This window comes from Lepidochelys olivacea (genome assembly GCF_965140295.1).
Source record: "Lepidochelys olivacea isolate rLepOli2 genome assembly, chromosome: 3".
NCBI classification, from domain to species: Eukaryota; Metazoa; Chordata; order Testudines; family Cheloniidae; genus Lepidochelys; species Lepidochelys olivacea.
Window position 1 is genome coordinate 188,461,645 of NC_140413.1, and position 288,358 is coordinate 188,750,002.

At 42.0% G+C, this 288,358-nt stretch overlaps 2 protein-coding genes, 1 long non-coding RNA gene and 1 pseudogene across 4 annotated transcripts; 3 read left to right on the forward strand and 1 right to left on the reverse strand.

Moving 5' to 3' along the window:
* Nucleotides 1–98,839: 98,839 nt before the first annotated feature.
* Nucleotides 98,840–210,785, reverse strand: LOC311518094 (uncharacterized protein). The gene is made up of 11 exons (XM_084623545.1): nt 210,723–210,785; nt 203,223–203,326; nt 201,349–201,413; nt 187,510–187,594; nt 137,104–137,271; nt 134,397–134,583; nt 132,471–132,694; nt 124,659–124,723; nt 117,903–117,940; nt 110,660–110,763; nt 98,840–99,184 (listed from the first exon to the last, which is right to left on the reverse strand). The coding sequence occupies exons 2-5, from the start codon at nt 203,302–203,304 to the stop codon at nt 137,156–137,158; spliced, it is 348 nt and encodes a 115-aa protein (XP_084479671.1). The 5' UTR covers nt 203,305–203,326; nt 210,723–210,785; the 3' UTR covers nt 98,840–99,184; nt 110,660–110,763; nt 117,903–117,940; nt 124,659–124,723; nt 132,471–132,694; nt 134,397–134,583; nt 137,104–137,155.
* LOC311518960 (uncharacterized protein) lies at nt 117,998–122,675 on the forward strand. Its single transcript, XM_084625038.1, has 3 exons — nt 117,998–118,324; nt 121,356–121,567; nt 122,173–122,675. The coding sequence occupies exons 1-3, from the start codon at nt 118,285–118,287 to the stop codon at nt 122,308–122,310; spliced, it is 390 nt and encodes a 129-aa protein (XP_084481164.1). The 5' UTR covers nt 117,998–118,284; the 3' UTR covers nt 122,311–122,675.
* LOC311518921 lies at nt 193,795–196,490 on the forward strand. The gene is made up of 3 exons (XR_014711144.1): nt 193,795–193,869; nt 194,557–194,695; nt 195,929–196,490. It is a non-coding gene; the product is annotated as an uncharacterized lncRNA (long non-coding RNA).
* Nucleotides 210,786–244,778: 33,993 nt separating the features above from the next.
* Nucleotides 244,779–245,315, forward strand: LOC311518895 (large ribosomal subunit protein bL21m pseudogene; annotated as a pseudogene). The gene has a single exon. The product of its transcript is annotated as a large ribosomal subunit protein bL21m pseudogene (transcript).
* Nucleotides 245,316–288,358: the final 43,043 nt, after the last annotated feature.

Consider the following 288,358-nt stretch of genomic DNA (forward strand, 5'->3'; position numbering starts at 1 on the left):
TGGGGAGGTCATTCCACTGGGAGGGAATGGGCAAGGATGTTTCTACCTATGTCCAGTCTTGTGAGGTGTGCCAAAGAGTGGGAAAACCCCAAGACCAGGTCAAAGCTCCTCTCCAGCCACTCCCCATCATTGAAGTTCCATTTCAGCGAGTAGCTGTGGATATTCTGGGTCCTTTTCCGAAAAAGACACCCAGAGGAAAGCAGTACATACTGACTTTCATGGATTTTGCCACCCGATGGCCGGAAGCAGTAGCTCTAAGCAACACCAGGGCTAAAAGTGTGTGCCAGGCACTAGCAGACATTTTTGCCAGGGTAGGTTGGCCCTCCGACATCCTCACAGATGCAGGGACTAATTTCCTGGCAGGAACTATGAAAAACCTTTGGGAAGCTCATGGGGTAAATCACTTGGTTGCCACTCCTTACCATCATCAAACAAATGGCATGGTGGAGAAGTTTAATGGAACTTTGGGGGCCATGATACGTAAATTCGTAAATGAGCACTCCAATGATTGGGACCTAGTATTGCAGCAGTTGCTCTTTGCCTACAGAGCTGTACCACATCCCAGTTTAGGGTTTTCCCCATTTGAACTTGTATATGGCCGTGAGGTTAAGGGGCCATTGCAGTTGGTGAAGCAGCAATGGGAGGGATTTACACCTTCTCCAGGAACTAACATTCTGGACTTTGTAACCAACCTACAAAACACCCTCCGAACCTCTTTAGCCCTTGCTAGAGAAAACTTACAGGATGCTCAAAAAGAGCAAAAAGCCTGGTATGATAAACATGCCAGAGAGCGTTCCTTCAAAGTAGGAGACCAGGTCATGGTCTTAAAGGCGCTCCAGGCCCATAAAATGGAAGCATCGTGGGAAGGGCCATTCGTGGTCCAGGAGCGCCTGGGAGCTGTTAATTATCTCATAGCATTCCCCACCTCCAACCGAAAGCCTAAGGTGTATCATATTAATTCTCTAAAGCCCTTTTATTCCAGAGAATTAAAGGTTTGTCAGTTTACAGCCCAGGGAGGAGACGACGCTGAGTGGCCTGAAGGTGTCTATTACGAAGGGAAATGTGCTGGTGGTGTGGAAGAGGTGAACCTCTCCATGACCCTTGGGCGTATGCAGCGACAGCAGATCCAGAAGCTGTGCACTAGCTACGCGCCAACGTTCTCAGCCACCCCAGGACTGACTGAACGGGCATACCACTCCATTGACACAGGTAATGCTCACCCAATTAGGGTCCACCCTTACCGGGTGTCTCCTCAAGCTAAAACTGCTATAGAACGGGAGATCCAGGATATGTTACAGATGGGTGTAATCCGCCCCTCTGAAAGTGCATGGGCATCTCCAGTGGTTCTAGTTCCCAAACCAGATGGGGAAATACGTTTTTGCGTGGACTACCGTAAGCTAAATGCTGTAACTCGCCCAGACAACTATCCCATGCCACGCACAGATGAACTATTAGAGAAACTGGGAAGGGCCCAGTTCATCTCTACCTTGGACTTAACCAAGGGGTACTGGCAGGTACCGCTAGATGAATCTGCCAAGGAAAGGTCAGCCTTCATCACACATCTCGGGCTGTATGAATTTAATGTACTCCCTTTCGGGCTGCGAAATGCACCCGCCACTTTCCAAAGACTTGTAGATGGTCTCCTAGCGGGATTAGGAGAATATGCAGTCGCCTACCTTGACGATGTGGCCATATTTTCGGATTCCTGGGCAGACCACCTGGAACATCTACAAAAAGTCCTTGAGCGCATAAGGGAGGCAGGACTAACTGTTAAGGCTAAGAAGTGTCAAATAGGCCTAAACAGAGTGACTTACCTTGGACACCAGGTGGGTCAAGGAACTATCAGCCCCCTACAGGCCAAAGTGGATGCTATCCAAAAGTGGCCTGTCCCAAAGTCAAAGAAACAGGTTCAATCCTTCTTAGGCTTGGCCGGTTATTACAGACGATTTGTACCGCACTACAGCCAAATCGCTGCCCCACTGACAGACCTAACCAAAAAGAAACAGCCAAATGCTGTTCAGTGGACCGGAAAGTGTCAGAAGGCCTTTAACAAGCTTAAAGCGACACTCATGTCTGACCCTGTACTAAGGGCCCCAGACTTTGACAAACCGTTCCTAGTAACCACAGATGCATCCGAGCGTGGTGTGGGAGCAGTTTTAATGCAGAAAGGACCTGATCAAGAATTCCACCCTGTAGTGTTTCTCAGCAAAAAACTGTCTGAGAGGGAAAGCAACTGGTCAGTCACTGAAAAAGAATGTTATGCCATTGTCTACGCTCTGGAAAAGCTACGCCCATATGTTTGGGGACGGCGTTTCCACCTGCAAACCGACCATGCTGCACTAAAGTGGCTTCACACCGTCAAAGAAACTAACAGAAAACTTCTTCGGTGGAGTTTAGCTCTCCAAGATTTTGATTTCGACATCCAACACATCTCAGGAGCTTCTAACAAAGTGGCTGATGCACTCTCCCATGAAAGTTTCCCAGAATCAACTGGTTAAAATCGTCCTTGAGATGTGGAAAATATTGTTAGTCTTTATGTACTTGGTAGTATATTTAGAGATGCATGTGTCTTATTAACTCTGTTTTCCTAGAGCTCCAGGAAGAAATCCCAGCCAGTGTTTCACCCTAGCTGAGATTTGGGGGGCGTGTCATAAATATAAAGGGAAGGGTAAACCCCTTTGAAATCCCTCCTGGCCAGGGGAAAGCTCCTCTCACCTGTAAAGGGTTAAGAAGCTAAAGGTAACCTCGCTGGCACCTGACCAAAATGACCAATGAGGAGACAAGATACTTTCAAAAGCTGGGAGGAGGGAGAGAAACAAAGGGTTTGTGTGTCTGTCTGTAGTCGTCTTGGCCGGGGACAGAACAGGAATGGAGTCTTAGAACTTTTAGTAAGTAATCTAGCTAGGTATGTGTTAGATTATGATTTCTTTAAATGGCTGAGAAAAGAATTGTGCTGAATAGAATAACTATTTCTGTCTGTGTATCTTTTTTGTAACTTAAGGTTTTGCCTAGAGGGGTTCTCTATGTTTTTGAATCTAATTACCCTGTAAGATATATACCATCCTGATTTTACAGGGGGGATTTCTTTATTTCTATTTACTTCTATTTTTTATTAAAAGTCTTCTTGTAAAACACTGAATGCTTTTTCATTGTTCTCAGATCCAAGGGTTTGGGTTTGTGGTCACCTATGCAAATTGGTGAGGCTTTTTATCCAACATTTCCCAGGAAAGGGGGGGTGCAAGTGTTGGGAGGATTGTTCATTGTTCTTAAGATCCAAGGGTCTGGGTCTGTAGTCACCTAGGCAAATTGGTGAGGCTTTTTACCAAACCTTGTCCAGGAAGTGGGGTGCAAGGTTTTGGGAAGTATTTTGGGGGGAAGGACGCGTCCAAACAGCTCTTCCCCAGTAACCAGTATTAGTTTGGTGGTGGTAGCGGCCTGTCCAAGGGGTAATATTTTGTACCTTGGGGAAGTTTTGACCTAAGCTGGTAAAGATAAGCTTAGGAGGTTTTTCATGCAGGTCCCCACATCTGTACCCTAGAGTTCAGAGTGGGGGAGGAACCTTGACACATCCCTAGGAACATCCTCACTGTATTCCACTGATAGCACAGTTCACCTGCCATGTCTATCTGTTCACCTACTGAATTTTCTTGATATTAATGATAGAAGGTGTCTCAAAATGTCCCTCCATATTGCTGTGATATTTGAGATCCACTCTATTGCTTCTTCTAACAGTTCTTATATTTGGGAGTTTTCAATGAATGGCCTGCAGCTCAGGACATTTTTAATTGACATTGGTCTACATACATAAGTTGTCATATTGGTACATGTTCTTAGAAACTTAATCTGCGTAATTGACTGAATGTTCACTGTCCAGGTTTATCTTTGGGATGCCCTGATAGGTAGAATAAAGAAGTTTGCACACTTTTAAAATTGTGAGCACTTGTGAAGATCTATACTACTGTATTTCAGAAGTCTGACAAGAACTCCAAAAATGAACTAGATGGATAATGTGATACATCTTAACAGACCAAAAGATAAGCTGTAATATAATAGCTATTTAGCTCAAATGTCTTCTTCAGATGCTCAGTAGTTAGTAACCCAAGGTCAAAGATATCTTTTGTACCTGGTTTTGTATCAGAATCCTCTGTTACTGACAAGTACCTTTCAAGCTACCTGAATCAGCAGTGCTGAAGCATGGAACACGGGTCAACATGCTGACTTGAAAAGGAGTCTGTCAGATATTGCTAAAGTTCTATAGACCTGAAGAAAGCATCATAAATATGCCTTAGGTGACAAAGAAAGGGCTGTTCTTTTTACATGATGGAGGGTATGTGTTGGAGCTGGGGGTACAATTTCCATCTTGAAGAGATGCACTAGCTTGATAAGAGTTAGCGCAAGTATACTAAAAATGGAGTGTAGCCATGGCAGTGCAACTGGCAGGAGGGGTAGCAGGCCTGTTGCCTAGGGTTTCTGAGAGGAAAGTACTTGCTGGCAGACATAAATATTGCCCATAAAGGGATTTTTGAAGTTTTGTTTAGCTGTACTCTTCTTTGCAAATCCAGTCCTTTAAAACCTTTAAGTGAACATTAGTATTTGTGACAACTGCTGGATTGCCCACATTAACGACTGAAGCTGTCTATTCACAGAAAGTTATAGCAGAAAGGCAGCCTCCCTAACCTGTTTGGCCTCGTATAAGACTAAACAAGGGTGATATCGTGGTGGGAGTCTGCTATGACCACCAGACCAGGGAGATGAGGTGGACTAGGCTTTCTTCCAGCAACTAACAGAAGTTACTAGATCGCAGGCCCTGGTTTTCATGGGAGACTTCAATCACCCCGATATCTGCTGGGGGAGCAATACAGCAGTGCACAGACAATCCAGGAAGTTTTTGGAAAGTGTAGGGGATAATTTTCTGGTGCAAGTACTGGAGGAACCAACTAGGGGCAGAGCTCTTCTTGACCTGCTGCTCACAAACCAGGAAGAATTAGTAGGGGAAGCAAAAGTGGATGGGAACCTGGGAGGCAGTGACCATGAGATGGTCGAATTCAGGATCATGACACAAGGAAGAAAGGAGAGCAGCAGAATACGGACCCTGGACTTCAGAAAAGCAGACTTTGACTCCCTCAGGGAACTGTTGAGCAGGAGTCCAGGAGAGCTGGCTGTATTTTAAGAATCCTTATTGAGGTTACAGGGACAAACCATCCCGAAGTGTAGAAGAATAGTAAATATTGCAGGCGACCAGCTTGGCTTAACAGTGAAATCCTTGCTGATCATGAACACAAAAAAGAAGCTTACAAGAAGTGGAAGATTGGACAAATGACCAGGGAAGAGTATAAAAATATTGATCGGGCATGCAGGAGGGAAATCAGGAAGGCCAAATCACACCTGGAGTTGCAGCTAACAAGAGATGTTAAGAGTAACAAGAAGGGTTTCTTCAGGTATGTTGGCAACAAGAAGAAAGTCAAGGAAAGTGTGGGCCCCTTACTGAATGAGGGAGGCAACCTCATGACAGAGGATGTGGAAAAAGCTAATGTACTCAATGCTTTTTTTGCCTCTATTTTCACAAACAAGGTCATCTCCCAGACTACTGCACTGGGCAGCACAGCTTGGGGAGGAGGTGACCAGCCCTCTGTGGAGAAAGAAGTGGTTTGGGACTATTTAGAAAAGCTGGACGAGCACAAGTCCATGGGGCCAGATGCATTGCGTCCGAGAGTGCTAAAGGAGTTGGCAGAAGTGATTGCAGAGCCATTGGCCATTATCTTTGAAAACTCATGGCAATCGGAGGAGGTCGTGGACGACTGGAAAAAGGCTAATGTAGTGCAAATCTTTAAAAAAGGGAAGAAGGAGGATCCTGGGAACTACAGGCCAGTCAGCCTCACCTCAGTCCCTGGAAAAATCATGGAGCAGATCCTCAAGGAATCAATTCTGTAGCACTTAGAGGAGAGGAAAGTGATCAGGAACAGTCAGCATGGATTCACCAAGGGCAAGTCATGCCTGACTAATCTAATTGCCTTCTATGATGAGATAACTGGCTCTGTGGATGAGGGGAAAGCAGTGGACATGTTATTCCTTGACTTTAGCAAAGCTTTTGACACAGTCTCCCACAGTGTTCTTGCCAGCAAGTTAAAGAAGTATGAGCTGGATGAATGGACTATAAGGTGGATAGAAAGCTGGCTAGATTGTCGGGCTCAATAGGTAGTGATCAATGGCTCCATGTCTAGTTGGCAGCCAGCATCAAGCGGAGTGCCCCAAGGGTCGGTCCTTGGGCCGGTTTCATTCAATATCTTCATTAATGAGCTGGAGGATGGTGTGGATTGCACCTTCAGCAAGTTTGCAGATAACAATAAACTGGGAGGAGAGGTAGATATGCTGGAGGGTAGGGATAGGATACAGAGGGACCTAGACAAATTAGAGGATTGGGCCAAAATAAATCTGATGAGGTTCAACAAGGACAACTGCAGAGTCCTGCACTTAGGATGGAAGAATCCCATGCACTGCTACAGACTAGGGACTAGGCAGCTGTTCTGCAGAAAAGGACCTAGGGGTTACACTGGTCGAGAAGCTGGATATGAGTCAACAGTGTGTCCTTGTTGCCAAGAAGGCCAATGGCATTTTGGGCTCTATAAGTAGGAGCATTGCCAGCAGATCGAGGGACATGATCATTCCCCTCTATTCGACATTGGTGAGGCCTCATCTGGAGTACTTTGTCCAGTTTTGGGCCCCACACTACAAGAAAAATTGGAAAGTGTCCAGCGGAGGGTAACAAAAATGATTAGGGGACTGGAACACATGACTTATGAGGAGAAGCTGAGGGAACTGGGATTGTTTAGTCTGCGGAAGAGATGAATGAGGGGGGATTTGATAGCTGCTTTCAACTACCTGAAAGGAGGTTCCAAAGAGGATGGATCTAGACTTTTCTCAGTGGTAGCAGATGACAGATCAAGGAGTAATGGTCTCAAGTTGCAGTGGGGGCGGTTTAGGTTGGACATTAGGAAAAACTTTTTTACTAGGAGGGTGGTGGAGCACTGGAATGCGTTAGCTAGGGAGGTGGTGGAATCTCCTTCTGTCAAGGTTCCTCCCCCACTCTGAACTCTAGGGTACAGATGTGGGGACCTGCATGAAAAACCTCCTAAGCTTATCTTTACCAGCTTAGGTCAAAACTTCCCCAAGGTACAAAATATCACACCCGTTATCCTTGGACTGGCCGCTACCACCACCAAACTAATACTGGTTACTGGGGAAGAGCTGTTTGGACGCGTCCTTCCCCCCAAAATACTTCCCAAAACCTTGCACCCCACTTCCTGGACAAGGTTTGGTAAAAAGCCTCACCAATTTGCCTAGGTGACTACAGACCCAGACCCTTGGATCTTAAGAACAATGAACAATCCTCCCAACACTTGCACCCCCCCTTTCCTGGGAAATGTTGGATAAAAAGCCTCACCAATTTGCATAGGTGACCACAGACCCAAACCGTTGGATCTGAGAACAATGAAAAAGCATTCAGTGTTTTACAAGAAGACTTTTAATAAAAAATAGAAGTAAATAGAAATAAAGAAATCCCCCCTGTAAAATCAGGATGGTAGATATCTTACAGGGTAATTAGATTCAAAAACATAGAGAACCCCTCTAGGCAAAACCTTAAGTTACAAAAAAGATACACAGACAGAAATAGTTATTCTATTCAGCACAATTATTTTCTCAGCCATTTAAAGAAATCATAATCTAACACATACCTAGCTAGATTACTTACTAAAAGTTCTAAGACTCCATTCCTGTTCTGTCCCTGGCCAAGACGACTACAGACAGACCCAGACCCTTTGTTTCTCTCCCTCCTCCCAGCTTTTGAAAGTATCTTGTCTCCTCATTGGTCATTTTGGTCAGGTGCCAGCGAGGTTACCTTTAGCTTCTTAACCCTTTACAGGTGAGAGGAGCTTTCCCCTGGCCAGGAGGGATTTCAAAGGGGTTTACCCTTCCCTTTATATTTATGACACCTTCCTTAGACGTTTTTAAGGTCAGGCTTGACAAAGCCCTGGCTGGGATCATTTATTTGGGGATTGGTCCTGCTTTGAGCAGGGGGTTGGACTAGATGACCTCCTGAGGTCCCTTCCAACCCTGATATTCTATTCTATGATTCTGTTTGATGAAACAATGCAAGCTTCTTCCTTGGTTCCAGTGGCTGTTGTTGCCTCTCATACGGCTAGTATCTGCCTGCACATGTCACTGGATCAGTCACTCTACGTTCATATTTTCAAGTTTATTTTGGTAAACAAGAAGCTAGTAACCTAATTACTACATGGTTCCAGAAGCTGGAGCTGAAGTCACATGCCAATGCATTTTTTTCATATTTTCCCAGGGAAGTGTCCAAACCCAGTTGAAGGAGAACTAATCCTGTGGAGCCCAGCAGAGCAGCAGGATCATATATGAACATCTGCAAAATCTACTGTGAGCAGTTTTTCATTTTGGCATCTGAAATGGTTGGAGCTAGGCTTGTGGATGGGAACTGGGAGGGTAAGATATTTTTTCCGCCTCTGAGTACAGATTGGGAATGGCAATAAGGTGGCCAATTAGCATCAGTTCTGATGGTGGTTTGGGGTAAGGTGTGCCATGTGGGAGGGGGTTGGGACACCTCTTCAGACAGCAGAACCATCCACTTGTTTCACGTAGTTTCTAAAACCACCATTAGCTAGTAATGACTTTGTCTTTGCAAAGAAACAACAGATCAATCAATATGAGAATGGAGCTAAATGTGGCCCAATAAATTTAATCTGCTTCTAAAAGTCACAAAAGCAGGAGTGATGCAAAGGCATGTTTCAACCCATTTAATATCCATTGCAAATGTTGGTTACTATATGCCCACAATTAGTCCACATGGTGAAAAAAATAGTTGAGTGTACCTTATCGAAAAAAGGGCTAATAAATAGAAGCATTAAAGTAATGTATGAATATTAATTGGAGCTACTTAATAGAGGTATGGGTAATTGTAGAACCAATATGCAGGTACTTTCATTTTTGGATAGCAGTGGTGGGTTCTACTGCACCGAAGAATCCACTGATTTATGCATAAAATAATTGATTAAAGTCCATCTTTAGAAAGTCTTTTCAATAGTTTGCACAGATCCGTAAAGCAGGCAGCTGTAACCTGTGAAAAAGGCAATTTTTAAAAGAATCATGCTAGTGATTTTGTTTTCTAGAGCTAACATTATCTGAATGGCTATTTTATATACCGAAGTTTGTAACTGAGAGCACAGACACAATACATTACTAATGCAGAGTTCCAGCTGAAATGGTTCATGTATTACCAAATCTATGATACACCTAAAATTTTCAGAGTGGATGTTGACACACTAACTAAAAAAAGGCAACCTTTGACCTTCTAATTATCTTGTTAACGTGCTGTGAATTGAGCTGAGTGAAATATCCAAAATGAAAGGGGCTTTGATTTTCTGTTGAAATGCATGTTTTTGAGTTTGCTCCATAGTCACATAGGACTTCCAATTTCACAAAGTTCTGAAATTCGGTGAAAACACCAAAATATAAGCTGTCAAAATGATTTTGATGTTAGGATCAATAAGCCAGTTTAAAACAATTATTCGCTGGTGTGAATCTTGAAAGAGTCATTAGAGGATGCATGTGCTTCTCCCACACATGCACAAATTTTGATCTAGCGGATGAAGTTTAGGGATGAGAGTTTGGATGTCCTGAGTTCTATTTCAAGCTCTGTTGTTAGCTTGGGCTTTAATATCCTGCAGTTGTGCAACAATTTACAAACATGTATGTAAATAATTGGAATATTAACAATGGAACAATGTAGTGCTTTTGCTATAATTCCATATCAATGTATACCTGATATCATCAAATCATTCTTGCAGTATTGCAAGCCTTGAAAACAGAGTAAGCATAGTTTATCACCAAAATGTTAAGAAATTGCCTGCTTCTATTACATGCTATTATTATAATATACTACATCAAAGCCCTGTTTCATTTCCTCCCCTGTTGCTGCCACTCTCCTAGACCCCTTCTCAATTTACTTCTAAGATGAATATAAAGTGGTTTTCTTTACCAAGTCACTTAGGGGCAAACCCTCAGCCTGTGTAAATTGTCATAGCTCCATTGACATTATGTCAATTTATAGCAGCTGAGGATCTGTTCCTTAGAGTGCTTGGAGACACATCACTATACCATATTCCATTACTGTAAACCCTGCTACATAAATGAAGAGAAAAATGGCAATGAAAAGAAATGAGGGAACAGAGAAATAAACTTTTCTTGAACTCTGTAACCAAATTTAAGCACGTTTGTCATTCATAATAGCAGGGTTTCCATGCTACTGTATTAATGAAACATTCTAGGCCAAAACTCTGCTCTCAGTTACACCTGGGCAACATTGCTGAAAGCAATAGATTTGCACTAAACTGAGCAGAATTTGGCCGACTTAATTCAGGAATATACTGTTTACATTTAATGCTACAGGGTGGCACTTCATGAAACAACATATAGGAAGGCCAGAAAAGCCCTTTTGTTTTCTGTAAATTTGATGTAGACCATTTCATAGAATCATAGAATATCAGGGATATAAGGGACCTCAGGAGTCACCTAGTCCAATCCCCTGCTCAATGCAGGACCAATCCCCAGCTAAATCATCCCAGCCAGGGCTTTGTCAACCTTGACCTTAAAAACCTCTAAGGAAGGAGATTCCACCACCTCCCTAGATAACGCATTCCAGTGCTCCACCACCCTCCTAGTGAAAAAGTTTTTCCTAATACCCAACCAAAACCTCCCCCACTGCAACTTAGAATCATAGAATCATAGAATATGAGGGTTGGAAGGGACCTCAGGAAGTCATCTAGTCCAACCCCCTGCTCAAAGCAGGACCAATCCACAATTAAATCATCCCAGCCAGGGCTTTGTCAAGACTGACCTTAAAAACCTCTAAGGAAGGAGATTCCACCACCCCTAGCTAACGCATTCCAGTGCTGCACCACCCTCCTAGTGAAAAAGTTTTTCCTAATATCCAACCTAAACCTCCCCCACTGCAACTTGAGACCATTACTCCTTGTCTTGTCCTCTTCTACCACTGAGAATAGCCTAGAACCATCCTCTTTGCAACCACCTCTCAGGTAGTTGAAAGCAGCTATCAAATCCCCCCTCATTCTTCTCTTCTGCAGGCTAAACAATCCCGGTTCCCTCAGCCTCTCCTCATAAGTCATGTGTTCCAGTCCCCTAATCATTTTTGTTGCCCTTCGCTGGACTCTCTCCAATTTATCCACATCCTTCTTGTAGTGCGGGGCCCAAAACTGGACACAGTACTTCAGATGAGGCCTCACCAATGTTGAATAGAGGGGAACGATCACGTCCCTCGATCTGCTGGCTATGAGCCTACTTATACATCCCAAAATGCCATTGGCTTTCTTGGCAACAAGGGCACACTGTTGACTCATATCCAGCTTCTCGTCCACTGTCACCCTAGGTCCTTTTCCGCAGAACTGCTGCCTAGCCGTTCGGTCCCTAGTCCGTAGCGGTGCATTTGGTTCTTCCGTCCTAAGTGCAGGACCCTGCACTTATCCTTGTTGAACCTCATCAGATTTCTTTTGGCCCAATCCTCCAATTTGTCTAGGTCCCTCTGTATCCTATCCCTGCCCTCCAGCGTATCTACCACTCCTCCTAGTTTAGTATCATCCGCAAATTTGCTGAGAGTGCAATCCACACCATCCTCCAGATCATTTATGAAGATATTGAACAAAACCGGCCCCAGGACCGACCTCTGGGGCACTCCACTTGACACCGGGTGCCAACTAGACATGGAGCCATTGATCACTACCCGTTGAGCCCGACAATCTAGCCAACTTTCTACCCACCTTATCGTCCATTCATCCAGCCCATACTTCTTTAACTTGCTGACAAGAATACTGTGGGAGACCGTGTCAAAAGCTTTGCTAAAGTCAAGAAACAATACATCCACTGCTTTCCCTTCATCCATAGAACCAGTAGTCTCATCATAGAAGGCGATTAGATTAGTCAGGTATGACCTTCCCTTGGTGAATCCATGCTGACTGTTCCTGATCACTTTCCTCTCGTGTAAGTGCTTCAGGATTGATTCTTTGAGGACCTGCTCCATGATTTTTCCGGGGACTGAGGTGAGGCTGACTGGCCTGTAGTTCCCAGGATCCTCCTTCTACCCTTTTTTAAAGATTGGCACTACATTAGCCTTTTTCCAGTCATCCGGTACTTCCCCCATTCGCCACGAGTTTTCAAAGATAATGGCCAATGGCTCTGCAATCACAGCCGCCAATTCCTTTAGCACTCTCGGATGCAACTCGTCCGGCCCCATGGACTTGTGCACGTCCAGCTTTTCTAAATAGTCCCTAACCACCTCTTTCTCCATAGAGGGCTGGCCACCTACTCCCCACGCTGTGATGCCCAGCGTAGCAGTCTGGGAGCTGACCTTGTTCGTGAAGACAGAGGCAAAAAAAGCATTGAGTACATTAGCTTTTTCCACATCCTCTGTTACTAGGTTGCCTCCCTCATTCAATAAGGGGCCCACACTTTCCTTGGCTTTCTTCTTGTTGCCAACATACCTGAAGAAACCCTTCTTGTTACTCTTAACATCTCTTGCTAGCTGCAGCTCCAGGTGTGATTTGGCCCTCCTGATTACATTCCTACATGCCTGAGCAATATTTTTATACTCTTCCCTGGTCATTTGTCCAATCTTCCGCTTCTTGTAAGCTTCTTTTTTATGTTTAAGGTCCTCAAGGATTTCACCGTTAAGCCAAGCAGGTCGCCTGCCATATTTACTATTCTTTCGACACATCAGAATGGTTTGTCCCTGTAACCTCAATTGGGATTCCTTGAAATACAGCCAGCTCTCCTGGACTCCTTTCCCCTTCATGTTATTCCCCCAGGGGATCCTACCCATCAATTCCCTGAGGGAGTCGAACTCTGCTTTCCTGAAGTCCAGGGGCCGTATTCTGCTGTTTACCTTTCTTCCCTGTGTCAGGATCCTGAACTCAACCAACTCGTGGTCACTGCCTCCCAGATTCCCATCCACTTTTGCTTCCCCCACTAATTCTTCCCAGTTTGTGAACAGCAGGTCAAGAAAAGCTCCCCCCCAGTTGGCTCCTCTAGCACTTGCACCAGGAAATTATCCCCTACATTTTCCAAAAACTTCCTGGATTGTCTATGCACCACTGTAGTGATATTCCAGCAGATATCACGAAGATTAAAGTCTCCCATGAGAACCAGGGCGTGTAATCTAGTAGCTTCTGCGAGTTGCCAGAAGAAAGCCTCATCTACCTCATCCCCCTGGTCCGCTGGTCTATAGCAGACTCCCAACAGTGCATCACTCTTGTTGCTCACACTTCTAAACTTAATCCAGAGACACTCAGGTTTTTCTGCAGTTTCATACCGGAGCTCTGAGCAGTCATACTGCTTCCTTACATACAGTGCTACTCCCCCACCTTTGCTGCCCTGCCTGTCCTTCCTGAACAGTTTATAACCATCCATGACAGTACTCCAGTCATGTGAGTTATCCCACCAAGTCTCTGTTATTCCAGTCACGTCATAATTCCTTGACATCACCAGGACCTCCAGTTCTCCCTGCTTGTTTCCAAGGCTTTGTGCATTTGTATATAGGCACTTGAGATAACCTGCCGATCGCCCCTCATTCTCAGTATGAGGTAGGAGCCCTCCCCTCACAGACATTCCTGCCTGTGCTTCCTCCCGGTATCCCGCTTTCCCACTTATCTCAGGGGTTTGGTCTCCTTCCCCTGGTGAACCTAGTTTAAAGCCCTCCTCACTAGGTTAGCCAGCCTGCTGGCAAAGATGCTCTTCCCTCTCTTCGTTAGGTGGAGCCCATCTCTACCCAGCACTCCTCCTTCATGGAACACCATCCCATGGTCAAAGAATCCAAAGCCTGCTCTCCGACACCACCTGCGTAGCCATTCGTTGACTTCCACGATTCGACGGTCCCTACCCCGGCCTTTTCCTTCCACGGGGAGGATGGACGAGAACACCACTTGTGCCTCAAACTCCTTTATCCTTCTTCCCAGAGCCACGTAATCTGCAGTGATCCACTCAAGGTCATTCTTGGCAGTATCATTGGTGCCCACATGGAGAAGCAGGAAGGGGTAGCGATCCGAGGGCTTGATGAGTCTCGGCAGTCTCTCCATCACATCATGAATCTTAGCCCCTGGCAAGCAGCAGACTTCTCTGTTTTCCCGGTCAGGGCGGCAGATAGATGACTCAGTCCCCCTGAGGAGAGAGTCCCCGACCACCACCACCCGCCTCCTTCTCTTGGGAGTGGTGGTCGTGGAACCCCCAACCTCAGGACAGCGCATCTCATGCCTTCCAACCAGCAGAGTCTCCTTCTGCTTTCTCCCCCCAGGCATATCATCTGGTCCACTCTCCGCAATGGTACCTGTGGAGAGAACATGAAAACGGTTACTTACCTGTGTCCGCGTTGCTGGTACCCGGACATTCCCCCTTCTTCTTCTGGAGGTCACATGTTGCCAAGCTTCTTCACTGGCCTCTTGGCTCTGCTGTGCAACCTGCTCTAAATCTTTAGAGCTTTCTGCCCATAGAAGCATATCCTGACTTTTATCCAGAAAATCCTCAGATTCTCGTATGCAACGCAGGGTCGATATCTGTTGCTCCAGACCTTCGATCTTCTCTTCCAATATGGATACTAGCTTGCACTTTGTACAGACAAAGTCGCTTCTGTCCTGTGGAAGAAAGACAAACATGGCACATCCAGTGCAGGTCACAGTAGCTGAACCCCCCCCCCGCCCCTTCCATATCACCTTCCTACTATGAGCTTCCTCAGAGAAGTTGGCAAGATGTAAGCCTCACTGGGCTCACTCCAGGCAAACTCCCAGGCAAACTTCTGCTGTGTACTGCTCTGCTGTTCCCCGCTGCTCAGCTGGTTCGCGGAGGTCTGGCTATTTTTAAACAGCCAGCCTTCTCTGAAACAAACAAACAGATAGCCCCAATACCCGCCGCCTGCAGGCTACCACCCAATCAGGCACTCGCTCAGGCTTTCAAACTGCCCTCCCAGCAAACACAGACTCGGATACTCACTCAGCAAACACGCACTTGGATACTCACCAATCCCAGGCAAACTCCTGCTGGGTGCTGCTCTGCTGTTCCCCGCTGCTCAGCTGGTTCGCCGCCGCTCGCTCAGCTGGTTTGCCGCCGCTTGAGACCATTACTCCTTGTTCTGTCATCTGTAACCACTGAGAAAAGTCTAGATCCATCCTCTTTGGAACCCCCTTTCAGGTAGTTGAAAGCAACTATCAAATCTCCCCTCATTCTTCTCTTCCGCAGACTAAACAATACCAGTTCCCTCAACCTCTCCCCATAAGTCATGTGTTCCAGTCCCCTAATCATTTTTGTTGCCCTCCGTTGGACTCTCTCCAATTTCTCCACATCCTTCTTGTAGCGTGGGGCCCAAAACTGGACACAGTACTCCAGATGAGGCCTCACCAATGCCGAATAGAGGGGAACGATCATGTCCCTCAATATGCTGGCAATGCCCCTACTTATACATCCCAAAATGCCATTGGCCTTCTTGGCAACAAGGGCACACTGTTGACTCATATCCAACTTCTCGACCAGTGTAACCCCTAGGTCCTTTTCTGCAGAACTGCTGCCTAGTCCCTAGTCTGTAGCAGTGCATGGGATTCTTCCATCCTAAGTGCAGGACTCTGCACTTGTCCTTGTTGAATCTCATCAGATTTATTATGGCCCAATCCTCTAATTTGTCTAGGTCCCTCTGTATCCTATTCCTACCCTCCAGAATATCTACCTCTCCTCCCAGTTTGGTGTGATCTGCAGACTTGCTGAGGGTGCAGTCCATGCCATCCTCCAGATCATTAATGAAGATATTGAACAAAACCGGCCCAAGGACTGACCCTTGGGGCACTCCGCTTGATACCGGCTGCCAACTAGACATGGAGCCATTGATCACTACCTGTTGAGCCTGACGATCTAGCCAGCTTTCTATCCACCTTATAGTCCATTCATACAGCCTATACTTCTTTAACTTGCTGGCAAGGGTACTGTGGGAGACCATATAAAAAACTTTCTGGTAGAAAAGGATGAGCTTGGCTTTTTGCAGATGACAGGTACTTCATTTTTTTTTCAGTTCCCAGGATGCAAAAGGCTCATGAGCATACAGCAGGTCAGAATCTGATCACATTTATATCAATATAGATCCAGTGGAGTTACTCCAGCTTTACACTGGTATAACTCATCAGAATCTGGCCTAGTAATCTCTTTTGTCAAACTACAGGATTTCAGAAGAGAAGAGTTTGCTGGTATATTGCCTTACTTGGGATTTGACAAGCACCATTCTTTACTTGTGTATATATGTTCCTGCTGGTTTTTGGTGTTTTTTTGGCTAGTCCAGTAGTTGTCAGGCATTTATTATATGTTCAAACATTCTGCCCCAGCTGAAAACATCATGTCAGATGGATATTATATCAAGTAGTTTATTCACTTCAGCTCAGTCACAGATTTTGTAGCCTTCAGAGAATGAGAAATGTGAGGATAGCTTTTTTCCTTTCACCCTAGAAGTAATTCAGTGTTCCATTTTATTGGTTACCAGGTACATTTGAGCAGAGGAGACAAACATTATCTTTTCCCTGATGCACTGAAAATTTATCCAGAATAAGGTAAGGCGTTTAAAGCAGACAAGTCTTGATTAAGTCCACGTGCGGATACTTTTTTCTCTAGAATAGTAGTGCCATATTCTGAATTAGTTTACTCCAAAATGGAGTAAAACAATTAAGAATAGGTACTTTTATTCTAGAAGAAGCACCCACACATGGAACTAATCCAGAATAGTTCTCCATGCAGACAAGCCCTAACAGGTAGGCATTACATATGATAAGAAAAAATTTAGAGAAGCCAGAGTGAGCCTCACACTATACTACCGTTCAACCTTATCATATGTCCAATTGGTGCTTATATCAAATTCTACTATATATTTTTATATAATATAGAACTCTGTTTATACCGAATATACACATCTCAGTGAAAAAAGAAATCTCTCAAAATTGCACTTTGTTAAACCTTGTTTTAAATTATTCAGTTGTTATGAAAAAATTTGAAGTCATTTGCATTTTAAAATGGAATAGTTGTTTCTGAAATTTTTCACAAAACAGTTCTGAAAAATTTGAAGTTTTGTTTTTTCTGCTGTCTTTTCCTTATTCCCCTCTTTTTTCTTTTGACCAATGAATGCAACAGTATGAAAGATGTGCTACAAATTTAGAAGACACTTAAAAAAACAACAACCTAATCTACTCTATGAATATAGAAAGAGACTTACTTTTATCAAACATGCGTGATTTTTTTGGTAATAGCTTAATTTTAACACATCGTCCGTATGTGTGCTGCCCACCAGATTTGTTAAGATTTCTTAATTAATACAGAATTATGCACCCAGGCTTCCTAGCAAATACCATCATACTTCGAAAGCTCTCCCCTATATTTCATGGGAGCCGCATTAGCACCAATGAAGTTGCTCTCAGGGTTTTCTATGCAATCAATTTCCTATGAGACCAGAAACTTGATAATCAGCTGAAGAATCCACAGTATGCTTGACAGACGTAATGGTTTTTAAAATATTTTTTCTATTACCTGCCAATTTTACTTCGGGTTGCCAAAAGATTGTAACAGAGCTCCATGCACCTATTTATCTAAGTTAGTTTCCCAATACACCTTGAAAATCAGAGCAAATAAAAATGAATGGAGAAAGTATAGACTGCAAGGATATGTTGCTCTCATCTATTTGTCTCCTTAGCTTCATCTTCATGTAGGCACAGAAACATTGTGTGATTCAAATATAAAGGAAATGGAAAGACATCAGATAGTCTTAAGCAAAACAAATTACTTTATGGAATAACCTCTATAACAAATGTGCAACACAACACCAGGAGTCTTTACATATAAAATCACTGAAATAGTTCAGTGTGTGACATTATCACTTCCACTACATTTGAAGACTTTTTGTGAAACAAGATATTATATGAAATTCTACACGGATCTCTCTTCTTTAGCTCTTTGAGTTTCTGAGAAAGAATTGAGAGATCCAACAATTAAATTTCAGATATAATGCTTGCCACTTGTACAATCCATTTTGTGGATTTTGTACGTTTATTTCACCTACCACGGGTAGGATCACTATAACAACAAGGCTGGAGACTACACTTTTGATGTTGTTGTGTTACAACACGTGTCCAGGGTTCAGCTAAAGAACAATTGGACTGATTTGCATTTTTTTTTTGAGTGAGACTCATTCATAATGCTGTTTGACTAACAGGGAAAAAATGCATTGAAAGAGATCAAGGCTATTGAAAACTGGGCAATCCAAGGGTAGCATCAAATACTTGAGCTCTATAGAACGCCAGTATTTTTCCCAGCCTCCTTGTGAAGAGAGTAGCTACTGTATAGGACTTTTGACTAGCTTGACATTAGCTGAGAAAATAAGCTCCTATCTTCCAAGCTGATGAAGACATATGGCCAAATTCTGACTTCTGTGCGCAACCCATCACAGGTGTGTAGATTAAACACAGCTACATCAAGAAATAGTTACATTGCAAATGATTTAAGTTCAAAAGAGATTCATTCTCTGTCTGTAAGTCTCTCCACAATTAATTTATTTTGATTTAAAAATAACTCAAGAGCCACCTATCCAAAGGTTCTAGGTACCCTAAAACATTAACAATAAAATTAAAATCTCAGCAGCATTAAAATGGTCATTTTAGCAGCAACTCAGCTAACCTGGCTTTTTAAACCCTTCTTCATCTAAGAAGCAGACCCTCAGCCCTTTCCAAGAGTCCTATCAGACAGACGTCATTTGCAGCATGCCTGGAAGGTCATCAAATCCAGACTATTTCAGGCCAATGTACATGTATCTAGCAAGGCCCAAACCCCGACTCCAGCACGTAGCCTGAGCAACTGGACTGCGTAATGGGAAATTCCTAAGAGGTGTGGAGCAGAGGTGAAAGTAAGCCAGTACGGTCCAATACTGCGTATCAGCAAGAGCCGGTACACAGCTGACAGTATCGGCAGGGGGCAGCTCCGCCACGCTGGCAATTTAAAAGGGCTCCCAGGCTCCCATCTGCCACCGCAGTTACCGGTAACATGAGGCTCCAGCCCTGGGGTAGTGGTGGTGGCTGGGAGCCCCGGGCCCTTTAAATCACCACCAGAGCCCCGCTACTGGAACCCTGGTGGAGTGGCAGCAGTTGGGGCCCTGGCTATTTAAATCACCGCCAGATCCCCGGGGCTCCCGGCTACTGCCGCAGCTACTGCTACCATGGGGCTCTGGCGGTGATTTAAAGGGCCCGGGGTTACCGACTCCCGCTACAGCAGCCGGAGCCCCAGACCCTTTAAATTGCTGCCGGAGCCCCAGGATAGCTGGGGCAATTGAAAGGGCCCGGGGATTTAAAGGCCCCACCCTTTCCACCTGAGGCCACGCCCCTTCTGCCTGAGGCCACGCCCCCTTGGTCTGGACCTTGGCCATGCGTACCCCTAGGTCCTTTAAGTTACTTTTAGCCCTGGTGAGGAGGAAAAGCAGTCTCCCTCCTCCTCAACTATCCCAGGTTCTAGATCAGAAGCCAGACTATTCTGCAGTTGCTGCTCCGTCCTCTGTGGTGCACAAGAGATGTGTATTTCTTGTATGGGCTTCCCAAACTCAGCACTTCCAGCACAATAGCACTTTGTATAAGGAAGAAGCTAGGGATGTGGGACACATTAGAGAACTTTTATATCATATTCTTTTATTTCACTTATGTACAGCTATGTTTGTATGCCTGGTTCTGCATTAACATACAGTAACACAGGTATGGGTATACCTATACAACTTGCCTGCACAGTGATGAAGGAGAAGAAGAGCTCAGTGCCTCCAACCAATGGAAAAGCATGACTCTTAGTTATTATTAATACTAATGCTATTAGTATAATGCCTAGCACTGGCATGGTGCCTTCCTTTCATGGCTCTGAAAGCACTTCAAAATCAATGATAATCTTTACAATATCTCAGAGAAAGAGATGAGGTTTAATATCCCCATTTTGCAGACAAAGCAACTTGAGTGGAGTATCCTAAAGTCACACAGGAAGTCTGGGAGCTTAAGTTATTACACCATGCTTCCTCTCTAAAGCAAATAATTCCCAGATGTCATGATTAATAATAAAAAAAAATTGTACAGTGCCTAGCAACCCCAATTACGACTACAGCCCCGTTGTACACATACATATAATAGACAGTCCCTGGCCAAAAGAGCTTTTGACCTTAATAGACAAGACAGAGGGTGGGACAAAGGAAGTGCTATTAGCCCATTTTATAGACAGAACTGAGACACAGATTAACTTACTTGCCAGAAGTGGGAATTTAAATCAGGTTTACAGAGGTGCAGCCCAGTGCTTTAACCACAAGTCCATCCCGTGACAAGATTATGTAATTTTAAAATATTAATATTAATATTTTATTAATACCCTTTACACTTTCGGAGCCCCAAAATATGTGGAAAAAACAGCACTTCCAGTCCTCTGTGTCTACAAATGCTGATCACTTGTGTGCCAGCAGTCACTTCCTCTGCCATGCAGTCTAAGATTCGGACTGCTGAAAAACAGGGACAGGTTCTTTTAAACTAATCATTCCACAAAAACCTGTTTTCTTTTTTGTGAAATAGTGATTAGTTTAAAGCAACCTTCCCTGTTTCCAGCAATGTCTGTTTCCATGACAGCAGGAGCAGCAGCCAGCAGCTTCGTTATCAGAAGAACTAATACATTTCAGAGACAGACTGCTAGAAATTACATTTTTTCCCCCAAATTCACCTTCAGACCTGAAAGAGCCAACAGGCATCTGAAGTCTATAGCAGCTTAAGTTTGACTGTTAAAGGGTTTTCCTTTAATTTATTTTATTTATCTAGGTATAATGGTTTGATACAGCTTAAAATGTAAGTGACTAACAATTCCTGACCCATGTGTCTAGACTGTGGTGGAACCTGCTCTATCTAGTTAGATGCCTAACCTGATATAACCTGCTTCCATAGGGCTACACTGTCATTTAACGACAGCCTGTAGTAGCAGGTGAGATGTACCATCTCAAGGGGAGGAATGCATGCAGCTCAGGAGACACAGTTCTTCCCCAGTTCTCTGCAGGGGTGATACACAAGCTGAGATGCACATGTCACAGTGGTGGGAACAATGCTGAGGAGAAGTAGGGCCATGGATTCACCCTTGCCCCAGTGAAATATGCAGAGGCTGGATATTTGTTGCTGCTAAAGTTCCCTGGTTCTTGTGTGACAAAACTACTTTTGATCAGCAAAGTCCTTAAGCACTTGCTTAAATCCCATTGACTTTTACAGGACCTAAGAATATGCTTGAAGCTAAGTGTGTGCCTAAGTGTTCTGATGAATAAGGGTGGTTTGTATGAATCAAGGCCCAGGAGCATAAGGAACATGATTATGCAGGAGCACAAGGAGGTAGGAAAGGCCCATTATACCATATCCCATCTCTTTTTGCATATAGGCAAAAATCTAGCCTTTCACATCAAAGATTTGTCAGACCTTTCTTCACCACATATGCAAACAATTTAATCCAGATCTCCCAAGAGGTATTACACTAATGTGTTTTACAGATTTCAGAGGGAAGATTTATAGCATGTGCATTTTGAACTAAATTAGGCCTTTCAGCACTATGATGCTCAAATTTGTATAATCTCAGACACCTAAAATTGTTTTTATTACCTCTTTAGTATCTTCCAGATTGAATCACTTTTTGGGTGGGCATTTTGTTACTAGGCTATTGATTCAGTGGTTAACAAATTGATTTTGTGTACTATTATAACTGATTGAGTGGTATTTACAATGCCGTGAAAAGCAACAGGAGAAAAATAGGTTCTCATAAGTTTTGAATTAACTGCAAAACCTAGGCATTATCCCTTGTGCCATCTTAATTATCTTAATGTCAATCTGTATTACAGCAGATTGTAATGTATTTTGTGTGTATATCCAGGGGTATCAATAATATTTCAATACTTAGGAGAAACTAAAAGCACTTTTCAGATGTCTAAATGGGAGGTACAAGGAATCTCTCTAGATAAAGTAACAAAATGGGGACAGTTCCATATGAGCATTCAGTACTAAGCAGGCCTCATGCTAAATTCTAGTAACCTGTTTGCTAGGAATGAACAAACTATCATTTGTCATCATATCAAAGGTGATCAAATAAACTTTGGCTATGTCTACATTACCACTTATGTCAGCATAATTTATGTTGCTCATGGTTGTGTAAAAACCACTCCCCCAACATAAGCACCGGTGTAGACAGTGCTATGTCGGTGGGAGAAGCTCTCCTACCACTGCTCACGGGGGCTGGAGTAATTAAACTGACTGGAGAGCTCTCTCCCGTCAGCTTAGAGCAGCCACATTAGAGAGCTTGCAGCTGCAGCAGTGCACCGATGCAGCTGTGCTGCTGTACGCTCTCTAGTGTAGCCGTAGACTTTGTGCCTGGGCTAGACCATTTTCATACTACTTTTGTCAGGCAGTCCTAAGTGAGGAAGGCAGGCAGAACTGCTACTCTTTTCTGAAAATCTCCACAGCCGGTCCTTAGCTCTGTTGCTGTGGTCATGCTACCCTTCATTGCTGAACACCCAAGAGACCTCTCTAGCCAGTAAATAACTATTTGTCAGGCCCCAGTCACCCACTATTCCTTGCAGTACATTTGACTCACCAACTAATCTTGTTGTCTGGCTGATCACTCTATAGTGAATGCTCTGCTTATTGAGTTACCAGCTGTTAAGTTAATTGCTCAAGTGATTCTTTCTTCAGTACCATGATTGCTTGTTTTATGTCCACCTCTGATCACTCCACCAGGTCCCTCAACCCAGCCCCATCCCAACTATCATCTCTTTCATCTCTTCTTTATCTTTTCCCCTTATGCTCTTATACTTCTCTGGCTTGTTCCCCACAAATACAAGCATGATCTGGTATCCCTCCCCCTAAAAATTTTACCCATAATACCTTCCTCTCCTGGCTCCATGACAACCACATTGTGTCCTCCTGTCAATATAGAATGCAGCTACAAAGATGAACTTCCTTGATGGTTGACTTGACCATGTCACCCCTTTTTGAATCTTTCCAGTAATTCCTCCTCTACTGCATCAATTTCAAGTTTGTCTTTGCATTTAGGCCCTTTACAACTCTGTTCCTCCTTACTTAGCCACATCTTGCATTCTTATACCCTTCCCTATGCCATGGACACGAGCCACAATGACCCTTTTCTCCACTTCTCCTACAGTGGTCTCAGCACTTCCACACCACTTCCCCATGAGTAGAACTCTTTCCCTGAGAAAGTCTGTAAGGGTCATTGCCCTCTCCCCATTCAAATCCTTCTTAAAAACCTAATTCCATTGCAGTGCCTATAGGAAATTAGCCAATTAATAATAGTTAGGGAGAGGTCTAGACTACAAGCATATGTCAGTCATTCTTATCACCACTTTCCCTACATGTTATGCCTAGGTCTTCCATCCTTCATGTATTTGTGAAGTCTTGTAAGGATGTTTGCTTTGTCTATACAGTTTAATGTAGTGAAAATGATGTTAAAACTGTAAGCTGCCACTTGAAATTTCAGAGTCTCTTCCTGGTCCTGCATGAAGGCTAGAGGGCTCTTTAGGAAAGCTTGTGATCAGGACCTAACAGCAGTCAGTCTTCAGAAAGAAATATTACAGTAAGCTGGTTTCAGAGTAACAGCCATGTTAGTCTGTATTCGCAAAAAGAAAAGGAGTACTTGTGGCACCTTAGAGACTAACCAATTTATTTGAGCATAAGCTTTCGTGAGCTACAGCTCACTTCATCGGATGCATACTGTGGAAAATACAGAAGATGTTCTTATACATACAAACCATGAAAAAATGGGTGTTTACCACTACAAAAGGTTTTCTCTCCCCCTCCCCACTCTCCTGCTGGTAATAGCTTATCTAAAGTGATCACTCTCCTTACAATGTGTATGATAATCAAGTTGGGCCATTTCCAGCACAAATCCAGGTTTTCTCCCCACCCCCCACAACAAACCCACTCTCCTGTGGTGAGTTGTGCCTCTATTTTAGTGAGCAGCCTTCTTGGTCTCTCTGTTTTGGAGTTCTTATGCATTATCATTTTTAATTCTAAGAAATAAAGTAGTTTTACTTTGCAACCTTCTAGCAAGAGGTTTTGGGGTTTTTTTTAGTCTAACTTCTGCTTGTATGCTGTGAACATGACATATAGCCCCATGTACATTCTGGCCATAATAAATACTAAGCCCTGGTCTACATTTGAGGGAGGGGTGAGGGGGGAGAATTGATCTAAGTTACACAACTTCAGCTACGTGAATAACGTAGCTGAAATCGACTTACCATGGTGCCTTCACCATGGTGAGTCACCTGCTGCTGTTCCCCCCGTCAACGCTGCCTGCGCCTCTTGTGGCTCTGGAGTACAGGAGTCGACGGGAGAGTGCTCAGGGGTTGATTTATCACATCTAGACTAGACATGATAAATTGATCCCTGTTGGATCGATCGCTGCCCGCCGATCCGGCGGGTAGTGAAGACATACACGAAGTTATGGGACTTTGTATTGCAGTATGAGCTACAAGCGCCAGTCATGGACCAGTACTCCATTCTGCTAAGCACTGTACAAACACAGAACAAAAAGATGCTTCCTGCCCCAAAGAGCAGATAGCTGAAATAATGGGTACAATAATAATAAAAGCAGTTCATCAGTAGATGCCATCGGATCATGGGGATAAGTGTTTTTAAAAAGGTAATTGCTTCATTCTATTAGAAAAAGAAACAAAACAAAATAAAATAGAATGAAAGACCCAGAGCAGGGTTTCTAAAAGAGGGAAGCTGCCCTCTCTGGAATTTTGTCTTAATAGTTCAATAATTTAAAAATAATTGGATTCAGGTTCCTTATTTAAATCACTAAATTAAAATTAGTACATATACTATAGGAGTTTTGTCCATTTAAAATAGCTAAGGCCAATTGGGTGCCTTTTTGAGGATCAACCTTTATTTGAACCTTTATTGGTCCATTTTAAAAGGCCTGCTGAAGGCGGTATACTTATGAGAGCATGAGAGAGCAATAAAGAAGGTGGTGGCATGAGACAGCTTGTTATTGCCTAATCTAATCAATTAGATGGACTAATGAGACCTGCAGAAAGACTGATATGGGGCAGGAGACTGGTATATGGCTTGTAAAGCCCTTTGAATGATACAGCAGCTAACTTTTAAACCACCAGAGAGGTTAAGAATCTGTCTCATTTTCCTAGGCTCATACTGCATTATCTGCATATTCATCTATTTAGGGGTTATACATACAGTTAGCAAGGACTCAAAGAAGCCAAAGCCATCTATATGCCATTTACATAAAGTATACATAACACCTCTACAGCAGCAAACTCCATTTAATTAACCTTTAATAAAATGACTTCAGAGAGTATGTGTTAAACAGGAATATTTATCATTCATTTTACAACCATAATCTTCTCAGGTTTAGACATTAAAAGAACAATAAAAATGCTGAAAGGGTATTGTCTCCAGTCAATAAGCAGCATGCAATTCAGTCAACTTGCTTAAACTTTGTGGAACAGCCTAGAGTTTTAACAAACCGAAGTGTCTGTGCAGCAGCTATTAATTTTGGAGGCAATCTACATTCAAACACTCATGCCAATATTTTTCTGAAAAATGCAGTATTTAGATATTTTACAGTGTTTTTTCCAAGCTGGACTTTTGCTACCCACCCTAAATTACCAGGGCAGCCCTATTTGCAATGGCAGAATAGCTGTGGCAGGAGGCGGCATACAAGTAACCTAGATGGTCATATCCACTCAAATATCCACCCTCTCAGGCATGGAGCATGCAGCAACCCGTTGCCTCCACCCTCAAGCCTCGGCCTTGGAGCAGGGCCAAGGGAGGCATTGGGAGCATGCTGCTGACCTGGTGGTTGGCCCTCCTCACCCCACCTGGCAGTGGAGGGGGATGACTGGCCCCTTTCCTCATGTATTTACACTGAATACATTTAATCAAAAATGATGTTTACATTATGGCCACCCTAATGGGCAATGCACCAAGAAATGAACCACCACCACAGGAGCTAAAAGTATGAGTGCCCACAGCTAAAGCTCTGAACAATTTAACAATTCATCCTCCATGGACTGGCACAGAGGATAACCTACAGACACCAGTGGGTTACACTAACAATCGTACAAATGTCAGTGTAGCAATTCACTACAGTCATATTCAGAGCCCAGCACCTCAACCCCAGTACCCTTGGGGATTGTGCTGAGGTGTGGGTGGGAAGCAGTTGCTTGGAGGCAGGGTGTCTGATGCGGTATACCAGGCTGGTTGTACTTCTCTGTCCTTCTTCTGGTCCTCTGTCCTTGCCTGACAACCCAGTGCTCAGTGCTGAGACAGTGCAGCTTGCCAGCTCCACAGCTTCACAGAAGGATTATTCCCCTATACCAGAGCTGGGCTGTGTGTGTGTGTATGTGTGAATGGATTGAAAGAGATCCACTGTGGATGAGCTTGGGGACGCAATAGGGTGGAATTGATTGCTGCAGGAGGGGGTGATAGTCGCTCCTTCTGAGTCCCCTTTGTCCCACCTTTTTGTGTTTTGCTGATGAGGGGTGAGATCCAGCCTGCACCTCATTGGGAGCCATTTAAAAGGCTGTTTCAGTCTGTGGGGTTCAAGATTAGAAAAGGCTTTGAGCAGTTGATATAAAAAAGTAAGTGGGTATGGCTTCCTACAGCCCAGAGTCCAGGGTGAGAATTGGCTGAAAAGACCTCCCCATCTCTTTCCCAGAAGCCTTCAGAATCTCTGTACTCTTGCCTCATTATTGTTTAGGATACCAAATGAATCACTCACTGCAGCTCCTATTGCCTCAGAAGGACTTGCTACCATTTTACTCCCAGCAGCAGGTATGTTTGACAGGATGTAATCTCCTGCTTTCCAGTTATAGCATGGGACCCATCTACCCCATCAGAAACATTCAGCCAACTCATTACTGTGTGTCCTCTAAAATGAAAACACAAACACATTCTATGTTTATTATCCATCAACGTTTATCACCAATGCAAATGTTCATTGGGATAGCTCATTGCTCACTGCTATATGTGAGCATTAGAATAAGAATTCACACTTAGCCCTAGAAGTATATACATTTATCTCATTATATTTCACTACTGTAGCAAATGCGGCAGACTCAAGAAAACTTTAAGTACTTTATTAGTCATTAAAGGAGTTTTAGGGTGCCCCCAAAAACATGGGATATCTGCTAGCCCAAGTTTTTCTTGTGTCAGCCAGTTAATTAATTGGGAATTTGATAGTAAGTAGAGTATTACAATATTCCATTTTGTAATATTACCGGAATAGCAGCAATAACTGGTGAATTAGAACAGCCTACAGTAGTTAGAAGGTTTGATAATGCTTCACTTGCAGATGACGACGACGACAGGTGTGTGACATTTTCAAAGAATCTAGGTATGTTGCTCTAATTATTTTACATTATAATTAATAAGATCAGTTTTCCTTTAGCTACTAATGCAGTGCGTCATGAGCAGTGTGAATGTGTATATGCTCAGTTAGAATGGTAGCTAATGTTTAAGTGCATATTTTGGGTGGACCTAAGTATTAAGTTACCAGCTCCTGATGCACTGGAGCAACTTTTTAAAGCCCCACGGGATCTGACTGTCAGAGAAAGGTTAACTGCTTGAAATGGAAGAGTATGACTGGCAGATATGACTAACAGGTCACATATGGATATTAGCACATTGGAGCAGAGGGAATGGGAGCCTGAAACTTTTCATGCATGGGGACAAAGTTTGCAGTAACTTTACTAAGGTTATATTTACACTGCAGTTGGGAACATGCTTCCCAGATGGGATGGACAGACAAGCGCTAGCTAGTATTCTGAAAGCAGTGTAGCTAGGGGTAGTATGTGCAGTAGCTTGGGCTAACTGCTTGAGTATAAACCCACGGGGACCTCAAAGTATGCTGAGGCTAGCCCCAGTTACTGCCCACACTACCAGGGCTACATGGCTATTTTTAGCATGCTGGCTTGAGCAGAGCTAGTGCTCTCTGCCTACTCAAGCTGGGAAGCATGCTCCCAGTTGCAGTGTAGACATACCCTACAGGGCCAGCCCAGACTTTGGTTTCTGCCTTGCCTGAAAGTGAATGTTTTGAGATGTGTAAATATGAGTTCACTAGGTTTTTTTTAACCTCTCCTCCCCCACCCCCATCACCCAAAACACACACACAGTTCTTACACCAAAATGGGGCTAGGAGTAGGGAGACAAAATTTAGGATGGAAATAGCTGTCGCTGAGATGTGCCTTTGAGAGCTCTAGTGAAAGCTTTCTTTTGACTGAGTTATCAGCCTTTGAAAGACCATATAATTGGGACAATTGTTAGCATTGTTAAGCCACATTCAGAAGGAATATAGCTTGCACAGAACATGTATTTATGGCTAACTCAGCCGCACTGTGGAAAAAATAAGTGACATACAGAGTAAATGAAGGATTTGGTTTCTCTCACATGAACAACAAGAAGATGGTTCCTCATCATAGTTCACATTCTAAGGAGTAGATTATGGCTTTTAAGTCACTGGCCACACACCTCTCCTCCCAGAGGAATTCTAGCTGACTCAGCCAGAATTCTTTCTGGGGCTCTAGAGCAGTGAATGGTGGAGAAGTAGCTCCACCATTCATAGAGAAACTGTAGCATGTGCCTCCTTAATTACCAGGATGTATTGTGTATTCAGTCCCTGTCCTCACCTCAAACATTTTTTTGTTCTCTTCCCTGAGCTTACTTCTATTAGCTGGGAGCAATGCTGCTGTTCCCTGGTGTGACCACTCCCCAGTGTTCTTCCCCTGTCCAGTGGCCTAGAATGAGGGTGAAAGCTCTTTGAGAATTAATGCTGGACCAGATACATTGTACCCCTAAAGGCCAAATTTATAATGCTTTATGCAGTAAACTGATCTCATCCAATGTCCTAGCATTAGATAATATGACAAGAATTCCACAGGGCTGAAATGTTTTCAGTTATCTCATTTAGTGTGACTTAAATAAGGTTATAGGATCTTATACTGCTCTATTAAAGTGATCATTTTGCATTAACATAATAGTTACTAACAATTTTGAATTTAATCTGTAGAAAGGTAGAGACTATATGAAGCAAATATATACAGTGTAATACTCTTAGCAGTATTTCTCAACATTATTCTTGGTATCTACCTAGAGGACCACATTATAGATCAAATTCTGCCCATTACCGTGCTCCTGCAACTCCCTTGAGATCTGACTAATGGCATCTAGCAGTAATATTATACATTTCACAAAGATCTTGATAGCTGAGAATTTTACAGGGTATTTGTGACAATATACAATAAAATTCTTTGTGACTGGCAGCACCAGAGCTAGGCAAACTGTTTGCCGTGGACAGTTTATTGGATTAATTTAGCTCTTTTCTCTTTGTGGATTACTTGTGAACCAACTTTAGTTATTTTTTACAAGTTATTCAACCAATGCTTCATGCAAAAACATTTCAATGTAGCGGAGTGGTCACCCCACTCCGGCTCAGAAAGGGTTAAAAGCCAGCCCAATACCAAAAGGCTGATTGGGAAGGCAGCCACAGCTGGGGCCATGCCCAATTAGGAGACAGCTGGCCCTATAAAAGGGCAGTGAGCTAAAAGCTGGGTCAATCTCACTCTAGCCTTGGAGAGAGATGGACCTAGCTGCCTGAAGAACCAAAGTGTATAGTGGAGAGAGCAGTGCTGGGGAGCTCAGGCCTGGTGACCTCCCAGGCTGCAGCCTGACAGGAAGGCCTAGAAAGGTACTGGGCTGCAGAGAAAGGCAGCAGGTCCAAACCCCTCTTGCCAGTGATGAGTGGCCATTACACTGCAGCCTGCCCCAGTGAACAGGGGCTAGATGATGACTGGCAGTAGCCACTGGGGTGGGGTTGGGGGTTCCCCTGGGAGGGGGGACCAGAGAACCCCAGGGTAAGGGTCACTGGTGTCTGGGAGAGACATGGGGGTGCCTAAGGCAGGTGAGCCACCGGCCAGCAAAGGGTGCTCCGAGCTGGAATTGAGCTAATCCCAGGACAATGAGCAGGAAGCGTTGTGCCAGTGAGTCTCAGTTTGCTACACTAGGGATCATCTGTAAGTTATTTACTGCCATTACTGCTCCATTATTCATTATTTGCACTGTATGATTTGTCAAGTAAGTCACATAGCAAGACCGCCGCTCCCTGAGTGGGTGAATGAAATTGTTATCAGAAGCCCATAAAGACACGTATTCACATGAAGAAAAGGAGTACTTGGGGCACCTTAGAGACTAATCAATTTATTTGAGCATAAGCTTTCATGAGCTACAGCTCACTTCAGCGGATGCATACTGTGGAAAGTGTAGAAGATCTTTTTATATATACACAAAGCATGAAACAATACCTCCTCCCACCCCACTCTCCTGCTGGTAATAGCTTATCTAAAGTGATCACTCTCCTTACAATGTGTATGATAATCAAGGTGGGCCATTTCCAGCACAAATCCAGGGTTTAACAAGAACGTCTGGGGGGTGGGGGGGTAGGAAAAAACAAGGGGAAATAGGTTACCTTGCATAATGACTTAGCCACTCCCAGTCTCTATTTAAGCCTAAATTAATAGTATCTAATTTGCAAATGAATTCCAATTCAGCAGTTTCTCGCTGGAGTCTGGATTTGAAGTTTTTTTGTTGTAAGATAGCGACCTTCATGTCTGTGATTGCGTGACAAGAGAGATTGAAGTGTTCTCCGACTGGTTTATGAATGCTATAATTCTTGACATCTGATTTGTGTCCATTTATTCTTTTATGTAGAGACTGTCCAGTTTGACCATTGTACATGGCAGAGGGGCATTGCTGGCACATGATGGCATATATCACATTGGTGGACGAGCCTCTGATAGTGTGGCTGATGTTATTAGGCCATGTGATGGTTTCCCCTGAATAGATATGTGGGCACAGTTGGCAACGGGCTTTGTTGCAAGGATAGGTTCCTGGGTTAGTGGTTCTGTTGTGTGGTATGTGGTTGCTGGTGAGTATTTGCTTTAGGTTGGGGGGCTATCTGTAGGCAAGGACTGGCCTGTCTCCCAAGATTTGTGAGAGTGTTGGGTCATCCTTCAGGATAGGTTGTAGATCCTTAATAATGCGTTGCAGAGGTTTTAGTTGGGGGCTGAAGGTGATGGCTAGTGGAGTTCTGTTCTTTTCTTTGTTAGGCCTGTCCTGTAGTAGTGACTTCTGGGAACTCTTCTGGCTCTATCAATCTGTTTCTTCATTTCCGCAGGTGGGTATTGTAGTTGTAAGAATGCTTGATAGAGATCTTGTAGGTGTTTGTCTCTGTCTGAGGGGTTGGAGCAAATGCGGTTGTATCGCAGAGCTTGGCTGTAGACGATGGATCGTGTGGTATGGTCAGGGTGAAAGCTGGAGGCATGTAAGTAGGAATAGCGGTCAGTAGGTTTCCGGTATAGGGTGGTGTTTGTGACCACCATTTATTAGCACTGTAGTGTCCAGGAAGTGCATCTTTTGTGTGGACTGGACCAGGCTGAGGTTGGTGGTGGGATGGAAATTGTTGAAATCATGGTGGAATTCCTCAAGGGCTTCTTTTCCATGGGTCCAGATGATGAAGATGTCATCAATATAGTGCAAGTAGAGTAGGGGCATTGGGGGACGAGAGCTGAGGAAGCGTTGTTCTAAGTCAGCCATAAAAATGTTGGCATACTGTGGGGCCATGCAGGTACCCATAGCAGTGCCGCTGATCTGAAGGTATACATTGTCCCCAAGAACGCTTCAATCTCCAGAGAAGTAGCTCCATGCTTTTCTCAAACATTAATTTCAAATAAGAGAAATTCAAGCTAGAAATCACAGATCCATATTTGAAATTTTCCAAGTGGAGGACGTGGCTGGGTTTGAATTCATACTTACTTCACAAATATTTTAAAGATTAAAACTGTCACAATATGAATAAAAAAAAGAATTAACACTAAAAACTCCTCCTGCCACCTGATAGGCCATGTGCAGGCCACAGGTTGCCCACCACTGTCCTCACTGACTTCATTTTACTCATTTGTCCCCCTAACCTATTGAATGGGACTATTTGTGTTTTTAAAGTTAAGCAGATGCATAAGCATTTGTCAGGATAGGGACTCTGAATCAGCCCTGATCCCTGACCGTGTCCTCAAAGTGCTACTACAATGTAAATAGTAACTTATGATCATACTGTCAGTGCTAATGTTGGATTTAGGCAGTTTCTGTAGTTAGGTGCTAACGAAGCTGGCTTTCAAAATGTAGAATAATTGTTCTGCCTTTTCACATTGTTCTAGTGCTGCTGTTTCTTTACAAGCAGAGCTGTCATTGAATCAGACAGAAGGGACAAACAGAATGTACATGTTGACATACAGTAATTTAGTTTGGTAGAAATGACATTCAGTGTATCTTGTGAATAAAGTTATACCTTTGTCACCTCCCTTAAATACACTTTTACATAAATGCTTGGGACAGGAAGAAATGCTTAGTAATGTGCACTTTTTTGGGGTACAGTTCTCTCACTCTATCAAGATAGAGCCATACATAGTATAAAAAAGAATCCAGGGAGGTTAAAGAAAGAGTAATGAAAGATCATGATCTATTTCAGATCTGACAACTTATTGTTCAGATTTATTGTAAAATGTGTTTCAAGGGTATAAGTAACTAGTGAATAACTCTAACTGCAATGCATGGTCTTTTTAACATTTGACCCTACCCATTTAAGGATAAGATTGAATCTGGCAAGTTGGGACGCATGTAATTGTACTATTGGGTGTAATTTATCTAACCTAATACTACCTTACATTTATACTAGTCCCTTACCAATCTATGCTGAGCTAGCCAGATATCATAGTCTCCCATGCATAATTCAAACAAATGAATAAGATGATTGGAGATTTCCTATGGGTAATATTTAGAACTAGGCATAATATCGCTAAACTCTGTGCTCCATTGCAGGAGCTTCTGCCCTATATAACAGTTCCAGAACATCCAGTGATCTACTGTAGTTGTTCCTTTTGCAGTCTGGACTTCCTCTGCTTTTTCTATTTATTATTATTATTATTAGAGGGAATGTGAAATAAAATGGTTCAATTAAGTAAGCTCAGAAACCCACATTAAGCATCACATTCAAATACGTGGATGAAAGACATATTCATATAAGTAATGCAATAGTGAAGCACATATAGAGTACTGATTAAAGTTCTGATCCCCTTGTGAATTACTCAGATTCAAAATTAGTTCCAAAACTATTTTACTCCTTCTTATTCCTCTACATTCAACAAGCACGTCAGATCTCAACTTACTTTTATCTGAAGTCATGTACATCCACAACTTTACTGCTTTAAAAAAAAACCAGTAAAATTTGATTGCTTTTTCCTATATATATATATAAAAGTGTTCAGGTCTGTCTGTAAAGGCTTATACTCTAAGAATTTAGGTGTATTCTTATCACTTGGCTAGTTACAGAGGTATAAAAGAAAGAATCAAAGTCACTGTCTGCTGGTGTAAGGGCCTTCTCTTACTGTGACAGTCTGAGGCCCTGTTCTTAGGCTAAGGCCTTTGGCTAAGCAACAGAGGCAGTCATAAGCTGGGAAGCGAACGGTCACATCCTCACATTCCAAACTAGTCACATTGAAATAAGGTGCTATTGGGCTGTTAGGAATACAATCCTGTCCTGATAGTGCCTATCACCTCCAGAGAAAGGGAAGTGCCTAGAAAATGTAAACGGAAACTTAGTTTGATAGCATCCTGTCTGGCAAGAACTCACTTATCAATAGCTGGGATGTGAAATCCTCACTTCTGTATTGTTTTGTCATTATAGTTCCCACTTTGCTATTGTTTGTCTGTATAATCTCTGTCTGGTTCTGTGATTGTTTCTGTCTGCTGTATAATTAATTTTCCTGGGTGTAAACTAATTAAGGTGGTGGGATATAATTGGGTACATAATCATGTTACAATGTTAGGATTGGTTAGTTAAATTTCAGGAACATGATTGGTTAAGGTATAGCAAAGCAGAACTCAAGTTTTACTATATAGTCTGCAGTCAATCAGGAAGTAGGGGGATGGGGGTGGGCATGCGGGTGGGGGAAATGGGAACAGGGAATGGGGGTAAGGAAATTGGAATCATGTTTTGCTAAAAGGGGAAATGGGAACAGGGAATGGGGCTGGGGAAATTGGAATCATGTTTGGCTAAGGGCAGGAATGGGAACAGGGGCACAGGTGTAAGGCTCTGTGGTGTCAGAGCTGGGAAGGAGGATACTAAGGAAGGAAATTGGAATCATGCTTGCTGGAAGTTCACCCCAATAAACATTGAATTGTTTGCACCTTTGGACTTCGGGTATTGTTGCTCTCTGTTCATGCAAGAAGGACCAGGGAAGTGAGTGGGTGAAGGAATAAGCCCCCTAACATACACACACACACACACACACTATATATATATATATAATATTAGTAATGATATTACTTTAAGTGAAGATACTTCCAAGGTTTACTGGTAGTCCCCAGCTTTTCATACAATGTCCTAAAACTTCTTTCAAAATGTCCAGGTTTTTCATTTAATCATCAGTGTTCTGGGTACTTCAGTTTGTGTTTGTTCAAGATATGTTGCCATTGCCAAGTAAACTGTTCATTGACTGTTACCAAGAACACACAGTCCAGTGGAACAAGCCTTCAGTGATGAACAGTATTTGGAGTAAAGAGAAGAACCAAACGAATGAACCAAATTATCACAGCTGTTCTTTTGCTCCAAGTGAACATTAATGACAATGTTCAATGTTTCATAATAAATTCATTCAGAAAATTGAATTAGGGAATAAAGCCTTCTACTCCAAAAAACACACCTATGTCATTATTGAATCAGAAGCTGAAAAGAGCGACACCACCACTTGTTAAGTGTATTTTGTGTGACTATTTTGTTGTCCTTAAAAAAACAGGCCTCAGAAAAGTGTCAGTCTTTTATTTTGATAATATGGTCTCCTTATATATATATGTGAGGCAGAATGAACATTTCTCCTCTTTATGTCTCTCTTTTCTAGTTAAATTGTTGGAACCTCCCCTGTACAATTTAAAGTCTTGTTTGTATTTTGGCCACAGATGCATTCTCCAAAGTTAAGCTTGTTTGTTAGTTGCTCTATTTATGTTTAATGCTACAGTATGCTGGTTCTCCTTTTGTTAAGGAAAATCTTTTAACAGCTCACTGTAAGTAAAATTCAAGGTAGTGACTGGAAAACCTCAGAAGTAGGGCTGCCAAGCAATTTAAAAAAAATTAATCATGTTGTTAAACAATAATAGAATACAATTTATTTAAATATTTTGGATGTTTTCTACATTTTAAAATATATTTATTTCAATAACACAGAATACAAAGTGTATATGCTCACTTTGTATTTTTGATTACAAATATTTGCACTGTAAAAAACAAACAAAAGAAATAGTATTTTTCAATTCACCTAATGCAAGTACTATAGTGCAAGTGCTTTATCATGAAAGTTGAATTTATGTAGAATTATGTACAAAAAACCTGCATTCAAAAATAAAACAATATAAAACTTTAGAGCTTGCAAGTCCACTGAGTCCTACTTCTTGTTCAGCCAATCGCTCAAACAAGTTTGTTTACATTTTCAGGAGATAATGCTGCCCGCTTCTTGTTGACAATGTCACCTGAAAGTGAGAACAGGTGTTTTCATGGCACTGTCGTAGCCAGCATTGCAAGATATTTATGTGCCAGATGCGTTAAAGATTTCATATGTCCCTTCATGCTTCAACCACCATTTCAGAGGACATGCGTCCATGCTGATGACAGGTTCTGCTTGCTAATGATTCAAAACAATGTGGACCAATATATGTTCATTTTCAATATCTGAGTCAGATGCCACCAGCACAAGGTTGATTTTTTTTTGGTGGTTCGGATACTGTATTTTTCTCATTGGAGAGTTACTCTTTTAAGAAATCTGAAAGTATGCTTCACACCTTGTCCCTCTAAAATTTTGGAAGGCATGTCAGATTCTTAAACCTTACGTTGAGTGCTGTATCTATCCTTAGAAATCTCACATTAGTATCTTCTTTGCGTTTTGTCAAATCTGCAATTCATGTGCTCTTAAAATGAACAACATGTGCCAGCAATGCCCCTCTGCCATGCACATTGGTCAAACTGGACAGTCTCTATGTAAAAGAATAAATGGATACAAATCAGATGTCAAGAATTATAACATTCATAAACCAGTCGGAGAACACTTCAGTCTCTCTGGTCACTCGATTACAGACCTAAAAGTCGCAATATTAGAACAAAAAGACTTCAAAAACAGACTCCAATGAGAGACTGCTGAATTGGAATTAATTTGCAAACTGGATACAATTAACTTAAGCTTGAATAGAGATTGGGAGTGGATGTGTCATTACACAAAGTAAAACTATTTCCCCATGTTTATCCCCCTCCCGCTCCGCTCTTCCTCAGACGTTCTTGTCAACTGCTAGAAATGGCCCACCTTGATTATCACTACAAAAGGTTGCCCACCCAACCCCCCCCACTCTCCTGCTGGTAATAGCTCAACTTAGCTGATCACTCTGGTTACAGTGTGTATGGTAACACCCATTGTTTCATGTTCTCTGAGTATATAAATCTCCCCACTGTATTTTCCACTGAATGTATCTGGTGAAGTGAGCTGTAGCTCACGAAAGCTTATGCTCAAATAAATGTTAGTCTCTAAGGTGCCACAAGTACTCCTTTTCTTTTTGTGAACATGTGCTGGGTCATTAGTCAAGACTGCTATAACATGCAGGTAAAACAGAGCAGGAAGCATACAATTCTCCCCCGAGGAGTTCAGTCACAAATTTAAGGAATGCTTTTTTTTTTCTTTTAAAGCATCATCAGCATGGAAGCATTTCCTCTTGAATGAGCTGAAGCATGAAGGGGCATATGAATGTTTAGCATAATCTGGTATGTAAATACCTTGCAATGCCAGCTACAGCAGTGCTATGCGAACGCCTGTTCTCACTTTCAGGTGACACTGTAAACAAGAAGCAGGCAGTGTTATATCCTGTAAATATAAACAAACTTATTTGACTTAGTGATTGCCTAAACAAGAAGTAAGACTGAGTGGACTTGTAGGCTCTAAAATTTTAAACTGTTTTGTTTTTGAGTGCAGTTATGTAACAAAAAAACCTCTACATTTGTAAGTTGCACTTTTCACAATAAACAGATTGCATTATGGTACTTGTATGAGTGAATTGAAAAACACTATTTCTTTACCATTTTTACAGTGCAAATATTTGTAATAAAAATAATATAAAGTGAGCACTGTACACTTCATATTCTGTGTTGTAATTGAAGTCAATATATTTTAAAATGTAGAAACATCAAAAAATATTAAATAAATTTAAATAGGGATTCTATTGTTTAACAGTGCAATTAAAACTGCGATTAATTGCATTTACTTTTTTTAATCAATTAATTTTTGGAGTTAATCTCGTGAGTTAACTGCGATTAATCAACCGCTACTCAGAAGATTCAAGACCAGAACCTCAATTGATGTAAAAGAAAATAGTTCCATTGACTTCAAAGGAGCTATACCACAGTATACTAGATGAGGATCAGACCTGTAGAAGTTAAAATCAGATAAACCATTAAAGTCTGAATGCTTATGCAAAGTGCATCCAAACCATTGGAAGTGCATTTTCCAGGATGTTGATTCTGGTCCTCCCATAAACTACCCTTAACAATCTCACATTAATATTACTGAATTACTAATAGAGACCAGTGTTGTCTTGTGGTCTGAGCATAATACTGGGATTGAAGAACTCCCATGGTCTAATGCTGGCTCTGTTACTCACTATGTGGCAAACTCCTGATCATATGACTTTTTCCACCATCTCCAAAGTAGAGGGAAGGTTGTGTGGTTCTTTCTACTGGCAGCTCTTTTCAAGGGTCTTAGCACTCAGTTCCTCACCAGAGAAACACAAGAATTGCATATTGGATTAGATCCAAGATCCATCTAGTCCAGTATACTTCTGTCTGCCACTGGCCAGCACCAGATGCTCCAGAGAAAGGTATAAGAATCCCACAATAGACAGATATGGGATATCTACCTGCCACGAAGGTCTCATCATTGTCTTGACTCTACTAGTTAAAAGATTATTTTAAGCCCTGATGCATGAGGCTTAATATTCTTTTCAAAATGTTTGTTAGAATTAACTATTACAACTCAGGATATTTTGGATAGCCATATATATAACTAATCCCTTGTTTAACTTGCTTAGATTCTTGCCCTCAGGGATTTCATGTGGCAGTGAGTTCCACAGTTAAATTACACATTATGAAAAAAAAATATTTTATTAGGTTTGAATTTGCCACCTTTTAATTTCAAGGAATGTCCCCTTATTCTTGTGTTATGAGACAAGGAAAACAGAAGCTCTTGATCTAATTTCCCTAGATCATACATTATGCCATGTCCTTATTATGTCCCCCTTATTTGCCTTTCTAAGGTAAACCATCCCAATCTTTAAAATCTCTATTCATATGAGAATTTTTTCCATGCCCCCACTGAGTTCTGCAATATTCTTTTTGAGATGGGGTGATCGGTACTCCACACAACATTCCAGATGAGGACAAAGCACTAATTTATGAAACAACATTATAATATTTTCTTTTGTTCTCCACACAACTCCGTAAGCATTCTAACATCTTGTTAGCTTTTTTATAAGTTAGTTTATTTTTCTGTTTTGTTTTTTACCACAGCTGCACACTGAGCTGAGGTCTTCATTGAATTGTCTACAGTTACTCTCAGGTCCCCCTCCTGAGTTGATAGTTACTTTGGACTAGCTCTGTAAGGTGTAGGAGTAGTTTAATTTTTCCTTCTAACGTGCATTACTTTGTATTGCAACACTGAAATTAATTTGCCATCATGCAACCTATTCACTTAGCTTGGCTAGGCCCCCCAGACAATCCTCTCTGGACTTGACTAATCTAAATAACTTTGTGCAATCTGAGTTTTGCTACATCACTGCTCATCTGCTTTTTCCTACCATTAATTAATATATTAAAGAACATGGGACCTTGAAGTTTCTGCTATTAAACTTTTGCCATGAAAATTGACCCTCTTCTTTGTTTCTTGCCCCTTAGTCGGTTTTTGTTCATGACAACACTTTACCCCTCACACCTCGAGTACTTCTGTGGTAACCTCTTGTGAGGGATATGTTCTCCTTTATACATTACTGATCCACAGAAATAATTTGATTAGTTAGATATGATTTTCCTTTGAAGAAACCATTCTTGTTAAATCCTATCAAAAAGAGCAAGAATGGACATAAATGTTACATATCCAAGTTGATCCAGAACCTCAGAATATTAGGACATATTTCAAGATATGAGCATCTGTTTGAGATGGTTCTTTATCCCACATTGATTCTCCCATTCTTTTATGAAACACTAGCATCTTCTGTCATTTTTTAGAGGATTCTTTTTCATTTATATTAACATTTTCTATGTGCTTTCCTGATATAGTAGTAAAATCTGAGTGTTATTTCTATCCCCTCACACCTTGAATTCTACAGTTTGCTCATGCAACTATATCACCTTTGTCTGGTTTGTCCTTGTCCATCCCTCCACGAATGCAAGTTGATGACACACCATTCCAGATTGTTGTGAGCAACTATATGCTAAGCCCCCCACACACGGTCTAATACCTTCTCTTGGGTCTGCTTCTTCCCATTTGTATAGCATCTTTTCCTTCCTGTGTCACCTATGATGGCTCTTGTCAAACTTGTTTTCTTTTTTTTTAACTGTACTTGCAGCTCTCAATGATCTTGTCAGGATCCAGTAGGGGATCCAGAAAATGAGGAATATAAAAAATTAGTGGCCACCTGTGACAAGTTTGGTTTAAGTGACTTGACCAGCATCAGAAAGGAACTCTGTGACAGAGGAAGGGATAGAATCTAGTTCTCATGGTGGCATTCAACTGCCTTAAACATGAAACCCTCCTTTGTCTTCCTGCCGTCTCCTGCCCCATTCACTACACACTTTCTACTTGGTGACTCCTTCATGGAGTCATGAGTACGAGCATGCACCTGGCATGGTTCATGAACTCCTCCAACACTGCCCCTTTTGTGGCAAGAAGGAGATCCTGGTGCACGTCTATATAGGGTTCTTCAGGTTGCAGCCCCTCTTCCAGCTCCTCCAGAACCTCTTGGTGAAGTTCTGGCTGCATTTCTTCAAGCAGCTCCTGATCCTGGCACACCCCATCTGTGGGCCAAGAAAGTCACAGGATCTCCTCCTCAACTTCCACCTGGCACTGGCCAAGAAGGCCATCCATCATACCAGGAGAAAGAAGCTTGATGGGGGGAGGGGAGGAGCTCTGCAAATATGGGATTTATTTCTGTTCCCTTGTACTGTCTCACCTCTGCCTGGAGTTCCTCTGGGCAGTATCCACTGACTCCCTAGATGCCTTTGAGGAACAGTGGCTGCTGTCTGGGGTTCTCTGCTTGGTGTACATCTCTGGATTCCCTCATTAGTAATCTTTCGCTGTCTCCAGAAATAGCTAGTGGCTCAGTGGTTCCACCCTCCTTAACTGAAGGGTTGGGCCTTTTGTTTTGGTTGGTCTACAACTGCAAAACCCCAGTACTACTTATAATACATACTTTCCACCTTCTGCAAGAAATTGGTCAGGCATGCTACAGGGAACATCTTCATTCATTATACAGCCCTGATTACTCAGAGTATTTCCTAACTTCTGAGTTCTTGACTTTGCAGACTTAATCTTTCATAGTATTATTTTTAAGCAATTCCACAGATTTTTTAAAAAACCAAACTTAAAACAGATATTAAATTACATGGAATTATATTGACTCCCACAAGGTGCATCACCTTTAAAGCACAACCCTCTGCCACGTAAGCTAACAGAACAACTGATGGCAGCATTAGGTTATCATCCTCTATATGGGCTAACCACTGGAAGAAGATGAGACACAATATTTGCTGACAGCAGAAGAATGTTGAAAGTCAGGAATCCTGGATTCTAATCTAGGTGGACTGTGCTCTAGTCGTACAGGGGTGTATGTACCACTAGAACACACTCCACCAAGACAAACACCCCTTCTGCCCTCACATCTCTAGCCTGTCCTTGTCACAGTCCAATCTCCACCCTGCCCCCGATTTGGCTCCTTTTTTGAATGCCATTCTACCTCTCCAGCCCCATTGCTTCCTCATCCCAGTTCCAATCCTCAAACCTCAGCTCAGCAATTAAGTCTCTCCTCCACTCTTTATCCCAGGCTCCCCAGCATGGCCTCACCTTTTGTCCAAGATTCTCCTCTCAGCATCACTCCAGGTTCTGCTCATCAGCAGTTTGCATTCCATTCAGGCTGAATCCTCCTTCTCCTCAGTGCTTGGGTAGGAGGGGAGCATTGAGAGCACAGGAAAGACAGGTGCTCTATTCACAGTTCCTCTGCCTGGTGCCAGAGTAACACTGCAGTGAAAATCCTGCTCAGCCCCTGAAGCTCTGGGCTGGAGCATGCTCAGTGCTGGCTCAACCTTTGGAGAATTTAGCTGGCAAACATTAACAAGTCTCTACTAAGTGTGTGGGATTTTCAGAAGTTTATAACTTAGCCAAATTTGGGCAGACTATCATGGGGACAGCAAAGGATACATCCCTGAAACCTGGGCTATTTCAAGTCCCTGCTCCAAACCATGGAGGTGGTAAAGCTTCCCATTGACAGAGAATTTTAACATGAGTAAAACAACTTATTTCCCTTAATGAGGGGGGGGAGGCTGAGAAATGACTGAACAATTTTTGCAGAAAATTTCTAAAAAAAATTAATCCTGACACAGACACTGGCACCTTCAACTAGCACAGAATAGTTCTGCCCAAACTGTAAAAGTTTAGCAAAATTATGAGCAACTATAAACTGTCTTATAATGTAAAGTATCAAGTAACCTTAATTAACTGTAGGTGCTGCTATCTGCATCACCCACAATTAAGGCTGTCAATTAATCGCAGCTAACTCAAGCAATGCAAAACAAATTAACTAGATTTTAAAAAGTCATAATTAATTGCAGTTTTAATTGCACTGTTACTAATAGAATACCAATTTAAATTTCTTGTAAATATTTTTGGTTTTTTTTACATTTTTAAATATTTTGATTTCAGTTACAACTCAGAATATAAAATGTACAGTGCTCACGTTGTAGTATTTTTATTACAAATATTTGCACTGTAAAAAAGTTACTATTTGTTTTTCAGTTCACCTCATTCAAGTACTGTAGTGCAGCCTCTTTATTGTGAAAGTGCAACTTGCAAATGTAGAATTCTTTTTACATAAGTGCACTCAAAAAAAACAGTGTAAAACTTTAAAGCCTACAAGTCCACTCAGTCCTACTTCTTGTTCAGCCACTTGCTAAGACAAACAAGTTTTATTACATTTACAGGAGATAATGCTGCCAGCTTCTTATTTACAATGTCACCCAAAAATGAGTGTTCGCATGGCAGTGCTGAAGCCAGCATTGCAAGGTATTTATGTGCCACATATGCTAAAGATTCATATGCCCCTTTATGCTCAAACTTGTAGATTTTTTATAATACAAATATTTGTAATCACATGTATTGTATAGCAGTTTGCGATGAGCTTGTTCTTCTGCCCTTTAATAGCCTACAGTGACCCTGCTTCAGTGCAGTTAACAGAATCAATAATACACCTATGGAGTGATTTCCTTAGCTGCTATTTCTTAGCTTTGCTGTTCTGAACTAGGGGTATGCATACCCCTGGAGGGATGCAGAGTTCTTCTAGGAGGTACATCAACTCATCTAGATATTTGCCTAGTTTTACAACAGGCTACATTAAAAAACACTAGAAAAACTCAAATTTCATACAGACAATGACTTGTTTATACTGCTCTATATACTGTACACTAAAATGTAAGTACAATACTTATATTCCTATTGATTTTATTATATGATAAAAATGAGAAAGTAAGCAATTTTTCAGTAATAGTGTGCTGTGACACTTTTGTATTTTTATATCTGATTTTGTAAGCAAGTAGTTTTTCAGAGAGGTGAAACTTGGAGGTACGCAAGACAAATCAGATTCCTGAAAGGGGTACAGTAGACTGGAAAGGTTGAGAGTGACTGCTCTGTCATGCTGCACCTTGTCTTATATTGATATCCTTGCATAACCCCAGTTCAGATCCTAAGGGACACACTCAGAACTTCACATACAGAGTGTTTCTTGTGAGGTTCTGAGTGCTCCACAGAAGACCATGGAAGCAAAGTCTGTTGTAATAATTGGGCCTATACATTTACCCTAGTTGTGAGCTCAGGTATGGAAACTGAATGAAATTTCATAAAATGTCACAATAACCTATAACAACAAATGTTGATGGGAAAAGGTGCAAAAGCGAGACAAAGACTGAATTAATATCCAAATAAAAAGGCCTACTGATATAATTCAAGGACCATGTTAAAATCATGCCTGGAAAACAAGAAAAGTATAGGACCAGAAATCAATGAACCAAAATTGGTGTGTTGCAACTTAGTCCTAACTGGTGAACAAAATAACAAGGGATCCGCTATTCTGCCCATTTCCTTTTGTGAGTTCTTAAAGGAAAATAGATTTTTGGGGGGATGGATCAAGAGGCAGATGTTTGCAGACAATCACTGACTGAGAGATGGCCAGGATAAGAACATGAAGCAAATTTCACCATCATGGCTGCAACACCTGTCATTGCCTAGGACCGTAGGATTTTCCTGATATCTGCTGGGAGAGCAATACAGCGGTGCATAGACAATCTGGGAAGTTTTTGGAAAGCGTAGGGGACAATTTCCTGGTGCAAGTGCTAGAGGAGCCAACTGTGGGGGAGGGGAGTTTTTCTTGACCTGCTGCTCACAAACCGGGAAGAATTAGTGGGGGAAGCAAAAGTGGATGGGAATCTGGGAGGCAGTGACCATGAGTTGGTTGAGTTCAGGATCCTGACACAGGGAAGAAAGGTAAGCAGCAGGATACGGACCCTGGGGGATAGCTCAGTGGTTTGAGCATTGGCCTGCTAAACCCACGGTTGTGAGTTCTATGACTTCAGGAAAGCAGACTTCGACTCCCTCAGGGAATGGATTGGTAGGATCCCCTGGGGGACTAACATGAAGGAGAAAGGAGGCCAGGAAAGCTGGCTGTATTTCAAGGAATCCCTTTTGAGGTTACAGGGACAAATCATCCCGATGAGTCAAAAGAATAGTAAATATGGCAGGCGACCTGCTTGGCTTAAAGGTGAAATCCTAGCGGATCTTAAACATAAAAAAGAAGCTTACAAGAAGTGGAAGGTTGGACATATGACCAGGGAAGAGTATAAAAATATTGCTCGGGCATGTAGGAATGAAATCAGGAGGGCCAAATCGCACCTGGAGCTGCAGCTAGCAAGGCATGTCAAGAGTAACAAGAAGGGTTTCATCAGGTATGTTGGCAACAAGAAGAAAGCCAAGGAAAGTGTGGGCCCCTTACTGAATGAGGGAGGCAACCTAGTGACAGAGGATGTGGAAAAAGCTAATGTACTCAATGCTTTTTTTGCCTCTGTCTTCACGAACAAGGTCAGCTCCCAGACTGCTGCGCTGGGCATCACAGCATGGGGAATAGATGGCCAGCACTCTGTGGAGAAAGAGGGGGTTAGGGACTATTTAGAAAAGCTGGACGTGCACAAGTCCATGGGGCCGGACGAGTTGCATCCGAGAGTGGTAAAGGAATTGGCGGCTGTGATTGCAGAGCCATTGGCCATTATCTTTGAAAACTCGTGGCGAACGGGGGAAGTCCCGGATGACTGGAAAAAGGCTAATGTAGTGCCAATCTTTTAAAAAGGGAAGAAGGAGGATCCTGGGAACTACAGGCCAGTCAGCCTCACCTCAGTCCCCGGAAAAATCATGGAGCAGGTCCTCAAAGAATCAATCCTGAAGCACTTACATGAGAGGAAAATGATCAGGAACAGTCAGCATGGATTCACCAAGGGAAGGTCATGCCTGACTAATCTAATCGCCTTCTATGATGAGATTACTGGTTCTGTGGATGAAGGGAAAGCAGTGGATGTATTGTTTCTTGACTTTAGCAAAGCTTTTGACACAGTCTCCCACAGTATTCTTGTCAGCAAGTTAAAGAAGTATGGGCTGGATGAATGGACGATAAGGTGGGTAGAAAGTTGGCTGGATTGTCGGGCTCAACGGGTAGTGATCAATGGCTCCATGTCTAGTTGGCAGCCGGTGTCAAGTGTAGTGCCCCAGGGGTCAGTCCTGGGGCCGGTTTTATTCAATATCTTCATAACTGATCTGGAGGATGGTGTGGATTGCACTCTCAGGAAATTTGCGGATGATACTAAACTAGGAGGAGTGGTAGATATGCTGGAGGGCAGGGATAGGATACAGAGGGACCTAGATAAATTGGAGGAATGGGCCAAAATAAATCTTATGAGGTTCAATAAGGATAAGTGCAGGGTCCTGCACTTAGGATGGAAGAACCCAATGCACAGCTACAGACTAGGGACCGAATGGCTAGGCAGCAGTTCTGCGGAAAAGGACCTAGGGGTGACAGTGGACGAGAAGCTGGGTATGAGTCAGCAGTGTGCCCTTGTTGCCAAGAAGGCCAATGACATTTTGGGATTATAACTAGGGGCATAGCGAGCAGATCGAGGGACATGATTGTTCCCCTCTATTCGACATTGGTGAGGCCTCATCTGGAGTACTGTGTCCAGTTTTGGGCCCCACACTACAAGAAGGATGTGGATAAATTGGAGAGAGTCCAGCAAAGGGCAAGAAAAATTATTAGGGGTCTGGAGCACATGAGTTATGAGGAGCGGCTGAGGGAACTGGGATTGTTTAGTCTGTAGAAGAGAAGAATGAGGGGGGATTTGATAGCTGCTTTCAACTACCTGAGAGGTGGTTCCAGAGAGGATGGTTCTAGACTATTCTCAGTGGTAGAAGAGGACAGGACAAGGAGTAATGGTCTCAAGTTGCAGTGGATATTAGGAAAAATCTTTTCACTAGGAGGGTGGTGAAATACTGGAATGCGTTACCTAGGGAGGTGGTAGAATCTCCTTCCTTTGAAGTTTTTAAGGTCAGGCTTGACAAAGCCCTGGCTGGGATGATTTAATTGGGGATTGGTCCTGCTTTGAGCAGGGGGTTGGACTAGATGATCTCCTGAGGTCCCTTCCAACCCTGATATTCTATGATTCACTGTGACACCATTCGGCCTTCATCATCCTGATAAAAAAAAATGTTCTGACCAGACCAGGCTAAGCGACATCATCCCCAGCTCTAGCTAAATTTCAAATACCACCTGGGATCTGAGCTGTTGTCACTCCCTGCCTCCATTCCTCCCTGTGTCCTTTTCCTTCCTTGCTTTGTTTCTTCTCTTTCCTCTCCCTCTCTTTTGCCTTCTGTCTAATAATAGTCTGGCTTGGACTGCCAAGACTGTATACTTTGCAACACCACTGTGAGCCTGTGACCAAAAAGAGGCTGTTAAAAGCAATGTGCTAACAGCCCAGTGTTGGAATAAGTTGCCAGGTCTTGAAGTGGCTAATCAGCTCATGTTTCATGTCTGTGTTTCTCCAGCAGTGAAGTTGCAAGTCAACACCAGAGACAGAAGCTGCATTTTCAATCTTTGCTGTTGTTTTCTCTTCCCTTTTGCATGTTTGTCTTCTAGGAAACAGGATCCAACTTTATCAACCGCTCCAGACCATCTCAATTGATTTTTCTCTCTTCTTCACCCCTAAGGACAATTGCCACCAACTTTAGTATCATCTAAAAACTGTCAAATAAGGGCATTTCCTTCTAAAATATCTCCCCAGCTAAAGAGAATGGGTACAACGGATGATATTAAAATGAATGCCTTATATAATACTTTACATTTCGAATGCTTTAACTGTTTTTCCTTCTTTTCTGTATCTTAGTAAAAAGAATTTTAACAGTATATTTGTCATGATACTAAATAGGCCAAGGTCTCTGTATAACAAACCCTGAACCTTGTTTAGCTCTTTTTAATGCTGGACAGTGACAGGGTCATGTTACCACCTTTGACTCTTTGGGCTCATTTATTCCATTGAAATTGACTCAATATCTCTTTGCAGGATCAGGGCCTCATTGTGTCTTGTTCTTTACACAATAAAAATAGTATGAAGAAACTAAATGGGCACAATTGGGTCCCAAATAATGGTATTTACTTCATCAACATAAACATACAAGGCCTGCCTACAGTCAGATAACTGCTCTGGCTGGTTTCTGGAGATTTCTAAAACAGCAAACAGAATGCTGCACAACTATCGATGTTTACTTGGCCAAGATTTGTGTGTGAAAAGTCATTTTCCATCTGTGACAACTGACTCACTTTCACCAACAATTCAAGGTGGAAAAAAAAAATCTTGCTGAGTTTTGGAACCATGGACAATTGTGATTTCACCACAGTGAGAATTTTTAAATCTGTCATAGATACTGGCCAGTTGAGTGTTTGGTTATGATATTTAATACATTACATAGAAAAACTGGTTTTTAGAACTATAAATGTCTGCAAGCAGTACTATGACAGACACCCACTAAAATCTTTATTTTTTTTTCTTCTACCCACAGAGGAAGAAACGAACAATGGTATAGACAAAGACATGGATTGAAGCCTTGCTCCTGTCTAGCCTGAGGGTGTCTCTCTCTCTCACACACACACACACTTCTACCTCATCAAGTCCACTCTCACACTGACAGACTGAGTCTTGGTGGATGCTGGTAGGTCTGCATGCTGGGGGGATTGACTCTCAGGGCAATGCCACATTGTTTCCTGTTCATTAGTATTGGGAATACTATCCTTTAAATAACAAATGTTGAGATCCTTCCTCCAGGCTTCTCTCAGCAACTTTCAATTGACTGCAGTAAGTGTTTTTTCAAGTATTTCCTAACTCTTTCATGTGTTTTTCCACTTAGGAGTCTGACATGGGTGAAGTAAGGGTCCAGATTCAGGGATAAGGGTCCCCCGGCTAGGATCTGCAACACAACCAGTTTCCTCTCTTCCCTTGCCCTTGATATGATAGATGTATTAGGGACCTTATTATGCTACTTGTCATAAAACCCCATTGGTTATTCAAAGCTATGCTTTGTTTGTGCCATTTTAGTTTCAAAGTGTAATTCACAATTAACTAAAAATAATTAAAAATGAGAGCACAAAATTGGCCAAAAAAAAAAAAAAGAAAGGGAAAAAAAAAGAGGTATTCTTGGGGGAAACTTCAGCACATTTGCAAGGTCCTAACTTGTAAGCTCTCCTCCATAACCCATGTCATTGCTAACTCAGAAAGGAGTTGCTTACAGATGCTTGGAAGGTTCATCTGGTCAGTATTTCAACAAGCAAGAATTACAGCATCTCAGATAATACCACAAGCAGGAGACTGCCATTCTATAAATAGTGAAGGTTTCTGTTACAACATGCATTTGCATATATTAAATCAAGATACCCTAATTAAGTTAGCAAATTCAATTGAAAGCACAATAAAGTAACAGTCATGAATAATCTTTTCACTATACCCAGTACTGGGGAAAGAGCCTGACTAAAATAATTTAACACTCTTCCTGTGTTTGGGGAAAAACACCATCATATTCTCAGTGGCTTAATATAAATTACTAGCAGTGAAAATGATAAGAGAGCAAACATAAATCTATTAATAACATGGACTAGTACAGGACTTGCAAGCCCTTACTTAAACATCTAGTGTTTTCATAATTGCAATCAGCTAAATAGCTTGTTAAGTGAGTGGTACCATTTAAATTCTGAAATTAAAATGTTTGAATTATTTTCCTGCAGGTTCAGAACAGCTTCTTAAAGGACCTAAAGTGCCAGTTGAAAACCAGGGTTCTCCAGTCAGTGATTGTCTGCTGTTTGCAATCAGTCTGCAGTTTGTCATCCTACCTCCAATAAATATGAATGTAATCAGATGAAGCTATTTTTCCTCCAGCTTCACAGTTTGGTCTGGCATCCAAGTTATGTTTTGCTATTGTTGTAAATGTTTATAGTGCGTTCACTATTAGGGCTTGATCCTCTGCAGCACAGATGCTCAGTGCTATGTGTAAAAGCACTCAGCAAGATAGGAAATGCAGGGGAACCCAATACTGCATTGATAAGAGTGCAGCTGGGTAGCTACCATGCTACTCCTATGGCATGCCAAGAGTAGAGCCTAAGAGTGGAACACAGCAAAACACCATTCTTTGATTGCTGACATTATCTGCTTGTGCTCTTAAGAGTAATGGACTGAGCATGCTAGTGGCTTAAACCTTACTCCTTTTCAGGAGGGAGTATTATGACTTATGCTCATCCTTATTTGTCTCCATTATTGTGTCTCTGGCCACACTGACATTGGAGCACAATCATCTTGTGGTCACTACTGATCTCTGGAGAGTGACTTGCAGAATGAAGCCTATATGCTAAAGTAAAGTAACCTTTGTGTTACAGTATCTAGGAACCACAGGTGGGTTCCACAAAGGGGACATAGGTGTTGCAAGACTGAGCATCAGGTGTCTAACTTTTAGGTGCCTAGAAAATCCAGGTATAACCCTGCTATCCACAAAGCCTGAGTTAGGTGCTTAGGCCCCCTATACAACAAATGGGAGAGACAGGTGCCTAAGAACGTGGTCTGCAAAAGACAGCACACTAGGCAGGGAGCTGCCTAAGCTAGCCAATGGGAGAGGAGTGTGTGCCAACCTCTACTTTTCATGGAGATAAATGCCTAAGTCTGGACTGCACTTGGAGGGTTGCCAATTTTGGCTGGACATATTCCTGGAGGTTTCATCACATAACATCTTTAATTAAAGATTAATCTTGAATTTCTTGAGATGCCAGGACAATCCTACTGAGCAAGCAGGTGCCTAGCTGTTCTTAGTGAGCCACAAACAAGAACCAGCTGAGGTGCCTGCCTGGCTCCACACAAAACAGCTAGAGGAGGTTGGTGGTGGTGCCAGCTCCCTTATAACTTTTAGCCCAGTGGTTAGAGCATGCACCTAGGATGGAGGAGACCTAGGTTCAGTTCCTCCCTCTCTGCCAGATTAGCCTGTTGAGGCTGATTCACTCTGGATAAATAATGAAAGAGTGGCAGAAACAACGGGATGGGACCCAGGGTTACAGAGGGCTGGACCAATTTAGCCAGAGTCCTTCCTTTTCTCTCTGACCCATTGATTAGTTCAATATTTAGCCACAGTGGAACACTTGGGGGGCAAGGGGAGGTGTACGCACAATTGAGCATGGGAATGATGCTGTAATCATGGGGCTAGTACATTCACAGGGGAGGTGGAAGACCCAGGCATCCAGATGCCTAGAGGGAGATGGTAGTACACATGCCCAGAGGCTGAAACGTGGGTGCCGATGGAACTTTGACCCTGAAAATTTAGGCACCAAGCGAGCTGACGTGCCTACAGGATGTGACAGTTTTGTTGATTGCAATGGAGCCAAAACTGTGACTCAGGTGCCTGAAACAGGGATTTAGGTGCCTGGGTGTGGGGTGTAGGCACCTAAATACTTTTACGGATCCCACTCCATATTAGCTGGTGTACCGTTGATGCCTGGAATCACATACTCTTGGTTTTCAATCGTCTTAATCTTCAATTTCTGAGATTGCTTTCTTAAAGCTATGAAAGAAAGCTTTCCTTTCGGGGCAGGGGGGTCTGTTTCTTAAATGGGGGGGGAAGGACAGCAAAAGCAATTCAGTGCTCACTTCTGGGCAAACCTCAGAGATTCAGTTAAATGAAGCACCCACAGATTTGGAGGCTCATCTGAATCTTTTCCAAAGGTCCTGAATCTGAAAAATTGGACTATGAATAACTCACCTTGCTTATAATATATTTACACTTATGCTTCCCAGCAAGAACTACCCTGGTGGAAATTCTAGTTATAAATGTTCAACTTGTGCCTGCTAGTTCCATTTGACAATTAAGATTTGTAACAATGGAATAGGTCTATTCATCTACCGATTTCTGGAACTAATTGCCTCCTGGAACTAATGGAGAGCAGCTGGTCTAGACCCACCTAGCTCTCTACAGCTCCAGCCCCCATGATCTTCTGCAACTCCTGCACCCACACTTAAAAAGTTCTCTAACACTCCAGCTCCGATTGCTCCATAATTCCCCCCACCACACATACACACCCCACATTAGCTCACCAACTTTTTCTTCCCCCTCTTTAGCACTCTCTCTGATGCATCCTTAGCTCTCCACTAGGCTTTCCCTTGTAAGTCTCCTGTAGAGGGGTCCTGATGACTTTGACCACTGCTTCACTATTTTCTAGGGGGTGACCAGCTAGCCTGCCCCCATCTTCTTTCTTTGGGTGACTTTCAAGGAGGTCCACTTCCTTCCCGTTCAGTTATGGTGCTTATCTCAGGTGAAGGGCCATTCACCACAACTAACTGACATTCATTCATATGGACTTCATCCAATGAAGTGAGCTATAGCTCACGGAAGCTTATGCTCAAATACATTTGTTAGTTTCTAAAACAAGGGGGAGGGATAGCTCAGTGGTTTGCTCATTGGCCTGCTAAACCCAGGGTTGTGAATTCAATCCTTGAGGGGGCCATTTGGGGCAAAAATTGGGGCTTGGTCCTGTTTTGAGCAGGGGGTTGGCCTAGATGACCTCCTGAGGTCCCTTTGCCCTGATTTTCTATGATCTACTGAGAGGATTTTGCCCACAGACACGCAAAATTTAAAATACAGACGTGACAACCTCAGTGCATTCGTCTGCATGGAGACCCGCTTCTCCCACACACAACATGCACATACTGATGTAAAATAAACCAAAAGATTTTGATTTATCTGAAGTTTTGGATTATCATCAAGAGAACCTTTAAAGCTTTTAAGACATGTTTGCAACATCTCTTCTCTTACCTTAAAATCCACTGCCTTCCACTCCAGTTATTAACTATATCTCAGGGATCAAGAGTTGCTAGATGTCTGGCCGTCCTCTACCACACTGGAATTATCAACCCATGGCAAAATTTCTGGCTGGTGAGCAGCCAGGATGTTCAGAATTTGTAAAGAAATAATTTATATGAAGAATTTTGGTTGTAACATTTGTAGGTGAAATCTATGCAGGATGAAAAATGTTAGCTGTTAAAAACTAAGTGTTTTAGACCTAGTCCTAAAATTTGCAAAACAATAATATTAAACAAAGCCTGGTCCTTAAATAAGAGCTAGTCAAAAAACAGATCAAAATGTTCAAGAAAGTTTTGTCCAATTTTTTGCATTGAAATCATTTTCCGACCATGTAAAAGAAAGAGGAAAAGCCAAGAGAATGCAGTCGGTTGATGATCACTGTTCTAGTCGACTCACTGGTGTTGCTCTTGCAGTTCGGTACAAGTGAACAGTGACACATTCAGTCTCTACCAACAGTAATCTAATCGTAGGGACTCCTCTGAATTTGCCTATATTAATGAGACCTAGCAGTATATGCAGCAGAGCCATTATTGAGATATCAGAGGGGTAGCCATATTAGTCTGGCTAAAAGCAGCAAAGAGTCCTGTGGCACCTTATAGGCTAACAGACGTATTGGAGCATAAGCTTTTGTGGGTGAATACATGCATCTGACGAAGTGGGTATTCACCCATGAAAGCTTATGCTCCAATACGTCTGTTAGTCTATAAAGGTGCCACAGGACTCTTTGCTGCTATTATTGAGATAGAAGATTCTTGATCAGACAGGAGGTAAGAAAGGGTTGGGAAGGCCTGGTCTAAACAAGCATGCAGGAGGAACCCAGTACCAAAGTTTTAGTGCTTGTGTGTCTGAAATGGGAATAGTGTTGTCTATGGTCTTGTCTACATGCAGAGTTGCCTCAATTTACTTAATGCTGTGATTTTAAACCCATGCAAAAGGCTGTGTGGATATTCTTAGTTTTGCTTAAACCAGGCTTATACCAGTTTAATTTAAGTCAATTAGGAACAGATGGACAATAAACCAAAATAAGCTACTCAAACTGAAATAAGAATCCACCCAGGAGTTTAAAAGGGTTAATTAAATTGGTGCTATTTGGTTTTTAGACAAAGCTCAAGTCCAGCCTGGTATTGGTAGACAGTGCCCTAGAAGACTCTGTGTTGACAATGGATAGCTTAAGTCATCTATGGGATTTTCACACCAACCATGATAGGACTTCACAAACTGGATCTTATTTTCAGATGGGTTATGTAAGTGGGGTGATGACTATCACAGCAGCCTTGTGACAGTCAGTTTAATATCTCCTGCATGCTGACATCAGGATTTGCCCTTATGCTTGTCTGCCTGGTGGACTTAACTGGGCATATTTTAGAAACCTAAGAAAACAAATATAAATAAATTAATATGGAGTCAGAAGAGTTAACAAGCAATAAAACGAAGAAGAAATACAACGAAAGGTAGAAGGACTAATGTCAAGTCTTCCAGAAAACTCTGAGAGCTCCTAGACATGTATGATTATAGCAAAGGAACCATGTAGAATATCCCCTCACCCACATTCATTAGCTACAAATTGAGGAAATACAGAATTTTAATTTTGGAAAGTAGTTAATTGATTCCAGTAAAATTAAGAGAATGAGTTTCATACATCCCATTGGTGTTGTCATTTCATTAATGTTTATATGAAGCATAGATAATCTTTGAGCTGATTTACTAAGATGCACATGCTCTAAGTACTACAGCAGCTCATCATTTCTGGGCACCAAGGACTATGAGAACTAAATCATAAAATATATGACAACATAAAGCCCCCAAGAATATGGATAAATTTCCCTGTGACAAGGCATTTTTTTAAGCCTGCAATTTTGTCATAGGTGATGCATACTTTATCTAGAAGGTCTGCTGTGATTTCAAAATGTCAGGAAAAGTGGATTTAAGAGAAATAGGAGGGGTGAAGCATCACTGTAATTTAAGGATATGAATCATTTAGTTGTGCCAGCCCAGATATTGTTGCTAAGTAGGAAAGACTGACTGCTGGAATGATACATTTTGGTTTCCAAGGCAGCATGGGTTTTTTAGGTATGTAAATGTCTTCAGCCGTAAATCAATTTCGAGCTGAACTATTCAATCCTAAATGCACAAATAAAAGCTATTAGATATCAGGAAAACTGCCATTTTCTTCAGTAGAGTCATTCAGTTGGAATACAGCTCACATGGGCATCTTACCAGGATGTTCAAATGCCACTTTTGGTCACGCAAAACAGCAGTTTGGTGCATAAAGCAGACAGTTATGTGGCTAAGTGCCAAATGATGCGTCCAAATGCCAGATTTTGACATCCTGTTAAGATGTTCACACTTGAAAATTACAGTCTGCCACTGAAGACTTTCACTGTGGGAGAAACAGCTTTGCCATCGCTCGTGCGTGATTTGCAAGTCATGAGAATTTGAGCATCTTTTTCACACTACTTGAGATTCATGGGTAATGTGTGAAAACTGACATGACCCCTTCCTGCCCAGGAGTTTAAAGTGCTACTCCACTGGAACTAGTAAAACTGCAGCAAATGTGGCAGCTCATGAAAGTGAAAAACATAATTGAAAAGGTTAAACATAATTGAATATACAACTTACCTTTCATTTGATTTTGGTTCTAAATTAGGACTCAGGCAACAGAGGTGGACATTAGAAACTGGATATTTACCACCTGGGCTAGTTAAATGTATTGTACCCATTGATGTATCCATTCTATCTACAGGGAGTACCGCCAATGTCTTAGCAAAGCTTAAACACTGATGCAGCAAGCCAATTTTTCATGGCACCTGCTGATCTTATTTTCCAGCCAATTTGCATATTCCTAATTGCTGCTGGTAATAAGTGGTTGAGAGCAAGCTTGTTCCCCAGCTAAGTTCTGTTATTTGAGTGGGTGTCTCTCCTCATTATTTACAATGACTTCAGTATATGACATTCACTCTCTTGACATACCCTGTCCCTCCAAAGTATCATGAGCCTCATACTTCAGGGTCTGGCTTCTCCTGAATAAACAAAAGGTTGGCCATTTGAAAACAGTAGAATAACTGGTTTGTCTGATTTACCTACAATAGGACAGCCATTAGGCTCTGACTATGATAAATGACTTCACTAAAATATAACTTCTCTGCTCTAATTGTGATGATTCAGCTGATCTGGTCTAATAAGTTTACTAATGGTTACTGTGGTCTTAGTATTCCCCCAATTAAAAATGTTCAGTTGGCTTTGATTAAGTTTACCTAAGGCTCAAACCTGGGAGGTAGCAAAGTTTGAAGGAAAGAAGGGAAAAAAGAAATTGGGGGAAAAAAGAGAAAGGGAAAACAAACATATACTAATTGGTTTTCCCTTGGGTTGGACAATGTTTTCAGCATTCATCCATGCCTGAACCAAAGTGAACTGAACCAAACTGAATATGTAATTATTTTGGAGGTTTGGGAAAGTTTGTTTAAGGATCTTGTGGACAGCTCAATGCTCAGCTGTGGCCAAAAAAGCAATCAAGGTGATAAGCTATATAAACAATGGGAAGGTGAGTAACATGGAGAAAATGATAACGCCTTTATGTAAAGCAGAGGTGCAGCCTCATCTGGAATGCAGTGTGCAGTAGTCATGGTCAGCCCATCTACTCACAAAGTATATGACAGAACTGGAGGGGGTTCAGAGAGGAGCAATGAGTATGATCAAGAGCCTGGGAAAAACTCCCATACAAAGAGCTTGTTTACCTCAGAAAGGAGATTAATCAGAGGGGACATGATAAAAATATATATGTATATAATGAATAGTCTTTAGAGAAGGTAGATTTGGCACTTCCGTACTCACTGTCTCATAACATCAGAACAAGGGAATATTCAACCAAATTAAAAGTTAAAAGTTCAAAACTAATAAAAGGAAATACTTTTACACAGGGATAATCCGGGTCAGCTGACTCAGGTTGTAAGGCTCGGGCTGTGGGGCTACAAATTTCTGTGTCAACATCCAGGCTCACCTGAGCCTGAATGTCTACCCAGCAGTTTTTAGCCCCACAACCTGACCCCAATGAGCCTGAGTCAGCTGACCTGGGCCAGCCACTGATTTTTTTATCTCCTTGTAGACATACTCTGTATGTAATTAAACCATAAAACACACTGCCATGGGGAGTCGTTGAGTTGAAGAATGTTCAAAAAGGGATTAGACATTTATATGACTATCAAGATTATCTTGTTACTGTAATTAAGAATAAAAATTTTGTGAAAGGATATCTAACTTTATGCTTCAGGGTTTAATCTAATCTCTTACTATTAGAGTCCAGGATGAGACCTAATATAGGGAGTAGGTTATCTGAAATCTCCTATTGTGGGGTTCTTACACCTTCTTCTAAAGCATCTGGGGCTGACAACTGTCAGATAGAGTGCTGTACTAGATGGACCACTGGTCGGGTCTAGTATGGAAATTCCTGTGTTCCCATCATACCCTGAGAGGGAAAGGGGGTAGCAGTTCTTTGACTGGAGTTTGGGAGAGATGGCTTCATAGATTCATAGAATCATAAAATCTCAGGGTTGGAAGGGACCTCAGGAGGTCATCTAGTCCAACCTCCTGCTCAAAGCAGGACCAATCCCCAACTAAATCATCCCAGCCAGGGCTTTGTGAAGCCTGACCTTAAAAACCTCAAAGGAAGGAGATTCCACTACCTCCCTAGGTAACGCATTCCAGTGTTTCACCACCCTCCTAGTGAAAAAGTTTTTCCTAATACCCAACCTAAACCTCCCCCACTTCAGGGTAGTCAACTCTACCTTTCCATTGTTTGCCAGATCCTCAGATTCAAATAGTTCAGGTAAAGTTTGGATAAATATTCAAAGATGTGGAGAATTCTATAACTAAACCATATCTCAATTTTTTCTTTAAAATTTGCCCTTTGCTATTATTTGGTTCCTTTTTGAGCACATTGGGAGTAAAACCTCACTTCTCTTAAACACCAGATTTAGTTGGTAAGGATGTGCCTGGGAGGAACCATAGCCAAAAGATCTAATTTAAATTCTATCATGTTAGGAATATTATTTTTTTCTGGATTCCTGACATGTGCCATTAGATACACTGCCAGATTCCCCTTTATTGCAATGTATCCTCCTCTTTCATTTTATAATGATCCATGCTTTGGCATCTCTGCTTTAAGAGAAGGTTGCTAAAATTCATTAGAAAGAGTAGTATGACCCAGAAGTAGTGGAACGTCTCCCTGAGAACTGTAGTTTAATTCTGTTGCTTCTATGCTGAGCAAAAATTTTCAGATCTGACTGTTTTCCAACCAGATTAAAGTCTCAAATTGTGACCCACACTGTGAAATTTACTATCTAATCCCTCATTAGCGGAGCGCCTCATTGTTTCTTTCTTTGACTTATCTTTTCCAATATCTGAGGGGGGTTGGAAAATTTCTGAGTACTCAGAATGTTGCTAGAGATCTCCCAAACAGGTATTTCAAATTTCATTCATTCTCTGAAAACTTCTTCCTGGATTTTGGCTAGAGTACAATCAATTTCTAGAGGAAAAAAAATTAGAAATCTTGTATCCCATTCATTTTTCCTTGAAATGGGCAATGAAATTGTATAATAATTGTATGTTGTAGGATGTTAACAACATTTTAAAGCCACATGGTTCATATGACTAAGGTTTTCACCCTAAAGGCTGAAGTGAAAAAAATCCCTTTCCAACTGAACACTGTCAACAAAACATTCTTGTTTTGATTTTTTTTGGAGCAATTTCTTTTCTAGATTCCAAACATTCATATGTGAGCATATGCATTACATGCAAATCAAATAAATTTGATCATAAGTAAATGCAAATTTTAATGATCCCTGCTTGTGGAAAGTTTGTGGGGGTTTTTTTGGGGGGGGGAGGGGGTATTTTTAAAACCAGGGAAGAAAAATGTTTTCCTACAATTTGTAATTACATTTTTTAAAAATAAGTAATTCTAATATAAATGCTGCCTTGTCTCATCAGGTCATGCGCTATAGTTTTTAATGGATACAGTTGGATTTTGTAATTTGTGTTTAATTGATTTACATTCCCTCTTTTCCCAGTAGTGAAGAGTTCTATGATCAAGCAGAGTGTAGTGTCTGTGGTAGACAGGTTGCAAATGAGCGTAGGGTGTTAAGGTGGTTTTGGGCATAGAGATGATATGTGCAATGTGAAAAAACAATATTTAAGAGGACCAAAATTTAAGAGGTCTCTGAATCCACTCAGACAACCCTAGAAGGGAGGTTGGGGAAATCTCCCTTGCTAGTTGTGCAGCTTCTTGAGCAGTTAGTCACAGATTCCTCTTGCAGCAGCTCCTTCTGCTGTAAGGCCCAAGGCTTCTCCAATGCCTGGAGAGCTCCCTTGCTTGGTCAGGGTCTCTCCCAGGCCTTTCTGACTGGAGAGTGCTGTAATATTTAGTTGCTTAATTAACTAACTTACTTTTCTTCTCTCCTACCCTCCAGTCTTGCAGCTTCCTGCTGCTCTCTTATCAGGCTCAAGTCAATTGGTGTGGCAGGCAGGCTAATTAGATGGGATAAAGCATTTACACACCTCTGCCTCTTAAGGGGCAGGTCAGCCCATTACAGGCATAAAGCCACAGTCCCATGGCTGTATCCATCCAAGAAGGCTATCAAATTGCTCAGAAGTAAATAGAAGAAATGCAGTAAAAATAGTCAGCTACTTTAGGATGATTTTAAAATGTTTCATCATATTTTGAGTATTTTTTAGAGAGGAAAATTGCCCTTTGATCCTCCTGTTCTCAGCATCCCAACGGTTCTTCACAGCTGGTCTGTAGTGAAGTGAGACTCACCTGTGCAGTGCCTCTTGCTGGTCATCTCAGGAATTAGCTCTTTCCATCCTGGACCACCCTCTGCAGGCCAGCATCTTGCCTGCTGCTGGCCCCATGTCCCTCCCAGACCCCAGTGCCCTTTACTCTGGGGTTCTGCCCCAGCAGTATGCACACTCTGGGTCTCCCCTCCCAGGTGAACCCACAAGCCTTTAAATCCACCTTGCCTCAGTAGCTACTGCCAGTCATCATAGAATCATAGAATATCAGGGTTGGAAGGGATCTTAGGAAGTCATCTAGGCCAACTCCCTGCTCAAAGCACAACCAATCCCCAATTTTTGTCCCAGATCCCTAAATGGCCCCTTCAAGGATTGAACTCACAACCCTGGGTTTAGCAGGCCAGTGTTCAAACCACTGAGCTATCTCTCCCCCCACTGATGTCTCATACGACCTATCTTGCATAAAATACATAAGAATTATGCCATAATCATATCACTGTGAAAAATATGGGGTGCAGTGTCACAATAGGACGAAAGCAGAAGCAGGAGTAAAGTTGTCCTTCAGACTTGGGTCTCTTTTAGGTTTTCTTATTTATTTAACTAAATGAAGAGTAGCTAAAATGTTGACATTAAACAAATATGATTGCAGCTTTTTACTAGAAACAGAATCTTAAAAAGGACCATGTACGGGGTGGTCACCCCACTCCTGCTCTGAAGGGGTTAAAACAGCCCTGGGAAGCCAATAGTAAAAGCAGTCCTGGAGAGAGCTGTGGCTGGAAATAAGGGAAGTGAGTAGTTGACCACAGGTGTGGCTAGCTCAATTAGGGCCCAGCTGGCCTTATAAGAGGGCTGGGGGCCAGGATCTGAAGAAGTCTCACTCTGGCCCTGGAGTAGGAAGGTCTAGTTGCCTGGAAGCAAGGTACCTGAGGTAGAGTAGTGCTGGGGGAGGGCTGGGGAGTTCTAGCCTGGTAAAACCAGAGGCTGCAGGCCTTGGTGTAGGCCTACAAAAGGTACTGGGGCCGCAGATAGGCAGCCTGAGGATAGGCAAAGGCAGCAGGTCCTAACCCCTTGCCAGTGATGAGTGGCTATTACACTGCAGTCTGCCCCAGTGACCAGTAGAGTGGGGAGGGATAGCTCAGTGGTTTGAGCATTGGCCTGCTAAACCCAGGGTTGTGAGTTGAATCCTTGAGGGGGCCATTTAGGGATCTGGGGCAAAAATTGGGGCTTGGTCCTGCTTTGAGCAGGGGGTTGGTCTAGATGACCTCCTGAGGTCCCTTCCAACCCTGATATTCTCTGATTGGAAAGGTTATGATTTACTGAATATGATTATTGTATTTTTAGGCATGTATCATTTTTGTATTTGAAGTTAGGAATATTGACTATCTGCATTACAAATGTGTTTACAGATGGGGAATGCCAACTAAGCAAAAGACTGTCAGTCTAGATGGCTGGCTGGGAAGGGCCTGTGATGTTACACCCCATATTCTTCATAGAAATATTGTTATGATATGAATATGGCATAACTAAGATGTTTTATACAAGAGGGCTTATATGAGGTATCAATGAAAAGGTTATGATCTGCTAAATGTGTTTTATCCAATGTATGCATGTATCACTTCTGTATCTGAAGCTAGGAATATTGATCATGTATCTGTATTTCAAATGGTCTACTGTGGGTGACACCCACAACTAGCCCTTCAGGCATAAAAATGAAAGTCAGACAGGACTGATAGCCCATTAAGAAGAAACAATAAGACTGTGAAGATACTAATCTCTCTCCTTTTCTGAGAGGCATCCTGGGACATAGTTCTGACACTATCAGGGCAGGTGGCCCTGCCACCTGGTACAAAATACCACCTTGGACACTGGTACTTTTCCACTGTAGGGGAATGGGGATCAAACAAAAGATTCCTGCCTTAGGTAAATCTTTTTTTAAGGGCTCGGGAGGGAGTTGATCTTGTCTCTCCTCCATTGCCTACCCAAGAAGAAGGACTGCTGAAAGAACCTGAAGGGACAAGGGTACTGACTTGAAGGGAAAGGCAGGGGTGAGTCCAGACTGAGATGGGTCCAATCTGTTAGAGAAATTACTGGAACTCTGAGCTACAGCATTTAGGGTGATAAATTACATTTTGTGACTTTTTTATTTAGTGAATCAAGCTTAGCTTGCATGTTTACTTTTATTTGCTTAATAATCTGCTTTGTGCTGTTTGCTATCTCTTATGATCACTTAAAATCTATCTTTCTGTAGTTAATAAACTTGTTTTTGCTTTGTCTAAAACTAGTATATGTGGAAATCGTATCTCAGGGCAAAAAAGCTGTTGTATATTTCCTCCCAATATTGAGGGAGGGGGCAAATGTCATGAGCTTACATTGTACAGATCTCTGTGCAGCACAAGATGGTATAATTTTGGGTTTACGCCCTGAGGGGTGGGGGCGGTATACCTGAGTAGCTGGGAAGTTCCTTAGCTGAAGCCTCCCCGTGCAGAGCTGATCATAGCATCTGAATGTAACTGCACCTGCATGTGTCCCTACCTGTATGTGTGCTGGTAAAAGTGCAGTCTGGAGTCTGGGAGAGGATTTGGCTGGCTGGTCACAGCAGTATAGTGTAAAGGTATCCCAAGGTCACTGGGGCTCAGTGGTACCCCAGTTCCAGGTGGCACCCTGTGGGGGAACCCATTACCCCTGCTATTTGATTGCTCAAATGCCCAGCTGCTGATCCTATGTTTCTTGCTGAAAGGGGAGACTTTCAATTCCAAGAGTTTATTTAAAAAACTAAATCAAAACCTGAATTGAACAAGGGATGAGAGACGGGGTTAAAGGGCAAGTTTTAGCTAAAATTTTCCAGAAACATTCAGCCTGAGGTAGACTCCTTGCATGGAAAATTTCAGCTGAAAATGTTAGTTTGACAAAGTTATAAGGAACTGAATACAGGGTCTTATAATGAAAAGTGTCAGGCGACCTTAATAACAGGTAGTGCTATCTACCCTGTCTATAACATATAGCTTTTTATACAAACTTTCTTTAGATTTATACATAATGAAAATATACAACTGTCCATATACTCCAGGTGCCCTTTGATATATCTTCGGGTAACTAAACTGCAACTATTCTGGCCCATGCAATTCCTAACTCAGGCAAGCTAAAAATTGACTAATCTCCATCCACCAGCATAATACCCTTACGCACAACCTTTCAAATGCTGGCAACAGCATTCCATTCTTCTAAGGTGATGTGGTCAGAAGTTCATACCTATTTTTTAAATCCCCATATACTGGCCTTAAGTTATAGCATTGGACAAATTGGCAAAACATCTATTTCAGTATAGTTTCAATGGGTTTACAGCACAATTTGGTCCTCAGTGTTCATAGCCCTAAAATCTGTCTATGGCTCTTCCCTTACATATAAATCACAGATATCCATCTACCTGGGGTGTTCAAACTGATTGCCCACTGTTAGTAAATTGCTCCTTTTTTTTTTTTTCCCCCGGCACATTCTTTGTCAATTCTCCACCTTAATTTGAATTTGCCCTGAATTTGCCTTACCCACTGAAGGGATCTCCACAGGATGAGTGATAACAGACCATTTTGATTGTCACCATTGTAAATCAAGGGCACAGTTGTTTTACTCCCCCCAGTGTTACCTAGAGAAACAACTAAAGCTGCATTTCATGTCTACATTGTTTTCCAAGGAGTAACTGACTGTATATTACTGATTAAATAAATACTCTTGGCCTCCTGAGGAGACTTGTATGCAACTTCTGTTTTTCTATGAGAGTTAATGAGAGAGGGAGAAATGATGGTTTACATCACCTGTGATGTAAACCATCGAAAGCAAATAAAAAACAAAGATTTTTCCTTATACAAAACTTGATCCCTGGTCTTTACATGTTTCTTTTCTCGTGAAAACGAAGGGCCAGATCTACCTTGTATATGCATGCCTAGCTTCTCTTGAAGAAAAAAGGAGTACTTGTGGCACCTTAGAGACTAACCAATTTATTTGAGCATAAGCTTTCGTGAGCTACAGCTCACTTCATCGGATGCAAGTATGCATCCGATGAAGTGAGCTGTAGCTCACGAAAGCTTATGCTCAAATAAATTGGTTAGTCTCTAAGGTGCCACAAGTACTCCTTTTTTCTTTTTGTGAATCCAGACTAACACGGCTGTTACTCTGAAACCTAGCTTCTCTTGGTTTAATTAAAATTGCAGAGTATGTGGCAGAGGGCACATTGGGACCCATAGTCTCTTAGACTATAAGTTAATGCGGTTGCACAGGTGTCATTGAGAGCCAAATTTCACCTCCTTACTGTGCCTTCTGTCTTCATTAAAATCTATCACAATCTGCTCCTGGTTATTCCATTGCAGCCCCACTGAGTTCGGTGGGTTGTACTGATGTAAATGAGAGCAGAACTTTGCCTTGCAAGTATTACAGCAAAGACAGCCAGAGTATAAGTGCAAGAGTCCATCCTAAGTTACATTAGTTCAATACCATGGTCTTCAATGAACTTGAACTGGTGTGACTGAGAGCCATACATTGTTAACGTTGCAGTTTTTCTCCAAAGCCTACAGGGCAAAATCTCTCTCCAGCCCTGCAGTGCATTCTTTTGCAGCCATGTAGGAGAAGCACCCTGTGCCAGGTCTATGTATGGTGCAACATACTTCCCCATGCACATTGGCATCTCTAGGCTGGTGCATTTTGAGGGCAGAGCCAAGGCTCCATCTGTCCTTCCCTCCCCACACACATGTGCCGGGGGGAGATGTACAGGCCTGTCAAGGCCCCTGTGCTCTCCATGCAGCTGCCCACAGTACAGAGAGCCTGCACAGAGAAGTACATTTCTGATGTCCCACTTACTCACTGCCTGGATGCATAAGTTGGGCTGCAATTTGGCCCACATTGGCCAGAAGTGTGCATACTGGAATACACTGGATAATATATCCAGCTGCATTCAGAGTAAATTGTGAGCCAAATTCTCCATTGACTTACACCCCTAAAATTCAAAGGGGCAATATAGAATTTGGCCTTCTTCTTTTTCTATTGACAATATTGGGTAACACTTAAAAAGTGTGCTGGTTCTGTTCAGATAAGTGCCCTATGTTTTAGGCTTATCTGTGTTCTTTGCAGTCTTTCTGATCTGGGATAAGAGAATTCATTTGTTTTGGGTAGGAGCCGACAACAACCTTCACTCAAATAGTTCTTGCTGTTTGGAAAATTCTCAGTACATTTTCCTTTTCACTATTTTCCATTGCCATATTTCTGGGAACTTTCAAAAAGAAAAGGAGTACTTGGGGCACCTTACACTAACAAATTTATTTGAGCATAAGGTTTCGTGAGCTAAAGCTCACTTCATCAGATACATTCAGTGGAAAATACAGTGGGGAGATTTATATACACAGAACATGAAACAATGGGTGTTACCATACACACTGTAAGGAGAGTGATCTCTTAAGATGAGCTATTACCAGCAGGAGAGCGGGGCGGCGGGGGCAGGGGGAGAAAACCTTTTGTAGTGATCATCAAGGTGGGCCATTTCCAGCAGTTGACAAGAACATCTGAGGAACAGTGGGGCAGGGGGAATAAACATGGGGAAATAATTTTACTTTGTGTAATGACCCATCCACTCCCAGTCTCTATTCAAGCTTAAGTTAATTGTATCCAGTTTGCAAATTAATTCCAATTCAGCAGTCTCTCGTTGGAGTCTGTTTTTGAAGTCTTTTTGTTGTAATATTGTGACTTTTAGGTCTGTAATTGAGTGACCAGAGAGATTGAAGTGCTCTCCGACTGGTTTATGAATGTTATAATTCTTGACATCTGTGTCCATTTATTGTTTTACGTAGAGACTGTCCAGTTTGACCAATGTACATGGCAGAGGGGCATTGCTGGCACATGATGTCACATATCACATTGGTAGATGTGCAGGTGAATGAGCCTCTGATAGTGTGGCTGATGTGATTAGGCCCTGTGATGGTGTCCCCTGAATAGATAGGTGGGCACAGTTGGCAATGGGCTTTGTTGCAAGGGTAGGTTCCTGGGTTAGTGGTTCTGTTGTGTGGTATGTGGTTGCTGGTGAGTATTTGCTTCAGGTTGGGGGGCTGTCTGTAAAGCAAGGACTGGCCTGTCTCCCAAGATATGTGAGAGTGATGGGTCATCCTTCAGGATAGGTTGTAGACCCTTGTTGATGCATTGGAGAGGTTTTAGTTGGGGGCTGAAGGTGACGGCTAGTGGCGTTCTGTTATTTTTCTTTGTTGGGCCTGTCCTGTAGTAGGTGACTTCTGGGTACTCTTCTGGCTCTGGCTATTTGTTTCTTCACTTCAGCAGGTGGGTATTGTAGGTGTTTGTCTCTGTCTGAGGGGTTAGAGCAAATGTGGTTGTATTTACAACACACACTTTGCTTCTCTACAAAAGAAAAAGGACACTAAACTATCTAAACTACTACATGCCACAAGAGGCCACAGCAATGGTTCCCTTAACCCACCCAGCAATATTGTTAATCTATCCAACTATACTCTTAGCCCAGCAGAAGAATCTGTCCTATCTCAGGGCCTCTCCTTCTGCCCCTCCACCCCCATGAACATGATACAGTTCTGTGGTGACCTAGAATCCTATTTTTGACGTCTCCGACTCAAGGAATATTTCCAACACACCTCTGAACAACATACTAATCCACAGAGACCTTCCTACCAACCTACAAAGAGAAGGATTCTAGGTGGACTCCTGAAAGTCAAAACAACAGACTGGACTTCTACATAGAATGCTTCTGCTGACATGCAGGGGCTGAAATTGTGGAAAAGCAGCATCACTTGCCCCATAACCTCAGCTTAGAACACAATGCCATCCACAGCCTCAAAACAACTCTGACATCATAATCAAAAAGGCTGACAAACCAGGTGCTGTCGTCGTCATGAATAAGTTGGAATATGAACAAGAGGCTCCTAGGCAGCTCTCTAACACCACTTTCTACAAGCCATTACCCTCTGATCCAGCACTCCCAGCTATCTTCGGGACACCACTGACTTCCTGAGGAAACTATAATCCATCGGTGATCTTCCTGATAACACCATCCTGGCCACTATGGCTGTCGAAGCCCTCTACACCAACATTCCACACAAAGATGGACTACAAGCCATCAGGAACAGTATCCCCGATAATGTCACAGCAAACCTGGTGGCTGAACTTTGTGACTTTGTCCTCACCTATAACTATTTCACATTTGGGGACAATGTATACCTTCAAACCAGCGGCACTGCTATGGGTACCCGCATGGCCCCACAGTATGCCAACATTTTTATGGCTGACTTAGAACAACGCTTCCTCAGCTCTCGTCCCCTAATGCCCCTTGTGCTATACTGATGACCTCTTCATCATCTGGACCCATGGAAAAGAAGCCCTTGAGGAATTCCACTGTGATTTCAACAATTTCCATCCCACCATCAACCTCAGCCTGGACCAGTCCACACAAGAGATCCACTTCCTGAACACTGCAGTTAGGGGAAAAAGGGTTTCCCTCCTGTCTAGGGTTGGGAGGGTAACCTTCCCTGGACTTCTGTATTAGCCAAACAAACACAGAGTCAGGACTCTTAGCATTAAAGTGCCTCATTTTATCTAGCAAGTACGACAGCTGAAGGGCTCACCAATTCCTACACGGAGGAATATGGCAAAGCCCAGAACAAAGAACAAGGTAGCGCTTCTATAGCTTGGCTCAACATACTTTGAGATTTCTTCCAGTTCAAACCAGTCAACCCCTGTTGGTCTGAGTCCTGAGGTATGAACATGGAGGCCCTTCTGTATAAGGAATTCTTTCCCCAAACAGGGAGCACAGGTTTATGCATAGTTCAAATTCTTTCTACCCATAAACATAGGGAAAGGACAGAAAAGCATAGGAAAAAAAGACAGAAGCCTAGCTTTACATGATTATAGGGTTGTTTTCTGCTTCTTTTCTTTATCACTATGGCGCTAATAAGCGATGGTCACATAAACACCACCCTATACTGAAAATCTACTGACAGCCTCCAGCTTTCACCCAGATCACACCACACGATACATTGTCTACAGCCAAGCTCTACGATACAACCGCATTTGCTCCAACCCCTCAGATCTTGTAGGTGTTTGACTCTGTCTATCAAGCATTCTTACAACTGTAGTACCCACCTGCTGAAGTGAAGAAACAAATTGACAGAGCCAAAAGAGCACCCAGAAGTCACCTACTACAAAGAAAATGACAGAACGCCACTAGCTGTCACCTTCAGCCCCCAACTAAAACCTCTCCAATGCATCATCAAGGATCTACAACCTATCCTGAAGGATGACCCATAACTCTCACAGATCTTGGGAGACAGGCCAGTCCTTGCTTTACAGACAGCCCCCCAACCTGAAGCAAATACTCACCAGCAACCACATACCACACAACAGAACCACTAACCCAGGAACCTACCCTTGCAACAAAGCCCATTGCCAACTGTGCCCACCTATCTATTCAGGGGACACCATCACAGGGCCTAATCACATCAGCCACACTATCAGAGGCTCATTCACCTGCACATCTACCAATGTGATATGTGACATCATGTGCCAGCAATGCCCCTCTGCCATGTACATTGGTCAAACTGGACAGTCTCTACGTAAAACAATAAATGGACACAGATGTCAAGAATTATAACATTCATAAACCAGTCGGAGAGCACTTCAATCTCTCTGGTCACTCAATTACAGACCTAAAAGTCACAATATTACAACAAAAAGACTTCAAAAACAGACTCCAACGAGAGACTGCTGAATTGGAATTAATTTGCAAACTGGATACAATTAACTTAAGCTTGAATAGAGACTGGGAGTGGATGGGTCATTACACAAAGTAAAATTATTTCCCCATGTTTATTCCCCCTGCCCCACTGTTCCTCAGATGTTCTTGTCAACTGCTGGAAATGGCCCACCTTGATGATCACTACAAAAGGTTTTCTCCCTCTGCTCCCCCGCTCTCCTGCTGGTAATAGCTCATCTTAAGTGATCACTCTCCTTACAGTGTGTATGGTAACACCCATTGTTTCATGTTCTGTGTATATAAATCTCCCCACTGTATTTTCCACTGAATGTATCCAATGAAGTGAGCTTTAGCTCACAAAACCTTATGCTCAAATAAATTTGTTAGCCTCTAAGGTGCCACAAGTACTCCTTTTTCTTTTTGCAAATACAGACTAACACGGCTGCTACTCTGAAACCTGGGAACTTTCAGTTTCCACTAGGAGACTGAAGGCAGAATTACCACCAAAAAGGCTGTCCTCACATTATTTATGGCCTGACCAGAAGCAGACAATCTTGGAAATGTCACAAGACTAGGTCCTCACCTCAGATTTGTAGACCAGATTTATAAACCAAAGAGGCTCAGATAAGGTTAGAGAAAGCATCTGAACTTTACATCTACAGAGAACTCATGGTCATGTCCTCAGCTGGTATAAATCTGGGTAGCTCCACTGAAGTCAGTAAGAGCTACACTTATTTCTAATCCAGTCATTTCTACTCTCCTTTCCCCTTCTTCTATCCCCCAGCCCAGTCAGATCCTTCTATTCAACCTGAAACAGGCGCAGAGAATAACTCTTAGGATGATTTTATGAGGAGAGGCTGAGGGAAATGGGATTATTTAGTCTGCAGAAGAGAAGAATAAGGGGGGATTTGATAGCTGCTTTCAACTACCTGAAAGAGGGTTCCAAAGAGGATGGATCTAGACTGTTCTCAGTGGTAGCAGATGACAGAACAAGGAGCAATGGTCTCAAGTGGCAGTGGGGGAGGTTTAGTTTGGATATTAGGAAAAAACTTTTTCAGCAGGAGGGTGGTGAAGCACTGGAATGCGCTACCTAGGGAGGTGGTGGAATCTCCTTCCTTAGAGGTTTTTAAGGCCTGGCTTGACAAAGTCCTGGCTGGGATGATTTTGTTGGGGTTGGTCCTACTTTGAACAGGGTGCCATAAATATAAAGGGAAGGGTAAACGCCTTTAAATCCCTCCTGGCCAGAGGCAAAACCCTTTCACCTGTAAAGGGTTAAGAAGCTAAGATAACCTTGCTGTCACCTGACCAAAATGACCAATGAGGAGACAAGATACTTTCAAAGTTGGCACGGGGGGTGATGCTCCTGCCGGGACCAGAGCAGGAATTCAGGTCAGAACTCCTCTAAAAAGTCAGTAAGCAATCTAGTTGTGTTAGATTCGGTTCTGTTTAAATGGCTGATGAAATAAATTGTGGTGAATGGAATGTATATTCCTGTTTTTGCGTCTTAAGGTTTTGCCTAGAGGGAGTCTCTGTTTTGAATCTGATTACCCTGTAAGGTATTTACCATCCTGATTTTACAGAGATGATTCTTTTACTTTAATTAAAATTCTTCTTTTAAGAACCTGATTGCTTTTTCATTATTATTAAGATCCAAGGGTTTGGGTCTGTGTTCACCTATGCAAATTGGTGAGGATTTTTATCAAGCCTTCCCCAGGAAAGGGGGTGTAGGGCTTGGGGGGGGGGGGGGGGTTTGGGGGAAAGACATTTCCAAGTGGGCTCTTTCCCTGTTTTCGACACTTGGTGGTGGCAGCAATAAGGTCCAGGGACAAAAGGTAAAATAGTTTGTATCTTGGGGAAGTGTCAAGGTTCCTCCCCCTCTCTGAACTCTAGGGTACAGATGTGGGGACCTGCCTGAAAAGCCTCCTAAGCTTATCTTTACCAGCTTAGGTCAAAACTTCCCCAAGGTACAAAATATTCCACCCTTTGTCCTTGGATTGGCTGCTACCACCACCAAACTAATACTGGTTACTGGGGAAGAGCTGTTTGGGAAGTATTTTGGGGGGAAAGACGCCTCCAAAACCTTGCACCCCACTTCCTGGACAAGGTTTGGTAAAAAGCCTCACCAATTTGCCTAGGTGACTGCAGACCCAGACCCTTGGATCTTAAGAACAATGAACAATCCTCCCAACACTTGCGCACACACACCCCCTTTCCTGGGAAATGTTGGATAAAAAGCCTCACCAATTTGCATAGGTGACCACAGACCCAAACCCTTGGATCTGAGAACAATGAAAAAGCATTCAGTTTTCTTACAAGAAGACTTTTAATAGAAATAAAGAAATCCCCCCTGTAAAATCAGGATGGTAGATACCTTACAGGGTAATTAGATTCAAAACATAGAGAACCCCTCTAGGCAAAACCTTAAGTTACAAAAAAGATACACAGACAGAAATAGTTACTCTATTCAGCACAGTTCTTTTCTCAGCCATTTAAAGAAATCATAATCTAACACATACCTAGCTAGGTTACTTACTAAAAGTTCTAAGACTCCATTCCTGGTCTATCCCCGACAAAGACAGAATATACACACACAAACACACACACACCCTTTCTCTCCCTCCTCCCAGCTTTTGAAAGTATCTTGTCTCCTCATTGGTCATTTTGGTCAGGTGCCAGCGAGGTTACCTCTAGCTTCTTAACCCTTTACAGGTGAGAGGAGCTTTCCCCTGGCCAGGAGGGATTTCAAAGGGGTTTACCCTTCCCTTTATATTTATGACAGGAAGTTTTAACCTAAGCTGGTAAAAATAAGCTTAGGAGGGTTTTCATGCAGGTCGCAACGTCTGTACCCTAGAGTTCAGAGTGGGGAAGGAACCTTGACAGAGGGGGTTGGACTAGATGACCTCCTGAGGTTTCTTCCAACCCTGATATTCCTATGATTCCCATCAGTGATCTTGCATGCTGGACAGAAGTCAATACAAAAGGGGGGAAAAGCTGTGTGAGCACAGAGATCCAGATAGTTACAAATTACTGAGGATTTCCCTACCTAAAATTGCTCTCATAAGGCAGTTTTTTATCTCATTTGCATTGTCTGAATAGCATAAAGCACTCAGAAGTGAGGCTGAGGATCTGATCCCTTGTATTGTAAGCACAGCACTGATAACTTTATAAAGAAATCAGGTTTGTATTCTTCAGTGAGTTCTCAGGAAGAATCCATTGCACAAACTGAGTGTCATGGTGAAAATGAATCCAAAAGCCAATATAGTTCTGTGCATTCCTCCATAGCAAACGAAAGAAAAAGAAGGCTATAGAATAAGCCCAGTGAGTCTTTTTTTTTCTCAACTGAATTTCAAAAAAGCTATTTTGTGTAGTTACAATGAATAGAACACCTGTTAAACAGGGAGAAAAAACAAACAGCTGGAATGCATATAGAAAAATCTAGGTGTTTTAGTCATCTGTTTCATCTATCACAAAATTAAGTATTAAGAGGAATTATCAAAACAAAACCCTCAAATGTATTTGAAAATTTTTTAGGCTCTTCACATCCCCTCTTCCTCCCGCCGCAAACAAACCCCCTTTCCTTAAACTTAGCAATTTTTAAAAAAGTGAAATACTCACCACAAAGACTGATAGATGAAGGGTATCTGCAACCCATATCCAGGACAGCTATTTTGCTATTGCTCTACTTCTAGAACTGGATGAATACTGCAAAAAACAGTTATGAGTATTCTTGTGAAGAAAATCTATGGATTGGCACCATCAACCTTCTTATTCATTTTCCGTGAATGTTTATATGTGTGATTGTGTCTTCACAAGAATCTTCATGAAAGTTTTATAAATACTTGTGCAAATGTTGTCCACGCACAGGTTTATGCTCAAAGTGTTGAGGTGCCTATCTGGAAATCTCCCTCATTTCCCTCTTCCTGTTTGGAAAAGTTTCCTTCATCCAGTAAGGGAGCAGAAATAGATGACCTGTCACACAGCACATATAACAAATTATCAATAACTGTAGAAGAACATAATAGTCTGAGAATAGCCTTCAAGGCTGAAATATTTTTATTTAATGTATTAAAGTTGCACAAAAAATAAATTTGTAAAAATGTAAGTATGTTTGTGGATAATATACAAAAAAGGAAAAATATGGCAAATCTTTTGCTAGACGCTGTCCACCCTGCTCCACACATCAGGTTAATTCTTTAATTTACACTGACACAATCATATTCTCCATTTCCAAAATACTTAACCACCTCAGAAACATTCCTTGATGTGCTCTTTTGGGGAGTAAAGATTCTGATCTGCTAGTATGTCAGATTATTTCTGGAAGTACTGCAGAACTGATCTATCCAAACATCTAGTTCTCAGGTAAATACACTGCACACCACAAACTCAATCTGTTTTATAACCATGCTCCTCTACACATGTACACCTAATTTATTGTGTTCAATTACACAAAGCAAGGTAAAGCTTAACTATACTGCCTGAGGTTGCTATTTCATGGAGTTAAACTTCTACCAAGGACATTTGGAGTGAGATCCTGGCTCCACTGAAGTCAATGAGAGTTTTGACATTGACTTCAATGGGGCTATGTAGCGGGGTAGTCACCCCACTCCGGCCCTGAAGGGGTTAGAGCAACCCTGGAGAGGACTGCAGCTGGGGAAAAGGAGTTAAAACAGCCAAGCTAGGCTGATTGGAGTGGGGAAGCAGCCACAGCTGTGGCCAGCTCATTTAGGGCCTGTAAGGAGTTAAAAGCAGCCCTGGACAGGACTGCAGCAGGGAAATGGATGAAGAACAGCTGGGGGAAGCTGACTATGTAGCTGACCAGATGTGTGGCTGGCTTAATCAGGGCCCAGCTGGCCCTTATAAGAGGGCTGTGGGCCAGAAGCTAGAGGAGCCTCACTCTGGAGTGAAAAGGGTTAGCCGCTTGAGAGCAAGGTGATCAGAGCAGTTCAGGGGAGCTCTAGCCTGGTAACTTTGCCAGGCTGTAGGCCTTGTGCAAAGCCTAAAAAGGGGTACTGGGGCTACAGAGGTACAGCCTGGGAATAGGCAGGGGCAGCTGGTACAACCCCCTTGCCAGTGATGTGTGGCCATTACACTGCAGTCTGCCCCAGGGAATGGGGGCTAGATGATGACTGGCAGTAGCCAGTGAGGTGGGTCTAGAGGGTTGTGGGCTCCCCTGGGAAGGGAGACCCAGAGTGTGGGGGTTCTACTAGGGAAAATCCCCAAGGTTAAGCATCTCTGGGGTCCAGGAGGGACATGGGGGGGGGGCGGCAGTGTCAAGTGAGTCTGGGCTGGAAGAGCTAATTCCCAAGACAACCAGAAGGAAGCGCTGCGCCAGTGAGTTGTCACATTGCTACAGGCTAGGATCTCCGCATTAACCTGATATATTTGCTAGTCTTTGATTTTGTGTAAATCAGGGTCTTGTGTTGCAAAATTCTGCTTTTACTACTTTTCATTGGTAGTTCATTCAAAGCCTGTTAAGCTGATCAAGATAGTGCTTCACTATTTGTATTATTTTGTAAGGTATAATTTTGTGTTTGTAAGGTACTACAGACCCACTTAACTTAGGCTCTCTTGCAAAATATTTCTAATCTTGTGGCTTAACCACTAAAGATTGGTTAGCTACCTAGAATTCCACTAATAGCTACGTACTCTATGTAACAGCTAATTAGGTATTTAAAGAAATAGTTTTGGTTTTTCTCCTAAGTATTTGCAATTAACTTTATGGCAAACTCAATTGTACTGTTCATACTGAACTCGGTCTCATATGACATAGATTTTTGACTATTGTAGCCAGAGAGGAAAAACAATGGAAGATGGACTGACAAATTCTTTACCCAATTGGGCACAAATGTTCTACTGCCAATATTACCTGTTAAATTGGTATGTACACTGCCCTTATATCCATTCTCCTACCCATGGCTGTATTCTTTCTTACTACTTTCTTCCCTCTCAAAGAGAATAACTGGTGTGGAGATTACCTGGACATCTCCCCCAGATTTCTAGTTTAAAGCTCTTGATCAGTTGTGCCATCCTGGAAGTCTATTTCCCTCCTTACTCAGATGAAGTACATCCCAAGAGAACAGTCCTCTGTTCATGAATGCTTCCTAGTGGCCATGCCTCCCAAATCCCTCCTTATAGCACCACTGCCTGACCCATCTGATCATCATAATCTTGTCACACCTATGATTCTATCTGACCAGGAGACATCAGCAGGCTAACCCCTCCATCGTTTCCCCAGCCCAGCACTCCAGCTCAGAGCCGGCAGGTTTTTCCCTCTGTTGCTTGCAGCCTTCAGGCCTCTCTGGCCATGGTTGTCAGGTCTAGGGAAGTTTGGTAACCCCTTCACTGGCTTCCACGTTCACCAGCCTGCTCTGGCTTCACTGTTCACTAGGGAATTCTCACCACTCCCTCCTTCAGGAACATTTGCTCGCTGAACCTCTCAACACAGCTCTTGTCCTCTTCTGAGCTCATTCTCTCACTCACTCACCTTTTTAAGATGTCTTTTATTTCTAACTCCTGGGGAGAAGCCCCACCCCCACCCTCCTTACCCCAACAAGGGTGTATCTAGCCTGGATCAGGAGAGCTGGGCCTGATGTCATTTAAGGGGCCAGCTCCCCTGTTACAGGTGCTATTTACTATTACAGTCATCCTGAGATAAATGAAATGTTGGCATATATCATTGATGTGCAAACAGTGTGCTTAGCATGCTGGGATTGCAGCCGCCAAAGTAATTGCTGTGGTCTCTCCAGAAATGAAACATTAGAAAGGAGGACATAGGGCAACTAAATCCAAACAAACTATTGAGACAGAGGGTTGCTGACTTTCTACTTGCACAAAACTGAACACCTTTGTCCCTTCCCTCCTCTAAGGCCCTGCCCCTGCTCATTCCATTTTCCCCCTCCCTCTGTCACTCACTCTCTTCCCCCCCCCCCTCGGCCACTCATTTTCATGGGGCTGGCTCAGGGCGTTGGGGGTGGGACGGCCAGAAATGAAGCGTTTGGGATCTGGTAGGGGGCTCCAGGCTGAGGAAGGGGGTTGGGATGTGAGAGGGGGTGAGGACTCTGGGGTGGGCCCAGGGATGAGGGGTTTGGGTGCAAGAAGGGCTCCAGGCTGGGGGGGGGGGGTGGAGCTGAGGCGTTCAGAGTATGGGGGGGTGTCTGGGCTGAGGCAGGGGATTGGGGTGTGAGGGCTCCAGCTGGGGATACAGACCCTGGGTTGGGGCTGGAAATGAGGGGTTTGGGGTGCAGGAGGGTGCTCTAGGCTGGAATCAAGGGGCTCAGAAGGGGGCCAGAGGTGTAGGCTCCCAAAGGTGACTACCTCATGCAGCTCCCAGAAGCAGCGGGGTGTGTGTCTCTCTTCCTCCCCCCCCCCCCAAGCTCCTATGGGGAAGCATAGTGAAGCGGCTCTGCGTGCTGCCCCCACTGCAGATGCCACCCCTGCAGCTTCCATTGACTGAGGCTTCCAGCCCATGGGAGCTGCAAAGCTGGCGCTTGGGGCGGGGCCAGCATGCAGAGCCCCCTGGCTGCTCCAACCCATAGGAGCCAGAGGGGATACATGCCACTGCTTCTGGGAGTTGTGTGGAGCCTCAGTTAGCCCTACTGCACCACCAACCAGACTTTTAACAGCCCAGTCCGGTGCTGACTGGAGCCGCCAGGGTCCCTTTTCAACTGCACCTTCCAGTCAGAAACCAGACACCTGGCAACCCATAGACGAGCACCTTTCATTCACAAACTTTTTTTTTGTTGCCACTCATTGGCCTGCTTGGATTTTTATACTGTCTATTTGGATTGTAAATTCTTTATGGCAAGCACCTCTGGAGGTTGGTGGTTTCATGGTTTTGCAAGTGGCAAGACTTGGTAGTTTGGCAAATGACCACTGTAAGCAGCATTCACCCCCCCCCCCCTTCAAAGTTGGGAGAAGCTGCCTTTGTCTTGTCATCTCATCCAGAAACCCTGTCCACAATGTCAGGAACTTATGGACCTGAGATGGGTTTGAGCACAGTGCAGGCAGGGTTCTCAGTATAGGACGGCCATACTGTCTTAGTAGACAGGATGTTTGGGGTGTAGTTCTCTCCTTCTTCCCTTCCTCATCTGAACCCTGGCAGCTGCACAGCTTTGCCTCAAAGTCCCCTTCACCATCCTGCACTCCACTATGTCTGTGGTGGTCATCTGAGGCAATATGACCATTTCACAAGATAGGGGAACCCCATACTGATGATGGGATGGAGACTAGGAATCTCTCTACAAGTTCAAAGTCTTAGGGGTAATAATGTTAGGACCAGGAAACTAAGGCATGACTTGACCCTACACTACACCTGGCTTTAATGGAGTTGGATAAACAGGCCTGACTGCCATTGCCTTAACTCTTGTGTTGTAATCTACCTCAGTTCAAAGTGAGTACAGGGGCATGTAAATGCTACTATGGCAGAATGGCATTTTACCCCCACTTTGTGCGGATGGAAATGACCTCATTTGATTGTTGCAAGGCAACAAAGAATCAGCTGTGAACATAATATCTAGCAATATCAGTCCCACTGATGTTTAACAAAGTGCAACTCTGCTAATATAAATTAGGGTTTTTAATCAAGATACCCAAACATTATAATTTATAAGCATATCCACCACATGTACTCTGATTTTGTACTGCAGATGAGGATTTTTAATAACCTCTTTACCCATTATAAATATACTACTTACCATGGTGTGTTTATCATGTGGATGTGGGAAATGGGATTACACACTTACACCAATTATGGGATGTCATCACACTAATTAAATATATGTATGACAATCAACTATTTTATTAGATTTGAGCATAAGCTTTTGTGGGTAAAATACCACTTCAGATGCACAGAAGAAGTGGTGTTTTACCCACAAAAGCTTATGCTCAGATCTGTTAGTCTTTAAGGTGCCACCAGCCTCCTTGTTGGTTTTTTGTGGATACAGACTAACACGGCTACTTTATTATTTACCTGTGTTTCTTGTACTGTGTTTACAATTAAATGCTCAATGCAATAAAATACATCTTACATTGTAATTGTAACATTTGAAAGCAGACTATTTCCAACATCACTTTAAAAAAAGCATAATATAGAAAACCATAGATAGAACAGGGGAGAGGAGGAAAGAACATAAACACTTCAAATACTAGTTACATACCTGTATTAATTAGTTCTCTTACCTAATCTCTAAAACAGAGCTCTCATTCTGTTGGTAGCTAGGGATAACAGATTGGCTCACATGCTGGTATAATTGTTGGATCATATTGAAGTTCTGTATTAAAATCACAAATGAGTTTGATTCCCTATAGTTTTAAATTCCAGGGTATTACTAATTAAGAGGTCTCTTGGTTTTTGGTACAGTTTCTCTCCCTCTGTGTGAAACCTGCAAGCTGCTAATTGTGTTAGTACATTCTAAGACAGTCTGTTCTCAAAGCAATTCTTTGTAACAACTACTACTCACACAGACTCAAAGCAATACTCTGTAACAACAGAAACAGCACCCAGAGACTCCCTGCCCTTTTGTTGTATTCATCTCGCTTTGTTAACAAGTGTGATTAAAATAGAGATAGAGGATGTATGTGGATGGATGCTTGGTGTGGCTAATAACTGAATGATCAGGGAGGTGCCAGCCTAACAATCCGGTGTCCATCAGCTGAAGAAGGCGTCAAGTGGAAATAATCAGAGGGCCCCCGGATGGGCAGACTGGAATCCACCCGACAGTCTCAAGAATGGGAGAACCAAAGAACAAGATAACATCTGGCAGCATGGAGCTGTCAGGAATGTTCCATTTGCTGACTGATTCAGCAACAGCATGATGAAGCAATTCCCATAGACTGGCATAGGAAGAAATTCCTATAAAAATGGACTCTCGAAAGTGAGAACTTTGGGGTCTGATTCTGCAAACCAACTTCCAGGAGTGTCAGATGAGCATCTGAAAAGGCCCTGCTCCCTCCTCATGTCCAGGCCAGTGGCTTGGCATGAGTAACTCTAAGGCTGGTAACTATGATAACAACCCTGCAGAACCTGTGTGTGAGGTGAGAATGAATGAATGTGTGAATAAATATAACATTCCATTCAATTTCATAGCTATAACTAGCTGCTTACTATGATTCTTTCTGTATTCACAATAAATGTGGTATTTTGCCTTTTTCCCCTTTAAGATCCTGCTGTGTGGTTTTTTTTTTTATTTTATTGGTATAACATTCAGTTTCAGGTCACTCAGTTGCTGATGGCAGTCCTTCCCACTGCTTTAATGCCATGCCTACCCAGTCACACTGGACCAGGTCTTTCATGTGCTACATGGGGCCAAAAACATCTTCTCTAACCAGTTTTCTGCCCTTCCTTCCTGTTTTTCCCTTTGTTTTGATTGTGCACCTGGTGTCCCTGATTAGCTGGTTCAAATGCCACTGGGCAGCTTCATTGATCCCCATCCAACACAATGAAGCTTTAAAATGGCTTCTGTCATACAGAGTACCATTCTGGCTCTCACTGGACAATCAAGCAACATGCCTGGAGCTACACCTGCCTGCCAGGGATATGGACACCATCCCAGGCACCCAGCAAAGTGGTACTATTTGAATAAGGTCAAGAGGTAAAGGGAAGGGCTAGACTAGTGCTATGCTTTGGCAATCTAGAATCCTCTTGGAGCAGTTGAAGCTAGCACAATTTTAGATCATCCTTGAGGACGCTGTGAGTTAAGCAAGGGAGCACTGTACAAAATTAGCATTTTTCGAGTAGCTATAGTATTGGGACAGGGAGGGGGCTTTCAAGCCTGAGTACAGATTGGCACATCCCTTGTCCAAGCCTAAATTCTTTGCATGAAGAAAAGGCAGTCTGGGGAATTTGTATCTGGGCCTAATCCCAGTGGTTGAAGTGGTGCCGAGGGGGAGCTATTTGGAGTTCCTCACCCATTGATAGGGGCCACTTATGACCAGGAAGTAAATAATGAATACCATACTGGATAAGGTAGCTCTGGGCAACGTTAGAGAGGATGCTTACAGTTAAATAAAGTCTTGGGGTTTATTGGTTCCATAAAGTTGTGGCCAATTGTCTAAACCATATCCAACAATGTGGAATTTTCATTTGTGCACATTTCATTCAGGTGTCTGCCAGTAACAATGTCTTTTCCAGCAGCAACAATTGACATCAGGGTGAGGTCAATGCACTACCAAGCGCTTGAAGGATCCACACCCAGGATGAATAAGAAAAGACTTTGACTTGTGAAATACTGTGTTCTTAACACTAAATCACTGAAGATCTATCCCTTTCAATTCCCCAAGAGATGGAAAAATTGAAACCAGGAAAAAAAAACTATTAGCTTAAAATGTACATCGGGGGAGGGGAGGTCTATTGGAACATTTAATAATTTGTGAAATATAATTTTAGACAAATTACTGATATTAGGGGAAAACTGTAGCACATCTCACCTGTACTCAGCCTTTGCCTGCTACTGTGTGCTTGGTATTCTATCACCTGTCAGAGCATTCTGACAAGAATTCAATAGAATGCAAACGTCTTGTTCTGAACTAATCCTCTCCTTAAAACAATGAATAATCTAGGATTCATAGTGCAAATGTAGGTCCATGTTTCTACAGAAATTTGTGAATATAAATAATAACACTAGAGCATCTCCTTCTAAATTAGTTTCTCTACAATTTGTGTATTAAAGGGATACTGTATTTTATGAATGATTACAACAGCAATCAAAGATTGATAATTAGAGTGGAGGTGTGAGGGCAAAGATGACCGGCATGGCCTTATGAAACAATGATGCCTTTGTTTTTGTGTGCTGCATCTTTAAATTTCTAAGAGCTCTGTCTATTTGTAGAGACAGGAGCCATTTTGTTCTCAGGGTTGCTGCAGTCTTTGATAGAAAACACAACCAGCGTGTGCTCTCGTAGTCTTTGCTGCTTGTTCTGTTCTTAAATTTACCCCAAACGAAATGAAAAGTAATTTTTAGACTGACAGCATGTGGTTGTTCTTTGTGTGTGGCAAAAACATAACAAAGGTCAGCTGTAATTATATAGTTTGAAAATGATTTAAAATAAAGGTAATCTCACATCAAAACCACAACAAAGAATGTAAAATTTGTCAGATCTCCAAAACCAAAGCTCAAATCCTTTGTGCCAAGAAACAATGGAGCACCCCCACCCACCCCCTGATAAGTATAATACACAAAGATGCAGAATAGCACCTAGGTATTTTAGAGTAGGTTGAATCCTCACCTTTCATTTTCCTGCTACCATAAGTTTGGTTATGTAAGAACATAAACATATTGCTTTTTTAATATATTGGGAGGGGTTTCATAATTTCTGAATAGTCATTTATCCTGTAGCTTGATATTTAGAAACTGAGCACATGACAGGGCAAAAAAACAGGAAGGCTGTTAATTGATCCCACTTTCATGTACGAGATCCTTCATCATTTGCATTTCTTGAGAAAGAGGGGGAAAAACCTGCATAGGCTGACATTTTACTGCTGCATCCTGAGAAAATAAACCAATTCTGCATCCCTCCCAACTCTCAGGTATAGTTGTAAGTAGCTTGTGTGGCTTTTCTTTTAGAAAAGAGAACAGAAACTGAATAAGGTAATTGGCATGACTTGGCAATGAACCAGAGTGTGAAATCAAATGACTTAGTCCAATAAACGGACTTAACTAGTTGATGTTTGTCCAACTTGTGCTCTTCTGACTTCAAGTAATTTGAGACCCTGATAAAGTGAATTATGGGCCAAGCTAAACTGACGTCTTGTGAGGATGAAGTTTTGTTTTGCAAAAATATCATATTTATTCTTGGTGGTAATTAGGTCTGCACTTCCTCAAAAAACATGACCAATAAAAATTCAAGTTAATTAAAAATACCAAATACTCTTATAATATTAAAGGTTTTATGGAACACTAGAGCACTTGCCCTATTACATTTTTTAAGAAATATATTCCTGGATGGTATGTTTTCTCGTTGGTCTTGCCATTCAGCTGATACAGAATCAGAACAGACTATTACCTGTGAAAAGTTATATTTTTCTTCTTCTGGACAGCTGAGTTTTTAACACTTTTTTAAAAAAATATTTTTAAAGCACCAGAAGTGTCAATTTGATTTTTTTTTTAATGAAAATATATATAAGGTACTTTCTTGTGGTTCAAATTATGTAATGAAATGATCTACTGTATCTGAGCAATCAATATTACATCTTCAATATATCTAGTCCCCATATGACATTTTTAATAAAGCAAACATTCTGATATATAGAGATGTGTCTACATTCAGCATAACTTGCAATAACCACTGGTCAACTTTACTCTTGGATCACTCATGGACAAATCAGGCAGGGGCTAGCACATATCAAAGCTGTGGCAGAAGTGTAACAACAATGAGGTTAAAATAATCCAGTTTGACTGTAGGTACTCAATAAATGTGTAAGACTAGAATTTAGAAAATATATTTTTACCCTCAAACTAAGCTAGACTGGATATGGAAGTCAGTAGGACATAATGAATGTAGAATTCCCCCAGTGCTGTTTCTACAAAGCTCCTTTTCTGGATAGAACCATATTTGGGCCTGAGCCAAAGCCCACTCCGTGAACGGTCGCCTTTCCACGGCCTTCATCGGTTTTTGGATCAGAATCACACAGGCAATGCAGCTAAACTCGCTGATACAATCAGCGGCAACTTCGTCAAATATCTTTGATTAGCAGGGAGAGCGTGACCATTTTCTTGTGTGTTTCTATTTGTATATTTTTATTCATGTTGATCTAATTTTTGTCTTAAATAATATCTATATTAAGAACGTTCAGTGGAGAAAGTAGCCCGTTGTGCTCCCATGCTGTTAGCCAGCCATCGGCTCGGATCGGGTCCCCAGGAGTTCTACGCTACAACCTGACCCATGATAGAACAGTACAAGGCTCGATGGCATGATCCTTATTTGTCAAATAAATCTGAGGGGTAAACAAACCACATCCAATAACATAAATTTTGAACCAAAAGAGAACTTTTTTGGAAGTTTGTAAACAGTCATTTTTTTTTCCCTCCCGTTTATTCATTCTTTGTCTACTTCCTGGTTTCAGATAAAGTCCCTCTGTCTGTCTTCTCTTTCTGCATTCATTCCTCCCCTGCCCCACTCCAATGCTATTCTCTTGTAGGGAATTGCAGGTGGGCATCATTTGGTCTTTATTATTGATTAGGAATGGGAAGTCAATAATCCATCGTGACAGTCACGATGGAAGTTTGCTGGGGTGAAAGAAAAGTCTGTGGCTTTTTTGTTTTGTTTTTTAATTTGTAAACCGAGCACATTTGATATAGATGAATTGTGACAGAATGAACATGGAACCCCACAGTACCACTTGTTTCAGCATAGAACTGCACATTAGCTATAGCTGCTCACTAAAACCAGGTAAAATTAGGGTAGATGTTAAAATATGGTTTTTGATTTACAAAATCAAGACACCCCATAACACATCAGGCATTTTTTTGCATTTGAAATATAACCTTATTTCATCATTTTCCTAATTTTGCCATAATTTGAAGATAAGTGTGCATATTTGCAAAGTGATAATGTAATCTGCCTTAATTCTGCAGTGACCCCTCTTCTGAAACCACTTAAACTGAACCAATAAGAGATTTTTTTAAAGTATTTGAATAAATGAGGCACTAACAAAAATTCAGTAAATTTCACTTTCCATGCAAATAGGATCTAATGAGCTGTACTCAATACATAATCTTTATGGCATTAACAGTAAGTGGTAGTTTGAATGCTAAATGATCAACTTCTTTATTCATATGGTGGCTAACACCATCAATAGTCAACTGTCAGAATTATTTCATATAGCCTGGGCCATCTCTGCTGAAAAACTTTTTAAATTATAAATACACTCCCAGCAAAACTGTCCTTCATGCACTGTTTACTACATACTATTTTATAATCTTTGGGTATGGTAACAACAAATATATGAAAGAAATCGCTTCTGGTACTTGGCACTGTAAATTGTGTACATCTGAAGATGATACAATACAGTATTTTGTAAGTAAGTACTCCCCAAATAATTTCTGTCTTTTCAATGTATGTAACAAAGCCCAGGTTTTCATCTAGGGTCCATGTGCACCTGTTAACACTTGAAAAACCCATATTTCTATGCAGAAAAGGGCATTGCATGTGTAAATGTCAACTGCGCATGCAAATTGTTAGTCACAAGTTTGTACAAATGCCTGTTTGCACAGAACAATGCTGATTATTATGGGCACAGAAAGGGCATGCATTTTTGTAGGTCCACACCTCCTATCAAAGGGCTGATTGTTCAAAAAGATGAGACATGAGGGGCACACATTATACATGTATTTCTATGCCTATTTTGGGTGTATGATTACAGTGAGAGCACACATGCATGCCCACAGTGGCCAGTTTTATGTTTATTTTTATCCGTTTGAGTGCACAACTGGATAATTTGTTTGCTCACATGTGATAACTCGACCTACAAAGTTGCCACACAAGTCCACATGTACCGCGGTGCTCACCTTTTCTAAAAAGGAGATCTTAACAATCTTTGCATTGAGGGCAGATGCATTTATAATACAAACATAGTGGGGAAAGTGCCTTTTTACCTGGGTATACCCTGAATTTTCCTGCTTACCTTTTAAAAAAAAAAAAAGAGGCATTTTACATAATTCTACCTCTACCTTAGAACATCTGCATATAGGCTTCTAAATTAGTGTTCACAATAAGTAGAAACACATCATTTTATTCAACCAGTTCTCTGGCCTTGATGCCTCTTTTAACGATAATGTGCATGCTTAATCCTGCAAGTTGCTGAGTGATTTTTAGCATTGAGCCAGCACACAAATCTCAGGCGGTTCTCAGCACTATGAAGGCTCACAGATGTAGTGGGAAGTATAACTATGTAACACTCTGTAGAAGCTCAAGTCAAAATGTAATTCGCTGTCTTCCTTTGTGATGTGATAACATGAGATTGTCATGTTGGATGGTATAAGTCACTGATATTTTAAATGTTTTTCTAATTAGAACAATTTGGTTTAAAACCATCTATAATCAGAATGGAATAAATTCTAAGTATAGCTCTACTAGAATGTTTACCCCATGAGTTACTTGTTATAAACAGACAACTGCAGAATAACTTAATGAGATTTAATTGGAATCCTGGCAATTCTGTTTGAAAGCAGCCTGCTTTTGCCTCTAGTTGTTTTTGTATTTAGAAAACAGGCTGTTCTCTAGGTCTTAAGTTTTGATAGTCAAATGTGGAATAAACATTTTGAAATTCTTGTTTTTTCCCTGGTTAGAAGGAAATAAAAACAGGATATCAGATAAGTACTACTCAGCTGAACATCAATCTTTTGCTATTTGAAAGCAGCCTGTAACCTCTGGGAAATATATAATAGCAAGAGAGTTATACATACCCGGGCACTACTAAGGGGCCACAGTGTAGTTTCACTACATGGCCAGAGTGTTTGATGAATATTGACAAATAGCAAATACAAAATCAAGTGGCTGAGTTAATCACTCAATAATATTCATTATGATATTCTTTTATGTGCTCCTTCGTAGAAACGTAGTAGTGTCTGTATTACTTTTATGGAGAACACATGCTGCCTTTTTTCCTGATAGTCATTTGAGTTCAATTAATTAATAAGGGGGGGAGAGGAGAGAAAAGGGGAGACACATACAGAAAGAGTGTGAGACTCAGAATATCAGCATCAGAGTTTGGCTTGGCACCCCTTAGACTCATTCTGCCTCCTACTCTATGGTTATATTGCATTTGATGACACAACAGTTGTATTTATCAGCATCACTTTGCACTCATATAAGACCTGCAAATGAGTGAGTGAGAGTATCCCATCCCACATTCTAATGAAAATGAAGAATTGGGCATGCAATGCTTCCATGGGACAGAGATCCAGAAAACAATATGGGTGTGAAAAGTGTGAGCCATTCTGAGGTCATTTCCCATAACTGACATTAATGAACTTTTGAATAGTTAATGAGAGGGAAGCAGCAACTGGTGCTGTAGACCCAGAACTTGGTGTGAATACAGTTAGACTGACTGTTAAAATTAACAATATCAAATTAACCAGCACCTTAAAGGGCATTATGTTCTGCTTAAATGGCAAAGTTGATAGATTTTTGTCTCAGAAGCCATTTTACATGTCTCTAATAATTGCCCTGTGTAATGTACATCTCATTAACTTTTTTTAATGACTACACTATAAAAGTCTAAAAAGTACTGAAGTTCTGAAGAAATAAAAAAGCAATTTGTGTTGGCTTTTACTAGAATGTCATTCTTGGTTACCACACTGATTATATTAATATTAGAGATAGGAGGATATTGAAATGCCTAATCCAGCTTTCTATGGCTCTTTATTTTATCACATAGAGAAAGCAAATACAGACTTAGATAGATCTTCTGAAAAGAGAGAAAAAAACTCACCCATCAATTCTGGATAATAGGTGTTTAGTTGAGGACAAGTTTTCTCAAACTTGAAGAGTCATTGGAGAAGAAGACTGAATTGTGACTCTCCCACATCCTGAGTGACCTAATCTTTAGACTATAGGGTCATCCCATGCTTATGCTCTCAATCTTGAACTCACTCTCGGCCAAATTTATCCAGGATGCTACTGTTTAAATAGGATAGGTTGAGTGAGTTCCCACATGAGACTATCCTATAGGCCAGTGGTTGGGGCACTCACCTGAGAAGTGGCAGATCCCTGTTCAAACCTCTTCTGTCTCTGTCAAGTGGACGTGAACTGGAGGTCTCCCACCTCTCAGGTGAGTGCCCTAACCATTGGCCTAAAAGCTAGGGGGAAGGTGCTTCTCTTCATTTTTCTGTCCCACCCCTACTGTTTGGGGTGAACTTGCCTGAGGGGCCCAATCCAGTAGGCATGTGGAGAGTGTGTCTAATGGATTGGGCCACGTACACGACTTAAGGGGTCAAATGCCTAGTTTGTGAATTACTCTGAGACTTAGATGGAAGTTTGGTGTCCGGATGACTAGAAGGAGGCAGTGGTGTAAATGCTGAGAGGGAGAAATATAGGCCTAGGGAACTTTTTACTTCAAAACTTAGGCACTGAATGAGTTTAGGCACTTCTGAGTTCAGTGGGACTTGTGTGTCTCCTAGTAGTCCCCAAACTGGGACTTAAGGGCCTAAAACAGAAACTTAAAAATTAGATTACCCTGAGCACCACAGTTAGGTTAACCTAACCTCCATTGTGGATGCAGCTAGGTCGACGGAGGAATTCTTTTATGTAGCTCCTATGTGAGGCAAACCTACAACCAAACCAGGGCTGCTCGCTCAGCTGCCTCTGTAGGTGCCCCTCCAACGGAGCTGAGGCATGTGGCAACTGCTCAGCAGCAGTAACTTATTCTTCCTACAGAGCCTGCTGTTGCTCAGCCTTCAGGCATGTGGCAGCAGCCTATCCTGGAGTAAAGCCTGGGTCAGATGACACCCAGGTATTTCCCCAACCCCACCAGCATTGCAGATCAGTCTGTTCAATAGCACTACCTGGTCAGGAACCCTCCTTCAGTCTCACAGTGCACCAGACTCTAGAGACTAAGCCTGCTCCTGCTCCAGTTCCCATTCCTACCCCAGTCATATCCATCCCCTATTCTGACTTTGCTCCATACCTGTTATTGATCTGCTGCAGCCTTGCCTCTGCTCCCTGACCCTTCAGCATCTGACTAAACGGCTTCAACCTCTGGACTCTGGCTACAGTTCTGCTTTTGGCTTGTCTATGGACTATGATTTTGGTTCTGACCCTGGTCTGTCTCCAGATTTCAGTTCCAGCACTACCCTGTGCTCAGTCCCAACCCTATGTCTCGTCTCGACATACCACTAGGTTTGCTTCAACCACTATGCCTGACTACCAGGAGGCAGCACCTGACAAACTACCTCTCAGAGACTGGATTTACTATATAGAAATTAAAAAAAAAAAACCCACTTCAATCAGTGTAAGAAGTTTCTACACTACAGCAGTGAAGTTACAGCCCTGCTGATCTGCTGCTGTAATACTTGTAGCATAGACAAAACCTCATGCCTCCCTTTGTGCATCCGGGCCTTAGTGCCTGGACAGATCTCTGATCTGACAGTGGTAGAAGAGAGGGCAAGGTAAGGGGGAAGAGGTGTCCTGTCATGGCCACAGTTTCTGAAGATTCAGACCTCTAAGCCAAGGGGAACAAAATGAGTGAAATGTGTATGAACTTCCTTGTATAGAAAGTGCCCATCCCTTCTGCACCATATGGCAGTGTTGCAAGGAAACACCTAATACAAAGATGCCCCATAAACACGGGAACTTGGGAATCCCAGGGCTATGCAAAATTGATTCAGTAAAAATCTGTGTTTTTATTAATATACTATGAAAAAGTTAGTAGGGTGCTCTACGTACAAGAAACCCTCCTGCAGGGAAGCAAATCTCTATGATTAAAACCCAGATTTTAACTGAAATTAGGACCCATAAAAATAGATGAAGACAGCTGGTGTGACTTGTGTTTCCGCTTTCAGTTGCTAAAATACCACTAGAAATCTAGGCTAGCAGAAAGAATATGTTTAACACTGCAAGATCTTACACAGACAAATAAATGCACTATACTTTAGAGGTTTCTATTGTATACAGTTCCTGGAGTAATCCTTGTGCTTATGTGCATTTCCACAATAAGCCATTAATATTGTTTGGCCTGTTTACTGTTGTACCTGAAAGGCTGCTTGTTGGTATTTTCAACCTCACAACATGTTTCAGTAACACATACATAGCCAAACTTCATAACTTCACATATGACAATAGCACATACAATCCAAAGAGATATTAATGTCTAGCAGATCAAGACTTTTAGAATGATACCTCACAAGACATACTTTATACAAAACATATCCTAACTACATGATAGTGGTGAATATTGGGGTGCCTTGGGCTTCAGGTTTGTGGGAGGGGCTTGGGTGGGCTAAGGCTTTGGTCCAACCTCCTGGGGTCATATAATAATTTTTCTTGTCAGAAGGGGGTTGCAGTGCAATGAAGTTTGAGAACCCTGGCTAGCCATTTCCTTTACCTCTGCCCACACCCCAACAGCTTCCTAGCCTGGAGCTGTGAGTATAGGTGGCAAAATGCTGGCTACAATGAATCTATGGCACCCGAGTTATTCCCTCTTACTGAGGACATCCTCAGCTGGGTGGTGAAGACAGCTTTAATACTTCATGTGCTGTTACTAGGGAATCTCCTGGCAATGAAAAGACAAAGCTGGACATCAGGTACCACACACTTTGGAAGAAAAAAGAGTAGGCCTCTGGATCTGATGTGTGGGGAAAGGTGGCATTAGGAAGGAATTGGGTGCCAAGTGAACTTTGCCTTTCAAAGTAGATATCGCATCCCATGCTTTAGACATATGATCCATTCCCCCATTATTACTCATCCACCAGTAACTGTATCATCACAGGTATTAATTTAGGCCAAGGTTTTCAAAAACAAGATCTAAAATTAGGCTCCCAAGTCCTTATTTAAGAACCTAAATCAATAGCTTGATTTTTCAAAAGGGCTGAGCAATGAATAGCTCCTTCTGAGCCTGCTAGGTTCCTGTTTTTGAAAATCGTAGCCTATGGGACACATAGGAATTACTTGACGGCAGAGAAACTGGAAACATATTTCAAACATGTCTAACATATCTCTGGTTTCTCCTTTTCTCCTACTCAATGCTCTACATAGATCTCACATATCCATTGACTATTGTTTCCTAATTGTAGTTTACTTAATTAGCCAGATAGGAACTAGCCAAATAGAAAAAGTGGTTTGGTGAATACCTGTGAACATAGCCAACTACAAAAGGTTCATCAATTTCCTTAAAGTGGTTGTGAAAAAGGAACAGGAAAGCCTATACATCCTGCTGGTTGGCAGGGACTGAGGCACTCCTAAAGGAATACAGGACAGCAGGTGACCCTGTTGCTGCAACCACACTCTTGAAATCACTGAAGTCTGCTAGACAAGAGTGATGGGCAAAAACTATTCAGAGCATAGATTTCACCTTCTCAAGCAGGAAAGGCTGGATCCTTCTCCATAATTTTGACCTTGTAAATTGAACAACAGACTCGCACAGGGATCTGTCTTGATACAATTTTTCTTTAATATTTATATCAGCAATAAGGCATTGACACAGTCACAGACATCAGGATACCTGATGATTGTGCACTTGTCAACCAAGCAAATACCTTTATCCAAGCAGAACACATCCTTATGTAGAGAGAATTTTTCAAAACACCATTTTGTTTGGTTATGTTGTGGTTTGCCCACCATTTTGGTATCCCTTCTTGTTGGGCCAGTTGGTGCCTTTTTTTTTTTTTGTTAGGGTGAGAAGGATGGTGTCATGTGATCTAAGTAATCTGCCCAGTAAAAAGAGGTATAAAAGGTCTGTGCAACCAGTGCCAGAGGCTGTCCATCCTGGTGGCACTCCAGCGTTTAGGTTGTCTTAACTGAGACTGTGTCAGCAAAAGAAAAGATCTGCCTGCCATTCCTGTTCCTGATCCTGAGTGTGTCTATTCCTGAACCCTGGTGTCATGTGGTCGTTGGTGTCATCCGGTTCCTGATGTTGTTGGTGACCCTGTTGTGACTTCTGGATCTGTGTGTGTGTTCCCCATCCATGATAACCTCTGATCAAGTGACATACTGACTTACTTGATTTGTTTGTATACCTACCTTATATTTCTTTGGGGTCCCTTGCTTCAGGCCAATTCATTTGAGTTAACAACCGAGCGCTTTGTGTTATCCTTTTACATGAACTGTTACTTAGTTGGGAGTTCTGTTTAATAAATTTGACTTTGTTTATATGCTATATCTGGTTTGCTTCGAATCATTCCTGTGGATATCACCCCTGGTGACAGATATTGGAGGGAGTATGAGTCTGTAGAGTGGAGGCTGGTGGCTAATTACAGTAGCTCTCTGTTGGATACCCTTTCCGGGTTAACACTGACCCAGAAACTGAAAAAATGGAAAAATATTGGTTATGGTGACTCCAACCAAACCCTAAAAAGCTTGCTGTCTCTGCATTCCACCTGCACAACCACCAAAGCAGCACCAAATGTCACTTTCTGAAAACTCAGGCATGAGGATTTCCCAAAATATCTTGGAGCGATTTTGGATCATAGTCTTACATATTATCAACATTTGACAGAGACTACTATCAGGATAAACTCTAGAAACTGTATATTACTGGGACCAGCTGTGAAGCACATTCTCACACCTTGCAAGACAACCCCCTTGCCCCTCATCTTCTCATCGGATAAATATCAGAGAAAACAGAGAAGTCTGCTGCTTGCCAGGGGCTAAGATTCGCGATGTGACGGAGAGACTGCCGAGACTTATCAAGCCCTCGGATCGCTACCCCTTCCTGCTTCTTCACATGGGCACCAATGATACTGCCAAGAATGACCTTGATCTGAGTTTGAGTAGTTTGAGGGGGAAGTGGTCTTCTCGTCCATCCTCCCCATGGAAGGAAAAGGCTGGGGTAGGGACCATTGAATCGTGGAAGTCAACGAATGGCTACGCAGGTGGTGTCGGAGAGAAGGCTTTGGATTCTTTGACCATGGGATGGTGTTCCATGAAGGAGGAGAGCTGGGCAGAGACGGGCTCCACCTAACAAAGAGAGGGAAGAGCATCTTTGCAAGCAGGCTGGCTAACCCAGTGAGGAGGGCTTTAAACTAGGTTCACCGGGGGAAGGAGACCAAAGCCCTGAGGTAAGTGGGCAAGCAGGATACCGGGAGGAAGCACAGGCAGGAACGACTGTGAGGGGAGGGCTCCTACCTCATACTGAGAATGAGGGGCGATCAGCAGGTTATCTCAAGTGCCTATATACAAATGCACAAAGCCTTGGAAACAAGCAGGGAGAACTGGAGGTCCTGGTGATGTCAAGGAATTATGATGTGATTGGAATAACAGAGGCTTGGTGGGATAACTCACATGACTGGAGTACTTTCATGGATGGTTATAAACTGTTCAGGAAGGACAGGCAGGGCAGAAAAGGTGGGGGAGTAGCACTGTATGTAAGGGAGCAGTATGACTGCTCAGGGCTCCGGTATGAAACTGCAGAAAAACCTGAGTGTCTCTGGATTAAGTTTAGAAGTGTGAGCAACAAGAGTGATGTCGTGGTGGGAGTCTGCTACAGACCACTGGTCCAGGGGGATGAGGTGGATGAGGCTTTCTTCCGGCAACTCGCAGAAGCTACTAGATCGCACGCCCTGGTTCTCATGGGCGACTTTAATCTTCGTGATATCTGCTGGAATATCACTACAGTGGTGCATAGACAATCCAGGAAGTTTTTGGAAAATGTAGGGGACAATTTCCTGGTGCAAGTGCTGGAGGAGCCAACTAGGGAGAGAGCTTTTCTTGACCTGCTGCTCACAAACCTGGAAGAATTAGTAGGGGAAGCAAAAGTGGATGGGAATCTGGGAGGTAGTGACCATGAGTTGGTTGAGTTCAGGATCCTGACACAAGGAAGAAAGGAAAGCAGCAGAATACGGACCCTGGACTTCAGGAAAGCAGACTTCAACTCCCTCAGGGAACTGATGGGTAGGATCCCCTGGGGGAATAACATGAGAGGGAAAGGAGTCCAGGAGAGCTGGCTGTATTTCAAAGAATCCCTATTGAGGTTACAGGGACAAACCATCCCAATGTGTCGAAAGAATAGTAAATATGGCAGGCGACCAGCTTGGCTTAACAGTGAAATCCTTGCGGATCTTAAACACAAAGAAGCTTACAAGAAGTGGAAGATTGGACAAATGACCAGGGAAGAGTACAAAAATGTTGCTCGGGCATGTAGGAATGAAATCAGGAGGGCCAAATCACACCTGGAGCTGCAGCTAGCAAGAGATGTTAAGAGTAACAAGAAGGGTTTCTTCAGGTATGTTGGCAACAAGAAGAAAGCCAAGGAAAGTGTGGGCCCCTTACTGAATGAGGAAGGCAACCTAGTGACAGAGGATGTGGAAAAAGCTAATGTACTCAATGCTTTTTTTGCCTCTGTCTTCACGAACAAGGTCAGCTCCCAGACTGCTGCGCTGGCAATACAGCGTGGGGAGTAGGTGGCCAGCCCTCTGTGGAGAAAGAGGTGGTTAGGGACTATTTAGAAAAGCTGGACGTGCACAAGTCCATGGGGCCGGATGTGTTGCATCTGAGAGTGCTAAAGGAGTTGGCGGCTGTGATTGCAGAGCCATTGGCCATTATCTTTGAAAACTCATGGCGAACGGGGGAAGTCCCGGATGACTGGAAAAAGGCTAATGTAGTGCCTTTAAAAAAGGGAAGAAGGAGGGTCCTGGGAACTACAGGCCAGTCAGCCTCACCTCAGTACCCGGAAAAATCATGGAGCAGGTCCTCAAAGAATCAATCCTGAAGCACTTACACGAGAGGAAAGTGATCAGGAACAGTCAGCATGGATTCACCAAGGGAAGGTCATGCCTGACTAATCTAATCGCCTTCTATGATGAGATTACTGGTTCTGTGGATGAAGGGAAGGCAGTGGATGTATTGTTTCTTGACTTTAGCAAAGCTTTTGACACGGTCCCCCACAGTATTCTTGTCAGCAAGTTAAAGAAGTATGGGCTGGATGAATGCACTATAAGGTGGGTAGAAAGTTGGCTAGATTGTCGGGCTCAACAGGTAGTGATCAATGGCTCCATGTCTAGATGGCAGCCGGTATCATGTGGAGTGCCCCAAGGGTCGGTCCTGGGGCCAGTTTTGTTCAATATCTTCATAAATGATCTGGAGGATGGTGTCATGTGATGCACTCTCAGCAAATTTGTGGATGATACTAAACTTGGAGGAGTGGTAGATACGGTGGCAGGTAGGGTTAGGATACAGAGGGACCTAGACAAATTGGAGGATTGGGCCAAAAGAAATCTGATGAGGTTCAACAAGGATAAGTGCAGGGTCCTGCACTTAGGACGGAAGAACCAAATGCACCACTACAGACTAGGCATCAAATGGTTAGGCAGCAGTTCTGCGGAAAAGGACCTAGGGGTGACAGTGGACGAGAAGCTGGATATGAGTCAACAGTGTGCCCTTGTTGCCAAGAAGGCCAATGACATTTTGGGATGTATAAGTATGGGCATAGACAGCAGATCGAGGGAAGTGATCGTTCCCCTCTATTCGACATTGGTGAGGCCTCATCTGGAGTACTGTGTCCAGTTTTGGGCCCCACGCTACAAGAAGGATGTGGAAAAATTGGAGAGAGCCCAGCGAAGGGCAACAAAAATTATTAGGGGTCTGGAATACATGACTTATGAGGAGAGGCTGAGGGAACTAGGATTGTTTAGTCTGCAGAAGAGAAGAATGAGGGGGGATTTGATAGCTGCTTTCAACTACCTGAGAGGTGGTTCCAGAGAGGATGGTTCTAGACTATTCTCAGTGGTAGAAGGTGACAGGACAAGGAGTAATGGTCTCAAGTTGCAGTGGGGGAGGTTTAGGTTGGATATTAGGAAAAACTTTTTCACTAGGAGGGTGGTGAAACACTGGAATGTGTTACCTAGGGAGGTGGTAGAATCTCCTTCCTTAGAAGTTTTTAAGGTCAGGCTTGACAAAGCCCTGGCTGGGATGATTTAGTTGGGAATTGGTCCTGCTTTGAGCAGGGGGTTGGACTAGATGACCTCCTGAGGTCCCTTCCAACCCTGATATTCTATGATTCTATTATTCGAATATTGCGTGCCAGTATATGCAGTAGCAGACATATACAGAACTTTTCTAGGTGCATCTGAAAACTGCTCTGAGAATTTTCACATCAGTGTTGAAGTCAGCACTGACAGTCTGGCTCCCTGCGTCTCTTACCACCATCTCATCAAAGAGAAGCAGAAATAATACAAGAATATGACTGCATGAAATGCATGACTGAATGAAAACGAACCCAGACCTTTCAGTCCAGGAACCCCCTTCTGGTTAGCAGCCAAAGCTCTCCAAACCTCAGGTCTATCACTAAATTCAAGTGGCAGAGGCTGTGCAAAAGAAGCAGGGTCAAGAGTCAAGACTGGATCATGGATCCTACAGACCAGCCACCTGGCTTCACCATGCCAAGTAAGATATGTATCACACTGAACCACATCAGAACCACAAACGAGCACTGCAATTATCTGCTACACAGAAGGAAAATGAAAGATTCCCAGTATGTGACTATGGAGAAAATATCCAAGCCATGGACCCTCTAGTGAACCACTCCCCTCTAAAATCTTTGTCCAGCGGAACAACCTTAATTTATTCCATGTCACCGGAAGCCATAGTGTGGATGACAAACTGTTTAAGTTGCCATGCGAAAGAAGAAGAATTAGCCAAAGTGATAAGAATGGGTTATATATATATACACTTCAAAGAATATCAGGGTTGGAAGGAACCTCAGGAGGTCATCTAGTCCAGCCCCCTGCTTAACGCAGGGCCAATTCCCAATTTTTGCCCTAGATCCCTAAATGGACCCCTCAAGGATTGAACTTACAACCCTAAGTTTAGCAGGCCAATGCTCAAACCACTGAGCTATCCCTCCCCCCCAAGTTCCCTTATTTCATTTATTTGTATTACTGTAGAACCTAGATATCATAGGTATGGACCAAGACCCCATTGTGCTAGGCACTGTACAAACACAGAACAAAAAGACTCTTCTCCAAAGACTGCTCTGTGTGCTGAGCTCAGTTAGAAGCTATGGGGAGCATGACTAATAACACTATATTCACCACTCTGATAGTCCAGTTTTACACCAGTATGGCTCCATTGATTTCCATGGAGTTACAATAGTGTACACCTGGAGTACAGCAGTGATTTATAAGGCCCATAGTACACAGTAGATGTATGGTTAGTAGTAACTTGCACAGGCAGAGGAATTGGTTTTTGCCCGTTCAAAGACTTTTTTTTTTGGACATCCAATATCCAATATACATCCAATACACAAATTAATTTGGCCAAAAAACCTTGCCCTTGAACATTTAATTAGGAGATACTCTTGGCAGTCACACCATGGGCTGCAAATTTTCTGGCTCTATATTTGGCCTTTTACAAGCCATTTGCTGTAAGAGGAGGAATGAGCAAGCTGCATTAATTGCTTTTAAATGTATAGCTGGCTTTGTCAAGTTGGCATCCAGCAGTGATATTACCTTGTTCTTCAGGAGATAGTTTGTTTTTCTTTAAGATGGCTCATTTGGAAGGGACTCTCTTGTCCTTGAAGGGAAGGAATGTGTTTCTCCTAAATGGAAGTCATGTGTAGTCTGTGCACAGCAGTTTGGTTGTGTTGATAGTAGCAAGACAGACCAGCTGAACAGAAGCTACAGAAGTTGAGAAAGCCAATGAAAAACAAAGTAGTGAACTTGCAGTCCAAGATCAGAAAACACACAGGGATTTTGCCAAAGTAAAGGAAATGACAGCATATAGGTAGAAATAAAGTGAAAAGAGAATGCCCAATCCTTGGGTCCTTGAGCAGGGGGTTGGACTAGATGACCTCCTGAGGTCCCTTCCAACCAAGATATTCTATGATTCTATGAATTGTGGGGGGCAGGCTCTAAAGTGATAGCTTCAGAGCTGCTCTTAATTGCATCAGATGTAATGGACTTCAAATGGCCATGCAGGCAGCCTGGATTCACTAAGGCAGATCAACACTTTGACCGCACCTTCTTCCCCCAGTGATAGCTGCTAAGCCAAAGGATAGAAGAGGAGGGGTGTAGAACTTCCATAGCTGGTCCTTCACCACTCAATGATTCCCTCAAACAGGGAGAGAATCTGCAGCTGACTGGGCCTTTTGTACCTGGAGTGGAGCAGAAGGGTTGTGGTGGGGGCCAAGATCTGGCCCAAAGATGTACTTGAGCTAGAGAGTAGGAAGGGAAGAACCAGAGATAACAGAAAGAATATATAAGCAAAATAGGGAAAAACAAGAAAGAACAAGAGGGAAGAACCCATGAAAAAGTCCCTTTTTCCCCTTCACTAATTTTTCACGCTATCTTACAGTTTAAAAAAAGAAAAGGAGTACTTGTGGCACCTTAGAGACTAACCAATTTATTTGAGCATAAGCTTTCGTGAGCTACAGCTCACTTCATCGGATGCATACTGTGGAAAGCATCCGATGAAGTGAGCTGTAGCTCATGAAAGCTTATGCTCAAATAAATTGGTTAGTCTCTAAGGTGCCACAAGTACTCCTTTTCTTTTTGCGAAGACAGACTAACACGGCTGTTACTCTGAAACCTTACAGTTTAAGTGACTCTTTGCAAAATCTACATATCAGTAAATAAAACACGTAGCATGTGGTACCTTAGTAGCTATGCGAACCTGATAGGGAGTTGCTTTAAAGGAACCCTTATTCGTATGGGGGTGGATGTTGTCATTTCTCTAGTATATTTTAACAATTCACTTCTTTTTAGGTTAATATGTTAAGTAGCTCTGGGGTCTCTCTAAATCACAAGCAGTACTGATTAATTATTCTTCAACAAAACACTAATCCAAGCCATCTCTCTAATCTGCTTACTTGTTGATCTAATGTTACCCCCTAGTACATTTCCTATGATGGTCCTGCTCCTACTCCTACTCCTATTAAAGTAAAAAACAAGCACCGGTGATGTAAGATAGTGTCCTTTTGGTTTAAAACAATATTGAGGATTCATGTTTAGGCAGAGTATGAAATTAGAGAGAATAAGGCCTGGTCTATACTACACGGTTAGGTTGTCACAAGGCAGTTTACATTGACCTAGTTGTGCATGTGTCTTCACTTAAATTTGGCTCCTACCAACAGGAGTGCCCCGCTATGCTGACTTAATAACACAACCCCCCAGAGCAGCATTGAGTCATGGTTGATGCAGTTAGGTTGATGGAGTGTGAGTGTTATTGTGTTACTTACGTCAACCATTACTGGCCTCCAGCAGCTGTCCCACAATGCCCTATATGGACCGCTTTAGTCACCACTGTGAACTCTGATGCCCAGGAGAAGCCCCCCTTCCCCTTTAAAGCCCAGCGAATTTTTAAAATTGTGTTTCCTGATTGCCCAGCTTGGCAAGCACACCTAGCATCTCTCCATTGTTAAGTGCCTGGAGTAGACAGGAGGTATTGGATCTCCTGGGCCTCTGGGGAGAAGAGGCTATGCAGGCACAGCTCTGAACCAGCCATAGAAACATGGACATCTACAAATAGATTGCTCAGGAGATGCAGGAGAAGGGCTATGACAGGGACCACCAGCAGATTCACATGAAAGCAAAGGATCTGCAACAGCCACAGGGAGGCCAACATTTGACCCAGTGCCTAGCCACAGACCTGCCGCTTTTACAAAGAGCTGCATGCCAACCTCAGTGGAGATGCCACCATCACCCCCAACAGCACTGGATCCAGCTGCTCAGTGTTTTTTACTCCAACACAGTCCTGCCACCTGAGCCCGATGCAGGGGAAGGAACCTTGGCTATGTATGCTGTTTGCTTTGAAATTACCGGGATTGCACCCTCATTTTCATTTGTGCTAAAAGAGGTGGTGGAACAACCCTGTAGAATTGCTATCTACTTTTCATTCCTCTCTACAGTTAGGCAGTGGTGGCCATGTGGATTAGCTTGTTTATGTACCCCGGGATGTCCCATGAATCTTCCGTAGAGATCTCAATGTAACTTTCATGGAGGTACTCTGCAATCCTCTGCTGAAGGTTTCTGGGGAGGGCTGCCTTACTTCTTCCACTGTGATAGGACACTTTTCCATACCACTCAGCAATAACTTCAGCAGGCACCATTGCAGTACACAGGCCAGCAGCATATGGGTCTGGATGACACTGGGACACCAGCAGCAGTTGTGCTTTCTCTGCCTCTGTAACCCTCAGAAGTGAGAGATCAGCTCACACCACCAACAGTATTCAGTTCTATTGCCCTATACAACTAGAATCATACAACTGAACTATTCCCTCCTCATTTCCCCAACCCCAAGAGGGACATACTCACCATGGCTCAATCAGTCCCAAGAAGAAATGAGAATGTAGTGCTTACAACTTTTGGGGAGCAGGTGAGTGAGTTCAGCATATTAAGTTTTGATATCAGCAGGGCTGGATTTACACCTTATGCGCCCCTAGGCACAGCACCTTCAGCACCCCCCCATCCCACCTCCCCATGTGGACCTGCCTGGAGCCCCTCTTCCACATCCCCAGGTGGCCCTGTGACACCACCACCCCCAGCGTGTGGCACTGTGTGGCCCACTCTGCTTCCTAACCTGGCTCTAAGAAGGCTGCTGTGACTTTACTTGAGGAAAAAACGCACTGTCACCCTGCTGTTTGCAGCTGTAGACCAGTCAGCCTCAGCTAGCTCAGGCTGTTCTGGCACCACAGTGACCTCTGATGGGCAAATGGAAGAACTGCAGCGCATTTTCTGTGGATAAAAAATTCGGCCTTCTTCGGACAAGAATTCTGCGCATGCTGCAAATGTCACCTAAGGGGAGGGGGCACAACATGAGACATGTGTGGTGTCTCAGTAGGGGGTGGGGTAGAGAAGGAGGCTCCCTCCCTCCCAAGAACTCCTGAACAGTGCGGCCTGCGACAGCAGGGCAGTGAAATAGCCCAAAATACTGCATCTCGCAACTGTTAATAAACCCCAGAAGCTGACAGCTAAAAATAGCCCAGTTATTTTGGGCTAGTATGGGCTAGACAGTTGCATACTTGGCAATGCCTACTGTACCTAATTGGAAATCCGGCCCTGATATCAGTCATGAATACATTGACCATGGTACCTCTGTTGTATCTGCAGTTGCTGCCATTGCAGTATTCAGGGTCTCTCCCCACACTCGCGGAATGCCTGAGTCAGATAAGGAGGAGAAAGGAGAGCTCAGGATGACCTGCAAGCCAGTGCTGCATCAGAGAAAGAGCAAAGGGCCTGGAGGATCACCCTTGCAGACAGCCTGGAAAAGATCATGGAGTGGAGAGGAGAAAGGTACTGGAAAAGAAGAGGCATGTGCAGCCAGGACATCCTTGCGCTTCCCTAGCATCAACAGTGCTGGTCCAACAATCTCATCTTCTGCAGCCCATTGAAAACTCAGTATCAGGATCTCCCTAAACCCTCACCTCAACACACCACCCGGTATCAGGGGTTCTCCTTACCACTCCACCACAGGGAATATTACAGACAAACACAGCTTCACATACCTGGACCTTGCGAAAGCCATGGTTGGCGTATTTCAGGTAACCTGAATATGCATGATTGTTCTTTCTCCTGTTCACTTAATTTATTAAGATTTAAAGCTTAATAAAATTTTAATTGTCTGGTTCAAGTTACAGAATAGAATTTTGGAAAAAAAACCCTCATCTTTATTAGTTCATAACATATGCTAGCTGGTGCTGAGCAATTCTAATAACTAACAATTACCTTTTACTGCACTGTGTCACACAACTCATAACATCATTTACAAACAATATTAATAGATGCATTGACAAAGTTATACTCCTTCATACACAGCAACCACTACAAGAATCATACCAGGCCACAAAAGAGCAAGACCAGGTAGAGCACACGACAGCAACACTGCTGCCTCACCGTTAAAATGTTTTTTCAAAGCCTCCCTGCGCTGTATAGCTCTGTGTTGAGCTCTTCTAATAGCTCTTGTATCTGGCTGTTCAAATTCATCAATAGCTGCTCCACCTCCACCTTCCATGGAAACTCCTCGCTTTGCTTCACAGATATTATGCAGGACACAGCAGACAGCTATAACCATTGGAGCTGAGTGAGAAAAAATATCCCAACCTTCAGATGATCAAAGGCACAACCAATTGTCATTTTGTACCTGCTGAGCTGTAGCTGAAGTGTTCCTTAGCCAGTGTATGGCTTCATGAGCCATGGGAGCAAGGGATAGGCTTGGTCACCCAGTATTACTATTGGCATTTCAACATTCCCAATGGTAGTCTGCTAGCTGGGAAAGAAAGTCCCTGCTTGTAGCTTTCTGAACAGTCCTGTGTTCTTAAAGACGCACACACCATGCATCTTCCCTCACCAGCCCACACTGATGTTGATAAAGAGTCCCTGGTGATCCACTACCATAGAAAAGCAGCCCTTTCTGTTGATGTACTCTGCAGCAAGGTGGTCTGGTGCCATGCCATCGATTATCCAACCACAGTTTGGGAACCCATGCTGCACAACCATCCACTATGTCCTGCAGATTGGTGAGAGTCACAGTACTGCATAGCAGGAGTCGATTAATTGCCCTGTGCACTTGCATGACACCAGCCCCTACTGTGAATTTTCTGACTACAAATTGATTCCTGCTTGACTGGTAGCAATCTGGCATTGCAAGTTTCCACAATGTAATTGCCATTTATTTCTCAGCTGTCAATACAGCTCTCATTTTCATGTTGCTGCACCAGAGAGCTGTGGCAAGTTCAGCACAGAGATCCGGAAATGTGGCCTTGTGCATCTGAAAATTCTACAGCCACTGCTTGTCATCCCAAACCTTCAATACAGTGTGATCCCACCAGTCAGTGCTTGTTTCTAGGGCCCAGAACTGGCGCTCCACCATCTCCAGCTGCTGTCTGTGAATGACACCAATAACCTTGAATTGTTTCTTTCTGTGTCCCATAATAATCTGACCTCCAAGGAATTGTCATGTTCCCTGCGGCTCCTCTTGCAGCTCTACAAATGCTGCAGGATCATACGTAGGGCCCTACCAAATTCACAGCCATGAAAAATGCATCATAGACTGTGAAATCTGATCTCCCCCGTGAAATCTGGCTATGGTAAGGGAGTGGCAAGACTGGGGGCACCCCAGCCAAGGTCTCCTATTGTGGGCCGAGCTCCAGCTAGTCATGGCCTGGGCTGGGGAGGGACCGGACTTCTTCTTCCCCTGTAGGGGCTGCTCCCAGAGCTGGATCAGACCCACCTCTGGGAACGTCCTGCAGCTTGAGGAAGCTCTGAAGCTGCTGGCTGGGAGCCCAACACCAAAGGTAACAAGGTGGCTGTCAGCCCCTGACCCAGGCAGGGAGGCTGCAGCTCCAGCTGTGAGCCCCTGACCCGTGTGGAGAGGCTGCAGCTCCAGCTGTCACTCCCTGTGCAGAGAGGCTGTGACTCTAGTTGTCACTCCTCCCCCACCCCCCAGGAAAACTTGGATATATGGTAAACCACCCCTTATATCCTGTAACCCTCACTTCTGCGCTGCTGGCAGTAGCACTGGCTTTAAAGCTGGGTGCCTGGCCAGGAGCCGCTGCTCTCCAGCTACCTAGCTCTGAAGGCAGCGCCCCTTCCAGCAGCAGTGAAGAAGTGAGGGTGGCAATCCCATGACTCCCCTACAATAGCCTTACAACCCCCTTTTGGGTCGGGACCTACACTCTTTCAACAACCGGAAATTTCAGATATAAACAAGTGAAACTGTGAAATTGACGATTTTTAAAATCCTATGACCACGAAATTGACCAAAACGGACCATGAGTTTGGTAGGGCCCTAATCATATGCCCTGTGGTTTCAATGCTCATGACAATAATGCAGAGCTGTTCAGGCTCCGTGTTTCTGTCAGAGATTGCAGACAGTGAGGAGGGATACATGAGTTTGTGGGATTTTGAATAGAAGGTGTTAAAATCATGGGATGCAGATCAAATCATGGGATGGAGAACATGACATTATGGGAAATTGACCCAGGCTCCCAAGTACCCCTGCGCAACTTGTTTCGACCTCCTCAGGCATTGCAAACACTTCCCAAAAGACCCTGCACTGGATGGTGGCAAGTTGCACAGTGAGATACCTACCCTAGGTGCATTGCATTCTGCATTGATACAAGTTCTCCAGGTGAGAACATGCACTGCCAACAGAAGGAGACAAGTATGCACACACACAAGCAATGTACTAACTGCGGCTTAGGTTGCCATAACTTTGTAGTGTAGACATGGCTGAAGTACTATGGCATTCAGTGATCTCTCAGTGCTTAAGGTGCTGGCAGGAGCTCTGCTTTATAATGGGTCTGGTTCAAAATGGCTGTTCTGGGCATCACAACAAGAGCTTCATAGTGCCCTGCCCAGACTCTGTCTGGGAAGCTGAGTCTTCAAAGGCACAGATCCTAAAACTATCAGTACAAAGAACGAATGGTACACCAACATGGGGAGATATGATTGCTCTCTATAAATATATCAGAGGGATAAATACCAGAGAGGGAGAGGAATTATTTAAACTCAGTACCAATGTGGACACAAGAACAAATGGATATAAACTGGCCACTAGGAAATTTAGATTAGAAATTAGACGAAGGTTTCTAACCATCAGAGGAGTGAAGTTTTCGAATAGCCTTCCGAGGGAAGTAGTGGGGGCAAAAGATCTATCTTGCTTTAAGATTAAACTCGATAAGTTTATGGAGAAGTTGGTATGATGGGATAACATGGTTTTGGTAATTAAATATTCATGGTAAATAGGCCCAATGGCCTGTGAGGGGTTTTTAGATGGGGTAAGATCCAAGTTACCCGGGAAAGAATTTTCTGTAGTATCTGGCTGATGAATCTTGCCCATATGCTCAGGGTTTAGCTGATTGCCATATTTGGGGTCGGGAAGGAATTTTCCTCCAGGGCAGATTGGAAGGCCCTGGAGGTTTTTCGCCTTCCTCTGTAGCATGGGGCACGGGTCACTTGCTGGAGGATTCTCTGCTCCTTGAGGTCTTCAAACTACAATTTGAGGACTTCAATAGCACAGATATAGGTGTGAGGTCTTTTTTAGGAGTGGTGGGTGAAATTCTGTGGCCTGCATTGTGCAGGAGGTCAGACTAGATGATCATAATGGTCCCTTCTGACCTAAATATCTATGAATCTATGAATCTATGAAACATCTCCCCTGCTGGATCCTTGATGTGAAGATTAAGATTAAGTAGGCAAAAAAATTTTGCATGTGTTTGGAACATACTTGCTTTGCCTCGGATGCATGACCCTTTGTTCCCCCATCAAGAAGGCACTAAAACCAGTCATATCCCATTATGAAAAGCATTCAGCTCAACTGAAGTGATGGAATGCAAATTTTTGAAGTGGCTGCATTTTCCACTGGGTACAGAAGTTGCACTGCAGGGTGCTGATTTCTCAGACTACTTGTACATATGATATAGTGCTTGGGAGAGCTTTGCTGAGCTTTTGCATCATTTTCAGGTGCTGCATCTAGTTGCCTCTCAAGTTAATATTCATTATTCATGTCCTTTATCAGTCATTACCCTTTCTTTGTCCTCTGCTTGATTTTGATTCCAGCTGCCAAATTCCCTAGCATCTTTCAAGCATAAATGATCAAATGATATTCAAGGCACATTTGTAGATATTTGACTCTTGCTAAAAACTTAATACACTCCAGCACTTTAACATTAATATTTCCTACACACAAATTAGAAAAAAATATTATGATTGTTTTATCCTCACAAAAAATAGTCTGCATTCTTTCTGCTCAGTTGGACCTCTGACATTATTTCAACACTTTTAAGTCTCAGAGATGTGATACAATGTGATAGCTCAATAGTTCTTTCTGCCTTTTCTTTTCATTATCAGTTTGTAATAATATACTTTACTCTGTAATGCCCATTAACTGGGTGGATAGCATATTGTAAAGCTTCCTAAAAGGGTACACTCCATATTAAGGAATTGTAATAGTGTTGTGAATATGTTCGGGTTTTCCTTTGAAAATTGCCTTAAAAAGTTGTATGCATGAGAATTTTCTCTTATTAACTAAGAGTAACTTTTAACTTATCAGCTCTTTCTTAATGTATATGACTTTGTCATAAATATACAGCTAAGGGTAGCATAAAATCCTTCCTTTACCTGTAAAGGGTTAAGAAGTTCAGATAACCTGGTTGGCACCTGACCAAAAGGACCAATAAGGGGAGAAGATACTTTCAAATCTGTGGGGGAAGGTTTTTGTTTTGTGTTTCTTTGTGTTCTCTCTGGGTCAGTGAGGAACCAGGGCAGGGAAAATGCATCTCCTAAAGCCATACCTGAATTAAGCATCTAAGATTACAAATTGTAAGTCATAGGAAGGAAACAGGTTAGATTATCTTGTTTTAGCTTGTGAATTTTCCCTAGGCTAAGAGGGAGGTTTATTACTGGGTTTTTTTGCAACTTTAAAGTTTTGCCTAGAGGGGAATCCTCTGTGTTTTGAATCTGATTACCCTGTAAAATTACCTTCCATCCTGATTTTACAGAGGTGCTTCTTTTACTTTTTCTTTATAATAAAGTTCTGCTTTCAAGAACCTGATTGGGGTTTTTAGTGTCCTAAAAACCCCAGGGACTGGTCTGTGCTCACCTTGTTTACTCTCAAGCCTCCCCAGGAAAGGGGGTGAAGGGCTTTGGGGGATATTTTGGGGAAACAGGAACTCCAAGTGGTCCTTTTCCTAAATCTTTGTCTAACTCACTTGGTGGTGGCAGCGATACTGTTCCAAGGGCAAGGGAGAATTTGTGCCTTGGGGAAGTTTTTAGCCTAAGCTGGTAAAGATAAGCTTAGGGGGTCATTTCATGTGGGTCCCCACATCTGTACCCTAGAGTTCAGAGTGGGAAGGTAACCCTGACAGACTTTAATACTAAAAATTAATCTTATAGGACACAAAATACTAGCATTAAAAACTACACTTTACTGGTAATTAGAGATGGGGTAGAATCCATTGCTCTGTGGATTTCCCTTACCAGTATTGATAAGCAGATAAGTAATCTAATTTACATAATGCCCTAAAAATAGAACAGATTAGTGCCTGGTAGATTTGCAGCTGACCTGAAAATGAGTAGCAGAGAATGGAGCACAAGTATTATATCATCACCACTGTCAAAATATGCATTAAAATATTATGCTGTGCCACATTATTAATTATTAGGAAAACAAACAAATAAGTGTGCGTGAAAATATATACTCCTTTCTATAAAGGAGTTATCTGCATGCTATTTAAGATGTAGAAAGGAGTTCCATCATTGCAAAGGACCTACTGAAAGTTAGACATGTTTATTATTCCACCAATAGTGGTTATGAAATGCTAGTTTGAGCAGGAAAGGATTCTGCACGGTCTAAATAGAAATCAAACAACTTTAATCTATCATTATTGTAAAACAGAAAAGTAAACATAATGAATGCCCTACCCCTTCAAAGACCAAACTAGTTCTTCAGGGCTTCCCTGAGGAAAAGTCCAAAAGAAAGGAAGAAGATATAGCTCAGTTCAGCCAAATTTCTGAGAATGGAGGAGGGAAGACAAAGCCCCTTCTAAGCCCTTCTCATTTGTTGGTAGGTCAGTGATGGTGCTGAGGTGGAAAAATAATAATATGCATCCTACCCATTGACCACGTTTGGAACTACCTGAATTGTATTATTGTATGGAACACCCTCATTCAACTATTTTTACCATCATGTATTAGACATGTTAGGGCCAATTTCATCCTTCATTTAATCAGATGTGGGAGATAAATTTGACCCTTGGGCTCACATATGCAAGATTTCAAAGTCAGAGGACATGTAAAAATAGTGTGATGACCCATCTTAAATACATGTTAGAAGTCATACATCTCCATGTGTATTCCCCTTGACCTAAGGGCAAGCACAAAGAGTCAAAGCTGATGTTCAAATAGGTTTTCTTAAATGTAGTTATAAATGAAGAAAGCAGGAATCATTAAACATAAATAGAATGCACAATTATTCATATTAGTAAAAAAAGTATAAAGATTTATACATGTATCAGATACTGCCTAAAGATTCTCTGAACAATATATCTAATTTGACTCGTTCACTATGAATATAGACTTATTTGAATGAACAATAGTAAATGAAAGATCCTTTACCTAATGCATCATTTAGGTGTACTTTCCAAAAAATCTACTGCTAATATTTTACTAATATTGGCCATGTCAATGTAAAGACATAAACAAGAATATGGTGCGCAGTTTGGTATTATAATTATGTGCTATACATTACCAATTAAATGTCATAATAATGGAAATAGACTCTTAAAGGATACATTGTGCCGATGGCTTTGTGAATGATCACTCCTATGTATATTATCTTTCCTATGCTGTAGAATGTGCTACTTTAATTTATTGTACATTCTCTTGGTCTCATTTTTGCACTGAGCCTCAGGAAAATACACTTATCCAAGCTGAAACCCACTTTCTAGTCCTGAACTGATCTCTAGATTTAGTAAGCCTGATCTGTGTAAAACAGTCCATTGGCATCAGCAGATTTATGCTGATTTACACCAGCTGAGGATCTATAGTAAATTGACCAGCTGTGGAGCATGAATTATGATAAAATGAATGGTTTCAGAGTAACATCCGTGTTAGTCTGTTACGGCAAAAAGAACAGCAGTACTTGTGGCACCTTAGAGACTAACAAATTTATTAGAGCATAAGCTTTCATGGGCAACAGATAATGTCACGGCAAACCTGGTGGCTGACCTTTGTGACTTTGTTCTCACCCACAACTATTTCACATTTGGGGACAATATATACCTTCAAGTCAGCGGCACTGCTATGAGTACTCACATGGCCCCACAGTATGCTAACATTTTTATGGCTGACTTAGAACAACGCTTCCTCAGCTCTTGTCCCCTAATGCCCCTACTCTACTTGCACTACATTGGTGACATCTTCATCATCTGGACCCATGGAAAAGAAGCCCTTGAGGAATTCCACCATGATTTCAACAATTTCCATCCTACCATCAACCTCACCCTAGACCAATCCACACAAGCGGTCCATTTCCTGGACACTACTGTGCTAATAAGCGATGGTCACATAAACACCACCCTATACCAGAAACCTACTGACCGTGATACTTACCTACATGCCTCCAGCTTCCATCCAGGACACACCACACGATCTATTGTCTCCAGCCAAGCTGTAAGATACAACCACAGTTGCTCCAATCCCTCAGACAGAGGCAAACACCTACAAGATCTCTATCAAGCATTCTTAAAACTACAATACCCACCTTCTGAAGTGAAAAAAACAGATTGACGGAGCCAGAAGAGTACCCAGAATTCACCTACTACACAACAGGCCCAACAAAGAAAATAACAGAACATCACTAGCTGTCACCTTCAGCCCCCAACTAAAACCTCTCCAGCGCATCATCAAAGATTTACAACCTAACCTGAAAAATGATCCCTCACTCTCACAGATCTTGGGAGACAGACCAGTCCTCGCTTACTGACAGCCCCCCAACCTGAAGGAAATACTCTCCAGCAACGACACACCAAAAACACTAACCCAAGAACCTATCCTTGCAACAAAGCCCAATGCCAACTCTGTCCACATATATATTCAAGTGACACCATCATAGGACCTAATCACATTAGCCATGCCATCAGGGGCTCGTTCACCTGCACATCTACCAGTGTGATATATGCCATCATGTGCCAGCAGTGGCCCTCTGCCATGTACATTGGCCAAACAGGACAGTCTTTATGCAAAAAAATAAATGGACACAAATCTGACATCAGGAATCATAACATTCAAAAACCGGTAGGAGAACACTTCAACCTCTCTGGCCACTCAGTAAAAGACTTAAGGGTGGCAATTTTGCAACAGAAAAGCTTCAAAAACAGATTCCAATGAGAAACTACTGAGCTTGAATTAATATGCAAACTAGATACCATTAACTTGGGTTTGAATAGAGACTGGGAATGGCTGGGTCATTACACATATTGAATCTATTTCCCTAAGTTAAGTATCCTCACATCTTCTTGTCAACTGTCTAAATGGGCCATCTTGATTATCACTACAAACATTTTTTTCTCCTGCTGATAATAGCTCATCTTAACTAATTAGCCTCTTATAGTTTGTATGGCAACTTCTACCTTCTCTGTGTGTGTGTGTGTCATATATATATTCTTACTATATGTTCCATTCTGTGCATCTGATGAAGTGGGCTGTAGCCCACGAAAGCTTATGCTCTAATAAATGTGTTAGTCTCTAAGGTGCCACAAGTACTCCTTTTTTTTTTTTGATAAAATGAATGGGCAAGGAAGAGAACTGAGTGGCCAGGGAAAGATGCAAAAAAGATTAATGAAAGTGCCTAGTAGTAGAGCTGTGTGGTAGTTTAATAACACAATCTACAATCAGGTGAACAGCACTTGGTTTAATTTTTCATTACAAACCCAAAGCTCAGAGCAACTTTGCTAAGGTTCACAAACCTTGTATTCAGCTTATGATCTGGGTTGGAAAATGGTATATGAAACTTGGTGGTTTGCTAGGGTAATCGTAGCGGGTAGAAACTAAAATGGAAGAAGATTAATTTTCTGTAAAACAGAATTACGAAGAGATAGGAGATACTTGGAACAGCTTGCAAGGCACAAATGTGAGGAGCACAGAATTCAAAGCAACTGGAGAAGCCTGGAGTGGGTGAAGCTAAGGCATTCTCATGACACCTATGTCATTATATGTGTAAATAGTTCTTAATAATAGGGAAGAAGTTTCAAACTTCCCAAGGCTAGACCTTTGGCATGAAGGTATGCAGACAAATAGCAGGATTGTTTTCTTTTATAGAGGGTGAGTCTGAGCCCTAAATTTAGGTCAATATTGTGATTTATTGACATAACTGTGACCGTATAGATCATTGTTGCAACCAAGGTCCTATAGTTGCACCAAATCTTTACAAAGGAGGTCAAGTAAGGTGTCTATATAAAAGCTGTAATTTGCTTGTTATGATTATTCTGTCTGTATGCGTGTATCATTTTTGTATTTGAAGTTATGAATATTGAATATATGAATATTAATCTTCTTGTATCTCAGTGTGTTTAATTCTAAGTAGCCTCAATGAAGCATTTGGTCAGCTTCTTGAGAAAGGACTACTCTCAGTAAGTGCTCAATCAAGAAACACTTAGCTAACAATGGACTTTGGGAGATGCCAATCCACATCTGACCTTTCCTAGGAATGGTTAAACTAACATGTAAACAATGGCATCGGTTTGCAAAAAGCTGAATCATTCATGGACATGTGACTTGCCGAGGTGGCTACAAACTCCATCTTGTTGCTGTGATTTTTCACAGAAGAACCATGGGGTTTCTGCCCACAAGAGAGAGAATATAAAGGCCCTGGAAGCCCCTGCATTTTGTCTTCAGCTGGCTCAAGAGATGGCCTCTCCACCCCAAAGAGATGCCTGAAAGAAACTGGAACAAAGGACAGTAACTACAGGGATGTGAGTGATTGCTGGACCTAGGCCATAAACTACAATGTTGGTCTGAAAAGGATTGAGCCCAGACTAAGAAGGAGTCTAGTCTTTGAAAGAAGCTTATTGGGACATCTCTGAGGGTGAGATTTATCTGTATTCAGTTTCCTACTGTATTAGGCTTAGCCTGGCGTGTTTTATTTTATTTTGCTTGGTAACTTACTTTGTTTTGTCTGTTATTACTTGGGAGCACTTAAATCCTACTTTTTATACTTAATAAAATCACTTTTTGCTTATTAATTAACCCAGAGTAAGTAATGAATACCTAGGGAGCAAACAGCTATGCGGATCTCTCTATCAATGTTACAGAGGACGGACAATTTATGAGTTTACCCTGTGTAAGCTTTATATAGAGTACAATGGATTTATTTGGGGTTTGGATCCCACAGCGGGCAGGGTGTCTGGCTGCTAGAGACAGGAGCACTTGTTAAGCCGTTTTTAGTAAAATCTGCAGTTTTGGGGGTGTGGGTCAGACCCTAGGTCTGTGTTGCAGCAGATTAGCATATCTGGCTCATCAAGACAGGATTCTGGAGGCCCAAACTGGCACAGAAAATGGGCTCAGAGGTAGTCTCAGCACATCCAGTGACAGTCCCAAGGGGGGTCTCTGTGACCGAACCCATCACAGATATACTGACCTACTCTAAACCATATCATAGCTGCGGGCTAGTAAAACTATTATCACTAGCTTCCATATCTGTGGCATTGAGTGGGGATCTTGAAGAGCAGAGAAACAGAGGCAAAGATCTGGAACTTGAAGGGCTTACGGCAACCCTGTGTGAGGAAGGACTTAAGTAAAAACAACACCTCTTCAGGAGGTAAAGAAATTAAATGAGACTGGGGAAAAATGGAGTACATCAGCAGTGGTTATAGGAGACAAGGTAATATGTATATTAGCAAAAGGGTAGATAGATAACTGGGGCCATCTCTCCTGGTCCTCTTTTATATATGTCCATATTAGGGTAGTACTGGATTTCAGAACCTTAAAATGGTATTAGGAAATAATTATGCTTAAATGTCTAATCTGATCTGAGATCACCTAGAATGAGAGTGAAGAGAGGTCCAGAGATTAAACTAAATGACAAATTTCAACTTCATACTTAGTATTATTTAACCTGCAGCCTGAAGCCCAACTAAAATGGCTCCTTATTTTCATCAGTACAGGGAAAGCAACAGAGGGCTAGTTACAAAGTGCTAACAAGTCATTCTCATAGAATTCCTCTCTTCCCACTGCTGTTCCCTTGACCTCCTGAGAAGTGTATAGAATCACAGACAAATGTTGAATAGGTAGTTTAAGAAAAGCAGACATGACCCTGGGTAGCATATGATGAGTCAGTTAAGAAGTCTAAGATCGTGTACCAATTAACACTACCACTGCCCTATGGATGCTTTTAAAGCAGTGGGAGGATGGGCTTGTAGTTGAAGCATTGGCTTAGAAGTCAGGAAATCTGGGTTCAATTCCCAAATCTACCTGGAATTTCTTATGTGACAATCTCTCTATGCCTAAGGTCTGTTAATGGGGTAATGGTGTTTCCCTAACTCACAGGGAGTGTTGTGAGAACAAATTCATTGATGTTTGTGAGTGGCTCAGATACTATGTTAATGAGGGCCATATAAATGTCTAGATATAGACAAATCTTCCTCAAATCTAAATATTTAAACAATTTAGAAGAGACCTTTCATCAAAATAGAAATGAAACATGTACCAATAGTATATATTTTTTTAGGATTGACCCAAATTAACCACCTGAGATTCCAGGGAGGGCATTTAATGTTAATATCCTTCAAACATGGATTTTAGTCCAAACTCTCTCTTTTATTTTAAGAGGGGCAATGAGATTCTTAGCTTATGTATGAAGTTCCAATGAGCTGGCCATTTATCTCATCAGCACTATTCCTTTAATGGAAAAAAAGTTAATCGCTTTGAATTAGTTCAGGCCAATAAAATGTTTAACAAATGGGTTCCTTCAAGTCCAATTTAAACATACATCAATTTTCAGAAAGGCCATCATTAGTCAGTCACTCTGGTTTGTTCTAGCATTAACCAAATTACCTTCTCCATAGGCCACAGGGATAATTCCCAAACAGGCTTATAACTCCAGCTGGGTATCCATGTCAAAATGATTTCTCAAGGAGAACATCCCTCTCCTAGCCATGCTGCTTGATTTTAAGAAGAAAATACAGAATTATAATCTGTTCCAGTTGAACCTTCTCAGTGTCCACATTAACCCCTCCCTTGGTGTTTGTGCATGTGGAGTATAGAAACCCCATTACATTCATTCTTGTTCCTAGAATCAACAAATGCAATGACACCTATTTCATTTGTAAATTCCAGTCCAGGAAGCTTCAGTGAAACTCAAACTTTAAGATCCATTTGCCTCTTTGGTAACTTTAGATACCATTATTGATTTTTTTTTAAACAATACACTGCACAAAAGGCTGCCTGTTCCAAGAAATTCTAGGAACAAGAGCTAAGTGTCCCTATCTGACAAATGTCCTGCCTTTCAACTACAAAACAAGCTGAGTCTTGCATTATTCAATTAATGCACAAACATGACAAAGAACATACTTCAGTAATCTAGAAACAAAATAATTGTTCTTTTCTTTTATTATGCCATTATATATGCTGGATGATCATTTCAAGTACAATGCTTTGTTAATCAAAGATGAGGCAGTTTCCTTTCTCAAGGTCATTAAAGTTTAATGCATCCAACTGCTGAACAGGTAGCACTATCTCTTTGATGTTTTGCATTTTTTCCTTATATTTGACAATTCATCAGCCATTTGTTTATGTTGTTTCTCCCAGTAAGTCACTGAATAAGTTTCAAAGTAACTTAATATGTGTAACCATACACATGAAGAAATTCCTTGCATTATTAATTTTTTTTTAAAAAAAATCTCATTGACCAGTGATCTTCCTTTGATGGATATGTTAAATAAGGATCTTTTTACAGCTGCTGTTCAGAAGAGTTGTGAGCGCCTGAGTTTCTCAAGGATCATAAATACATTGTTATTAATTTGGTAAGCTTGTTACTCTGAGCTAATATGTACTTTAAACTCACTATTATACATACACAACTGGTCAGTAATATTCTTCCTCAATGGACAAAGCAGTTCAAAATACTCAAAAGCTTAGTTTAGAGAGACAGGATTTTCCTAGATTTGGAGGAGAAATCCCCTCTCTCCCTAACTCAAAACATGATTTAAAAATAAATCTAAGTGTGCATACCTCAAAGTGTGCATTACTTACACCAAAGTGCAGTTCTACTTTGACAAGTGTTTATGTAAAAAAATGACAGGTTTCAGAGTAACAGCCGTGTTAGTCTGTATTCGCAAAAAGAAAAGGAGTACTTGTGGCACCTTAGAGACTAACCAATTTATTTGAGCATAAATAAACACTAGCACCCAATTTATCGGCCTGAGTGCCGAAAACCAAAAAGTGTATGGATACAGGGTATTTCCCAAAGGACATCACACTGCAATATACAAATCAACATTTCTAATTCCAGATTGCTTTCTGGACTTTCAGAATGAACCCTTTTCTTCTCTTCTGCTTTTCTTTGGAGAGTTTGGAGAATTCTCACAGGCATCACAATCAAAGCACTAAGCTAATAATGTTAGGTATATTTCCTTCCCCTTTTCCTGCACCTCAGTTTAGCTCTCTGTTAGGGTATAGACTAGAGTTTAATCTTCTCAGGTCTTTGATCTCTCTCCATATCATAAGAGTTAAATCTCTGAAAGAACAAAAGCGACACAATGTCTAAAAGCAAAAACATTACTAAATCTATCTGTGTGTATATAAAAACAAAACAGTTTATTTCTAGTCCATGAAATGATTGTGAATATTGTCAACAACAACTGTTGTAATACTTCTAGGCGTTTTCCTCACGTTTTAGTTCTGGTTACTACCACAAATTCAAAATATATGTATGCACATGCACATACATAAATTCTCTTAGGCCCTTCTCTTGGAAGGTTTTCCCTTCTTATCTGTGTAGAATGGTGCCCAAATCCTCTGACGGGCATGCCAGTGCCTTTAATTTGGGGAACGTGACAATCCCAGAGTCTCCTTAAAACTTCCATTTTGTCTCTGCAATGTCAGGTTGCAGTTTAAACAGCCTGCAGCAATTCTAGTCATCTCCTTCTTTCAGTGGGATGAGGGAGCCTGCAGTCTAAATCCAACATAACTGGTAAAGTCCCTGGATCACAACTGTTTACAGCAAATCCTTCTCATTCTTGCACTGCTCCCTTGAGTTTCCAGTTTGACGCCCACTCCTCCTATTTATAAACTTTCTCCCTCTCCTTGAGTTCCTATTGATTTCATTCTCAGAGAGTGACTGTGGCTTTCCTGCCAGGTAGCTTGCCCACAACAGAAATCACTTACATGGCTTCAAACAGCTAATGAGCATGCCTCGTGCCAATCACACCCAATTTCTGGATGGTTATGGTCCATCCAGCAGTAAGCCCACCCAACTCTGCCAATTCTGAAGGCACACAGTGCCCCACCCCCTGAGAAAAAGGTCTGAACCAGGCCAGAGAGGCTGTGCAGACCAGCAGCCAATCAGAGAAAGCCTGGGGAGAGCCAATAAGAGCAGAGACAGAGGCAGCCAATCAGGGCCAGGCTAGGTCCTATATAAAGTCTGCCTAGCAGAGGAGAAGGCAGTTATGTCCTGACTAGCAAGGGAGAAGGACTGGCTCCTGAGCTAAGGAGCAATACCTTGGACAGAGCAGTGTTGGGCAGGCTTGAGGCAGTAGAGCAGGACTTTGGCTCAGATACCTGCCGGGCTGCGGCTCTTGCTAAGAGGGGTCGAGAAGGTGCATGAGAGCTAAAAGGGAAGTGGCCCAGGGAAATAGGTAGGCAACAGGGGAGAGAAGAAGGGCAGAAGGAGGCTGATGCTAGAGGGTCCCTGAGTCCCAGAGTAGCGGGTGGGCCTGGGTCCCCCTGCCCATTCCCCCATTGTACTGGCCATGGAGGAGAAAGGCTGAGACAGACTGTGACCTGCCCCTGAGACAAAGGGCTAGGGTTGTGGTTAGCCACTGAGGCAGGGATAAATGGAAGAACTGCTGTTAACAATGCCCCATGCCACCCCTGGAAGGGGGTGAGACCAGAGTGTCCTGCAGAAGTGGATGCAAGGTGTCCTACAGAGGATGCTGCTGAGCAGGGAGCAACGCAGGTCCCAGGATGGTGGAGCAGAGACAATGGGTGAGCTACCATGTGTCGAGGATGCCCCGCAGAGCTAATTCCTGGAGTGACCAGCGGGAGGTGCTGAGTCTTGGCCCTTTCACATGCCCCAAAACAAAACAGGAAACTATGTATCCTACCCACTGTTTATTAGCTTATTTATACCACTACATACAATAGAAACTCAGAGTTATGAACAGCAGAGTTATAAACTGACCCATCAAACCACACACCTCATTTGGAACCGGAAGTATGCAATCAGGCAGCAGCAGAGACAAAAAAAAAAAAAAGCCAGTACAGTAGTGTGTTAAACATACCCTACTAAAAAAATAAAGGGTAAGTTTAATAAAAAAGATTTGACAAGGTAAGGAAACTATTTCTGTGCTTGTTTCATTTAAATGATGGTTAAAAGCAGCATTTTTCTTCTGCATAGTCAAGTTTCAAAGCTGTATTATGTCAGTGTTCAGCTGAAAACTTTTGAAACAACATTTTGTTCAGAGTTATGAATGTTTCAGAGATACGAACAACCTCCATTCCTATAACTTTGAAGTTCTACTTTACTGCAGTGAAAGAATATGGGTTATGCCAACCTTGAACTGCAAGGGCAGCAGATTCCTGGGTATGGCAGAAAATCCTCAGGGTGTCTGTATGCTGGAGGAACTCAAGAAATGACATGTGTTTTACTGTACCTGGCTATGATCCCAGCCTGTTCCCTGCCACTGCTCCCCTTTAGCTCAAGGGGGATTCCACAGTGCAGTGCCATGTCCACAAAAAGTTTGTATTTTGACAAGCAATACCTATGTAGACTGGGACAATATGGCCTTTTTAGAGAGATAAGGTTTGAGAGAATGATTGAGTTTTAGCACTGTGTTATATGTAACACTCTTTGCGGGAATTTAGCCTCTTAGTTGTGTATACAGATTCATCTTGGCATGTCAAGACTCACTATCATACAAGTTCCTAGGAAAAAAAGAAAGGAAAACACAAATGTGTTTTCCAAGTGCTTTAGTTCCTTCATATCTCCAATTTAAAATGCACAAAAGAAATATAGTGAATTTAAATCATAATCATTTAAATGTTAATATTGTTAACTCTTTCACTGCTCATGAAAGCATGCATCAAACAAGCCAAATACAAAACATGAATGAAGCCAGGTTGTGCCTGACTTTTGGTTGAAACAATGTGGAGGAGTAAATGCTAAGCATTTGTTTAGTTCTTCACATGGAATTTATGAGGAGAACTGAAAAGTCAGCCCTAGTTCAGCTGAATAGTCTGTGGACCTTTGCCCTGAAGAGCTTACAAGCTGAATAGACAAGACAGAGAAAGGCTAGGAGGGAGAAAAGAGGCACTGAGACATGCAATGTCTTGCCCAAGATCACAGAAGAGGTAAGTGGCAGAACAAAGCTTAGATCCCAGCTGAATTGTCTCCTAGCACAGTGCCCTTGCCACTAAATCAATCATTCACAGTGCCAGCCATGTTTGCCACAATCACTTGAAGGACACAATCGTTCACAGCTCCCATTCAGTGTTAGTTCATCTTCTTAATCAGTGATAACACTCACATACCAATGCCTGGGAACCCACAGGGAGTTGCCTTTTCAAAATCTTTATAAAACAGACCATAGGGTAACTCCTGATTTCCTGTAAAGCTGCTGTTTTACTTAATCCCTGATGGAGCAAGTGGTAGCGGTATAAGTGTCTAAAAAACACTTAATTTAGATTTAACAGGTCAGTTAAAATATCACTGGGCTCAAAAAGAACACTTACTGTAGTTTAATGAGTACATGGGGTACATCTAGCTGAGAAGTCTGCTAGCCACACAACATACTGCCCCCTTTTCAGAATTTGTTATCTTTAGGAACTGTATTTGGGTTTACCTTTGTGATTAAATTTGCAATATAAATTGCACTGGAACTTTGGATTTGTTACTTCCAAAGCAGGTGACTTGTACTCATTGTGATGGCTTAAGGCAAATAAGGCTGTAGGGGATCATGCAGCTGCAGGATATTGCCTCTCATTTACCAGTTTTATTTACTGTAGTTACCCCACAAAGGATTCATTTTAATCTCCAATGCAGCCCTGCAAGTCTTGCCAGTATCTTACCTGCCCCTCTCCACATTACTCTAATATTCCTCCCACCTGGCCATCTCCACTGTAATCTTCCATATAGTCTATTCCTGGATTTTTTTTCATGCTTCTTAGTGCTTTCCAGTCTCTGCTTTTTAGTGCTGGTTACTAATTTTGGTCCCAATCCTGTGACTGCTCTGCACACAGAGCTTCTGCAGAATTAGCCCTGTTACTTCCCGTTGTGCTGGGCAAAGTAGGACTGGAGCAAAGCTTTTGTTAGCTGCTCAAACCAAATGACAAAAGCACTTTGTCCAGCTTTGTCTACAGCTTGGACACGCAGGAAAGAGAACAGGTGGAAAAATCAGAAAAGTTATTGTAATAGTATTATATTAATCTATTGTCAAATGACTCACAGTTTATCAGTAGTAACTGCCAGAAGAGTAGTATTCATTTGGAGCCAAATTCTGCCATCCTCACTCACACTGAGTAGTGCCCTACTTCACGAGGAGGCCCACCGATTATTATTCAATAGTTGTAAGGAAAGCAGAGCCTGGCTCTAACTATATAATCAGCCCCTTTGCTGGGACACTGCCTGGTGGAACACCTAAGAAGTGGTTTGCAAAAAGAAAAGGAGGACTTGTGGCACTTTAGAGACTAATCAATTTATTTGAGCATGAGCTTTCGTGCAGCTCACGAAAGCTTATGCTCAAATAAATTGATTAGTCTCTAAAGTGCCACAAGTACTTCTTTTCTTTTTGCGAATACAGACTAACACGGCTGCTACTCTGAAAGAAGTGGTTGTGATTACTCTGAGATGTAACAGTTTGATAGACGCAGAATGCTATTTCACCGAACTGGCAAAATGAGCTAAGTAGGGCTCTGGAAGAGTCAGTGACCATGTTAACATGAACAACAACTTTGTACTCTCTGTTGTAGAGGGACTGAGGTTTTTATTACAGCACTCTCCTCTGCTAGTATAGAGGTACATTATTTAAGTGAGGTTTGTCAGTGGCTAGTTTGATGTTGCTCTGTTTAGACATTTGTCTAGCTTGGTTTGTTCTGCAAATATTAGTATGGCAATTTGGGCATCACATACTGCAACTTAGGGCACAATCCATAGGAAGCAGCAGTGTGTTGCTACCCCAGGGGCATTCAAGGAGGAATTGTGGCCCATGGACATTTTTCTCAATATGATGTCCTGAAAATCATCATTAGGATTTACCACAAACACCTCTGAATATCTTGTCTTAGATGACAAAAAGGGTCACATTTTCAAAAGTGCTCAGGACCCAATAGCTCCCTTTGTGATGCCTACCACCAATGTGTTGAATTCTTTGGACAATCTGGCCACTTATTTTGTTGCCTGAATGGAATCTGAGCTCTTAAATCTGGTTTAAATTGTGGACGCTGAGCACTTTTGAAAACTCAGGCCTTCCAGACTAATTTGCCAGTCACTTACGCTGGAGTAATTCCCCAGAAGACAATGACACTTTATACTGGTATAGAACTGGTATAAATGAGAGTGGAATCAGACCTCTCCCCCACCCCATTTCTGTGATTCAGTTTCCTTATCTGTAAAATGGGATTAACAGCACCTAACTCAGACAGGTATTGAGAAGCTATATGTGTTAATATATATTCAGCACTTTCAGGTGCTTAGATGGATAGCACCATGTGTGCACAGCAATCTTATGAATGTTGCTGTTTTGCACTAACATTTAATGCTTCCCCCTGCTTCTCCGATCTCTATTTTTGTTTTGTTTTCAAACAAATGATAATTGGATGAAACCTCAGGAAATAAAATGCTTGAGTAACCTTGGAGATGAAGATTCTTTATAATAGAGTACATTTATTTCCGGGGCTAGTACATGCAAACTAGCAGAAAATGGGGAAAAAAATAGTATGTCTACTAAATAATTGTTTCTTGCAGAAACAGGAACAATAAATATTTAATAAAAATGCAAATATAAAGCCATCTGAGGTGCAACTCCTGCTATAATTTTACAGTGAAAGACCAAGTGCAGCTGTGTTAATGTTCTAAACTTACTTCAAGTACTAGTCCTTCCGCAATTCATTTCCCATCACCTAGAAAGGAGAGACAAAGATCAAACTGAATTATTTATGTTTTAGAATTCACTGGCATTCTGTATTCAGCACTCTGACAGAATATATACAGTTGCAGTGTATTGTTCTAGCTGACGTTTCTGAGCAATCTGTCACCCACACAATGGAACAATAGGATGAAGCTTACTTTTACTTTGCTTATCACTTTTCTTTCAGCTTATTCAAGTATGAACTTACTTCCATACAGGATTAGTTCAAGTGACTGAATCTGTGCGAGAACAAAGCCTGAAGGAAAGGAACAAAATCAGAATAAGGGGAATAACTGGTCTGATGCTTACTATCTGAGGAGCAACTGTTGAGGAGTTATGCTCAGAAATGTACAGAGGGACCTGAAGACCTTTAGTGGTATGTTTTTGGTGCTCTCTTTTTGGGTCAAATGAAGGTGTTTTCTGAAGAAATTAAATAGCAAAATCTACAAATGTGGTCACACTTGCAAGCAGCTAACTGAAATAATGTGTTATGTTACCTTTTTATTAATGAAAAACCATTTGTTGCTTAGTTTCTCTAGGCAGCTAAGTTAGAACAAGCTTGTATGTACAAATGGACTTAATTTGCATTGTACATGTGAAGGATGTTTTATCTTTCAGGGCACAGGTATTACCCTTATCATTTAGCAATGATGACTAACAGTTCTAAATGTGGGAGGCAGATCCAGAGCCATTAACTTACAATCAGAGCTCCTCATGAGGAATGCAGAATGATTTGCACACACACTTTCAGTCACCCAGTTTGAAACATTCAGGGCTAATTGTGTAAGATACTGAATAACTTCTTCAGCTGATCCTGCTGCCTGGGGAATGAAGGTGTGCAAAACATCAAGCATGGCACAATTCACATACAAAGCTGCTGCACTGTGCATTAAATTCAGGAAAGCCTGGAAACTCTGTTAAAGCTGAAACTCAAAAATGAGCTGCACCACATCTATGTCAAAATACTGTACTACATACAGCATTGCATGAAGTACAGTAAAGTTCTCAAAATATTATGTCATGACTAATACAGCATAGTAGCCTCTGTAATAAACTAGGCAGAAAGGGAAGGACTTGCTGTGAGAGCTTGAAGTCACTTAATCCCTCTGTGCCTCATTTTCCCCATCTGTTTAAAAAAAAAAGATACTCACTTTTGTAAAACATGGGTGAGGCCCTCAGAAAGAAGGCAATATATAAATGCTTCATTATTGTCATTCCTATTTAGGCATTTCAGGTCAAATTCTCAGCTGGTGTAAATCAGCATAGTTCCACTGAAGTCAATGGACCTACCTTGATTTACATTAGCTAAGGATCTGGCCCTTGGAGTGCAAAACAGATACTTTTCAAAGAAGAACTAACCCCATGAAGAGTAGCTCTCTAAAAATTGCATTTTGTAGTTCATGTTCTCTCTCTGAGCTCTTCTAAAGAAAAGGATGATTTTGTAACTGCCACTTCTGCAAACTCAGCCTGACATCTGAAAGCAAAGCTGTGATATTTCTCGCTTATGTTATTGCCAGCAACAAAGGCTGCATTTGAGACACTTAGTTAACTATTCTGTTGATCATGTGCAAGCCAGAAGAGACCCCAGCTCACTCTTCCAGAGCTGCATTGGCTCTGCAGGAATAAAAGAATAAATGATGGTAAAATCTTATTGGTGTCAACAATAATAATTACACATAAAAGATTACAATGAACAAATGAACATTCTTGTAGTGTGAGGTCATAGGCACAAGGAGCCTGCTTTAAGCAGCTGCTAAAGAACTCCCTAAGTGGGAAGTTCCCCTTTTATTAAGCTCCCTGCTGCAACACATCCTGGTCTTCTCTGGTAACTGTGGAGGACCAGGAGCTCTATAACCCCTCCACAGGGGTGTGTGTGTACACACAAACACACACATACACAAGTTCAACATAAACTAGAAATTCCATAAAACTGTTTACACTTCTGTCTCCTTATCCACTGAATTTAAATAGTCCTAGGCAGTATTTAAGAGAGAAAGTATTTTGAGGGGGGTCTCATCAGTCTTCCAGACAGTGTTCTTACTACTGTTGAATTTCCCTGTGGAGAGGCTTCACTTCCTGACAGAGTACCCATAGGTCCTGGATCCTCTCTTCATTGTGTTGGGAAATGTTGAAGATGAAACTGATTCCTCCAGGAAAAAGTCCTTTTGGGTCTCCACTAGGTAGAATCTGAGAGTTTTCTGCCAAGTTCTGAATAGCTTCACATGTTTGGGAGATTTTGAGACAAAACTTTTTCCCTGGTCTCAATTCAGGCAGTGCTTTTGCTCTGTACCAAATATTGATTTTTTTAAAAAAACTCTTTTTTTTTTAATTTTAGTATTCCGTTTTTGAAATTCCTTCAGGTCAGGCTGTGCTTCAAACTGTATTGGTGCCACAAGTAAAGGCATATTAGTTGTCTTCCCACCAGAAGAACTGCTGGAGATAAGCCAGATATAAGCAGTGCTTTGAGTCCACAGGTTTTTGGAGAAGTCTTTTCAAAGACTTTACTGCTCACTCCACTTCCCCGTTCCTCTGGTAATGTGGACTACTAGTAAGATATCCAATATCAAAGTCCTGTACAAATGTTGGGAATGAGGTAAATTGAGGCCCATTACCAGATATGAGGACTTTAGCTGTGCACTGTTCTTATGTTGTAAATTTGTCTGACTACTCCTGCCACATTTGTGTCTTTTCTCTTTACTGTGTCAGTATTGTCTCACTATGTGGCTAAGTCACATTGCTGTTTCTTCATTGTTTCTTACATTCTCACTTTTGCTTCAGCTTTTGCTAGTATGAGATCTGGGTCTAACTGAAGTTGTGCTTATAAACTGGTGTTTCTCCAACCAACAACTATACTGTCCCATTAGTTCTTCTTCTTTTAATGATCTGCAACACTAAGAATTGCAGTAATGCAAGTCTCAGCTGTTCCCCTTTGTTCCTGGCACCTCCTATTAAATTTGGCTCTTTCATATATAATACTCTGCCTATGAAATAGGCATCACAAGTTTCTTTCACATTGGAATATTCATAACTGTACAACCATTCCTCCATTAGTGAAATTGCAAAGTAATAGGACTGGTCGATAGTACGTGATTATTTCGGAATTAGCCGAGTTAATTTGAAATAAAACTGATTCCGTCCACATGACCAAACTGTTTTTTTCAATGTAAAGGGCTCTTTAACCAGATTTCTGTACTCCACCTCAGCAAGTGGAATAGTGCTAAAATCGAGATTGCAGTTACAGGTACTGTGGACGCAATTCAACATTATTGGCCTCCGGGAGCTATCCCAGAATGCTCCCTTGTGACCACTCTGGACAACACTCTCAACTCCGATGCACTAGCCAGGTAGGCAGTAAAAGCCCCAGGAACTTTTGAATTTCATTTCCTGTTTGGTCACCATTATCACAGGTGACCATCAGCACAGTCCACCATCACAGGCGACCATGCAGAGTCCACCATCACAAGAGACCATGCAGTCCCGGATTCGCAGACAAGCTCCAGCATGGTTCAAACGGGAGGTACTGGATCTCATCGCATGTTGGGACACCTGCAAGGGGGGAGTTGCACGGAGCGAGGAAGATGAGTTATTGGAGGATGAAGAGGAGGACAGTGCACAGGCAGTAAGTGGGGAATCCATTTTTCCCTCAGCCAGGAACTAGTCTTAACGCTGGAGCCAATAACCTCCCCCCACTCCCAAGGTGGGCTCCTGGACCATGACCCTGGAGAAGGCACTTCTGGTGAGTGAGAGCCTGATCGGAGCCTCATGGTGGGGGGAAACCCAGCAGCGCTAGGCTGTTCGTGTTTAGTTTAAAGGGCTCATCCCTGCTCAGAGCCTCATCGGAGCCACGGGGTGGGGCGGCAGGGTGTTGTGTGAAGTTATCATCCCAGAGAGCCTGCAGGCCCTCCTTTTATACGGCAAACCCACCAGGGATCGCTTGCTATGGGAAAGGGGGCCCGGGCAGTTTGAAAGCATTGAAATGAATGCGGAAGAAGCAGAACCCCACGTGCCCCTAGGGCTTACCATGGCTGTCTGCAAGCTGAATTCTGTTGCCTGGCCACGTGTGGTGGCTTACATCAAAGTGGCAGGCACTTCAGTATAAGGCAAAATGTGACCTTGTACAGAAAGAACATGTGCTGCGTACTATGAATTGCCTGTTTCACTGAGAAAAAGTGTCCCCTTTGTTCTCTATCTTTTAAAATATTACCCTCCCTTTTCTTCCTCCAGCAGGTGCAAATGTTTCAATGTGGCCCCTATCTACTCCATCCCAGAGACTGGTCCAGATTAGAAGGCGGAAAAAACAAACTCGGGATGACATGTTCGCCAAGCTCATGCAGTCCTCCAACAATGATAGGGCCAAGCTGAATGTGTGGAGGCAAACAATTGTGGAGTCCCATAAAGTGTTTAATGAACATGAAGAGAGGAGGGACGCGTGCGATGAGAGCAGGCAGGATGCTATGGTCAAGCTCATGGGGGAGCAAACTGACATGCTCTGCTGTATGGTGGATCTAATGCGGGAAAGGCAGCAAGACCACAGACCGCCGCTGCAACCCCTTTATAACTGCCCTCCCTCCTCCCCAAGTTCTGTAGCGTCCTCACTCAGATGTCCAAGAACATGGGCGGGTGGAGGCTACGGGGACCCACACACCCAACCCCAGAGGATTGCACAAGCAGCAGAAAGCTAGCATATCCAAAATTTTTATTTGGTTTCTGGACTTGTCGTTCCACCCCCCGAACCCAATACCCTCCCCTTCCCCAGTCTACCTTCTAATTTCTCTCAATGTGTTGTGCAAAAAATAATAAAGAATGGTTTTTAAACAATTGTGAGTTTATTTCCTTTCATATATATATGGGGCCGGTAACTTCAAGAGAAACAAACACAACTGTCACACCGTACCCTGGCCAGTCATGAAACTGGCTTTCAAAGCTTTTCTGATGCGCAGCACACCCTGCTGCGCTCTTCTAATCGCCCTGTTGTCTGGCTGTGCGAAACTGGCAGCCAGGCAAGTTGCCTCAACCTCCCACCGCACCATAAATGTCTTTTCCCCTTACTCTCACAGATATTATGGACCACACAACAAGCAGCAATTACAATTGGAATATTGGTTGTGCTGAGATCTAACAGAGTCAGTAAACTGCGCCAACACACTTTCCAACGTCCAAAAGCACATTCTACCCTCATTCTGCACTTGCTCAGCCTATAGTTGAACTGCTCTTTACTACTGTCCAGGGTGCCTGTGTACCCCTTTGTGAGCCATGGCATTAAGGGGTGGGCTGGGTCCCTAAGGATGACTATAGGCATTTCAATACCCCCAACAATAATTTTCTGGTCTGGGAAGTTAGTCCCTTCCTGTAGCTTTTCAAACAGACCAGAGTTCCTGAAGATGTGAGCGTCATGCACCTTTCCCGGCCACCCCAAGTTGATGTCAGTGAAATGTCTCTTGTGATTCACCAGTGTTTGCAGCACCATGGAAAAGTACCCCTTGCAGTTTACGTACTGGCCGCCCCGGTGTTCTGGGGCCAAGATAGGGATATGTGTTCTATCTATTGCTCCGCCGCAGTTAAGGAACCCCAGCACTTTAAAGCCATCCACAATGGTCTGCACATTTCCCAAAGTCACTACCCTTGATGGCAGCTGGTCAATGATTGCATTGGCTACCTGCAGCACAGCAGCCCCCCACAGTAGATTTGCGCACTCCAAACTGATTCCCGACTGACCAGTAGCTGTCGGGCATTGCAAGCTTTCACAGGGCTATGGCCACTCACTTCTCATGTGTGAGGGCTGCTCTCATTTTGGTGTCTTTGCACTTCAGGGCAGGGGACGGCAAGTCACAAAATTCCATGAAAGTGGCCCTATGCATACGAAAGTTTTGCAGCCACTGGGAATCATCCCATACCCACAACATTATGCGGTCCAACCAGTCTGTGTTTGTTTCCTGGGCCCAGAATTGGTGTTCCATGGCATAAACCTGGCCCAATGCCACCATGATCTCCCAATCCCACATGCCGTGCTTCTAGGAACATCTGTGTCCATGTCCTCATCAGTATAGTAATTGTGCTGTTGTTGCTTCTTTGGCCGGTTTTGCAGGTACTGCACATACTGCACAAGATATTTACAATGGTCCAAACTGCAGCAGAGATCTGAGCGGGCTCCATGCTTGCCGCACTATGGCGCCTGCACGGGTAATCCTGGAAAAAGGGCGTGAAACATAGGAGACCGGAGTGGCAGTGGAAGAGGTGCTGTTTGGTTCATGGTAGCCGAAAAAAGGCGGGAAATGGTTGTCTACTGTAGCTTTCACGGAGGCAGGAGCCCAGGACAGACAAGTTGGAGAAACTCAGGAGAGCAGAGTTGGCGGCAGAAGCTGTGCTGCTCAGTTCATGATGGCCGAGCAGAGTTGTCAGCAGAAGCGGTCGATGGGAAAGAGAAAGAGTAGATACTTATAGAGATTACATAGAAAGACGAGAGGAAATATGCGGTGGATTCATAGTACCAGGAGAGAAGCAGTGCACCGTCTGCTGAAAGCAGCATGGCGTCAGCATGCCAAAAAGGCGCGAAACGATTGTCTGCCGTAGCTTTCACAGAGGGAGGAGCGACTGATGACACACACCCAGAAACACCCACGAGAATGTTTTTGCCCCATCATGCACTGGGAGCTTAACTCAGAATTCCAATGGGTGGCGGGGACTACGGGAACTGTGGGATAGGTACTCACAGTGCACCGGTCTGACATTCGATGCTAGCCTCAGCGCTGTGGATGCACTCCGCCGAATTCACGTGCTTTAGTGGAGATACACAAGACCGAATGTATAAAATTGTTTCAAAAAATTCAAATAGAATAATTTCAAAATAATTTTGTACTATAGATGTACCCAGACACGCAGAAGGTAGGACATGCCAGAATTAAGATTGCCTGTGCAACTTTACAACACCCCTGAGAGATTAAGGGATATTGTTATCCCCAGTTTACAGATGGGGAATTGAAGCACAGAATGTTTGAGGTCAAAAGTATCCACTCATTTTGGGTGCCTAATTTGAGATGCTTAGGGCCTGTTTTTTTTAAGTGTACTTAGCTTGATAGAGCACTTTATATGTCAAAGCACAGCTTCCTTTGACTTCAGTTGCAGTACTGTGAGTACTCTCCAAATGACATCCCAGAGCCTCCTTGCCCTGCCATTTCCAGTTCCCAGTTCATATAGAATCATAGAATATCAGGGTTGGAAGGGACCCCAGAAGGTCATCTAGTCCAACCCCCTGCTTGAAGCAGGACCAATTCCCAGTTAAATCATCCCAGCCAGGGCTTTGTCAAGCCAGATGACCTTAAAAACCTCTAAGGAAGGAGATTCTACCACCTCCCTAGGTAACGCATTCCAGTGTTTCACCACCCTCTTAGTGAAAAAGTTTTTCCTAATATCCAATCTAAACCTCCCCCACTGCAACTTGAGACCATTACTCCTCGTTCTGTCATCTGCTATCATTGAGAACAGTCTAGAGCCATCCTCTTTGGAACCCCCTTTCAGGTAGTTGAAAGCAGCTATCAAATCCCCCCTCATTCTTCTCTTCTGCAGGCTGCAGTTCTCCCCACCCTCCAGCTCCTTGTCTCAGTAAACCTAAGTTCTCCCCCTATACCCTGGCTTCTCATTAGATCTGTCTCTCCTCCACCCCCACCTCTTTCCTCCAGCCCCACTGATTCTCAGTTCCAGTCTACGTACCCAGCCAATCCCAGTAATTTTTCAATTTAATGAAATGATAGCACCAGAAGAGGTCAAATATTTGTATTTTATGCTTCCTCTATTAACTACACTGCTTGAATAGCCTGCATACTGAAGTTTAAATGGCATGTCAATTATACTAGGTAACTTCTCTTATATTTTTGACTCTATCACTCACTATTATACACACTCAAAAGTATTTTGTTTTCATTGATTTATTTTTAAACTTTCTTTTTCTACTCTGATTTGAAAACTCACATGGGGAAGTGATTTGTCATTGTTTGTCTCCCACATGGCCAATGTCTTCTGTTGTGAGACACATTTACTTAATATTAGAACAGGGTTGATTGATTCACAACGAATTATTTATTCAAAGGAACTTCTTCTTGTGTTTGCAACCAGATGACAAAATTCTCAGATCTATTTGTCATTCAAAATTATTCATGGGTTTCCTCAGTGACAGATACTTGCTCTACCGGATGCACTTTTCACAAGTTTTTGCCTTCAGAAAGCTTGAGCACTCAAACACTTCAAAATATGACAACTTAGGTGATGAGAGACATAGTATTGGACTGGTAATTTGTGACCAAGAGGGTAAAGAGACCCAGGAGGCAGTCAATCTGTCTAGAAATAGCAAATTATTATCAGGTACTCCTTGAGTCAACTGCTGAGCAACCTGTCTCCAGAGGAATGGAACAGAAAACTACAGGGGACATACCTGATAGGCATTCTTGCAAACAATCACCCTTGGTGACCCCATGCTAAGAAGAGCGGGCAGAGAATTCAGCAAGGGACACAAGGGCAACAGGACAGTGTGGTCTCGTGCCAGTATTTAGCCTAGATGGAGTTTGCCACCAGTTAACTTAACTAACTCTCAGTTCAAGAGGTGAAACCGTTAAGAGGTGCCCACGGACGGTGTGAGGCGTGTCGGCCTCCGGCGCACCGGGACCGGGTCTTCTTGGAATCGGGTTGCTTGGGAATGCAGCCCAAAGCTGGTGGTAGGACAGCATGGTGACTCCCTGGGGTAAAATATGAGGTGTATCCCAAAGATTGTATGGGATTCTGAATTCATCTGGCAACTCTTCACTGGTGAAGATACACCTTGGAATCAATGACATACATCACCTGGAATTACACAGATTATAGAAGACTAATTGGGAGAGGTAATATTCTTTACTAGACCAACTTTCTGGTTTACACAGAGCTCTTCTTCAGGTCTGGACCTGAAGATTATAGAAGGCTGCAGGGACTATGGAAAAGAGCTGAAGAATAGAGAAGTCCAAATGACATTTTTGAGATCCTTCTGGTCCCACATGTGAGAGAAGAGAGAAGGCAGAAAACGCTGGAGGTGAACCATTCACATTATGGTGTGAAGTTGAAGGGTTTAGTTTTGTGAAGCATGGAGCCACATTCTAGTGGCAGAGAGTGATTTATGAATGGGACATCTTATATTTCACAGGTAGGGGAACGGAGCTTCTTGGCCAGAAACTAGCTGAAGCAGCCAGAAGGATGTTAAACTAATAATACAAGAGCAGGTTGCTAAGAAGATAAATGTGGTTCAAACTCAAATTCAGGGTGTTGCAAACAAATTGAACCAACATGACACAGAATGTGAAGAGAATTTTTTTTCAATTCTTTATGTAACAATAATAGTACTCTGGAAAACAAGCAAGAGGAATTGGAAATCCTTATTGATGAGAAGGAATTTTATATAATTATATTACTCAAATGTGGTGGGATGATTCATTTGATTGAAATGTTTATAACTGGTTATAACCTATTCAGAAAGGATAGTTCAGATAAAAGAGACATGGGTAGTGGCACTCTATTTAACACACCTGTTTTAGAGAAGTGTGTCTCAATCTTTCCAGACTATTGTACCCCTTTCAGGAGCCTGATTTGTCTTCCATATCCCCAAGTTTCATCTCACTTAAAAACTACTTGCTTACAAAATCAGACATAAAATACAAAAGTGTCACAGCACATTATTACTGAAAAATTGCTTACTTTCTCATTTTTACCATATAATTATAAAATAAATTAATTGGAATATAAGTATTGTACTTACATTTTAGTGTATATTAAATAGAGCAGTATAAACAAGTCATTGTCTGTATGAAACTTTAGTTTCTCTAGTGTTTTTTATGTAGCCTGTTGTAAAACTAGGCAAATATCTAGATGAGTTGATTTACCTCCTGGAAAACTGCTGTGTACCCCCCAGGGTATGCCTACCCCCGCTTGAGTACCACTGTTTTTAGAGTATGGATCAATGTATTAACCAACAAAGTTCAGAAGGGGATACTGGTGGGAGTTAGGAATATAATTAATGGAGTTTTCTCCCAGGTCAGACTGACAGAGTCCCTGGGGGGTTTTCACAGCATGGTGACAGATTACTTGTAGTGTAAATGGCAAATTCTCTGTAACTTGAAATCCTGATTTGAGGACTTCAGTAATTCAGCCAGATGTTATGGGCCTATTACAGAACTAGGTGGGTGAAGTTCTGTGGCCTGCAATGTGCAGGATGTCAGACTAGATGATCATGATGGTCCCTTCTGACCTTTAAGTCTATGAGTCTATATTGCCAGTCAGAATGGCTTTATAGAAAGCAGGTCTTGTCAAACAAACCTGATTTAATTTTTTGATGAGATTACAAGTTTGGTTGATAAAGATAACTGTACAATATGCACAGCATTCCAATTTTTAAAATAGCACTATACAATGTCAACAGATCACATATTAAATGGATTATCTCAAAAAGCAGTTATCAAAATGGAATCATCATTGAATGGGGATGTTTCAAAGTGGATTCTGCAGGGCCTGATACTAGATCTGATTTTATTCGACATTTTCATCAATGATCTGTAAGTAAATATAAAATCACTGCTGATAAAATTTGCAGATGACACAGAGTGGCAGAGTGGCAAATAGTGTTGAGGACAATCATTCAGAGTAATCTGGATCACTTAGTCAAATGGGCCCATTCAAACAAAATGCAGTCAAATGTCATGGAATTATAGAGTTTAAGGACAGAAGGGGCCACCATATTATCCAGTCTGACCTCGGGCATATCATGGGCCACCAACACCACCTAGCACCTGCGCACTAAACCCAACAACTGAAATTAGACCAAAGTATTACAGCTGACGGGAGATTAGACTACTATGTGCCACAGGCAGAGAATAGGGGAGCTGAGGTGAACCAGTGCCTAAGGCTCACACGATGGCAGGGAAATGATTGACTGAGATATAACTAGATAATCCTAGAAAGTGATTTCTCCCACATGAGCATGTGATCAAAACCCAGCCAGCCAAGCGCCTGAGACAGGGAAGCTTGGTTCCACTTCAGAGCCCTGGTCCACCTACCCAATGTCCCATCTCCAGTTATATACACCTAGATGCAGGTCATACTTACAGAATGGGGGACTGCATTCTGGAAATCAGTGACTCTGAAAAGAATTTTAAGGGGCCCTAGTAGACAAATTTCAGAGTAACAGCCAATTTATTTGAGCATGAGCTTTCGTGAGCTACAGCTAAGTGAGCTGTAGCTCACGAAAGCTTATGCTCAAATAAATTGGTTAGTCTCTAAGGTGCCACAAGTACTCCTTTTCTTTTTGCGAATACAGACTAACACGGCTGTTACTCTGAAAAGAGTAACAGCCATTACTCTGAAATAAATTGGTTAGTCTCTAAGGTGCCACAAGTACTCCTTTTCTTTTTGCTAGTAGACAAAGCAGCCCAACATAATCTCTCAGTGTGAAGAGTGGCAAAAAGAGCCAATGTAATCTTTGGCTGTAGCAACAGGGAAGTAGTGAGTAGGAGTAAAGAAGAGATTTGACCTCTATATATAGCATTGGTGGGACTGATGCTAGACTACTGCATCCAACTCTGGTGTCCACATTTTAAAGAGGATTTTGAACAACTGGAGGGAATGGAGAAAAAAAGCCCCAAGAGTCTTGGGGTCTCTAAGCATTCTTGAGGTACACCCCCTCCTGAGAACGACCACCATATGGGTCAGCTGCATAGCCTCTGAAACCAGGGTTGACTCCTCAAACTCCTCAGACGCTCCCAGAATCCTGTGAAAGATATGAGCCTTCTGGGTTACAGTTTAACTCTCTCAGGGGACACATAGTACGTGTAGCACAGACACGTTGCACAGAGGTCTACAACACTGTGGCTGTATAACAACATGGGAATTACACAGATCCATAGAAAAATAATAAACTTTATAATAAAATAATAAAATAGTAAAAGCTCATCCTTCCCTTGAGGGGACCATGTGTTCAGGTGGGTAGATAGAGAAGGTTGCCTCCTCCTTCCACTGGCTTCTGAAGCAGTTTCTTTAATCTTAACAGAGATAAAAAGGTTAATCTCCTTCCCTTTATAACCTCCAGTCCCACTATCAGGTGACAAGTCATGCCTGACCAACCTGATTGAATTCTATGAGGAGATAACTGGCTCTGTGAATATGGGGAAAGCAGTGGACATGATATATCTTGACTTTAGCAAACCTTTGATACAGTCTCCCACAGTATTCTTTCCAGCAAGCTAAAAGAGTACGGATTGGATGAATGGACTATAAGGTGAATAGGAAGCTGGCTAGATTGTCAGGCTCAACAGGTAGTGATCAACAGCTCAATGTCTAGTTGGCAACCAGTATCAAGCGGAGTGCCCCAGGGGTCAGTCCCGGGGCCAGTTTTGTTCAACATCTTTATTAATGATCTGGACAGTGGGATAGATTTCACCATCAGCAAGTTGGCAGATGACACTAAGCTTGGGCGGGGGGAGAGGTAGAGACGCTGGAGGGTAGGAATAGAGTCCAGAGTGACCTAGACAAATTGGAGGATTGGGCCAAAAGAAATCTGATGAGGTTCTACAAGGACAAGTGCAGAGTCCTGCACTTAGGATGGAAGAATCCCATGCACCACTACAGGCTGGGACCAACTGGCTAAGCGGCAGTTCTGCAGAAAAGGACCTGGGGATTACAGTGGATGAGAAGCTGGATATGAGTCAGCAGTGTGTCCTTATTGCCAAGAAGGCTCACGGCATATTGGGCTGTGTTAGTAGGAGCACTGCCAGCAGATAGAGGGAAGTGATTATTCCCCTCTATTCAGCTCTGGTGAGGCCACATCTGGAGTACTGTGTCCAGTTTTCAGGCCCCCACTACAGAAAGGATGTGGACAAATTGGAGAGAGTCCAGTGGAGGGCAATGAAAATGATCAGGGGGCTGGGGCACATGACTCATAGAATAGAATATCAGGGTTGGAAGGGACCTCAGGAGGTCATCTAGTCCAACCCCCTGCTCAAAGCAGGACCAATCCCCCATAGTTACCCCAGATCCCTAAATGGCCCCCTCAAGGATTGAACTCACAACCCTGGGTTTAGCAGGCCAATGCTCAAACCAGTGAGCTATCCCTCCCACCCTCCTTATCCCTCCTTATGAGGAGAGGCCGAGGGAACTGGGCTTGTTTAGTCTGCGGAAGAGAAGCATGAGGGGGGATTTGATAGCAGCCTTCAAATACCTGAAGGGAGGTTCCAAAGGAGATGGAGCTTGGCTGTTCTCAGTGGTGCCATATGACAGAACAAGGAGCAATGGTCTCAAGTTGCAGTGGGGGAGGTCTAGGTTGGATATTAGGAAACACTATTTCACGAGGAGGGTGGTTAAGCACTGGAATGGGTTACCTAGGGAGGTGGTGGAATCTCCATCCTTAGAAGTTTTGAAGGCCCAGCTTGACAAAGCCCTGTCTGGGATGATTTAGTTGGGGTTGGTCCTGCTTTGAGCAGGGGGTTGGACTAGATGACCTCCTGAGGTCTCTTCAAACCCTAATCTTCTATGACTCCTGGATCAGTTCCCAAGGGGCTCCCAGAACCTTACCAGGTGACTTTGTTGCTAGTTGACCTGTCCCCTGATAAACCAGTTCTCCTGGCTGGGTTGGGAGCCAGTCTTTTGTCTAGTGCTATTGCATTTCAATTGTCAGGCACTTAAGTCAACAAAACCCTCTTTTTTTACCCCTTTGCCACCAGCCTTTGTATTTCTAGTTCAACATGGAGGTAACGGGACAAAGAAAGTAAAGAACCCTGTAACCAAAATGGATTCTGCAGTCTGGTAAGATACATACAGAGAGTTCATAATGTCACACAGAATTCATAAACTGTACATAGAGATTCCCCAAAACATCACACATTTGTGTTAGTAATTTTGATCTGAAATGCTCATAGGCTATGGTCTTAGGTAGACTCTAGCCCTACTGATTACTGGTCATAGTCCTTTCAGTCTGGAGTTAGTTATTTCCTTCTATGGGAAGCTTTCTGATATCACACTAACCTCGCCCCCTCCACACCCCCGTCTTCTATAACTCAGTGTGATTTTTTTCTTCAGCTGTTTGACTAATCTTTTACCATAACAGTCAAGTGCTTATTGACTCACATTTGCTGCTGCCTGCAGCACTCTATCAACCTCTCTAATTTTCTTCTTATAAATTATAGGTTATAATAATATTAACCCAGTAACTGTATATTAACATTCATCTTATGTTTGTTCTATAGAATTCCAGTGCTGATCTGGGATCTGTTCTATTTCAGGTTGAGATTTTCAAAGGCACTATGTGTTGGCCTAACTCTTCTCCTACTGAAAATTACTTCACCGAGAGCAGAAGTAGGCCAATGCTGATCACTTCTGAATATCCCAACCCAAGTCCTTATCAACTTTGTTAGTTAAGGCCCGGGCTACACTGGGGAGAGGGGGATTTCAAACTAAGATATGCAACTTCAGCTACGCTATTCATGTAGCTGAAGTCAAAGTACCTTAGCTCGACTTACCTGGCCATCCTCACAGCAGCGAGTCGACTGTGGCGGTTTCCCCGTTGACTCCGCTTACTCTTCCTACCAAGGTGGACTACAGGCGTCAATTTGGGGAATCAATTTATTGCGTCTAGATGAAACGCGATAAATCGATCCCCGATAGATCGATCACTACCCGCCGATCCAGGTAAGACAAAAACTACAAATCAGATGGATTTCCAAATATCCTGATTATTTGAACCCTGAGAATGAAAAAAGACCATTTGTAGAACAACCACCATTTATGTCACTGCTTATTTGGGATACATTTTTTTAAAAGTTCTAAGTGATTTAGGAGTCTAAGTCCCATTTTCAAAAGTGACTTAGGCAATTAGGGCCAGATTTTTAAAGGTAGTTAGTGGAATTTTCAAACACACCTAGGTGCCCAACTCTCATTGATTTCAATAGCAATTAAGCTCCTAAGGACTTCAAAAAATCTGACTATGTGTCTATCTAATCAGAAGGTGCCAAGATACCTTGAAAAATATGGCCTCAGTATCTTTTGAAAATGGGGCTTAGGCGCTTTTGAAAATGTTACTTCCCTCCTCCTCTTTAACCTACTGGGATGGTAAATAGTATATGTTCTATTATCTTAAATGCACCTTCAAGTGGTGATAATGCTACTTTACTTTTTATGGCACACAAATGGTACATAACAAAAGGAACCAGCATAGCTGCCTCCTGAATGCTACACATCTCCTCCTCTTCTTCTTAAATCACATGTTCTTCCCTGGCATCTTATCCACTGCCTTCTGTTTTCTCTTTGCCTTACATTCCCATCCACACCTCATTCATTTGCTTTCTTTTCTGCTTCCCTTTCCCTTTCCCTCCCCTCTGTAATGTCCCTTTCTTTTCCTTTTCTCAACATGCAACAGGAACAGTGGCAGAAGTTACTTTAGCAGCAGTCCATGGGTGCAATTGCACACTCCAAAATGAGGCCTGGATTAAACAATGTGCTCTGGGTGCTTTTGGACAGGGGCCCCATGTCAGGTTTGGCCCATTCACCCCTCTGTCATTATGGAGGGGCAGTGGGGCCAAATTTGAGTGAGTGGTGCTGTGATTTGGTGCACAGGGTCATTCAGGTTGGTGCCTGACATCAATTGCTCCCCGCACTATCACCTGCCTCAGGTGAGCCCAGATCACTGTTGTCACAACTGGCATCATTTGCCAGGCCTGAGGTGACCTACCAGGCCAAGAGCCCAGATACAGAAGCAGGGTTGGGGGTCAAAGATACTGTTTTCACTGGCAGCAGGACAGGAGCTTAAGAAGAGGTGGACTAGGAGTGCCTCCCCAGCTACACGGAGGGCTGAGCCTCCTCCCCCATCCTCATAGACAGGGCAGTGACACCACAGACCTGGGCTCTCTCTGGCCTCTCAGCCCTCCAGGTTGGGCAGTGACCCCAAAAGTCTGGGCCGCATCTGACCCTCCCATCCCATCACCTATTGAATCAGGATTCTACACTTGCCCTGGAGTGTCAGTCCAAACGGTAACCTCTTCCCTTTGTGAAGAGTAGGTTTAATGAATCAAAGGAATCACTGGAATAGATTAGTGATATCTAGAATATATCACGCTGCCAAATTTGGATGGTCTAGTATTTGAACTGTTAATCTAGTTCTATATTTTAAAAAAAAATCTGTTGTTTTCTTTAATGCTGCCAACTCTTGTGGATATTAATTAGTTAATGAAGATTGTCAGGCATTTGAATATTCATGGATTAAAATGTGATATGCAGACAAAGTAAATTATTGTTCTCTACCCCCAAATAGAACCATATACCGGATTAAGAGATAAAGAAATCCAACATTCTTTACCTACCAGCTCTGACTAGTTCCAAAACTGAAGACAACCAAACTACAGTGATTAGAAACTGAGCCCAAAGAGCCAAGGGAATGTGCAATGTCCTACCACTTGGAAGGCTAATGTTCAGCAGTAACTTCAGCAATCTCACTCTTCAGATCTGCTGGCTGGGAGCTTCTTTGCAGTGATGATCTGTGCCAACATGTCATATGCATACAGCTTTTGCTCCCCCCGCTTCCCTCCAGTGGGCTGGATACATATCAATACTGCATTTGCTGGGAGCTGGTACTATATACTGGAGATAGAAAACGGCAAAAGTCCTTTGAAAATATTTTAAGAGATTCTTTTATCCTACACATGTATGTAATTAGGGCTCCGTCTATAGGCTTGATGCTGATCACAAATACAGTACACACTCAAACACATTATGATATTACAAAACCTTTTGCTCAGCCCACAGTGATGCCTGCCTATTTATAGTAATAGAGAGCGGAAAAGGATACTAAACTGCCATTTGCATGTTCTCCCCTCCTGCTGATGTGTTGGCATTTAACAAAAGGTGCTGAATTTGTTCCACATCATGCTACATAACAGTGAAAGGTGATGTGTGGTGATCATAGTCCATACTAGAAAGGCTGATTAGAGTTTAAAGATTTTTGGAATGGAGAAATATATCTGACATTCCTTTTCTTTCTTCCCCTCTCCCTCCCCACCCCCCAAAGAGAAGGTGCATCGATGCAGAAAGGATTTGACTCTTTCTGAAGGTGACATTTAAGAAGAGAAATATTATACATGGCTCAAAGGCAACCCCAGGAGTCCACCATTCAGTAAAGGATCGTTGGTAAGTATAAACTGTACAGAAAAGAAAAATAGTGTTAAAGTGCAGGGGGGTGGAGGGTGGGATATTAGTGATGGGATGACTTTAAGAGGTTCAGAAGTTCCTTTCATAGTTGCCCACACGTCTACAGGAACAACTAGCCCTGGATGCTAATCCAAAATCATTCCAAATGTACCCCAAACTCTCTGGTCCGGTGAGTGAGTAGGAAAATCTCCCAGGAACAGTGACCTGAGTTTGGCAAGATTTCTAGGACTGCCAAGCTTCCTGGCCAAAGTGTGTTTCTCACAACAATATTTATGCTGCCTGTCCAAGCCAACAACAGGAGATGTGAGAAAATGTATTTGTTTTAACCAAAAGCTGATTTTTGAACAATAAAAAGAGTTAAGATCCACAAACCAAAGTTACAGAGTCAGTGGGAAGTTTCAATTCTTTTATCTAAACCAAAGGGCTCATGCCTAGAAAATTGTTCAGAACAAAAAAAAAAAAAAAAGAAAAAAGAAAAAAACAGTAGAAAACCTGAGATCTGTAGCAGTAGCCAATAGATACTGTCTGCTGGCATGTCAAAGGCCTGTAGTGAGCCCAACCAAATCAGAAAGAAGTAATAAAAGTTAAAATGGGAGATCTGGGGTTCATCCCCAAACAAATTGTGAAGTACTAGACCAGGTGCAACTGCCTGCACTTCTGAAGTTTTTGGACAAAGAAAAGAAAAAAGGAAAGAGAAGGCTACTTGTTATTTGGAATATTAGCATGAATTGCCTTTGGCAAATAAAGTACTGTTGCTTCTTTTATTGATACTAGTGCTCCAATCTGACACTGGTATACTCTGGTAAGTGAATTCTGGGGCCTCCCAAGTTGGCTTTCCAGTGGGGGAGTAGTCAATGATGTGGAATCTGGTTATCTTGTCAATGTAATTTGCTTTACTGACACACATTCCAGTCCTGGAACAGGGATGATCACAAACAGCATGTAGGCAATCCCCTCACATACCAATGCTTGATTCTCAGAAAACTACTCTGGCCCCAAAAAAGACTCCAAACATAAATGATAAAGCATAATGCAAACTGTCTGCTATCTGTTACAGCTTCTCTCACACAACTACTGTAAAAACAATACAGCATGTCTTCAAATACTAACAACTTGCTCACATGCTAAGAAAAATAACTTTTAAGACTATGTGTAACAGGGCCATCTGGTGACTTCTACCATAACAATACTAATGAATGTGCACCAAAAATCCTGAGTTTCTGAAGCATTTGTGCAGTCCCCATCAGGCACAGAAAAAAAAGTAATAAAAGATTTTCTAAAAGCGGTTTCAGAGTGGGTTTTATATGTCTTGGTTTCAAACAGTGTAGTTTCTTCACTTTCCCACCCCCACTGAATGGCAATTAGGGGCTTCCATGACTATCACAGACCGGCGGGTCACCTTCATCCTACACCAACAGGTGCTATCTTCAACTTGATATTATTTATTCCCAAACTTTCTGTTACACAGGTAAAAACAAATTTAGAACATAGTGCACAAAAGCCTGGCCCCAATGAAGTCAATGGGAGTTTTACATTAACTCTAATGGAGGAGGGATTTCACCCATTAGGTATCTCTTGTTTTTGATTCTTCCTCTTTCTGTTTCTCCACTCAGCTTTCCTTCCTCTTAGCCTTCTCTTTTCTCTGTGTCCATTGCCCTGTTTTTCCTTTTTTTTTCATTTAAAATAAAATTATGTGAAATTATAGAATCACAATTTGAGATTGTCACGCACTCTGGTCCATTTTAGCTGCCCCCAAATTTTGAGGCACCACTATATGGCCTGGATGCTTCCTTTTCTACAGAGACTATAGTGAGAACTGCAGGGAATACTTTGCATCAAATTCCTAGCTTGGGCAAGCAATATCTAGCAAAGCTTTCAATAAAAAATAAGCACGAGGAATACGGGCAGCACCATGTGTAGGAATCTTCAAGGCTTGTGGGTCTCTTTTCTTACCGAAACAGAGTGAGTTGAGGAAAGCCTGAGACCTGTGTTGAAATATCAGTCTTTATATTCCATGTAGATACAGTTCACCCTTGGGAATAATGGGAGAAACAGTAGTTTTTCCATTGGTACTGTTGAGCAGCATCATTGTACCTCCTTCTTCTTCCTCCTCCTCCTCCACTAGGGAAACAGGAATTTGTGAGTGAAATTGGGTGATTGCTTGTCTAGATGCCTGTTTTATCCATCCCAGTGCAGATTTGTATGTGCAAATAAGTGCATACATAACATCTGTGGACCAGATCATGGCCCCTTTATCGCTCCTTTGTGTTGCTCTGGGGATAAAAAACAGGTCATACAACTACCCTATCTGTATGGAGGAATCCCTAAATTATGTAGCTAGCTCTACACCACAACCCTGAGCCTCACCCACCAAGATACATAGCTTATCATGGGCTTCTCCAGTAGATGGACCAGGTCTGGAGAGCTGCAGTGCTCCAGCAATTCCCTGCTGTGATAACACTCAGTTTGGGAGCCATTATCCGCCATCTTTCAGAGTAGCAGCCATGTTAGTCTGTATCCGCAAAAAGAAAAGGAGTACTTGTGGCACCTTAGAGACTAACAAATGTATTTGAGCACAAGCTTTTGAAGTGAGCTGTAGCTCACTAAAGCTTATGCTCAAATAAATTTGTTAGTCTCTAAGGTGCCACAAGTACTCCTTTTCTTATTATAAGCCATCATAAGTTATATGAACCCTGAGGCTGCTCTAATTTATCCTAGGGGCTAAATCACCCTTGACAACTCCAGGACATAATGGAGCATAAAGGTGGCATACAGTCTTTGTTACCTTGGCCTAGTGCTATTTTCACATGGCATTAACTAGCTTCAGTTTAATACATGCCTAACTTCACTTCTGACTAAATAATGCTCTTTGGCTTCCTCTGGGCTATTTTCAATTATATAATTCTTTATCAGTATTAAAAATATGTAATTCTTCCTCCTTTTTTCCGCAGTGATTAATAAATTTCTTTAAAACACAAAAGGGGAAATACGGACACGTGTATGATGTTTTTTAAATGTCTCCATTACTATTTTTGATGATAAAGTGTAGTGAATCATTGTACAATGCTATTATAGTGCAACAGCAAGAAACTCCCTTCTTTAGTTCCTAGTTTTCAAAAGAACAACATTTAGTTACCTCTATCATAGTGATTTTTTGTGTGTAAAACCTAAGAACAAATGTTCTTGATAATCAAGTTTTACAGCTCAAGCCAAGATGAGTATATATAATGGATATGTGGAATTATTTCTTTGCTGACACTGGAAAATATGTACATAAGCCACCTTGCATTCCTTGTACCATCTAAGAACAAGCACTATTATCCTTTGCCTCACACCAAATGATCTCATAAGTTAGACATTATGAGTCTAACATAGATCTAGTTCTCAATTATCGTGGGACAGCTGAATTTCTCAGTCTCATTAGCTCTAACAGTGGGAAGAACATAAAAAATGGAACACATTAGAGAGAGTGAAAAAAGTAATGTTATATATGTAACATCAATATTTTGAATGCCGATCTTGTTATAGATCAACATCAGTGTAACTTGTAGAACTAGCCTCTTAAAATAAGTTGCTTTACTTATTCCTCATTCATTAGAGCTCAGTAGTTTGAACAGTTCGCTGCTCCTCTGGAGAAGATACCTTGGCAAAGCAGCAATCTAATTGTGTGAAAATGTTCTATTTCTGTAATGAGATTTAATCAGCATCAGTACATTTCTTATTCACCGAAAAGGCATTAGTCATGTCAAAGACATTAGGTATTAATATGGATACAATGTGTGTAATTCCATCAGAAATGCATTGTAATTTACCATTCATTATAATACAGGTAAAGGCTATCAGATGTCCATTCCAAATGAGCCTATATCTTCTAGAGGTTTCTAATTGACCCACAAACATTTGCTCTGTGCTTTACCTAAGAAGATTTAAATATGAGCACAAGCCTAGTTTTTTATCATTTTTGCACATTGCCACCACCTATGTATTTTTAACCAGCTATTTTCCATCCGCATGGGTCAATAAATATATCTACTCTTTTCTGCCATCATTCCTCCAAAGCTGAGCTGGACTAGAGCAAGCAATCTACAGTGGGTTTAGCAATAGGCTGACCACGATCTGCAATGATAAAGAACTTGCTAAGGCAAAAATGTTCAGATTTCAATGGTTCATTGACTGTTCTGAAATTGTATGTTAAATGATCTCTGAGGATCTTAGTTATTTATTTGATGTAAGAACATGCTGTTCATGATCTTACGTGCTCCTGTTTCAGCTTTGTGCAGTTAAAGTTATCACACAGTTATCACTGAACTGCAGTGTGCCATATCCTGAGCTGATGTAGACCGATGTAGCTATATTGACTTCAACTGAGAATCTGGCTGTAGGGGAGAGACCTCAATATTGGTGCAAAAATCATTATTAATAAAGTTCTTATAATTTATTCTTACAGTTTTACATTAGTAAAAACTTTCCTGTGCCTTTTACTGGATTTTAAGTGAGTTATTATCATAAACATGAAGCTTGGAGAAGATGATAACTCAACTACTTATGTTTGTACTTGTTTATTTAATTAGGTTAAATGTTCAAGCTAATTAAGGAGATTCCTAGGAAATCTCTGCTTTCTGTCAGCCAGTGACAGGCATCAAGCGTCAAGGGGGAGGATATCTCCATAGCCATAAAACCATATTTATTACCTCCATACAGACTCTGGAATGCAAAATAGCTTCTATTTTGCTTTAATAGACTATACTATTTTGAAAAAAATGTAAGAGTTATTGTGATTCGTGCTTTGTACAGAATATTTGACAGGAGTCTTTAATTTCACATTGTAAACGTATTGCAAATTGTAGGTTATAAATCTAGGAACTATTTGGTCAAAAAGGCAAACAAAACAAGAAGAGAGTCTTCTCAAAGAGCAAGACACCTTGTGAAAAACACCAGTTTGGTATAGAGATGACCTTTATCTCAAGAAAACAGACTTAGGTGATTTGTATTTTAGAAAGAGACCTAGTGGTATAAAAGAACATGACCAAGTTCATCATTCCGGATATTCCAAAGAAGCTTGATGTTGGTGATGTGTTATCAGAGCTATAAGTTAAGTCATAAAGTGGGTTTATTCACCCCTACTCTTTGTAAAAAGAAAAACCACTACTTTTAAACCCATGCAAAGAATTCTAGAGCCATTCTTACTGAAATTGATGTTTTTTATAAACGCTCTAAAGTTTTAATTCTCCAAAAGTTAAGAAAACTTATGTCTGGGAAATGTTTTACAGATGGTATTTGTTACTTCTAACTCATGTTTCCACTTAAAGGTGATAGCTTTTGTTGTCCCTTGAATGTTTAATGTGGTAAAAGTTTCTTTTGAGATGTATATTTGCAAATACATTGTATCTAAAGGCAAGCCTCCATATAATAATTGCCAGATATCATTGTTATCTGAATAGTAAGATGGTTTATGTACAAATATAGCAAGGTCATTTGATGCTATAACTGGTTACAAATGAAATATTTATATTAATTTGGGAATTAATTAGTTATCTGGCAATGCTTAAGCAACTCCCCACCAAACTGAGAAAGACAAGAAGAACCACTTTTCCAAGGACTAGTAAGAAGAAAGAACAATACCTTCGTAAGGGATCATTTAAGTTTGAAGACTTTCTTTAAAAATCATTTCAGTTTAAAGAAGACTATTCCAAGAGGTGAAAACTTTTACATCATAAATAGCAATGTTTGGACTCAAGAACTTCAACTCCTATTAAACCCTGATGAAACAAATGACATATTTCAGAAAATGAACTGAATAAAAGAGAATTAAAACTCTAACAAATATTTTCTTGTGATTTCTTATCACAAAGACAAAGAAAAAAGAAATATAACCACAAAGTTGAAGAACAAAAGTCCTACTGCTTATGTATTAGCAGATTGGTTATTCAGGAGCTGAAGATATTATCAAGACCATCCCATTAAGTTGTTGAGTCAATGAAAGGTGACAGGTTTCAGAGTAGCAGCCGTGTTAGTCTGTATCTGCAAAAAGAAAAGGAGGACTTGTGGCACCTTAGAGACTAACAAATTTATTTGAGCATAAGCTTTCGTGAGCTACAGCTCACTTCATCAGATGCATTCAGTGGTTTAGCTTATGCTCAAATAAATTTGTTAGTCTCTAAGGTCCCACAAGTCCTCCTTTTTTTTTTGAAAGGTGACAGTGGCTGATATTAGAATCCAGCCAAGCCCCTGAAAGAGGTGCATCTTTCACCTTCAGTGAAACTATGGAGTTAGACGTATAAATTCCTCTGAACTGAGAGTTTCACTCTCATGTTCATTCTGACACACTGCTATACACACTTACTCCACTCTTACTCCTATACACTTTTACACTCACTCTCTTTATATACTCTTACGCTCTCAGCTCAGCCTGTTCATCTCAGCTCTACAAGCTAGCAAACAGCAGCAGCAACAAGATAGCTAGGAAGACCAAAGAAGCCACAACACAGCATCAAGAAGAAGCAAGCTTCCAGCTCAGCACTGTTTCTGAAACATGGCATCACTGGCTGATGCGATGGAGTTTGCAAAAGCACTACCTACCACAAGTTGAGATTTCCATTTCCTTGTAATAAATGTCATGGGATATTGAAATGTTGTAATTTAAGGTACTAACAGCTTCCCCTGTTTAACACCAGATTGTTCGGGGTATACAGCAGAACAACTGAAGCACTGCAGCTATGCCACTGAAATGCTGTTGTGTACACATTTACTACAGTAAGGGTTCCTTCCCCCTCCCCATCATTCTAGGAATTCCACCCCCTCTGTTAACCTAGCTGCATCTACAGTGGAGGAAATGTTGACCACAACATGAAATTTTTCACAGCCTTGAGTGATGTAGGTAGATCAACCTAAGTTTTAGGTGTAGATCAGGTCTTACGCTGTGTGTTCACAAAAATGAGACACAAGTTAAACTTTCTAAACAGACAGAAATAGTGGCATTTAATATTAATTCATTTGTCTGTTTGAGGACCACATTTTGAATGGCTTCTTTTCAGTAACTGGAAAAAAACATTCTTTGGTTTCATGGATCTAGCACATGGCTACACTGAAATTGGGAGGTGTGACTGCGGCATGTGTAGACTACCTGAGCTAGCTATGATTTAGCTAGATCAAATCTGGATCAAGTAGCAATAGCAGTGAAAGCTCTGACAGCATGGATGGTAGCATCGGCTAGCCCTGCTCATTCAGGACCCTGTGCTGTTGCTCATGCTGTCACGGCTTTCGCTATTATTGTTACCTGAGCTATCTTTGATCTAGCTAGATTAAAGACAATTTGGGTATGTTTACAAGTGCTGCAATCATACCTCCTGATTGTAGTGTAGACATACCCTTAGTTCAGATCACTTACTTCTGTCCTTTTATAAACTGTGTATGTTATCCAGGATGAATCAAACAGAATTCACCTACCCTTAAACAAAACACTTTTGCCAATCTAAAGCTGTTTTAGTTGTCTTTGATAGACTAAGACAGGACTGACTACTGATTTTGGGAATAATATACTTATCTAGAAAAGAGTGTCCCTACCAGAGATGGATCCACTGTTAAAATGCAATCTCTGTGGCAATCTCTCCACAGAGGCATGCAGAAGAAATTGCACCTGAAGTAACAATTGTTTACTACTAGTGTTTTGTTGTGTCTTTTTCCCTGCCCCCCATCCATTCTTTTCCTACGCTTGATAATAAAATAGGCATCATTAATAGCTGCAAGTATTTTGCTGGTCTTTAATTGTGGTGTCCCCTAAAGCATGGAAAGAATCCCATGGGACTAAAAGAGTGGGAGACACATTCCTGAATTGGCAATAAAGAGAGATTTCAGAGTAGCAGCAGTGTTAGTCTGTATCCACAAAAAGAAAAGGAGGACTTGTGGCACCTTAGAGACAAACCAATTTATTTGAGCATAAGCTTTCGTGAGCTACAGCTCACTTCATCGGATGCATTCAACGGAAAATACAGTGGGGAGATTTTATATACACAGAGAACATGAAACAATGGGTGTTACCATACACACTGTAACAAGAGTGATCAGGTAAGGTGAGCTATTACCAGCAGGAGAGCGGGGGGGTGGGGGGGCAACCTTTTGTAGTGATAATCAAGGTGGGCCATTTCTAGCAGTTGACAAGAACGTCTGAGGAACAGCGGGGGGTGGGGGGAATAAACATGGGGAAATAGTTTTACTTTGTGTAATGACACATCCACTCCCAGTCTTTATTCAAGCCTAAGTTAATTGTGTCCAGTTTGCAAATTAATTCCAATTCAGCAGTCTCTCATTGGAGTCTGTTTTTGAAGTCTTTTTCTTGAAGAATTGCCACTTTTAGGTCTGTAATCAAGTGACCAAAGTGATTGAAGTGTTCTCTGACTGGTTTTTGAATGTTATAATTCTTGACATCTGATTAGAGAGACAGTTATTAAGATTTGGTGCCTGCTTCTTGTTTCTCTAGACTACAATTTTTTAGTAATTTTTTGGATAAAATTACCTGTCACTCAGAACTTTAACCCCCACCCCATTACCGCATGTGGGCCAATATCATTAAGTAGATAATGACACAGCTTTCTCTCATTTTCACAGCTACAGTAGCTTCTGGTGCCCCAAATGAAGCGAGATTCTGAATCCCTATTTGAAATCAAAATGGCAGAGATGTTACAACCAACCACATGCTTCAATCTAAATGTCAAAGACCAGATTCTTCCCACTTGCCTTTGAGTGGGCTCAAAAGTGGTTGAGAGTGTATAAGAAAACCCTCACATTAGCTCTCTCCCTGCTGTATTCTAGCATTTCAGTTACCACCAGTTAAGAACTGGTGAGTTATTACACATCATTGCCATTGGTGTCATTACAGAGTCAGTGAAGCAAGTAACCATTGGTAAATTATTGGCTATTGTTGAAAAATACCCCTCCAGAAAAATAAGAAAATACGATTTACAAATAAACCGGTTTTTTTTAGATGATCAGTGTCCCGACTTTCCTTTTATGATTCTTCTTGTACAAAGTCCATGATCATTCAGCTCTGCTAGTATTTAGAAAGAAAGCAACTTCTACTTATTTCAACCTGTCTATACCACAATAGGAATATATCCAAACTTGCTTGCCCTGATACAACTCAGAAGATTGAAAGGGTTGAACTTACCTAATTGAACAAATCATTTTACTTGAGGAAATAGCAATATTTCTGTGCCATAAATTTTAATAGTTACAAAAACTAGGCTTTGGCCCTCTAAGCTACGAGACAACTTCGAGTGATATGCAAGGTGATATAAGCTAGACTCCCTTCAAACTAACTTATACTAGGACCCCTCCAGCCCTACATTTCTATGTTTATTGTATGCAACCAGTGATTACATTGAGTGTAAAAAAATAATGATGAGGGAATTCCAATAAAGAAAAACAAAAATGATATTGAGTTATCACCTAGCATCATACAAACTCAAAGCATTATTGAAAAGGAGTACTTGTGGCACCTTAGAGACTAACAACTTTATTTGAGCATAAGCTTTCGTGTTCTACAGCTCACTACATCTGATGCATGCAGTAGAAAATACAGTGGGGAGATTTTATATACACAAAGAACATGAAACAATGGGTGTTACCATACACACTGTAAAAAGAGTGATCAGGTAAGGTGAGCTATTACCAGCAGAAGAGAAAAAAAACCTTTTGTAGTGATAATCAAGATGGGCCATTTCCAGCAGTTGACAAGAACGTGTGAGGAACAGTGTGTGTGTGTGTGGGGGGGGGGAATAGTTTTACTCTGTGTAATGACACATTCACTCCCAGTCTTTATTCAAGCCTAAGTTAATTGTGTCCAGTTTGCAACTTAATTCCAATTCAGCAGTCTCTCATTGGAGTCTGTTTCTGAAGTCTTTTTCTTGAAGAATTGCCACTTTTAGGTCTGTGATCGAGTGATCAAAGAGATTGAAGTGTTCTCCAACTGGTTTTTGAATGTTATAATTCTTGACGTCTGATTTGTGTCCATTTATTTTTTTATGTATAGACTGTCCGGTTTAGCCAATGTACATGGCAGAGGGGTATTGCTGGCACATGATGGCATATATCACATTGGTAGATGTGCAGGTGAACGAGCCTCTGATAGTGTGGCTGATGTGATTAGGCTCTATGATGGTGTCCCCTGAATAGATATGTGGACACAGTTGGCAATGGGCTTTGTTGCAAGGATAGGGTCCTGGGTTAGTGTTACCGGAAACCTACTGACTGCTATGCTTACCTACATGCCTCCAGCTTTCATCCAGACCAGACCACACCACATGATCCATTGTCTACAGCCAACTACGATAAAACCGCATTTGCTCCAAACCCTCAGACAGAGACAAACACCTACAAGATCTCTATCAAGCATTCTTACAACTACAATACCCACCTGCTGAAGTGAAGAAACAGATTGACAGAGCCAGAAGAGTACCCAGAAGTCACCTACTACAGGACAGGCCCAACAAAGAAAACAACAGAACACCACTAGCCATCACCTTCAGCCCCCAACTAAAACCTCTCCAGTGCATCATCAACGATCTACAACCTATCCTGAAGGACGACCCATCACTCTCACAGATCTTGGGAGACAGGCCAGTCCTTGCCTACAGACAGCCCCCCAACCTGAAGCAAATACTCTCCAGCAACCACACACCACATAACAAAAACACTAACCCAGGAACCTATCCTTGCAACAAAGCCTGATGCCAACTCTGCCCACATATCTATTCAGGGGACACCATCACAGGGCCTAATCACATCAGCCACATTATCAGAGGCTCATTCACCTGCACATCTACCAATGTGATATATGCCATCATGTGCCAGCAATACCCCTCTGCCATGTACATTGGCTAAACCGGACAGTCTATACATAAAAAAATAAATGGACACAGATGTCAAGAATTATAACATTCATAAACCAGTTGGAGAACACTTCAATCTCTCTGGTCACTCAATTACAGACCTAAAAGTCACAATTCTTCAACAAAAAAACTTCAGAAACAGATTCCAATGAGAGACTGCTGAATTGGAATTAATTTGCAAACTGGACACAATTAACTTAGGCTTGAATAAAGACTGGGAGTGGATGTGTCATTACACAAAGTAAAACTATTTCCCCATGATTATCCCCTCCCCCCCCCACACACACACTGTTCCTCACACGTTCTTGTCAACTGCTGGAAATGACCCACCTTGATTATCACTACAAAAGGGGTTCTTTTTCCCCCCTCTCTCTGTCCTGCTGGTAATAGCTCACCTTACCTGATCACTCTCATTACAGTGTGTATGGTAACACCCATTGTTTCATGTTCTCTGTGTATATAAAATCTCCCCACTGTATTTTCCACTGAATGCATCCGATGAAGTGAGCTGCAGCTCATGAAAGCTTATGCTCAAATAAAGTTGTTAGTCTCTAAGGTGCCACAAGCACTCCTTTTCTTTTTGCGGATACAGACTAACACGGCTTCTACTCTGAAACAAAGCATTATTGGATATTCATACTTCATTATATAGTTTTCCAGTTGGGAAAAAAAGCTGTCATTTATTTTTATTTTTCATTCCACTACTACAAATATCAAACTCAACTGTAGAGTTCACAATAACTTTATTACTGCAAACATTCCACCAACATAAATATGAGCCAATGTTATAAACATGCCAGTCTCTTGAAACAAAAGATGATTACTATACAGTAAATGCTATGATTTACAATATCATTTGGGGTTATTCTTCTAGAATACTACACTGTAAAGCCAACTTACCCTGCTTAGCTTATGAGATGATAACTTCAGGTGGTGAAAATCACTATCTACAAAGGATAAAATTTTCAAAATTGACCAAGTGACTCAGGAGAATAAATCCCATTTTTAAAGGTGACTTAGACAGTTAGGCATCCCACAGACTTTCAGAAGGAGTTAGGTGCCTAATCTGCTTAATCACTTTTGAAAATTCCATTAGGCGCCTATCTACATCTTTAAGCACCTAAATATTTTTGTGAATCTGGCCCAGAGTGACCAGGAAAGGTTACCATCAAAAGGAGAAGGTAAAAGAAAATCCTGGGAAATTGTGTATAATTTTAAATGGTACACTTCCTATAATCCAATCCCTTAGCAGTAGCAAGAACCTGCTCCATTAAAATCAAGGGGACTTTTGCCATTGCGTTTAATGGAAGTGGGATCTGGATCCAACTGAAGATCAGATAGGATTACAACAAAATTGAAGAATTTATTCTAAAATCTTATTCTTAACTTGGTGTCTGGAAATAAGAGGAAAGGTATATAATGAGTACTTTAGCTAATTAGCTTCTATTTTATGTTTGTTGTAGCCTTGTTGGTCCTAGTATATTAGATACACAAGGTGGGTGATGTAATATCTTTTATTGGCACAATTTCTGTTGGTGAGAGGGACAGTTATTGGAAGCATGGTCCAATAAAATCTATTACCTCCCCCACCTTGTTTCTCTATTTTATATTTCAGTTATCATTTTAATCCTTTCCTTTCCAACCTCCCTCCCACCCACTTTCTTTGGGACACATTACTTTGGTATACATCAAATTGATTAAAAGCTGGCTAATTGATAGGTGTCAAACCTATCTTTTCCAACCTATCCTATCCTATCCAACCTATCCTTTCCTTTCCAACCTCCCTCCTATCCATTCTCTTTGGCACAGATTACTTTGGCACACATTAAATTGATTAAAAGCTGGCTAATTGATAGGTCTCAAAATGTAATCATCATCATCGAGAGGGTGTGTTTCTAGTGTGGTCCCACAGGAAGTGGTTCTTGGCCCGATACTATTTAACCTTTTTATCAATGACATGGAAGAAAATATAAAATCATCACTGATAAAGCTTGCAGAAGACACAACAATTAGGGGAGTGGTAAATAATCAAGAAGACAGGTCACTAATACAAAGTGATCTGATCAGAGTGACCGCAACTGGAATAATGTCTCCAGTTCTGGTATCCACAATTCAAGATGGATGTTGAAAAATTGGGGAGAGTTCAGAGAAGATCCAAGAGAAGGATTAGAAAACTTTCCTAACACCAATAGACCTAAAGAGCTTAATCTATTTAGTTTAACAAAGAGAAGCTTAAGCAGTGACTTGATTACAGCCTATAAGTATCTACATCAGGAACAATATTTGATAATAAACTCCTCAATCTAGCAGTGAAAAGTATAACACAATCAATCCAATGGCTGGAAGTTGAAGCCTGAGAAATTCAGACAGGAAATTAGGCAGAATTTTTTAACAGTGATAGTAAGTCGTCATTGGAATAATTTACCAAGGGTTGTGGTCGATTCTCTATCACTGGCAATTTAAAAATCAAAATTGGATGTTTTTTTCTAAAAGATACAGTCTAGGAATTATTTTGAGGAAGTTCTATGGCCTGTGTTACATAAGAGGTCAGATTAGATTATCACAGTGGTCATTTCTTGATTTAGAATCTGTGAATCAATTAATCTCTCAAATTCTTCTACCTGTTCTCTGCAATAACCAGCTAATTAAAATGCAGAATAACCTAAAAGTCAGCAGATTACATTTTACCCTGTTATTTGGTGTTAACATTTGAATAAGTTCTTTTTTACAGGAAAAACCAGGAGAACAGCACAGAGCGTGAACAGAGCATTTTAAATGGGTTTTTCCATCACTGAAGGCTTTTTTTCACTACAGGGGTAAGTTGACCTAAGTCACGCTACTTCAGCTGGAATTGATATAGCTTAGGTCGATGTACCCCAGTGTCTTCACTGCGATGTGTCAATAGGAAATGCCCTCCAGTCAACTTCCCTTACTCTTCTCGGAGAGCTGGAGTACTGGGGTTGACCAGACAGCACTTTGACTTCAATTTAGCAAGACTTCACTAGACCTGTTAAATCGATCCCTGTTGCATCGATTGCAGCACCGTCAACCTCCCTATAGCAAAGGCCAGTCTTAAGTCTTCAAACCTGCAAATGAGCTCTGTATGGGCAGTTCCTGGCACTTGAATGATATCCCCCAGATTTCAGTGGGATTCCACAAGTGCACAAGGCCTGTCCACATGGAGTTAACTACAGGACTGGTGCCTTAAACTGTGACAAGGACTCAAAATACTCCCCTGCTGAAATTTTGGTTCTCATGGGATGCTACGTTAGTCTCTAAGGTGCCACAAGTCTTCCTTTTCTTTTTGCGAATACAGACTAACACAGCTGCTACTCTGAAACATGTCTTGAGTGTATCCAGAAATGAAACTCTATTGCTTTACAAGTTGCATGACAAACTATTACTAAAATGCTAAAAAGCCAGTGACACTTAACTAACAAGTGATCATTCCAGTGATTATATGTGTCACATCCTCAGCGATATTTTTTAAGGGAAGACAGGAAAACCCAAAAGATCTCCAAGCCCTTTAAACTCCTCTGCCCTCTGTTTCTTTTCTTTACTTTAAATATTTTCTTTTTAAAAAAATAAAAATATTTTCTATTTTAAAAAAATATTCCTCTCCTATCTGAGCCATAGAGCCTTGGGAAATAGCCATTTTAGCAATAATATAGAAAGAGCTGGTCATTTTAAAGATAAGAATCTTAATAATGGGATTTGATATGTCAGAAGCCAAGATCCAATCTCTTGTAGGAAGTCAGGGAGGCAGGTATGGGAAATCATAAAATAAGATCTGGATAAGATTTGCTAATTGTTTTCTTTTTAAACTTTCTTTTCATTGAGTTTTCACAAGAATTAATAAACCTTGTAATGGGAGCAGCAACAGTGTTAAACCTTTCTAAGCTGTTTATTTTAGGTATTTCTAAGAAGCCTGCCACAGTGATATTTAAGTGCCAGACAACAACAATTAAATATGGCACTGAGCATGCTAAAAAGGCCAATATTATCACAGGTTTCAGAGTAACAGGCGTGTTAGTCTGTATTCGCAAAAAGAAAAGGAGTACTTGTGGCACCTTAGAGACTAACCAATTTATTTGAGCATGAGCTTTCGTGAGCTACAGCTCACTTCATCGGATGCATACCGTGGAAACTGCAGCAGACTTTATATACACACAGAGAATATGAAACAATACCTCCTCCCACCCCACTGTCCTGCTGGTAATAGCTTATCTAAAGTGATCATCAAGTTGGGCCATTTCCAGCACAAATCCAGGTTTTCTCACCCTGCACCCCCCCACACAAATTCACTCTCCTGCTGGTGATAGCCCATCCAAAGTGACAACTCTCTACACAATGAGCATGATAATCAAGTTGGGCCATTTCCTGCACAAATCCAGGTTCTCTCACCCCCTCACCCCCCTCCCAAAAACCACACAATCACTCTCTGTTCCCAGGGTGTTATATGTTTTTTTTCTTCCCTTCTTCCTTTTTGCCTATTATTCCCCTGGCACCACCCCAGCTGTGGGTTGATTTGGGAGAGAGGAGTCGCAATGCATCAAGCAGCATGAAGAAATCCATGGATTCCCCTGCACAGAGTATTTCTTCAAGGTGATCTTGAAGAAACAGGCCGGTATTTCTATTTTGTCTATCTAAAGCATAAATGTCAGATTCTCCAAATTCATTGGTGAACCCCTAGCCATAACCTGAGTCCACCAGAAACTGGACTGAGGCTATGTATGAAATCCTCACCTGTGGCTGCTTTACACCATGTAAAATGGCCAGAGTAGCATAACAACTCTGTAAATGCCCTGGTTGCAGTCAGGGACAATTCCCACAGCACAGGCACTGCAGCAACAGCTTTAAGGCTAACTCCAGAGGACCCTGTTGCAAGCCCTGGCATAGGGGTGATCTGAGGTGGGGGGAGGCATGATGGATGTGGAGCATCAGGATGCAGTGCTGAGAAGATTCTGGGCAGTGTTTCAGCCCACAGGGCACCTCCAGGAGTCTGCCATAACTTGGACAGGCCCCTAGGGCTGCCTACATTACTCTGGATTGGAAGGTGCAAAGAGGGCTTAAAACCACCTTAGTTCCTCTGGGACATGAGTGTTGTGCCTCTTAGAAGTTCCACAGAGCATGTCACTCCATGAGTTTATACCAATAAGTCATTAGCCAGTTATTATATAGTTAAGGATGTTGAGTCACTGCAACACCTTGGATAGAATTGTAACTAGTAATGCAGAGATGAAAGGCACCTTCACATTTTCCACAGCCAGTCTCCTGAGCCATCCATACTCCAAATCTGAAGGTCTCCATATAATGTCAGTATGAGTTTATCCATGTAATCCACAGATGTTTGTTTTCTAAAGATGCTTACAACATAAGAAGCAAATCAACAAGTTCAAAATCGGACTGTGTTATGCTCCATGAGATCCTAAAGCACAAGTGCTTTTCAGCTAGATGACTTGATTCCTTTTGAGGCTACCAGAATATAATTCTATTTCTCAAGCAGACAGCTTACACCATAAAGTGATATTTATCATGTCAGAGTCCTCTATGGTTCTTTCTTAGAAACCGCTAATATATACTGGTTATCATACCATCTAATACATACCGGGTATCATATGCTAGGAGCCTGTTACAGTCACTGTAGCAAAGCCCTTTGCACAGGAGTAGCAAGGACTTTTTGATGATCTAACAAAATCACACTAGTGATACCTTCTGCCATCTCATAAAAGTATTATATTGTGATCAGTATACACCACTGGATATAAAAACAAAATTAAATACTCAGATATTGAAAGATTGGGCTCAAGTATTTCCTTAGTAAAAGAGAATAATCATAAGAAAATGATAATTGTTTTTATCTTTCCTCACATTATCAGATTATGTAATGTTAATTACTGCTAAAATTTGGTTAGGACTTTTCTCAAGTACATGTGGATTGTACCTAAAGATAGAATTGCCCTAGAAGCAATAGAGAGCAACAAAACTTTTTTTATGGAAAAGAGATCTTCAGAATCTAAAGAATTGGACTCCTCTCTATTCTGCAAAATGTTGTACAAAGGCTCAGCAAACAGGCTTTCACAATATACATTTGTTCACACAGTCTAATTATAATCCAAGAGATCAATTATAAAAAATATATTAGCACAATGAAAAGGAGTACTTGTGGCACCTTAGAGACTAACCAATTTATTTGATAAATTGATTAGTCTCTAAGGTGCCACAAGTACTCCTTTTCTTTTGCGAATACAGACTAACATTGCTGCTACTCTGAAACCCGTCATATTAGCACAATGTTATCTTACTCAAGTCAACTCCTACTATAGTTAATGGTGGTTGCTTGAGTTAGATATAGCTAAATCCATCCCTGGCATAACTCCACTGAAGTCAAATTCAACAGGGTGGAATTTAGACCCACGGGCCTGATTCAGCTCCTATTAAAACCAAGAAAAAGATTATCACTGACTTCTCTTGTATGGTAGTTGGATCAGTCCCAGGGAAGGGATGACAGGATTGGTCCCTGAGGAATATTTGACCTATTTCTCCAATGGTAATATTAGTCAAAGCCTTAATATACTTTTAAGTTAAGGAAAGACTATTCATCAGCTCACACAAAGCTCTGTGAGCTTTGCATTTTGGAAACATTCACCTTTTACATGGCTGTATGAAATGTTAACCTTGTCAGTGATACAACAATGTAGATGGGCCAGATTGTGCCCTTAGCGAAATCCACATATTGGAGATCCTATCTCCTCACAGAAAAGAGGTGGGTTAGCCACCTCCACTGTCCCAGCCTCCTGACTCCTATTCCTCACAGCACATTTGCCACAGGCCTAGAGACCTGTAAGTGGGAAGTGAAGTAGGAACATTATTTTTGTTATGGGAGTTATGTACAAAAAAGATATAAATGTGTGTGTGTGTGTGTGTGAGAGAGAGAGAGAGTGCAATCTAGTGGCTCATAAGAATGTGTGCATTGTTCATAACTTTGCAGGACCAATAAAGTTGTTATTGTACACTGAAGCATCTTCCTAATTATACATCTCTTAACAGTTCCCCTCTGAACCCAAGAGAAACAGCAGCGGCTGCATTAAACTTTCCCAAGGAGCTCTCTCAATACAGGGAGGTGCCTTAAAGGAGATTCCTAATTGAGAGTCTATGACAGCGCTGGGTAGAGGTACAACGGAGCCAGAATTGATGCACAAACATCGTGTCACCACATGAATAGCCCTTAATGTATCCCCAAGATCTGCACATTGCTCTCAGTGGATCCATGAGGTTTCTTTCATGGGGAAAGCAAACCTCATCCCCATGATAAAGTGATTCACAAGAAATGCCTTGATTTTCATGGCATGTACATGTTTATCCCCCCGTACTGGGGTCCCTATGTGTCCCATTGTTTTTAACTGTTCTTTATTGCAGACAAAAGGACTCAGCAGGTCTGTTCACTCTCAGAAATACTATAATCCCTCCTCACTCAGGGAAGAAATCATCTGTCAGTCTTAAGTCTGTGGCTGCTTGTAATGAGTTTGGGCATCGAAGAGTTAAACAGTTCCTCAGCCCAGTTTCAGCTGGTTCCCTATAATTCAGATTGAATGACTGGCTGTCAGTCATTGCCTACATTGTTGAGAGGCAGACATTCAACAGTGATATGAGGGAAATAACACTGTGTGTATCTGATTATTCCTGTGCTCTGAATACTACACTATTATACTCATACAGTTACATCCAAAGTTTTCCTACACTTATGCTGACAAAGATAAACACAGCGGTATCAAAAGAGTAAACTATTGTATTTGTGAGTGTTTAAATGCAGTTCTCAGCTCACTTTAATTTGGCAAAGTGCAATCAGTACCTTTATAGTAAGGCTGTTAAGAAATTAACCCACATTCACTCCCACAAACTCTGGACAGATAGCAAAGGTGTCTTTTATAGAAGTTATCCCCTTATAAAAAAACTGGAAGGGAGTATTTGAAAAAGAAACTGAAAAACTGGAGATGGATCTGGCTTTTTCCTAATCTATCTGTCAAAGGAAGAGTTCTGCTGCAGGGGTGGCCACCCGGTGGCTCTGGAGCCACAAGCGGCTCTTCAGAAGTTAATATGAGGCTCCTTGTACAGGCACAGACTCCAGGGCTGGAGCTACAGGCTCCAACTTTCCAATGTGCTGGGAGGTGTTCACTGCTCAACCCCTTGCTCTGCCACAGGCCCTGCCCCCACTTCACTCCACCCCTTTCCGTCCCCTCCCCGGAGACTGCCATGCTCTCGCTCCTCGCCCACTCTCCCAGAGCCTCCTGCACGCCATGAAACAGCTGATCGGGAGGTGCTAGGAGCAGGGATGGAGCTGATGGGGGGCTGCTGACATATTACTGTGGCTCTTTGGTAATGTACATTGGTACATTCTGGCTCCTTCTCAGGCTCAGGTTGGTCACCCCTGTTGTAGTGTTTAAAAACACAAAAGAAAAACCAAGAACAAGCTTAACCTATGTGATGGAACAGACTTGTGTATCCAGCTCTTCCCTGAGTACAAGGAAAGGAATTTGGTATAGTTAGGGTCACCAGATGTTCTGATTTTATAGGGAGAGTCCCGATTTTGGGGTCTTTTTCTTATATAGGCTCCTCTTACCCCCACCCATCCCCTGTCCTGATTTTTCACATTTGCTGTTGTCACCCTAGATACAGTACACTTGATTTCTCTTACTGTAAGAATCAGTGGTTAAGAGCTGTAGTTTGATAGCTTCCACCAGATGACTAATTCTAATTACTGTGAGCATTTGAGGGAGAGTATTTTCTCACCCAGCTTCTCAAAGGCCCTTAACCTGCTCTTTTCGGAATCAATGGGAATGTTCCCATTTATTTCAGTGTGAGCAGGATAAATCACATAGGCCCTTCTGTGTACAAAAGTTTATTCACAAAAATACTCACTGTGGAAGAGCTGTCTCAATGACTTCATTAGGCCTAGTTGCAGGAGTAAAAATATTCAAAAACCTCCAAATAGGCTGGCTTAGCAATTTGTTTCTTGTTTGTAGAAATTGTCCAGTTTTGAGAAAATACAAGCTATTTCAGTTTTCACTAGCAAAATACAATAATCTTTAATAAAATGAGGTCATTTCATCGAAAATCATAATTTTTCTGGTGAGAAAATAGAAAATCATTAACTCAACATTTCATTCAGACATAGATCAGTTCTTGTTTTGGAAGCAGCAAACAATCGGCTTTTTGTATAAACCAGTGCACAAGGGAAAAAAGGGCGGGGGGGGGGGAAACCTGGATTTGTGCTGGAAATGGCCCAGCTTGATTATCATACACATTGTAAGGAGAGTGATCACTTTAGATAAGCTATTACCAGCAGGAGAGTGGGGTGGGGGGAGAGAAAACCTTTTGTAGTGGTAAACACCCATTTTTTCATGGTTTGTGTGTATAAAAAGATCTTCTGTACTTTCCACAATATGCATCCGATGAAGTGAGCTGTAGTTCAAGAAAGCTTATGCTCAGATAAATTGATTAGTCTCTAAGGTGCCACAAGTACTCCTCTTCTTTTTGCAAATACAGACTTACATGGCTGTTACTCTGAAACCTGTCATTATGCAAGGCACTGCATTTAGCCGTATGGAGTGGAAATCTATCAACTGCATGAAAAAACTTGTACAGATACAGACAGACATCATCTTCCTTTCCAAATGCAAACAGATGGACATCATACCAAAAGGACTGAAGGTAAAAAATCCATTACAATCTACATACCACACAGACTATGCTGACAGCTTGTGCCACACTCTCTCAAAGAAACTGCGGAATCACCTGATCAACATCCTCTACAGCAAACAGGGAAAGATAAAGAATGAGCTCTTAAAAATGGATACTCTCATAAAAAAACAACCTTCCACACAAACTTCCTCGTAGCTGGACTTTACTAAAACTAGACAAGCCATCTACAACACACACTTTGCTTCTCTACAAAAGAAAAAGGACACGAAACTTTCTAAACTACTACATGCCACAAGGAGCCACAGCAATGGTTCCCTCAACCCACCCAGCAATATTGTTAACCTATCCAAATATACTCTTAGCCCAGCAGAAGCAGCTGTCCTATCTCGGGGCCTCTCCTTCTGCCCCTCCACCCCCACGAACATGATACAGTTCTGTGGTGACCTAGAATCCTATTTTCGACATCTCCGACTCAAGGAATATTTCCAACACACCTCTGAACAACATACTAATCCACAGAGACCTCCCTACCAACACTACAAAAAGAAGGATTCTAGCTGGACTCCTCCTGAAGGTCGAAACAGCAGACTGGACTTCTACATAGAGTGCTTCAGCTGATGTGCACGGGCTGAAATTGTGGAAAAGCAGCATCACTTGCCCCACAATCTCAGCCGTGCAGAACACAATGCCATCCACAGCCTCAGAAACAACTCTGACATCATAATCAAAAAGGCTGACAAAGGAGGTGCTGTTGTCATCATGAATAGGTTGGAATATGAACAAGAGGCTGCTTGGCAGCTCTCCAACACCACTTTCTACAAGCCATTACCCTCTGATCCCACTGAGAGTTACCAAAAGAAACTACAGCATTTGCTCAGGAAACTCCCTGAAAAAGCACAAGATCAAATCCGCACAGACACACCCCTGGAACCCCAACCTGGGATATTCTATCTACTACCCAAGATCCATAAACCTGGAAATCCTGGGCGCCCCATCATCTCAGGCATTGTCACCCTGAGAGCAGGATTGTCTGGCTATGTAGGCTCCCTCCTCAGGCCCTACACTACCAGCACTCCCAGCTACCTTCGAGACACCACTGACTTCCTGAGGAAACTACAATCCATCGGTGATCTTCCTGATAACACCATCCTGGCTTCTATGGATGAAGAAGCCCTCTACACCAACATTCCACACAAAGATGGACTACAAGCCATCAAGAACACTATCCCCGATAATGTCATGGCTAACCTGGTGGCTGAACTTTGTGACTTTGTCCTTACCCATAACTATTTTACATTTGGGGACAATGTATACCTTCAAATCAGTGGCACTGCTATGGGCACCTGCATGGCCCCACAGTATGCCAACATTTTTATGGCTGACTTAGAATAACGCTTCCTCAGCTCTCGTCCCCTAATGCCCCTACTCTACTTGCGCTATATTGATGACATCTTCATCTTCTGGACCCATGGAAAAGAAGCCCTTGAGGAATTCCACCATGATTTCAACAATTTCCATCCCACCATCAACCTCAGCCTGGTCCAGTCCACACAAGAGATCCACTTCCTGGACACTACAGTGCTAATAAACGATGGTCACATAAACACCACTCTATACCGGAAACCTACTGACCGCTATTCCTACTTACATGCCTCCAGCTTTCACCCTGACCACACCACAAGATCCATTGTCTACAGCCAACTCTACGATACAACCGCATTTGCTCCAACCCCTCAAACAGAGACAAACACCTACAAGATCTCTATCAAGCATTCTTACAACTACAATACCCACCTGCGGAAGTGAAGAAACAGATTGATAAAGCCAGAAGAGTTCCCAGAAGTCACCTACTACAGGACAGGCCTAACAAAGAAAATAACAGAACACCACTAGCCGTCACCTTCAGCCCCCAACTAAAACCCCTCCAACGCATTATTAAGGATCTACAACCTATCCTGAAGGATGACCCAACATTCTCACAAATCTTGGGAGACAGGCCAGTCCTTGCCTACAGACAGCTCCCCAACCTGAAGCAAATACTCACCAGCAACCACATACCACACAACAGAACCACTAACCCAGGAACCTACCCTTGCAACAAAGCCCGTTGCCAACTGTGCCCACATATCTATTCAGGGGACACCATCACAGGGCCTAATAACATCAGCCACACTATCAGAGGCTCGTTCACCTGCACATCCACCAATGTGATATATGCCATCATGTGCCAGCAATGCCCCTCTGCCATGTACATTGGTCAAACTGGACAGTCTCTACGTAAAAGAATAAATGGACACAAATCAGATGTCAAGAATTATAACATTCATAAACCAGTCGGAGAACACTTCAATCTCTCTGGTCATGCGATTACAGACATGAAAGTTGCGATATTACAACAGAAAAACTTCAAAACCAGACTCCAGTGAGAGACTGTTGAATTGGAATTCATTTGCAAATTGGATACAATTAACTTAGGCTTGAATAGAGACTGGGAGTGGCTAAGTCATTATGCAAGGTAACCTATTTCGCCTCATTTTTTCCTACCCCCGCCCCCTTCTCAGACATTCTTGTTAAACCCTGGATTTGTGCTGGAAATGGCTCACCTTGATTATCATATACATTGTAAGGAGAGTGATCACTTTAGATAAGCTATTACCAACAGGAGAGTGGGTTTGTGTGTGTGAAAAAAAAAGAAGGGGGGGGAGAAAACCTGGATTTGTGCTGGAAATGGCCCAGCTTGATTATCATACACATTGTAAGGAGAGTGATCACTTTAGATAAACTATTACCAGCAGGAGAGTGGGGTGGTGGGAGAGAAAACGTTTTGTAGTGGTAAACACCCATTTTTTCATGGTTTGTGTGTATGAAAAGATCTTCTGTACTTCCCACAGTATGCATCCGATGAAGTGAGCTGTAGCTCACGAAAGCTTATGCTCAAATAAATTGGTTAGTCTCTAAGGTGCCACAAGTACTCCTTTTCCATTTCCTGAAAATGTCATGCTAAGGTCCAGAAGTCAATTGTGACTTGTTTTATTAATTTTCCCAACCTCTCCATTCATTTGAATTATTTTCACACACCACCAGTTTGACAGACACATATTTCTAAAAAGTTTCAATAATGGAGAGAACACAAATTTGCCTGAATGTAGTTGAGGTCTATTTAAATCTGGTAAACTTTGAAGATCACAAGAGCAATTGAATGTGTGTGCAGTCTAAGTCTTTTTGATGATGCTTTTATTTTATTTTATTTCAAAAACAGCCCAGACATTTTTCCAAATTATCCACATTTTCTTGCACAGATACATCAGTAGTTATTTTTATTAATTACTATTATTTAATAGGTTTCAGAGTAGCAGCCATGTTAGTCTGTATTCACAAAAGGAAAAGGGGTACTTGTTAGTCTCTAAGGTGCCACATTACAAGTACTCCTATTATTTAATAATGACCAGTTAATACTACTTAGCATTTTCCATTTTCATAGTGCCTTACAAAAATTAGCTAATGAATCCTTCATCCTTTCAGAAAGAACCTACAGTATCTTCTAACATTTCTTGAGCAGTAAGTGGCTTAGAATTTCTTTCATCACTAAGACAGGTTTCAGAGTAGCAGCCGTGTTAGTCTGTATTCGCAAAAAGAAAAGGAGTACTTAGAGACTAACAAATTTATTTGAGCATAAGCTTGCATCTGATGAAGTGAGCTGTAGCTCACGAAAGCTTATGCTCAAATAAAGCTGTTAGTCTCTAAGGTGCCACAAGTACTCCTTTTCTTTTTGTTTCATCACTAACTGAGTTTTGAATTCTGAATGAGCTTCTCCAGTGAATCAATAAAAATGATGTTTGACCAATTTTACTTTAATCAGCATTTTCAGAAAATTATATACTTACTTGTATGCCTAATCCATGAAAGTAATTATAGTATCAAAGCAGATGACAGTTAAATTTGTAAATTGTTATATGTACATATAGATGCATGTACAATCACTGAAATTGTGGCCACAAATTAGGGATATTGGAGCATTTTTGCATGGAGCATTCTACATTAATTTTTCTGAAAATTTAGGACTCAATCCTGTTCCCACTGAACCTGATTGAGCGTTGTTACTGACATTTTTTTTTTTTTTGGATGGGATATACATAAACAAGTGCCATCAGCTCAATGAAGCAGGACAATATCAACTTTTTTCCTTTACTTTTTACCCTGTGCTGGTTTTCATCTTCTTGCTGATTTTGAAATTACTTATGCTATCCACCTGTAAGCTAATGCAAGGTTTTAAGCAGAACTACACAACAGTGGCATTTCTTACACCCTGTAAGATACTGAGAAAGAATAAACAGAGATGCTGGAGGTCAATAGAAAATTAAAAATAAAGGTAAATAATCTGGTGTTTGTTTGAGGGCACCATTTAGGCACTAGGATGTTTCAGATCACATGGTTAACATAACAGAATTTATATAGCAAAAAAGACTCAAAAGTAATGAATACTACTTATCATTCAAATCCTATAATATTCCACTAGTACATTTCACAATACAGCAAAACAACATCTTTATGACAGAAGTAGGCATCATTAGTAGCCTAGATGTGAACCAGATGATGCATTCTCTCATGATTCACCCACAGTCACGTACAGTAGAATTTCAGTGTTACGAACTGACCGATCAACCACACACCACATTTGGAATCAGAAATATGCAATAAGGCTGCAGCAGAGACAAAAAAAAAAGCAAATACAGTGCAGTACCGTATTAAACGTAAACTACTAAAAAAATAAAGAGAATGTTTAAAAAACGATTTGACAAGGTAAGGAAACTGTTTCTGTGCTTGTTTCATTTAAATTAAGATAGTTAAAAGAAGCATTTTTCTTCTATATAGTAAAGTTTCAAGTTGTAAACTTTTGAAAGAACAACCATAATGTTTTGTTCAGAGTTACGAACATTTCAGAGTTACAACAACCTCCATTCCCGAGGTGTTCATACCTCTGAGGTTCTACTGCAGCTCCTATGATGCACCACCCAGCTTGGCCAGAGGGAAATCCCAGTTGTGTCATGGGAGTTGGTACTCAAGTGAACCCAGCATATAGAAGAGAATGGGAATCCAAACTACAACTCGCTTAAGGCAGTCTGCCACAACAGGAAAACACATTTGAATGTTGAATTGACTCAATATGAAATATTTTGGTTCAATTCAAAGCAAATCAAAATATTTTGTTTAGATTTTCCCAATTTTTTGGTAACAGTGAATTTTTTCCATGGAAAATTTTGATTTTGTAGAAACTGCGTTTTTCATTGGAAAAACATTTGGATGGAAAATTCCCAACTGGCTCTACTACCTAGAGCCATTTAACACCCATAAGTGCTATCACAAGCATCTCTTGTTCTAATTACAGGTACAAGCTCTGGCACTCTCAAAATCCATTCTGTTGACAAATACTGGCTTTTTAAAGATGACCTCTGCAGTCTGCACCCAAAATACGGAATATAATTCCACTATGGTATGTACCCACCCCTCCAAGCTAGAAAACTCATTTTAAACCCTCTTTGAAAATTCTCTAGTGAAAGAACCAAAACATAGTCTCACTGCAAAGCCTTAAATCCCTTTTCTGTATTTGTACTTTGAAACTTCCGATTGGAATTAGCATTCTGATCATGTACATTTGTATTCACTGTTTAAAAGCTGTTGACTTGCATGACACAATACGGTCTTCATCTTGACATGCATGGATTACTCTGGATAGCCATGGGATAAAAGAGTCACTTTGGGTTTGTGAGTCACTGACTGGATATAATTAATGTATACTTGCATATTCACAGTGTAACCCAGTGAATGTCAGAGTGACAGGGTGACATTCTCATGTTGTGCCAACAGCATTTCCTGTGAAATTGTTGATGGCATCTCTGTGCGCCAGAAGTTACTTCTGCTATTGGAAAAGTGACAAAATAGCAAGCAACAAATCAGTATGCTTTGTTTCTAACTGCCACTTGATAGCATCTCACTAAATTCTTTTTGGCAATGTGCCCAGAAGATCTAGGGAAAAATTGTCCGAGTAGCAGATCTGTTGAAAGTTTCAGTATGTTCAAAATTTAATTTGTTAAAGATAAGAACAAAAGCTTTGTCTGGCATAGCTATTAGGATTTTTCTTGCTTTCTTAATTTCAGCTCTGGTTCTCCTGACCATATATGGCCACTAATAACCATATATAGCTAATATTCTTGGTATTTTGATCCATTACTATGCACATTCATTCAGATTGATTCCTTGCAAGCACATTCTATTCTATCACTTTAGATTTGGGACCTGTACTTTTCGGAGTTTGAGGGGCAGCTAAATTTTGTCTGCAGCAACAATCTGTATGTTTGGAGTTACATGTGAAACAAAGAATTAAGTTTATTTGCTTCAGAAGCCTTTGATTTAATTACCTTGATTTTTTTAAATTAAAAATAGCTTGACTACAGTATTTGTTTTAAAACAACACATTGTATACAAAAAATCCATTACATTTTCCTAAAATTTCTTTTATGGCCAGATAAATACCAATACTTAGGTTATTCCATATGCAATCACATTGAAAGCACTACCAGAATAAGGTACCCAGCGTGAATAAAAGGTGGCAGAATCTGCCAGAGAATAGTTAGAATGAGCTTTTCTACTCCATCAGGTACAGATATATCATAGTGTGGGTTAAAAAACCCACACCGTTAGCCTATAGTTTCTAAGTAGCCAGTAGCAACATGCAGTATGTAATTTTAGTTTTCTGATTCAAATTCACGTAAACCATTTTTAAAAGAAACCAGATAGCAAGCATTTGATATCAAACATTCCCATTAGTCACCAATGAAGTATGGTTCTACTGTAAATGCAAACGTTTCTAACAAGGAGGCTGACAAGACAAACATCAGTCATTTTTTAAAAAGCTTTGTTTTACATCACACCACATACATCTCATGAATATTGCATTAATCTGGCCATACTATTTTATTTCCTTGATGCAGATGCTGCCAAACCAAGAGATGTTCTTGAGAAATCTCCTACCTTCCTCTTTTAGAGACCAATCAGATCATGGCAGGCTCCTTTGATATGCTTTCCTGCCATAGCATCGTGGGGTAATGGATGGAAGGACAAAAAATGACTAGATGTAGGCAATTAAAATGATTAGGGGCATGAAGAGATGTGTAAGAGGAGAATTGTAAAAGATTGGGACAGTTTAGTTTAGAGGGAACATGATAGAGGTCTAGCAAAGGTAAACTGAGTGCTCTCATTTACCCTTTTGTATGATAAAAGAACGAAGTGTCATTCAAAGAAATTGAAAGGTCAACTCATTTAAAACTGATAAAAGGAAATATTGCTTTACATGATGCATGTCTAACCTGCTAAGATCTTGTCAAGATTGGATTAGATATTAATGTGGATAATGAGACCAGCCACAGTTGTATTAGACAGGATTTTAGAAGAGTGAGTGAGAGATAAATCCTCACGCTTTAGGGCATAAACTAACCTACAATTGATAAAGATTAAGAAGAAACTTCCTCTATGAGCAGGTCACTGCTAATTTCCCATTGTGGGATTTATTTGAAGCATAAGATACTGACAGTTGTCAGACAAAATACTGGAGCCGAACTAATGTGATGTGGTGTAGTCAGCAGTTTCTATGTCCTGTCCCAGCCTCCATGGCCCTGTGCCCTCAATAACATATGAAGGGATGCATAGATCTGAGTGCGGGTGATGAGGTGGCCTCTCCTTCTGTCTTTCCCAAAGCCATTATATGGAGCACAATAACAACAAGAGCAGGCAACATTTGTCATTCTTTGTGCTGCTGATGCTCTATTATGTCTTAAAAAATAGAAAGGGGATCTGTCACTGGCTACAGTACGGATGGAAGGGACACAGTAGGAGTAAAACACTATACAGAGGTAATAGCACTGATCATTTGATGTAAAGGTCAATGGAAATCTTATGTAAGAAGAGCAGGATTTGTCTGTAATACTCATCTTGTATGCTTGTTGCAAACATTTATATGTATAGTAGAGCCATATTTTATACGAGCTGAAAAATGCAATACAATTAAGAGTGTAGGGACCGATTCTGGGCAAAATGACACTGGTGTAAAACCACTGATATCAACAGAGTTCCTTTGGATTTACAGCAATATCAGTGACATCAGAATCTGGCTCTGAAGCTCCCTAATTTACCCTGTTGTGAGGAACTGTGGGAGTCACAGCATCACTGTTCTCCAGTTTGTTTATTAGAGCCATAACTAATGTAACTAAATACATGAGCTCACTATTTTCAATTAGGATCGTACACATTTATTTCAGTGATACAGGCATCCTTGCTTATTTAGCAGTAAAATTGGCTAAGAATACAAATTTTAGTCCCTACTGAAGGAAGAAATGTTCCACTCTCTTCTGTTCTTACCCCTACAATGCATGCAGCTATCAATACACTTCAAAAACCGGCTACTACATTCTCTAGGACATTCCCTCTCCCCATCCTCTTGCCTTCCTTGGAGCTACATATTTGCAACGGTCTCTCTTAGATGTGTTTCAGAGTAGCAGCCGTGTTAGTCTGTATTCGCAAAAAGAAAAGGAGTACTTGTGGCACCTTGGCGACTAACCAATTTATTTGAGCATAAGCTTTCGTGAGCTACAGCTCACTTCATCGGATGCATTCAGTGGAAAATACAGTGGGGAGATTTATATACACAGAGAACATTGTTCTGAGATATTACTATATGTGATCTTATACATTTACCACAGATCCTGAGAACACATACTAAGGGCACAAGGGAGAAGTTAGTTTTCTCCAGATTGTCATAACTTTAACAGCATCATTTTTGTGCTTAAATTTATCTATTTAGTGTTTTCTAGAAGAAATTAGACTGATATTTTTCCTCTAAACATACAGTCAGCAGCCACATCTGGGTTCTGCTGTTCTGAATAGCACTTTGATGCAAGTTATAATATAAGCTACATGATGGAATTGGGAAATAAAACTGAAATGATAATTTGGCTTTAGGTAAATTTCACTCCAGCTGTGAAATTGTAAGTCAAATTAACTGTAGACTTTTGCTTTTAACTTTTATTTTACAAGAACAATTTAGTCACCAAGAAACATTGTATGGATTGTCATTGCTTAATTTTTTTTTCTTTTAGGAAAGTAGAATCATAGAATCATAGAATATCAGGGTTGGAAGGGACCTCAGGAGGTCATCTAGTCCAACCCCCTGCTCAAAAGCAGGACCCATCCCCAATTAAATCATCCCAGCCAGGGCTTTGTCAAGCCTGACCTTAAAAACTTCTAAGGAAGGAGATTCCACCACCTCCCTAGGCAACACATTCCAGTGTTTCACCACCCTCCTAGTGAAAAAGTTTTTCCTAATATCCAACCTAAACCTCCCCCACTGCAACTTGAGACCATTACTCCTTGTCCTGTCCTCTTCCACCACTGAGAATAGTCTAGAACCATCCTCTCTGTAACTACCTCTCAGGTAGTTGAAAGCAGCTATCAAAGTGGGTTTGAGTTTAAAGTAATTCAAATCGAGATCCTCTTATCTATCCCCAGAGTACACTAGTTCACAGAAATAGTTCCAACTATCACTTGGCATGAGTAAAGTGTGCAGGATTTGGCTCAGCAGAGGCACAGCATAGCCCATAGAGGTGTACTTTTCCCCACCCTGGCCCATCAATATGCCTCAGCCCTCTTCTGGAGATTCTGCCTCTAAAACCAAGCCTTACGTCCTCCCATCATCAGCCTTGCTACCACTGGTGGAGCTGTTCTAGTGGCAACAGTGACTAGTGTTGAAAAGCCACTAACATTTTTACCACTGTCATCTTACCCTGCTTGAGCAGGTATAGACAACACAGTGATATAAATGCAGAGTGTGATTAGCAAGTTTGTTCCACACAAGAACTCCTTCTGTTGCTACCACTGATGGTGCTGCTCCATCGGCAGTGTAACAGCGGAACATTTAAAAAAAAATGCCAGTGTACCCCAAGCCTAAGGATGCGAATGTAATTCAGTCCCCATGCCCATTAGGGTCTTTCCCTGTGGCAGAGCTGCCAGAGTCTTTCCCCGTTGCAGGGAAAGACCATTGTGCTCTCATCAGAGACTGCCAATAAGAATGCCAACTTTGAGGCTGATTTTTGTGATCTGAAGCTCATCTGCAAATCTCACTTCATTCACATGCAGTACAGTAGGCCACTCTATAGTAACCCGTTGGAAACAGTTTTGTTTACTACAGAATAGATCTCCATTTAGGCTGAGACCAGTGACCAAAAATTAAAAGGCTCCAAAACCCACTATCCTCCTCTGAGTTCAGAACTATCTTGAGTCTTATCTCTTTCTATATGCAAATTTGAACTTGCAGAATTACTGGTTTTCATGCATTAACTGTATCCATTTGCACCACTTGTGCCACTGGATCTTTTAATGTTTCTATATGACTTCCTCAGTTCCAATCTTACTATCACTGTACAATGGCAAATGCTACTGATAGTTTCCTACCATCTGTGAGGGCTTCAAGGATGGTTTTTCAATGTCAATAATTATGGACTGCAAGACTCCTATCGGATCTGTTCTTGAAATGTCAAAATGCTCAATGAAGAGAATAACAGAAAAGACATTTTGTCAGTGCACTCAAGTATGAAGAAAATGTATATGGAAACACTTTGGTTAAATATATTACTAGAAAATCTTAAAGTACCATCCTGGAAACGGTTCTGTTTTAAAAATATGTATGTGTGGGACAATCACAGAGACTTGATATATTCTGTACTGTGTTCTTAACCAAAGAAACTGAAGTTGTTGAGCTCAGTATAATGTGACAATCTTACAGATCAAATATTGTTTCTTTTATAGCTTTGGTTATAATTTTGTTATATTAAATTCCAAATGACTTAATACTTTTTTCTCTGTTCCAATAACACTTTTTAGACTTTAAATGTGTGTCTGTAGGGAATATATCTGAGGCCCTGAAGTTCAGTTTGTGCATTTTAGTGTGATTGTGACGAATTGGATTTGTACACTGTGTTTCCATTATCATTAAAAGGGACTTTCTTGAGGAACTGATGAATGCATTAATTTTTTTCGGCATTATGTTTGGCTGTTAAACCATCTGCCAATCGCTCCCTTTACCAATGTCGCTCTCTTTCCCCTCACTGGATCACCTCCTCTGTTTTTATTTTCCGGTTGTGGTTGACTGATGATAGTGTGATATATGCCCCACTGAGGTGGATAGTCTGGTTTCCTTTTTACCCAAAGTGTTCATAACGCTTTACCAGGCTTCTTCTATGCAGATGTTCATTCCCTTTTCCACATAACATTGTTTATCTGAATTATTCACTCTTCCTGTTTCACATTTTATATATGTCAAAAAACACACAAAAAAGTGTGGATTTTTTTAAAGTATAAAATTGGTTTATTGGTCCTTCCACTCTGGTGTAATTCTACAGCAGGGAATGGGGTTATGGCGGGGGAGTGGAGAACTGGGCCCAACAACTGTAAAAACTGTAAAAAAAACCCCAACCCTGCAGTGATATGAAGTCAATCAAGCATTCAACAAAACAAACTTGTGATGAAATTTGGCTTTTTTTTATTCATAATTCATTCATGAAGCAACTTCATTAGCTGTAAATGTATGCAATATTTGTAAGTACTTGCCAAATAGTTTGGATAAATGTCACTCATGAACTCTTCACGTCAAATACATGCTATGCATTTTCATTTTTTCTCTGTGATTGTCAGATAATAGAATTTCTGTTCCTTGGTTGCCTAACTACAACTTTTTTAACAGGAGAATAATAAACAATAAATTATGAATAGCAGATAAGAAATATGATTATGAAAACAGTACAAATTCATAAAACTTTGGAGATTTGCAAACAGGAGTATGCACTGAAACTCAAATATTTAACAATTTGTTCTGATCCCAATGAAGTCAATGAAAAGAGTTGGAGTGACTTCAATGGATTTTGGATCAGACCCATAATGCACAATCTAGGTTAAGCCTTGGCCCCATTGAAGTCAATACGAGTTTTGCCATTCACTTCACTGGAACCAGGATTTCACCCTGTGATTCCACAAATATTAGCAGATTGAATTTGAGATCATTCTCTAGTGTCTGCATGTGTCTGTTTTGTCATTGTTTGACCAGCTGTAGGCAATAGTAAAGAATACATGATAACTTGGAGTGGAAGTATATTTATGATTCTTTACTGCAAAACTTCATAGTACAAAAATTATATATGAAAAATGTTAGATAAAAATGATGGTAAAAGTAAAAGGTTGCAAAAGTACACAGGTGATTTTCTGTAATTGCTCTGTTCTAATTTAGAATATTAGGGGCAGGGGCAGTGTAATCACTAGGTGAACTAGGCAGCTGCCTAGAGCACCAAGATTTGCGGGCGCCAAAAAGGGATCTGGTGGGATGAGCGGTGACAAGCTCACAGGTGGGAGGCAGCGGGCTTGGGATCGCCCCCCCATGCTGATCGCTCTCCCTCTCCCCCTGCCAGCCCCATGCCCAGCCCCGGCTCCCCCGGACCCGAGGAGGTGAGGCGGGCAGCGGGAAGGGAGCACTGGGTGCCCAGGCTGTGGGGGCAGGGCGAGGGGAAAGGCTTGGGCTTCCAGGGAGGGGGCTCCATGTGCTGCCCCGGGGGCTCTGCCCCGTGAGAGGTAGACAGGGGCCTTCTGGTGCCGGGGGTACTGGGGGGGACCCTGTGTGCCAGGCTCTGGGGGGAGGGACGGTGTGGCGTGGCTGGCTGGGCTGGGGGGGGGAGAAACCGGGGGAGGCTGTATGCCAAGCTCTGGAGTGGGGGAGCAGGGTCCCGTGGGCCAGCCAGACTGAGGCGTGGGCGAGCTGGGCCAGAGGGGGCTGCGTGCCACGCTCTGGAGATGGGAGCAGGACTCAGCCATGTGCCGGGCAGGGCTGAGGGGGAGGGGCGTGCTGTGTGCCGGAGGGGTGCTGTGTGCGGGGGGTGAGAAGGCAGGGGGTTTGCTGTGTGCCTAGCAGGGCTGACGGGGGGTGGGAGAGGGAGGCGGAGAAGGCTTAAGGGGGTCTGTCTGGCTGGCTGGGTGCTGTGAAGGGGGGGCTGTGTGCCTGGCTGGGGGGTCTCTTTGTGTGCTTGGCTCAGCTTTGGGAGGGAGGTGCGGGACCAGCAGGCCAAGCCAGCCAGGGAGGGGGCTGTGGAGAGAGGCGGAGTGCGCTGGTCTGGGTTTTGGGGGGAGCATAAAAAGCTGCGTAAAGTGCACTTTGGACTACTACTGTACATGTTCACCAGGAGAATTTTAAAAAGACCAGGAACAAAGAAACAAGCAAATAACAGAAATAATTTTTTGCATGTCATCCTTCTTGTTGAAGCAGGCAAACCATTTCAATATGCCACCTTCATAGCAGCAAATTATGTTTTGATAAATCAATGAGATAATATGTTTATGGATGCATATGAATCAGGATTCAGAACCTTTAGCATTTTATTATGGGGAAAATAAATATAGTTGCCATATTCATCCATTAACAGTATAAGGTTGGCAAATTTGTAAACACAATTACCTAAGTTGCTCACTCAATGAGATAATGGACACCTATTCTATTAGTAAAAGTCTGGATGCAACATTTGTATGCAACACATGTGCACACATTGGAGCCCAATTTGCACATTTTCTACCATAGTTTGACACAATAGCTGTTTTCATCCCCACGTGCAATAAGGTGTGCTGCATGCACATTGTACAGGCAAACTTTTAACAACTTTTTAGCATTCATTTGAAAATCTTGCCCCAACTTGTATTTTCAAGTGGCTTTCAATTAAAGGAGGTTTTAATCAGTTTGATGCATCTCACCGATTCTGTCTGTTATATCTAATGCTCTCTGAATAGATACAGAATAGTAACTGCAACATATATTTATATTTGTGAACAACAATGTGTGCCTGGATGTAAGAGTCAGGGAAAAAGAAGGAAACAACATGACTATGGTTGTTTCATTTTTTGAGAGTTTCCTTGAATAAGGAAACTAACTAGCTGTTTCCTTACAGTGGGTGTCTTTAAAAATCCAACATTCACCAATCTTGGCCATACAGTGTAGTGCGAGATTGTGATAAGGATATGACTACATTTGGAGCAGTGTGTGTGATTCACAGCTCATGCAGGTTTCAGAGTAGCAGCCGTGTTAGTCTGTATCCGCAAAAAGAAAAGGAGTACTTGTGGCACCTTAGAGACTAACACATTTATTTGAGCATGAGCTTTCGTGAGCTACAGCTTGAAGTGAGCTGTAGCTCACGAAAGCTCATGCTCAAATAAATGTGTTAGTCTAAGTCTAAGGTGCCACAAGTCCTCCTTTTCTTTTTACAGCTCATGCAGATATACCCACAAAAGCTCTGCTTGAGCTACTGCCTAAAAATAGCTGTGTAACCACAGCGGTATGGCTGGCAGCTGGGCCTAGCTATCTGAGTACATGTCCAGGAGTTATACTTGGGATGGCTAGTGCACTTTGGCAAACTACTGTCAAGCTGAGCTCGTGCAGGTACATCTAACAAGCTGGGAATCACACCCTGGTTCCAAGTGTAGACATATCCTAATTCTTTCTAGGGGAATATTGTATGGCAGTACCTCAGCCATCATTCTGACCTACTTGATTTTTTAGTGGTGCCCACTGTTTCAGTCCAAATGTAACCCTCCTTTATTTTATTTTTGTAAAGAAAGTTTCAGATTTGATATTTTGATGACTCAGGCTAATAAACCTCGAACCAATCAGTTTCTCCCAGAATTAATGAGAGTATTCCCTGAATGGTACAAATAAACAGGATGAAACAGCATGGTCTGAGTGACACACTAACAATTCTGAATGGACCAATGCCAGATGACACCAGCTGATGATTTGGCCCCATGTATATGGCACTAATAAATTTTTTAAAAATGACTTACAGTACCTGGTGCACCCTAATGAAATGCATATTAGGCTTAGAGGAATTCCCTATAATTACATACTTAATTAAAGTTGTTGACTTCCACATAAGCCACTATGTAGTCTCCAGAGAGAGAGAGACCGACAGAGAGAGAGAGAGAGAGAGATATTCCCTTCATTCATAGGAACTGAAAGGATCTCCCTGAAGTAGTCTTAAGACAGGCAAGATAGGAGAGTATCAGGCAGTAACATGCTTATTGCATTTTTTTTAAATCTCCTATAGTTAATTAAATAGAAGTGTTAATCTATGACCAGCCACAGTGCTGACTGAAACAGTGCAACAGTCCTGCCCCATTATTGCTACAATTATTACAAAGCTGGGTGAAATATATAAAATAACGCAATGTTCCAAGTACTGTCACATGATGCTTTGCAACTTCCCTCTCTAAAATAGTTTGGGGAAATGGAACAATTGAGTTAGCTCCTGTCTTGGCCATTTTAATGCTCAAATAGAAATCATTTGCATAAACAAACGTAAATTTAATTAACTAATGACATTATTTAAGAGCTAGCTACTTTTTGAAAATGAGTGGCATTCCAGAAGTGAACTCAAGGAATCTTGAAATTATGAAAATTGTAACTAATCTGAGATAAAATAAGGTCTTGCCATCCCCCACACGCTATAGCCCCTCCAAGCTTCATGATGGACACATTGGTAGAAGTCAGATCCTTCTTGTCCAAAAGCCAAGGCCCTAACACTCAAGTTAAAGGGGAATCTCCACTAGGTACTGGTAGTATGAGGCCTATGACATACAGTTGAGCAATTCTGTAGAGGTCACTGGCACACATATACATTTCTTTTTCTAGTGTATTATGAACTGGTCAATGATATTTTACAGGAAATTTCTGATTTGACCGGAAGAAATAGTTATTTCCACAATGATTAAAAATAATATAGGATAATATAGGAGCCAAATTCAATGTTGCTGACAAAATCAAGAATGAAAAACATATAAACATATTGATGTTCTATTTGAGCTATTTTTTGAGCTGGTTAAAGATAGAAGTGGGCCAAAGCTGGAGAATTTGGGTTTGAACTCTACTAAGTTCAGGAGTGTTTGATTCAGGCAAATCTCTAATCCAAATACAAAAATGACCTTGTTTGTTTTTAAAATAATTCATGCTGTAGCTTTGAAAGTTCTACAGGTAGTTTAGAAAGTATTGACGTCAACCACAAAGAATAGTAATGTTAAGTGTAATCAGAGCTACCTAGAGTAGTAGATGTTCGAAATCTTTCTGTTTTGTAGATATGGTAAACAAATCCTGCTGGCTGACTTTTTCTAAGCATTCATATTATCAGTTCCCTCAGCATTAAGAAGCCACTCACAAAAGAGTGAAGAGAAAAGCAATCTGAATACTGACTGAGTTTTCCCCGGTTCTTAGCACCCTGATGGCACAGGGCACAATCTGATATTTAATTGCTATACAATATCATTGCTACAAAAGAAGAAGGATGCCACTGAATTATTCCTTTAATACAAGTGGTAGAGGCCTGTACTTTTGGGTCAGAAGGAGCCAGCTGTTCTTTCCCCATGTATAGCCCAAGGTAGGAGGGTTCTTACAAATTAGGGGATCATATAGAATGGAATTAGAGCTCCTGATGACCTTAGATCCCTGAGACAAGGGTCACCCCGGCTAAAATTGATCCTATCTCCCTCTCCTGGTTTGAGCTTTTACTGTGACCAGCTATTCCATTAAAGGAGAAAAAGAAAATGAAACACAAAATGAGTCTTGAAATTAATAGTGCTCAGCAAATAATTCATAATGAATCATTTACTCAATGAATGCAATCTTTTTTCTATTTTTGAAATATCCATCAGCAGATTCATGAACGTCACAATGTATTCATTATTTGAAATTCTTCAATTAAATATTTCACAAGGTTTATTTACTGTCTGGTTTGTATTTGAAATGTAACATTTAACATATATAAGGCTAGATTGTGCCTTGGTGTACATGTCTACACTGGATGAAGAACCCCCTTGCTTAAGGCCATGACTAATGCTACTATCTAGCCCTTACTTATTGTGAATTATAAAAATGTACTACTTCTACACGCTTGGCATATGTACAACTATTAATGCTATATACAGCAGCTAGGGCCAATGTACAACAAACTAATTCCCTCCAGATGCCCCTCTTCCCTCCAAATGTAGACTTCCTTACCCTTTTATGAAAAACCTGTGTGAGCCAGGTTTCTCTGGCTCTGTGTGAGCCAGGTTTCCAATCTCTTCTTGGATTGCCTACTCCAGACTTGGTTTTTAATATCCCTACTATAAAACCATTAAAATAGCTCTTTTGTTAGCAGGCCATGGGTAATTCCTCACAAAGAAATATGCTTACACTAAGATGTAAGGCTATTACTGTATGCTTACACTAAGATGTAAGGCTATTAGTTGGTGTTGGTCCTGCTTTGAGGAGGGGATTGGACTAGATGATCTCCTGAGGTCTCTTCCAACCCTAATATTCTGTGATTCTATGGGTCTATGTCCATCCTCAAAAGAGACTAATATATGCATATAGAAATTGTAAGGACTCCAAGATGCAACAGACTCATACGGTCAAGAGAAAGCATTCAGAAATTACATTAAAGGTAGGATTTTCTAAAGCACTCAGCATTGGTTTAATTCTGCCCCCATTTAAGTCAGTGAAAATTTTACCATTGATTTAAATGTGGGCAGAGTTAGGGCAATGCTGAGTGCTTTTTCAAACTCCCCCAGAAGTGTTATACAAGGCGATTGATCAGATATCTGGATATACCACAATGATAGCGATTGTTGATTCGTACCTGACTCTGTAAATACATACATATTCAGACTGTTCTAGTGCAAAGTACCAGGGAGTCATATCACAATGAACAGTAAACACAACACATGAGAGGCATTGCCCAGCAATCTTCTCCCACATTTCACAGCTTTCACACAGCTTTGAGAAGCACACCACACTGCATTCTGTCCAGTCAGCTACATCATCAAACCACACTTTCCACAGACATCCCCTCTCTCTGGCACCTGCCAAACTTGCTTCACCAATCTTCCTCTGCTCATTGGACCCTCATGTCCCACAATCTCAAGTTTTCTTTGTCTGATTGTCTTGATGATATCTGGTATCACTCCAGTTATGCTGTAAATTAGAGTGATTACGACCTTGTTAGTCATGTGTGAGGTATCGCTAACACGCAGCAATTGCTGGTAGCATTTTATTTCAAAGGCAAAAAACTTCCTAATGTTCTGTTTTCTTAATGTCAGTGTCTCACAAGCATATAGCAACATGCTGAAGACAAGAGACTTCATGGTCTCATTTCATGGTAATACCATTTACATTTCATGGTAATACCATTGCTTCTCCAAATACAGCCAAGTGTCACTACAACAACAGTCATAAGTCCGATTCTACGATAGATCTCTAAATGAAGTTTAGCATCTCTTGTAGTCATACTAACCAGTTATTTGATGTGTTCACTGCACGCCAATGCCTCAGATTTGAGTAGAAATATCTTCATTTTTTCAACACCTAGATATGAACATTATTTTTATCTTTCCATTTGATATCTTTAGATCAAATTTCTCTCCTTCCATTGCGACTCTTTCTAGCAATTTTTGCATCTCTTCTTAGGACAATCCAGTCAATCAATATCAGCAGCAAAGGTCAGGTGACTAATTTTTCCTCCACCAATGGGTACATACTCCTGAAGGTTTCCATCAATGACTCTTCTTAAAATTTCTTCAAGATAACAGTTGAAGAGGGTTGATGATAGCATACAGCCCTATCTTATACCTATCCCCAAGTCAAACCAACTACTTTGCTCAGGCCTCACAAACACCTATCACTGTCGCACTTCCATAGAGATTTTGTATCAGCCTTATTATGTTTTCACCAACTCCAACCAGATGCAGGATCATTTGTGCCATATGCTGTCAAACATCTTAGCAAAAGCCACAAAAACATGGACCACTTTTCCATCATTCTTCAGCTAGGAATTTCTCTGTCTTTGGCACAATTCTCTTCAGGATATGTAGCAGTATTTTGGTAGGGTATGCCAAAAATGAGATTATGTGGTAATTTCCACAAAAAGTAGAGTGCCCCTTTTTATGAACAGGAATGATTAGGGACTGTGTCCAACTCTTGGGCCGTCTTTCAGAATCCCAAATGGCATTGACAAGCTTATGTTATGCTTGTATGAGTGTCTCACCACCACTTTTAATTAGTTCTGCTTCTATATTATCCACTCACGGGACTTCATTGTTTTTCAGTATCTATACTGCATCAGTGGAACTACTTGTGACATAAAGTACTATTCCACATGGCTTTGGAAGGCAGAATCTGGCCCTGAGATTTTTAGTCCTAGTCTGAATTTGCCTGCCTTTTTTGTTATTAAAAAAAAAAAAGACAGGAACTATATGTGTTATAATATTCTCATGCAGTAGGTGTTTCACTAGAGAATTGCACAATATTATCATAACCATTCACTTCTTTAAATTGCAGCTCTCTTTTCCTCTGCTCCATCTCCATAAATCATTTTTCTTTCTGCCAATGTGACAGTCATTGTATCAATTTTTCTAAAACATTATCTGCTCTTTTCCCTGCCTCTCCACAGCAAAGCACTGTGTAATACTTGTCTGTAGGATGCTAATGCTATGCAAAAATTAATTGCATTGTAAAAACTCCTTGGACTCTCAATCTTCTCTCCTAGTGACTTTTGTCCTCATTTGGCAATTTAACTGATGCTTCACATAGTTCTTCCTTTTAAAGAGAATAGTAAGAAGTTATTCCCAAGGAGCATCTAAAAGCTTTTTTATTCTTTTGTTTTTGTAATTTTTTCCTTCTATTTTTATAGCTTTTCCCAGTGCGTATTACTTTACAGCTGTCACCGTTGTACTTGCTTTGCTATGTATCAGCACAGTTACATAGCAGATTGAAATCCATCTATGTTTGATTGGTTATTTCCTCTGTGTCCTCTTCTTCTCCACAATTTAGTGTCATCAGTAATTTGAACTAGTTCACAGTTGTTTTCTTCTTTCAAGTCATTTATAGTGATTAAAACCAGCAGAGGTCCAAGTACCAATTCCAATGGGAAGCCAAGTAATATTTACGCAGCTGAACAGATGGTACTTATTTATTACTGAGGCGGTGAGGTTAGCTGGTAGCAGAATCAGATCTAATTGGATGACTAGCAGAAAGAAAAAAGGGCCCAAATATTAGGCATGTATCACAGGCCTCCAGCAGAAGAGGAAAATCCTTGAGTTGGAACAATAATATGCAGGAGATTAGTTCAGATAAGATCTGTAAGCCTGAGTTACTGAATCTGCTCTCACTTACACCAGTGTAAGTCAGCAGAGTTGACCTTGTGAAACAAATAGCTTTAAGTCAGAGGCAAATCGAGTCCTGAATGCTTAGCTGAACTGTATTCAAAGTATAGCCTGATTCTGTGATTTGCTGAGTTTCTCCAACAAGGTGCTGACTTAACTGGCGTTGAGGGTGCCTCAGACCAAACAGGGAGCATGCAGGATCAGGTCCTGAATAGACACACAAACTGTCTAAATGGACAGACACATCATCCATAAGGAATTGTATCTCCAAGCCTTTTGATCTTTGCCCTTAGAGTATGTTTCTGGCCCTTTTACTGTTTCTTAGTCCTCCACCAATACTTCTAACATGTATATGTAACTATGCCGAGTTTCTGAGCATTGTTTTCATTATTACATATTTGCATAAACTCTAACTTCACCATCCCCTACCTTTGGCCCAAGTCTACTTCTGCTTTTCAGACAGTGTCGCTATTCTACCTGGTAATGGGAGATGGCAGAGCTTACCTAGGCTCAGGCTCCAATTTGGTGTATTTTATCTGAAGCAATTCATGCCAAACACAAAATGTGTTCTCACTTGGATATGGCTTATGAGTTTGCCGACGAAAGGACTCGTTCTTCTCTCATGCTTGTGTAAATCAGCGAGAACTTCACTCAAGTCAGGGGAGTTACGCCTCTGTAAGCAATGGCTGACATAGACTGAAACAATTGTAGGAGCTTTCTCCACACTAATGCAGGAGGAGGTGCAGTGTTGCTTTCCCAAGCCAGCGAGAGGGGACAGGCTTCCCGGTACTTGAGCGTAAATGAGATTTTAGTTAGGTTTTAAATGAAATCAGCACAGTTCATGGGGTTTAGTGACGTGATTCATGTTAATGACAATTGGAGTCAAGCTCCCCTCACCACTTTAACAATTTGCCACCACTGTTTTGATTCAAGAAAGATCAGCATCCAAAAGACAAGGTTTACAGACTCAGAGATGTGGACACATTTGCAAACGGTGTCACCCATTCTCTGTTTGAAGAGGTCTCTTGGATTTTCACCAGTAAGACAGACTCCTGGATGCTAAGGGTAATTAAGGAGCTGACGGTCTCCTCTCAAAAACTTTTGCTGTCCACATGCAGAGAATAACAAAACATGTTTCTCTCCATCGACCAGAATGGAAACGATGAGGTTCCCTTGAAGGCATCTCCATCTGTGAGGATCCGTGGGGGATGGGGGTGGGGAGAAGATCCAAGGATTTGGATAGCCAGTTCCTAGCTCTATAGTGGGCTGAAGTAAAATCCCAGATCCAAATGCCTCAGAATTTTGGGACAGTGAAGATCTAGACTCTGATGCTTGGGCCTATCTGTAGCAATAATGTTTATTTTCCCTGGTTTTACACTGGAGTCCTAGCCTGACAGAAGAGTTGTTGGTCTCCTGGCACAAAATTTTTGCCACCTTACTCCAATTTACTCCCCCCATAGATTTCAGTAGGGCTACTCATGGTTTAAGGTGCTATTCAGCATGAGTAAGGGCATCAGATCTGGCTACCAGTGAACATTTCAGTAGAACATTTATGAAACACAGAAATTCCTGATTTGCTCAGATATCCGCATGTGTTGTAAAAATGCTGACTCCAGTGTTCCACTCAGCTCCTATGGGGCATATAAATCTTTAAGCACCACAAAGGGCATTATTCTCACCAGTGTCAGAAAAGCTGAGGTTTTTCCTATTGACTTAACAGCATCTGCATTAAATTGCTGATTCCATATTTCCATAAGTGGCCTTTTAACATTTTTCTTCATCTTCTTTATTGTTTTAGCCAGGATACTTCTGTTTCTTCACTCTCTCCAAGAGCTGTTATTTTTTACAATTCCATCCTCAATACCAGGTTTTTTCTCCTTACATTTTTCACTCAGAAAGAGAAAAACATGCAAATTCAGTTTTTATTATGCATTTATTTGTATTCCAGTAGCACCTATCGGTTACAACTGAGATAGAAGCCCCATTGTACTAGGTGGTTACACACAATAGGAGACAGTCTGTGCTCTGCAGAGCTTACAGACAAGACAGACAAAGGGCATAAGAAAGGAAGTATGATTATTCTCCATTTTACAGATGGGGAACTGAGGCACACTGAAATTAAGTGACTTGCCTAAAGTTGCACAGGGAATCTCTGACAACCAAGCAATTGAATCCCGGTCTCTGGAGTCCCAGTCCTGTGACCTCAAACAAAGAGATAACCATCAAATATTAAAATGTGTCATATTAGAATGCCACAGGGATCTTGCTTTTGGCTTATTATGTAAACTATATATCTACCTAAGGTACTTATATGGCCTTTTATGACAGTCTATCTGAGCACCTCACAATCTTTAATGCATTTACTTTCACAGCACTCCTATAAGGTAGGGCAGGCCTATTATTCCCATTTTACAGAGTGGGAACTGACACACGGAAAGACTGACAGACTTGCTTAAGGATACATACAAAGTCTGAGGCAAATCAGGGAATCGAACCCAGGTTTCCTGCGTCCCTACACATCTTATCTACCTTACTCTTTATATGCATTGGGCTTGTTCCAAAATCCATTGAAGAGCACGCCCACAGTGCACATTTATTTCCTGCAGTGAATTTCTTTACCTCGGGTACTCCATAACTTCATGTCACTTTATATTATATTTTCCCAGCTAAGCTATCAAATTGTTTAACATAAAACATGTAGATATTTGAATACCCAGTATTGATAAATGATAAGTGACATTAATGCTAACCACTAGTCTATTTTTAAAAATTATCACCAGTTCATTGAAAGGTATTTTGTGAGAGTGGCACAAAATCCTTTAAGAACCGGGTGAAAATTTCAATCTTTCTGCTAGAAGACTGCCTCAGTAAATTTGTTTGCAGTGGTAATCTTTTCAGCACTGCCATTAATAAAAACAAAAACAAAAAAATTAAAAATGTCACTTTCATACAACAGCAACGAATGTGGAGTTTTAATCACTTATTACAAGTTGAAGGTGATTTGAAAGTGAGACAGCTCAAAGTGGAGAATTTATCGTGTTTATGAATAGAAGGAAGAGGAAGGGAGAAATGCTACACTTTGCTAACACAGGTATTCCCTTTAGCATTTGCAATCTGTGGAATCCTCAAGACATCTGGAAAGTCAACCAATTTTTGAGCTCCTAAATCTAGCAAAAAGAAGAACTGAATGTAACAAAGACTGAATGCAAAGACATTCCAAAAAAAGAAAAAAAAGAAAGAAAGAAAATAGCCTTCTAGAGCTCTATTTACAAGCATTAGGGGATCCCCCCCCCCCAACTCCTATTATAACAAAGTGCTTTTTCATAGAACCACAAGCATGTTTCTGGGAAAACATGAAAGACTCATTCTGATTGACAATTATTTGAGATTCATTATCAGAAGTTTTCATAGTACATGGCAGTAGGTTTTTAAATAGCATCATAGACTCATGCTTAGTGACTCCAGGAAATAATCCAATTTGTTTTTCCAAATGGCTATATAGTAATTGGCCATGGAATATATTTCTTTTGTCAGTGGATGTCATAGTTCATCTCATTTATCCACTGGTTATGTTCCTGAGGTAAAAATATAAATATTGACATGCTGGAGATAGGATAGCTGTAAGTGCCAAATGGACAAAAGCTAATTGACATTAATAAAAACATCTGTGTCATCTTCCGAGTGTTGAGAGAGAGATTATAAAAAGAACAGAAACAAAACCACACACTCTTCTGCATCTACACTCCAGAAGAAAACATGCCCCTTCTAGCAGTGCATGTCCAAGGAGTCTCAGCAGGCAATGGACTCTCCCTGTAACTCTGGGCTAATCATACACACTAACCCTTTTCAGAGTAGCAGCCGCGTTAGTCTGTATCCGCAAAAAGAACAGGAGGACTTGTGGCACCTTAGAGACTAACAAATTTATTTGAGTGAGCTATAGCTCATGAAAGCTTATGCTCAAATAAATTTGTTAGTCTCTAAGTTGCCACAAGTACTCCTGTTCTTTTTACCCACACTTTTAAAATCCCGTGTAAACCTGGAAACAGTGTGATCAGATTTAAAAAGCATGCTGGGAAGTCTGTGAAGAAGCCCCACAGGTTTTTCACATCTGCCAAGTTTGACTTTTACAGTGAATTAATGTACAAATTGGTAAAAAAATATTTCTAGCAATTTCAGGCACGGGATCATGACAATTCCTGCTACACACACCTGACGATGGTGCTCTTTTCGCCAAACCAAAATTAGCTCTATAAATTCTCTTGACTTGTCTTGTACTGTTATTCTATTAAAAAGAATTGGATGTGTTCATTAGAATCAAAGATAAACTTACCTAAGCTCTGGCAAATTTTGTAAACTACATACAGCTAGAGACAGACCAAAACCAGAACTATTCATCTGAACCATCCCAACCTATGGATGGTTGTTCCCAATGGAATCAGGATCTGAACCATATTTTGGCTTTGCAAAACAAACAAAAACAATCAATTTAGGCCAACAAAATTTAAAGACTCCAAACCATCCCCAAGTTACACTCATCTATGGATACAGGTAGATAGAGAGAGACTGCAAATTGAGAAAGGAAGATTTTAAACTTTCTATTGGCTTTTTAAAAAAATAATTTAAAAATTAAGTTCCATGTGAAAAGTGGGTGAAAAACTCTATGATATCAGACTAGTACTGTTTTATATCCACATTGCACAGGTGTAGATGACTACCTAAGGTATAAGGCTGTGGAGAATCGGGTCCTTAAAGTTCGCTACTGTTTCCACGCTCCCCACTGTATTTTCCACTGAATGCATCCGATGAAGTGAGCTGTAGCTCATGAAAGCTTATGCTCAAATAAATTTGTTAGTCTCTAAGGTGCCACAAGTCCTCCTTTTCTTTTTCCATGCTATGTATTTATTTCAGTCTAATCCTCTCACCTTTGTGTGTGTTGATAATGGTGTACATAGGATTTCAAAGCATTTCAGAGTTCAGACTAGGTCTGGCACAGAGAAATGTTTCATCGTAGAAGCTTTGATCACAAAAACATATGACGCTTCAGATGAAGCACTGCTACCAGATAAATAACTACAGTAATGTGAAAGCTGTATACACTACAGCAGATTTTGTAGTTTCATTACCTTTAATTTTTCCTGACTTCAACTTAGAAACGCAAGTTGGGGCAGTTTTGCCTTTTCAAATGTATGGCCGTAAGTGAAGCTCTGTGGTGGTCCTAAAACTGCAGAACCCAACTCATTATGGTATTTATATGCAACTAGTTGCCTTGAATTGGGAGAACTAGGAGCTAGCTTGTGACCAGGCAAACTACAATCAAGGGGTCAGGCTGTGTAATTAGTTATATTGAGACAGCGTGAGCAGGGAATGCTGTGAAACTTTCAGTTCCTCTTTCAACGTGGTTGTGTTCAATGATGGAAGTTTTTGGTGCAAGCTTGGAGAGTATGCCATTCCTCAGAGGATGTGTAGCAGCTCCTCCTTTTCTCTCTAAAAGTCCCTGGTTCAATCCCTGATGTGTCAGCCAAGATAATAGCCATCATGCTTGTAAGTTAAGGGAAAAGCAGTTTTCCTTTTAAGGCGAAATGGGAATCAGAACAAACACAAATAAGCTAAAACTAGTAGTCAGCAAGGAAATGATTGGCTCCATCTGGTCTGAAGTAGATGATGCAATGGGTACCTTGTAATCACAGGTATGAGAATGGGCTTTGGGAGAATAAAGAGCTGTATTCCATTTAACAGCAGTGCGTATAACATGGAACATACTCCACTCGGTTTTGTTGTTGTTGTTAGGATGTTTCCTGTTCAAATGGTATTTACTACAGAATGCCACTCTCCTGGGAGGAGTACATATCAGCTCTGAAGTTGATCAGAAACTGGGGAAAGTATTTCAAAACAATGAACAGTTTTCCTGTTTGTTTTTCCTAGCTTGTAAATGTCATCAACATTTCAAATTTTGAAAAATGTTGAACAGCTCTCTCCAAAGCTTAGTTACAAAGGAGCAAAAGACACATGGACATGTTCCTGATCTTATTGCAACCAAGGGTGGAACATCAGTGGATGCACGGTTGAATCCTGTATGATTAAATCTTACATCCCCCTCTCTTTGAGAGCTCCTCTAGAACTCTGTGGTTCAGGATGTCTTTGTGGGAGGGAGGGTAAGTGTTCTGAGAAAAGGCACCTGGCCTCCCTTTGTTTGATATAGAAAGGTACCAACCTAGTCTCCCCCATTTCTCTGAACAACTTTAACAGGGCATATGATGCCTCTGTAGGCATTAATTAACTCTTATTAATTTAAAATCACCACTCTACTAATAGCAGAGTGGATTACTCCCCTTGTGGGCTAGCCAGGTACTGTACTACAGCAGTTTATACACATACACACATGCACACACACCAGTCAAACCCCATATTTATGGATTGCAAACACAGTGTGCCAGCCCTACGATATCTCATGACTCTCCTTACCACCACTTTGCCCCCTTTTCTCAACATTTTTTTTCATTTTTCAGCCAGCACCAGAGAGAAATGAGGTCTGGTGCATCTCCCCTGTGCCTTGCTGGTAATTCAGGCACTGGCAACAGTGTATCAATGCAAGTTCTTGAGTGCCCTAAGATTTCATTAGTCTCTTTCCCATTTTTGTTTAATTTTCAACCATTTGCTTGTTTTTAGCTTCATATGCCTTAGCCTTAAAATCTAATCCTGGGTGAAAAAGTAAATGAGAAAGCAGTGTCATTTACTTGGTATTAATTGCTTGGAGACTGACCATTTCCCATTATGATTTCTTAGCATGAAATGCACAGTACACCATGGCTGTATGTGTACATTTTCTCCAGTGTTCATTCAGCATAAATTACTACTTAGCCATGTGGTACTGCTCTAGTAAAAGCCATCATACCTTGTACCCTTCTATTGCCTTGTGAATCTGTTAGGTGAAACAAGCATGTGGACCCAATTAGAGCTTATTACAGTCCTAGTGTTTGGAGGATAATGCTGCCACTTGGCAGCACTTTAAATGATGAGGACAGAGTTGGAGAGTATTATAATTGGTTATAAAAAATTAAGGTGCACCATCTCTTAGGAAAGCATTTGCAACAGATACAGTAATGCAGGATGTAAGGTAGAGACAGCAAACAGAGAGGGAAAATGAATGGATAAGCAGTGTAATTTGTGAATATTTTACCATGTATTGCACAAACAGCTGCACTTATAGATGAGCATTGCTGTTAGTATGCATTAAGCTTGCTAGCAAATATATATTACAAATGATCTATTTACATAGCTTTTGATGGCTATTCAGATTTAAATATGGTTGTTAACCATACAGTCTGTCCAAGATTAATGTCCAAGGCTGGATTAAATGTAGGTGAAGGCTCATTTGTGTCCCTTAATTCTATTCAGTCTGAGTTTCGACACCATTTCAAAAGAATTTGGTTCCAAATGAGTAAGAAGTCCTATTCTATTAAAAGTTATCATTATTGTTCGGGGAAAAACTCATTTGTACCATTAAAAATGGAAGTATACTTTAAAAATAAATGTCACCTATCCTATATATTGTCATCATTGCTAAATAATGACTCAAAGAGACTTGTATTCAGTTTCCTAATATTCATGAGGTCTGATTTAATGAGATAATTAATTCAGAGGAGCATGATCCATGACTAGATTCTCATAGCCTGATACTATTTTTTTCCTTGTTCAAATGACACTGGAAATGAAGCGTTCATCATTTCAGCTTTGTCAATGGAGGAGCTTATATTAGGGCTTGATCCATTAATCCTGACTCAGACAAGTAGTTCCACTGACTTCAGGTAAGATGCTGACTTCAGTGAGAAAATGGACATTATAAATGAACCATTCAGATTCAAGCTTGCCAGCTACGGAGCTGGAATCAGGGGGCATATTCCAGTCAACACTTTCTAACACACATAGACTCAGTCACATTAGGTAAGTAGTTGACTTCAGTGTGAATATTCATGTGCTTAAGGATTGCAGAAACTGTCCTTTAGTTATCAATTTGTGCCCCAGTCCCACATACAGGTATCCTAGAGTGGACCCTTAAACACACATGAAGTCTCATTAGTGTATAGAATCATAGAAGATTAGGTTTGGAAGAGACCTCAGGAGGTCATCTAGTCCAACCCCCTGCTCAAAGCAGGACCAACCCCAACTAAATCATCCCAGACAGGGCTTTATCAAGCCGGGCCTTAAAAATCTCTAAGGATGGAGATTCCACCACCTCCCTAGGTAACGTATTCCAGTGCTTAACTACCCTCCTCATGAAATAGTGTTTCCTAATATCCAACCTAGACCTCCCCCACTGAAACTTTAGACCATTGCTCCTTGTTCTGTCATCTGCCACCACTGAGAACAGTCAAGCTCCATCCTCTGTTCACAGATTAGATTCTTAAATCTGATAAACTCTTTCAGAATTGTACCCTATAGAAATTAATACCACAACTAACTGACATTCATTCATACTGACTTCATTCAATGAAGTGATCTGTAGCTCACGAAAGCTTATGCTCAAATAAATTTGTTAGTTTCTAAAACAAGGGGGAGGGATAGCTCAGTGGTTTGAGCATTAGGCTGCTAAACCCAGGGTTGTAAGTTCAATCTGTGAAGGGGCCATTTAGGATCTGGGGCAAAAATTGGGGATTGGTCCTCCTTTGACAGGGGGTTGGACGAGATGACCTCCTGAGGTCCCTTCCAACCCTGATATTCTAAGTATTCCTTTTCTTTTTGCAAATACAGACTAACACAGCTGCTACTCTGAAACCTGTCATTTATGTTTTAGCCATTTACAAACTTTATATTAGGACTCCTCACAACAACCCTTTGAAATAGTTTAGTGAGTAGGCGTTATAGTTGACATTGCACTCAATTTCTGTGTTTTTGCACTGTGAGAACTGGGCAGTCAGTGAGAGTCATTATGGCTCAGAAAAATGTGTATGCTCTTCTGAATTGCTTGCTTGACTGAAAAGTTAGAGCAAAAATGTTTGATAGTCTAAAGACAACAGTGCTCTCTCATGTTTCATAACAAACTACTTTGCATTGTGAGGTTGTAAACTTTTCTTTAAAAAAAAAACAGAAGTAGTAAAATATGCTTCAGGGATTTTTCAAACAATTTCATGCTTTCTTACTAATTAGAAGCTTGATTTAGTGGCATTTAATTTCAGATAATTATTTCCACAATAGCAAAAAGTAGGCACCTGCAATGTTATATTTAAATAGAAGAATGCTGGTCAACTTAACTTCATGATGTCATGGAATCTAGTTAGCAGAAGTAGTCCTGGCATTTTTGATGTTCTATTCTTTTTCCAAATATAACTTAGTGACAGATTTGTTTGTTTATTTTTTTTTAAATAGCGCTTTGGAAACAAACAGACAACCCCCCACCTCTATTCTTGGAATTTTTCAGTGGTTCCAAAATTACCACCAGCGCCTCCCCTCCAATTTTTGGTGTAGGGTACTATGTTCTCCTGTGTATGTTATTCCACTTGATCTCTGCAAGGTTCTACTCAAAGTTTCTCTGGTATTCTTCCCTCCTGGATATGGGCAGCATTCCAGTGTTTGTCTCCAATGGAAGAAGCTCCAGGTTCTACCTGATTGGAGTCATGCTGCTAAGGACTTCCTTGTGTGTGGTGAGGAACTGGGGAGGAGTCATTACATGAGATGGAGGAAAAAGCCACACAGATTACTACAGAGTCAGAGTCAATCTGAACTGGAATCCAGAGTAGAGGGTGGGCCTGGTTCTGCTACCAGCCACTGAGGAAGTGGCACCATAGGGGCAGTGAATGGGAAGACTGCCTAAGATTGCTAGTAAGGAAGGACTTTGATAACCTGGAAAGGGGAAAAAACACATAGTGAGCTGGCTGAAGGGCTAAGTCATGAAGAGAGAACACAGTGAGTCTCACAGAGAGAGAGAGACACACAGAGAGAGAGAGAGAGAGGCTAATCCTTAGAAAGGCCAGGAGGGACACCACCTACCATAAATGGACTCCATGCCAAGACCCCAACCATGAATGGGGCACCATTTTACTATACAAGACAGACAAAGGGTGGGAGGGATAGAGGCAGAGAGAGGGGAAGTGACTCACACAAAATACACAGCAGGTCACTGGCCAACAGAGGAAGCCCTATTCACTGGAGCATGCTGTCTCTCCATATGTCCATGATGTGATATGTGCTGAAATGTGTAATGGCAAAAACAACAGCCCTACTAATTGCATTTTATGAGCATTTTCTTAGGGCATTGTGGTTCACTACTCTGTCAGCAACTCCTATCAGTCCTGACAAACTCACTGTACCTAACACACTGGTGTCATGGTATTTATCTATAAAGATCACCTTGTAAGACATTAAATGAAAGTTGTTAATACACTCTGGTCATTTATCATTGTGAATTGTAGGTATTAAGCCCATATAAGAAATTATGGATAGTTACATGTCTTTAAAATCTGCAACCAAAGGGGGAAAACAGGTTTTTCTTCCAGACAGGAGGAAAGATAGATATCTCCCCAACTCTAATGTAAATTAAACATTGTGAAATCAACACAAAGGAGGTCCCATTTGCATGTAATTCAACAGAAAAAGCCAGGTTGACTTAGGAATGTAAAATTAGCATGAACGAGCAAGATGACCTGGGATCAAAACAATGCATTTTGGAGAAATATAAGGTGAAGCAAAAAGGCATTTGGGGACCCTTTTCACTGAGGAACACTCCTGGCAGAGAAGACTGACTCATGGAAAATCTGGAGGCTGATATAACTGAAAATCAGCAAGCTCTGCAGAGGGTGAGAAAACTGTTTTAGCCAAAGGATTGTAGCATGTTATGTTTTAGTCACTAGAAATTGTGTTATACTTTTATTTAACTATTTCTGTATCTATTATCTTTGCTTAGTATCTCTTAAATCTCTGGACTTTATTAATAAACCTATTCTTGTTTAATATAGCAGCACTGAGATGAATTTATAATAAAAGCAAAGCGTGCTTCCCCTGCTAAGCCAACAGGTTGGTGTGTATCCTGTCTCAGTGGAGACTTGGTCATTTCTGTGAGTGCCCAGTGACAGGGACTGGATAGCACAAGGGAACACTTTTCAAGGGGGTTTGGGAACTGAAGTGCACCAGATGTTACAGACAAGGCAAAGTAAGGGCTGTCAGGGTCATAAGGCATTTGTTGGGCTAGCCAACAGACTGGAGTGTCAGGGAGCTGACACACAGATTAGCAGTATCAAATCTCTTTCTTGTTGAGGCAGAGAGGTAACAAGGTTACTCACAGTTATGGACACCCTGATAAAATGTCACAGGTATGTGGACACTTCAAGCTGGAGTTGTAAACTATAGCTGGAAGAGACATACCCACTCTAGCTCTGATCAAGCTAATGCATATCCTCCTATGGAACTGTGGTACAGTAAAACATGGGCTGTCCTTTTAAATGGAAAAGCTTTCCTAAGAGGTCCATACACAAGAGAAGCACTAAAGAACATAAGTATTTAGAAATTTGCTCACCGTTTGTAGCATATTCAGAGGAGGAAGGCTCCCCAGCCAGCAAGTCAGAATCTTTAGCCAGGTTCTTTGAATATTCAATCTGATCCTGAATAAATAATGTGCAATGTAAGGTGTTAATATTTTATTGTAACTTTGCCTTAATAAAAAGTTAATTTAAGAAAGCAGTGTAGCTGTGTGAGTGGCTGGATGGCCTAGCCACCCCAAGTACATACCCATCCAAGATGTTAGGTACAGAGTTAAGGTGGCTAGCTCTTCCCCCCACTGCAGCTACATTCTATTTTTAGCATGCTAGATCAGTTGGAGCTAGTGTGGGTGTGTCTCCTTGAGCTGGAATGTAAACCTCCATCTCAAAGTGCAGACCTACCCTTAGGTGGAACAAGCAGTGGTGCATCTGACTGATTTCTCATGTTTGCTAGTTGTCTGCTAATTCGGTTGATCACTTAAGGCTTGGCCAGAAAAAGAAAGTTTCAGGAATTAACTTTTTTGGCCAAAGTGGCAGGGATTTGCACTTAGATGCAAGAGGCTGGTTTCAATTCTCACTGACAACTGATGGCTTCTACATGTATGTTGCTGTGGGTTTGTTACAGCTGCACATTTTATATTGTCAAATAGTTCTACAAATTCTGTATATCAGATCTGCAGCATCCTGGTGTTTCAATGTTATTTTACTGTTACCTGTGTTTTTTTATTCCCTGGTTTGCAGGGAAAATGAGAGCCTGTGGCAGATTACTTGTTCATAGTGTGTGCTTCTTCATTAAACCAGGTAATTGCAACTGGAAGTTGAAGCTAGACAAATTCAGACTGGAAATAAAGCATACATTTTTAACAGTGAGAGTAATTAATCACTGGCACAATCTACAAAGGGTCATGGTGGATTCTCTATCACTGACAATTTTTAAATCAAGACTAGGTGTTTTTCTAAAAGATCTGCTCCAAGAATTATTTTGGGGAATTTCTATGGTTTGTGTTGTACAGGTCAGCCTAGATGATCTCAACAGTGCCTTCCAGCCTTGGAATCTCTGGAAAAAAGAAAAAGAGGCAATGTTGTCTAGTGGACAGTGCAATGGACTGAGCAGCAGGAGACATTGGTTCTAATTCTGGCTGTGTCATTAATTTGTATGATCTTGCAGAAAAATCACCTGTTTCCTCTTTGTCTCTCTTGTCAATTTGGGCAGACACTGTCTTACTCTGCATTTGTAAAGCACCTGGCACCGTAACGCACATAATAATGTCAGACTAAATAACTCCTGTCTTCTTTCCGTACAGAATCCTGGATGGTGTACTATGGAAAAAAATCTTCATTTAGAACCAAAAAAAACAACCCACAAGGAAATACGAGACTACATCCTATCACAGCATGCTCTGTTTCCTATAACTATGGATGAAACACAAGCTTTTTTAATCATTAAAATCCTCTTAGCTAAAAAGTGAATTTCCAGCTTGGGCACTAAATTTGTGACAAGTCGAAGGGCCACCCATATGAAAAAAAAAAAAAAAAGCTATTCATAGGTCAGATTTTGTCATCCTTATGTACGTTGGATATTACCTTTCTCAGTGTTTAGTCCTACTGAAGTCAATGGGACTATTTGCAGAGTGAAGCACTACTGATTGTTAGTAAGGGTGCAGTGTCTGGCCCCCTTTTAATATGTATGTTATACTGGAATGGTTTCTGTTTAAAACATTCCTAATGAATGGATGTAAATTAAGACTGCTCAGGCTTATTATTGGTCTACTGTATGTGATTATTATAATATATGTATGTCATTTCCAGGGATCCTAGTTTTTCGTGATAAAAAACCCCCAAATTCTCCACAAAAATCTGTGTTTTTCTGAAATTAAAATGAAATGCAGAATTTTTGTTTCCCTAGCTACAATATATATAGGTATCAGTTGAACACAATGTTTTATTGATATTGTTACAATTTTTAAGCAAGATCGAAGCCTACCACTGCCATCAATCATTATAATAAATAGGACTGTTAAGCGACTAAAAAAAATTCATCGCAATTAATCACACTCAAATAATAATAGAATACCAATTATTTAAATATTTTTGGATGTTTTCTAGATTTTCAAATATATTGATTTCAGTTACAACATAGAATACAAAGTGTACAGTGGTCACTTTATATTTATTTTTTATTACAAGTATTTGCACTGTAAAAAAACAAAATAGTATTTTCCAATTCACCTAATACAAGTATTGTAGTGCAATCTCTTTGCCATGAAAGTTGAAATTACAAATGTATAATTATGTAAAAAAAACTGCATTCAAAAACAAAACAATATAAAATTTTAGAGCTGCAAGCCCACTCAGTCCTACTTCTTGTTCAGCCAATCGCTCAAACAAGTTTGTTTACATTTGCAGAAGATACTGCTGCCTGCTCCTTGTTTACAATATCACCTGAAAGTGAGAACAGGTGTTCTCATTGTTAGGGGGCTTATTCCTTCACCCACTTACTTCCCTGGTCCTTCTCGCATGAACAGAGAGCAACAATACCCGAAGTCCAAAGGTGCAAACAATTCGATGTCCCTGTTCCCATTCCTGCCCTTAGCCAAACATGATTCCAGTTTCCCCAGCCCCATTCCCTGTTCCCATTTCCCCTTTTAGCAAAACATGATTCCAATTTCCTTACCCACATTCCCTGTTCCCATTTCCCTCACCCGCATGCCCACCCCCACCCCTCTACTTCCTGATTGACGGCAGACTATATAGTAAAACTTGAGTTCTGCTTTGCTATACCTTAACCAATCATGTTCCTGAAATTTAACTTACCAATCCTAACATACTGTAACATGATTATGTACCCAATTATATCCCACCACCTTAATTAGTTTACACCCAGGAAAATTAATTATACAGCAGACAGAAACAATCACAGAACCAGACAGAGATTATACAGACAAACAACAGCAAAGTGGGAACTATAATGACAAAACAATACAGAAGTGAGGATTTCACATCCCAGCTATTGATAAGTGAGTTCTTGCCAGACAGGATGCTATCAAACTAAGTTTTCTTTTACATTTTCTAGGCACTTCCCTTTCTCTGGAGGTAATAGGCACTATCAGGACAGGATTGTATTCCTAACAGCCGAATAGCACCTTATTTCAATGTGACTAGTTTGGAATGTGAGGATGTGACCGTTCGCTTCCCAGCTTATGGCTGCCTCTGCTGCTTAGCCAAAGGCCTGAGCCTAAGCACAGGGCCTCAGACTGTCACAGTAAGAGAAGGCCCTTACACCGGCAGACATGATTTTGATTCTCTTTCTTTTGTACCTCTATAACTAGCCAAGTGATAGGAATACACCTAAATTCTTAGAGTATAGGCCTTTACAGACAGGCCTGAATATCTATATCCTAACACTCATGGCACTGTTGTAGCTGGCGTCCTAAGATATTTATGTGCCACATGCACTAAAGATTCATATGTCCCTTCATGCTTCAACCACCATTCCAGAGGACATGTGTCCATGCTGATAACAGGCTCTGCTCGATAACCATCCAAAGCAGTGCAGACTGATGCATGTTTATTTTCATTATCTGAGTCAGGTGCCACCAGCAGAAGGTTGATTTTCCTTTTTTGATGGTTCAGGTTCTGTAGTTTCCGCAACAAAGTGTTGCTCTTTTTAGACTTCTAAAAGCATGCTCCACACCTTGTCCCTCTCAGATTTTGGAAGGCACTTCAGATTCTTAAACCTTGGGTCGAGTAATGTAGCTATCTTTAGAAATCTCACATTGGTACCTTCTTTGCATTTTGCCAAATCTGCAGTGAAAGTGTTCTTAAAATGAACAACATGTGCTGGGTCATCATCCAAGACTGCTATAACACGAAATATATGGCAGAATATGGGTAAAACAGAGCAGGGGACATAGAATTCTCCCCCAGGGAGTTCAGTCACAAATTTAATTAACACATTATTTTCTTTAACAAGTGTCATCAGCATGGACGCATGTCCTCTGGAATGGTGGCCAAAGCATGAAGGGGCATACAAAAGTTTAGCATATCTGGTACATAAACACCTTGTAATACCAGCTACAAAAGTGCCATGCAAATGCCTGTTCTCACTTTCAGGTGACGTAAATAAAAAGAGGACAGCATTATCTCCTGTAAATGTAAAGAAACTTGTTTGTCTTAGTGATTGGCTGAACAAGAAGTAGGAGTGAGTGGACTTGTAGGCTCTGAAATTTTACATTGTTTTGTTTTTGAGTGAAGTTATGTAACAAAAAAATCTACATTTGTAAGTTGCACTTTTATGACAAAGAGATTGCACTACAAGAGGTGATTTGAAAAATACTGTTTCTTTTATCATTTTTACAGTGCAAATATTTGTAATGAAAATATGCACTTTGATTTCAATTATAACACAGAATACAGTATATATGAAAATGTAGAAAAACATCCAAAATGTTTAATACATTTCAATTGGTATTCTATTGTTTAACAGTGCGAGTTGATCATGTGAGTAATTGATCAGTAATTGACAGCCCTAATAATAAGATAGAATTCTAATTTGTATTTCTTACATATACCAAATTCTTCTGCCTGTATTCTATATTTTCAGAAAACTGATTTTTTTAAATGCACAAAAAATAAATTGAAAATTGCTTCTTTATTAACATTATTCACTTTGAGTTAGTACTAGTTATAGAGTTGCAGCATTCCAGCCACACTTTCATCTTTCAGACATTGGCATTGAGCACAGAAAAGAACCCCAAGTTTGCTGAAACTTCTTTCCATGTCAGCTAAATTTACAGTCAGTTGGAGAACTACTGCATGGTTTGCAACGTTGGGAACATGATCTTCAACAGCCATCCAGAAGTAAATGGGATCCTCATTGCTTCCAAACACATCTTTGCCAATCCTTAAATACACTGGCAAGTCCATGTTGCATTAATCAGACAGCTTTAATTGCTGTTTTACAGTTTCATAATCTGTATAAGCAGCACCAATTTGTTCAGGAGAAAATCAATTGTTGGTTGTTTATTTTTTAGGTTGTACTGTCTCAGTTTATCAGCAGTGCTTTGAGCAGCTGCAGATCCATTTGCATTATCAGTTGATGATGCAAGATGTTTCAGCCATGATTTTAAATCCAGGATAATGTGGTGCACTTTGTGTATTTGATGTTTTGGGGACTGTAAAATGTCCAGTACTATCACCAGGGATCTGCAGTTCTCTGCAATGTATTTCAGGTTAGCGTGCATGTCTTCTACCACTAACAGACTGGCTAGTTCCCAAAGAACATATATATTCCTTTGTTCCATTTGTTCATGCTCCACGAACCCATGGTACAACTAGTAGTACTGTACGTGGTACTTTACGCTATTGAACCATGTATTCCACCTGGTCACAACTGGTTTAGGTGGAAATGTTGGTGAATCAATGCTCTGTTCATTCAAGTATCTGAAAAACCATTCACAACAAGGTGGAGCTTTCACGAAAAGTGATTTCATCAAAGCATTCACTTGCTTAAAGGTATCTCTCCAAGTATTTCCTGCCAGAGAGATAATATGTGCATAGCAATGAATACATACTGTGATATACCGAGGCCAGTTGGGTACAGCAGAGTAATCGAAGGGAGATATACTGGCAGGGCAACAAAAATGATTAGGGGTCTAGAACACATGACTTATGAGGAGAGGCTGAGGGAGCTGGGATTGTTTAGCCTGCAGAAGAGAAGAATGAGGGGGGATTTGATAGCTGCTTTCAACTACCTGAAAGGGGGTTCCAAAGAGGATGGCTCTAGACTGTTCTCAACGGTAGCAGATGACAGAATGAGGAGTAATGGTCTCAAGTTGCAGTGGGGGAGGTTTAGATTGGATATCAGGAAAAACTTCTTCACTATGAGGGTGGTGAAACACTGGAATGCGTTACCTAGGGAGGTGGTAGAATCTCCTTCCTTAGAGGTTTTTAAGGTCAGGCTTGACAAAGCCGTGGCTGGGATGATTTAACTGGGAATTGGTCCTGCTTTGAGCAGGGGGTTGGACTAGATGACCTTCTGGGGTCCCTTCCAACCCTGATATTCTATGATTCTGTGGCCACTGGATGAACAGGTTTCTGTTCCCTGACTGGCCAGAGCAGGGGCTGCTCTAGGCTAGGGTGGGCACATGACTCCAATTAGCCTGCAAAGAGTCAGTTGAAGCCGTTAGGCTAATGAGAACACCTGACTCCAATTAACCTGCAAAGAGTCAGGCTGTTAAGCTCATGTGAACACCTGACTCTAATTAAGGCCCCTCTGATACTATAAAAGGGCTCACTCCAGTCAGGCTGAGGAAAGCCAGGGAGCCAAAGAAGAGGAAGTGTGGCTGAAGGGCTGGTTAATGAAGACACCCTCAAGCCACTGGAAAGGGAGCCTGAAGGTAAGGGTGAAGAAGGTGTAGAGAGAGAGAAAAGTGGGAGAGCTGTAGGGAAGTGACCCAGGAAAACATAGCAATTCTGGCAGTGAAAGGTCAGCTGCTGCCATTAGGGTCCCTGGGCCAGAACCTGGAGTAGAGGGTGGGACTGGGTTCCCCACAACTTGCCACTACAGAAACTCTTCCTGGGAGGGGAAGACAGGCCCCTGTCAGAACAGGAGGCTAAACTGTTCTGGAATAAGCCTATAGGGACAACAAACTGTGGGAGTTCTCTCACCAACCTCCTTGCTGGCTTATGATGAAAATGGCTCAGTAGGCTGTGACCCTTGTCTCTAGAGGGAGAAAGGCTATGTAAAAGGTCACAGTGAGCCTCTGAGGCTAGAGTAATCTGCCAGGAAGCATGGGACCCACTGAGACAAGGTTGGAGCTCTGCCACAGTACACAGTTTGACCACAGGTTGTAAAGCACATCATTCCAAGCTTTTGTCAGGTAGCTCGCAGTGTCAATTACAAATGCTAATATTGATCAAGTGAGATGCCACCACACAAGAAATCAAGGCTTGTGAAATGGTGGCATGATTAACTTTTCTGAAGTACATTGTCTTTACAAGCTGTGGTATGGTAATGTTAGCATGTTTAGGAGGCTCTATCTTGAGCACCTGAAATAAAAATATTGAAAACTGGTCTATTGTAGAAGTTGGTGGTTTCATCAGTGATCATGGCAATGGAGTTTCCTTTCATTAAGAAGGCACCACCTTTCTTCTTCAATTGATCTGACTTGGGAACAGCACCACGACCCTTAACAATTTTGGTCAAAAAATCTCTGACAACAGGTAAATCCATTTTATGCAGAGGAATATCTGCTTTTACACACACTCAAACAACATCTGGAGTGACAGTTTCACGCTGTTCTTTGGCAGTTTTAAAACACTGAAATGATCCAGTCATAGTGCATTGTTTCTTTACCATTGTCAATGGCCCTGCTGTTTCAGCCTCATGTTTTCATTTATTTTCGTTTGGTTTATGATTAGCAATTTCCATGTGTTCTACAATTGTCTGCCTTAAAACATAATCTACAGCTTTGCTGCATACAGGACAGAACAGCACATTACCATCAACGTGAAATTCGTCCTTGCCAAACTCAATGACACTGTCTTTAGGGGTGATTTTTAAAATCTTCTGCATCTTTTCATAACTTTAATTACTCATGTCTGGAGGCTGAAGTAAAATTTGAGATGCATTAAAACACGAATCCCTGAATGACATTCAGTAACCTCTATGTGTTGCAAACTGTTTTTTGGAGTATGTTTAGCTATGTAATCTTAAAGCGCATTCAAAAATTGACCACAAGAGGGGGAGATTGTGCACACTGAATAAGTGACTGTGACGGGCTGTATTCCCCACACTCGCCCTGAGAGGGTAAATTAGGCCAGGCAGGTGTAATTAACCAGTTAAGCAGCAAGTAGGGGAGAGATGGAGGCTACTAATTAGAAGCAGGCTGAGCTGGGCAGGAAGAGGAGGAGCCTGTATAAAGCCCAAGAGCTGAGCACAGCAGGAGGTTACCCCCTGAGAGGAGGGACCTGGAAGGCTGGTGCATCCCGAGTGGGTGGGAGCCAGTTATATAAGAAGAAGCCCAGGGAAACAGCGGCAAAGGCAGCATGGGCGTTGGCTGGTTGTTATAGGGTCCCTAGATTGGAAACCAGAGGGCAGGCCTGGGTTCCCACACCAGCCACTGGATAGTGGCACAGGGCATTGGAGAATTCAGACAGCTGATCCACAAGGACTGATCCCTCTGGAAGGGGAGGAAGTTAATGACCTGGCTGGAGGGCCAAGCCAAAGACGACAAGCTGTATCTCCAAGAGAGGCTTCAGACTGAAGAACATGGGCAGAGAGACCTCTGAGGAGGGTGCAGCACCTGTCAGGGGTAATCCTCAGGACAGCCAGGAGGAGGCGCTACAAGTGGTGAGGGAACCTGGTCACAGTGACACTGGTACTTTCAGTAAAATTAAGTTTTTATTTCTTTTCACAAAATGTAAAAATGCAAATTCTACTTTTTTTTCCCCCAGCAAATGAATATCTAGTATCCCTGGTGATTACTATATTTGATCAGTTGTATGCGATTACTGAGGCCTCAGTCCTAGAACCACTCTTCTCATGTGAGTCAAGTAACTCACCACCACACAAGTTTGCAGGATCAAGGCTTTACTGTATAACTCGGGGAAAAGACTGTGTTCCCCTCAGCAGCCAGATATCATGACCAGGGCATGGCGGTCAGAAGAGTCGTGATCAGAGACCAGGAACAGCACTGAAGGTAAAAAAGTCAGCATCCGGAACCAGGAGTCAGATCCATCACTACAGCTGACAATGGAGTCCACCATGTTGCATAGACACCTCCTGGAACTCCACCTAGGCTTAAGTAGAGTGCCTGGACTAATCAAGGATCATGAAGGAAGCTGTCAGGGAAACCTTCTGAGGTGGTGGTTCTTGTGGTGGTGGTGCTCTCCACAGAGTCTGTGATAATGGATGCAGCCCTATCACAGCTGCTGGGTAGTAGGGTATAGATATTGGCCGTCCTGGGACCTGTATTGTAGTCCCTGCAGAAACTCATACCAGAGTAACAATGGTTTAAGGTACAAATAAGAAAATACACTTATCTATAAATAATTCAACATTTTCACCCTTCCTGTTAAAACTATCTGCTATTTTCCTATTAAATGCTTCTGTTTCCTTTTTCAGGTTAGAAATACAGCTTGTTCTGCCGCATCACTGAGATCCTTGCCTATTTTCCCCTCCATTTGTTTTCAAAAGACATTAGTGCTTTTCAAATGCTATCCCTGGCCTGCTTCTATAGTTATTTTGCTCCCAGGACATAAGACTGAGCTAGAAGGTGGCTGCATTTGTAGAAAGAGCAGCAAGAAAGGGGCACACAAAGAACTACGTGTATTTTATGTTTTACAGTTTTTCCTCTGTGCCATAACAGTCTTTGTTTGCTGGGAACACAGCAAAATCGTAGCATGTGATTTTATTAAAGAATTACTTTTAAAGGTCACCCTCCCCGTCTGTTCAGTCATTGGACTCTCTGCTGAGACTGTCATTAAGTATGCCAAATGAGTGCCAGTTTTGCTGATGGGGAAATCTGTCCACTAGAAACTGAACAGAGATTACGAAGGCATTTCCCAAAGGCCAGTGAACAAACCAACATTAGATAACAAAGCAAAACATTTTTAAAAAAAATTATCTGACTGTCTTGGTGCAAACAAGCCAGCAGTTTGCAGAAAGGCACTTGTTATTCTCTACATCTCTAAGGCTACTTCACCCAATTATCTCAGGTGCTTCTTTCATCCAGTTACCAGTAAGTCAATTAACAATACTAATCAAATCAATTCTGAAAAACCTCATGACAATAAAATTAGTGAAAAATGCATCTACATTCAGCATTCAAAGAAAATCAACTATTTGTAAGGTTCGCTCCCACCATATAGAAACAAAGAAATATGCTCAAACTCCAAACCAATAAATAACCAACCAGAAAAAAACCCACAACCCACCCCCTCATCCCCCCGTTACTGGAAACTCAAAGGATCAGGGATCATAAAATCCATCCTATTAAGCAGGGGCATGTGTCCCACCAAAGATTTGTCTAACCCTGCAACCAAATCATTTATCATTCTTACTCTTTGAAGTTCCATTGCACGTACAGCCCTTAATAAAACTACAAAATGAAGGGAAAATTCTGCATTCTGCTCCTGTCATGTAGCTCTTTTGCCTTCACTATGAGCAGACTACAGCCCTAGGTAGATACGTACAACCTTACCTGTAGCAACAGTATACATGTATATACAGAAGCATACTATTTAATAGGTACACTATTACAATTGGTATGGTTAATGCTATCTGTAACTATTGGAGTAAAAATTGTATTGAGGGCAGAGTGGCTCAGGGAGAGATTGTACCTTAGAGAGAAACAAGCCTTCCTTAGGGAAGTGGTAACATATGCATGGGTTTTCCAGACAATGTCATGCCTTCACATTTTTTATACTCACAAGTATATATTTTTATACTGATTCTGTAGTTTTCGTTTTACTTTCAGATTCCATTTAGAATAGATATGGGGGAAAGCCATAAAAGAGAGAAAACAATCCTTTGAAATGAACGGAAAATACCAACTTTGATCAAAGCTTTTAGTATCAGCTCTTTCTCCTACTTCTCAGTTCTCATTTTGCTCTCCTGCTGATAAGGTCATTGGACGTATGAATTGAAGCAGGAGAGCTAAATAAACTGGGTTCTGTCACTACCAGCACATAGAAGTTTTAGTGATGTGGCTTATCTTATGACTGAACTCTCAAAAGCCTAAAATTCCACTGCAGCTAAATTAGTGTTTAACTGCTCATAAATCAATGGAGGGTTTTGAACACAAGGATTACAGAGATAGGGAGCTTCCAGCATAACAGAAGAAAATACACTCTCATGCCTCTGCATTGTGAGGGAATGCTTTAGGGAAACATCTTGGGCAGAAGTTACACAGAACGAATGAAAATGAGTACTAGGAGAACCCATTGGGCAAGAAAGCTCACCACAGTGTGAAAGGAAAAACAGATTCATGAGCTTAATTAAAGAGCCAAGAATTTGAAGAAGAAGAAGAAGAGAGTAGTGGATCTGGAAGTCCAATTCCCATTTATTTTCATGGGAAACAACCATACAAATCCCTTGGGCACTGTTGAAAATTTCAGCCTAATAATATAATTATTTACTTTTAAACTTAAAGATTATATGAAGGGACAGACTTTGCTTGCCCCTTCTGTAGATGTGCAAAGGGAGGTTACAAGGGGAGTCCCTTCTCCCCAGTTTATGCAGCCTGCCCTTGGCCGTGTAGCAAAGAATTGAACTAAGCTGTCCCAGGTTCTAAGCTTGTGCCCTAACCACTAGAACATACTTCCCCTCTGAGCAAAGCATGACTTCTTACATGCTCCACGAGGCTGTGAGTTACACCCATTACAATCTGTGCCAATCTACACTGGACATCATTCAGTGTTAGCACAGTTTATAAAGCCCTTCACACAGAAGTTTAGATTAAGTATCTGAGCAATCATCTCTTTGTCTTATAAACTAATAAAATAGTAGGACTAAATAATATAAGAAATCTTGAGACATGCATTCTTATGAGACCCACACTGTAGTTTCTTTTTACCTGTGATTTACTGAAATTGAGGGATATGGGCATGTTATTGCTGGGGGAACACTCTTTCTTTCAGTGCTCCACCCTGTCTAGCAGGGCTTGTTTCTATTTAAATAAATAAATAAATAAAATGAACCTGACTCCCCATTGCATCACTCCATTTTTTATGCTGGGTTAATACCATTAATTTTAAACCACTTTTTAAAATATATGGTCAATAGTGCTTGTTCTGTCATTAGATGTCTAAAGCTAAAGTCCTCATCCTGCCACCTACAACCATTTGGATTGTATGTCAAACATGTGTCATCCAAATTAAGACTCTGAACATTAAATCTCACCCACTTTGGATAAAAATGCTACTTTTGTGACTCAGTATCATTTTACTAATAGGGTTAACCCAATTTAAAACAGGAGTAACCCAGTGGTGAATCACACCCAATAGCGGCTGAAGAACACTAAAAGGTTTTGCTGATCTGTTAAAGGCCCTGGCCTATGGGATGCAGCAGTTAAATAATGCAAATAAAAGACTTCACCATTCTATTGTGGGGATAACAAGACCAAAAAAACAGGTAGTCCCATTCATTGAAATCACTTAGTTGATTATGCAAGTGCTTAAAGCTAAACATGTGTGTGAGTGCTCTGCTGGATCAGGGCCTTAGCTTGTGGAGTCGATACATAGACTAGTTCCAAAAATTATCTGTGATGTTGGCAGACCAGGTGCCAGCTCATGCCAAGGCTCCTTGCTTCACTGAACACTGATAAATGCATAGCTGGAAACCAGTCTGACTCAACTGTGTGTCAGCAGTGTTAAAATAGTTGTTAAGTTTATAAAAAAAAGTGTTTAGACTTGATTAAATGCTTGTAGAATACTGCATATGTTGATCTCACTTATAACTACACCATGGGTTACAGATGTTATATTGAGTATTTGCATTGCAAACCTCTGTAACCGTGTAACTCAAACAGAAAAGAAACATTAATTAATGTTAAGTGCTCATCCTGCACCAAAGAAGGCCCACTGAAACCAAATGAGGCATTGTGAAACATCAAAGGACAGAGACTTTGTCGATTGCCCACACACACACACACACACACACCTCCATGAAGAGGAGACAGGTGCCAACACCTGCCCCATCAATTTGAACTCTGGGGGAAAGGAATATTTTTGGGGCAATATTTTTAAGCATAAGCAAGGGATCCCCAAGCTGCTTAGTGTGGGTTAGCCCTAAAGGACATATAGAGCTGCATATATAGTGGCTACTATCACTTTTTGGATAGTAAGACTAACTCTTGTGTGCATATGTTTACCTGCTTTAGCCTTGTAAACAATGTGTTTCTTTTTCATAGTTAATAAATCTTTAGTTAGTATTATAGGATTAGCTACAAGCTTGGTCTTTGGTTTGAGCTCTGAGGAACAAGTGACCTGGGATAAGTGACTGGTCCTTTGGAACTGGGAGTAAGCTGAACATTGTGATTTTGTGTGTGAGGGACCATCTATCACAAAGGCAAACTTGCCTAGTTGGCAAGATAAACCAGCATACCCAAGGGAACTGTCTATGTCTCCATGGTAAGGCTGTTATAGTGCTTGAGGAGTTCACACTTGATGTTTGGTTGATGAAATCTAAGTATGGAACCCAGAACCATTTGGGGGTTTGTGGCCTGTTTCTTAACAGTCTGCCCTGAGGTTGGCACTCACAGTCATGAGCCACTCCAGACAGCTTGACAGACATGCGTAGACTACTTAAAAAATAATCTGTACCACACCCTCCTGTTTCTTCCCGCCTTGTGTAGCCATTTAGGTACAAAGTGGGAGTAAAATGTTACTAAATCAGAATGGCAACATCTTACGCTCACTTGACAGAAGTGTAAATGACTACACAAAGTGCAAGCCAGTGGAGAATCAGGCTCTTCTTGTGTCTGTGTGCCACTGCTGATAACTCTCCAGGACTTTAGACCAGCTGTTTTCTTTGCTTAGGGACAGTTGACAAAATGTTATACTAGGGTCTCTAGTGCATCATTTTGATATATTTTTTCTTATGCTTCTATGGTCTTATCTCATTTACACCTCTTCCTTTATCATACGGTGCTGGTGCTCAATGCTGATGTAACTATCAGGCCAACCAATCATGTCCACAATATTAGATTGGATGCAGTGGTGAAAGTAGAATTCATTTCTTACCAATACGCTGCACCAGCTAAAGGGAGGGAGGGCACGTGACCTGTCCACGTGACCCCCCACGAGACTCCTCCTCACCCCGACCCCAGCCCGGGGCCCAGCACTCTCCTTCTCCTTTCCCCATCCCATATTACCTGGGTGGGCGCTCTGTCCTCCTCCCGCTGTGCCAGAGACTTCTGAACTGCAGGGCTCTCCGGAACTGCAGTGGCAAAATGAGCAGAACATGGGGCTGCAGACCCTGGACAGGACTCAGGAGACACAGCTGCAAGGAAGGGCTGGGGGCGGTACAGCCACACCAGAGGAGCTGTCGGTGTGGGGCCGCACCTCCTGTGTCTCTCCAGTGTGGAGTATGCGCTATAAATATCTTACTGGTACAGTGTACCAGACCGGAACAACCTACTTGCACCACTGATTGGATGAAAAACATCTGAGACATGATCCAAATGTTTTCATGATACCTTAGAGAGTACATTATTGATGAGAGAACAAGAGACATTTGAAAGTATAGAAAAAGCTTGAGAATCCCTGGCTTAGAAATATTGCCCTCTCCAAATTCCAAGTAGCATAGTGATAAAGACTATCTCCTGGAGATTATAAATCTATGTAGGTATATTTAAATTATATTTATATATATTTATACACATGGATATGCCTAACAATAACCATTTTCCAACTAAAAGCGCACAGTTAGCCCTATGTAAGTAACACCATATTTATTGCTTGTTACATGTAAGACATTTTATATTAAATTGGTATGGGAGAGAGAACTTTTTTTAGTCTTTCATGTTCATGTGGGGGGAATAAGAGGAAATTAACACTTCAGATATTTAATCTCAAAACCCAATGTTTAGTATGTCCTGTTTATAGATATTGTTGCCTTTTTTATCAAAATAGGGGCATTATCATATTACAGTAATTTCAGCTAATTTTCCAGAGAGCTGTCTGAATGGCCAACACTAGATCCGGAGCATTTTAAGAATGTCTTGATTTGGTTTCAAACACACAAAAATCTTTCTTAAAAATATTAAGGTAGTGCACTTGCAAAACACGCCCAAATCTCATTTTCCCCAGTGTATTAACTACTCTGTTTCCCATCCTTGGTTAGTTAATGCTGCCTACAACCCAAGGAAGCATTTCTTTATGTAAAAGGCTATGTTTGTAGGATAATGTAACAAATCCATGTACTGAAAATAGATACAATTACTAAATAAATCATACTCGCATGCTGAACCGGGACTAGAAGCCTTGTTTTCTGCTCTCTCAACTTTAGTCTTTATCAAAGGAAGACTCCTTTAACTCATGCTAGTAATAGTCTCCTTGCCCTCTGAGCCAGACGCTAGAAGGCATCATCATTCAGACTTCCAATGCCACTGTATTTTATTAGGAACCAATATTTTCCAGGAAAGGAATGAGTGAACCTAAGGTGGGGAAGAGGAGGACAAAGTTTGTGTTTCACGATAGTTCTTTCTGCATAGTTTCTTTTCACTGAGTATTCAGGAAAGTAGAATAAACTTACTGCTTGTTCTACTACTGTGGAAAAAACAGAGTAAATATGATTAGCCTATGATGGGGAAAACAACATGTGATGCCTTCTTGACCCAATTTTAAGTTACTCTTCCAATATGAGTTTTCTGGGCTCAGACTCTCCAGATCCTGCTTTAAGACATTTGCATCAGGGGAAGATAAGATATGTTTGCCATTCCTTAAGAGATGGAATGTGTTAGAGAATGAGCAGGCTGACCCAGAGGCAGATTGAGTAAATGGGCTTCTTTATGGCGGTACTTGTTCCCCTCGACCCAATTATCGAGTAAGTACTGAGTTAATCACCTCACACACTCTTTTATCTAAGTTAATATGTAAATGCCTACATTTACTAAAACACCTCCAAAACTCTTATTTAGTAACATAACACCCATACAATGAATATTAATAGTCATATCCTGAATATAATTATCCCCGCCCCTGTTTACAGTTTACAGCATTAAGCATATTCTACAGACATTTTTACCTTGAAGATATATTTCTTTGCAGTAATTGCAGCCACAAATTCCCTTGATCAGCAGTCCACAAGGAAGGGAAGAAGGGGCCATGACCCTGAGCTCGTTTATGTAGCTGGGAAAGAAAGGGAGGGGAGATAACACTTCTTTACACAAAGCGTAACAATTAGACAGCCACATTCCTTATGCAACTGCAATGCTTATCAATCCTAACAAGCAGAAGAGAAGGGAGAGGGATGGCATTTTATCTATCAAGTTCAGAAATGGTTCCCCTGCGTCTACTCCTTAATGCCATGTCAGCACACCAGCGGTTTCCCAGGTCTCTACTTAACCCTTACATGTCCCAACAGAATGCAACATCAAAGTGCTCAAAAATCCTGCTGCACGAGTGTCCAAGAGCACAAAATGTTTCTTACTTTACATATGAAATGTTCAACAGCCTTTTCTAAAAGGGAGTAGGCACTGAGAGGCTGGGGAGCTGCTGGGGAGGCTGGGGAGCTACTGGAGACTCTCAGAAGATCTCTCAAATATCTACCACCTTGCATTAGGAAGAAGTTGGGATGGTTTCTAGTTTATGATAATTTATTCTTGCAGGAGATCACTAACAAAAATATTTCAGCAAAGATATTATTTTGCTTAAGAATGGACTAAATTGTACCAAATGCCAGGGTTCCCTCCCAGACTCAGGCCCTACTTCCCAGGAGAGTTTGTCCTTTATGAAATATCTTCACCCCAACTATCCTGCCCTTCTCTTCTCATTTACATAAGCTGAACACTAAACTATACTGTCAATAAACAATCTATTTTTCCATTAATAGAGTATAAACATTTTAGAACAAAATGCAGTTTAAGATAAAGGGTTTGCCTCCTTAGTTGGTTATGGTTCTGATAAATTCAGCCCCCATCTAAAGAAAAATTCCTTAATACCTACCCTAGTCCCTGTCCCCTCCTCCCCTCCCCCTGCCAGTCTCTCTCACAGATACCCTCCACACATGCATGTACCTCTAGCAATATGAGGTTTCTATTATAGACCAAGGTCAATTACAGACATTCATCTTAAGGCTCTGTCTTTCATACATTAAGTAAATAAGTCTGACAACATTAGTATGAAATGCAGTAGACAAGAAACTATATAGGATCACTGGGGTGACCATATGTCCCATTTTGACTAGAACAGTCCCTTTTTTAGGCCCTGTCTCGGCCATCCTGACTTTTTTGACAAAACTGGGCATTTGTCTCATTTTCTCTTGCAAGCTGATCTTCCGTTGGCAAGAGTAAACTGGTCAATGCACAGTTTTGCCAAAAAAGTGGGGTGGGATCCCTGGCAGGGCATGGATGAACATGCAGAAGAGTGGAGGGGGTGAATCGCAATGCCAGCCCTGTGCTGGAGGGAGGACTAGGGAGAGCTGCTTAGGCCAGCTGGCCTGCCACACGTGCATGGAGGAGGGGCCTCAAGCAGCCCAGTGCACGGAGGGACAGTGCACTGGGCCGCCTGAAGAGCTCAAAGGACCAGCCCCATGCACAGGCAGGCAGTGGGGAGGCACAGACGAGCCCCACATGCAGGGAAGAAGAGAGCTGCAGGGGGAGGAGGTAATGGGCGGGTGGCATGGGGCTTGGGCCACCAGCCCCACATGGGCAGGTAGTGAGGGGGCTCAGAGAACCAGCCCTGCATGTAGGCAAGAGAGTGGCGGGGGAGAAGGTAGTGGGTGCGAGTTGGAGAGGGGGAGGGTGACCTCAGGCTGGCCCCACGTGGGCGGGAGGCAGGGAAGGCTCAGGTTGGCCCTGCGCCGGGGGTGTATATCTTGGGCCGGCCTGGGGTGTCCCATTTTCCCTTTGGGAAAATATGGTCACCCTAAGGATCACCTTACACCATAGAAAAGCAGCTACTTCTGTGTCCAACCAAAGAACCTATTTAACAGCACATAATAATTGTTTAGGATCAGGAACATACCATATCCAAGTGAAATTGTACCTAAGTGGTTAGGATTTATCCAGGATATCCTGGTTAACATCCCTTATCCTTAAAACCATAATCTCACTTTTGGTTACACCAGGTTAGGGCCTCACTTTTACATTTAATCTGAAAGAAGCCAACTTCAGCAGCACAGCACCGGAAGCATTATTTCAATACTGAACAACAGGAAAGAGGATCTCCTTCTGAATTACTCACGCAACTTCATGCAATGTTTGGGCATTCTTTAGAATACTCTTTCCCACTGCAGTAGTGACCAGTTTGAATCCTCCTCTGTTTATAAGATCACAGCACAAGAAAACACAACTGCAGGCTTCCTTCAAATAGATGGGAAATCAAAACTAAACATACTATGCTGTTTAGGGGTTATGGAACCAGAAATCAATAATTCACAAAGAGCTTGAATTTATGAAACTTGGATTATTTCAAAACAAGCCACATCACAAAGACAAGTTCAGCCCTATTGGTGACATATTGACAAGCTCCCCATTTGGCTTATACTTTGTAACAAATCCCTCGGGCAAGAAAGCCAAATCTCATTAGGCAGATTCTTCAAGGTGTCACTCTTATTTAAGATGGATGTCATTTGGCTAGTTATTATGCCTAATAAAAGTACTGTGCACATACTTGGAGCTTTGCTGCTTGATAAAGTCAAAGCAAGCTAGGTAAAGGGATTTTGACATAAGCATTCATTAAAATATAGCCTACTCTACTCTCAATTAAAATAGGGCAGGTTTTTTTTTTCTTCCTTTCATCATCTGCACCAAGAGCAATGTGCAGAAAGTATTCATAGCTGCAACAGTCCTTGAGAAAAAAATCGATACAGTAAATAATGCAATACTTTTCTGAATCAACAATTAAATTTAATACACTAAGAACAAAAGGTTACTTGATAAAGAAAGGTCATTTTTTTATTGGAAGGCTGTATTATGGTGTTCTTGTCTAATAAAAGAAGGGAGGTCACATATAACTGCTGTAACAAGAGTAATAAAATATAGAACTTTACAAAATGCAAATAAAATCTGACCATGTACAAAATCTGTCATAATGTCCCACTAGAGCACAGCAGGGTTAGTCAGGTTCCTCTTCTCTGCAGAGAGTGTATGCTAGGGCTAGAGATAGCTGAAGTAACCTTCCAGAACAATTTAGTTGCCTTACAGAGAGGATACCTTCTCTTCATTTCCACCAGCAGATCTTCCTAGTGTCTAGCCAAGATACACGTACAGGGCACTACGGACTGCATTTGACATCAACTGTAGCTGGGCACTGGACAGCTTGGCTGCATACATTGATTTGAACTTTGAAACCTGATGACTGTCTCCCACCGACTATGGACATCCTGACCAGTCCCATGTATTATGAAAGCATTTGTAACACTGATTAAGCATTATGAATATGATAAAGTAGTTAATTATTCACCAATTGGTCCTTAAAGTGAGTGCCTTTTACTTTAAATAGGTCAAAGGATTTAGTACTCTATTTAGCAGAAGTGTCTGTTCATAATTTTGCTAAGACTATACTCAGAGGAGAATCTCCTCACCAATGAGAAAATGCTTAGAAGAAATTCACTTCTTCAGGAAGCAATTTCAGGGGAAAAAACATATGCAATTAAACCACCATATGGTTTTTCAGCTTCATGAGTGATAAGCAGCACAGGCAAACAAAGTGCAAGGGCATAAATATTAAACAGATACTGATTCTTTTGTTTTTATGCCACATAAATCAGGATTTGAAATCTACTAAAGAAGTTTAGGGTAATAAGACATATTGACATGAGCCATACAAAAAACAACAAACAAAAAAAAAGTGATGATAAAGTAATGCTAAGAGTTCCACTTCTATTCACAAAAACAAAAATGAAGGCTGCAATTTTGTCCTTAATTCAGCCTACTGTACAAAACTCATGCCTGTGTACACAGCCAGAACAAGGCCTATGAAGTATTTACCTGCCCTTTATGTGCTCAAAATAAGGTACCAAGCGTGACTTCAGTGGTACAATCAATTTTTTTACTGGTCCTCTACAAAGAGGTGAATTTCACCTTTGGGGATTTTTTTTTTTATAAGAAAACAGAGGTTTTCATAAGTTATCATTCAGATTTATGAACCTGATCGAAAGCATAACCCCATTTTTTCCATCATGCAACATAATGGTGACATTCTACCCTGGAAGAAATAGCAAATTTGTATTTATTTGCTGTAAATGGAAAGGAGTAGGTTTTTCCCCCCATGGCAAAACCAGCAAGCATCATTTTCAAAACTCCTCATTAGTGGTGTGGGTTGTTGGATTTTATTTTATTTTATTGCACTAGTGGTGTGATATTTTTCACATAACTATTTAGAATATTTTGAATCAAAAGGAACAATATAAAACCAAATGAATGGTTTCTAATATTCAGCAATTGGAAAAGTGTGCATTTTCTAATCCTCTCATCACTGAAGAATGAGCAAAATCCCTTCAGTGAATCTATGTTTCTTGAGAGAAAAACCAAGAATGAAAGATTTCATCCTCAAAGGTGAACATTCTGGAAGGCTCTTGTTGTATGAAAAAAGAGGGGGTTATATGACAACTGTCTTGCAGTCGTGTCCATGGTAATCTCTTTTGGGCAATTGCTATGATACTTTCTAGAGGTGGGCAAAAAGTCAACTGTTATTCTTTAATGTAGGCATATGATCAAAAAATCCAACTGAAATGGAGCTGCCTCCTGAGAAAATTCACAAGAAAAGGCAGAATTATACAGTATCAAAAAGGATTTTATCTAAATGAGCACAGAGTTTAGAGCATTTATATTTATCTGGATGGTGACTGTGACCATCTTTAAAAGATCAGTAACATTTTGTAAAAAAATCCCAAGCTTTATCTTGAACACAATGTACCATTTTCTCAGAATAGATGTAATATTTGCTTTGCCTGACAATCTTATAAAAGGGTAAGTTATACAAGACAAGACAAGACACACACACACACACACACACACAGAGAGATGGTTCAACTCTACATCCAAAAAGCCAGAGGATAGCTGAAATTGCTATTGTATTCTGACAGGTTTCAGAGTAGCAGCCATGTTAGTCTGTATCCGCAAAAAGAAAAGGAGTACACAAGTACTCCTTTTCTATTGTATTCTGTTACTGTTCTTACACAGCATTTGAATGCCTTCCAGAAGCAAAGGAAGTGCTGTGACTAGCATCTTTCCCATGTTTTTTTCTTTGTCTTTTCCTCTACCCCAGGGGAACCTGTGTGGTTTTTTTGAATTATATATTTACACTGTGCTATGTTTTTGAACAAAGAAGAGCACCTTTACTTGAAATGGAAGGTGGTAAAGTCTGGTTCTTAGTTCCTGTGACAGTTTGTTCCTCAGTCGTGGACCATCTCCCAGGAAAATTCTGTCTCCTGTATGGAGGCATTTACTTTTGGGGTAGAAAGTGTCATCATGCCCAAGGAGTGGAATTGTAAACTGGGGTCTTCATTCTGGAGCTTTGGGCCCTAGTTTAGGTATCATGGGTCTTGGCCATTAAGCATATGAAGTGCTTTTGATGGTATATCTTATTTCACTCAAGAACCTGTATAAACTATGACTAGCAAAAAGTACTTTTTTGCCAGTCTAAGATGTATCTACACCAGGAGGGTTTCCCAGGATAAATATGTAGCCAAACCTTTTCTAGCTTAGAATAGGCTTCAGAGAGCTGCTCTTTGGTAATTATACTTTGGTGTCTGAGCTGAGGTTTCTGCAAGAGGATTGCCTATTTGTGGTTTGTGTGATCATCTCTTCTGCAGGAAACCAAAACTTGTGTCATTTTTGTAAATAAAGAAATTACACTAGAAAATATTCTGGGTCACCAATTTCTCCTGCAATGGAAACAGACCTACAAGGCCCCAAAGTTTGCTGTCACACTTTGGAAGAACAGAAATATTGACCACACCAGTGGTTCTCAAAGCTGGTCCGCCGCTTGTTCAGGGAAAGCCCCTGGCGGGCTGGGCCAATTTGTTTACTTGCCTCGTCCTCGGGTTTGGCCAATCGCGGCTCCCACTGGCCGCGGTTCGCCGCTCTGGGCCAATGGGGGCTGCGGGAAGCTGCGCAGGCCAAGGGATATGCTGGCCAAGGGAGTGGCGAACCGCGGCCAGTGGGAGCCGCGATCAGCCGAACCTGCAGGCCCAGCAGGTAAACAAACCGGCCTGGCGCGCCAGGGGCTTTCCCTGAACAAGCAGGGGACTGGCTTTGAGAACCACTGGACCACATGATAATGTCTAGCCAACCACAAGCCAGGAATTCTCTTGTCTGTAGCAATGATATTTACATCGTCTCAGAGGAGCATTTGTGAGGGTTAATTCATTTTTGCAAAGTACACTGGCTATATGAACCCAATTTTGAAAATTAGCTCTAAATTTTGTGGGCACAATTCTACATCTAGCTACCTGATCCCACCTGTCAAACACCTAAACATTAGCATTTCTGAATTTAGTCTGTTCCTGAATTGTTAGATTTTACAGTTTTCTAAAATCTATTCATTTTAATACAGTATTTCCTGAATAATTTCTATGAATAATTCTTGGTCTGTATGCTATTCATGAACATTTCTGTGAGCTTCAATTCAAACTTTGAGCTGTGTTTCTTAAGTATTGACTGGCCACTAAAGTCACACAATATTGTTTCTATCTGGATTGGATAAGCATAAGTGAGAGAATCAGATTTCTAACATGAACACTGATGTGAACAACTTCAAAATTCACTTGCCATACATAAATAATTTACAATACTTGGCTTTTTGGTATTTGCTGCTTTAATTAATATTTCTACTAGTAAACACTTTTACTAGAATATTCACAGAAAGTGAACACAAAAAAAGGACACAAAATATATGTGAAATGTACACATTATTTTATTTTTTGAGAATATTTACCAAATGATTGGGTTTTTTTTAGTATTTTTAAACTATTCACCCAGCTGTGATGGGCAGTTTCCTCCTTTTGAAAATTATTCCATGCAGGACTGCTATTTTGACGTTAACCTGGTTCTGCAAAATTATAAAATAGATCTAGGAGTTATTCCTCCATGGGTAGCTATCTAGCTTGACCTTATGCTATTCTTTACAAAGAATTAGTTTCCCTGTCTGTAAGTGCACCTTTTTTTTTTACCTTCTGCTCCTCCCTATAATTCTCCCTCATTTATTTGTGCACTCATCAACTCAGAGCTGTGCAAAATTTTGCATCTTAAATTAAACCTGACAAATTTCCCCCTTTTCCTGACTTTCACTGCTCCAAACGTAGGGAAACATCTGTGTATGTTGCAGCAGGGAGAGAGAAGCAGCATGAGAATGGGAGGAAGATCACAAGTAAACCAGAAGAAGGGTAGGCACAAGTATAGCCTCTCTGAACACTCTCCTCATGACCACTTCAAAGGCAGAGGCAGCTGAGGTAGCATATAGAGTAAAATCCTAGCTCAATGGCAGGACTTCCATTTACTTTAGCGGGGCCATGATTTCACCCCTCATTTAAAAGTCAGAGCTTCAGACAAGAGGAAAAATAAGCAAGCTGTTCACCAACCTTCATCACCATAGCTACTGAAATAGCTGCACATCCTCTCAGGAATAGACAAGAAAATCCAAATGATGGAATAGCAGAATAATAAGTGTGGTCAGAGCTGCTCTGCTCTCAATCCAGTTAAAGACTGTGGATGAGATTCACCTCTATTCACCTGATTTGAGGGCTCAAGAGAGATTTCAGTAGCTCATGGTATTGGTTCTCTGCACAGAAATAGACCCTATTGGTTCATAATCTGCCAGTGTTAGTCTTTGTGCTCTCTCATTATAAAAATGCTCCATTATTGACTTTGCTCAGTTTCTGTAGGACAGAAGGGGGCAGAAGAGTCAGTTGTGGGTGCATGATCCACTGGACCTTGGGTAGAATAGAGCAGTCTGTTCATTCCATTCCACCCCCTCTGAACATCCCAGCATCAACTTCTCTGACTGCACACCTGATGGAGACCTCCTATGTGGAGAAGCACCAGATGGGAAGATCCAGCCAGCTCCCAGCCCCCTTTCGTAGCCAGAGGGGCACAAAGCACATTGTAAAATCAGGCCCTATATATTTATGCCCAGGACATTTTTCCCACAGACAGAAAGTAACTTCATACAATTTGTATTTTCCTTAACAGAAAAGAGTGACTGGCTGCCTCTGTAAACTGCACCATTTATCTACAAGTGCCATATTCACAGCACTTCTCTCATTTCATCAAATGTGTATGAAATGCCGCAGTTTCCACAGAGGCCTTTGGTAACTGAACAAACAGAGTAAACCATATACTGTAATGCTGCAGAAATGTCTCAAGGGGGAGGGTTCTTGAGAAAAAACTTCAAAGCAAAGGGTGGGTCTGCTTGACTAAATGAAAGGTTGTGAGGTGATGCTGCAGAGGGTGCTCTGTCAGAGGCGTGCCCTCCGCTAGCCAACAATGGCCCAACAGGCCACAACTACATCCTTTCTTCAAGGGTCTCAGCAATTATTCCACTAGTGCATTTTAACATAGAAAGCATTCCTGCTGCCAGATTTATTTATTAATATTCCAAATAACTCTGCCCATAGTCCTAAAGCAGACCTTAATATCCCAATGTGATGTCCCCAGTCAATCCATTCTTCTCTCCCCCAGGTTCATCTAGTCCTCCATTTCCTTTTCCTGGGCACAGGCCCTCAGTGTTCCATTAAAATGAAAGTTAACCAAGATAATATCCTCCCATCCCAGGATAATTCCAGTCTTTTAATATTCCATATCGGCCTTACATGGGCTACTTTTTTTCAAAGTGTTTCAAGCAACTTCTCAGACACTCTTTTTGTGACTTCCATTCCACGGGGATCATTGGTTTCAGAGTAGCAGCCATGTTAGTCTGTATTCACAAAAAGAAAAGGAGTACTTGTGGCACCTTAGAGTCTAACAAATTTATTTGAGCATAAGCTTTCATGAGCTACAGCTCACTTCATCGGATGCATTCCGATGAAGTGAGCTGTAGCTCACGAAAGCTTATGCTCAAATATATTTGTTAGTCTCTAAGGGGATCACTGTTGACCATGAATGCCTACCTCAGGGAAGACCATCAGAAAACAGGGCAGACACCCCAAACTGGTGGTGATGTGTTCTATAATTAGATTTCATTGAGCCAGTAACAAATGTGAGCGCCTGGATCATTATACCAGTCTTGTCATGGAGCCACAGACAGTCCCCTCAGATTCTCCAGTATGTCTAAATCCAGTTTGTCTGGGTAGCAAGTGATAAATGGTCACTTCCACCAAAGATCACATCACATTTAAGTTGTTCCCAGTCCCAAGAGACCAGTCACTTACCCCTGATTAAATGATACTCTAGCTCTTACAGCAAAGACAACATTGGTAGCCAATTCTGCAGTAAACTAACTAGAGATTTATTAGCTAAGAAAAGGAAATGAGAGTTATTGAGAGGTAACTGCAGGTAAATATATATATACAGGTGAGTCACAGTCTAATTCCAAATGGTAGCAGTGATGTAATAAACTGCCAGTTTCCCAAAAGTCTCCCAGGACAACCCAGAAACTCTGGGGATCTCTGTCTTCTTGTTCAGTTATTCTGCTCTGTTAGAATCCAAGCAGTCCAGAGATGAAGTATCTTTCCCTGAATCCATACTCATAGCTTCTTCTCACAGAAAACAAGCTGACAGGGCCACTACCCAGGTGGGCATTTCCCTTTGATGATGAAGAGCGAGGAATGCATTTTGAGTCTTTGACCTCCAATCACACACAATGGCCACTTGCTTTGAGGTTAGCACTTTTCTGTTAAAGTTCTTTATTTGCATTTCACAAGACTTCTTTCTTGTGTGATGGGTTATTTACTTACAGAGATATACACAATGTAAATGTTTGCTATTACATTATAGCAGGATACAGATAAGTGAAAACAATGCATGTAACATCCCATTAGTTTTCATGAAGTTTAAACACCAAATACACTCATCTACATTTAAAAATTACATTTATCTATACTAATACACAGGTGACTTGACCTGGGCCTTTGGCATGAGCTGGCACTGGTCTGCCAGCATCACAATCACTACAGGAGCTGACTCCCCTCCTGCCACTCTCTTCAGGGCTTTTCCCCAAAGCTCCCCTCCTAGCCCCTTTCTAAGACTGCCCTTCTGTGGCATTTGTCCCTTGCAGCTGCCTCTGTGCTACTCTCACCTTACCCTTAAGTCAGGTACCATCTAGTCCCTCATTTAGGGCCCATACCTTTCCAAGAGATGATTTCCTGCTGTTTTAAGATGTGATAGTGGGACTATTAAAGGGTGGGTAACATTTGAACACAGACACTCATAAGCCAAGGCTCAAAGATATAGCTGGGCCATATACCATCGACAGCTTTAAAAAACAAACAGCACCAGATTAAAGTTAACTGGCCCTTTCACAGCAAACAAGTATAAAAATGCAGTGTGGGGATATCATGTTCCTGGCTGTTTAAACCATTGAGCAAAGAAGCTGCCACATTAAGGATGAGCTGTAAGTGAGAGAGAGTCAATGCAAGATGGCCTGATAAAAATTAGTAACAGTAATCCTCTCACATTAAGGCATAGCTAAGTACATTCAACAGGTAATTTTCCATTAAAAAGGGCATATTCAAAGCAAAATTCTGAACCCAGATTTGATATCTCCAAATGTGAACCCTAAATAAGCAGGGATGCAAAAGTAAAGAGTTCATTGTCACACTCTGTGATAGGTAGTTATACAGTTCCTGTAGTACCTGAGTGCTTTACAGTCTTTAATTTATTGATCCTCATACCAGTGAGGAAGGGCAGTGCATAGAGAAATAGGGAGGCTAAGTGACTTATCCAAGGTTACACAGGAAGCCTGTAACTAAGCGGGGCCTGGAATCCAGGATTACCAAGTCAAGTGTTAGTGCCCTAAACATTGGACCATCTCCTGTCCATTTATCATCAGTTTGTTTTCTCAGGCTGAAGAATGACATCACTCTGAAAATCCAGATGACAAGACAGTCCAAGCACTGAACGTGCAAGGGCAACAGGGCAATTGTTTATCATCTGCATGCCAATAGTCTTTTACTCCTTGTTTAGAATGATCTCTTAAGTGGCAACTGTGACATTTTGGGGTTCAACCCAGCTCAGTGAGGGGTTCTATCACCACCTTCCCTGTAACCCTGGGTGCCTGCTCTGTTGCTGTGGCTTACAGCCCAGATACCAGCAGACAAGCATGCAGGTCCCTGAGCATCTGTGTGCTGGGCAGCCCTGGTTCAGCACTCTGACCCCAGCAGCCTGCCTACAACACAACAGGCCCACCCTGGTCGCCACCAGCCTTGGTTACCACTTGCAGGTGACCCCAACACATTCCCAGTCCCAAATTTCCCCAAAACCATCTGCCCTGAAGCATCCATCCCTCTCCTGCAAGAGTCAGGGATGTAATAAGGTCCATTGTTCCTTTAAAGAGACAAAAGCACTGGTGTTAACAGTCACTTCAAATCAAACACAGCACTGGGTTGGTTCAGATTAAAAGTAAAACAACTTTATTAACAAGAAGAGAGATGTCAAGTAGTTCAAGTACAAGACAAATATGGTTACTAGCAAATAAAAGCAAAATACCCTTTCTAGTGGCTAAGACAACTAAAAAAGTTACAGTCTTAGATCAAGGTAAATTTCTTACCAGTCTTTCTTTTTTCCAGCCATGACTGATGTTCTCTCAGTCAGGACCTTCCACAGAAGTACAAAGTGCTGGTTTTCCTTGTCTTCATACATGAAAGGGGCCAAAGTGGCTCTCTGTTTCCCTTTATCTTTTTTCAGAGTTGACTATCTTGACTATCAAGTGGCAGGATGACCTTATGTTGTTCTTCCCTTCCTGTGGGCTTCCAATCCCCCTGATTATTTGTATAAAAATGGGGCTTTGATTACATAATGCTCAGTGAGTTATTAGTTTTCCAATGATATATTACATGTCACCTTTGGGGTATATATCATGATAACAGCGTGTTAGGTGTAGTGAGCATGTCAGGCCTGACAAGAGCTGCTGACAGAGTAGTGAACCAATGGTGGCACTCCTCTGTGCCACATCAACATACATATATTGACCAACATAGGGATTGGATAGAGCCCAGAGATATTCTGTAAATCAAATCCCTTGTTCATGACACAAAATTGTCAATCAACATCTACCTGTATTGAGTCCTATCTTCTAACTAGGACTTGATATACTGGAGGAGAGTTCTAGATGCACCAGCTCCCTTAGTTGCTGAAGCAACAAACAATTGCAGCCATAGCTGCTGAATAATCCAGAATGATCAAAACAGGTATCTGACCCTGATCTAAAACAGCAGCTAATTTTAACATGGATGGTCTTATCTCCAAAATGGAAACCAGAGTCCAGACTGGTACCATCTGATCTTATTGGTATCTAAGTGCACCTGGGACTGAAATATTCACCAACTGAACCATTCCACACAGAGGAGAGTTAAGACTTGATGGTAATTGGCTAGGGGTCCAGTGGCAAGAGAAGATTTCTTGAAGAGAGTTGCACCAGCATGACTGAGATGGTTGATATTCTCCTTTTGATAACGACACCAGAAACTATACTGATCACTGAAGTCCTTTTACTCTCTGAGAAACCCCCAGCAAATGACTGCATCTTGCTTAGTACCAAGAGAAGTTTGGTCACTTCTAGCAGAATAACAACTCATCCTCCTCTGTAAAGAGAAGTAAAAAGAAATAGCTGCTATCCATTTTCAGCTATAATATATTTAGTGTGGTCTGCTAAAGATTACACAGAAAAAGTAGAAGGTGTGTTTATCTTCCAGATCTAATCAATAAGCTTCAGCAATCCACTTCAAATTCTTGAAATGTGAAGTTCAAGTGCTGTTTTATTTGTATTTTATGTAGAAGGCTTCCAACACCTACTCAAAAATTCACCCACCAAAGAGCAAAACTCATTTCAACTGGTATTTATGGGTGCAATTACAATAGGCAGATTTATGCTACGGATCTATAGTGTCGAGGGACCACTATAGAGTCTGGCCTCTCCAAAAAAACCCACAAACTCACAAAATCACACAAACTCTCCCAGCTGACATCCGCCTGGCACAGATGAGGGGTGTTACCTGTCAGGTAACCACTGCTCTAATCTACACCAGCTGGCAACTCAAGGGACTGTCTGCCAACTGAGAATTGCTGGAGTGCAGAAGTGCTCCGGTTACTCCCCCTCTCTATTACAGCTTGCCCTCCTTACCAGGGCTGGGCTGGTGGGGTGCCATGCAACCCACCTATGCTGGCTACAAACCAGCAGAGACCTTCTCATTACCAATGTTATTCTTATTTTGCCACATTCGGTCAGCATCCAACACTTTTGCACAGCCTGAGCAGCACAAAAGGGCCACCTTGGGGGATATAATCTGGGCCTATAGATGCGGAACTCTCCAAGTCCACATCCCTGAACAAATCAGCATGGCAAAGCCTCACACAGTAGCTGCACTGTCCAGGTAGACGATAGAGGAGACTGCGCTTGAGGCAGATGGAATCTCTCAGGGGCATGATCAGTGCACATGTAGCATGTGCCGCCTGTTCCATTCATTAGGGTGGAGCAGATTGTTTCACCTGGATGCTGGTCTCACTCCAGGGCTTCAATGGCACCACGTTCCTATTTCATCCCTATCCCTTCCTGCCCCTTTTTCTCTGGTCTGCTCCCAAGGATGTTGGAGGAGCAAGAGGGAGCAGGCCCTGTGCTTTGAAGAATGCAAGAAACACAGGGACCGCTACTGCAAGATGCCCTTGCACACCCATTCAGCTAGAAATGGGGGAGTCTTGTGCTCCCTTTCATGGCCATGATGCATTTCACCTGTGTAAACTGACAATAGTCCCCATAGTCTAGCACCCAAAGTGTTTAACTGTGGATTTGATTTTTCACCTTAAACTCCTGAAATTGTTTTTTTCTCATTTTTATAAACCTGATTTAATTGAAAACGTAATCCCTAAAATACCACTCTTCCCTTTAAGTCATCCCTGTTTCTGTTACATCAGTACATTGATAAAAAGAGACCAAAATATTACAAGCCAATTATGTTTCTGTCAGAATGATGCAAACCCATTTTACTGCACATGCTGTACCAGATTAGTCTGTGATGTAACTCCACTGAAGTCAATGGAGTGACCCCATCATCAACGTGACGCAAGATCATTCAGTAAAAAAATGCAGTTGGCACCACTACAATGTTGACATGTATCATTTTCAAGTTACATTTACCTTGATATTTTCAGTATTTCCCCTTATAAGTGTAACCCTTCTGCCAGATGCCAATAGTAGCAACAAGGGCTAAGTTCAGTCATTTTTTTTAAATGAGTAAAACCATGACTCCCCACCCAGAGTCAGACTCCTACATTAGGGTCTGAAAATTAAAATCTCTCATGTCACCTTTGCAGGTGTTTCTTCCCCACTTACAAGCACTCAAAATCCTTTAGGAACATGGGACCATTTATTTGGGGAAAGAGGGAAATCAGTGAAAAGAAACTTGGAAACCCTGTATATATATATCTGCATATAAGAAGTCTGAACAATCCCAATCAATACATCAGGAGTTTGGTCAACCCCTCATCCCAGAACACAAATATTCAACTTATGAGAAGTCCAGAACTCTAGATCACCATGCCCCACTCACCTAAAACCCAGTTCACTGTCTGTCTCAGTAGTTCTTCTCTGCTGCAGTCCTGCGAGAAGTGTTCTACTTCATCCTACTCTGATGAGCATCTACATGGTCCAGTTCAGTGTCTGAGGCAGCTCAGCACTGCTACCATGGGTCCAGGCAAGCCATAGCATGGAGCCAGCTCAACTTCTTCTGCCACTAATCCAGCCCAATCCAATCTCCAGGTGGGGAACCCAGAGTAGAGCAGAACTTTGAACAGAGTCACTGCCTGAAGTACTCCTCTTCAAGACAGAGCCTTTCCCCCTTTCTTATTTGCTGAGCCCAAGTTTTGTTATCCAACCAAAGTCAATTACTTAAAAAAGCCAGGGTGACCCCCTCACCCAGGTCTTCTCCTGTACAATTCCTATGCTGTTTCATGTGTACAGTAGTGATTATAATCTATTAGGACATTTACACATCAAAGCAAACAAATTCCAAACCAAAAACCTCAGCAGATGAATTTATGGGTAAGCAACACTGTAATTCATGCACATCAAACTGATCAGAGCAAAGAGGTGAGAGCTTGTAAGCAAGGTGGTCACCCCGCTGAGGCCCTGAAGGAGTTAAAACAGTCCTGGGAGAGGGCTGCCCTGGGGAGCCAACAGTAAAAGCAGCCTTGGAGAGGGCTGTGGCTGTGGGAAGAGGAGTGAGAACAGCTGGGGGAAGCTGAGTGAGTAGCTGACCACAGCTGTTGCCAGCTCAATCAGGGCCCAGCTGGCCCTTATAAGAGGACTGTGGGCCAGAAGTAGGAGTCTCACTCTAGTCCTGGAGTAGGAAGGGATAGCTGCCTGAGAAGATGGTAATTGAAGCAGAGCAATGCTGGGGAAGGGCAAAGGGAGCTCCAGCCTGGTAAACCTGCAGGCCTTGGTAGAGGCCCAGAAAAGGTACTGGGGCTGCAGAGGGGTGGCCCAGGGATAGGCAAAGGCAGCAGGTCCTAACCCATTGCCAATGATGAGCGGCTATTACACTGCAGTCTGCCCCGGTGAGTGAGGGTTAGATGATGACCCTCAGTTACCACTGAGGCAAGGTGGGTTTAGAGGGTTGGGGGTTCCCCAGGGAGGGGAGACCTAGAGTGTGGGGGTGCTGCTGGGGCAGAGCCCTGAGGTAAAGGGGCACTGGGATCTGGGAAGGACACAGGGCTAGCAGCAGGCGAGATGCTGGCCTGCAGAGGGTGCTCCAAAGGCTGGAAAAAGCTAATTCCTGAGATGACCAGCAGGAGGTACCACACCAGAGAGTTGTTGCTCGCTACAGAGCTCCATCCCTCTAGGGTTCTCTTTGCTCATGGGCTTACATAAATATGGTGACTCCCCCGAGTCCTGTAGAACAGGTAATTACTATTATGTAGTAAGCAAGGAGGGCCAAACTAGCTCATCTTTTCTAAAATCAGTTGGTCTACACTGATTTACACCAGCCCAGGATCCTGACTTTTGGTCCAGTTGCTTCACCTTTATTCACAGTGAGTAGTATATTGCTACACAAGCAATTCCACTGAAATCAAATGGTACTATTCAGTGAGAGAAGGGGTAGCACAATTAGGTCCAACATGAAACTATAATGGAAAATATCATGCAGACATCAATAAAAATGAAGTATCTTTGATTTTCTGGTGTAGCCCCTTTTTTCCATAAACCCCTTATTAAGGACTCTTATTTATATATATATATGTATATTCAAAGTCACACACTTTACAATCTGCTTCAAGAACAGCTATTGAGACTTCTTTGAAAAGTCCTGAAGCCTTTTTGCTTTGTGGAACTTCTGAAAGGGGGTGATAAAATCTTCAGATAGTGCTCCAGCTAAGGCTCCTTGTTGCTTCTCTTTGCCAGCTCAATTTTATCAGAGATTGAAGATGTAAGAATGGATCTGTTTGAAATCAAGATAAGCAATGGGGGGGAAGGAAACCATGATCCAAATTATCCTCATTCATAGAATATCAAGGTTGGAAGGGACCCCAGAAGGTCATCTAGTCCAACCCCCTGCTCAAAGCAGGACCAATTCCCAGTTAAATCATCCCAGCCAGGGCTTTGTCAAGCCTGACCTTAAAAACCTCTAAGGAAGGAGATTCTACCACCTCCCTAGGTAACGCATTCCAGTGTTTCACCACCCTCTTAGTGAAAAAGTTTTTCCTAATATCCAATCTAAACCTCCCCCACTGCAACTTGAGACCATTACTCCTCGTTCTGTCATCTGCTACCATTGAGAACAGTCTAGAGCCATCCTCTTTGGAACCCCCTTTCAGGTAGTTGAAAGCAGCTATCAAATCCCCCCTCATTCTTCTCTTCTGCAGGCTAAACAATCCCAGCTCCCTCAGCCTCTCCTCATAACTCATGTGTTCCAGTCCCCTAATCATTTTTGTTGCCCTTTGCTGGACTCTCTCCAATTTATCCACATCCTCCTTGAAGTGTGGGGCCCAAAACTGGACTTGCCTCTCCCTAAATTTGGTCAAGTTCAAAATTTATTCTGATGAACTCTGATGCAAGTCAATCTTTCCACATTTTTATGGAGGATCTGTTTTTTTACTGCTCTCACTTAATCAGCTCTTTTCAGAGCTGATAAACCACTAAGAATGCACGTACTGTACATACATTGCTTCTGTAGGTGGACAGTTTAGATACAAATGGGTGTCCCTCTTAGATTGCATTGACTAAATCTTTGATTTATATGCCCTTTAAAGGAAGGGATCATTTTGCTGATAGCATTAGGTGGCTCAGGCAGAAAATGAGAAATATAGAGACATAAATGTTTGCTCTGCTCCATAAGCAGATGACTACTAGAAAGGCAATAAAAAAATTGGAGTGGCTCATCTAGTTTTAAACAAACAAATCCCACGCCCCCAACCCAATACGAACTCTGACATCCATTCCCACAGCCTAACATGCCATGACTTCCAATTTGGTACTGAAAAAATGCTCAATTCTTGATATTAAAAAAAACATGAGCTGCATCATGGCTGTAAATACCTGAGGCTTTTACAGTTGTTTCTATTTTTGTGCCAAACAAGAATCTAAATATAAAGTATACACATATAATTATATATCAACCGAAATAGAAACTCTACCTGTAGTTCACAACAGTTTGCTGCTCTCCAGCTTTGCAAAGGCTGCTTTGCTCCCTCTATAGTTCCCTAATCCTCATAACTCTTTTTCCCAAAAATCTCATTTCTCATCTTGGACAGGTGATTTATAAGAATTGGATGAGGGGAGTGACCATCCTCAAAGCAGCAGTCCAGGAGGATGTAATTTAGGTAGCTACCTCAAAGGGGGAAGAATGAAGGAGACAACTTCCCCGTACAGGCAGATGCCAAAGCCTTTACAGAAGTCCCCAGTCAAGTACCTTCTCCAAGCACTAATTATGCTTGGTTCACTCCAGCTGAAACAGGTGCTGCAGCGTATGGATAAATACTGATTTGTTGACAGATCTGTCTTCTGTCGCAGGCATGGCAAGCCTGTTTTTCCTATACTTAGAATTAGCTAACCTGTTAGAGGTCTCAGGTGCTGAGGAGCACTAATAGTTAGAACAGGGGTGGGCAAACTGTGGCCCTCAAGCCACATCCAGCCCTCCCGATGATTTAATCTGACCCTCGAGCTCCCCCTGGGGAGCAGAGTCTGGGGCTTACCCTGCTCCCATGCTCCAACCAGGGAGCAGAATCATGGGCCGCGGCACGCAGACATGCTGCAGCTCCCAGAAGCAGCAGCGTGGCAGCCCCCGCAGTTCCCATAGTCCAAGAATTGTGGCCAATGGGAGCTGCAGGGGCAGCTCCTGCAGACAGGGCAGCACAGAGCTGCCAGGCCACACCTCTGCATAGGAGCTGGAGGGGGACATGCCGCTGCTTCTGGCAGCTGTTTGAGGTAAGCACCGCCCGGAGCCTGCACCCCTGAGCCCCTCACATGCTCCAAACCCTGCCCCAGCCCTGATCTCCCTCCGAACCCCTAGATCCCAGCCTGAAGCGCCCTCCTGCACTCCAAACCCCTCATTCCCAGCCCCACCCCAGAGCCTGTACTCCCAGTTGGAGCCCTCAACCATACATGCCCCAATCCCCTGCCCCAGCCCGGAGCCCCCTCCCACACTCTGAATCCCTCAGTCCCAGCCTGGAGCACCCTCCTACACCCCAAGGTCCTCATCCCCAGCGCCACTCCAGAGCCTGCACCTCCAACCAGAGCCCTCACCCCCTGGCAACCCAACCCCCGCCTCAGCTCAGAGCCCCCTCTGGCAACCTGAACTCCTCATTTCTGGCCCTACCCCAGAGTCCTCACCCCGTCCTGCACCCCAGCCCCAATTTTGTGAGCATTCATGGCCCACCACACAATTTCCATACCCAGATGTGCTCCTCAAGCCAAAGAGTTTGCCCACCCCTGAGTTAGCGCTAGCCAGGGGACAACCATTCTGTTTTGTGTCAGCATGTGAGGTTTGAATTTTTTTTTTTTTGTTCCTCCTTGGAATAAAAACCAAGACCTCAAGAAAGCTTTCAAAAAAAGAGTTGTGTTGAAATGCCCATTTTTGTACTGAAACCTGAGCTTTTCTATTTGGGAAGGAGCATGTTTACAAAGCTTGATGGCTTTGAGAGAACTGCTTTTGAGGGTTGGGAGCATCTGCTCTGCCTGATTCACAAGAGTTTTTCATCCCAGATTACTCTCAATGAGCCATAACAGGGACTTGAACCTAACCATCAGGCTATGCGTTGTGAGATAGTCCCTCTCTCGCTCTCAAAACAAAGAAAGATTTTGCTGGAACTAATGCATCTCCCCAAAATAGTCCAGCTTCAACAGAAGGATCATATTTGAACTAAATAAAATTTTATTGTAAATGGTCTGATTGGCTCTACAAGTAGCACTGGAAATGTCTGACTTGTCATTATCAGTCACTCACCCAGACTTTGGGCCAGAATCTCATGCCCTTACTCACTCCTTACCTGAGTGGTACTTTACTCCTCCAATAGTCCCATTGATTTCAGTGGCACTATTCATGCAGTGAATGGAAGTACTCCTCTATCTGCGTAAAGGAATGAGAGTCTGGTCCTTTATAATCAAGACACCTTACTAAAAATACCCAAACAGATTAATCACTAGTGTAACTCCATAAACTCTATTCTTACATAAGAATGAATGCTGATCATTAAGATGGGACAGGGAAAAGCAGCAGAACAGTTGCTTCACATATGAATTGGTATTTTCTGCAGAAAATAAGGTGATTTCTGCATTCTAACACTGCTAGGATTTTTCTGTTCAGAAAACTGTGGCCTGGTAGCTATAATAAATCCAGGCATGTTGACTATGAGGACTTGCTGTGGGTCCTGGACATTCCACAGTGCTAAGTCTCCATGTATGATCAGCATCACCATGAAGGTTAATGGCTCTCCTTTGGTCAAAGCTGACAGTTTCACCAAAATTAGGCATATAGAATAGACATACTCTGCATGGTTAACACATCTATTTTAGATATTTATAGCATGCCAATCACCATGGAATCCAAGCTCATTTTAGGAGTGAACTTGATTAATATCCATTATTTGTCAGTGAACAACATGTTCATTACACGGCAATCCTTTATCCTGAAACATGCGGTTCAAATATTGTTTGAGCTATCAACAGGAAACAGAATAGTTTATCATACAATGAGAATTATCATAAATACAATGAAGCCAACAAAACTTATATTGGCTTGGACTGGTAACCATACATCTCCACCTAACATCTGGCATCCTATCTTCCAACAAACTGATCAGCAAGGTACAGCAAATGCTGTGCTTGTCACTGTTCAGGGATATACAGAATGCTCTCTGCCACCATCTGTGTAGCACAATCTCCATCCAGTTGATAAAATCAGCAGCTCACAGTAGTAAACAAAATTGGAGAGAGCCTCTCCCACGATCATAAATGCCTACATAATTACCAGAACAGTTGAACGGCTACCTGACTTTAGGCTCCCACACTGCCACTGGAGGTAGTTGAGTAAGTTCAGGTGTGGCCTGATTTGTTGTGCCAAGGTCAACCATGCCTAGGATGTCCAGGACAGCCCACTGTCCTTTGGTGATGCTTTCGAGGATGCTGCACACGTGCTGGATGGTTGCTCTTTTTGTGCTGGGCTCCCCGGCGGTCTTCTCAAGCTAACTCAGAGCCCCTGGCCTGGATGACGACCATTTAACTGTTTTTAAAAAATGAAACAAAAACAAACAAAAAACCTGCCCACCTTTCCTTGCCCACACAAAAATCACTGTAATGAGAGAGAGAATGTTTCCTTTGAGCCCTATTTAATTGGAGTGATAATAACTAAGGCTTGACAGGTGGAGAGAGACAAATTTAATCCCAAATATTTTTTTAAAACTCTCTAAAATAGTGTTTGTATATAGTGTCATGGTATAAAGTTTTCATTGTCACTTATTTGGGGTGACCTGATTCCCCACAGAAAGCAACACATCCAACCCAAACTAATGATGATGAAACCTTTATGCTACCCCACAGCACCATGTAGTCTGTCAATGTTTATGTGAACAAGGTAGATAGGTTCCACAAAGAAGTTGACCAAGCAGTCAGTTTAGAGAAGGTGTCATAAGAGTTCTTTAGCCAACTTCTGCTTCTAGTTTACACCTTTGCAGCCCCATTAAAGTCAGGGGATTTCAAAGGTGTAACCAAAAGCAGAAGTTGGCTGCTTGAGGCTAACTATTTCTAATATGTTTTGTGATGATACAACAGTCAGAATGTTGGACTGCAATATACAGCATGTGGGTAATGAAGTTCTATACATTTTCTAGGAGTTTGGCACCAGAGACGACTAAAGGAAAGTGGAACACATATTGCCAAAAACAATCAAATTCATGTGGGAAATATTCCTAGTAAAAACTTCAACCGAATGTCTATTCTAACACTAACTGCATGATGAAATAATTGCGCATCTCTAAATTCTTTTTTACTGAGTTTGCTCTGACTTCAGCTTTCAAACTAGTAATATTCTACCTAAATATGTTTACTTAGTAGATGAATTATTAGCAAGGATAATTCTCCTAAAAGTGAACTAATTATTTTCAGTTATGTGCGTTCAACTTGCACTCATAAAATTAACATGAAAGTCTTCAATGTCATTATCATAGACACTTTTTTGGTATTCACAAAGAAATGTTCTTCACATTAGGCTTTCTGAACTTTGTATATGCTGTAAGAACTAAAACCACACTGTTTTATTAATGATAAATCCTGTGAAAGAAGGAGAAAATTGTTTATTTTTTAAATCCATCATGATCAGTCTTCTTCATACATCAACACATCTCTGAAAATACAGAGATGAGGTATTTTTGACAGAAAGGACAAACTGTCTCTTTGGCAAATGCCTGTGCAGGAAGTCAACCATTGGCAAAGTATTGTCAAGTACAGACATTCATTTCATCCATCAGCCAGCATCAATCAGCCCAAACTAATCAGGCTTAAAAATAGGAAATGTAAAACTTTGGGTAAAAATGTTTAAAAAACCACCATTAACAATTACCATTCCAAGATGCCATTCACTTTTTTTCATGGCATACAATATATATCACTTACTCCAAATTGCATTAGCAGCAACTTAAATTCCATTCTTGCATCCATAAACTAACGAGAGTTAGAAAATGAAGTTCGAGGAGACAAACCCAGGGACAGCCTTAGGGAAAATGGCGAACATATATTTTGGCACCCTTGGCCCCTGCTTCCTCCCCATCCCCAATGCTGCTGGCACCCGTTGCCTCCCTGAGCTCCCTGAGAAATATTGTGAGTGCTTTTAATCCTAATTCTATGCACTTTTTTTTCTGCCTGTTTTCAGTAGCTGATTTTTACCATCTCACACTTCACCTCCAGTTCTATCCTCCCCACGTTTTTTGGAATATGGTTTTGGTTAATGGATGACTAAATACTTCTGCAACTATTATGAACTGCAGGAAATAGAAGTCGCTTGTCACATCTGGCATTATGCAAGTCTCTTTAATTGTTAAGAAGTGGTTGGTTGCCTAGGTAGTTACATTTATTTAAAGGTAAGTCAACTTTCTATAAAAAGTTGTGTAAAATGTACTGTCTATTACTTATCCATTAGCAATACATCTGCTGTGTGCATTTAAAATTATTTCTAATTTGTCATCACAGCTACCTGTACTTTAAATCAATTATTCTGTCATCTGCCATTGTTTCGGTTAATTAAAGTGACCCAGGGAAGATAGAACATCCATGAATATGTAATGGAACCCTGCTAATTCCTGAATAAGAATAACAAATGTAAAGTCATTACTCATCCACCAAAAGCAGATATGAAATTCATTAACATAATCTTCCAACTATACAGCCTACAACCCAGCAATAACTTCTAGAACTATCTCTTAACTATCACGAATTGAGAGGTTTATATTTATTGTTCTCTTCCATGGTCAGACAGCTCTTTAGGATTATACATTTGGTACTATTAAATTAGCATACAGAATAGCATCTAGTGTTTACCGCAGTGCTTTGTCACGTCCATTAAACACAACTGGGTCAGATTCTCAGCTGGTGTAAATTGATCTCACTCCCTTGAAGTCAATGGAGTGTGGCTAATTACACCAGTTGAGTATCTGGTCCCTTGTGTTCATAACTTTCTAAGTTATTCCTCTTTTTGGACCTAATCTTTTTGCACTCAGCTCAAAGGGTAAAGTTTGAGCCAGATCGCATTAGTCATTTTAAGTTTTTGGGAAGGGGAATATTCTGTATGCATTATACACACCATAATTAAGGGATTTTTTTTTTTTTGGCTTTTCAACAAGTAACAAATGATTGAAGATTTTTTTTGTTCAGATTCCCCAAATGATTCATCCTCAGTGTGATTTAATTGCTGCTGTTGTAAGTATGAAATGAAATCAAGCAAATCAATCCACACAACCCACATAATATATGTGCAGCTGCAAATTCTAAGATTGCAGTAGTGCAATGTCCTACAACAGTATGGAGCTGTGAATAGTGTCCCATGCAACTATGGCTCTAATACATGGAACATGGAAAGAAGCCCAAGGCGATTGCCAGAGGAATCTTGGATGGAACTGGGAACTGCCAGAAACCTTTCCCATGACATCCGGTGGTATTAGCATAGTTCTTCATCCAGTTCTCTGGAGAGTTGAGAGGTGGCAGAACCTTCACTTGGCCTTCCTGAACTAGATGGGGAGCAAGTCCCAGATTTTCTACCCAGCTGGCCAGAGTGGGGGTTGTCAATGAGAACCAGCTTTTCCATGCTAGTTGTTAATGGGATAGTTGCAGTTTCATCTGCCTGCCTAAGATTTGTAGATCATGCCCATTACTACTGCGGCACCTACCTGCATAGAAAAAACTGACATAAAAATAAAGTGAAATTGACTTTCCTCCCAATTCTCTGTGCTGTTCACAGCTATTATTTAACAGCATACCACTTCTCTCTACCAGCTGAAGGATCTGTGCAGATCTGCTGCTCCAGTGTCCCAGACTGCATAGTGCAAATTGCAGTAGGAGACTTCAAAACAGCCAGCACAGCATACAGCAGCAGGACTTCAAGAGAAGTGAGAATCACACTTACAGTGGACAGCCTGGCAGCTGCTGAGGGTTACATTTAAAGACCTTTCATAAATGAGCAACCATGAACTTACATGTAATGACAGCATTCCACTGCGTTAGTACAAGAGCACCCTCCCATGGTGGTAATGATATTTTAGATGTTATACACCTCAAATGATCCATAATAAAGTTGTACCTAATGTAACTACCTCTTCCAATACCACTGCCACTGGGGAGGGTCCTGAAACTTCTTCTCAACTCCTCGCCTCCTTGTGAAAGGGAGATCTAGGGGCCCACTCTATCAAGCCTCATGCAACTACTTTCCTCGTACCCCGTTGGCCATTTCACCTTCTGCACTCCTTGCTTACTGTGCCTGTACTCTACACACCCCTCACTGGAGAGGTCTGAAGGGGTCAGTAATGTACTTCTATCTATCTGGGAGAATCTGAGTGGCTAGAGGATTTTTTTTCAGTAATCTTTGGAATGGTCATTGTCTGGCAGTGTCCTTCCCTCTCCCCACAGTCACGCCCTAGGCAAGGTCACTGCTTGTGTCCTCCTCCTAGCATATTTAGGGATCAAGAGCACGAGTGATGATTGCCAGAAAGTGCCAAGAAATTCTTCAGTATACTTTTGTCATTATAAAAATACTAAACAATTAATTGTCTTCTTACAGTTAACATGGAGATCACTTTGCTAATAATATACCTGGTCAATATTTTATCCAAAAGTTTTTTCCCTCTAAATATTGCCTTTTTTTAAAAAATGAAAATTTTAGTAAAAAACTGATTATTTTCCAAAATATTTCATTTAGAATAATTGTGACTTTATCAACTTTTTTATGGAAGTCATTACTGAAACTTACCAAAAAGAAAGAGAACAAAACAAGGAAACACCAACAGGTTTTGATAAATGAAAAATATTGTTAGTTTCCACAACAGTTTTGATACATATTTAAAAATAAGAGGGTCCATTTTGTACCATACAAAAGGGTCACAATGTGGAAATGTGGACATTTTCAAAAAATTTGTTCTTAAAGTTGCCAAGCAGCTTTACTAATAGGCCATTTTAGAAACTAGTGTGCTTACACGCCAGCTGTAGACTTTGATATTCTTATTTACTACTCATTGCCCTTTATCTGTTGATTGGGTAATGCTAACAATTATGATTCTTCAGATTTCCTAATTCACTTGGCTATACCTTAGTTAAAATTAGTTGCTACACAAATCTATTGTTCCTTACATTGATTTGAATTTTAGTTCTCTAAAAGATAGCTCAGTGAAGGCATTACTGAAGTGAGGATGTGGCTGTGATTTTCAAAATGACTAGTAATATTGAGGTATCTCAACACTTTCTGAAACACAGTAAGTTACTCCATATGTCAAAAAGTTCTCAAAAATATTCTAACTGATTGAGAAAGAGTTACCTTTGCCACCAAGAAAAAAAGTCTTGGGAGCTTTTTGCACTGACAAGGCAAATTAGGCCCAATCCTGCAATTACCTAAGTGTGGACAGACCCAGGAGTGCAGCTGCACTGAGCGCACTGCAGAATCAACAAGATCTCACAGTAGAATATCAGATGAATAAATCAATTTGTTATATTCAGCAACAACTCATTTTGAATTTGCAACCAAATCAGTGCACCTCATCACACCTAGGCATTTAGGGATTTGGGGCAAAAATTTGGGATTGGTCCTGGACATGTCTACACTACAATTAGACATCACCATCTTGTCCATGCCAGCTGACTCAGGCTCAGGGGACTCAGGCTAAGGTGTTTAACTGAAGTGTAGAGTAAGGGCTCCAGCTGCAGGTTCATGCTGCTTTTGCTGTCTGTGGGTGCTGTTTCTTAGTAGTTGTAGTAGTATTGAGTTGTCGGCTTGAGCCCCATACCTCATTGTGCTAGGTGCTGTACAGACAATTAACAACAATGACAATACAAGACAAGAGACAACAGGTCGACACGGATGGTGGAGCACAAGGAAACAATAAAATAATATTACTCAACATGATACCATCCATCATGGGCATGGAGTGAGGCAGAGATCCTGTGGAAAAATAGTATGTGATCTTGTATTTACAGGCTGTACATAATGCACACTAATCAAGGTGAGGAATTACGGTTGCGTGGGCAAGTCTGATTCTTCCCAAATTTTGAGAGGTTGACTTTTCACCCTTAATGTTCTTAGAATCTAGGATTTTTAATGTAATATACATATATGTACACACGCTCATTTTCTTTAATGAGGCTTTATTTTATTTCATTTTGGTAAACTGCAGAGAAAGCAAAGTTTTGAATGGGACTCACAGGAGGAACTAGCACCAGAAGATTCAAAGCAGAAAAAACTGCATTCTAGTAATAGACATCAGGTAGTAAGCATTTTATGGATAGCTTGCAATATTACTTAGAATTTGTCCTTCAAGCCAGAAAGATTTTAAACATGTGGCTGTAGTGTTCTGTGCAATCCATTACTGTAACTGTTTCCAGCAAGATGGATCCTTTTTCTTCTGAAGAAAATAAAGCATCAAATAGCATGAGCTAGCAAGATTACAAGAGCAAATCTCAGAGTTGCTGATTATCTTTCTTCCTGCTTTACACTGGACAGAAGCCTTTGTATGCTAGTAATTCTAGTCTCTAAAATGAAACATCAGCTCCCCCTTCTGTGATTGTGGGGAATTGCATGTATTGGCTATCAAATACTTAGTTAGCTATTTCTTGGCTGACAGTGTTATGGGATGGAGTGAACTCTTGCACAAAATACCAAGCAAAAATGTTTCAATTGGCCATAATTATTTTATTGACTGTACTTATCTTATTATACTTGAAGGGACTGACTCTGGTCTTGCCTCACATGTGCGCAAATACGGAATGAATCCATTGACGTCTATCGGTTACCTAGGGAGGTAACCCATAGACGTCAATGGATTCATTCCGTATTTGGAATGAATTCTGTGGTGGAATCTCCATCCTTAGAGTTTTTAAGGCCCAGCTTGATTTAGTTGGTGATGATTTAGTTGGTGTTGGTCCTGCTTTGAGCAGGGGGTTGGACTAGATGACCTCCTGAGGTCCCTTCCAACCCAAAAGGACCAAGGGAAATTAAATAGGGCCAGGATGTGTCAATAGGGAGAAAAAATAAGATGGGGGGGCAGCAACAGGGAAGGGGAAAAGTGGAAGATGACTTAAACATCAGGGAAAGAAAGCATTAGTAGCATGTGAAAGATACAGATCTAGGAATCAGTCATAACTCCATAATTCAAAGTTTGTCTGATTTTAACATTATATGATTCTTTCAAGGGAATCTGGTCAAAACATAGAAATTTTAAGCTTCCCTCCCAGGTTTTACATTGTCAGCAAAACTCTGACAGAGTTATAGTTTTGTTACTCACAATTACCAGTCTGATCTATATTTATAACATGACCATTGTCTGCAACAGTGCTTATTAAATAGGTGTGCAACAACTGGAGTAATTGCAAAAGTGAAGGCTCATTAGTCAACTGTGACTAAATGGAGCTTTTTAATAGTAAAATACAATTAAAAGTGTACTTAAGATAAATACACTCACCCTGACTCAACTGCTTTCAAAGATTTTAAGGCCATAAGGGACCATTATGATGATCTAGCTTGAATTCCTGGCCAACACAGGCCATAGAATTTCACCAAATAATTTCTGAATAAAACCCAATAGTTTGTGATTAAGGTAGAGCATTAAAAAAAAAAGCAAGTATTTTTGAAGATTTCGCTATATGTGACGTACTCAGAGTCACACAGGAAGACTATGGCAAAGGTGAGGCTAAAATTCAGACCATCTGACTCCCACCCTGTTAACCACAGTCCCATCAAGCCTCTCCATTAAAGACTGCACAGAAAATGTGCTTCTACTCTATACAGATTGTTTAGCTTTTCCTTTGTATGCACCACTGAGAAGAATTCACGTTTGAAATGGAAAATATTTTTTAAATAGTATCCTTTCTGGGCATTGACTCCTTCTACAGACCATCTCCCACTAGCAGTGATGCAAGTGGTCTCCTGTTGTACCTTTTCACCTACAAGACAATACTTTTAAGCCAAAAGTTAACTCAGCAGATGCATAACTCCCCCGCTTGAGCTTTGTGAAATAAAAACTGAAATCTAAAAACATTATAGCTACAATAGAAAAGCTGTTGAAAGAAGTGGCCTTACAGAACGGAGGCTGAAACTTTGGGTTGCTTGTTTTCCTGAAGTGCTGAGTTTTGATTATTCCTCTGGGAATAAACAGACCCATCTATGTGTTTAAAAAAAAAAGATGTTTGAAGAAGATCCATGTCTTTATAACGTTTCACAGCTCAGCTTTGCTCCCAGGCACATGAGGAGGATAGAAGATTATGGGCTATGCGTTGCTGAGGAATGAGAAATGTATTAAGTTATTATATGATGCCTGCATGTGAAAGGACATGAGAATGTATACGTTAAGTACTTTGTAGTGTTATGTAGCCATGTTGGTCCCAAGATATTAGAGAGACAAGTTGGGTGAGGTAATATCTTTTATTAGACCACCCGCTGTTGGAGAAAGAGACAAGCTTTATATCTACACAAAACTCGTCTTCTGCCCAGTTCTGAAGAAGAGCTCTGTGTAGCTCGGAAACTTGTCTCTTTCTCCAGCAGAAGTTGATCCAATAAAAGATATGACCTCATGTTAAGTATTGTTAGGGTGTTCAGAACATGGGAATATTGCCTATTAATTGAATGATCACTATCTTGGCTTAGCCCAGTGGATGAGGCACTAGTCTGCAGCTCAGGAAATCTGGGCTCAAGTCCCAGCTCAGCCACAGACTTCCCATGTAACCTTTGGCAAGTCACTTAAGCTATTCTGTTGCCCCTCTGTGAAAGGGTGATAATACTTCTCTATCTCACGTGGTGAAGATGAAAATCCACTAGTGATTGTGGGCTCCTGAGATATAATAATTTGGAGAGCCATTTAAACACATTTTATACATGAAAATGCATATATATATATATATATATATATATATATATATATATATATATATATATATATATATGACATTAAATAAAGAATTCCTGTTTAAGTATAGAATACTCTTCATCTAACACACCTATTTAGTTGCTTAGATGATTTATGTTGGGGAAAATGATACATATGTAAGTTTTAAAAGGTTGGAGCCCTCAGAGTGTAATAGCTTTGAATTGCCTTATGATTTTTAATTTCCTTTCAGTCAGCTGGTGCACAACATTGCCATGTAGATATACACACCAGAGCGAAATGGAAATATGATTATCTTATTGTCATCATATTAGTTCAGTGGGGTGTGTGTGGTTTAATTTCAGTCATTTATTTGTGGTAGGGTTACAGATGCAGTAATTTTTAAAAAAGAAACATGTTCTGGCTCAAACAGGATAGGACTATTACCATAAAATGATTTGGCAATTTTCACAGCATTATGATATCACCACGCCAGAACTTAAATTCTCATAGAGTATCTCCTGGAGCCCTCTACACTCCCCTCTCCCCAAACATGCTATAAAAGCTCCAGGGGGGTTGAAAATATTTACCAGAGCTCCACACCAGACAGCTTTGGATGAATTTAAGACCTGCATCACTCTCATGTAACTGCTCAATTTAGGACACCCCTCCTATACCCTACCAAGGGATCAAAGCGTGACCCAATACATTTAGACACTCCCACCCTTTCCCTTCAAGGGCTCAGGGTGTAAGGCATCTATCCTTACCCATGGAGCTCAGTAAGAAACCTGGTCAATTTAAGTACCTTCCCTTTCCATAGGGGCTCTACGGGTCTGCAGAACCTTTTCCCAGTGAAAAAGCCTTACACAGTTGTGCTCTAAACATCTGTTTATTAGCAACACACACAGAATATGTATACCAAGCAAATCTCTTATGCTCACCACTCCCAATATACAGACAAATTTCACCTGATGGCCAATCAGGATCCACTCATCTGGGGGTTCCTGCTATGCCTCTGCATGTCACAGTCATGCAGGGGGGTCAGAGTTCCAGCAGCTTGATGTTGAACTGCAGTCCAGGAATGTTTCCCAAAGAGCATTGTTTTTCATTTACATTATATAGGTAAAACTAGCTCCCTCCTTCAAATGTACTAAACCTATCACATTATCCATTATAACAAAAAATTTAATCAATTACACACTGTCACCTATGTGTCCTCCTTCCTGCCCAAGTTTTTTACATTTTATCTTTCATGTCCAAATTGTAACTTAGTTTTGACCTTCTGTTTGTGCAGATGATCAGCATAAAAACACTGGTTAGAGCTTATTTTACCATTTATTGAACCTCTCTCTGCATCCTCCATAATTTCATAGAATATCAGAGTTGGAAGGGACCTCAGGAGGTCATCTAGTCCAACCCCCTGCTCAAAGCAGGGCCAAGCCCCAATTTTTGCCCCAGATCCCTAAAAGGCCTCCTCACAATGCTGGGTTTAGCAGGCCAATGCTCAAACCACTGAGCTAACCCTCCCCCGTAAAAACAGTGCTCTAGGTGAGGCTTCAACTCACAACCTCAGCATGTCTCCACACAGCACTGCCCTATAAATACTATGCGCTAACCAATTGCGCTACTGGAGCACCCAAATTTCCCAGCGCCCAGGTGTTTCTGCTTTTCCACCATGGGGGTTATAACCTTTGTTAGGGACGTTCCTGAGGTGGGGGAGCTTTATCAGCAGCAGAACGTTCTTTTTTTCAGTTTTAGTGGTGAACACCCTGAGTTTCACCCGTGGCTGGTTTAACATGGAGTGGGAAGGGGTTCTCAGGTCTCAGACCTACACTCCTGTTAACCCAAAGCAAACTGAAATTCATATGATCTGAATCTCAAACTTGCCATATCATGAAAGGGATAGATCTGATTGCCCAACTGACATCTAAACTGGCAAATTTTGCACACATTTTCTACGTGCTTATATGGCCCTTAACACCATAATATCTGAGCCCCTAACAAACAGTAATGAATTTAATCTCACAGCACACTGTAATTGAGGGAAGTCTTATTAACATAGAATATCATAGAATATCAGGGTTGAAAGGGACCCCAGAAGGTCATCTAGTCCAACCCCCTGCTCGAAGCAGGACCAATTCCCAGTTAAATCATCCCAGCCAGGGCTTTGTCAAGCCTGACCTTAAAAACCTCTAAGGAAGGAGATTCTACCACCTCCCTAGGTAACGCATTCCAGTGTTTCACCACCCTCTTAGTGAAAAAGTTTTTCCTAATATCCAATCTAAACCTCCCCCACTGCAACTTGAGACCATTAATCCTCGTTCTGTCATCTGCTACCATTGAGAACAGTCTAGAGCCATCCTCTTTGGAACCCCCTTTCAGGTAGTTGAAAGCAGCTATCAAATCCCCCCTCATTCTTCTCTTCTGCAGGCTAAACAATCCCAGCTCCCTCAGCCTCTCCTCATAACTCATGTGTTCCAGACCCATAATCATTTTTGTTGCCCTTCGCTGGACTCTCTCCAATTTATCCACATCCTTCTTGAAGTGTGGGGCCCAAAACTGGACACAGTACTCCAGATGAGGCCTCACCAATGTCGAATAGAGGGGAATGATCATGTCCCTCTATCTGCTCGCTATGCCCCTACTTATACATCCCAAAATGCCATTGGCCTTCTTGGCAACAAGGGCACACTGCTGACTCATATCCAGCTTCTCGTCCACTGTCACCCCTAGGTCCTTTTCCGCAGAACTGCTGCCTAGCCATTCGGTCCCTAGTCTGTAGCTGTGCATTGGGTTCTTCCGTCCTAAGTGCAGGACCCTGCACTTATCCTTATTGAACCTCATCAGATTTCTTTTGGCCCAATCCTCCAATTTGTCTAGGTCCTTCTGTATCCTATCCCTCCCCTCCAGCGTATCTACCACTCCTTACCAACATCACCTTACCAAGGGGGGAACTAAGGCACTGAGTGACTTGCCCAAGTAAACATGGCAAGTTTACTTCCTGGCAAGTACAGCCAGGAATTGAACAGAGGAATCCTGAATCCCTATCCAGTGCCTTAAACACAAACACACCCTTATTCCCCCGTTCCCCAAAGACAGACACACAAACTGGCATTTGGGCATAAAAATGCGGAAGTTGTGTGCGTGCGTTTGTGCCTAGCAGCACCATGTCTGCATACAGGGCTCAGGTGAAGGAGGGAACCTGGTCAGTAATTTTGTGTTATATGTCTGAACTTCTATGTACTTGCTGCATGAATAAACGGCACTTCTGTTCCTGAGCACACCGATCACAGGAGGTGGGACTGCAGATGGGTTAGGGAACATGCCCAAATATCATCCTCTACAGATATGATTGGGCATTGTTAGCACACACAAAACAGATACTAAAAGAGATTCTAAAAAGGTGATGATTCATCTCTATATATTGGAATTAGGAACAAAATATATGTTGCCTACGAAGTGGCTTGGTTTGAGCTGCGGCCCTTTTAATTTGAGATGTGACTTGAAAATCAGCCAGTAACAGAGATATGTGACTGAAGTGAAAACAGGTCAAAGCATCTTCCTGTGAATCAGTCATACTTCGCTGAACATGTCCCTAAAGTGACAGAAATACATTTGCTGCATATCTGCTCCCATGCAAATGGGCAACAAAGGATTTTGTGCTCCAGAGGGTTTGATCTAGCAGCATAGCTCTTTCTAACATATTTCTGGACTATCTAGATATTTTATCAATATCAGTCTGTGTTTAGGTATACTTGAGCTGGTAAAATAATACAAAAAATGATTTAAGAGTGTTTCCAGCTGTAAGAGCCGTGAGTTAGTTTGCTGTCATTTGGGGGAACATGTTACCATTTTTCACATGTAATCAAATGACCACTTGGTATTGGTGAAAATGTTTGCAAAGCCAAAATGTTTCACCATCAACACAGGAAAGACCATCTCTGGAGCCTGACATTCAAAAAAATCCCATAGACTTCAATGGACAAAGACTGCAGGGTAGGACCTGTGAAAATTACATGATATTATCACTAATATTGTCATTTTTTATTCCCTCATTGTAACTGTTGAGCCTGGAGTAAAAATTTCTCAAGTCCCTGATTTAAAGCCCATTGATGTGAACAGAAAGACTTTTTTGATCAAGTTCTAAATGTCTTCATCTGTAGAACCCATTCAAACAATGGCACTAAGAATCTATCTGATGAGCTTCATGCCCATGCCTGAATTTTATCACTGTCAAATTTATTTTCAAGGGGAAGAAATAGCAAAACTAACATCAGAACACATTATTTTTATCAGTGTGAAGAAGGATTAGTTTTCTAAAATTTCTTTGCTTTGTTGTCAGCTCAATAAATCTTGTTATAAATGTTCAGGGCTATATTATTTGTAAGCCAGATCTCTCTCTCATGATTTGACCAAAAGTTTGGATGGGAAGTTAGCCTCATTCTTCATAAATAAAAGTTAATATCTCAGCTATAGTGTTTCTAAAGTACCCTCTTACAGTAGAATTTAGATGAGATCATGTTTATGCACTGTAGATCATTTAGGCTTTAGATTATAACATATTCTAGGAAAGAGGAATCCACCTAATGAAGAGAGGGAAGAGCATCTTCGCAGGCAGGCTTGCTAACCTAGTGAGGAGGGCTTTAAACTAGGTTCGCCGGGGGGGCGGTGACCTAAGCCCAGAGGTAAGTGGGGAGGTGGGATACCGGGAGGAAACACAAAGAGGATGGTGCAACTGGGGAGGCCTCCTGATTCATACTGAGAAAGTAGGGCAATAGGCTAGTTATCTTAGGTGCCTGTACACGAACCCAAGAAGCCGGGAAACAAGCAGGAAGAACTGGAAGTCCTGGAACAGTCAAGGAACTATGATGTGATTGGAATAACAGAGACTTGGGAGGGTAACTCACATGACTGGAGCACTGTCATGGATGGGTATAAACTGTTCAGGAAGGACAGGCAGGGAGAAAAGGTGGAGGAGTTGCACTGTATGTAAGAGAGCAGTATGATTGCTCAGAGCTCCAATAAGAAACTGGAGAAAAGCTAGTTGAGAGTCTTTGGGTTAAATGTAGAGGCGAGAGCAACAAGGGTGATGTCATGGTGGGCATGTGCTATAGACCACCAGACCAGGAGGATGAGGTAAATGAAGCTTTCTTCGGACAACTAACAGAAGTTTCTAGATCACAGGCCCTCGTTCTTATGGGGGACTTCAATCACCCTGACATCTTCTGGGAGAGCAATACAGCAGTGCACAGACAATCCAGGCAGTTTTTGGAGAGTGTTGGGGACAACTTCTTGGTGCAAATGCTGGAGGAACCAACTAGGGGCAATAGTCCTCTTCATCTGCTGCTCATCTACAGGGAAGAATTGGTAGGGGAAGTAGAAATGGGTGGCAACTTGGGCAGCAGTGACAATGAGATGGTCAAGTTCAGGATCCTGACAAAAGGAAGAAAGGAAAGCAGCAAAATATAGACCCTGGACTTCAGAAAAGCGCACTTTGACTCCCTTATGGAACTGTTGGGCAGGATCCCCTGGGAGGCTAATGTGAGGGGGAAAGGAGTCCAGGAGAGCTGGCTGTATTTTAAAGAAGCTTTATTGAGGGTGCAGGAACAAACCATCCCGATGTGCAGAAAGAATAGAAAATATGGCAGATAACCAGCTTAGCTTAACAGAGAAATCTTCAGTGAGCTGAAACACAAAAAGGAAGCTTACAAGAAGAAGAAACTTGGACAGATGGCTAGGGAGGAGTATAAAAATATTGCTCTAGCATGCAGGGGTGTAATCATAGAATCATACAATAGAATCATTGAATATCAGGGTTGGAAGGGCCCTCAGGAGGTCATCTAGTCCAACCCCCTGCTTAAAGCAGGACCAATCCCCAACTAAATCACCCCAGCCAGGGCTTTGTCAAGCCTGACCTTAAAAACCTCTAAAGAAGGAGATTCCACCACCTCCCTACATAACCCATTCCAGTGCTTCACCACCCTCCTAGTGAAAAAGTTTTTCCTCATATCCAACCTAAACCTCCCACACTGCAACTTGAGACTATTACTCCTTATTCTATCATCTGGTACCACTGAGAACAGTTTAGATCCATCCTCTTTGGAACCCCCTTTCCGGTAGTTGAAAGCAGCTGGGAAGGCCAAAGTACAATTGGAGTTGCAGCTAGCAAGGGATGTGAAGGGTAACAAGAAGAGTTTCTACAGGTATGTTAGCAAGAAGAAGAAGGTCAGAGAAAGCATGGGACCCTTAATGAATGGGGGAGGCAACCTAGTGACAGATGATGTGGAAAGAGCTGAAGTACTCAATGCTTTTTTTGCCTCGGTCTTCACAGACAGTCAGCTCCCAGACTGTTGCACTGGGCAGCACAGTAAGGAGGAGGAAGTAAGCAGCCCTCAGTGGTGAAAGAACAGGTTAAGGACTATTTAGAAAAGCTGGACATGCACAAGTCCATGGGTCTGGATCTAATGTATCTGAGGGTGCTGAGGGAGTTGGCTGATGTGATTGCAGAGCCATTGGCCATTATTTTTGAAAACTTGTGGCAATCGGAGGAGGTCCTGGATCATTGGGAAAAAGACAAATATAGTGCCCATCTTTTAAAAAGGGAAGAAGGAGAATCCTCACCTCAATCCCTGGAAAAATCATGGAGTAGGTCTTCAAGGAATCCATTTTGAAGGACTTGGAGGAGAAGAAGATGATCAGGAACAGTCAACATGGATTCACCAAGGGCAAGTCACAGCTGACCAACCTGATTCCCTTCTATGATGAGATAACTGACTCTGGGGATATGGAGAAAGCAGTGGACATGACATATCTGGACTTTAGCAAAGCTTTTGATACGGTCTCCCCCAGTATTCTTGCCAGCAAGTTAAAGAAGTATGGATTGGATGAATGGACTATTAGGTGAATGGAAAGCTGGCTAGATCGTTGGGCTCAACAGGTAGTGATCAACGACTCAATGTCTAGATGGCAGCCGTCATCAAGCGGAGTGCCCTGGGGTTGGTCCTGGGGCCGGTTTTGTTCAACATCTTCATTAATGATCTGGATGATGCAATGGATTGCCCCGTCAGCAAGTTCGCAGATGACACTAAGCTGGGGGGAGAGGTAGATATGCTGGTGGGTAGGGATAGGGTCCAGAGTGACCTAGACAAACTGGAGGATTGGGCTAAAAGAAATCTGGATATGAGTCAACAGTGTGCCTTTGTTGCCCTTGTTGCCAAGAAGGCTAACGGCATATTGGGCTGCATTAGTAGGAGCAAAAAGAAAAGGAGTACTTGTGGCACCTTAGAGACTAACAAATTTATTTGAGCATAAGCTTTCATGAGCTACAGCTTGCAAATACAGACTAACATGGCTGCTACTCTGAAACTGTCATTTAGTAGGAGTGTTGCCAGCAGATTGAGGGAAGTGAATATTCCCTTGTATTTGGCACTAGTGAGGCCACATCTGGAGTATTGCATCCAGTTTTGGGGCCCCCAATACAGGAAGGATGTGGACAAATTGGAGAGAGTCCCACAGAGGGCAATGAAAATAATTAGGGGGTTGGGGCCTTGACTTATGAGGAGAGGCTGAGGGAACGGGGCTTATTTAGTCTGCAGAAGTTAAGAGTAAGGGGGGATTTGATAGCATCCTTCAACTACCTGAAGGGGGGTTCCAAAGAGCATGGAGCTAGGCTGTTCTCAGTGGTGGCAGATGACAGAACAAGGAGCAATAGTCTCAAGTTGCAGTGTGGGAGGTCTAGGTTGGATATTAGGAAATACTATTTCACTAGGAGGATGGTGAAGCATTGGAATGGGTTACCTAGGGAGGTGGTGGAATCTCCTTCCTTAGAGGTTTTTAAGGCCTGGTTTGACAAAGCCCTAGTTGGGATGATTTAGTTGGGGTTGGTCCTGCTTTGAGCAGGGGGTTGGACTAAATGACCTCCTGAGGTCTCTTCTAACCCTAATCTTCTATGATTCTATGATATTAGATACCTGTTCAGTTGTGAACATGGAGTTAGGGCTTGAATATTAGGTGTAGGAAGAAAAGACATTGATGAGGAAGGTTCAATTGGAACTCGAAGAGTGGAATGGAAAAATGTGATGAGAGATTAATAATGTCATGGTGCTAGTTATAAAAAAAGCCACTCTGATCAGTGCAGCTTTCTGAACATTAAATTCTCATGGTAAGAAACTCCTCTCACTACATATAAATTTTCAGGTGTCTTTGAATGTAACATTTGTGATTCTCCTATTAGCAACAGCTCTATAATTCTAAACATGGCATCAGTTGTACCACCAGCAGTATAGGAACCAAACCTCAATTTGTTTCCATCCTGGTCTTACAATCAAAAATACTAATCACTTGCTTTAATAGTTAAGAAAATGTGTAATGTTTAAACAGTAAGGGTTAAAGGCAATGGGCTTGGATTTAACTAAATGACTCCAATTAACATCATAGAATTATAGAATATCAGGGTTGGAAGGGACCTCAGGAGGTCATCTAGTCCAACTCCCTGCTCAAAGCAGGACCGATCCCCAATTAAATCATCCCAGCCAGAACTTTGTCAAGCCTGACCTTAAAAACCTCTAGGGAAGGAGATTCTACCACCTCCCTAGGTAATGCATTCCAGTGTTTCACCACCCTCCTAGTGAAAAAAGTTTTTCCTAATATCCAACCTAAACCTCCCCACACTGCAACTTGAGACCATTACTCCTTGTTCTGTCATCTGCTACCACTGACAACAGTCTAGAGCCATCCTCTTTGGAACCCCCTTTCAGGTAGTTGAAAGCAGCTATCAAATCCCCCCTCATTCTTCTCTTCTGTAGACTAAACATCCCCAGTTCCCTCAGCCTCTCCTCATAACTCATGTGTTCCAGTCCCCTAATCATTTGTGTTGCCCTCCGCTGGACTCTTTCCAATTTTTCGACATCCTTCTTGTAGTGTGGGGCCCCAAACTGGACACAATACTCCAGATAAGGCCTCACCAGTGTTGAATAGAGGGGAATGATCATGTCCCTCTATCTGCTGGCAATGCCCCTACTTATACAACCCAAAATGCCATTGGCCTTCTTGGCAACTAGGGCACACTGTTGACTCATATCCAGTTTCGCGTCCACTGTAACTCCTAGGTCCTTTTCTGCAGAACTGCTGCCGAGCCATTCGGTCCCTACTCTGTAGCGGTGCATTGGATTCTTACATCCTAAGTGCAGGACTCTGCCCTTGTCCTTGTTGAACCTCATCAGATTTCTTTTGGCCCAATCCTCTAATTTGTCTAGGTCCCTCTGTATCCTATCCTTACCCTCCAGCGTATCTACCTCTCCTCCCAATTTAGTGTCATCTGCAAACTTGCTGAGGGTGCAATCCATGCATTCCTTCAGATCATTAATGAAGATATTGAACAAAACCAGCCCCAGGACTGACCCTTGGGGCACTCCACTTGATACTGGCTGCCAACTAGACATGGAGCCATTGATCACTACCCGTTGAGCCCGACAATCTAGCCAACTTTTTATCGACCTTATAGCCCATTCGTCCAGCCCATACTTCTTTAACTTGCTGGCAGCAGAGCTGTGTGTCTAAGCCCCCCGTGCACTTGAAAATGTATCCCTAAAGCTCTTTTCTGATGATTAACCCAGTAATACCATCCAAAGGAAACTAGCTAATGATCCATGATATTGGGTTTCTCTGCTGCTGGTGCCACAGTTAATATTTCTTTTTAGCAATATACCTGCCAGCAACTAGCAGCTCAGTAAGTTAGCATACATGATAAATTCGGGTCTCATTCTGCTCCCAGGGTCCTCCAGCATTCTTCGCAGGTAGCCACAATTCTTTCATGATTGAAATTACCTGATCAATCCATTTCATAGACATCCTGCTGGTTCTTTCTGAGGGGGGAGGGGATATTTTTTCAAATGCAGTCGCACCATATACATAGCTCTTCAATCTCTGTGTGAGTACTGCATGTCAAACAGTTAGCAAAATCAAATTTATCTGAAACCTATTGGCATAACTCTCTGATGATCTGTTACAATATGGTTGTTACTGTGCTCCACCTTGTGGATCCTCAGAATTTTGTGGTACCAATGGGCGTAGAACAGGGGTGGGCAAAATTTTTGGCCTGAAGGCCACACCTGGGTATGGAAATTGTATGGCAGGCCATGAATGCTCACAAAATTGGAGGGCTGGTGTGTGGGAGGGGGTGAGGGCTCCACCTAGGGGTGCAGGCTCTGAGGTGGGGTTGGGATGAGGGGTTTCGGGTGCGGAAGGGTCCTTCAGGCTGGAATCCGAGGGATTTGGAGGGCTGGAGGGGGATCAGGCCTGGGGCGTGGGAGGGGTTGAGGGCTCCAGCTGGGGGTGTAGTCTCTGGGGTGGGGCTGGGGATGAGGGATTTGGAGTGCAGGAGGGGGCTCTGGGCTCGGACTGAGGGGTTCGGAGGGCAGGAGTGGGATCAGGGCTGGGGCAGAGGGTTGGAGCATGTGTGGGGAAGGGTCAAGGATGCAGGCTATGGGAGGCGCTTACCTCAAGCAGCTTCTGGAAGCAGTGGCATGTCCCCCCTCTGGCTCCTAGGCAGAGACGCGGCCAGACAGCTCAGTGCACTGCCCTGTCTGCAGGCGCCACCCTTGCAGCTCCCATTGGCCACAGTTCCTGGGCAATGGGAGCTGCAGGGGCCATGCTTGGAAATCTTAGTCCACCCATATAGTGTAATCACATGCAGTCAGAACCTGTGATGAAGTTCCATACAACTCCTGACCATCTCAATAGGGACGCATGCTGGCAGGTTGTGGAAACATTATAAGGAATGTGAAAGTTCACTGGACTCCGCAAGCACATGGTCATTTCAGAATCCCTTCTCATGTATTATTGTTACCATACAGAATAGGAATTATTGCCAGATCTCCTTATGCACACAGCTATAGGGTGCCCCTGGCCTACAGGAAGCCCCACTGCTCTGCTTCACCCTGCCCCAAGAAACTGTGAGATGGAAGGAAAAGAGCAGCAAAGATGAGGTCTCCATGTCTGCCTACAGATGCCTCACTGAAGCAGCCACCTTGGAAGCTAGAGGACCTTGTCTTCAAAGGGCTAGGAGGACTAGCCAATCAGATAGGATTGCCAACTGTCTAATCACACAAACCCAAACACCCTTTCCCTGCCCCCTGCCCTGCCCCTGCCCTGAGGCCCTGCTCCTTCCCCAGGGCCCTGTCCCTGCCCCGCCCCTTCTCTGAGGCCTCACCCTGCTCATTCCATCCCCCCTCCCTCCGTTGGTCACTCTCCCCCACCCTCATTCACTGTCACTGCGCTGAGGCAAGGGGTTGGGGTGCGGGAGGGGGTGTGGCTCTGGGCTGGGGCTAAGGGGTTCAGAGTGTCGGAGGGGGCTTCAGGCTGAGCCTGGGGGAAGGGTTTGGAGTGCAGGAGGGGGTGCAGGATACAGGCTCCAGGAGGGGACTCAGGGCTGGGGCAGGGGATTGGGGTGCAGGAGGAGGTGGGGGGGTGCAGGCTCTGGGAGGGAGTTTGGGTGCTGGAGGGGGCTCAGGGCAGGGGGTTGGGATGTTGGAAGGGGTGAGGGGTGCAGGCTCTGGCTGGGCAGCACTTACCTCAGACAGCTTGCGATTGGTGGCACAGCAGGGTAAAATCAGACTCCCTGCTTGCCCTGGCCCCACTCTGTTCCTGGAAGTGGCCGGCATGTCACTGCAAACCTTGGGGAGGACCAGGGGTCTCTGAGCACTGCCCATACCCTGAGTACCAACTCCATAGCTCCCATTGGCCAGGAACTGCAGCCAATGCCTGCTGCGGGAGCAAAGCCTGTCTTAGCCCCACTGTGCACCAACTGGGAGCCACTGGAGGTAAGCAGGGCAGGGGGCTCCACACACTGCCCCCTCCATGCACTGCTCCCAGAAGCGGCCAGCATGTCTTTGTGGCTCCCGGGGGGGAAGTAGGGTGTTCCGCACGCTGCCCCTGCCTTCAGGCACCACTCCCGCAGCTCCCATTGTCCGCAGTTCCCAGCTAATGGGAGTTGCAGAGTCGGCGCTTAGGGCATAGGCAGTGTACAGAGACCCCTGCCCCCCCAGAGGCCGCAGGGATGTGCCGTCCACTTCCAGGAGCAGCATAGGGCCTGGGCAGGCAGGGAGCCTGAATTAACCCTGCTGCTCCACTGGACTTTTAGTAGCCTAAAATCTTCTGGTTTAGCTTTAGTAGCCTCCAGGAGATAGAGCCTGATTCCGGGAGAATCCTGGCAAAACTGGGACGGTTGGCAACCCTACAATCAGAGCCCAGCAGGCTCAGATGAAAGGAGCTGCCTTGCTTTAGGAGTTCAATTCCTGGCTGGGCCCAAAGAAGTGGCCTTACAATCAGACAGAATTCATGGCTAGCTTAATTTATGTGGCTGGGAGTGCAAAGAGAGATGGACCTGAGGCTCTGGCCCTGAGGGAGAGGGTTATTGAAGTTAGGGGCTAATTTTGGCACAAGAACAAATGGATATAAACTGTCCATCAACAGTTCGAAGCGAGAGAACTCAAAGCACTTCACTACAGCAAGGAATTATTGCCAAAACATCATTGTCCTCACCTCCGTGGCCTGAAGTCAAACTGCCAGATCCAATAGAAGAGGCAAAGTACCATGCAGAGGTCATGCAAAAGGTGAATGAGATGATTGCCACTGGGCAGTATGGAAGGTTCTTTGCTGTGGTTCACTTTGCCAGTAAGCAGTGGAAGGGAACCAGCAAAGATTTGATTTTAATGGAAAACGTTCTGCCAGCTGAATGTGGAGACCGAATCCAACTGGAGAAGGCTTTGCTGGTTGGTGCCGATGACTTCACGCTAATTGGAAAGCCATTTCTGGGGAAAGATCTTGTCCATGTGGAAGCCACAGTTAACGAAAAAACAGAATCTTGGCCAAGAATTAACATGAGATTTTGGAAAAGGCACAATTATCAAAGGAAGAAAATTATCATGCAGCCACAAACAATCCTCTGGATAAACACCATAGAAATTGCTCCCTGCTTGTCATGATCGATTGTTGGTCTAGTAGGTCTTGATTTATTTTTATTGCTTTAGGAAGTATGGAAATAAAGAACTCTTGTCATTGGGGAAAAAAAAACAAGTTTAGGCTTGAAATTAGGCAAAGATTTCTAACCATCAGAGGAGTGACATTCTGGAACAGCCACGGGAAGCAGTGGGGACAAAAAAATTAATTTGTATCGAGACTGAGCTTGACATGTTTATGAAGAAGATAGCAGGATAAGATTGCCTACAATGACATATGGCCTATCTGCAACCAATATGTCCAACAGCTGGAGATGGAACACTAGATGAGAAGGCCTCTGAGTTACTACAGAGAATTCTTTTCCAGGTGTCTGGCTGTAGGGTCTCACCCACATGCTCAAGTGTTAACTGATCACTGTATTTGGGGGTCAGGAAGGTTTATTCTCCCAGGTCAGATTGTCAGAGGCCATGAAGGTTTTTCACTTTCCTCTGCAGCATGGGGTATGAGTGCTTGATTGAACTAGAGTAAATGGAGATTTGAGGACTTCAGTAACTCAGACAGAACTTATAGGCCTATTACAGGAGAGTATGGGTGAGGTTCCATGGCCTGCAATCATGATGGTCCCTTCTGGCCTTAAAGTCTATGAGACAGGGCTGGAGATAAAGGGAGCCATGATGAAGAGTTCTAGGGAAATAGCAGAAAAGGATTGAAGTTGAGTGGTATGTGGCCATAGGATCCCTGTGTTGGAACCTGGAGTAGTGGGCGGGCGCAGGTTCCTCTAACAGCCACAAGTAAAGAAGTTTAAACCCCACAAAGGGGACAGGGCTTAGCTGGGAGCCCAAACAAAGGGCTGAGTTTGAAGGGCCCAGATCCAGTGCTTAAGACTCTAGTCTTTAATACCCTTGAAGGAGATCATTTGGACTTTGTGACTCTGCTGAATGGGCAAGCTGCTGCAGACCAGCCATGGTTGACCAGCAGCCTGCAGCGGGTACCAAGGATGAAAAAAGGACTGCAATACCACACTATCTTGTAGGATGGGGGAAGGGATAGCTCAGTGGTTTAGGCATTGGCCTGTTAAATCCAGGGTTGTGAGTTCAATCCTTGAGGGGGCCATTTAGGCATCTGGGCCAAAAATTGGGGATTGGTCCTGCTTTGAGCAGGGGGTTGGACTAGATAACCTCCTAAGGTCTCTTCCAACCCTGATATTCTATAATTTGAAGAAGATGTGAGTACCCCTTTATACACAAACAAATAAGCCAGCCATACAAAAAAAAGTATTAAAACACAGAAGAAAAAAGAATTTTAAATGCAAACTAAAATCTTTTATTTTTAAAAGGATTTACCATAAATTATAGTTCTGTAAATATAGTACAGTGCTCCAAATATAGAGAAAATACATTCATTGAAAACTTTCTAAAATGACTGTCATAAATATAAAGGGAAGGGTAAACCCCTTTGAAATCCCTCCTGGCCAGGGGAAAGCTCCTCTCACCTGTAAAGGGTTAAGAAGCTAAAGGTAACCTCGCTGGCACCTGACCAAAATGACCAATGAGGAGACAAGATACTTTCAAAAGCTGGGAGGAGGGAGAGAAACAAAGGGTCTGTGTGTCTGTCTATATGCTGGTTTCTGCCGGGGATAGACCAGGAATGGAGTCTTAGAACTTTTAGTAAGTAATCTAGCTAGGTATGTGTTAGATTATGATTTCTTTAAATGGCTGAGAAAAGAAATGTGCTGAATAGAATAACTATTTCTGTCTGTGTATCTTTTTTGTAACTTAAGGTTTTGCCTAGAGGGGTTCTCTATGTTTTTTAATCTAATTACCCTGTAAGATATCTACCATCCTGATTTTACAGGGGGGATTTCTTTATTTCTATTTACTTCTATTTTTATTAAAAGTCTTCTTGTAAGAAACTGAATGCTTTTTCATTGTTCTCAGATCCAAGGGTTTGGGTCTGTGGTCACCTATGCAAATTGGTGAGGCTTTTTATCCAACATTTCCCAGGAAAGGGGGGTGCAAGTGTTGGGAGGATTGTTCATTGTTCTTAAGATCCAAGGGTCTGGGTCTGTGGTCACCTAGGCAAATTGGTGAGGCTTTTTACCAAACCTTGTCCAGGAAGTGGGGTGCAAGGTTTTGGGAAGTATTTTGGGGGGAAAGACGCGTCCAAACAGCTCTTCCCCAAGAACCAGTATTAGTTTGGTGGTGGTAGCGGCCAATCCAAGGACGACGGGTGGAATATTTTGTACCTTGGGGAAGTTTTGACGTAAGCTGGTAAAGATAAGCTTAGGAGGTTTTTCATGCAGGTCCCCACATCTGTACCCTAGAGTTCAGAGTGGGGGAGGAACCTTGACATGGTGGCATAGTGGTGGGATTAACCTGAAATCATTTTGAGATCCAGTTGAGATTTTTTGAACTAGAAATACAGATTTTAAAAAGGAAATTTTTTTCTTCCTTTGGAAAGGAAGTCCAGAAAGCAGCTGAAACTGAAAGCAGCTTGTTTTTTCTCTGTTTTGTGGCCAAGCAGAGACAAAAGGGGATTATCTTTGTGAATTGCAGGTTTTCTTTGCCCGGAGGCAGGGTACTTAACTCCTGCAGGGAAATTCACAGTCTTCCAACCCAGAGTTTTTTTTTTCCTAAAAGTAAATGGGGGGGGGGTGTTCTACCCATTTTCTTTTTCTTTGGGCTGGGTAAGCAGGTTTCCAAGTAGTTGGAGGTTTTTTCCTTTGATTTGGGCCCAGAGCAGAGACAAGGGAATTGTCTTTTTCTGTAGGCTGACAATCACTATCAGAGAATAGGTATTCTATTCCAGCACAGCAAAGTTTTACAGCCAAGTTTTGTTTGTTTATTTTTAAACCTCGGGTGTAAAGTTAGTTAAAAACAGAGCAGTTAGAATGACAAAATCCGCAGCTCGACTACAGCTGGAATTAGCCAAATTTCAGGCTGAGGAAAAACAAAGGGAACATGAAAGGCAGATAGAACTCATGCGGCTGGAGAAGGAGGTACAGGAGGCTGCCCACAAGAGGGAAATGGAGGCAAGGAAGCACGTGGAGGAGGAGAAGGAAAAAGAGAGGAAGCACGTGGAGGAAGAGAAGGAAAAAGAGAGGAAGCACGTGGAGGAAGAGAAGGAAAAAGAGAGGAAGCATGTGGAGGAGGTGGAGAGGATAAAGGCCCAGCAGAATATACCAACAAACCCTAGCAATCCTTCTGCAGGTACCACTTCCCATCCCAGAAAGTTCCCCACCTACAAGGCAGGTGATGATACTGAGGCCTTCTTAGAAAACTTCGAAAGGGCCTGCCTTGGGTACAACATCTCTACTGACCAATACATGGTAGAGCTGAGGCCGCAGCTCAGTTGACCCTTAGCTGAGGTGGCAGCTGAAATGCCTAAAGAACACATGAACAAGTATGAACTGTTTAAATCCAAGGCGAGAGTCAGAATGGGGATAACACCCGAGCAGTCTCGTCGGAGGTTCAGAGCCCTAAGGTGGAAACCAGACATGTCATTTACCCGACATGCCTACCACATTGTGAAACATTGGGATGCCTGGATATCAGGAGCAAGTGTTGAATCTCCAGTAAATTTGCCCTTCCTAATGCAAATGGAACAATTCTTAGAGGGTGTTCCTGAGGAAATAGAAAGATACATCCTAGATGGGAAACCCAAAACTGTAATCGAGGCAGGAGAGATTGGAGCCAGATGGGTGGAGGTGGCAGAGAAGAAGAAACCTGGTTGCAGTTGGAGCGGAGACCAGAAGGGACCACCCCAGACCACACCCTATTACCGGGGGCCACCCAAAGCCCCACCTACCTCCCAAAGAACCCTCCAGACCCCTTATCGTCCCACCACCCCGTTCTTCAGCAACCCTCCTCGCCCCAGTGACTCGTCAGCTGGACGATGTTTTAAATGTAACGAGCTGGGGCATGTAAAGGCCAACTGCCCCAAGAACTCCAACAGATTACAGTTCATTGCACCGGAGGTCCACAGGCCCAGATACCTCCCAGATACCCTTGGAGCGGAGGGAAACTGTGAGTGTGGGCGGGAAGAAGGTCACCGCGTGGAGGGACACCGAAGCACAAGTGTCAGCTATCCATGCTTCCTTAGTGGACCCCAATTTAATCAACCCAGAGATCCAAGTGACGATTCAACCCTTCAAGTCCAACTCTTTCAATTTGCCTACAGCCAAGTTGCCTGTCCAGTACAAGGGCTGGTCAGGAATGTGGACTTTTGCAGTCTATGATGATTATCCCATCCCCATGCTGTTGGGGGAAGACTTGGCCAATCATGTGAAAAAGGCCAAGAGGGTGGGAACAGTCACCTGCAGCCAGGCTGAACAAGCTGTGAGGCCTAGCTCTGTTCCGGAAACTTCTATCAGGACCCGGTCAGAGGTGATGGACCCGGACCCCAGGCCAATGTCTGCAACAGCAGTAGTGGATCCAGTCCCAGAGACCCAGACGGAACCAGTCCCAGAACCAGAACCAGCCGAACAACCAACAGCAGACCCAGTGTCAGCACTGAATCCAGTACTTGCAACCTCAACACCAGAGGGCCCCACCGACCCTGAACTGGCAGCAGCCGATAACCCGACACAAGAGGCTCAGCCGGAGCCTGAATCCCAACATAGTGCACCAGCGGAGAGCGGTTCACAGTCACCAGAAACAGCTCCATCCCCTATATCGCTTCCAGAGGGACCAAGCCTAGGTCCACAATCCAATGAGGGACTGATGTCTCCAGCATCAAGGGAACAGTTCCAGACCGAACAGGAAGCAGATGAAAGCCTCCAGAGAGCTTGGACGGCGGCACGGAGCAACCCACCGCCTCTCAGCTCTTCTAATCGATCCAGGTTTGTTGTAGAAAGAGGACTTTTATACAAGGAAACTCTTTCTGGGGGACACCAGGAAGACTGGCATCCTCAGAGACAGTTGGTAGTTCCAACTAAATACCGGGCCAAGCTCTTGAGCTTAGCCCATGATCACCCTAGTGGCCATGCTGGGGTGAACAGGACCAAAGACCGTTTGGGGGGGTCATTCCACTGGAAGGGAATGGGCAAGGATGTTTCTACCTATGTCCAGTCTTGTGAGGTGTGCCAAAGAGTGGGAAAACCCCAAGACCAGGTCAAAGCCCCTCTCCAGCCACTCCCCATCATTGAAGTTCCATTTCAGCGAGTAGCTGTGGATATTCTGGGTCCTTTTCCGAAAAAGACAGCCAGAGCAAAGCAGTACATACTGACTTTCATGGATTTTAACACCCGATGGCCGGAAGCAGTAGCTCTAAGCAACACCAGGGCTAAAAGTGTGTGCCGGGCACTAGCAGACATTTTTGCCAGGGTAGGTTGGCCCTCCGACATCCTCACAGATGCAGGGACTAATTTCCTGGCAGGAACTATGAAAAACCTTTGGGAAGCTCATGGGGTAAATCACTTGGTTGCCACTCCTTACCACCATCAAACAAATGGCATGGTGGAGAAGTTTAATGGAACTTTGGGGACCATGATACGTAAATTCGTAAATGAGCACTCCAATGATTGGGACCTAGTGTTGCAGCAGTTGCTCTTTGCCTACAGAGCTGTACCACACCCCAGTTTAGGGTTTTCCCCATTTGAACTTGTATATGGCCGTGAAGTTAAGGGGCCATTGCAGTTGGTGAAGCAGCAATGGGAGGGATTTACACCTTCTCCAGGAACTAACATTCTGGACTTTGTAACCAACCTACAAAACACCCTCCAAACCTCTTTAGCCCTTGCTAGAGAACTTACAGGATGCTCAAAAAGAGCAAAAAGCCTGGTATGATAAACATGCCAGAGAGCGTTCCTTCAAAGTAGGGGACCATGTCATGGTCTTAAAGGCGCTCCAGGCCCATAAAATGGAAGCATCGTGGGAAGGGCCATTCACGGTCCAGGAGCGCCTGGGAGCTGTTAATTATCTCATAGCATTCCCCACCTCCAACCGAAAGCCTAAGGTGTACCATATTAATTCTCTAAAGCCCTTTTATTCCAGAGAATTAAAGGTTTGTCAGTTTACAGCCCAGGGAGGAGACGATGCTGAGTGGCCTGAAGGTGTCTACTACGAAGGGAAATGTGCTGGTGGTGTGGAAGAGGTGAACCTCTCCATGACCCTTGGGCGTATGCAGCGACAGCAGATCAAGGAGCTGTGCACTAGCTACGCGCCAACGTTCTCAGCCACCCCAGGACTGACTGAACGGGCATATCACTCCATTGACACAGGTAATGCTCACCCAATTAGGGTCCACCCTTACCGGGTGTCTCCTCAAGCTAAAACTGCTATAGAATGGGAGATCCAGGATATGTTACAGATGGGTGTAATCCGCCCCTCTGAAAGTGCATGGGTATCTCCAGTGGTTCTAGTTCCCAAACCAGATGGGGAAATACGTTTTTGCATGGACTACCGTAAGCTAAATGCTGTAACTCGCCCAGACAACTATCCAATGCCACGCACAGATGAACTATTAGAGAAACTGGGACGGGCCCAGTTCATCTCTACCTTGGACTTAACCAAGGGGTACTGGCAGGTACCGCTAGATGAATCTGCCAAGGAAAGGTCAGCCTTCATCACACATCTCAGGCTGTATGAATTTAATGTACTCCCTTTCGGGCTGCGAAATGCACCCGCCATTTCCAAAGACTTGTAGATGGTCTCCTAGTGGGATTAGGAGAATATGCAGTCGCCTACCTTGACGATGTGGCCATATTTTCGGATTCCTGGGCAGACCACCTGGAACATCTACAAAAAGTCCTTGAGCGCATAAGGGAGGCAGGACTAACTGTTAAGGCTAAGAAGTGTCAAATAGGCCTAAACAGAGTGACTTACCTTGGACACCAGGTGGGTCAAGGAACTATCAGCCCCCAACAGGCCAAAGTGGATGCTATCCAAAAGTGGCCTGTCCCAAAGTCAAAGAAACAGGTTCAATCCTTCTTAGGCTTGGCCGGTTATTACAGATGATTTGTACCGCACTACAGCCAAATCGCTGCCCCACTGACAGACCTAACCAAAAAGAAACAGCCAAATGCTGTTCAGTGGACCGACAAGTGTCAGAAGGCCTTTAACAAGCTTAAAGCGACACTCATGTCTGACCCTGTACTAAGGGCCCCTGACTTTGACAAACCATTCCTAGTAACCACAGATGCGTCCGAGCGTGGTGTGGGAGCAGTTTTAATGCAGAAAGGACCTGATCAAGAATTCCACCCTGTAGTGTTTCTCAGCAAAAAACTGTCTGAGAGGGAAAGCAACTGGTCAGTCACTGAAAAAGAATGTTACGCCATTGTCTACGCTCTGGAAAAGCTACGCCCATATGTTTGGGGACGGCGTTTCCACCTGCAAACCGACCATGCTGCACTGAAGTGGCTTCACACCGTCAAGGAAACTAACAAAAAACTTCTTCGGTGGAGTTTAGCTCTCCAAGATTTTGATTTCGACATCCAACACATCTCAGGAGCTTCTAACAAAGTGGCTGATGTACTCTCCCATGAAAGTTTCCCAGAATAAACTGGTTAAAATCATCCTTGAGATGTAGAAAATATTGTTAGTCTTTATGTACTTGGTAGTATATTTAGAGATGCATGTGTCTTATTAACTCTGTTTTTCCTAGAGCTCCAGGAAGAAATCCCAGCCAGTGTTTCACCCTAGCTGAGATTTGGGGGGTGTGTCATAAATATAAAGGGAAGGGTAAACCCCTTTGAAATCCCTCCTGGCCAGGGGAAAGCTCCTCTCACCTGTAAAGGGTTAAGAAGCTAAAGGTAACCTCGCTGGCACCTGACCAAAATGACCAATGAGGAGACAAGATACTTTCAAAAGCTGGGAGGAGGGAGAGAAACAAAGGGTCTGTGTGTCTGTCTATATGCTGGTTTCTGCCGGGGATAGACCAGGAATGGAGTCTTAGAACTTTTAGTAAGTAATCTAGCTAGGTATGTGTTAGATTATGATTTCTTTAAATGGCTGAGAAAAGAACTGTGCTGAATAGAATAACTATTTCTGTCTGTGTATCTTTTTTGTAACTTAAGGTTTTGCCTAGAGGGGTTCTCTATGTTTTTTAATCTAATTACCCTATAAGATATCTACCATCCTGATTTTACAGGGGGGATTTCTTTATTTCTATTTACTTCTATTTTTATTAAAAGTCTTCTTGTAAGAAACTGAATGCTTTTTCATTGTTCTCAGATCCAAGGGTTTGGGTCTGTGGTCACCTATGCAAATTGGTGAGGCTTTTTATCCAACATTTCCCAGGAAAGGGGGGTGCAAGTGTTGGGAGGATTGTTCATTGTTCTAAAGATCCAAGGGTCTGGGTCTGTAGTCACGTAGGCAAATTGGTGAGGCTTTTTACCAAACCTTGTCCAGGAAGTGGGGTGCAAGGTTTTGGGAAGTATTTTGGGGGGAAAGATGCATCCAAACAGCTCTTCCCCAGTAACCAGTATTAGTTTGGTGGTGGTAGCGGCCAATCCAAGGACGACGGGTGGAATATTTTGTACCTTGGGGAAGTTTTGACCTAAGCTGGTAAAGATAAGCTTAGGAGGTTTTTCATGCAGGTCCCCACATCTGTACCCTAGAGTTCAGAGTGGGGGAGGAACCTTGACAATGACTGTCAAAATTTAAATTCTAGACCTCATACAAGGGGATGAGCATGTAGAATTTAATGTTTAATTTTTTTAGCTGAGATTGGATCTGTTTAGACATTATTCAGACTGCTTTGACATAAAGTTGAACTGCATGTCTAAAGGTATTTTCATTTCTGAAGCTTAACATGAAATCCCTGAAGTTCATCAATCAAGCTCTTGGTCTCCTAGACTTTGTACAAATACCACGTGCTGTCACATCTTTCTTGAAAGAACTACCACCCCAGCCCACCCTGCATTTCATTAAAATCACTAACTCGCTTTGGAAGTTTAACAATAATATCTTAAGAGTGGTAGATCAGACTGCCTCATGTAGAAAGACAAAATAGTTTTTGGCACCCACTGAGTACAGTATGAGCTTTTGGTCCCATTAAAATCAGCATTTGTTAATATTTCTGCCACACAGTCATATCAGAGAGATACCCAGTTTTGATGTTTTAACTCAGCCCATGCGTAACTGCACTGATTCCATATGCCTGGGTGCACAAGTGCTGAATTTGGACGATATGAATACATTTTTAATATAAGAATAAACCTTTCCAGTTTGGGTTGGGGGAAGGAACACCTCATGTGCCCAGGCAAGCCTTTTATGTACACAAGTAAAGTTAAGAGAGAGAAATGCTGCCTCTACATGACATGAAAAAGATATGATCTTTCTGGTCTCTGGTGGACATGTTTGGAATAACTGTCCAATTTGTCTGAAATTCGTGAAAGAAGGTATGACACCAAATTTAAACTTTTCCACACATAAAATATGTGCAATTAAACTAGATGTTTTCAGGTGACAAGCAATGTTAAAGGGTTTTGATCAGATCCACACTCAGCTAGCAATGCTATCAGAATTTCTTCCAACTGAACAAATAGAATGTTCTGCTCCTGGCTTTATAATACCTTTGTTGCTCACTGATCCCAGGGATAAACAGGAGGTCCTCTAAGTTGTGCTCAGCTTCACTAGACCCCCAAAGGGATACACCTGCAGCTGCAGGTCACAAGACTTCAGTGGCACTCTGGTCACATCCTCTTTCACTTGGTCATACCCTTGACTTTCCCACTGGGAGAGAGGATGGCCTCAAGCTAGCTACACCAAATCTGTACCACCAGGAATTCACCATATATCTTATAGAATAGATTATATAAATGCATGAGAACCAAGAGAAAGACGAAGGAAAGTGTAGGTCCTCTATTTAGTGGGGAAAGAGAGCTAATAACCGATGCCATTAAGTTTAATGCCTATTTTGCTTCAAAGGTAAATGGATACCAGATGCTTAACACAATCAATATTAACAACCAGGGGGAACGAACAGGTTACACAATATTTAAATAAGTTAGATTCAAGTCAGCAGGGCCTGATGAAATTCACCTTAGGGTACTTCATGATCTAGCTGAAACAATCTCTGATCTCTTAGTGTTTATCTTCAAGAACTCACAGAGTGGGACCCAGAGGATTGGGGAAAGGCAAACATAGTACCTATATTTTAAAAAGCGAACAAAGAGAACCTGGGGAATCATAGACCAATCAGCCTAACTTCAATACCTGGAAAGATACTGGAACAGATTATTAAACAATCAATTTGTAAGCACCTAGAGGATACTAGGGTAACAAGAAATAGCCAACATGGATCTGCCATGGATCTGGGAGGCTAATATGAGGGGGAAAGGAGTCCAGGAAAGCTGGCTGTATTTTAAAGAAGCCTTATTGAGGGTGCAGGAACAAACCATCCCTATGTGCAAAAAGAAAAAAATAGCAAATATGGCAGGCGACCAGCTTGGCTTAACAGTGAAATCGTCGGTGAGCTTACACAAAAAGGAAGTTTACAAGAAGTGGAAACTTGGTCAAATGACTAGGGAGGAGTATAAAAATATTGCTCGAGCATGCAGGGGTGTAATCAGGAAGGCCAAAACACAACTGGAGTTGCAGCTAGAAAGGGATGTGAAGGGTAACAAGAAGGGTTTCTATGTTAGCAACAAGAAAAAGGTCAGGGAAAGTGTGGGACCCTTAATGAATGGGGGAGGCAACCTAGTGACAGATGACGTGGAAAAAGCTGAAGCACTCAATGCTTTTTTTCCCTCGGTCTTCACAGACAAGGTCAGCACCAACACTGCTGTCCTGGGCAACACAGTATGGGGAGGAGGTAAGCAGCCCTCAATGGTGAAACAATAGTTTAAGGACTATTTGGAAAAGCTGGACATGCACAAGTCCATGGGTCCAAATCTAATACATCTGAGGGTGCTGAGGGAATTGGCTGATGTGATTGCAGAGCCATTGGCCACTATCTTTGAAAATTTGTGGTGATCAGGGGAGGTCCCAGACGACTGGAAAAAGGCAAATATAGGCCGATCTTTAAAGAAGGGAGGAAGGAGAACCCAGGGAACTACACACAGGTCAGCCTCACCTCACCTCAGTCCCTGGAAAAATCATGGAGCAGGTCCTCAAGGAAACCATTTTTAAGGACTTGGAGGAGAGGAAGGTGATCAAGAACAGTCACCAAGGGCAAGTCATGCCTTACCAACCTGATTCCCTTCTATGATGAGATAACTGGCTCTGTGGATATGCAGAAAGTGGTGGACGTGCTATATCTTGATTTTAGCAAAGCTTTTGATATGGTCTCCCACAGTATTCTTGCCAGCAAGTTAAAAAAGTATGGATTGGATGAATGGACTATAAGGTGGACAGAAAGCTGGTTAGATTGTTGGGCACAATGGGTTCTGATCAATGGCTCGATGTCTAGTTGGCAGCCGGTATCAAGCAGAGTGCCCCAGGGGTTGGTCCTGGGGCCGGTTTTGTTCAACATCTTTATTAATAATCAGGACGATGGGATAGATTGCAGCCTCAGCAAGTTCGCAGATGCCACTAAGCTGAGGGGAGAGGTAGATATGTTGGAGAGTAGGGATAGGGTCCAGAGTGACCTAGACAAATTGGAGGATTGGGACAAAAGAAATCTGATGAGGTTCAACAAAGACAAGTGCAGAGTGCAGCACTTAGGATGGAAGAATCCCATGCACTGCTACAGGCTGGGGACCGACTGGCTAAGCAGCAGTTCTGCAGAAAAGGACCTGGAGATTACAGTGTATGAGAAGCTGGATATGAGTCAGCAGTGTGCCCATGTTGCCAAGAAGGCTAATGGCATTTTGGACTGCATTAGTAGGAGCATTTCCAGCAGATTGAGGGAAGTGATTATTCCCCTCTATTCAGCACTGGTGAGACCACATCTGGAGTATTGCATCCAGTTTTGGGCCCCCTACTACAGAAAGAATGTGGACAAATTGGAGAGAGTCCAGCGGAGGGCAATGAAAATGATCAGGGGGCTGGGGCACATGACTTATGAGGAGAGGCTGAGGGAACTGGGTTTGTTTAGTCTGTAGAAGAGAAGAGTGATAGGGGATTTTATAGCCGGCTTCAACTACCTGAAGGAGGGTTCCAAAGAGCATGGAGCTCAGCTATCCTCAGTGGTGGCAGATGACAAAACAAGGAGCAATGGTCTCAAGATGAAGTGGGGGAGGTTTGGGTTGGATATTAGGAAACACTATTTCACTTTGAAGGTGGTTAAGCACTGGAATGGGTTACCTAGGGAAGTGGTGGAATCTACATGCTTAGAGGTTTTTAAGGCCCGGCTTGACAAAGCCCTGGCTGGGGTGATTTAATTGGTGTTGGTCTTGCTTTGAGCAGGGGGTTGGATTAGATGACCTCCTGAGGTCTCTTCCAAGCCTTATCTTCTATGATTCTATGAAATCATGCAAAACCAACCTAATTTCCTTCTGTGACAGGAGGAAGCTATAGACCTGAAAACATCCACTCAATCTGAAAATATCATAATGCTACTATATAAATCCATGGTATGTCCACAACTTGAATTCTGCTTGCACTGGTTGTCCTATCTCAAAAAAGATATTAGAATTGGAAAAAGTACAGAGAAGGCAACACAAGGATTAAGGGTATGGAACATCTTCCATATGAGAATAGATTAAAGAGACTGGGATTTTTCAGTTTAGAAAAGAGATGACTAGAATATGACAAAGGTCTATAAAATCATGACTGGTGTGGAGAAAGTGAATAAGGAAATGTTATTTATCCTTTCACATAACCAGGGGTCACTCAATGAAATTAATAGGTATCAGGTTTAAAACAAATATAAGGAAATACTTCTTCACACAACTCATGGAACACAATGTGGAACTCATTGCCAGTAGATGTTGTGAAGGTCAAAAATATAAATGAGTACAAAAAGGAATTAGATAAATTCATGGAAGATAGGTCCATCAATGACTATTAGCCAAGATGGATGAAACCCCATGCTCAGGGTGTCCCTAGCTTCTGATTGTCAGACGCTGGGAGTGACAGGGGATGGATCATTCGATAATTATTCTGTTCTGTTTATTCTCTCTGAAGCACCTGGCACTGGCAACTGTCAGAAGACAGGTGCTAGGCTAGATGGACCATTGGTCTGACCCAGTATGACCATTCTTATGTGTTATGTTCCCTACCCTCCTCCATATCCTCTCTCCCACCACCCCCTTCTCACACTCCCTTCAGGACATATTCACCACTGGCATAAGTGGGTGCAATTTCATTGACTTCAGTGGGGTACCACTCACATACCTGATGGGGAATTTGGTCCTCTTTCTCCTGCTTGGACTCACACTTCATTCCACTCTGGCTTCAAATAGGCTCTGATTTCCCATGCCTTAAGCACCTTCACTTCCTCCCCTTAAATCCTTTCAGATTCATTTCTTTTGCAAATCTTTCCTACTTTAGTCTCCTTTGTAACAACATCTCCAACACCACGTTGCATCTGAACTTTTTTGTTCTATGTATCATACAGGCGGTTCAGTATAGGAGTTGTGTCATTTTATGTTTTAATGCACCATGTGCAATGTTGTCCAGTTCTCATAGGTGTTAGACTGTAGCTTCTCTAACATTCTTCTCATTAGATCTTCCCAAGACAGCTCTTTAACAGTAGACAGGTCTACAAATCAGCCACCCATCATGATCAGAAAGCTTGACCATTAGAAAAATGCATTTCCCTACAGTATATCATTTTACAGATACCACCATTGAAATTATTAGTGCATCTATGCAAGCTGCACTCAAATACAGCTGGTAGGTCTATTATGTATTCTATATGGTCTGGAAAACAGAAAGCAGAAAAAATGTATGCTAACAGGGTCTTTTCTACTTAAACAGGGGCTTCAAGGATTGTAAAACAACTTGTGAAGTAGAACCAGAGAACAAGATCCTCATCTGGAGTTAGCATAACTCCACTGAAGGCAGCAAAGCTGCTCCACCCTACACTAGCGGAGAGTCTGGCTCTGAATTCTTATACAACAGCTTTTCCAAGGAGAACTGTGTCTACTGTTTAGAATGCACCTATTGAATCACCAGGGATGGGCGGGCACAAGGCTGCCCACATCTAAAGGCCCCTCCCCCAGCCTAAGGGGAAGAGCCACTGAACCTTGGAAGACAGGCTCCTCCATGCTATCCCCTTTGATAATAGCTAAGTCACTCAACTACTCTGTATCTGCAGTTTAATCCATTTCTAAGGGATATTTAAGGCTGATCCATCCAGGTGCTGAGTGCCTTCAACTCCCACTGGTGCCAAAGGGAGTAGAGGGAACTTGTCCCCTTGCAGTATTGAACCCACAATGCTTACATAAGCATGCTGTGATGCTGAGCACACTCAGAAGATGTTCTATAACTGCAGATTATTGTATATATTCCTATTAGCAAGTGTCTTACTTCATAAATATTTCAGTCTTGATGACTCTGCCCTCAAATAGGTGAAAGACAAAATCAGAGGCTACATTCTCCTCTCCCAAAGGAAAAGAAAACAGAGGGAAAGCAAAAGAACTCACAATATGGTTGTCAGTCTTACAAAAACTCTGCCGCATGATGTCCTAAAAGTGGGAGGAGCCTGAAGCTCTACATAACAGTCAGTGAGAAGAAGGCTTTAAGGCCTGCAGAGACTATACAAAACCCAGGGTGTCAACAAAGGGATCAGGAATCTCCACAATAGTCCCCTGACTCCACCTGCACCCTGAGACAGGCTACCATTGAATCTCTCTTGCCCTGCCCAAACCTCTGCATAGCCCCTTTCTAAATGGGGTGAAGGCAGTGGTGAGCTGGAGCCGGTTCCCACCGGTTCGCTAAAACCGGTTGTTAAATTTAGAAGCCCTTTTAGAACCGGTTGTTCCGCGAGGGACAACAGGTTCTAAAAGGGCTTCTAAATTTAACTGGCCAAAAGTGGCGCCTTAGGAGCACCCAAGGGGAAAATTTGGTGGGTGCAGAGCACCCACCGGCAGCTCCCCACCCCATGCCCAGCCCCAGCTCACCTCCGCTCCGCCTCCACCTCCTCCCCTGAATGCACCGCCCCACTCTGCTTCTCCGCCCCCCACAGGCATCCCGCAAATCAGCTGTTCGTGCGGAAAGCTGGGGCGAGCTAAGAAGAGGTGGCGGCTTCCCGCTCAGACCCAGGGAGGCGGAGGTGAGCTGGGGCGGAGGGTCGCGAGGAGGGCTGCCTGCGCTGCAGCAGGTAACCCGGGGGTGGGGGGCTCAGGGGAACGGCTCCTGACCCCAGCTCACCTCCACCACCCTCGGCCTGAGCAGGAAGCCGCTGCCTGCTTCTCAGCCCTCCCTGGCTTCCCACCAAACAGCTGATTCGTGGGAAGCCGTGGGAGGGGGCGGAGAAGCAGAGCGGGGTGGTGTGTTCAGGGGAAGAGGCGGAGCGGAGGTGAGGTGAGGTGATCTGGGGCCTGGTGCAGGGTGGGAAGCTGCCAGTGTGTGCTCTGCACCCACCAAATTCTCCCCGTGGGTGCTCCAGCCCCAGAGCACTCAGGGAGTCAGCTCCTAAGGCGCCACTTTTGATGTGATCAGTGCGGGAGTGGCCGCTCCCCTGTTCCCCCCCAGCTATTCTCCCCCCAGCCCCTAGGAGCCAGAGGGACCTGCTGGATGCTTCCTGGGAGCTGCCCCAGGTAAGCACAGCCGGGACTCCTCACCTCGCCCCCCGGCAGGTGCCTCTGGCTCTTAGGGGTGGCATGGGCACCCACTACGGTGGCCCACGAGACCCTCCTACCCGGTTCTGGCAGTCAGGGGACAGGAGGGGTGGATGGGGCTGAGGGGGCGTTAAGGAACGCCGGGGGGGTTGGATGGGGCAGGAGTCCCGAAGGCCGGGGGGGGGCAATGACCCCGTCGCGGGGTGAGGAGGGAACCCGTTGTGAAGATTTTGGCAGCTCATCACTGGGTGAAGGTATGGAACAAATGTTTATGTGGCTGTGTTAACTCTTGCCAGGTCCACAGGACAGCATGGGGCTCAGTGTGAATGACCCTGCCTCCTCCAGTCTTGCTGAGCACAAACTGCAGAGCTGTAACTGCAGGACTTCTGTAGGCTGAGACAGGGAGGAGCGTGTTATCTCATTTCTATTCCCTCTCACCTGGAAGGAAGCCTTAGTTGCAATGTTTGCAATGCTCAATTTGAGGCTGGTTATTTAATGTTTGCTTCCCCCTTTTTTCATGGGCCAAACTACTCTAAAAATAAACATTGCTAATTGATCTAATAAGATCTGGTGGAGATGGTCAAATAAATTAGGAAACAACATAGTGACATTTTTCAGAAGTGCAAAATTCTATTTCACAGAATTCAAAACTGACGATTTTTGTGAATTGTTCTGAAATATTTTTATCAAAATTATTTTCATTGAAACATTTGTTTGACAGTAAACCTGGACTTTGGGAGGAGCTTTCCAGTTTATACAAAATTTACTGCAACATTTTTAGACATTTTGATTTAAATCATTTTCTCAATCATATTAGAAGTTTTCTTGTTACCAAAAACACAGTTTTCAGTGAGAACATATTTTCCCATAAACAAAGAATGTCTGTTATTGTTTGGGTGAAACTATGACAGAAAATGTAATTGACCACTTTCTGCAAAAAGTTTTGCTTCTGAAAAAGGGCCACTTTTCTATGACAAAATATTTTGTGTGAAAACTGTCAGCCAGATCAGTTTAGAAGCAACAAGACAATACAGCGTCCTCTGAACTCAAAAGCATTGGTCAATAGCTGCACCCCCCCCCCATTTTTTTCTCTTCTTAATGGTCAGTGGTAACAATGGAGCTATATCATTTCTAGTCATTTGTTAATAGAAACACTTGTCATCCATGGAACTGAGAGTTCTTAAATGTTCCCAAATCTCAAAGGATTTACTCCAGAAAAAAATATGAGTGCCTCTTTTGCTTACAAAATAACATACCTAATACTCTCAGATATTAGCATATTTCTTCTCACACTCATTTTTACTTCACTGGAGCAAATTCCATGCTCCTGTATTAACCAAGCAACCAATATGGCCCTGATAATCTTTTCCATCCAGTTTACTGCATTCTTTCGGTGAATGGTGATTGCATATTGATATATGAGTGACTTGGATTCTTTGGCTCTCTCAGGTAGTCAGACTTGCAACTTAAAAGCAAACAGATGTAGAGCCCGAGTCTCCTTGGTGATTTCAATGGAGTTGTATCTGTTTACAGCAGGGCAGTCAGAATGTTTCCAACACTTATTTACCCTGCTGATGAAGATCATCTGATATACCTTTCCCACATTTCCTTTAATTAATCTGCTAGGGAGTCTAGTGGGGAGGGTGGAAAAGCTAAGCCTGAAGAAAATAAGGGTCAGTAAAGCTTGCAGACCCCAGTATCTGAATGAGTAGTTCAAATCACATGTAACCTTAACCTCCACTATCGCTGCAGTATCAATTTTATTCATATGATGTAGCAGATGGTTAATTAGGCATTGATCCATATAACACCATTTCATTAGCAACTGATGACTGTAGAAAGGACTCTTTAATCATGTGTAGTAGCTGTCATCTTAGTCAACACATTTTCTGTCTCATCCCAATATTTTCTGCTCAACTCTCCCTTCCAGAAATTTACATACTAGTGAGTGGACTGGTCCAAAGTAACAGATTCTATCTACCTGGTCTCGGGTTTCTGCTGGTGGTCACCACCATAGTATCTGAACACTCTGCACACTGTCAAACTGCCCCACATATTGTGGGAGTTTGGAGATGAATCCTGATATGAATTATCATTACAATTTCATGGGTCAGGTCTATCTCTAATATATTTAGGGTTAGACCATGCAATCAACACAAAGCCCTGTGTAGGGAGCTAGTGCGGAGTCATTTTGCCACTGGGGAAGCACTGGACATGATTATGCCATCTCTCCCAGAACTGATTGTTGCTCACGGGGTGCGTGCACACTGACATTCATTAAGAAGGAATAAATTGCTCTGCCTATGCCCCGCTTCCTCCACAGGCTACTGCATAGGGCTCTCAGGCCCACGCACTGCCCCATGGGAGCAGTCAGTGAATAGTCCCTGCACAGCGCCTACCATTGTGATTGGTCCTTGAGCAGGCAATGCATGGTGGGGGATGCATCTGAATCAAGGGTCAACCACAGTCTGACCCTTTAGGAATTAAATGGTCCTTTAAGACACAGCCTTGAGTCAGGCATGGTTTGGCTCCTCACTGTCGTGCATGAACCTCAGGATGCAATGCTACCCACAGCTCCCAAGTAAATGGGAGGAGCTCCTCAGGAGAGACAGCATTTTTGAGTGCACTTTGCCACCTCTGCTGGCTGATGTAGAGTGATGGGGTCATGGAGCTGCCCCTTCCCAGCCCCTTTGGCATGGCCAGCATCCCTGTGGCCACTAGAGGGAAACAATACCTATGGTCAGGTACCACAGTGATGTAAGTAAGTAAAGACCATTTAGTGACATCTGAATACTGATGACATCATAGCAGAATTTTCTGAAGCCTTCTCGATCCATCACTAACTTTACACACAGCTGTTGAACTCTGAGTGATCAGCCACATACCGGCTATCCATGTCCTCACTGGTTGTTCCCAACTATGATGACTCACCACCAGTTATTTCATGATAACTTTCTTGAAGTTATTTCCATCTCTGTGCCTCATGTAACTAAGGTACATAAGTTTGCCCCTGTTGATTTCTGAGAGCAGAGTCCTCTTCTCTCCACTAATATTTTTAACATAAGCATTCCTCATCTTTTACATCCAGGAGAAATCAAGAGTCTTCATTAGCATCACATCTCAAAGGCTTCAATCTTCAGTTTTCTTCTTGTTAGCAGCATTCGTTTTCCAGGATTTGCCTCCGTTAAGTCGAACCTTTGTGCATTTCAAGATGCCATGGTTTTTCCACACTTTTATAAGGGAGGCCATGGTAGAGAGAGCCATCCCTAGTTTTCCTTTTATTTCTTTGAAGCAATCTCCTTGGTTGAATATCTATGATCCCAGTTAATTAAATTAATATACTGCCTCCACAGTTTGACAGTTAATTGTGATGTCTGCTTGCATCCTGCTAATGATTGTGTCAACATACGTGCATTTCATTTTCACCACATTCAGGATTAGTCTATCTTCCTCAAAAACTGTTTTTTGTTTGTTTGTTTGTTTGTTTTATAGGCTCCCACATCCATTGCATTGCAGCATCACCATATTTGAGGTCAGTTAAAAGTGTCCATGAGTGGAAATCTCAGCTCCTTTCTCTTTATCAAAACCTTCCAGGGCTTGTCTCATAATAAATTCTGTGTACATATTGAAAAGACTTGGGAACAGAATGCACCCTTGTCTTATACCTGCCCAACGCAAAACCACTCACTGTCACCCACTGTTGTTTGCACCAGAGCTTGCTGTTCACAGCAGAGACTTTCAATGACTTCAATGAAATGCTGTGGAATCCCCATGTCTGCCAGTATCCTCCAAAGACCATCATGTCTGATGGTATCAAATGGTATGGAGTAGTCAATGAATGATTATATTCCCTGCCTATTTCATTGAGATGACAGATATTTGCAATTTGATCACTTATGTCTTGACCCTCCCTGAAACCAGTTTGTTGTGATGGTAGTTCTGCTTCTATCATTTGCTTCATGTGATCCTGAATCGTGCAGAGCAGCCCTTTATTCGTGTACCATCTCCCTGATATCAAACAATAGTTACTGCACTCTATCATATCCCCTTTCTTTAATAAGGGCAGAAAGATTGACTTAGTCTAGTCATCCACATATCATTGCTAATTTTCCATGTAAGATCAATCCTGCAGTCGCCCCTTGCTTTTTAGAAATCCTGCTGCTAAGTCATCCACCCTGATGTTTTTCCAGGCTTCATTTTCATAATAGCACACACCACTTCCTCTTGCAGGATTGATGGCTCCAGAGCCATACTCTCTTTTGTCATCCTGTATTGTAAGTGGCTCTGATGAGGCATAGAGATTGATACAGTAATCTCTCCAGTTGTATTTGAAATGATTAGGAGTCTGGAACACATGACTTATGAGGCGAGGCTGAGGGAACTGGGATTGTTTAGTCGGCAGAAGAGAAGAATGAGGGGAGATTTGATAGCTGCTTTCAACTACCTGAGAGGTGGTTCCAAAGAGGATGGTTCTAGACTGTTCTCAGTGGTAGAAGATGACAGGACAAGGAGTAATGGTCTCAATTTGCAGTGGCAGAGGTTTAGGTTGGATATTAGGAAAAACTTTTTCACTAGGAGGGTGGTGAAACACTGGAATGCGTTACCTAGGGAGGTGGTAGAATCTCCTTCCTTAGAAGTTTTTAAGGTCAGGCTTGACAAAGCTCTGGCTGGGATGATTTAATTGGGGATTGGTCCTGCTTTGAGCAGGGGGTTGGACTAGATGACCTCCTGAGGTCCCTCCCAACCCTGATATTCTATGATTCTATGATATCATCACCTTCATTAACAACTCTGACATCGTGATCTTTTATTATGCTCTGTCAAGGACAAAACTTTTTAGTAAAATGTCTGACTACCATGAACATATCTTTTGGTACTCTCTTTATAATTCTCAAGTTCTCACATTTTACCCGGATGTACTTGTCTTTTATTGTCCAGTCTGCCTTTGAATCTGTATGCTCAATTTCTTGTATTTACTCCTGCGTTCCCTCAGTCTCCAAGCCATTCTCTTTCATTCTGTCACTTTTTTGCCAGCTCAGACACCTTCTCCATTAAGCATGGTGTGGTCCAGCACTGACTTTTTGGAATGTGTTCTTTGCTAGCTTTGACCATGATAGTTTTCATTTTATTCCAAGGTTTGTTTGGGTTGTTCTCTTCTTTCATCCGTGACAATAACTCAGAATCATTATTTACAGAAGTCATGTAGTTTGTTGATTTTGGACAAGTCCGTCAGAGTGGAACTGCTGAACCTCTTATCTTTTAAGTTTTAATTTTATGTATAAGGCCAACAATTGATGGTCTGACCTGCAGTCAGCACTTGGCAAAGTCGTTGTCTACTTACTGGACACTTGACTGCCAGCATCTCTGAATCATTACATAGTTGATTTGATTCTTTGTCATGGTGCCAGGTGATCTCCATGTATATAAATATCAAGGATGTTGGGAAGATGGTGTTTGCAATGACTAGATAATTAGAGCAGCAGAATTTGACTAAATGCTTCCTCTCTCATTTTGTTTCCCATTACTCCTTTGAAAGCTTACAGTTCCAATTTTTGCATTCAGGTCTCCAATTACAAGGGTGATGTCTTTGATTGGTGTTTTAATGAATGTCTCTTCAATTTGTTCAGAGAGCGCCTCAATCACATTGTCATCCTCTGCTGTCATAGGGGCATAAACCTGTGTGATTGACATATTAACTGGATTCGCTCAAAGGCAAATAGAATTATACCCAAACAATACTGAAAAAAAAAAAAAAAGGTTTGATGCTTTACTACAGTGGTTCTCAACCAGGGATACTTGTACCCCTGGGGGTATGTAGAGGTCTTCCAGGGGCTACATACATTGGGGGGGGGGAGGTCCAATGCTTTACTACAGTGGTTCTCAACCAGGGATACGTGTACCCCTACAGGTATGCAGAGGTGTTCCAGGGGGTACATCAACTCATCTAGATATTTGCCTAGTTTTACAACAGGCTACATAAAAAGCACCAGTGAAGTCAGTACAAACGAAAATTTCATACAGACGCTGACTTGTTTATATTGCTGTACACGCTATACACTGAAAAGTAAGTACAATACTTATATTCCAATTGATTTATAATTACATGGTAAAAATTAGAAAGTAAGCTAATAGTGTGCTGTACCTTTATGTCTGATTTTGTAAGCAAGTAGTTGTGAGGTGAAACTTGGGATATGCAAAACAAATCAGGTTGTTTGTTTTATTGTTCCTCTGATGTATCCAGTATAAGCCACTGTTAGGATATAGATATTCAGGCCTGTCGGTAAAGGCCTGTACTCTAAGAATTTAGGTGTATTCTTATTACTTGGCTAGTTATAGAGGTATAAAAGAAAGAATCAAAATCACTGTGTGCCAATGTAAGGGCCTTCTCTTACTGTGACAGTCTGAGGCCCTGTTCTTAGGCTAAGGCCTTTGGCTAAGCAACCGAGGCAGCCATAAGCTGGGAAGTGAATGGTCACATTCTCACATTCCAAACTAGTCACATTGAAATAAGGTGCTATTGGGCTGTTAGGAATACAATCCTGTCCTGATAGTACCTATCACCTCCAGAGAAAGGGAAGTGCCTAGAAAATGTAAAAGAAAACTTAGTTTGGTAGCATCCTGTCTGGCAAGAACTCACTTATCAATAGCTGGGATGTGAAATCCTCACTTCTGTATTGTTTTGTCATTATAGTTCCCACTTTGCTATTGTTTGTCTATATAATCTCTGTCTCGTTCTGTGATTGTTTCTGTCTGCTGTATAATTAATTTTGCTGGCTGTAAACTAATTAAGGTTGTGGGATATAATTGGTTACATAATCATGTTACAATAGTTAGTTAAATTTCAGGAAAATGATTGGTTAAGGTATAGCAAAGCAGAACTCAAGTTTTACTATATAGCCTGCAGTCAATCAGGAAGTGAGTGGGTGGGTGTGTGGGTGGGTGTGTGTGGGGAAAATGGGAACAGGGAATGTGGGTAAGGAAATTGGAATCATGTTTTGCTAAAGGGGGAAATGGGAACAGGGAATGGGGGTAAGGAAGTTGGAATCATGTTTGGCTAAGGGTAGGAATGGGAACAGGGACACAGGTGTAAGGCTCTGCGGTGTCAGAGCTGGGAAGGAGGACACTAAGGAAGGAAACTGGAATCATGCTTGCTGGAAGTTCACCCCAATAAACATGGAATTGTTTGCACGTTTGGACTTCGGGTATTGTTGCTCTCTGTTCATGCGAGAAGGACCAGGGAAGGAAGCGGGTGAAGGAATAAGCCCCCTAACAGCCACCACTGAAGGTATGTCAAGATCCTAAACTGGATGGGATAGTGATCTAGTCTGATCAAGAAATCCTTAACCTTAACCTTATTTATATAGCTGAGTTTAATCAAGAACTCTTACCAACAGTGTAAACAGGGCCGGCTCCGGGCCCCAGCTTTCCAAGCAGGTGCTTGGGCGGCATTCAGAATGGGGCGGCAGTCCGTGTCCCGTGGCGGCAATTCGGCGGCAGCTCCGCCACTCTTCCCACGGCAGCAGCTTTTGGGCGGCAGCTCCGCCACTCTTGTGGGGGTTGTTGTGGCGGTGGCAATTCGGCGGCAGCTGCTTGGGGTGGCAAAATTGGTAGAGCCACCCCTGAGTGTAAATAAGAGTCAAACCAAGAAAGCAGAATGTAATTCAGCCCCAGGTGAACTGTAATGCAATCATATCCTTGTTCTTCACCTCTGGGTGGGCAATGCTTAACTAGTTGCAGCAACTGTGGCTGAAGGGAGAGTGGCTAAAGGAAAATAATGGTTTTGAAAGATGGTTTTGTTATTTCTGTTGGCTATTTCTATTTCTGGAAGGCAACACAGAGAGATATTATCTGTTTCATTTTTCCCCCTTCTTAAACTGCAGCAAATTCCACTTACCTTGAAGAGTTGTGAGAGGCTTTCTGCAAAATAGCTAGATTCAATGTGACTTTTCAATGAAGAGAGAATAGGATTTCCACCCTAAGATGGATCAGTTTGCTAGAAGATTCAAGTCAAATGGAAAATGCTGGGGGAGAGTTTCAGTATTATTACAATATAAAAATTCTTCAGGTTCACGTTCTTGCATTAAGAAAAGGAGAGCTAGTGGCACCTTAGAGACTAACCAATTTATTTGAGCATGAGCATCCGATGAAGTGAGCTGTAGCTCACGAAAGCTCATGCTCTAATAAATTGGTTAGTCTCTAAGGTGCCACAAGTCCTCCTTTTCTTTTTGCGAATACAGACTAACACGGCCGCTACTCTGAAACCATTCTTGCATTAGCTGGGGATTTTGAAAGCCAGATTTACTCGTATGTGGGGCAATCTTTGTCATTTAACAGCAGACACAAATGAAAGACGCAACATGCAGGAAGCCAAGTGCAGCACGTTATTATCCTTGCACAATGGTGGCCCTGGACAAGTCTTATGCATATGGCTTAAGAGAACACTTGAAGATTTGTACCTGAGCTGGAACTGAAGTGACTTATTAGTTATTTAAACAGTGGAGATATTAATGGCCAAATTTTCATTCCTTCACAATCCTGGGGTGAACATAATTTATGAGACTGTTGACCGTGGGTATGCACCCATCCTCCATGTGCACAATTCTCATTTGTGCTCCCAGACTGGGTGCTTGGGTAGCTGACACTCCAATTTCTGCCTGAAAATATTATTTCATATTAAAATTGATGAGTCCCCAATTTCAGTGCTCAGTCGGGTATGTGTACACAACTGACAACTGACTGTGTCAGTAAGTTTGTCCATACAGTTATTATTTAAACCTATGACATTAAAATCAAAGTAACTGCAGCTGAAAAACTACATACTGACTACACAGTATGATTTAATATTATGGCATGGAAGACAGAGACCTCTAGTGGATTTCGTATATAAAGGCACTGTATATATTTATAGAAGGGTTGATTTAAGTATTTTCCTTCTTTGCACCAAGTATTTAAAAAGCCACAAAAACACATTTAAAAAAAATGTTGAAACCAATGTAAAGATGAAATGATAGGCTCTTTATTTATTATAATAATGGTGTAATAACTTTATAGCTGTAAAGATTCACTTCTGTAAGAAACTAATGCAAACTAATGAGAAAAAGGAGGCTTAGATAAATAAGGAAGCATTGAGAGAATGCTGTAAATAGTATCTGCTAAAATGGAACTCTTATTTTTGCACTGTTTTTATGGTTTACTTGGAATAGGTGCTAAATCCAACAGAAAAGGTCCCAATAGACCCAACAGGTTATACCAACCAGTATACAATTTACAATATTTTGCACTTCTAGACTTCCTTTCAACTGAGGATCTCAAAGTAATTTAAAGTCTCAAAGCACTATTATGTAAGGTACCTATCTAGAACACTTCACTCACCCTTGAAATGCAGACAAAACAGTTTAGGGCAGAAAGTGAAGGAGAATAGGGTTTCCAGTCAGATCCCACAAGAAATATGCCTTTGTCTCAGCTTTGGAATATCTGGGCAATACATACATCATAGCTTTCTATGAATGGTAGCTTTTGGAATCCTTTGACACTCAGTCCTCTGATAGTTCATTCGGCACTATCTGCCATTTTGGAGTACTTTTAAAGAAATTGAGGCAGTTGCTATGGAGGGTTATGTTCTTCATTCATGTGCAGGCGTCTGGTACTATCCTAACTTATGCAAAGTGTGCGATACTCTGGTGACAGAGGTCTCACAAATACTAAAATAATTAATAACAGATACTGTATCCAATTGAAACTGCTGAGGGAATTTAGGTGGGAAGAATCTAATTAACTGAGTTTGAATTTTGCCAGCTTACTGGGGTTAACATGTCTTCTCTTAAAGACAATGAGCTCCTCTGTGATCACAGTTAGTCAGGACTCTGCTTTTCTATTTAATATGAAAAGATAACACCTCCAGAAGAACAGAGCTCCCTAGCTCTATGCTGGGGCATCAGCTCCATACTGACTGCTCTGTGTGCCACCTACTGCATCAGTAGCAGCACAAACTTCCTGCAGCCTTTAAATGTCTGGGGAGATTTCCCCAGACAAGGTCTGAATCAGTCCAATCCAACGCTGCCTTTTCTGTGAGTTTTACAACAAGCTACCTAAAAAGCCCTAGCAAAGTCAGTACAAACTGAAGTTTCATATAGACAATGTATACTATACACTGAAATGTAAGTACAATATTTATATTCCAAATAATTTTGTTTATAGTTACGTGGTAAAAATGATAATATAAGCAATTTTTCAGCAATAGTGTGCTGTGATACTTTTGCAATTTATGTCTGATTTTGCAAGCAAGTAGTTAAATGAGGGGAAACTTGGGTGTACACAAGACAAATCAGACTCCTGAAAGGGGTACAGTAGTCTGGAAAGGTTGAGAGCCACTGTCCTAAGAAGCCTCTGATGGCCTATAAAAAACATATATCCTGGCATTAGTCAAGCAATTCACAGCACTGTGCAATGAACTCAAGAGTCAGAAGTAAGCCTTTGCAAAGATATGCAACTGGCCATAAAAATCCAGGGAACATCACCTTCTTAGAGAGATTTGTGTGTGGTCCAAACACTGTCATTAAAGGCTTATCTTGAAAAAGCACTTGGAAAAGTCCACTGCTTCTTTGGCGCACTTCATCAGTCAGAGCAAAGGTGTCATCTGTCATGACATGATTCCCTCTCATGTATAGACCTCTACACAGTTCGAACATGAAAAGGCCCCCTAGATATACAAATATAAGTGGTCAGACATTGACTGAATGCATTGCTAGCTGGCATCTTTAAATCTGTGCCACAAATATTACTTTTCTTTCTATTGCCGGAATCATTTTTATCATTATTTACCACTTGTAATTCATACACTTATCAAAGATAGTACTGTTGGACTCCATGACAGTCATAACATAATGTTTGAAAAGATTCCATCTTTCTTTTGCCAGAAGGAATTATTTCCTGGGAGTGTGCTGTCAGCCATGTACAGGCTAATGGATTGGTACAGCATGATCAAACTAGTATTTTGTTTCATATCTGACATGTATAAAAAAGAACCATTGAAAACCACTCTGAACCTGAAGCAATGCAGAAATGTAAACTGAACAAGTCTGAGAAGAAACATTTTGGGAGGTAATTTGAGATGTCAGTGGTGAACAGGCAAAGAAACACAGTCTTGTGGGATGAAGATTTTTGGGGAAGCAATTAAACTGCATTGCAGCAGCCTCAAGAATCTATTAGGTTTACTGCTGCAGTACCACGTACAACAAGTGTGTTTGTATCAACACAAACAGGTTGATATACCCACCCCTGCAAACACGACTGCAGTTTGTGTTTGAAAGTTCCAAATGATGCAAAACCTGTTGTGTTATCGTCACAGTGATGTGGTCAGACTATCAAAGGGACACGAATGATGAGTGTATCTGTAAAATTCAGAACAGCTGAACTCTTCTGAGTTGTGCAGAAATATGATTAGCCCAGATTGCCTTGGCTCAATAACAGGACTGAGATTTTCTTGCTTCATGGAGCTGTCAGCCCAGTGTGCAGTGAAGAGAACTGATACAGACCAGTCTGATTGGTTCTGTGACAACAGTATGCACTCTCTTGATTGAATGGTTTTTGCCTGGTTTGTTTACTGGAATTTTCATTAGAGAGCTGGTGACCAACCACTTGTGAGCTGGAACCATGCCCTTTATGGATTTTAAGGAGAGCCTCTAAGTCTATTTTTGATAGTATTGGTTGACCCCTTTGTTGTGGAAAGCAAAGTCCCCATGCCCTTAAGCAGGTGGAGTTTAGGCCCTTAATCAAGGAATGAACCTGGACCACTAACAGCCTTGCCAGTTGGGTTGAATCTACCCAGGGAGCAGGGAGGGAACACTGTGACTTGAGAAGATGAAGATGGGGTGGCTTCAACAACTCCAGAAATCGGCAGATCATAGAATATCAGGGACGGGACCTGGGGACCTCAGGAGGTCATCTAGTCCAACCCCCTGCTCAAAGCAGGACCAATCCCCAATTTTTGGCCCAGATCCATAAATGGCCCCCTCAAGGATTGAACTTGCAACCCTGGGTTTAGCACTCGAAGGCACAAACCACTGAGCTATCCCTCCCCCCATACTAACTCCATTAGACTTACCAGCAACCTCTAACACCATTGCCTATAAGACACAGTATTACTGATTCACTTGCTGGAGTGGTGGTAAACTTTCAATGGGTTACCTCCTTCCTCTCAGAGAAATCACAAAGGACAATGCTGGGCAATGGCTCACTCACCAACATCCCTCACCTACAGTGTCCCACAGGGCTCCATCCTGTCTTTCCCTCATTCTGTAGGTATATGAAACCAGCAGGGGAGAAGGAGATTTAGGGAAGCAAGATTGATGGGAGACTGATCATATTCAGCTCTGTATCTCCAGGACATCACACCTCATTCTGAAGCTTCACTGTTTTCTAAGTGTCCAGGCAAGACAAAAGAGTAAAATGGAGAATTTGATATCCTGTGTGTGGAAAACTTGTGAAAATAACAAGAGATGAAATTTGACTAACAACTAATATTTTATGAATTAGTGAGACAATTCCACGCACAACTGTCACTCAAACCTCTACCCACAGGCAACACAGCTTGCCAAATTCAGTCCTACGCTGCTAGCCTTTCGTACATAGCCCCATTCTCTAGGTGGAATAAAGAGGGATGATGAGGCCTTGGGTAAGAACTGTAGCATTTGGCCCTTACTTTGAGTGAGAAAACAGCTCTGACTTGTTTTGGAAGGTTTTATTTTAAAGTGGTACAAGTAAAAAATGTATTTGGTTCAATATTCATTATAACAGTATGAATGCACTCCCAGCGATGTGGTAAATATAGATGAGTATATTCATACACAGTCATCCGGTTATTTTTCTAACCAAAGCTCCCACAAGTACAATGCTTAGTTGCTTAATTGCCTAATACTTCCCATTAATATGAGAGTTGACAAGTAGAAAAGTTTCAGTCTTTCACCCAGCAATTCTAACAATAACCTTTATTTCACCTGTTCCTGTTTTCTGCTTCATTGAACATTAATTTCCTGTCTAAACCAACTTCAGTATAACTTTCTTCAATATGGGGCCAAAAGATATTAAATGGTGTGTTCTTTCTCAGTGTCTAAAGAGGCTTCTCTAGCTAGCCTTCAGGTAGGCAAGTTTACAAACATATAAAAAGCAGCAGGTGGCTCTTATATTTCATTATGAAGAATCATGTTTGGGGTTTTTCTTGTCTAATATATCTGCAAGGTTAGAGCAGGGTATCAATTCACTGATAATTACCATTCAAAGATAATGGTATCTCTGTCATCTTGGGAACTTGATCCACAGTGGGCAGCACCTTCCATAACATGTGCAAAGATAATAATGAAGATTATTATGACAATTTTCAAACCTGTCTAAAGTTAGACTCTTAAATCTATATTTATGTACCTACATTGACACAACCTAATTTTTGTAAGTGCTGATATCCCACAAATCCCTGTAAAGCCAATGGGAGCTGCAAGTATTGAGCAACTTTGAAAATCAGGCCTCTTTTATGGGTGCCCTTTTGTAGGTGCCCATATTTGGGAAGCCAGTTTTAGGCTCCCAAATATGAAAATTGTGGACTATAATATTAATAGTTATATAGAACTCTTCTTTCTGAAGCATTATAAAGCACCTCACAAACATAAACTGGTACTCAAAATGATGGGCTGGTTTGTAAAGTCTTCATAAAGCAAATATAGGCAAGAGAAGAACTATAAAAATGATTCAAGGTGAGTAAAATAGGCCTCATAATAAGAGACTTAAGGAAATCAGTTTATTTATCTTATCAAAGAAAAGATTAAGAGGTGACTTTATCCTTTACTCTAGGTACCTACAGAGGGAGAATATATGTCACCTTAGAGAGCCCTTTAATCTAGCAGACAAAGGCATAGCAAGATAGAAATTCAAACTGGACTTTTTCTTTTTTGTTTTGTTTTGAACCATTTATATTCGTCCCTAATTACAAAGGCCTAGACTGTTACAGCCCCCCCCCCTGTGCTGTGTAGGGGAGTACAGCCCCTCCGTCTCCCCTGCTCAGTTCTGCTAAGTGTGACTCCAAAAAAAGCATGAGGGCAGAAGACAGTAGGGGTTACTCACCTAATACTCCCACCTGTGAACAGGTGAATGGGGGCAAAGAGGGGCAGGGAGTGGGGGAGGTAGGGAACCCCTACCTACTGGCTGCCTGAAACACATGGCCAGGTCCCCCTCACAGGGAGTCAAGCTGCTCCACAAAAAGAAATGAAGTAACCTACTCCCTCCCCAGAGCAAGGGGAGGAGCAGGAGAGAAACTGTCACTCACACTGCTACACACTGCCCTTTACTCAGCATCTTATTTCACGAATATAATATTACCATGGAGAGGATGAGAAAGAGAATGAACTGCACATGACAGAAATTACTACTGGCTGCTGCTCAGATACTACTGTGAAGAGGGAAGATTTGAACAGAACAGAATAGCTATAGTACCTACAGGCCTCAGTTAGGGCCCGGGCCCCACTGTGCCAGGCATTTATGCATACATAACGAAAGACCATCCCTGACCAAAAGAACTAAATACTACTTGTACACTGAGAGGCAACAGCTGAAATAAACAGATGGGGGAGGGCAAGGTGACAGAGAAATGTTTGTAAGTGTAATAAGCAGCAGCCGCAGTACATCAAGTGCCCAACCATTGTCCAGTGTGTTGGAGGCATTACAGTAAAAATTACAATCTAGCCCATTGTAAACATCAAAAGCTGGGGTCCTGATCTTGGAGGTAAATTAGAGATCCAGGTGTATAAACACATGGGCAATAGCATGTCTGTATTTGTCTCTGCAATTTCAGAGAGCGCTCATACAAATCAAGTATTTTCTTGGACAAATGACGAGTGAAAAGTTTAACTGACCATTTGTACAAAAACTATCCCTTTTCTGTATGCAATATTGATAGCTGTGCTCACAGCTCGGCAGAGCTCCAGCCTGTTCCTGAGATCGTGGCCGCAACTGCTTCTCCAGCAAAACTGGGCTAGAAGATTCAAGACAGTGGTGGTAGTGGGTGTGTGGGAATATCATTTTCAAATAAGTTAATTTCCAAAGCTACTTTTTTGTGGGGTGGGGGGGAGATACATAATTAAAGGCAGGAATGTCTACATGAAGGTTTTGGTCAGGTGTGCCATCCCCACTGTAAATCTTCAGCAGTTAGACATGTCGAAGTGCAGCAGGAAGGAGAAACATTACTAAAGTTTGCAGGATGTAGATCTTGCCATACTTTTTACAATATCATTTGCTGAAATAACTTATATGTATTTTTTAAAAGTTTAAATGATTCAGAATCATTGAGCTATGCATGTAGCTAGCCTAAGTAAATGCATATTTTATTACTACTACCCTCACCCTTCCTACCGACCCATTGTTTCTTATACTCACGGGCAAAGGGAACATGTCTTCCCAGAACCTCTCACAGTCCTAAGTGGGGTGACTAAGTACAACTATAATTTTGAAATAATTATTCAATTATGATGTCAATAAAATCCAATTAGCTAGAATTAATTTAAACATGAAGAATCATGTCTCTGTTGTTAAGATGGCAAACTACAGATCACTGCACTCACACAACACCTCGATGTCCCACAATTATTAGATATTTACAAATAATAAATAAGATGAAATGTATCAAATACCTTTCAATTTGCTTTTCAACCCAGCCTTAACCAGGCCTCCATTTTTGAAACAACAATTTGGGGATATCTATAAATGTGGATGCCATTTTGCACCTGCAATTGTGTGAGAGTGCGACTGATTTCACAGCATATTCATGCACTTATTCTGTGAGAGGGGCACTGTGCTGTTCCCAAACAGTGTCCGGATTTTGCTCTGTCTATTACCCAGTGGAATAAATCCATTAGCAAGCATCCTGCAGCTCTGTGATAGGACTCCACTAATTGTTCATACTCCCTGTACAAGTGCTTTAGTGCTGCTAAATTCCTGTTGCTAGTGACAGGATTTAGTGCCTAGCGCTAGTTTTACAACGGCCTGAGAAAAGGAGCAATCCCAGTAAATCAGTTCCATTCTGCTCAGGACCCATCATCGTGAGTTACAGTCACTGCAATAAATTGAGTTTTATTTCATGACTGAAAGCCTCATAAGTCATAAGTATCATACAGTTTAAGGGGCGTTGAGGCCTTTCTGGTAAGACAGATACCAGGCTATTAGTCATTGCTGTCTAGGGACCATTTCCTATTTACACCATTGGTTTTAATGGAGGTTTTATAAATATTGAAAAATGTTTTACTTTGCAGGAAACTCAGTTAACACAGTGCTTTCAGGGCAAAGAAATGCAGAGGGCTCAATCTGGCCACGTAGGCACAGCACTGCAGTGGGGACAGGGAGCCCCATGAGGGATTCTGCCTCAGGGAGGATTTCTCCCAGAGTCCCCTGGCACAGGGCAGGGAATGTGCCAGCTGGCCTCCCCTCATTACCACTCATTTTGGGGCACCGTTGCCCCATGCAGAAGGATCAGCACTTGCACTTTCTCTAGCGAAGGGACTGCAGTTGTGGCTGACTATAAAGTGGGCTGCACAAGAGAAGAAGGCTCCTTGAACCCTCCCTTTTCACACCAATAGAAAGGTTCAGTCAAAATCTGCTCCACAGCAATTTGCTGCCACGTAAATGACTGCCTTTACTTTTTCCCTAAAATGTTGATGGAACAATGGGCAAGCTAGCAATTCTAGCATTTCATCCCACCTGATCCTACAAACCCTTATTAATGTGAGAAGTCCTTATGTACGTATTCCCATTAGCTGCAGCGAGCGAACTCACAGGCGTTAGAGTTTTCAGGATGAGGTCCATGGATTTAAAAGGTGTAAAACTTTGTTTCAGGTTGCAAACTGTTATTCTTTTAATAAACCTTCACTGCTACATTGTAAATGGAGTAGAACCTATTTTAGTCATATTAACAGGAGACTGTCAGGTTCAAGATATAAAAATTCCAACTAGTACAACCCTAGATTACTCGAACGGACAGATTGCTTTTTAATCTCACGTACTTTTCCCCATTTAAATAGTTTATTTCCCCCCATTTCATTCACTCGCATTTACATAAATGAATCAATTTTATTTTTGTTTCTAGCTGTATTCTACCTCTGACTCACGCACTAGTGCAGTGCTGAGAAGTTGGGGTTGCAAACACTGCAAGGGGATGTTTAAATCCACATGGCTCTTTTTATAGGAATCTATTTTTAAAAAGATTATTGACATGAATATAAGGCTTCATATAACCATTAAAAAAAAGTTAAAAATGAGTGGCACATAGTACCTGATGACAGTGCTATGAAATGTCACAGTTAATCCCTTTCCATTAAAAAGCTGCTTTGCCCCAGACACAATCCAATATTATTATTCCAGGCCCATGCCTACAACCAAACCATTTCTCTACTGCAATTACCCTGATTGCTCCGTATATTGAAATCAGAAAAAAAATTAACTGGCGTTATTGGAGAAGCAATACAAACACGGGGTCTTACAGCTTGAAAACTGAAAGGTGAACATTGTCTCTAATAAATTCTGACTTTTTAACAAGAGAACCTTCTATTGTACTTCTGTCAAGGATGAATGATCTCAGCTTCTCTTTCATAGAGGGCACGAGTCCACACAAAGGCTTCGGATTCATAATGATGTAAGAATAGGATACATTAACCATACTGTGCCCAATGAGCACTGCACATAAGTCTGACGGTAAAAGAATGAAAAGACAACTGAGAGATATTTTGGGTACAGCTGGTTGGAAACACTTAGGCTATGTCTCCATTTGGAGGTAGGGGTATGATTCCCAGTTTGTGTAGACATACCCACCCCAGCTGTCATTAAGCTAGCATGCTAAAAATAGAAGTATAGCCAGGGTAACATAGGCAGCAGCAAGCAGCAGTACAAACTAGCCATGCCAAGTATGTACCCACATGGTTAGTGCACTAGTTCCATGAGACCTAGTGTGAGTATGTCTAGGTGAGCTGAGAATCACTCCCCTAGCTCCAAGTGTAGACATACCATTAGATAGAATCATTTTCCATCAGAGAATGCAGTTCCATCAAAATGCTTTGCAAAATCCTGTCAATTTCACCAAAATATTGTTTGGAGGAAAAAGGGGAGTAAGTTGTTCTGACATTTTATAGAATGAAATGTTTCACTTCTTCCCTTTTAAATGATATTGTTTTGATTATTTTTATTTTGTATTATATTCTACTGTAAAATTAAAAAGTTTAAATCAACATGAATTATTTTTATGAATTTTCTTTCATGGAAAATTTTGAAATTTGGGGGTTTTAATCCAAATTGGAATGAAAACAAATTTTGAAATCTTAAAATCCTCCATGAAACTGAATTTCTATTCTCCTCACAGCTCTAGTTTTAGACCACATTTTTCTCTCAATTACATCAGAGTACAAACTGATTTCCGTGGAGAGGCTATATTCTGAATTTACACAAAGATAACTGAGACCTGATTTTGGCCCTCTGTTTTAGACATAACCAGAAGTTTAGTGCCTACTCATTCTCCAGAAACGGTACTGCTATGATATATTTATTGTTTCAATTATTTTTATTATCATTTCAAAATAAATGACATTTTTGCATGTATTGTAGATATAACTATATCCAAAAAACTATGTTAAAAGAACACTGCAAAGTCAAGTAGTTAAAATTTAGGAAATGACAGAATTAAAGTTGTCTGTGCAACCTTAATTCAGCCTCCCTTGTGAATATACATTATGATACAGTCTGTAATTACATGATCACAACTATTTTTCCCTACCTCATTCTGTGCTCATTGAGTGATGGATGGACAGTGCTCACTGAATGAGCAGCTATTCAATTTTTTTATGGTTGTTCAATGTGTGGGGTCATGACTTATTTACCGCTCACCATCCAAATGCTGCACTAAACACAGAATTATTAATTTCCCCATAAGCTTTTATACAGTGCTCTCATCTTAACATCTTAGTTCTTTATAACCATTAAATTAATTTATCTTGACGATGCCCCTGTGAGGTGAGGTGGTTTCATGAGACCCTTTAACCTGAGATATAGAGATTAAGACCGAAATTGTCAAAAGTGTCAACTAACTTTGGGTGGCCATTTTGAGAAACTATGGCCTGATTTTTGAGTATTTACTATCTTATAACATTTTACATGTCCAAAGCACAGTTCCCATTGACTTCAGCTGCAGTTGTGAGTGCTCAGCACGTCTATAAATCAGACCTCAGCGTCGCAAGTTGGGCGCACAGAAAATGCAGAAGACAACTAGTGACCATCTGTGAAAAGTCTGCCCAGCTTCACACAGGAACTCTGTGGAAGAGCTAGGGATAGAATCCTTTTCTGCAGGGCAGCATTCAACTGCATTAACCATGAAACCATCCTTTCTCTTCCTGCAATCCCATGCAGCACTCACTACTCACCTTCCAACTTCTGCAACAAATGAGGCAGGGGGCCTACAGACAACAGCCTTCTTCACTGCAAAACCCTGATTCATCCACAGAGCACCATCCAGACTGTGCACTGAATGAGGCAGGGGCCCTGTGAAAAATAAAGTAGTATATGATCATGTAATTGAAGACCACAATGCATATGGACCAGGGGGCTAAATTAAAGTTGTACAGTCTTTGCTTGACTTTGCAGCCTTAACATTATTTTAAACACAGGTGGGTTTTCAGTTAGAAAATTGAAAAAAAAAATCATCATGTGGAACCATAAGGACTCTCTCACGGTCCATCAGCAGGGCTGGGACCTTTAGATACACAGCATGGTCCCCTATCACCTGAGATAATGGCATAACTGGTAGCAGTAAAAGGCTGTTATCGTCTATGTAGACCTAGTACTAGGGAGTGATTTTCACATCAAAGCAATGTTGTGGCTTAGGAACCCTGGGTTCCATTATAGGCTTGAGGGGAGTGTGCTCTATTGGTTACACACCCTGTGCTCAGCCTGACCGTGTACATTTTTACTGCTATTCACCCCTGTTCCTCCGCATCCTCTGTTCCCTGCCCCATCCTACCCCCTATATCTCTTCACCCGCTCTCTTCCCCATCCCCACACTTCCCTCTCTGCTTTATAGTCAAGCTTTCCTAGGGAACTTGACTGTCTCACAGACTTAATGCAAGATGGATAGGGCACTCTTCCCCACTCCCACCCTCCTAGAGGTATAGTTCTCCCCTTGCTGAGAAGAGGGAAGGTGAAGTGAGGTGAGGTGCTCTGGGGCTTTATGAGAGAGACAGTCTCCCTTGACTCAGTTCTGGTGCCTGGTACATTACCTGGTTTATGATTCCACATCTTAACACCCATCAGAAGACAAGAGTCTGTATTTGCTGATTCCAAAGGCACCATCTCTCTCAGTGGGGGCCAGACACACACTGATGGTGTCATGCAGAGCAGTATACAATGCGCTCAGTCTGAGGTTATGTCTACACTATGAGCTTGGGATGTCATCAAGCTAGCGTGAGTACAACTAGCACAGGCAGCAGCCGCAAAGGCACAGCTTAGTCAGGACAAGTATGTACCCTTGGGATTCAGGCAAGTTGTGAGCAGGGAAATCACATTCCTAGCCTAAATGTAGCCCAAGAAGAGCACAACAGCTACATCCCACCACTCTGCCCCTGGAGGTACCATGCTTTGCTGGAGACTGCCCAGGAGAAATAGCTGGGCACTCAGGGAAAGGTTTAATGAGTTAGATAAAAAACTGGACAACAGCCCCAGCAAATTTAGGATCAGCAAATATAAAGCATTAGGAGCTCCTGAAAGCTTCCGTTTGACACGACCTCTTCAGGCGTAAGGCTTCCTTTATCCTTGTCGAAGGAAAGATCGTAGAGCATGCACTTAACATTTGTTTCATGCCTGTGACAACTACTCTCCTGCTATTAATTTATTAGTTGTCAACTGTGCCTTGTGCAATATGTGATTTAAAAAAAAGACACACAATACACACACCCCATGGAGGAAGTGTTCTTCTGTGTAAATCAGTTCCCAGCTATTCTATGTTTGTGCACGAGGTGGAAGCACTATTACCATTCCATGCCTAGTTTCAGAGTAACAGCCGTGTTAGTCTGTATTCGCAAAAAGAAAAGGAGTACTTGTGGCACCTTAGAGACCAACCAATTTATTTGAGCATAAGTTTTCGTGAGCTACAGCTCACTTCATCGGATACATACTGTGGAAAGTGTAGAAGATCTTTTTATACACACAAAGCATGAAAAAATACCTCCTCCCTCCCCACTCTCCTGCTGGTAATAGCTTATCTAAAGTGATCACTCTCCTTACAATGTGTATGATAATCAAGTTGGGCCATTTCCAGCACAAATCCAGGTTTTCTCACACACCCCCCATGTGTGTGGGTGGCTTATATCCCCTTTTAAAAAATGTTATGCACAGCCAGACAACCCCAAAATATCCTCTTAGCTGCCCAAACTAGTCATTTCAGTAACCAGGTGTCACAGGGTGTGGGCAACCCATAGCACCCCATTCGCTCAAGCATAGAACTGCCAGCACTCCCTGCCTCAGTTTCCTTCCCTGAGGTGGGTCTCCTCCACTGTCTATGCACAAGTCAGTGCTGGAGGTGTGCCTTAGCCCTCTGGCCAAGTTACAAACAAAATGTAACCCCTTCTGGGGAAACAAAAGCCCAACTGAAAGTCCCAACAAACAAAAAAGTTCTTCCGATCTTCATCTTCAACTCCCACCCCCCACCCCGTTGGCCCTGTTCCCAACCCCTTTAAGGGCTACCTTAGAGTCTTTCCTCTACTCTGGTATAGAGCACTCACAAATACACACACCCCAGGGTTCCCCTGGAGTACCATTCTCAGCCCCTGCTGAGATCTGTTTCTTGTGTCCATCCCTGTCCCAGTATTGTCCCAGGATGGGTTACCATGGAGTAACCAGCCTCCTACAGACCCTGGCTCAAAGCCTCCTACAGGAGCCTGCCCATTTCCTCTGGTTTCACACTCCAGGCTGATCTCTCTTAGCCCCTTCATGAGGTCCAGGTATCCATGGGAATCATCTGTCCTCCTCAGTCCTGCCCCCTCTGGGTGGGATGCAGCTAATTAATTATGGCACAGGTAGGGCTAGACCCATCTCCCCTTAAAGGGGCCAGTAAGCCTGTGACACCAGGCTTTTGGAAATGTTGACCTTCCCTAACTTTAAAATTACAACTTAATCATGTAATCTTTTGCTATGTGCAGTAAGGAACTAATCCAGTGCTCACTGAAGTCAGTGCAAAGATCCCCATCAACTTCCATGGACTTGGGAGGCCCTTAATGTCAAGTAAATTTATTTTGATTGTTTTCCTTCTTTCCATTTCTTTGGTGTGGGTGGAGGTGCAAATTGGTATTGCTGCAAAATGGAAAAAAAGTGAAAGGGTTTGTTAACTATTGATAACCTTGGGCTTGATTCTCCATTGTCTAGCCCCTTGTATGGTCAGTATATTATGTTCACAGCATACAGACTGAAGTTGGATAAAAAACAAATACTCTTGCTGGAAGGCTGCTATGTAATGCTACTTTATTTCTTAGAATTCAGAACGATAACAAACAAGGACCCAACAACAGAGAAATCCAAAGCAGGCTGCTCCCTAAAAGAGAGAAGCACAATTCACCCCACCTTACTCTAGGCCAGTGGTGGGCAACCTGCAGCCCGCAGGCTGCACATGGCCCATCAGGGTAATCTGCTGGTGGGCTGCAAGACAGTTTCTTTACATTGACTGTCCGCAGGCACGGCCGCCCGCAGCACCCAGTGGCTGCGGTTCACCGTTCCTGGCCAATGGGAGCTGCAGAAGGCAGCGGCCAGCACATTCCTGTGGCCCGCACCTCTTCCTGCAGCTCCCATTGGCCGGGAATGGTGAACCTTGGTCACTGGGAGCTTCAGGTGGATGTGCCTGTGGACGGTCAATGTAAAAAACCCATCTTGCAGCCCGCCAGTGTATTACCCTGACAGGCCGCGTGCAGGCCACAGGTTGCCCACCACTGCTCAAGGCTCTGTGCAGACTGACTGCTGCTAGGCCCAGATCTCACTCTGGCATACTGAGCCTTCTGACTTGCATGCAGGACCAGGAAAAAAACATGACATTTAAAATGACAGTTTACAATTTGTACACATTTTTCAATATATCACAAGTTACATCTGTGCTAAGTGGGTGTAAATCACAACCAAATCAGAATGCCAGCTCATTACACTCTCTTTGCACAGGTATAAATGACTACACTAAGGGGCAAAGCAGTGGAGAATCTAGTCCACCTGTGTAATAATTCAGGGAGCTGTTGTCTAATTCATTTCAGATCTGGTGGAAAAGTCTGCCTCAGTCCCAGACCAAACCCACCATTTCCAAAGCTTATGGCACTTCATTTGTGGGTTTTAGAGAGGGGCCAGAATCAGACTTATAATGAAAACTCAATTGCAACCTTATCTACTGTGTGGTTGTCTTCTGTTTTAATTTGCAAAGCATGGGAGGATATTTTTCTTTCCTTGTAGCCTCACAAACACAAAACTAAACTATCTGATAGCAACAATATTTATTTTCCACAGTCCATTAGTAGCCCAGAAGCAATTCATGCGTGTTACTAGAATCTGAACCCAGCTAATTAAAAATAATGTTCCAAAGCTACACTGATGTCTGTTGCATCTGGAGCTGGCTAGCTTCTGCAAATAAACATGCACAAAAACAGGGACAAATCACAATAAATCTAAGTAGACAGGTACAAGCAAATTGGTCTGTGAATGTGACATGCTTCTCTGCTTAAATGTCTACCACAAATCCCAAGGAGACATGGTAGGATTTCATCTAATTGGTTTTGCCACTTCCCTACAGCTTAATGCGAGAATAACTGCAATTACATATGACTGTACTTAGCCCAGTACCAAAAATCCATTTATTAGGCTATTAGAATCTATAGAAACCAGAGCTTTGAAATCACTTGGATATGTTGGTTACGTACTTGGCCTGATAGTTATTTTGTGGTTACAGTTTCCAAATTGCTACTGATGAGGTGGTAGTGGAAAAGCAGATGCAGTTAAAGTGTTTGAATGAACAGTGTAGAAATGTTTTATTCTAGCTACACAATCTGTTATAGTATCTTACATGATAGCTCAGAACTCTGCAAATCTCATAATATTCAACTGGAGAGTGGGAGAGTGGTGTTGCTCAGGCTCTAAAATCTGATTATCATAAAGCAAACTATTTTCACATTTGTGGGCCCTCGCATGGCTGGCACTGCTAGAGATGGAGAGATCTCAAGGACCACATGCCCAGCCAGCACTAAAAAAGTCTATAGATTTGCACAAGTTCTGTTTGCTGCTAATCGTGGCCACAAAAGTCTGACTTGCCCCCACTTTGAACAAGCAAAAAAACTGTATTTTTGTATGCATATCATGTCACTGGTTACTTATCTGTCTGATTTGCATGTACAAAAGACAACTTGCATGCTCATCATGGGTGTACATGAATGCAAATGTGGCCACAACCAAATGAAGGCTGAAGCTAACAAACTGCCCTTAATCATTTTGTCAGTTGGATCAAGAGTACCAAAGTTCTACATGCCCAACAGGTTTGTTTTTGATGAGTTAGTAAACTATTACCATGCCTTTTACCATTATTCATTATGGTGGCTATGTGGTTAGAAGATTTTATGCCTGGGCTTGTAGATTTTCATGGCAATTTTGAAAACTTTGTACGCGGGCATAATCCTGCATTGTAGTACACACAGCAGAGCCAGAAGAGGTACAAAGAAATGTTGTGTCTATGCTGAGGAACTCGCAATCTAAGGGCTTGATTGTGCTCCTATCAAATTGAGTGGCAAATCTCTTGATGTTTTAGAGTGAGGCCATATGAGCTTAGTCCTGCCTGACTTCCCTGGGAGTTGGGACCTCTGGCTAGCCTGGTATTAGGCAAATATTATGCACTGGATAACAGTTCAAGAGACTCAAGTCATTAAATCATTGGGCCAGACACACAGCTAACGTAAATCAATATACCTGCATCAGAGCTATACTCATTTACATTAGCAAAGGATCTAGCCAACTGTTTGTGAGTATATCATAGAATCATAGAATATCAGGGTTGGAAGGGACCTCAGGAGGTCATCTAGTCCAACCCCCTGCTCAAAGCAGGACCAATTCTCAATATCTGCCCCAGATCCCTAAATGCCCCCCTCAAGGATTGAACTCACAACCCTGAGTTCAAGGCTCAAACCACTGAGCTGTCCCTCCCTCAAATGCCACTTAAGAGCACAGATTTAATATTTAACCATAAGGAGCAATAGTCTAATGATTTGTTAAGTGTGATCCAAGAGAACTCACTCACTGTTACTCATCATTTAGGTGAGGGCCATCCCAAACACATGAAAAATGTATAGTGTTGGTTTCAATAGTTTTCACTCGTGTGTATTTCTTTCAAAATAGTTTCTCTATCTGTACACTACACACTTAATTTAAAAAAAACTACCTAGGAAACATCAGGAATAAAATAGAGGTATAATCAATTGTTTTGGTGAACTAGAACAACCTGAGGTGGAGACGTGTGGTTGAGTCTTTGGCTAAACTGTTATTCTTACTACCAATGCAGCCCCATGGCTGTAAATGTACGACAAATACAGAACAACTGTTTGCCAGTGGTGGACTCAGGATACCAGACTCAATGAACCAATGTGGCAGGATTGCTAAAGAAAAAAATCCACATATATAATTAATCTGGGTTATATACAAAATGGATCAGTTAGTTAAAAATTCTGAAACAGGAGAAATTTAACCCCTAAACTTGTCCCCAAGCTTCTTCAGAATATTTTAAAGATAGCATATATGTTTATAGACAACTTGCTGACCAACAAGCAAGCTCAGGACAATCAATGAGGGCCAGATTCCAGCCAGCTCTCTGCATGTGTAGGTAAAAGAATGGAATGCAAAAGGACCTTGCTGTACATCCTTGTTTTCCTGCATAAGAGCTGGCCAGAATCACAGGGGGGGTACATAGTCTCTACTCCTTCCTAGTGCCCTTGTAGGTGAGGGATGGATGACAGTGAGGTCATGGCTCTGCACCCAGGGCCAGAACTGGCCAGTGGACAGAGCTGTAGGGTGCTTCTTCTAACATAGTGCAAGTGTACCATCTTCTGGGAGCTTCCAGGAAATGCTCTATCCTCTTCTTTAGGAGTTCAGGTGTTGCCTGGTCCCTATGCAGCCCATCCAGCACTAGTGACAGCTCACAGGGAAAAATGTATCCCTGAAACAGCATGTATATTCATTGACTCAGACCTGGAGGAAAGTAATGATAGTAACGGAAAGCATAATCCAGGGGCATAATTCATAGAATCATAGAATCATAGAATATCAGGGTTGGAAGGGACCCCAGAAGGTCATCTAGTCCAACCCCCTGCTCGAAGCAGGACCAATTCCCAGTTAAATCATCCCAGCCAGGGCTTTGTCAAGCCTGACCTTAAAAACCTCTAAGGAAGGAGATTCTACCACCTCCCTAGGTAACGCATTCCAGTGTTTCACCACCCTCCTAGTGAAAAAGTTTTTCCTAATATCCAATCTAAACCTCCCCCACGGGTTCCCTTCCCATGGGTTATTTCCTGTTACTTTTTTTAGGGAATCCCGATTTAATAAAAGAGGAATGTTCAAATTTTCTGTTCAAGGGATTTAGCCATTAAAATTAATGGGAGATGGGTGGCTAAGTCCCCTGCACTTGCTTTGAAAATCCACTGTTTTTAAAACTGTGGCATGTAGTAACGTACCTATGATACCCATTGAGAGACATCACATACCATTATATTCTGAGATGCTGAAGTTACCAGGAGGGGATCATGAATGGTTACAGCACATCACGTTACAGTGAATAATATACAGCACTACACAACCTGATGCCGCATAACAAAACATGACAGCTGATCTGAACTGTTTATGCGATTGCTGAAATGTGCTGAAAACTTTTCTAAAGTACTATAGAACATGAGTTACCGAAGGGTAATGACAGAGTGGGTTTAAACAACTCATCATAAAAATTATGAATGAAGTGTTCTCCCCTTCATGTGACCTTTATTGCTTCTTCAGCAAAGCTAAATGTATTGCACACTGGATTGCATCTGGAAAAGAGGGAAACTGTACAGATGATGGTACATCAGAAGCCTTTACAAGTTGCTCACTTGGTTAGCTTTATTAGTTCAGCTTACTTGGAAAGAAGGAATCTCAATGCATGTGTGAGTGTGTGTATTAATAAAGGAACATATCTGGGCTCATCCTTTCTGAGCATGAATTCCTCATGGGTGAGATCCATCCTCAGTCCAGCCTTGTACTAAGACTGAATAAAAGGGCTTTGTGCAGGGAACAATGCCGAGAGGGTAGGATGATGGAATCTACCCCATAACCCAACGGCAATGTGAAGGGCATCTCCACACCTTTCTGAGGCCACTATTGTGGCTAGAATGACCTTGGAGAGGTTCATAG

What these genes read in the sequence shown, in the direction of transcription:
- LOC311518960 (XM_084625038.1), top strand. Translation starts at nt 118,285, where the DNA reads ATGCTCAGAAATGTACAGAGGGACCTGAAGACCTTTAGTG. An exon ending in GGACCTGAAGACCTTTAGTG is followed by an intron (nt 118,325 to 121,355) that starts GTATGTTTTTGG and finishes CCATTATCACAG; the next exon opens with GTGACCATCAGCACAGTCCA. An exon ending in AGGAGGACAGTGCACAGGCA is followed by an intron (nt 121,568 to 122,172) that starts GTAAGTGGGGAA and finishes TTCTTCCTCCAG; the next exon opens with CAGGTGCAAATGTTTCAATG.
- LOC311518094 (XM_084623545.1), bottom strand. Translation starts at nt 203,304, where the DNA reads ATGGCCCCTTCTTCCCTTCCTTGTGGACTGCTGATCAAGGGAATTTGT. An exon ending in CAAAGAAATATATCTTCAAG is followed by an intron (nt 201,414 to 203,222) that starts GTAAAAATGTCT and finishes TTGCCACTGCAG; the next exon opens with TTCCGGAGAGCCCTGCAGTT. An exon ending in AGGACAGAGCGCCCACCCAG is followed by an intron (nt 187,595 to 201,348) that starts GTAATATGGGAT and finishes TTATTTATTCAG; the next exon opens with GATCAGATTGAATATTCAAA.